This window comes from Chlamydotis macqueenii, chromosome 1, assembly GCF_036417535.1.
Source record: "Chlamydotis macqueenii isolate bChlMac1 chromosome 1, bChlMac1.mat, whole genome shotgun sequence".
In the NCBI taxonomy this organism is placed as follows: Eukaryota; Metazoa; Chordata; class Aves; order Otidiformes; family Otididae; genus Chlamydotis; species Chlamydotis macqueenii.
In genome coordinates this window covers 16899974-17137606 of record NC_141556.1, presented here as the reverse complement: position 1 = coordinate 17137606, position 237633 = coordinate 16899974, and the positions used below count along the sequence as shown (strand labels likewise).

Here is a 237633-nt window from a genome sequence, read left to right as displayed (position 1 = left end):
TTGCACTCTTTTCTTATTAATTAGTCCCCTAATCCCCTGATTAAATAACAGAAGCTGGCAAAGCAGGGAAACCTGTCCTGCTGCACCTTTATTTTCATGGGCTGGCAGCAAACTCACCTGAACCTCTTGGGCAAAGCCAGAAGAGCTGATTTTTAAATCTGTCTGTACAACACAGGGTTGTTCTCTCTCCCTGTGAGAAAGAAAGGGCAAGTCCTGCAAAACAAATGGTAAAAGGTAATTTGGAAATTCGGGTTTGTTTTTCACTCGGTACCTCTGTTAATTTATAGGTGAGATCTGAAAAGTGAAGAAAATCACGTGAATCTGTAGACCTGAGCTTTCTACTCTGCTTACTTGAACTGGAGCGTTAATCTGTTTTTATATACTAGTTTGTTACAGAATTTGTTACAGAGCCTGTTATTTTGCAGGACTACATGTCTGATGCATTAGCCTCTGCATTACTTTTCCCATAAATAAAAGTCGTGCCATATTCAGCTTTTATTTGCCCTTAGCTACCATGCAATTTTGAGGCGTGAGATTTGCTCTTGTATTGGTTTATTTGTCTATTTGCAAGTTGTAACTAGTAGAGCCTTTAGCTAACGTAAGTCAGGAGGGGAAAAAAATACCCAAACCAATTCAGAGTGAGGAAATTCACAGGCAGTGTTTGAGAAGGGTGGAGCTGAGCTCCTTAGGGTAAATTATAAGTGGATGGTATTAGGTCTAAGGAAATAAACAAGTTCCAACACCAAATCGCGCCTATCTGCGCAGAGGATTTTAAAAGAAGCAACAGTTTGATTGGCTACAAAAAACTCGCTAAGAGCTCTAAATTGTTTCTCCTCTCGCTACAAAAAAGAAGCTGCGAACAGCCAAGAAGCCTTGAACATCATTCCTGCAATAAGAATCCCAGCAGTTTGGAATCTGTTCTTGGCTTTAAGAATAATGAATGTCAGCACTGAAAGTATTTTCTGAAACATTTCCAAACCCATGTGGTTCCTGCAATAGGTGAAGGTTCAAGTTTCACCTTATGGAGCTCAAACTGATTCTTCTGTTCTTAAAATAAACTCAGATGAAACGTGAAAAAAAAAGTAATGACTTTTGCTCATTTGAGCTTTCTTGGGTTGGACGTGGGACAGATTTGTATTGGGACTGGAAGTCCAAATGCCTGTTCACAGAGCAACTTGTTATTATGCTTTCTTTCTGTAGTAATTGGAAAAATTGTCTAAAATCCCAGTTTTATCCAACTGAAATTCACTACAGTGACACTGAGACTCAGCTCCAGTCCTCAGACCACTTTGCATCCTGTCTTGGGTCCAGGTCCCCTGTGGGTGCTTTGGGCAGACAGAGCCCCCCTCAGTGGTGCCCAGCCCCAGAGCACCTAGTGCGAGTCAGCCCGCGGCGGCCCAGGGCTCCCACCTGCCTCCTGCCACGGGCACGGGAATAACATCGGGGCAAGGCTTGCCTTCCAAACTGAGGAACTCCTTTTAGCTTGCTGCTCTCTTTTTTCATTAGACTTGGTCTGGGGTCACCAAAGACTGATCTCTGCTGATGTGCGGTCCCAGACAATGAAGAGACCCAACCTTGCGGGCAGGATGTAACACCAACCGGCACAGGTAGCCTAAAACTAGCAAATTGTTTGTTATTCAGGGCTTTTTTTTTCATGTCTAATATGTTGTCAGTTTATTTGAAACCACGGACAATAAAGAACATTCCCCTCCAGAACCTGGTTTTGTTCACTTCTAACGTGTGGCACAAAACTTCTTGTTTCTTTCCAGGTGCTGGAAAACTGGAGGGTTGAAGAATAAAGTGCGGTTAAAGGCTGCTTTATTGCTGCCTGTTGTGGTTTCTCAGATTATTTTCTCAAAGCGTTACTTTCTCAGCAGTAGATCACTGGTGCCTTTGTGAAGTAAATAAATGCAGTTATGTATATGTGTTACATGTATCAATTTATGTTAACACTTTGTATACAGAGATCCCATACAAGATACAGTTCGTGTTGCATGGATGCCTAAATTTGAGGTTAATTTTTCTTCTCGTGCATAACCTCCCCCCAAGCAAGAGTTTAGAAGATAAAACCACTGGTTGGTGGGGTGAGGGACAGGCTGCGTATCGCCTTTTTGCTATATACTTCACAAATCCTGTGAAAAAAAACCAAACCTTTCACCACTCTTATCTTTAAAAAAAAAAAGTCAGCTTTGTAACACGGCATTACTGAATGTGAGTTTTTAATTCTTCCCTCAAAGTACAGATGGGCCAAGATGAGAAAAGCTGTCTCCTTCCAGAGAACCGCCTCCTCCACAGGGATGGATGTCATTGAACCACTTCATTATAGAATCACAGAATATTCATTCCCGACCTTAAAAATGTTATCGGATCTAGATGCAGGCAACTCCAGCTCCGCGTTCCTCTTCCTCCAGGCTACAGATCTCACAGCAGAGCTTCAATTAAGGAATGACTCTCTGTCTCTTCCCTGGTCTTGTAACCTTCATGTTTTAAGAAAATCCCTTGAAGTTTAATTATATATTTTTTAAAGCTGAGCAGTGAACAGAGCTGGGCAACAATGCTATCCTTATTTTTTTTTAGCTTCTCAGTTTTGTTTTAAATTCACTTTGGAAAGAAACTTGAAATACTTCACTCCCAGACAAGTTGAAACAGAGCATTTTTTGAACCATGAAATGAGTATGTCGTCGACTGGTACCAAGGAAGCAAAGGGTCTGACAAAACCTCACCCACTTGCATGTTTTTATGGATGTCGCCCATCATTGTGATGTCAGTGTGGTTTCTTCTATAGAAAAGGGCAGCTTATACCAGCAAATCTGCAGAATCAGACCCAAAGAGATCAGAAGGACCAGCCTCCATTGAAAACTTGCCAGTTAAAACACAAGTCAGAGGTAATTCTGATTTGCCTCCCCATCTTGAGTCACCTTTACCGGCCATTCGATTTCGCCGTTGCCTTCTCTGACCCTTCTGGACCCACGGAAGCAGCTGCAGGATTGGACAACACCAGCCACGACCTCCGACCAAGCAGCGACCTTCGTTTCTGTCACAAGACATCTACCGTGCCTGTGTCTGGGAAGCAGTAAAGAAGTTTGAGTTGCCGATGTGTTGAATAACCCACTCCTTTCAGTAGGGCAACAAGTCATCCTTGCGTTTCAATACGACATTCACCATTTGGCATCTGAAATACATTGTTATGCTAAAATTATATGACAAGTGGTGTAACGCGTGAAAGGAACAACAGGGATTATATAACTAATGAGAAAACAGTGAAACACACCAGATAAAGTCAAAACTAACTGAAAATAGAAGGCAAGTCATACAAACAGGAATAGGATGGAAGATTTTGTGTAATTATGCACATAGTTGGTTTCAAACACAGGCTTTTACAATATCTTCCCTCCCAGACTCACGGACATTGTTTCTTGTTGTAACAAAATGGAAAGAAAAAAAGTTTAAACTGTCTTCTCTTGCATATCTGTTTAATCTAATAAAAACTCTGGAAACATTTACGTGGATCTCACTTTTTAAAAGCCATAGAAAAGGATTATTTTGTAACAAAAGCTGATCTTTCAAATCGTGGGCATTAAGCATCGCAGCAAGAAAATGTAAAGAGAAGTAAGAAAAGTAGAGACTTACTTAAATTAGGGTTTTTCTACGCAGATCTCAAGTTAATATTGCTAGGATTTAAACCAGCTACAGAGCAAGCTGGTTGACTTCTGGAGTATAAAACTGATCCTACATCACTCAAAGTTGGTAAGTGGGAGGTTATGTTTAATTTTTTTTAACCTACATCTTTCCTCTTCCTTTTCAAGAACTATCATTTTCATCAGAAGATCTGAAAAGCCAACTAAGCTTCTAAATTCCATTTAAAAAAAAATTATAATTGAATAAAGCTGGTTCAGCTAAACATCTTCCAAAAGTGCAATTTATAAAGCTTTTTTTTTCCCCTGACAGGCATATTGGCAATAATCCAGGTGGGATTTTTCCCTTGCAATAATGCAGTTCCGGGGATGAAAGCAGTTGAAAGAATCTGGTTTTTTTTCACGGTCTCCTTGCAAGTGCTGAAGAGCCTGAACTGGTGGTAACAGATCGCTCTGAAAGTTGCCTTCCAGCTCCTACAAGGCACAACATTTTGCAAAATCCCAGCTGGCAACCTTTGGTGGCTTAATGCTTGCCAGCCCATGGACTTCTCCACATCTAAAGCTCTGTATGCAAGATCTCTGTAGATCACAGAATCATAGAATAGTTTGGGTTGGAAGGGACCTTTGAAGGTCATCTAGTCCAACCCCTCTGCAAGGAGCAGGGACATCTCCAACCAGATAAGGCTGCTCAGAGCCCTGTCCACCCTGGCCTTGAATGTTTCCAGGGATGGGGCATCCACCACCTCTCTGGGCAATCTGTGCCAGTGTTCCACCACCCTCATTGTAAAAAAATTTTTCCTTATATCAAATCTGCTTCTACCTCCCTCTATTTCAAAGCCATTACCCCTCATCCTATCACAACAGGCCCTGCTAAAGTTTCTCCACGTCTTGCCTGTACCTCAAGGCCCCCTTGAGGTACTGGAAGGCTGCTATCAGGTCTCCCAGAAGCCTTCTCTTCTCCAGGCTGAACAGCCCCAACTCTCTCAGCCTGTCTTCATAGGAGAGGTGCTCCAGCCTTCTGATCATCTTTGTGGCCCTCTGGAAACACTCCACCAGGTCCATGTCCTTCTTATGTTGGGGGCTACAGAGCTGGATGCAGGACTCCAGGTGGGGTCTCACGAGAGCAGAGTAGAGGGGCAGAATCCCCTCCCTCGACCTGCTGGCCACGCTCTTTTTGATGCAGCCCACGGTGCAGTTGGCTTTATGAGCTGCAAGAACACATTGCTGGCTCATGTTGAGCTTCTCACCAACAAACACCTCCAAGTCCTTCTCCTCAGGGCTGCTCTCGATCCATTTGCCGCCCAGCCTGTATTTGTGCCTGGAGTTGCCCCGACCCTTGTGCAGGACCTTGCAGGTCAGCACCGCTATCAGCCACCGACGGTATGAGGGGCACCAGCAATGGGTACAACGCGTCTTCTCTTCCAGGTGCGCCGCCCGTGTCCCACGGACACGCGTGTCCTTCCCGCGGCGCCCACGAGAGGACACTGCAGCCGCAGGAATGAAGGCTCAGCCTGGCCGCAGCGCCTCAACGCGCACGTTACAGAAAAAAAAAAAAAGTAAAACGAGATAAAGTGTTTAGTATAAATTCATAGCACTGACATTACAATCACCAGTGCAACTGTCACACGCGGGGTTTGGCTTTCCTTCCACCACAAACCACCCAAGTTCGCATCTTGCACGTGATTATTCGCGATTGCCCCAAAGAAATCTTTAATTCCGGGCTGCAGATCCTCCCCGCTGCTTTGCACTGGTCAGGGCAAAGCCTCCGGCGGGACCCCCTACGTCAGGCAGACGATGCTGATTTTGCCCTGAAAAGTTTTTTTTTTAATTTATTTTCCCGCCCCTTCCCCAGGGAGAGCAGAAATAAATAAACTAAGACTCCGTTTAACTTCGTTCCGCAAGCCGGCTCCGAGAGCACAGGTGTCCGCGACGCGGGGGGAGCGGGGGAGCGGGGGAGCGGCCGCGCAGCCCCTTCCCGCCGCCCCTCCGAGGGCCGGTTCTGGCGGGGCTGCCGCCGTGGTACCGGTACCGGCCCCGGCAGCCGCCGGCGCGGGGCGGGCAGCTCTCCCCGCCCCCCGACACCGGCTGCCGGGGCGCGGAGCCGGGGCCAGCCGCCGAGAGGCGCCGGGCGGTGGGGCGGGAGCCCCGCGGGGACGGGGACGGACCCGGCCCGGCCCCCGCCGCCGCCGCCCGGGAGGGGCCGGGCGGGGCCGGCAGGAAACCCCGCCCCGGGCAGCGCCCGCCGCGCTCCGCGCTGCCTGCGCCGCTCGGCGCCGCCGCGGAACCGAGCCGAGCCGAGCGGGGTGGCGACGACGGGACGGGACGGGACGCGACGGGGCGGCTCCGCCGTTGTGTCGCGCAGCCACGCGGGACCGCGCCGCCCGTGGGCCGGCCCCGCCGCGGCAGGGGACTTCGGTATTTCTTTTTTTTTTTTTTTTTGGCGAAGGAGACGAGCAGCAGGTTTATGCTAATCACCCTCTCGGGAGCGGCAGCGGGAGGAGGAGGAGAGGAGCCATTTTGAACTCATTTCAAAGTTTAAGGTGGAAAAGTTGGAGCTCTCCAGCCCGCTGCTGCCCGGGGACGGGGCGCGGGGCTCGGGGCCAGCGGCGCCCGGGCTGCGGTGGGGGGCGCAGGGGGGGGTGCAGTGCCGAGGCGGCGGCTGATGGATGAGGGCGGGCGGGCAGCCCGGCGGGTGGATGGATTGTGCGGCAGCCCGCTGCCCGGCACCGCTGCCCGCTGAGCCCCGGAGATGCCGCGGCTCTCCGCCGCCGCCTGCCTCTCCTGGGCCGCGCTGCTCTGCGCCCTGGCGCCGGCGGGCGGCGGGGACCCGCGGCCGCCCCGCGCCGCCCCGCTCCTCCACCTGCCCCCGGGGGCCGCGGGGCGCCGCGACGCCCCCTCCGCCGCTCCCGCCGCCGAGCCGCCGGTGCTGCCGCCCGCCGGGCGCCTGAGGGCGGCGGGTCCCGAGCCCCGCGGAGGGCCCTGCCCGCGGCGCGCCCGGCAGCGGGCGGCGGGCGGGCCCCGCGGAGCCGCCGGCGGCTGTGCCCCGCCGGCGGGGGAGGAGGGCGGCGGGCGGCGGGGGCCGCGGCGGGCGCGGAGCCCCAACAGTCCGCCGCAGTTCCAGCTGCCCAGCTACCAGGTCTCCATCCCCGAGAACGAGCCGGCCGGGACGGCGGTCATCGTGCTGCGGGCACAGGACCCCGACGAGGGGGAAGCGGGGCGGCTGGCCTACTCCATGGAGGCGCTCTTCGACGAGCGCTCCAACGACTACTTCTCTATCGACGCCGAGACGGGCAGCGTGGTCACCGCCCGCAGCCTCGACCGGGAGACGAAGGACACCCATGTGCTGAAGGTGACCGCCTCCGACCACGGCTCCCCGCGCCGCCGCTCGGCCACCACCTACCTGACAGTGACCGTGAGCGATACCAACGACCACGAGCCGGTGTTCGAGCAGCCCGAGTACCGGGAGAGCATCCGGGAGAACCTGGAGGTGGGTTACGAGGTGCTGACCATCCGCGCCACCGACGGTGATGCCCCAGCCAATGCCAACATGCTTTACCGCCTGCTGGAGCCAGGAGCTGCTGACGGGGTCTTTGAGATTGACCCGCGCTCTGGGGTGGTGAGGACCCGAGCGCCAGTGGACCGCGAGGAGGTCTCCGAGTACCACCTCGTGGTGGAAGCCAATGACCAGGGCAAGGATCCAGGACCACGGAGCGCCACGGCGATGGTGCACATCACTGTAGAGGATGAGAATGACAACTACCCTCAGTTCAGCGAGAAGCGCTATTTGGTCCAGGTGCCTGAGGATGCCCCGGTGAACAGCCAGATCCTGCAGGTACAGGCCACAGATCGGGACCGGGGCAGCAATGCCCAGGTGCACTACAGCATCGTGAGCGGCAACCTGAAAGGCCAGTTCTACATCCACTCCTTCTCTGGCGCCATTGACCTGATCAACCCTCTGGATTATGAGACTATTCGGGAGTACACGCTCCGGATCAAAGCCCAGGATGGGGGCAGGCCTCCCTTGATCAACTCCAGTGGCATGGTGTCGGTGCAGGTTGTGGATGTGAATGACAATGCTCCCATCTTTGTGAGCACTCCCTTCCAGGCCACGGTGCTGGAGAATGTTCCTCTGGGCTACTCGGTGCTGCACATCCAGGCTGTGGATGCTGACTCTGGGGAGAACGCCCGTCTGGAGTACAAACTCATAGAAATGGCCCCCTCCACTGGCGGTGCCCCCGTAGCAGGTGACTCTGGGTTCCCTTTTCAGATCAACAACAGCACAGGGTGGATCACGGTGGCTGCAGAGCTGGACCGAGAGACTGTGGAGAACTATCACTTTGGGGTGGAGGCCAGGGACCACGGCGTGCCAGTCATGACCTCCTCAGCCAGTGTGTCCATCACTGTCCTGGATGTGAACGACAACAACCCCACCTTCACAGAGAAGGTGTATCACCTCAGACTAAACGAGGACGCGGCTGTGGGCAGCAGCGTCCTGACCCTGACAGCGGTGGACAGGGACGTTAACAGCGTTGTGACTTACCAGATCACCAGTGGCAACACCAGGAACCGTTTTGCCATCACCAGTCAGAGCGGAGGGGGGCTGATCACGCTGGCCTTACCCCTGGATTACAAGCAGGAAAGGCAGTATGTGCTCACAGTCACTGCCTCTGACGGCACTCGCTTTGACACCGTCCAGGTCTTCATCAACGTCACAGATGCCAACACACACCGTCCGGTCTTCCAGAGCTCCCACTACACGGTGAGTGTCAGCGAGGACAAGCCCATCGGCACCTCCATTGTCACCATCAGTGCCACTGATGAGGACACAGGGGAGAATGCAAGAATCACTTACATTTTGGACGATAATATCCCCCAGTTCCGCATCGACCCTGACACAGGCACCATCACCACCCTGATGGAGCTGGACTATGAGGACCAGGCCTCCTATACGTTGGCCATTACGGCCCATGACAATGGCATCCCCCAGAAATCGGACACTACCTACGTTGAGATCCTCATCCTGGATGCCAATGACAACGCGCCCCGCTTCCTGCGTGACCGCTACCAGGGCTCGGTTTTCGAGGACGTGCCACTTTCCACCAGTGTCCTCCAGCTGTCTGCCACTGACCGTGACTCAGGCCTCAATGGCCGCCTCCTCTACACGTTCCAAGGCGGTGACGATGGAGATGGAGACTTCTACATCGAACCCACTTCTGGAGTGATACGCACACTGCGCAAGCTGGACCGCGAGAACGTGGCTGTCTACAGCCTGCGAGCCTTTGCTGTGGACAGGGGCAGCCCACCGCTGAAAGCCTCTGTGGATATCCAAGTGACTGTGCTGGACATCAATGATAACCCCCCTGTCTTTGAGAAGGATGAATTTGACATCTTTGTGGAGGAGAACAGCCCTGTGGGCTCTATTGTGGCACGGATCAGTGCAGCTGACCCTGACGAGGGGACCAATGCGCAGATCATGTACCAGATTGTAGAGGGGAACATCCCTGAGGTCTTCCAGCTAGACTTGCTCAATGGAGACCTCACAGCCCTGATGGACCTAGATTACGAGAGCCGGACGGAGTATGTCATCGTGGTGCAGGCCACTTCAGCCCCTCTTGTGAGCCGGGCAACAGTGCACATCCGCCTCCTGGACCAGAACGATAACCCGCCCGTGCTGCAGGACTTCCAGATCCTCTTCAACAACTACGTGACCAACAAGTCTAACAGCTTCCCCTCCGGCGTGATTGGCAAGATCCCAGCTCACGATCCCGATGTGTCTGACAGCCTGGCCTACACCTTTGTGCAAGGCAATGAATTAAACTTGCTCCTTTTGGACTCTGCCACTGGGGAACTCAAACTCAGTCGCGATCTGGACAACAACAGACCCCTGGAAGCCCTCATGAAAGTGTCGGTCTCAGGTAAGCAAGCATTCGAGGCTCATAAAGCGCGTAATTTTGCTTGTCAGACCAGTATGGGGGCATGGGCAGAAATAACCCGCTTGCAATTTAGTGCGCAGCTTTTGGTTTCCTGAGGCAGCAGTTTATCTGCGAAACTTTTAGAGAGGGACCGCAAAAATGTATCAAGCTCATGTGCTGTAGATTGAAGTGGTGCGTTGCAGTTGTTTAGTAAACGTGGATCACAAGGGTAAATAAATCCGGGTGTGCGTGGAAGGCTGTGCACACCCTCCGTTGAGGTGGTGCCTTTGCTGAAGCTTTTCTGATGTGGTTGTGTAAAGGTAATAAATGATGTAACTTGCGAAGATGTAGGGAATGCACATGTATCTGTAATGCCATCTCCCCTCCCTCTTAAAAAAAAAAAAAACAAACAAGAGAAAAGTTGAGATTTGGCATCTCTACATTTTTGGGGAAGGAAGCATGTTTATTCCCTTCTGCATACTGGGAGGTTTGGCTGGTAGATCCTTAGACCTCAGAGTGGTTCTCGCTGGTGGGGCCTGCGTGGATGTGGCACCGGCGGAGCTGCACTGGATTGCATTGCTGCCGTGTGTTCCTGTGGGAAGTGGCGACGCTGAAAGCCATGAGTTGTGGCTGTGTAATAGCAGTGTAACGCTGCTAATTGCGCTGGGGCTGCTTTACGAGAGCTAGGGGCAGATACTGGTCCAATACAGCCCCAAAATCAGCGCCCCTGGGGGAAGGGGGGGAGAGGGAAGGGTACTGTACCACCAACTTGCTTCCTAATGTGTGTGTGTGAAGACTGTTGATATTGTGCAGTATACACTCTTATATGAGCACGTATATGCTCTTAGGATGTTATTCTTTTTCTGCTCGGTTGCTTGTTTATCATGGAATTACTTTTTATGCCTCTAATTGTGGCATCAATCATGCAGTGAGTAATTTCCTCTGCAGGTGCCACTCTATAAAGTTTACTGTGGACCTGATCCCATCCTTTCTGTTGACTTTCAGAGGTTTAACCAGATACATGCCTGGCTGCCTCTCTCTCCAACCTAAAGCTAATATTTGTGTTCTTTTTGCATAAAACAGCTGAAAGTACTAGGTACATAAAATGACGCTGTGGGAGATGCTTCTTTTCGGATGATTGTATTAAAAAAATGATGATCAGACCGTGGCATAGCCCTGGCAGCGCCTGTTTCGCTGTAGGTAGTCATGGCGCGCAGCAGGGCCGTGGGGGAACGAGCCATGCTCTCCCTTGTGTTTGCAGGCTTGAGCTCCTTTCCGCTTCAGGAAAATGAAAGTGATGTTAACTGAACGATGGGTTTAGTGCGGTCTGTCGCCTGACAAACCACTCCTCTTCCAAAGGGCTGGGGGGCAGCTGATGTGGTAAGGTAGCTCATAAACGTCGTTTCCATGTCCTGTGAGGGCTTGCAGAAAAAACAGGCAGTTGGCTTGTGACCTTAAAGAAAAACATTTGGATTAAGGTGCAGGTGATTACGTGGTCATTGTCTGTCTGAACCAGTAGCTCTTTATCTGGTAGCAGAAGATAAGGACTTGGCTTGGAGCAAGAAGCTTGGAAAAGACATTTCGTTAGACAAGATGAGGAGAGTGTTCAGAACGGAAAAACAGATGACATGACCTATTCCTTTCTCAGTCTACTGACTTACGCAGCTAAGGGGATGAAATCTCCGGTAGGAATGAAGAACTCTTGTTTTCTTAAGTAACAGGAGCTTGATCATTCCAGCATCGTTTTCATGTTTGGTGAAGGTGTGAACTTTGCTGTGATGTTGATCAAAACTGGCTGTCCACTGCATGTCTTGAGATATTGGAAAGATTAAAGCTTTTTATGGGTAGGATTTTCAAATAATTTTGACAAGCACTGAACTCCATTTGATGTTAATTTAGAGAAGTTTGCTGTTTGGAAATTGAAAGGGCAGAGTTTGGCTGGGTGTGATTGTGTCCGGGAAACTCTCGCCTGCCTGTGTTCCCTGGTTTGTCTGATGTGATCTTAAAAAAAAAAAAAGACAGAGAAGAAGCTCAGACAGAAGTACTCCACAGGGTTATCTCGAAGTGTTGCAAAATACCTGCAAATCATCTGCTAAAATGACCTGCCAGTTAACTGAAAAACGTGTCTGTGGAGTAGCCATTAACCTCTCAACCCAGACAGAGAGTCCTGCCCTCCTCACAGCTGCTCCTCAGGTCAGGGAAGGACTGGAGCTCTGTATGAACTTGAGGAATTTGATCTATATATGAGTCGGAAGTAACACTGCTGCTATAAAAATCTTATTTCCACTCAGCGCTGTGTTGTGCTGTGGAGGCATGGGAGCATGTGCGGTGCTAGTGAGGAGCTGCGCTACTCAATTTAATAAGTCTGAGACTTTGCTACTTGGCTAAAACCAGCATCTTTTCATTTGATTTGAGGATTCTTCAAGTAAGCACGGTAATTTTGGCCTTCTGCGTGTAAACAAAGCCTTAAGAATCATGAAAACCAAGCAAATGAAGATAATGGATTTTGTAAAACCTGAGAACAGCACGCTGGGCATTTAAACCTTACCCTAACTGCGCAAATGCTGTCAGAAGCTCTGTGGAACCGAGGGCAGCCCTGGGCAGGCTCTGCCTTTGCCCTGCTGCCACAATACCTGCTTGGCTGTGCCCCCACAGCCGCTCAGGAACCCACCCAAGCGAGGAGGGAGGAATGTGGGTGGTGTGGATATTAGCATTTTGCTTTGGATTCGGAGGCAGCTTTTGAAGTCAGTCTCCTTTGAAGTGAATCTTTCTGGGTGCCCCTCTGCCCGTGCCTGATGTGCAGAGCCGTCTGGGTGAACAAACCAAACCCCTTTGGGACAAAACTAATCCAGGACAAAACTAATGCTCTGGGGGTCCCTTAAAAAGACATGTTCTCCTTTTTCCATTGTCCTTCAAGGCTTTCCTACAGAAAGGCACAGCTTGGCCTTATATTCCCATGCCTGCACATTGTGTTGTCAGGTTTATGTTGTTTTAGCAGCTGGGGTGAAACCTGGACCCTGCTGAAATCCTGCCCTTGCTGTCCATGGGGGCGGGATTTTGCTCTGGGCTTTTGAAACAGGTGGTCAAGAGTTGATCAGCCTTGATTTCTTAGTATTACTCATAAATATATGGCTTAAATTGATAGGATTGTTAAAACTATTACTTTTAGTCAACATTGATGTTTACAGTAATGTTAAATTGTGATTTATTTGGTCAAAAAATGAGTTAAACATTGCTCAAGTCACATTGCATTTGCCCGTGTTAAACATTATACCGTGGTCCCCGCCGGCGCTGGGGCGGAAGGCCGGTGCTAGCCTCAGCTTTGCACAAATGTTGCACAAATTTGTCCGGGTATCACATTGCAAACACTGCTGGCACCTGCTTGGCTGTGCTGCCGCAAGTCGTCCCACTTATCATCAGGGACAGCTCGCTGGGATACACTGGATGTGGGATACAATAGATGTGTGTGCAAACTCCTCTGGGAAACCAGCCTGAGTCACCAGTGCAGACAGAACCCAGCCTGACTGTGTGCTACGGCTTTTGAGTAGTCCAGCTAAATGCAAAGTATCGTGGTGTAACATACAATTTTGGGAAGGTAGTGCTCCTCAGGAGCGCTGGTTTCCTCAGTAAGGGATAAACACCCCAGCATTTTTGAGGGCAGGAAAGCTCAAGTATCGCCTTTTACATTTATTTGGCTTTTAATCTCCAGTGGCATTCAGTGAGGTTGTTGACTCTCAGTAAATACAAATTGAGATAGAGCTCGTTTGTGCTGCAGTAAACCTGGGATTTTTTACTCAAGGCTTGTTAAAGGATCTTCATTATTATTGTAATTCTAAAGTCATTATGCTAATGATCCTGGGTCTCCAGCTCTGTGACTTCTCCATACAAATGTAAGAGAAGATGCAGGACTTTGGTTCAGCCTTTCTGGTGAAGGTAAGGCCACAGCTGTGCCTGAGATGCAAGGCACTGGGGAGTTGTTTGTGTGCATGAGGAAGATTTGAGATTAAAGGAAAAAAAAAGAAACTCGAGGGAGAAGGCGTCTCTGTAAGCACAGGGGCACCTTTGGGCGCAGAGGGCGAGCATGGGGCGGCCACTTGGGGTGTGGGACGGGCACCTCAACAGCATTGGGGTGCGCCCCAGCTTCGTGCCCCCACCTTTGGGGAGCAGGGTGGATGGGGCTGCTGGGACCTTGTGGGGTTTTTGGGGGGCAGATCCGCAGTTCTTTTAGGGGTGATGCTTCTGGCTGCCTGCAAGGACTTGCTTTCAGGGTGAGTGAGGCGGCAGGTGGGGTCGGTGGGATCTCTGCGGGTTACACAATTACGAGATGATGGAAATGGATGGGCAGAGGCTCCTCTCTCCCTGCCCCTGGGTGGGAGCAGGTGTGTAGGTGTGTTGCGTGGCTGCTGGGCTTTTGCATGCACATGTTCTCAGAGAACTCGGATGCTCACATTTTGCACATGCATCCTGCTCTAAGGTGAGGGGAGAGAAGACAGCGGCTCAAAGGCTGCAAAGCCTAAGGAGACAGCGATGAGGGACCTCATTTAGAAAGGTGATGTGATAACTGCGAGCTGTGGGATCGCAGCCTGGGTTGTTACTTGGTGTGTTAAGTGGAGCTGAAGTGAAGGATGACCTGTAATGGTTAGTAGCGGTGGTTTTGAACGCTTACATTTATTTTCCTAAAATCAAAGGCAGTGCCCATGATTTTAAAGTCAGGGTAGTTCCTGGATCTGCAGTGGCTACCTAAATCCTTTATTGTGTCCATACAGGTTCTATATTCTGTTCTGTCGGTGCGATGCATTTCAGATGCGTGTCCCTCTGGCCTGCAGGAATGTGACTTTCCGTCTTCAGCTGTGTGATCCGTTCCAGCTGATAAAAAGTTGTGGCTGCCCTGTTACTTTCCTATGTGCTTCCTTCCACTTCATCCCTGGATTTCCTAGGAGTGGTGTATTTTTGTTTCAAAATACAGGAAAACGTCTGTGGCTTTGAAAGGAAAATATTTAGCGAAAGGCTGACTGACAAAATAACTGTTTACTGAGATAAAAGATATCTTCTGCATGTAAATAAATAAAATAGGGAGTTATCTGCAGCTCAAGCTACTGTAAATAAGCAATTTCTTTGCTCAAATGATGATCATTGGTAATAAAAAAAAGAAATGTTTACCACAGCACACTTTAAAAAGTAAACAAGATGTTTTATCTCAGAAAAAAAAGCTATTTTGTCAGTCAGCTTCTTTCATAAAATGCTACTGTGCAATGTAGCTGTCACTAAAAATGTGTGTTTCTCCCTGTTTCTGTCTGTGTGCAGGGCGGGCTGTATATTCCCATTTTTTGTTACAGTTTTTAACAAGATACTTCTACCTTAGTATGGCTTGGTGGTTGAAGCATACACAGGTGGCACTTCTTAACCTCATCCCACGAAGTGAAACTTTGAGCCATAAATACTAGACATCACAGTCAGTTCCTGGAGGAAAAAAAAAGACAACAGAAAAAAAAGACAATCAAAGCCCTATATAACCCCAAACTCATCAATGCTGTTTAAAAACCCAAGGGCATGTTTGTATTTGCAGCATCTTCTTGTTAAGATTTCTGTACAAGCTGTACACTTTCTTGTTAAGATTTCTGTACACTTTGCTCAGTGGACCAATAATTTTATTTTAATTTTTCAATTGCCTAAATGTTGGTACTTTTTTTCAGTGATTTCTGGGAAAGAGAGAGACAAGGAGAAGATATAAGAAGAATGCAGCTGAAGGTGTGAGAGGGAGAAAGATCTGCTAGGCTTTGCTTGATAATCAAGTCCCAAGGGATAGAAATTAAACTTAGAGCAGTATGACAGTGGAATTGCCTGGAAGACTTTTTTTCCTGTATTTTCAAATTATATGCAAATGGGAAGATAGTTGTAATAAACATTTTTAAATTGGATTAGTGATTGGTTTATATTTTTTATTCCTTTTTAAGCTTCTGGGTGTATTAGTGAATTGTTTTCCGTGGTGTATTCTCTTGTTGTGATTTGCTTTCCTCTCAGAAGTCACTGAAGTGCTCTTACTTCTCAGTTGCACTTGTGGGTTGGGAAGAATCCTCTTTTGTTTGGGTGACACGTATCCTTGGAGTTCAGAGTTGGTTTAGGCTGGGGTAGTGGAGCCTGCTGCAAACTGCCAAATACAGAATAAATATCAAGTCGTTGTCAAGGGTAATGACAAAAGACCCCTTTGTTTAGAACACAGGAACAGTTTTGTAGGTTTGGATGTTAGGAAGATAGTAAACCTGCAGGAGAATTAGTGGTGGGGAAAGTAGGTGATGTGAGGCAGTGGGATTTTATACTTTATTATCTCTAACATCCCAAGCACTACCTGAGGAAGTGGCTGTACATGAGGAAGTGGCTGGCTGCTGATAAAGCATATAATTTTACATTTGCTCATTGAATGGTGCGTTTTCCTTCAGTGTATATACTTCATATCTTGAAACTCCCTTTCATTGACTCCCATCTTTCAGCTGAATGAATTTTCGCAGACGTCCTATGGCTGAGAAATGTAACGCTGAGTTTTAAAATACAACGTTAGGTGAAGGTAGGTAGCGTGTTCACCACTCTTCTGGTAGGGCTCTTACTGGTGGGACCCATAGCAGACTCTTGTCTGAGAACCTGGGCGTTCTCACATTTCCACCAGTCTGGTCAGATCGTGGCCCTGGTGTCTGCCAGCATCTTCAAGGAAGGGTTGGGGAGACTCATCTGTGGTCTCTTTCCTTTTCCTCATCAGGGTGTGTTGCAGGTCTGCCAGACATCCCTGCAGCTGACGGGCTGTCTCTGGCGTTTTGGCTGGCTGGGTGCTCAGGGTTCATGGGTTCAGGGGCATGTGATAGCACGCAACACCTACCATGGTGTTTACAGTTCAGCCAGATGTGTAGCTGCTGCAAACGCTGGCATAGCTGAGCCTGCTTTCATCTGGTTATTTTGGGTACAGACAACAATGACTGCACTGTAGCACGGCTTCGGTTTGTGATTTCACAGGGCCCCTCGATTGCCTCATGGGTCAGGTGAGGCTGATACAAAGACTGTGGGAACATGACCACTCTAAAAAGTCAGGAGCAGAATTACTTTCTGGGCAGGAAACAAGCAAACATGAAGCAGAAAACTCTCCTAAACCTGTGTGCTACAAATATCTTTTCATTATTTAGCAGCATAGGCAACTTTGCCTGTAACACTCATGCATGGAAGATGAGTAAGGGAAGGATCGAATGTCAGACACAAGATCTGCGCTCTTGATCTCTTCTCCCTCTCTTTTATAAGTCCTCAGGATTTTAAGAGCCAGTTGGTGGGGACAGACTTACTACGTTTGAGTGCTTGAGATAACAACACAACTTAGCTCAGTATTGCCTGATTTACAGGATTTGGGCAACAGTCTCTCTTGCCTTCCTTTGGTATACTGACTTGTATTTTCAAAAATACCTATGGAGAGTCTCTAGGAAATGTAGGAGGGTTAGAAGAGCTGAAGTCTCTCAGATCAGATCTCATGACCAGTTTTGGCAATCTTCCACATTACAGTCTTTCTGTCCTGGTTCTCTGGGAATGATGATGCTTTTAGGTAAAATAGTACTCCAACTACTCTGGTATCAACTTTGCCATTTAAGAAACAAGTATGGCAGCGCTGTCTTTTATGAATGATATGTTTTTTTTTGTTTTTTTGCTCCTTTTTTAAAGACTGTTTGGCCAAAAGATTGCATAAATCAGAGTACAGAACAAGTTGACAAGGGGCTCAGTTCTTCAAAGCCTTGTTCACAGTGGTTGTCCACTTGAAAGAAAGAACATCTGAGACCTGATTAAATTCAGTTTTGCCACTTTGTGTTTCTATGACAAGTGACAGTTTTATTATTTTTCCCCCAGTGCAGCAGTTTTTCCAGTGTTGAAAAACACTGAACTATTTATAGATGTAACACAGGTTTCCAAAAGGGGCAGGATGTAGTCCTCCTGGAAAAATTTGAAATCTGCCGTTGAGCGACCTCTTGTTTGTTTGGCGAGGATTTGCCTAACACCTTTTTTTGTAAGACCCAGGTGTGTACACTTTGGTTGAGATTTCATTGCAATGTGTTGGTTCTGTTGGATTGAAATGGCATAATCGAAGGTACAGCGTGGCTCTTACGGTCCGATTTGTATCACCTACCATGATCTGCCCAAGAAATCAGCTATCTCTTCAAAAGTGGTCAGGTAGGTTGCAGCCATGATTGGTTGATAGGTGGGAGGGCTGTTGGCTGGAGATGCCCATCTCATCTCACTGAGCAACCTGATTTGGTTGGAGATGTCCCTGCTCTTTACAGGGAGTTGGACTAGATGACCTTTAAAGGTCCCTTCCAACCCAAACCGTTCCGTGAGTCTATGATTAAAGAGGGGATGTATATGACTGTCTTGGGCTAACTGTCTTGTTGTTAGGCGGCTAAAGTTCAGTGGGATGAACCCGTCCCGAATGTGTGTGCCAGGACAGAAGGGTTTGTTTTCTTTTGTAGTGATGATTGTGCTTATTTCTGTTACAGCAGACTACCTGTAGGAACAGGCTTAGCAGACTAGATGGAAAGGATGGGGGAGGCTAGAATTTGCAAACAGGAAAGTGTTTTGCCATGAATAGTGTTAGGAGAGACTTTAAGTATTGTCAAGAGTTTGAGTGAATGAAGAGGGAAGGTATGCTTTTATGGGCTTTGGCATTCAACAAAGAAATAAAATTTTAAAATACTTCAGAAAGATGATCTTTGCACTTGGAAAAGAAAGCAATTGGACAGAAAAGTAGGATTTGCTGGAGAGAAAGGAAAACTTTGGGACTTTGTTTCAACAAGTCGTTAATGCTGCAAAGCTGTAACTGCCTTCGTATTTATTCCAGTATTTACACTTGACAAGCACAATAAAAGCAAGTAAATGCAATGGTAAACCTGTAATAAATCCTCAGGGGACCACATGTTAAACATAGACATGTTATGCTTATCAAACACAAAGGAAAGTAATCTGTTTTCAACACCATTGCCGAACACATGATAGATGCTACATTCCGTCAGGTCTCCAGCACTTTTGGAAATGACACATCTGGTCAAAATATTTCAGTGCTTTTTGAAGGAGGGAGGAGGAGAGGCCATCATTAACAACCATTGTCAACACGGCATCTCCTGCCTGCTGTGGCGTCTGTGGGCTAGATCCAATTTCAGGGAGAAGCGAAAGTATCTGGACCCAAAAGGAGCAAAGCAGGGACTGTATTATCAGATTTGTGCTTCACAGACATGATGTCCAGCACCTAGCAGCCTGTCTTTGCTGTTAAATCCTAAGGGACTGTTAGGTTTGGAAGCAAATGTACTCAAGGTGATTCTCTGTAGCTGCCATGCCACCGGAATGCACATCATGGGCACAAAGAGCTGCTGGATCGGTTGGGTTTGCTCTTCCCTTTGACTAGCTCCAGATCAGACTCCTTGATCCCATTCAAAACTGATGTTAGCAAATCATTGGGTTTGTTGGATTGAATTCCTGTCGTAGCACTTTTGGACTTTTCCAGGAACCAGCCCAGCCCAGCCCCTCATTTACTTGTGTGCTTGCAGCGATGTTTGTGCTGGTTCTAAAGGAGACCCTTTAACATCCCAGCTGTGATTTCTTTTTTTTAAAGTTTGTTTATTTATTTGTCTGTCTGAATTTAGTTTAAATCATGTAAAAGCTGTCCCACACTCGTTCATTGCTTGTTTTAGCAGCGCGTGACTGCTAGCCACCAGACACCTTAGGCGCAACTTGGCATGGCTAGGAAGAGGTGTTTAGCACCTTTCACAGCTTTGGTCCAGTAGAGGACTTGTATCTCACCATCAAATGCCCCACGGCCTCACTTTTAGGTGCCTGTTCCCTGCAGCAGTATCCTGTTTTAGGCAGTTAAGTGTCTTATAAAGTGGGAGTACTTGAAATACCATCCCGCTACAGCTTGGGCACTTCACTCAGCATAGCGATCAGGACACTTAGCGAGGGCAGAGATGGGCTGGGCTCCAGCTCTTGATCTCAAAGCTCTTACTGTGCTATACATTGAAGAGGAGCCAAATAAGGTACAGAAGCAGGTGTGGGACTCATGTTTCCCATCTCTTAGGTAAGTGCCATAAGTTACAGGGTCGCACTCACACTTGCAGGGCACCGGAGAGGAGGCTTTCTGGCTCGCCTTTGTGTACGTGGGCACCTTCGCTTCGGGTGAGCAGCAGTGTGGGCAGTCTGGCTTTGATCCTCAGCTGCTGGATTTGTTTAGGCCAAAATGAAAGCTGGATCATGAAGCATTCAGGCCATGTCAGGACTAGGTCATTTCTGGCTCTAGCCAAGGACTCTGCTCTTCCCACCTGGAAACTCAAAGGTAAAATAAACAAGAGCCCTGAGGCTTTCCAGGCAGTGCTTTCCTACTGATCAGAGCTGATTTGTTTGTCTTCTGGCTTTAACTATTTGTAAATATATTTTGCTTTTATGCGGAGCGGCCCCCAGATGGGATAAAGAGTCAGTTATGGAAGGATTCACAGGCTCAGACTTAAATTACGCTGCTAAATATCCTGAGTTCAACTTATCTTCGCCTACTGTTTAATCCTCTTTCTCACTGCAGTTTGCTGTGATGATAGACTTGCTAGTAATTATCAACGTGTTGCCGCTCGTCGCTTGGATCCCGTGCCTTTTCCCGCAATGTGCTCACTGATGCTACAGCTACCTGATACTGTCCTGACACATATGGTAAAGGTCTCTTGGCAGCAATGACTGGGTTGAACTATCCCATCGGTTGACTCAGTTTCCCTTCTCACCGGGTGTATTTCTGATGCTGGCCTCCTTTTATTGACACAGTGTAATTTGGCAATATGTGCTCTGCATGATGAGCTCTCCATCTGGCAGATAATTGCCTGCTAGGTTAAATCCCATCTTAACTTCAGTTTCATGAGATCACGAAACCTGCTGGTGCCTTCTGGTTGGTTTTGCAGGCTGTTTGCAAAAGGATTAATTACGAGCTAAAGCAATGTGGGCACATTTCTGTGAGTTTTTTGGAATGTCGGGTAACACAGGTTAACTTTTAGGTCCTGCTTACTAAGCTACCCAACATTACTCTGCATTGAGTTTGGCAATCTGACACTTGAAGTTGTGGACCAAGCTGCTGACAGCAGGCACTGGTTGTTTGAACTGGTAATGCAAAGTGGGAACCCAGGGTACATTTTAGAACCTGGTGGATGTTGAAAGCTTGTTACACAAAACACACTGGTGTTCCTCTTTCCTTCTGGCTTATCTTCTCCCCTCTTCCTTCCCGTTCATTGGGTCTTGCCGTCTGCTGGTTTGCAGCGAGGTGCCGTGTCTGTGGAGTTTGCCTGCTGCAAGTTCGTTCAGGGCTGTGCGCAGCGGAGACCTCGCAGGGGCTGCTTTTTTAATACTTTCTGTAAATAATTAGGATAACCACCAGACATGGACTGACTGACTGCCCCGTGAGATAGCCAGATATGGATGGCAGCGCTGGGGACCGCCCCGGGCCTGGCCGATAGTGTCTCGGGAGCCAGCTGGTGATTGCCTGCCAGGCGTGATGCTTGCCAGTGGTGTGGCAGCGTTCTTTCTCACTGCCTTCCCTCTTTCTCTTGGGGAGTTAAGGCAGGTTTCTCCTGCACACTTTACCCTTTTCTGACCACTGTGCTGTTGCTTGCAATTGGCCCAAGGCAAGGGGCAGACCAGCGATGCCCTGTGAGATGCTCCCGGTGAACTGGTGACAGTCATTGCATTGCCCATACAGCCCTCGTACTTCCAGTGGCTGTTTTGGGGTTGGGACCTCAATGGTGCTGGCTGTCAAGTGCAGCTTCCAGAGGTTTTGCAGCTGCAATCCTTTGACCTTGTCCTTGCATAGGGTCTTGGAGCCATGGCATGAGGTGGTGATGGTCCCATGGAGGTTCTTCTGGTTGGCATGGGCAATCACAGAACACCTGTGTGCAGCCCCAGGCTGGGGGGCATGCTGTGCACTGAATGTCAGTGCTTGTTGTCTTTGCAGTGTGTGGGAGCAACACCTGTACCCAAGAACTGGGAATTTGGCCCAGTTGGGATATAGACGATGACTGTATTTTTTTCCTATCCCTTGTGACAAGTTGCAGTCGCCTTTACTGGCTGATTCCTTCACACCTCAGCTCTCTTATGGCTCAGCTAATAGCAGTGTCTGGAACTTTATTCAACTTTAAGAGGCTTTAAACTAAGAAATTCTGATTTACTGCCAACAGCATTGATGGATGTGACCAATTAATGGCAATAAACGCAAGTGAGAACTGAGAGACAAGGACATTTTTTCTATTGTATGCAGTAAGCTTGTTTTGTATGAATGAGTTTTACGAACTTTTGTACGATCCGCTTTTAAAATGTGTCCCTTGGTTGGGGATTTCTTAAGCTGAGATGACTGATTCACTCCTTGGCTCAGCCAACATGCATCTGGCTGTGCTGGAGCGGAGGCGCTGAGATGATGAGATAAAATTACCCGAATTCTTCACGCTGCTACCAGCAGTGGCAGTTGAGCATCCGTCCCTTTTTTTTTCCCTGAGGGAAGTTCTCCAAGAGAGGCCGTTTTGCCTGTTCTGAGGTGGTGGCAGTGACTCCTTCGGGTTTTGCTCTGCATCTCCTTGATCAGACTTTAGCTGCCAAAAGATCCTGTTATGCTTTTCAAGGCCTAAAGGGAAAGTAAAGTCACAATTTTGGTGGCCAGTTTGAAAGCTTTCTCAAACTGGAAAGTGTCCCATGGGGTAAACAACTTTAGTCACACTCTACACATCATATGAGATGGCATTTTGCTGGCTTAGTGCTGCATAAAGTTGGGATATGGTTCATTTTCAGGTATTTAAATAAACTTATATAAATGACTAATGATAAGAAAAGACTAATTAAATGTTATTCCTGTGCTGAAACTGAATTTTAAAGAAATCAGTCTGCGATTTCAGCAGTTGTGAAATTCGCAGTGTTGTTCTTTGCACTGTACTGCCTTTGTACTTACTGCTGTAGTCATGTTACATGACATTGCCTAATACCCTGCGAGGCGTATTCTTGGCTCATTCAGCACGTAAGGCTCCCTCAGGGTCACTGAATCTCTGCAGGTACTCAGCAGAGAGCTCAGCCTGATGATTTTACAGCCACACGTCTACGTTCACATTTCCTTTTGCTTTTTCCTTTTAGCAGTAGTTTTACCTTTTACAGTATGGTGATTATTTAAAAGCAGGGCTCTGACTAGCTTTGTGACCAGTGTCATCCCTCCCTGCTTCCTGCTCCTGCCAGTCAGCAGCTAATTTGCTGGTAGTCTGTATTGGGGATGGGTTTTTCGCCGTTGAACATCCACTCTGTCGTCATCGTGCAGTGGGAGAGGCCGCTTCGCGTAGGCACCTTGCGGAGATGCTCAGGTCCTGGAGCTGGGGCTCAAGCTCACAACTGAGAGCTGGTCCTCTGGCAAATGAAATGCTGATCCATTAGCGCTTCAGGGTAATTGAGTAATTTCTGGAAAGCACAATAGTTAATAATCCCACACTAAGAAACTGCCATTGCTTCTGTTCCTTATTAGACATTTTGATTTCTTTTCCATTTCTGTTCTTAGGCATTTCTTAGCATTTAATTTTCTCTACAATAATTTATGAGTCACAAAATCTCTTGGAACAAGTTAGCATTACAGTGATGGCGTTTCAGCACTTCTTGCATTTCCCTTCGTTGGATCGTGTGTTGCTGCTTGTTTAGAGGCAATGCTGCTGCTTCCCCGAGGAAAGCAATATATTGTTACCTGGGTGTGATGTGCCAGGAGTACGCTGCCCTCTGTTTGGAGACAGGCTCTCCATCTACTTAGGTGGTATTTAAAGTGCTTATCAAGTTCTAGGATGGAAAATTATTCCATTTTCTGAAATTACAGTATTTGGGTAACTTACTTTTCTTGTCCAGGCGCTGTCTATGTGTTTGGGCTGGTTCAGAAAGATGGAAGCAATAGCCTGAAAAATGCATTGACGCATGAGGCTTCCACCGCAGGGGTTCGTTAAGTGGGGTGAGTTTATTAAAGAAAGTGAGGTATTACATGTTGTTATACAAGGCACTGTGAATATCTCATCTCTGTACAATTCTGATAGTTCCTAGTCAAGAAAAGTTAATTTATATTGTAAAGAGAACAAGCTGGGGAACAGAAAACTTGTTTCACTGAAGGTATAATTTATAGTAGAAGATCACATCTTCTGTATTGCAAAATGAAAACCAAAGAGGACTGTGATTGCTACCTACCTCTCTGAAATACTTATGGAAAGCAGGGCAGTTTAAAGGAAAAAATCAGTAAGTGAACTGACTCTCAATAAATTTAGGTGGGATGTTAGAAGGCAGTTTGAAACCTTTAGGGAAGCAAATTTCTGGAACAACAACTCTGTGAAGGGATCCAAAGAAGTGTAGCTGGATTTAAGATGAAGCTTGATAAATTAATGTACACTTGATAGTTTATAAGTAGTGTTATGTATATACAACATACTTCCTTGAGAAGCTTCCTTGAATAGAATATTGAACTTGTTGGTGGGAAAATTACTTCCTATTCTCTTTTTGCTGCAGAAATTAAACATGCATATTAACAAATTATAAATGCATTAGGCCTTTGAAGTGCTTGAGCTTGTGCAAGTTGTTGTGTGTTGATAATAATATTGCTATCTTCTCCTAAACTTGGTATCAAAAAAAGATAAAGAATCCACAAGGCAGTGTTGTTCAGCAGATAAATGAATGGAGTTAGAAGTTATTAACAAATGTCATAGGCTGCAAATCGCAGCAAATCTGAGCCAATCTTGCTTCTGGCCGTTACAGTCCTTTCCTTCCCTGTATGACCTTGTGCTGGTCTGTTTCCATCCACCAAGTTGCTAAAAAGCCAGCCTGCCATTAAAAAAACCCCAAACAAACTTCTGACTTAGAATGAAGGAACAGTTTAGTTCATCAGACGAGTATCAGAAACTGTGCAAGGGAGGCTGAAAGTTGATAAAAAGCCAAACTACCAATAAAAAAAACCAACGAAACAAAAAGCTTCTGACTTTGTGAAGAAACAGTTCAATGCAGTATGAGATGAGTGGCGGTGTGGAGGAGAGGGACTGTGGCAGCCAGCCCTTAGGTTAGCTTAGGGCTGCTGTGCATTTGCAACCAAAGCTAACGAAAAGTATTCATTTCTGTTGTTTTTTTTTTTTTTTTTGAGTAGGGTTTTAAATACCTTGTGCTGGAACAGTTCAGCACATGGTTGAATAGGTACCAGGGATGGTGTAAAAGAGGAGGCAGTAATTAGGTGGGTTTAGGCTCTACTCTTGGCTTGGTGAGTTTAGGCTGTGCTCTTGGGCTTTCTCTAGAAAGTCCTTTCAACATATGAGAAGGTTGTGCTGTCACTCCCTTAGGCCTGTGTTACCGCATAGACTCAAACTAAGGGGAGAATTTGTTCCAGCACTCCGTGCGCAATCCTCACCACCTAACCCACATAGGCAAGTGTGTCAGTGCTCATCACTCTCTTTTTGTGGGTACAAAATTCCTGGCTTTCATTTGTATGAAGTTCTGCCACCCCTACAGCTTAAACTGACCACAGATTTTGTGGTGCAAAATGCAGCTGTATTGCTAAGATCAAAACCGTAGGAGATTCAGTAAACACGTTTAAAAACACCTCTCTTGGAAATGCATGGATCACAAGAAAATATTGCAATGGATGAATGCGAAAATAAACAACTGAATAATTTTAGTTCTTCATACCGTGTAGATTGATGCCTTTCTAGGTTTGTTAATAAAAAGAATAACAAATTTTGGTTTAAAAAGGTAAGAAATTCTCAGGTAATAAGGATTTTGCATTGAGAAAGTGTGTCTATTTATGAGCTCTGGCTCAGTCCTTTGAATTATCTAAGCACTACTGTAACCGGTAAGTGAATGCCGATAACCCTGTTAATATTTCAAGGACTCTTTGCAGCTGTAGGGGAGCAGTCAGTAACTATCACATTCCTTTGCATTGCAGGACAGGTTTCTTATTTGCTATCTTAATAGTCTTATATACATAAGAGTTTTTTTCAAGCTCTGTTCACCTTGTCGCACAGCAGTTCCTTGGCAAGCAGCCTTACAAACCCTTTAAGATGCTTCTTACTCACAGCAGCTGGGCTCATTGCCTGCTGTGGTGTGGCTGGGATTTGGATTGCAAATTCCTGATCCGAACAAAGAGGGGGAATAGAAAAGGCTGGTCTCTGGCCTCTTTCACACTTTACAAAACCTTGCTGCCTTCAGAGGATTGTACTAATAACTTTGGCTACACTTAAAAAAAAAAAAGTCTCTATCTTTGCAAAGAGGGGTGTGGGCCCACCAGTAGGCAGGTTGCTAGAAGAGAGAAGAGAGAGGTGGCTCCAGGGAGGCTGATGGGATTTCAGGCACCATCTTACCTAGAGCTACCTTGAGCCTTGTCCACACTTGCTCCCCTTTTCTCTTTTCTCCCTACTTTGTTTCCTGAGCACCATGGGGCTGGAAATCAGTGTTTTCAGAAAGACAGAGGGTGGAAAAAATGGAGGGAGACAAAGCATGGGTGCAGGATGCATCCACGTGCGTTCCCTCACTGTGCTCGTCAGCTGCACCCAAAGGCCTTACAGTCTGAGAAGCAGCTTGCTGTAGCTGCTTTCACGAGACAGTATCAACTGGGTAGGATTTGGCCTGTTCTGGCTTGCGTTTGGTGAGGAGCAGAGGAGATGAGTCAAACTAAACAGGGTGACTCACCAGAATCGGGCTCATGCAATGGTTTGTGTGTATAAAAGTGCTCAGAGTTGAGAAATAGGCTGTCACAGTCATGAAATAATTTTCTCCCTTTGGTTTGCCGTTCTTCAGAGCTGTCGGAGAAGATGCGTGAAGTCCACGTCAGCTATAGTCAGAGCAAAAGGTGACTGTGCTTGGCCGATACCTAATTCCCCAGGGGCTCCGGGCTGGGACATTCATGTTACTGTGAGGCAGCCACCAAGACTAAACTTGTGTCCTTGCACCTGGGGTTGCCTTTTTGCCATCTCCACCGTTGAAGGTGCCCAAAAAGCTCAGACCACTCGTTTGTGTGGAAACCTGCCCAGAGGACTTTGTGCAACAGGTAGTGCTGGGCTAAGTGGCCTGTAATTATTTATCGGTTTGGTTTAGAAAGTGTGGGAATTGCTCCCTTGAAGCCAGGCCAGCAGAAAAGCTGCTTTCATGTCTCCTGAGCTGTGTTTTGATTTGAAACCACCCTCTCTCTTGCTCTTCTCTTGGGTGTCCTTGTGTTAGAGGTATTTACCACATGCCCAGATCTCCACCTCACTTGTGGCATAAAGTCTTAATGGACTCGGGGGAGCCAGGTGGAGGCAGAGAGAGCATAGCCAGATGGATGGCAAGATTGCCCTGCCCCTCACACTGGGATTTATCAGAAGAAATCCAGTCAGGGATGCTTTCCTCCTGCACGAGAAACCCTCTCTTAGAGGTGAACTGGAAGGCAGACCCAACTGTGAAGCCCGGGGAGGAGACACTGGTTTGATCTGCAGATGAGAGCTGTTGTGGATGCGGAGCCATCATGGCAGCCAGGAGCTGCCACGGGGGCCCAGGGCCTGTGCTCGGCGGGAAGGAGCCGTGGGGCTCCCTCACACTGATCTCTGCAGACAGGAACAGTCTCTCATAAAACTGTTGTCTTGAATATAATGTGCACGAAATCAGCCTCTGGGAAAAGCTGGTGTTCCCCAGAGAAGTTTTTTGGGTGTATCTTGCTCTGTGAGTGAGTTACAATTTCGGTGAGGTACAACACACCCTTTTTGGATGTGTTTGTTAGTCAAAAAGTACGCTTACTTCCTTCTGTTTCAGGAGAAGTGAGTCTGAAGGAGAGGCAGGTAAACAGTGAAAGAGGATCTCCTGGCACGGCTCGTTTTAGGGCCAGGAGGCCACACAGGGCCTGGGAGTTAGCTGGACGGCCTAATTCAGCGCCATGTGCAGGTAATTAAGGTATACCCTCCAATTAGCCTAAGTGGTCTTTTATTGATGCGTGAGATCAGTGAGCCCAACTGCCATATAGATAGCAGAAAACAGTCTGGATTATTTTAACCGCTGTTTTGCATGTTTAAGTAATTTAAAGTTAGAAAAGACCTGCCCTGCTAATGTTTACAGAAGCTCATTAAGCAAGGCAGGGATGCTTGCCTGCCTCGGAGGCTAAATGGGAGAGCATGGCTGGGCCGGCACAGCCCGCGCTGCTCCATCCCATCCTGGCGTGGCCAGGATCCGTCCCTGCAAGCATGCCAGCTTGACAGGGAGCTACCTGCAACAGCCAAAAACTGTGCCAAGTCCAGCACTGATGCTGCTGCAGGTGATCGTATGTGGCGCCTTGTTTTATTTACTACCGTAAGCATCGCTTCTCAGACCTGCTAATTTATATGAGGCCAAAGGGATGTCTAAGCTAATATCCCCCCTATAGCTCTGCCTACTAATAAATATTAGGGAAAGAGTATGAGAAACAGGACAAGTACAGACTGATCCTTTCCTTCTTGCACTGTCCCAGTTCCCAGCAGGCAGATGTTTAAGGGCTTTTGGGGCTACAGGCTTCCTCTGGATCATGCTGTTGGCTTGCCATGGGGCAATGGGGATGTGTAATCCCTCTCTGAGATCTCTATTTTCCCCAGTGCCTGATCACAGTCCCCACAGTACAGATGGACACGCTCACAGAGAGTGTTTTCTTTGTTTCTTTTAAAAGATGTTGTCTGATCATTTCACTGGGTGATCTCTAGTTTTTCTATTGTGAGGAACAGGGATTAATTGTTCTCTGTTCCCCTTCTTTTTGTGATTTTGTATTTCCTTGTCATGCCTCCCCTTAGTCATCCCATCTTACAAGGAAAGCTCCTATTCTTGTAGCATACTGTGAAGATGACTTCTCTAGATGTAGCTCACTTGCGCAGGAGGCTGTAAATTAAAGCATCCTGCTGTAAATGAATGTCTTTACGTCCAAACCGTTTCCAGGGAAGGGGCAAACTGCAGAGATAGTAATTTTCTGCATTGTTCTTGCGTGCTTTGAGCTTCATTTTTTTTTCTGCAAAAATTTTACTGTGTTTACATCATTTTTTAAAACTCCTCTGCAAAACTTGCAAAGCTTTAGCCATAGAAACACCCGTCCCTGGATGGCTGCTGCTGGTGGCTGCTGGCTATTGTCTGAAAAGCAGCGGGGTGCCCCATCTAGTTTTTTGTTATTCTCTTTGCTTATCCCTGTAACTGGGGTGTTTTGGATACAGCTAATGCCCATTTCAATACACAAATAGTAGCTATATTGCCTCCTCACTCATGTTAGAGCAAAGCTTAGTCATATATTTCTGAGAAGAATAAAGAACCAGGTGCAGCGAATGTATTTTTACATTTTTATTTGTATTTGTTGGCAACGTTTTACCTGCAGATTGCCAACACAAACGTGCGCAGGAGAGCTGTGCTGAGCAGAGTTTGCTCTCTTCCCTGCGCTACAGATGATACAGGATAGCCGGGACCTGGGCTGAGTTTCTTGTCAAAATTAAAATATTTGCCTCCATTTGACTTTTGATTCCATTCGGGCCCATCTCTGGGTAATTGCTGGTTGTGGAAACAACCAGGAGGAGAAGACAGGAGATACCCGTGACTTCAGGGTCTTTGCTCACCTTAAGCCAGTGTGTGCATATCACACCTGCTGAGCTGACCCCTGCACTCGCAGCTGTGCTGGGAGCTGGGACCATTCTGGCTCTCTCATCTACAGAGGAAGAGCTTGACTCAAGCTAAAAATTCACCTCATTTACCAGTTTATTTATTTGTTTATATATCTAGACACTTTTGCTATTATAACCACATTAATTGTCAGTACATCTGAACGTGATACTTCAATTGCCTTTGAATCGCTAAGGAAAATCCCCGTATTTTTCTTCAGCAATTAATGCTGCCTTCCTGGTCGGGATTTTGCTTTGAGGTGGCACAGGTATGGCTGCTGGTTTCTTGGACCCCTTGCTGAACCCTTTGTCACAGAAAGAGTGTACGTGGCCAGATTTTTTTACAAGGGCTCTTTCCGCTAAAATCAGAACACATTGAATTTCTTTACTAAGCCAAAATCAATTCAGGAAAGAAGATTTTTGTAGGCTTCAAAAAAAAAAGACCAAAGTAGTCAGAATATTATCTAGATAGCATAAGGAGTTCAGGGCTTTGAGAGCCTCATGGTGCTGGTGGAAAGGCTCTTCATGGGGGCTCTGTCAGCAACCCATGGGAGAACAGCTTTACCCAAAATGGGAGCTCAGAGCTGGCCTCTAGGCGAACAACGTTGGAAGCATATTATTTTCAGGTGTTAGGTTTAAATTTGTCTTTGTTTACTGGTTTAAAAAAAGAAGATAAAAACAGAAAACCAGAAAATCTTAAGCAACGTTGTTCAAAGGACATCAAAAGGAAAATGTTTGCTGTTTTTCTTGTCTTTATGTTTGTAGAGCATAAGGTCTTGGTCTTGGTCCCATTTTGGCTTATAAATTACTATAATAAAATGAAAAAAAGCCAGCAATTCTGCTTTGCCTTGCACGCAAGTATGATACAATATTTGCTTTATTAAATTTCTCAAAGTTTTCCGTATATGTTTCTGACTCCACTTTTAGTAGGTGAGACTTAACCGAAATCTTAGTGGTGGTGTCTTGGTCACAGATGATTGAGCAGGGAATTATTAACCCAGCATAAGAGCTAACATGAGGATTACTGGAAAGTTCCTGCCTGTGTCAGCTTTAAGTGAACTGTGTTACTGCAAAAGCTGTGGAAAGTTCAAACTGCTTGAGATCGTGCCAAAGGACTGTCAGTGGTCTTTTGTTAGGTGCTGACCACCTCAGGCAGGGCTCACAAAGAGAGCCTATTTTCTTTAAACTGAGCAGTGCTAGGACTGTGCTCCAGCGTTACAGGCTAGCTACCTTCCCCTACATCAGTGTCTGGGATAGTAAAACCGATTATCAGTGTCCCTCCAAAAGCCTCCAGGAAGGAAGCTGGAAGCGATGTGGCTCTGGTCTTCCCAGCTTTAATGGGAACTTACTGCAAAGCTCCTGTAGTCTTGTGAACTACCTCCATCTTTACCTGAATCGTAGAACTTGGTTTTGACCAAGTACTGCTGGCTGGCTGACCCCTCCATATGGCTGGCACCTGGGTGAGCTGAACTGGACATCTCTGCTGACGTTGAACATTGCCAGGTTGATATATCATTGAAATAGAGCAATACTCTGGACCCTGGACAGTCCAGATTACGCTGCACATCTTTTCTTAAGCAATGCAAAGCTGCGATGGGGACGTCTGCAAGGCCTCGTATGGTTGAGGTCTGGTGAACAGGTCCCCATGGCCACCAGTTCCCTCCTGACTGTTGCTGAGAGGTGCCCTCTCCATTGCACATTCCTCCTCTGAGCAGCATGGGTTGCTCTGGGGGGTCTCTGACATTGTGCTGCAGTAGTTCTTGTGGAGCAGAAGAGCCTGAAATGTTATTGATTGCACTGAGAAACAGGGTCTTCACTGCATTGTGGCCAAACCTTTCTTATCAAATCGAGCTCAAGTTGGGAGGCTGAAGAACCCCTGCTTCTCATATTGTCATTTAAAGCATCCTCCACTGTAGAAATTATGTTGTTGATGCCAATATCCACAACATCTGGATTTTAGATCATTTAAGGAGAAACTTGTCTAGGTTTCTAAACCCCTGGAGACAGAGGAAGTGGTGATATCAGCAGAACCAGGAATGGTTCTTCACTGTCAGCTCCTGGAGAGGTTGACATCACCCTCCAGGAAAATGGGGGATGTTGAAACCTGTTGTATACCTTGTGATTGGAAACATCAAAGTGGTGCCTGCAAGAGGCTGGTTACAGGGCAGAGTATTGGCAACTGGAGGGGTTTCCATCACTTTCCCACCTGCTCTTATCTACCAAAGCTGTATCTTGTCAGCGGCTGCCCTGAGTATGTGACCGCAGCTTTCCCATGTGTTCCTGGAGGATGCTAAGAGGACCAGCTGAAGAGCTGCACACACTTGTTGGTAGTGGAGCTTGTTGCTCTGTGGGTGGAGTATCCTGACACAAGTCTCCAAACATCAACACATTTTGTTGAAATAGCCCGATCGGTGGCACTCTGCCAGCAAAATTTGAGACTTTTGGATTCTCTTGCCTTTTTGCCTCTTTTCTAAATTGATTGACCTGTGTCTTCAGCTTTTGCTTGAGGGGTGTTACCTTCTGGGCTGATATTTTTCCATCATTGTCAGCAAACCGGTGGGGCTGTGCCTGACTTTCTGCACCTGTGTCTCCGTTGACTTTGATGGATGCATGAGTTTGTCACCGTTCAAGCTACTCCCAGCTTGGCCAGCATCCGTCCTGGAGGACTAGACAAGGACCAGCCTTTGTCTTAGCTGAGAGACAATGTCATCTATGTACAGAAGCTATAGATAGCCCCAGGCTAAATGTATGCTTGCATAGCTCTGCTGCCCTCCGAGCAAGAGGCTGCGTTTCGGGAAAGGAATTTGTCACTCATAATTCAGCAGAGCAGCATCGCCAGTCCTGCTCCATTGGCACGTCCTGCCGGCTCCTGGAGGTCCTCACTAAAGGGCCTTTTTGCTCAGTCTGGGGGGCTGAGTGTCGTGTCTTGAAGTGGGATCTGGCTGCTGATCCCTTTACTGATGTAATTTTTCTGACAAAGCTTATTTTCATTAGCCAAATGTATAGGCATTCACGAATGTTTTGTAGAAAAATTCCTCGGATCCCTTGGCTGAACACTTCGGAGCTTAGTTTCCTTTTCTCTGATGATAGCATGGCAGAGACGCAAGTATGACCAGTTACTTCATGGTTTATATACTCTGAGAGGTCTGTAAATATCCTTACATTGCAACATTTTTCATGTTTACTGTGTGTCTGTATGTGAATATATCCCAGTATATTGAGAGGTCCACTGTTCCTCCTATGTTCTAGCCCGTAAATAGTGGCAGTAGCATGAGACAATGTCTTGTATTAGTTTGACCCTTTAAATCGCTTTATGAAGCGACAGATCCCAGTAAGAGTCACAGGCACAGATATGCAGGTTTATGTGGATTCTTCCAGAACCAAAGGTGTTTCCCCCAACCCCTTTATTTGTTTTGTTTTTTATTGTAACATCTCTGTTTTGTATAACATATGTGCTGCTTCTAGAGGAGAGGGCTCAGTACAGTAGTTGTCCTCTTAGCAAGTCAAAGGCTGTCCTGCAGGATTAAGTTCTACTCAGACGTGTCTTACATAAAATTACCTCCTTTCTTTTAACTATTGTGTATTTTATACCACTGTATTGTTATTGTATAACATTGAAAGCCGCTTTTTTGTGTGCATACCTACACGTATGAAGAACACCGCTGAGGTAGAAGCGAACAATTCTTGCAACACGTTGTTACGGCTGCCAATGCAGGCGGTTGGTTGAGGGTGTGTATAGCTTTTCCATCCCTCAGATTCAATAGCAACAGCTGCTAGGGCTTTTGTGCCTGCTACGATTGCAAAACCGTTCTCTGCCTGTTTCTTCACATGCCGATCTGCCACCCCTGCAGCCGGCTGCCTGTGAGCCCTGGGTAGCGAGATTGTTTGTACAGGGTGAGGCTCCAAAATCCTCATTTTGCATTCCAGCATCTGCCACTGATTTACTACGAGCTGTTTTAGCTGTGCCATGTAACCTGTGTTGATTTATTTCCCTCTGAAACTAGTAACAGGTCAGAAATTGGAGTAGAAGATGAGCTTGCTGGAACCTGGGTGGGTGGAAAGCCTCAGTGAATGGGAAAACGGGGCAGCCACATGGCTGCAAACCGTCCCGCGGGAATGCAAAGCCTGTGCGGGGCTGTGCTACTGTGCCTCTAAATTAACACCAGCTTGGGACTGTGCTGTCAATATTGAAGAGTCTCTTTTATCGTATTCCCCATAAGGTAATTCTTACAGAATAACAGCAAATCACTGATGAAAGGGAAACCCTTTATTTGCTTATTCTAGAGAGAGATGGCAATATAGTACAAGAAATGCTCTGTAAACGAGAGTCGCAAGAAATGGTTGCATTTGATTTTGTTGATGGAGATGTAGCAGAGACTTAGCAGATAGACTGACAAATGTTAAAAATCTTAATGTGGATTGAAATAAAACTGAGATTTGGAGAGGGTACCTCATGTTCTCCTTATCTGTTCCTATACAATGCATCTTTATAGGTTTGCAAACTCCCCAAGTGCCAAAACTGTTAGACCCCAGAACGCCTATGTTTTACACAAATGATGCTTATGGCAAATGGTTGGGTTTTTTTTCTTATTCTTTCTATTGTTTTTTTTTCCTTTTACAGCACCAGTCTTTTGGGCAGCAATAATGCAAAATTCCTGGTTCTTTTCGAAAGCTGATGTTTGCCAAAACGGTAACCTCGTAGATTATCTTCTTGTCAGTAAGGCTTTTAACCACAGTTTTGGCAGAGCCTTGAAACATGCCCTTTCTCAGGAAAGAGTTGTCTGGGCTAGAAAAGTCTTGGCATTAAAAAGAGGTTGTCATAGTGATTGAAACCTCCTTATAGACATTCCTCAGGAAAAGTAGGCTGCGAGATGCACCTTTGTAGTCCCTTTTTTAAGTAAGGGACCCTTTAAATTGAAGAGCCTATCTCATTGTCTAAGTGCAGATTTCTGTCACTTGTAAAACAATAGGACTCTGGAGTGCTGTTTGTGTATCAATGCTTATTTTAATTACTTTCTACAAGAAATGGCTCAATGGGAATTAAGTTCCAATTTCTTGCTATTGCAAGGATCCAGGGTTTTTTCAGGTCTAAACCAGGATCATAGCTTAGCTCCCTAGATTAATAGGAAAAGATTCAAGGAAGACACTCAAACTGAGCCCTGAATGACCAGCTCTGAGCAGACTTGAAAAGCACAGCCTGGGAAATCTGTCCTTGTAGATGTTTGGTCTTTTTCCTGAAAAGACCTAAAAAAGGTCAGGACTTCGCTGTTACCTTCCAAGCAGGCAGATCTCCATGTGTGACTGGTGTGTTTGGGTCTGAACAGAACGGTGTGCAGATTAAAAAAGAGAGAATTTAGAATATAAACAAATAATTTTTATACTAAATCTAGAAATATAGCATTTAATCAGAATGATTTTTATACAGAGATGTAATTATTCATTTGAATCCGTGTTATATCTGTGTTATATTTCTGTGTACCAAAAAATAAAATGAGGAAGCACATGTTAATATGATAGGGTCTTCATTATGAAGTGAGGCAAAATATATACTGGGTAATTTGGGAAAAGATCAGAAGGGAATTAGGCTAGGAATTAAATATGCACAGGGGATGGGGTGAGGTTGTAGAAGTCCCCTGGCAATTATGTCTTTCAGTGCTTGGAGTCTCTGGATTTGTCTTATTCCATACACTTACTTTCAGTTCTTTTCATAACATATGCACATGCAAGGAATATTAATTAGATTAAAAGTAAACTCGTGGCTAGGCCAGAGCCATCTGTTAGAAACTCACTTTTTTTACCTTGCTGCCCAACAAGAAAGGTCTAATCCTGAGATATTTGGAGATGGTGGCAGAATGAGAGGTGTTGATGTGAGCTGCGCTGGATTTCAATGCCTACTCCTGCAACAAAATTAACCCCAAATTCCAGTCCTGTTGGGATTAAAGGAAGAGACAAAGAAAGAGACCTTTGGGAAGATCTTGTTATTTCTGGAAGTACCCAAAGCCCCGCTGGGAACGGGGCCTAATGAGAACCTATTATTGTTCTTATTGTTCTCTCTGAAGTCAAAGGGACTTCTGCAATCAACTTGAAAGGAGCAGGACCTAGGAGCCATTTACTTTCATCCCTTGCGAGAGAGTTCATCAGTTCTAAAATAGTGACTTCGGGGTTTGTGGGTATGGGAAAATCCATCAGCAAGAAACAGAGGCTCGTTTTTTATATTACGTCAGGGTCTCCGAGGAACTGGGCAAAGCTATGGTGTAGTTTAAATCTGACTCACAGTGGGTGCATCTGCGTTACCATTTCAGTTCAGATCACAGTCGTACTTTTGAAGCAGATCTGCTGATCATTCCCTTGATGTGCATCGTGGAGTCACCTGGCAGCACGCGAACTAGGCTCCTCCCAGATGAAACTAAGCCAGAGGATGCTCTCTAACCTCTGTCAGACAGTTCCATGGGACTGAACCAGGGCAGGTGAGACCCCTGAAATGCCTACAGAGAGGTTGTCAGCCCCAGCGCTTTCACCCTTTAGATCCTGTTGCACTGCCGTGTCTGCATCATGCGTCTGTGCTGCTGGGTCACCCAGGAAGGGAAAATATGTCTGACTCTGGGTTTCCTGGTTGTCCATCCTTGCCTGGGTGTCAGGCTGTAGCCTGGAGCAAGTCAATGGGGTCTCATCAGGTGAGGAAAATCCATGGGAGGGTCACAGAGCTCGCAAGACCTTCGATAGCGAGAGGTGAATTTTGTCATTTCAGCACACAACGATGCTCGCCAAGCGTCTGCTTTCTCTTGCTCTTGGGATGCTGCAGCAGGTGCTGGGTTACTGTTTTCATGGAAAAGTTTTTCCATTCACTTAAGCAGCTGATTTTAATACTTAAGAAATATTCCTGGGCTAATCTAAATCTGTTTGGTAATAGATTTTTAAACCAGCACAACATGATTGGACTTGGAGTTACACTTGGCAAAGTGGTTGCTACAGGTGAACTGCAGTTGAAACAACATTATGAACGATTTTTTTTCTGCCCTTTCTTCATGAAAGCTCCGAAGTTAAGGAGGACCAAAATCTAGATCCATTTCAGAGTTCTGTGGCTGAAGTTCCTCTTAAATGTTATTCTCCACATGAGAAATTACTGTAAATGCTTATTCAAAAAATCCCCTATGAAGAATAAAAAAGGCATTTGGAAAAATTTCCTTTAATATTCACTTCATGGTGACTCCCACCAGCTGCAGGTGTCTTTCCAGCTGCAGTTTCAGCTTGTTAACTTTCCTGGTTTGCCTTCCCCAGGGTTTGTTTCGTGCTGCAGTTCATCCCTTGACCGGCCGGGTTGGCGTTAGGGACCCGGCGGGAGCGCTGGGTGCGTGCCTTTGTCCCCGAGTTACTCATCAACCGGAGGGGCCGGTGGGGCTCGGGGGGGCACCCGGTTACTGTGGTTACCGGCGGCATCACGCTCCGCTTGTAAATGCGATCTTTGACCGTAGCCACCGCTCCAGAGGAATTTTCACAGCTCCTGGAGAAGACAAAACTCTGGGAGTCGGGATGTAAAAGGTTATCTGATACAAGGCAGATGAAGCAGAGGCTTGTTCTGTGGGAAAGCGAATCCCTCTGCCTCGCAATGAGTGAAACACTGGGAAGTTTTGAAGTTTCAGGCTTATTCCCTTGCAGCTATGGTCTCATTAGATTTGTTTTCTTTTGCTCTGGTACAAGGGTCGTGCACAGCGGTGGGGGTTTGGTCACTGGCCGTTTGCAGAGGTATAAGGTCATTCAAAATTGTTCTTGCACTTGTGTGTTCGCAGCAAGAAAATTTTAATGAGTCTTTCATCAGTAGCAGCCAGATTGTATCTGCTCCGGGGTATCACTCATCTGGCCCCAGCAGACTTAACGCATTGAATGCCCTGAGCTACGGGCTGAACTTGCATAAAAGGACCTCAAGACTTGGTCTGCATAGTTACAGGAACAAAACCGCGGCTGAGCTATAAGTTTCTCTAGGATCTCACAATAACTGTGTTTTAGCCTGAAAGGTTGTGCTCACCTGCCTGTGGGAGGGTGTTCTCAGTCGGGACTTTTTTTATTTTGTTCCTATCCACTGCAAAAACCACGTGTCACTGGGTAACAGAAACTGGGGCCAGAGCACTGGAGATACAATAATATTGCTTCCTTTACCATTGTACCTTGTCTTACATTCACCTTTACGTTACTTTAATGACTTTATTTTTCAGAGGAGTTTGTATCCATAGACCATATGTCTTTATTCCATATCACATCGTTATTTACTTTATTTACTTAAAATGTTTAGTTCCAGGCCTGAGTTTAATGGAGGAAGGGGCTGGTGCTCCCAAGTGCTACCCTAGCTGAAGGGGAAGCACAAGGGGTGTAAGTGCTCTGATTGTCCCCCTTGCTGGGACTCTGCCCCCCTCCTACTTGCTTCAGACACTCACTCCAAGCTCTGCTTAGGGTTTTGGGAGCGATGTTTGCTTCTTACTGCTCCTGGTATGTCCCCAGAGTTCAGGTCTTCACAGCCTTTGTTCTTTCAATGCTTACACAGAAGATACACCAACACCTGGGCAGTTAATGAAAACACCCAGGAAATTATTGCCGGCTTGAGTTTAAAACCTGGGTGATGGCTCTGAGCAGATCCTCAGCCCTTGCAGTGGGAAGGTGGCAGCTCACTGCCGACAGTGCAGGTCCTGCTCCTGGGTCAGAGAAGGAGAAGGGGTGACAGTGGCACACGGTGTTGGCTCCTGGTCCTGGGAAAGGGGTGAGCAGCCAGTCCGTTTTGCATGGTGTCAGGAGCAAAACTATGGAAGTGAATGCAGTTAAACCTGTATCCAATTTTTTTTTCTCAGTTCCCTCTTTGCTTCTGTGAGAAGTTCCCAAACTGCCTATGATTCAGTGGGGCCTAACAATCTGGGTCTTTGCAGATGCTCTCCTTGCGCCACAGCAGGAGCTGGAGACGCCGAGCTTGAGGGGTGCTGCGAGGAGAGAGGTCCCCAGGCAAACATGGGGGTAAAGGCAGCCAGGGTGGTGCGGCAGGCAGGGGCTGTGCGCTGCTGAGGGATTACAGCCCCCAATGGAGATGATAGGCCAGATACAGTTTCACTGGGGCTTATTCTGTGGCATAAAAGGTTCTTTTTAGTGCAGCCAAGAATCCCATTAGCCTTTTCTTTTCCTGAACAACCTGTCTCCTATCCACTGGCAGCACATTTTGGTTACCTAGCATCATATAGCACGTCTTATGCAGTTTAGCTATAAAATGCACCTCTTTACATTTGCTTGCATTACAGTGAAGTCCATTGGTTCACCACTACCAGCTCCTATGAGCCTTAGTCTTAGGTGTCCTGCCTGACTGCATGGCTCTGGTCCCAGCAGGGAGGTGAGCAGGATTTGGCTGTTAGTGTGATCACAGCCTGCCCAGCACAACCTGTGTTACCCAGGGCGTCCAGTGTATCAGATTGATTCGAGCGGTCTGGGCTATGATGCCTTAGAGCCTGCAGAATCGCAGTACTCAGTGATGAAATTTTTGTGAGGTGTTTGACTTACAGGAAATATTTTGCTCCTTTCCTGTTATTTTTGAACTTTCAAGACAGAAATACCACTTTCAAGACAGAAATCCCCCACCTCTTCCCCTAAATACACTGAGAAAGCAACTCTCATACTGTGTCATAAACATTATAATACTGGCTATGTGCCTTCTAGTTCCTCTAGTGTCGTATTCCTCAGGACTCAGAGCTTGATGAGATATTTGCTTCCAAATGTTAACTCCTGTATATGAAATGATAAGTTAGAAAAAATATTCAGTACTTTAGTTGAAAGAGCACTCATAATATCCAATTGCTGTATCATCAAAATTAAAATAGTAGATATGAGGTAGTATGACTGTTATGTTAGTAGCTTTGTCTGCATTAGAGGAAATCCTTCCTATGAAAAACCTTTTATCTGTGTGTAAAAGTATCTTAAAGCTTTTTATAGTCTTGCTGAATTACATTTGAATGGTCTTCTGCTCTGAGAGGTGAATACTGATTTAATTTCACTTTTTGATGGTGCTCCTGTAGTTCCCGTGTAGATACCAATGGCTTATAACTAGTCCTACTGTCACACATCATCACAGAAAGTGGACTCTCCAGTACTGACTCTCAGAATAAATTGCTTCGAGAAATTGTTGGTAAATAGCATATTGCAATTAGTCAATTTAGAACAGTGCTAATAAGGATAAATTTGCAGGGATACTTGGCATGATTCAATCTGTCTAGCAATGATGACCTCTAAAATACTAGAATATGTGTCGTTTGGTTGCAAGCGGTAAAACAGTTTTCAGGTATAAACAGGTCAATTCATGCTAGAGTGTAGAGACGCAGAAACTTATTATAATAATTTTCAAGTCTAAAAATTCTGTCCATCCCTCATAAACATCTCTCCGGGCACGGACACTGCAAATTATTCCCTGGGAGAGCTGTCCTCTCTTCCTCAAGCGGTTTAATTAACCTCACTCTAACTACCTGGGTAGGAAGAGGTTTGTAAGACCAAGTCAACAGTTTGACTTCCTTTCCCATAGGGTGCTAGAGTTTATTATAACAAATCAATTTTGCCAATTTTAATTAATTTTTAAGAGAACAGACTTTTTGGTAAGCAGTCTAGACTTTGTTGTTTGTCCTCTTTTCATAAGGATTTTGCCTGCCTGGGGATTTTGTAACCTTTTTTTCTCTGTTGAGATCTATTCTTATTAGAATTGTTATTTTGGTAAAAGCTGTACGCTCGCAGCTGTTTGCATACCTAAAATGCTGAGGTCGCTTGTACAGCGATGCCATTAGGTTTCCATGTCTCACGTATTTGTCTCTCTGGCGGATTACTCATCCTTGCTTCACCACCAGGAACATCTGTCAATCTTTTCTGCACTGTCTGGCAGCTTCACGCAGGATCTCAAACGCACGTAAACACCTTGGGGCTGGGGCTGTCCCTGCCTTTCCTCTTGGCCAGTACAGTGCATTTAGCCCATGCTTAACCAGCTACAGTTCTGAGTAACAATGACGCAGGTGCTGTGCGAGTACTCATAGAAAGCAGAAAATTCATGGTCTCATTTTGAAGGGTTTGGGAACTGGCCTCTCTGACAAAGGTCTTTGGGGTAGGGAGAACTCGGTCTTTTCCATGTCAAGCTGTTTATCTCCAGGATGTCCTTTTTACTTTGAAAAGGCCAAATTCTCCTGCTGGCTCTTGTTATTGCAGAATGTTCCCAAGTTCTGTTCTGCACTGTGGTTTACTGGTGGAAAGGTATTTAAGGTCCTGTTAATGTTATTTGTTTATTTGGGTGGAGGAGTTTTGTGTTATTGCTTAAGGGAATCAACGAGTTCTTTTGTTTTTTCTTAGTTTTATTTTATACCTGCATCATAGGTTGTTGGACAGATCAGAGGCACAGTTTGCTCTTGGTACATGCATTTCAAGTGACAATTCAAGTGGTGGCCATATGAAAAAGAATGCAAACAAACATAGTAGACGCAATCCTTCCTTAGACTCCAACTACTTTTTAAAAGGTGCATTGATGGAATGCACCTTCTAATCAGGAGATGCATTGAGGAGAGGATGGGCCCTTCACTGCGCGGGTCGGAAGTTAGAGGGATGGGGCTGGCCATCGGTGGGGCTTAGGCTGCAGAGTGGGTATGGACCAGGATGCGTGCGTCACGTGGGCTGCCCTGAAATACGAGGTTTCCTTTCCATGTTGGAGTGGGGTTTGTCTTTTTTTTTTTAATACAGCTTCCTTGGGCTCAGCATAATTCAAATAATCCATGATTGATAGCTGTTATTAGTGCTTCTCAGATACGGTTCAGGGATAGTGTAAAGAGAGGGCAGCCAGGAGCCAGATCTACCCAATCCTGGGTGGATCTTTTCCATCTATGCGTGGCACTTGTACTTCAGAAATGATGCAAAGATGTTTCTAGTGGATGAGTTCTGGATTTTTTCCTCCAAATCATGTGCAATGTCAGGCATAATTTCTCTGCCTAAAATACCTACTTCTTGAGATTGTTTTCACTACAGAAAGTATGTTGTTTTCTGACTTGGCTCAAACAATTCTCTTCAGTTACCCACAGCACAGGATCAAGATGATGAGGGACTTCTATAATCCTCTTGCAAATTTGCTGAGGTCAGTAGAGTTTTCCTACCTGAGCCCTGTGAGCTGACCTTACGGAAAATACGGGTGCCTTATCTTGACTATGATTTCCCTCAGGGTAGGTGATATGCACTAGTTAACTGCAGTTAAAACAAGAACCTCCCTCCCATGAACTGAGATCCCAAATACTCTCCTAAACGTCCTTCCTGTCTTTCTGCTGATACTGCCAGTGCTAACGTAGCTCTTGCTGAGTCCCTGGTGGGACTTTTCTCTATCCCATTGGATGTGGACAGCAATCTAGGAGAAGAATCCTTATATTTGTGAATGTATCCATATCTATATATATTTCTCTTATAAAAAGTTTAACACTCCATAGAGCTGTTTAAGGCAATGACATAAACTATGGTGTTATTGAGACATGAACATGTTGCCTTGTTCTTATATTTAGCCAAAATTACAGTGAGCAGAGAGTGACTTAGTAGGGCTTTGAGGTTGTAATGAGTGTATTAGCAGTCTTAAAAAATCAGTTCGTGAATCAAATCCTTACTCATGCACAAGAACTTTTGACTTGCTGAATTAGTCTGTTGGATTTCACAGAGGCAGGAAATTTATGAAGTGTATGAATTATTGAATTATGTGTATGAATTTATGAATTATTGGCCTTTCAGCAACTCCTTTTTCCTTTTTAAAAATATGTCAAAATTGCTAACAGTTAAAAAGTTGTTTTCATTCTATGTATGGACATTTCAGATTATAAAATCATTTTGGTAACTGTAGACTCCTCGCTAGCATTTTCTTGTCCTTGGTAAAATTGATGGTCAGGTTCCCAGTAGATTTGCATTAACACAAATCACTGTCCAGCCTCAAAGGGCCGCAGGTGCCTCCTGCACACAGACTGTGCATCTCCTCCTCCCTCTGAGCTGCTCTTCGCTCCTTGAGAAGTCATGGCATGGTCAGGATGGCAAAATAGGTTCCTTAGCCAGAGGGGAGCACTGGAGACAACATTACCAGGTTTTTTTCTGGTGTGAAAATCTTGCAAGCAAGCACACTTCCTGGTTTTCTGACACCTGGAGCTCTGGTATTTCAGAGGAATCTGTTTCCCATTTTAAGAAACATGGTTTTCTAGGGAAGCTTCAGGAGCCCTCAGTCCCCAGTGTCATTTAATGGTTAATTTTATAGCACAAATAGTAAGATACCAATATTTATTTTTATTTGGATAAACCCCCTTGTTCTTTTTGAGGCTTAGCTCCTGATTTTTGAATACACAGTGTTGGAGAAAAAAATCCTAAACATTCAAATACTTTTGTAAATTAATTCTCTTGGGCTGCAAGCAGGGAGAACTAATATTCTCATGTTAGCATGGAAGTGCCTTAGGCCTTTCATCTTTCTCCTTTATTGATACCATCTGAAGCGTCTAGAGTCAGGTTCTAGATTTATTAAGCCTGGATTTATGTGGGTGAGACATTGCTAATTAGCCATCACACTCAGTTGCACCAGGCCAGCTGACACCTCTCTTCATGGAAATCACCTAGAATTACGTGATTTACGTGAGCATCACCACAAGCGTGCATCCCCTTACAGCAAGTACTGCTTGACAAGGTCAGGGGACTGTACCAGGTTCGAGCATGACAGGCTGGTGGCAACTGGCAACTTTGATCATCGCTGGAGCGTTAACCTCTTCTCCACGTACAGCGTGAGTTGGGTTAACACTGTTCGTAAAGCTCCTCAGACAATTTGGAGTATGGCTGTTACAGCTAATGGGGCTTGCACGTCCTAATCCTTTAGATCACTTTGAGCATCTTAGACTTAATTTTGAAAAAAAGGAAAGGGAGAAAAAAAAAAACAGTGTTAAGCTAATGTTAAGGGTCTAACTTAAGCTCTCAAAAAACAAGAGGATTTGGCATCATTATCTCTGCCTGTTGTTCCTCTGTATTACTGCTATTGTGATCCTTTCTAAGAGAGACTCCGGCCTGTGTGAGATTGAAACCTCGGGTGAAAAAAATAAACCACTTTAATGAGAAGAAGTTTAATAGCTTTAATGCAAGATTTCCCAACTTGCTGCAATTTCATTTTGAAGTCACGTGTTATTGTGAAAAAGCCATACTCTGACAGTTGTGCTGCGTTTTAACAGAGTCCTAGGGCCTAATTCTGCCATGTTTGCATTAAGCAACACTTTGTTCCAGGAGCAGTCATATAGCAATTACCAGGAGTATGTTACTGCACACCATGAGTAAGCCTGGGATTTAATTATCTGGTGGAAGATTCTCGTAAGTGTAAAAAGAAATATTGACCTTTCCAAAGTCTAATATCTGAAGTTTAGGAAAACTAGATAAAGCTGTTTTCTATCTAAAAGCCAAGAGTATGCATTGAGCATTGGGAACACCTTGTAAACATGTGATCAGAAAAGTTGGCCGCAGCTCTGGAAGAAGTGCTGTACGGGCTGGAGCTTGCACTGTTTCTGGGCATGGGAATTTTTCCTTTCACTCGGCAGACAGCAAGATAAAGATCGGTGTGCTGAGCTCTGAGGGACCAGTTAAACAGCTCTGGTGTTGGTCGCATTCTCATGGTAAGCCTATGGACTAAACGTGCAACTGCTTCAACAAGTAAATGCCTCTAAATTAACACTGATAAATTAACTAACCTAATCCTTTACTGTAAATGTCTGTTGTGTGCCACATTTTAGCATGTTGGGATCTGAAGAGATTTATAACATAAGAGCAGAGTATGCACTTCAGTGAGGAAGAACAACAGTCTGTAAGCACACCTTACTTTTGGGGATCTTAACTGGGCATTAATCAGTATATGCTTTATTAGCAAAATTCTCCTCTCAAGTCTATTACATACAACCCACTGATCACCTTTCATCAGATTTTCTTTTAGAGGGAGCAGCAGGAATCTCTGATGACAAACTCGTCTTAGTGTGTTGTGTTTGCAGGTAGCTCAAAGGAGGGAGCTCCATGCCGTTGAGTTTGTTCTCATCAGACTGATGTAAAGAATCATAGAATCATAGAATGGTTAGGGTTAGAAGGGACCTTCAAAGGGACCTTCAAATCCCCTCGTCGCTCACATAGTTTTCTTAATTGTTTTGTTTGCTCTTCAATGAGTCTCTTAGTGTTTTTGTTTGAAAGATGTTTTGGTGCCCTGTAGATTTCTGTATCGTTTGTCGCTATGAGGCTGTTGAGCTGAATTCTCAGCTAAGCTCTCTTCTGACTCTGGAGGTGCATGTTCTCAGACGATGATTGTGAAGTTGGAAGCCAAGGGAGCAGAAGACGTTGGCGTATGCTGACACAGACCTAGACTGGCTCTGACCAGGACAGCTGCTGGGTGTGATGGGTGTAGCTGTGGTGTGGTGGTTACATGGCCTGGGGTTACATTGACCTCAGGTCAGAATAGCCACAGAAAGTGAACCTGGGAGAGACGAGACAAATGGGGATTTACAGGGTGGAGGTTTAGCCTGGGAGGGAAGAGTGCTCTCTCCTTAAAAAAAAAAAAAAGCAAGTTATGTGTGGTTTGCTTCTGTTAATGGAACTCATTTGGTGCACTGAAAAGATTTAGAGCAACAGCATTAGCCAACAGCATTTAACAATTTATAGTTAGAGAGTTGGTTTCATGGGTTGAGGAGTTAGGATCTGCCTCCTTTCCTCACTGAGTCCTTTCTGGTTTGCAGACAAGCCGAGTTGCCTGTCTTGTTTTCTCCACTTGACTGTATTGCAGCTAGCATTGTAGCACGTGGCGTGTTGAAGAAAGGGTGCCTGGAAATGCTGTGGCAGGATGTGAGCGCAAAAAGAGCAGGGACAGCCATTAGCTGTCCATCTTTAGAGTCGCCTTTGCTTCCCCAGTCACAATGAGGGTTACATAGTGTATCGTTTTGTTCATTGTCTGAAAATTTTGTGTGACTAGGGAAGTCCATAATCTACAGTCTGTTTATTCATAAATACCAGCCCATTCATTTTGTTTAACTTCGCTGACTTTATCTTGGCAAATAGTTATTTGCAGTACTGTAGACTGTAAGTACGTATAGATGCTATGCCTTTTTGGATAGGATTTTTATCGGGGTCTTACTTTGGCCTTCAGAGAAATGCAGAGAAAAAATGTTCTTATAATTAACCCTATAACATCTGCTCAGACAACTTACTGCCTGACTTGCAGATGTGGTTGGATTCCTAAGCAGTGTTGGCATGTTTGCTTTGCAGGATATGTGACCAAATTCGTGTGCAAGGTTACTGGAATACAGCAGACACCAAGTCTACCGTACTGTCTGCATAGTGCGACTGTCATGCAGAAGATTCCTTCCCTGTGTCACAGAAATACCTCACGTGATTCTCGTTCCCACACACACGAAATTTCTTATTTCTTATTTCATTACTTTTGCAGTCTTTGAAGTATTGAGTGAGGACTTTGTGTCAGGCAGTGTTGAAATGTTGAAAAGTAGAAGATAATGGAAGGACAAAAATATGTTCCCTTTCATAGCAGGAATCCCTGTCTACTAAAGTAAACAGAGAAAGAATTAATCTATACATTCCCTTTTAAAACATCCATCTATTGAAACAGGATTATTTGGACAACATAATACAGGAAGTTATGTAAAGATTTTAATAGTGTGCCATGTACCGCTTTCATTTTTTAATAGAGATCTCTTTCATTAGTTGTATTTTTCTATGTTGATGAGTAAGTGTTTTCACCTGAAGATGATGAGTGAAAACTATGAAAGTTTTGGTGGGGCGCATCGCTCTGGCGGATGGATGGCCCCGGGCGGCTTGAGGCAGCTCATCAAGTAGGTGCCCGTTGCTCCTGAAGTGTCAGTGGGAGCTGCTTGGAGAGAAAAGACTGCTTGGCTTCTCATCCTGGTGGCAGCCATGCTGCTTTGGTGAATATTGCAGTAAAAGAGCTTGGTTTGTAGAATCATAGAATCATAGAATCTTTAAGGTTGGAAAAGACCTCTAAGATCATCAAGTCCAACCATCAACTTAACACCACCATGCCTACTAGACCATGTCCTGAAGTGCCACGTCTACACGTTTTTTGAACACCTCCAGGGATGGTGACTCCACCACTTTCTTGGGCAGCCTATTCCAGTGCCTGGCCACTTTTTCAGTAAAGAAATGTTTCCTAATATCCAGTCCAATCTTATGCTACTTTAAATAAGAGCTTGATCACACAAGCCTTCCTTCACATTTGTCTTCTTAGACCAAGAACAGAGGTCACTGCAGAGCATTTCTGAGACATAACTCTTACAGAGGTGGACCTGAGTTGACAACTCTGATGTGGGCTGCAGCTCCTTGCAGTTTAGGCTTTGCAGTGAGGTTCTGCAGAGGTGTGAAGGTTTCTAGGGTTGAAAGAGTAGATTAACCAAGAAGTATTTAATATAGAGATTTATGAACTTTCTGTATCACGCGTGGAGACAGATATTTAAGAATTGAAGTGACCACACACGGGATGTGTTACACAGTTAGAGCCACATATCAATCTCCCAGCTGTGGCACGTGGGGCAATGTAACTGTCCCCTTTGGTCACAGCTCATTGTCTTCAATTCGAGTGTTAGCCCTCTTTTTTTTCCTTTTTGTGCTGCTTTTATAAACCTTTGTGCAGGAGTGCATTCTTGTCATTGTTGGGTGTTTTTGGGGAGAGCAATTCCACGCATTCTTAGCTTTGGGAAGTGATCAGGCAGAAAGGCGTGAGCTAATGTCAGATAATTTATCATTGTTTCACCAGAAAAGAGACACAAGACCTTAAACAACTTCTGGCTGTGTAAGCCCAGAAAGTGATTTTACGTATGGTTGTTTAAGTCTGAAATAGGAATAGTGACAGTCTTGCATACTGGAGAGGTGCACTCTTGTTTAAAACCAAAGGCATTGTATACTTGCATGTTAATTTTGATAATGCAATAGTAGCAAAAAAAAAATATAAAAAGGAAGGATTTACTTTCAGGAAAAATATTAAGACTGTGAAGGCTTAATATGTCAAAATGTTGGGTGCTTTGTTCAGCCCGGGAGGTCTTTATCTTTGTGTTATAACAATAGTCTTCTCCAACCTAGGATTTAAGTTCATTGATGTGCTGTCTTGGTGAATGAAGAACCCCCTTTCTGTGATGCTGAGAGTAAGAAAACAGCCTGCTTTACTGAGATTCCCCTTGTATTAGATCCAAAATCAGTTCCTGGACATCTGATCTTATGTTTCTGAGTTATTCATAGCAGAAACCCTGCATTTAAGCCCTTTTTTTTATTCTACTGCATATACTGTGTAGTAAAAATAGGCTAATTTAAATAAATAATTGTAAAAGAAATATGTCAAGAGCTGTCTGAACTTCACTGTCTTTGAAAAAGCACTAGCAAATCAGATAGTAAATTATTTTAATTTGCTTATGAATTATGTAAGATTTATCTACAAAGCCATCACACTTCTACACTTTCTTGGACAAGTCTCCTTTCTCTTCCCAGCAGTTTTGTCCGGGCAGAAAAACAGGACTTTGCCTATATGAAAGTGCCTATGTCGAGCTGTATGGAAATTTTGCCTAAGGAGGTATATGATAATTAGGCTAATTAAAAGCAAGCAGTAGGGCAGATTCACTAAAGATGCTTATGGAAGTTGCTTCTCTGTATAAACAGAAAGAAAGAAATAGGAGCAAGAAAAATACAGAAGTAATTATAAAAGGTGAACCTCACTGTAATGTACAGCTCTTAGGTTTCCGTAGACTTTTCCTCTTGCTTTAAACAGTCGCTGAACATTTCCATACAGCAGTGGTGCAAAATGACCCACCTTCCACATTTGTTTGACTGTGATGTCAGAAAAGAGCTGCTTGAAAGGATAAAAAGCTTCATTTTGCATCATTCAGACCTGAACCAGAACAGTAACTAGCACGGCTGCTACTTTGGCTTTAAAGATAACAGTGCTGTGAAGACTTGTCTGGTTTTAGGTACATAGTTTTCTGAGTGATAGTCTTTTGAAGTTTGTGATTGACTACTTTGTACAAACACATGCACAGAGTGTTTCCAGCCCTGGGTCATGATAAAGCCTCTTTAAAAGAAATCAGGCAGTGTATTTTGTTCTGGTTCACAAAAGTGATATTGAATAACATAGTGAAAATCTCTGCTGCTTCGTGAATCGAGAGAGAAACAGCGGTCTGGCCCTGGAGGGAAGAGAATTGTGATGTACAGAGCCTCGAGAAGGTGAGGTCCCAGGGCCTTTGGGTTTGTATTCCAAAAGAACTAAAGTACTTTTAGAGACAACTCAGTCTAATTCTAACTGCCTTCAAACAGGAGCCACAGGCAGAGTCAGGGGCTGGCTATGAAGCAAAGTAGCCCCCCAGGATAGGAGGGTGAGAATTGAGGGAAGTGGGAAGGAAAGGAAAACGCTGTCAGTTGTGGGAAGCTGCTGGTGTTGGACACCCTTACTTAATCCTAAAGGTTTTCCTTGTCTGACTGTCCCAGAGTTCCCTCCCAGCCCTCCTGGGTAAGAAATACTTGGTACCCTGGACCTGGCAAAAGGTCCATCTCTGAATGCGTAGAGATTCCTGTTGGCAGCTTTATGAAGAGAGGGAATACATGGAACCAGAGAGTGGGAGGGGAGGAATTTATGATGGGTCTTGGGGAGCTTCTTGTGTTTCCCAGCATGCAAAGGACACAGGAGTTAAACTCACTGCTTGGAACATATGACTGTCAATATCTGTGTTTGTCCTCAACCCATCCATATCTGTATCTGTCTGTGTGTCTGTATGTCTGCCTGTGTCATGTATTGGAGTTTTATACAGCAGTGCAACTTCTAGTTCTGTAAAGAGAGTGTTGAGTGAGAAATTGCCTCTATTGTTATATAATTACTCGGTAGCATTTGGACTAGATGGAAAATAGTGAACAAAAATACTTCTTTTGAATTAAAAGAACAAACCAAGCAAAGACCCTCCCCCCCCATTCCTATAAATGAAAAATCATCATATTCAGGATCTGCAGCTGGAAATGGTTTACCTTCAAACCTGAAAGTGAAAACTCCTTAAAATGAAGGAGTTGGAGAAAAAAGAAAAAAAAAATCACAAATGTAGAAATGTACATTCAGTTTTAGAAATTTGAGCTTCAATTTAAGAAAGGTGAAGGCATTTGTCTTTTTGCAGTGTACATACACACGTGCCTGTTTTCAGTCGCAGCAGTATAAACCTCATCCAAACCACTGGGATTACTTCATGTTGGCATCTGTGAATGTGAGAATAATACTTGGCTTGTGATCTTAATGTTTTAGCTCCTCCCCAGAACACACTGATATTTTCCTGTGGAAGTGTAAAGGGAAAAAAATAAATGCGTGGAAAGGTATTGTTAAATTTGAAAGCTATAGAGAAATTGTGAAAGTCCTAAAAAGCAGATAGTTGAGCTCAGATCTGCTTCCATTATAGCTAATGCCAAAACTCCTATTGTTTTCACTGGGAGCTGGATTAAGACTTTTACTGATATCATGCCAGTCTGAATTCCCTCTCTTGATCTTGATCTTGACAATCACTTTTTCCATTACAGTTCCATTAGAGATTTAAAACAGAATATAATATAGCTCAGTGAAAAAAAATAACTTAATGCACCTAAATTATTATGCAAATGGCTACAAATTTAAACTCATTTACATCATTGCAGTTTTCTTTTTACGCTGAACAATAGAATCTAAACTTTATTCTTTTCACTTGCTAATCAATTTTTAGTTCACTGTCTTTTTTTTTCCAAGGGTTTCTGGCATATCAAAATAATTGAAAATAATTGGTCTTTCAGTTGTTTTACACTTAGTACTTGGATAATTAAAAATGAAACAGATTATGCACTTTATATATTTTAATAAAACAATTAATTATTATTCAGTGGCCTTTATCCAGTAGTCTCTATGGAGTATGCCTGGCAGTGCTCAGCCCCAAACCAACGCAGACCAGTCCAGATCACTGAACTGGCCTCTCTATTTTGGCAGCAACAGAAATTGCAATTATTGAAGCTCCACAAGGAAGCTAAAATAGAAAGACTAAACTATCCCTTTTTTTTCCCTGGGAGAAGTTGCTGCGGAAGATATTTGGGAGCAGGGGCAATGCAGAGGCTGCAGATGTCAGAGGACGGCAAGTCGGCAACATCTCTTCTTCATTTGCTTTGGCATTTTTCTGAGACTGAAGTAAAGGTGTCTATTTTGGGGCGATGTGTAAATCTAAATAAATAGTCCTTAGACGATCTGTATGATAATCTGTCGTGTTATGTGTTTACATAATCCTGAAAAATCGTAAACCTGATTTTAAAGAGTGTTGGCTCAGAATTTGCCTCTAGAAATAAATGAGTATTAGCTGGAGCCGCTGTTGGCTTTCAGTGTGCAACTTTGCTGTCATTCAGACCGATCATTATTTATTTTTGTTTATATGGTTTTGATATGAATTTGAAGATATGGTACAAAGATACGGTTTGAAGAAAAGTGATAGGCTTTGTCTGAAATGTTTGCAGTGGAGAACCAAAGCATTTTCTTCCATTTTGGTTGTGGATCTTTGTGATGTGAGTTCATATGCCTCCAGCTTTTGCGTAGGATAGCTGTAGGAGCATTGCAGGACTGTTTTACCACTTGATTTGGCAAATACTACAGCTAATTAGACAGTCTGAAAAATTATGGTATTTTTCAGATATGAAGGAGCTTTTGTGAATAGAGCAGCCTTTTGTCTGCAGTCAAGACAGAATACAGCTTTCATGTTACACCAAGTAACAGGGCCTGGTGCAGACAAGGGAAGTTCTGCAAGTGCCAATTCCTTGTGAGCTGCCAGGAGCTGAATCCATTTTGGGGCGTTTCCACCACTTACCTATATCAGCAGAGTATTTGCCTCTAGACACTTAGTAAATAGTGGTACTGTGAGAGGCATCGCTCCCTCTTCTGTACATAGGGGCACACAAGCGTTAGGTGCAGAGTCTTAAGTTGGTCCTGGCAGCCTGTTGCTCCCTGTGAAGTTCAGGCCAGTACATAGCTGGTTAATGAAGCAGACATACATGACCTCCAAGGGTTTTGGCTGTCTTTATGACAGGGCAATTTTTTAACAGGGATAATGTGGGGCTAGGGAGCCTGTCCCATTCATCCAGCGCTGGCTCTGTGATTGCTGTTAGGGAGTATGAGCATGCTCATGCATTTTGACTGTGTGGTTGGAGCAGGAAAAGAAGAATAGATTAGACAAACCCAGTTAATGGAAATATTAGAGACACCTTATACCTAGGTTTTTCCCCTTCTTTTCATACATTTTATTCTACATACATTTCAAGCAGAATGAGAATTGCCAAAGGGAACAAGTGCCATTGAGCAGCCCACAGCCTGCCGAGGGCTGGGAGCCGGGGGTGCAGCCTTCATGGGGTGCCAGACCAGATAGGCTGGCCCACGTGCAAATCCAAGTTTGAACAGTAAAAGCACTTTTGGCATGGTCTTGCTGGGACAAGTTTTCCAGATCATTCTCATATTCCCAATGAGAATAGACTTTTTAGCAGAGCCTGTTGCAATAGGACAAGGTGTAATGGTGTTAAACTAAAAGAGAGTAGATTTAGACTAGATACTAGATGTAAGGAAGAAATTTTGTACGATGGGGGTGGTGGAACACTGGAACAGGTTGCCCAGAATGGTGGTAGAGGCCCCATCCCTGGAAGCATTCAAGGACAGGTTGGACGGGGCTCTGAGCAACCTGATCTGGTTGGAGATGTCCCTGCTCCTTGCAGGGGGGTCGGACTAGATGGCCTTTAAAGGTCCCTTCCAACCTAAACCACTCTATGATTCTATGATTACTGTTTCAGTATTTGGTTGACACTCATGGAGCTAAGTTAGCTTTACTGTTGAAATCAGGGATGCCAGGTTCTCTCTTCAGTAACAGTCGTGTAAACCTTGTCAAAATTGATGGAGTTAGTTTGTTTTGGCATCTTTGGCAGTAAGGAAGGTGACGTTTTCACTTACTGCCAGGCTTCCTTCAAGAAGGACATGGACGTATTGGAGAGGGTCCAGAGGAGGGCCACGAAGATGATAAGAGGGCTGGAGCACCTCTCTTACGAGGACAGGCTGAGAGAGTTGGGGCTGTTCAGCCTGGAGAAGAGGAGGCTCCGGGGAGACCTGATAGAGGTCTTCCAGTACCTCAAGGGGGCCTACAAGAAAGATGGGGAAAGGCTGTTTAGTAGGGCCTGTTGCGATAGGACAAGAGGTAATGGTTTTAAAATAGAGGGGGGTAGATTTAGATTAGAAATTAGGAAAAAATTTTTTACGATGCGAGTTATAGAACACTGGCACAGGTTGCCCAGAGAGGTGGTGGAGGCCCCATCTCTGGAAACGTTCAAGGCCAGGTTGGATGAGGCTCTGAGCAACCTGACCTAGTCAGAGATGTCCCTGCTCCTTGCAGGGGGGTTGGACTAGATGACCTTTGAAGGTCCCTTCCAACCCTAACCATTCTATGATTCTATGATTCTATGATTCAGATACACAGATAAAAAGGGACTGGTTTCTTTTGCCTTGCTACAGACCAACCAGGTTTTCTCAAACCAGGTTTGAGTGGGTTTTGGTGGCGTGAGTCTTCCATTCATCGTGCAACGAAGCATGGCACGAAGCTGCTCTGCTTGAGCTCTCGTACTCGCTTACGTTGCAACAGCTCTGTTAGCAAGCTTGCAGGTGGATGATTTGCCTGGAAATGTACATCGAGCCAACATATTTTCATTCTTAAAGTGTCTTCTAACACTCCACCCAAAGGTTGCTGATAAAATTGTCCTTTCCCTGCAGATTTATAAAAATCTTTCAGCTCCACTTTAAGAAAATTAACATTATTTAATGGAATGTGGTGATAAATCTTGGGTGCTGCACAGCACTGGAGTGACTTCTGCACCTGTAGCTGGAGGGGCAGCTCCAGCCTGATACCCCTTTAGGGCAGCAAATAGTCTGCCCCAGGGCCACGTACCCAGCCCCAAGCAGTGTTACTGAATATCTCTAACAGCCTTTCAATATTTTTTATTGCTTTATGCACACACACATGCAAAAATCAGCGTCTGTTAATGACAGTGGTAAGTTCATGGGCTATGCAAAGGGATTTCTCTAGGGAGGGATGCTGGGTGGGAAGGTGTGATCCAGGCTGCTGCAGCCGCGAGGACATCGGCAGAGCCGTCGTCGGTGGCTTTCTGCTTTCTCCTTTCAAAGGAGAGGCAGATACTTTCTGTGGCCAGTGTGGAAAGGTACCTGCCTAAAAAATATCCCCTGGTCCCTTGTGCTCTCTGTGAGGCCTCTCAGGTGGCTGAACAAAAGCTTAGTAGAAAAGAACAGCCCAAAGAGTAATCAGGTGGTTGTTTGGATAGTAATATTTCTTTATCCTTTTCTTCACAAAAGGCTTCATCGAGGTGTGGGTTACTTGCTGACAGCTGAAGTCAAGTAGTGATAGGCGAATGTTTTTTTCTCTGTTTATACAACACAATGCAAGAAAGCTGTGTTTTTTAAATAGTCTGTGTAAGGACTGTAAAAACAAATGTCTCCACACTTCACAAAAAAGGGCTTTACTGTGAAAGGCCATTTAACATGTATAGAGCAGAGAAAAATGAAAAAAAAAAAAGGGTAAAAATACCCTGTGCCAATGGAAATGATAATCCTGGCCATTCATCCAGCTGTGTTTGCAAACACATCTCTGGTGACTCCATGAGCTCTGCAGAGCTGAGCGTGACGGAGGGAGAGAAGAGCTTTGGGAGAACAGTTTGCACATCAGCCACCTCCCACAACAGTGCATTTCTGAAACAGCTTTGAGAAGAGGCTGAGACCACTTGGCTCCTCTGTGAGCTCCTCAGCATAGATTGCTGATGGGGGACCTAGTTCCTGAAGGTTGATGCTTGCTATTTCTGAAGGCTGATGCTTGACTGTACCTCACTCGTGCCCAGAAGATACCCGTTCCTCTGCTAGTTAGTCACCAGTCTTATATTTTGTACACGTTAGCAGCTGCTTCCCGAGCAACCAGAGGTGCACCACAAGCAGTGTGCCACAAGACCTTTTAAAATGCTGAAAGTTTAGAATGCAGCAAGTGGGATTTTCAGCACATTACAAAGAAATCTTGTAAATCTTTCATCCTCATATGTTTAATAGACATTTTAAGTGTGTTCTAGGAAAAAAATTTACTTGAGGAGATCTGGAAGTATAAATTCAACTGTAAACTGAACTGGGAAGGAACTTAAGGTGACACTCCTCTCCAGCATTGTTTTAAGTTGTGCTGTAGAATACAAGACCTTGTAATGATTTTTCCAGTTTACTTTTTTTTCCCCAATATGACTAGCTTTCTGTCTGCCTCTGTCTGCTTGGTACAAATTGGGAGATATCTCAGATCTAGCAAACGGGGTATCTGAGCTCTACACCAACTGCAGTTGCAGGTCTCCCCCGCGTCAAACAAAAATCCCAATTCTCTCTATGTGTGTGCAGCGCGGAGGAACACTTGGTTGTCTTCTTTCTTGCACTGAGAACGATCTGCAGTAGAAGCTTCATTTGCAGAACAGAATGCTGTTTGAAGTATCTTAGTCTCCTGTTTCTGATATTGTGTCTGCACAACAGCACAGAGGGACCCTTTGGTGCACTTTGGAAGCTGTATAGTGTTTTCAATTTAACATTTGCTATTAACATCGCATTTTGGCACTCAGGGAAGTCAGGTGGCCCAAAAAGCAGAGACATTGCTTCTGCAAATCTTATCCGGAGGGAACTTCAAGAGGTGTGAGCTGAGGTGGTGCTCAGCAGCCCACAGCATGCGAGGAGCAGTTGGTGGGCAGCATCGGAGTGGCACGGCATGGGGCAGCTGATGGGGAGCGGAGTGGGAGCTGCCGCTGCAGTTGCCCCGTGCCCTGCCTGGGGATGCTTGTATGTGGTACGTGAGACATTTCAGGCAAGTTTAATGCAGAAGCGCGAAGAAGCTGCTTCGTTTACTTTTTTTAATCCTTTTTTTTTACGTGCTGATATAAATGGTAGAATTGTAATGATAAGGCAAATAAGCTGGGGTGGCAAATTAAATAACCGTTATACAGGAAAGGATGCTGCATTGGTGTTTCTGTCTTCAGCGGAAATAGGTTCAGCCTATCTTTTTATTGTTTAAATTGTCTAATTGCTGTATTCTGTGAAGGTATTATTTTGCTCAATTTATTATTCTTTCATTTCCAAGGTAAACTTTAATTCAGTGCCAAGAGGTCAGTTCAGGAATATTTTTAAATTTTTAGTTATTGAACTTTCTTTTAAGAAGTCTTTCAGTGACCAGCATTTGCAGCTTAACTCTGCTGATTCTCTGTGTCCTGTAAAATAACTCTTGAAATCCACTGAATAAAATAAGGAATAAGAAACATAGGGTAATGATCAATGAAATTTGTCAGGAGTGGGATGCCACTGTCTTCCCCAGACCTAAACACCATTGATGACTGGGTCTGCAGCATGTTACCCTGTGCAGAAGCAGCTTCTCCAAGGACTTGCTTGGTTTCCCCAGGCAAAGGTAGTCTCTGATGCAAGGATGAACACCATCCCCTGAGTGCCAACCTTGAATGACTGCTGACCCCTGAGCTAGCCCACGTTAGTCTAGTGGAGATGGATCGATGTGCTTCTCCCAGTGTATTCTGAAAATGTTGTTAAAACTTCCCAAATGCTGGTCTGTACAAGTTAACCTGCTGAATTTTCTCCCTCTTCAGAGCTGTAGGAAGGCAGGCTGTGAGCTTTACCTGAGCTCAGCTGTTTGCTCTGGTTTGGAGCAGTACAGGAATAACAGACGTTCTTTCTCAAACGCATTCTTTTTTCCCTACTCCTTGAACGGGTTTCTGCCAGAAGTTGCTGAGATGTTAGGAAGGCTCCGGAAGCCAGTAATTTGCTCACTTAGAGCTCCACAAAAGATACCAATTTTTTGCATGTTTCTTACCATCTAAAGGCAATATAATTAAGAAATTGAGCCAGTTTACAAATAGGTCATGGATCGTGTAATAAACTGCAATTGTTGACATTTATGGAGGCTTTTTCTCCCAAACATTGTTTATGAAAGGCAACTGGCAAAGGCAAGGAGACAAAAACTGCTGTAGGCTCCTTTTCTGGGCAGTGCTTAGCCTCGTCGGCTCCTCCTCTCTCCTCAGCGTATCTTTTGAAGCTCCCTTCAGTATTTTCATGTATGTACATGTGCTGCGCTTCAAGTGGTGCGGGAGTTGATTTTCTTGTACTGAGAGCTGTGGGTTGTTAATTGCTGGGCTGGTTTTAACGGGGCTGGGTTTCACCCAAATGCTGGCTTTCCCCCAGGGAGGCTGCAGTGGGCGTCTGTGATTTTGACCGTTGTCTGGGGCTTGCTAGAGCCACCCAGGGTGGGTGTCCCAGGCCAGGTGTGGAGTGTCCTGCCGGGCTGTCAGATGTTCTGCAGGACCGTCACCTTCGCTAGGTCAGCATGGAGGACTCCAGCTGTTGGTAGAAGCACAGACATTTGTACATCTCAGCCCTGAATCAACCTCTGGAACAGCTGTAGGTGCGTGTATGGTCTTGCTCTCTGCAGGAGAGCAGCAGTACGTCAAAGCATCGTAGCTGCTGCAGGCAAGAAAGGGTCAGGGTAGAGCCTGTTCTTGAAGCAGCCAGTAAATTAGCCATCAGGTTTTTCTTATTTCAGTTTGCTCCGCATTGTATCCTGTTCTTGTACCAGAATCATTTACTCTAGTCAAAGGCAGGTGATAAAAGCTCTTGTTGGAGGCAAAATGCATATTCTCTCTTCATTACCCACACCAGACTGGTGAGAAAATACGAGGGGGAGGCAGTGAAAGCCAGATCAGGAAAAGAGTTGAAAGACCTGAGGCTTAGCTGAAGCCTTGTCTGTGTTCAGTTTTTCTCCCATGATCTTGTGCGCTCAGAGGTATGGTTGGTTGGATTGAGGAGAAGGAAACGACGGGTTAGCCAAGGAACAACTTGGAGTGGAGCTTCTCCAAAGCTGGCAGTGTTGGGTTGCAAAGTTGTGGTTCCATTGGTAAGGAGGCAAGGACAGGGACAAAAAGGGTGGAAGCTGCATCCTGTGGGCATCTTCGAGGAACAATAGCATCTTTCATACTTCACAGCTATAAAATGCATGAATCAAATCACCTGAGGCAAGAGAAGTCAAGAGCAGCTGACATCAGCCGCAGCAGCAAGTCGCTCATTCTTTCGGGGTTAGAGCATTTCCTGACTGACCCAGTCCATGCTCCAGAGGCTGTCTCCTTCCCTCCTTGTCGTTATGAGCTGGGATCTGATGTTTCCTATGCCTTTTTTACTGTGTCGGATGAGCCCAGCATGCGGGAGCCCAGGGAGAGGCCCAGGTGGATGCTCCTGGACATAACACTGGGAAGGAGGCACTGTGCCGTGCCCTTGGTGGCGTCCTCATGCGGGTGTGGTACCCTGCACCGCAGAAGGTGCCGAGGACAGTCCTACCCCAGGCGGCATGGGGACAGCCCTGCACTCCCTGCCGACGGGCAGCTGTAGGTTAGCATGCAGGGCCTGACTTTTTGGATGGTCCATGTGAAGTCCTGCAGACACATCTGAGAGACTGCCTTTTTTTTCCCCTAAAATTTCTGTAGTTGGAATTTTAGTGCAAAAGATCCGGGAGTGACCAAGGTGGGATTGATCCTATCCATGAGAAAACCCCTTGGTGCAAAATCCCCCCTCCCCCTGCCCTGCATATGTCAGTGTTTGGGACACCAATAAAAGCCAGAGAGAAGCCAAGTTAAAATCGTTTAATCTTTGTCTTTTGCTGCGGCACTCAGCCTGGTGTCAAAGACTCAAATTAATAGGATTATTCTCTTGTCAGATGGAAGCTGGAGATAGTCATCCCAGATGTGCATGGCGTGTTTGAAGGCCTGATTATCTTGTTGGTGTCAGTTCTTGGCCTCTCATCAAAGGGAGTCTCACACACATCATCTTTCAGCTTCTCACTCTCAGCCTTGCAAGGAGGAGGAGTACGCTTAAACAACTTCCAGCTAGTAAGCCGACGTTTGTCATTTTTTTCCTCCAAGGCAGTAGCGTGAAGACGAACATGCTCCTGAGCTTGTCAGGTAGAGGGAGGATGGCAGAACGTTTCTCCTGGTTGAAGATGATAGGTCAGGACAGAGCTGCCACGCCAAGCGAGAGGGTTACAGCACGGCGTATTGCCGAGCACGAGGCACCTGTCAGAGCCTTTTGGGTGGTTGGGATTTGGTTTAAGGTAGAAGATCATCTCTTTGCTCTGCTAACTGCAGGGTGTATCTGCTCAAAAAGCAGCAAAATGTGGTGTTGCTCTTGGTGGACATCATTTCTAAAGACCCTTTACAGGTAAAATACAGCTTGAAATTTGGAAGTGTTACCAGCTGACTTGGGAAGTGACCTTAGAGAGGAATCAGAAATTCAGTAAGGGTAGATTTAGATTAGACATAAGGAAGAAGAAATTCTTCCTTGGTTGAAGGAAGGTTGCCCAAAGAAGCTGGATGCCCCATCCCTGCAAGTGTTCAAGGCCAGGTTGGATGTGGCTTTCAGTGACCTGGTCCAGTGGAAGGTGTCCCAGCCCAGGGCAGGGGGGTTGGAACTAGATGACCTTTAAGGTCCCTTCCAACCCAAACCTTTCTATGAGTCTGTGATTTCACTTTTACCAATATATCAAATAGATTGACTAGGAAGTCTGGTGTTTCTGAATTCATTTACATAAACCACTTACTGTCTTTTTGTAAGGAAGGTATCAAGGAGAGGAAACCAACTGTTTCCTACCTCTAAAATCCTCGAACACCGTTTGGTGCCTGTTGCCGTGTCACCAGGCTGCGTACGAGCGTACGTCTTTCTGAAACTAGTCAAAATATAAAAAATACAGGAGCTTCAATCTCTGTCATTCACTGGAGAGAAAAGCTTGTCCTTTCCCAAGGCTCCTTGACGAGGGACTGTTTAATTGAGCTGAACAAATTGGTACTTGAAGGGGCCGCACTGCGTGGGGGGAGCTGCCAGAGGAGGAGCGGCGCTGGCCTGAGGGGCAGCTGGACTGGCTGGGAAACCTGTGCTCAGCCAGGAGCGCCAGCTTGAAACGTTGAACGTGCATTCTCCGGATGACTTCATGAAGTGCCGAGAGCCAAGCCCACGTGTTGCACCACAACCAGCAGCGAGGGAGAGATTAAATTAGAGGAGCTGACGGTTAAAGTAAGTAGCTGTGGTGCTCCCAGTTAGATTGGCACTCGCAGCGGTTGTGAACCCAACATATTGTGGTGTCTCTCGGGTCCAGGTGGACTGAAAGTTACTTCTGTGATTCAGATAAAAACCTTCTAAAGATATTCAACTTTTATGATGTATAATTGAAATCAGAAACTAGCCTATGTAAGAAAGTGCAACCAGGGAAGTTTCTTCTAAGTTGAATTAGCTTGTGTGATGTTTGAATCCTGCAGATAGTAGCATCACTAGAATTAAAGATTTTCTTGTTATGCTTGGCAAATCATTTTTAAATATGCTGGACGCTGTGTTCATTACTAGCACTAAACTGCCGTACTGTTGCATCACCAGCTAGTTCTTGCTTTAATCTGTAAGACCTCTCAAGTCTCTTTTCTTGTAATTAGATTCTACTGGTTTTGTATCACGGAGCTGCTCTATAGCTCTACTAAGAGAAAATAAAGATATTTTTGTTACAGTGTGTGAAAACACATAGTGTGTTAAAATTCCCTACCTCTTTGCATGGTGTGAAAAGCCAAGCACATTTATATTGTGCTGTGATCTCTTCCTGATGTCCAACTTCAGTTTCCTCTTACAGTTGCTTTGAGTTTTGTCCCATTTATTCATTCCCATAATGTTTCACCTCCTCATTCTTTTGCATTATCGTGTGTTTTTTTGTCGGCAACATCTAGGATTGCATCACCCACCCCTCCACCTTTATCTCTGTTCTTTCTCTCTCCATTGCAGGTCCCAGAATCATTGCTCTCTGTTTAGTGATGTTGCCTAGTCACAAATTGCATCATTTATTAATGTTTTTACCATACCCTATACATTGTGTGTGCGTGCATTAATGTAGCTGTCGCCAAGCGCTTATATTTTACTCTTTTAATTAGTATTTTGACTTTTGAGGGTTTCTTTAAGCCATAAAAAGTGCCAACAGACAGTTGGATTTGAGGATCACATATTCAGCCATTCCCCCAGGGCTGCAGAAAACACAGATTACACAGACCTGCGAGCTACGTGTGTGTTAGGACGATGTTTACGCACTGCGGGGCTGTCGGCAGCAGAGGCAAACACCAGCCATCGGCATACAATGTGTGGCTTAGCTTCTTGGAATGTGTGTTGCAGCGTACAGTTGAGAAGTGAGAATGTCTATTTAGGAAATAAAAAAAATAATTAATTTATCTTTTCTTTTATGCTCTATGCTGGAGCCAGTGATGAGGCCTCTGAGCCAAGTGCCTCCCCTGTTTTTTTTCACTTATCTTGAAGCTCTTCTGAACTGTCAGCTGTGAACACAGGGAGGTTAGCACCCTCTTTGCTTAAGACCATTTAATCTTAGTACTGACCTTTCATCGCAGAAAGCACCCGTGAGCGCTGCCAGTGCGGGTCCATTTCTGCGGCACTCCTGCATCCTTTGGCTGCTGTGCGGTGTCTCTGCTGACCTGCAGTGGGTACCAGAGCCGTCTCGGCGAGGGCTTGGCTTGGCTTCTAGTGCAATCCTATTAAGCATTGACTTGCCTGCTGCTTGTCTCACTAGTTTTTACTTGGAAATAGTGACTCAGAAAATTCCCCTGTATTCCTGAGGTTATTTTCCCTGCGTACATTTATTGTATTAATCCCATCCTAGCTCCCAGAAGACAACATCACATCCCGTTCTCCTTGTTACAAACCATGCTGTGACAGGTCTGGCTCTTCACCATGAAGCTACCAGTCAGGGTTGGTTATTTCATCCTCCTGTCTCATGTTTGCTTCTGGACTGTAAGTTTGGAGAGTTTTGTCCTTTTCCATGCATTGGTCTCTGTGGGAGCTGCAGCTCAGTCAGTCTGAGCAGTCCTTAAGCCCAACAGTAAATTCTCCACAAACATATGCGCTGGGACCACAAATCCTTTTCTGCAGAGAAGCCTCTGCTCTGTTACTGTTATCTTCTTGTATGTTAGCAGCCTGCTGAGACCCCGAGCAAAATAGGATGAGGAGTAATGGTTTTAAAATAGAAAGAGGCAGATTTAAACTGGACAGGGAAAAAAATTTTTACCATGGTGGTAGAACAGTGGAAACAGGTTGCCCAGAGAGGTGGTGGATGCCCCATCCCTGGAAACATTCAAGGCCAGGTTGGACGGGGCTCTGAGCAACCTGATCTGGTTGGAGATGTCCCTGCTCCTTGCAGAGGGGTACATCTGCTCCAGACAAAGGCTGACAGGACCTGAGCACACACCAGTAGTACTGAACACAAATGATGTGTCTTTACCCTTGAATGATTAATTTGCCTTTTTTTTTATTCATTATTTTCCCCTAATTGTGCTTCTCTGCCCCCCTTTACTGACTTTTGACAATTTGCACTTGAAGTAGTTTGCTTCAGTGTTAGTAGGTATTTTGTGACAGTCTGGGATGCCAAACTGGGTCCTCTTCACCATTCCAAACATGCATGTGCCTCCCTGTCCTGCTTTGCAAATCTAGCAGCCGAGTAGAGAGGGATTAGCCTCTAGACAGGGCTTTCAGAAACAGATTTTGATTAAAGGTGCAGGATGGAGCTCTGATCACCTCTGATTACTGCTGCAAATGCTTTAAGAAGAGAAATTAGAGCAATGGCGTATTAAGAGGTGGGTTCTCAGGTCTTAATATCTCAAGCAGTTCAGTCTTTTTAAAGTAATTTGGTCAGATTCTGCCTTCTGGTACCTCTGTGCAAATCTGGAGTAACCCCAGTACAGCAAGGATGTTGCAGAGCAGAGTGGTTATGTTGCTCTTTCGGGTGTAGACTGGTTTGAGTTCGGTGCTGCGGGCTGCCTTGCCCTCTGCTCAGAGAGGGGAGAGGGAAGCACTGTGTTTATTTTACAGCAGTAAGTGGTGGTAGAGGACCGTTCTGTGTTTCATGCTCATGCGACCTCGTCGTTGTCACATTGTTCCTTACTACATGACTCAGTTTCTGCTGGTAACTGGGGATTATTGTTTGATATCTTCTAGGCTGGTGTAATTATTCAAATCCCACCACTTACACAGCAGCGTGCAGTGTGCACAGACTGAGATCAGTGCTTTTAAAGTAATTAAAAAAACATCGTTACTTGATTGGCAAGCTACAACAGTAGTGAAAGAGGGGTGCGAGATGCACTCAGAGACCTAAGGAGCCCCACTGTGTTTCCATGGTCTCCAAAGCATCCCGCACTTCCCAGACGATTTGCTTAGTAAAATGCAGCAGATGTGACATGATGCTGTATATTAACAAATTGCAAGATCCATTTATTGGCCTTGGATTGTGTCTGGGTATGGGTCATGGACCTGTACAAAAAAAACCCAAATTCTGGTTAGAAGCGTGGATGTAAGGGAAAAAAAAAAGTGTATTAGGTAGGTAATGTTAAAATGTTCCCTCTTTTTGGGTGCTGACTTAACTTCAACCACCTGTTAGAGCATTTTCAGACGCCTCGGGTTACTGCTTTAGAAACAACATGCAGGAGATGTCTTGGGCCAACTGGGAAAGCGAGTCGAGAGAGGTCATTTTACAGAGCCTGAGCTGTTGTAAAGAGTAAGGTGCCCAGCACGAGAGCCTGGTGTCACAGCACAGTTTCCTGTTCACAGGAGCCTCTTTCAAAGAGAGATGTGTTTAAAAACAGAGCCGCCAGCAGTCGTGGAGCAAGAACATAGAGTTGGATTTCCGTAAGAGGAGACTGTTAAATGTTTTCTTTGCCAAACAGGTCTCTGAAAAAGAGGCAAAGACAAATTGGTAATTTTTTTCGGGGCTATAATATTTTATTTTGAGCTTGAACATTCTTTGTGATTTTAATGCTTTTTTTTTCACTTTTAATTGTATGTCCATCCATCCTGAAATTTTACTGATTTTTTGTTTTAATTTTAGTTACACATCCATCTTTAATTATACGGGTTTTTTTTTTTTAATGATGCTGAAGATACATTTCACTTCTAAATTTCACCTTGATGAGATTAGAGTAGGTTAGAGGTCGTGAAGGCTCGAGTCTGGCTAAACACACCTCACCCCGCAGGCTTCACGCCTGTGAAGAGCTCCCCTTGCCCCGAAATGCCGTGCCGGAGTTTGCTTCTGCGTCACTGCTCAGCGTAGCTTGCCCCTGTGAACTGTCCCGCTCCATCTCCTTGTAGCCACAAATGCAGCAGTTTGTTTGGCTGGGAAGGCAGAAAGAAAGAAGAGGAGTAAAAGCCAGCTTCTCTGGGGTTATTTTCTGCTCCTGTGGCGGTGTCGGAGGAAAAGCCGCATCCACCTCTCTTCAGCAGCCATGGGAGTCAGCTGTAACGGGGACAGCCTGAGGTGGAGGTCAAGAGCAGGGACTCTATACAGTTTTCCTTACCAGTACAGGATTTTGAGTTATATATAGGCATAAAAAATATATAAGGGGTGGTACAAATTATCTAAGTCATTCCCAGTGAAAGGCTCATTGGAATGGATGTGTTTCTGTTAGTTTATATTGGTTTCAGTGTCACGAGACTGGGAGATTTCTGGTAGGAATGTTTCTTCTCCACTAGCCGCTTTCTGCAGACATTGCAACCAGCTGTCGCGATACCTCTGCGTGCGTCTTGCTCTGTGTTTACTTGACATGAGGGATGATGTCTGCATGACGAATTGTGGAGGCAGGCTGGACGACAGCTGGGTATCACTGCTGGCCATCACGCTGGCTGCAGCCCTCCTGCCTGTGCTGCCTCTGACCTGGAGTGTGCCAAAGCCCTCTCCCTTCCCAGCACACATTTACAGGAATTTTGCTGTGCTTTCCCCTTGGGTTGCCCTGCCCCATGCTGAGCCGCTGCTGCCTGTACTACTCAGGCACCTCAGCAGCCCTGTAAACCTCTCCTGATCTGGGTTGCAGCTGCTTTGCCTTTCTCCCCATCACCAGCTGTCATGTCCAGAGAGAAATAATTCTTTCCATGCAAATACTGAACCTCTGCTGCCCTTTCCCAAGAGTCCACCTATGCGACATTCGAGGAAATTTGTGCTTCGTGCGGCCAGCACTGTGAGGTCATGCAGCTGTGGACTGCCATGGGTAGGATTTGGTCATCTTATGTACCCACCTCAGATATCAGCGGGTTTCTTGCAGGCTAGGATGCAGAGAGAGGGTTTCTGGTGTGCCCTGCAGAGAGAAGGAGTTGGTCCCCTCACGGGCCCACGGGACATTGGCAGGGGTTATTAACCCAGTGCAGCGGCTGTGGGTGCTATAACTGGGTGCCCTGCCAGCCTTTGGAAAGCTCCTTCATGAAGATGCTCAGCACTGACCAAGAAGAGTAATATCAGCCTAAATCTAAACAGGGCTAAAGAGGTTCTTGAAAACTGAGGAAATTTTAGAAAATACCTAAAATACACTTTTCTTCCAAGAAGTATCTTGGAAGAAGATACAGAAGTGCAGAAGATACAGAAGTACAGAAGATACAGAAGTATGTTCTGTATCACTGGATTGAGGCCATGGCATAAGCCTAATTTCATCAGTGGAGAGAGAGAACGAGTGGCTGCACTCGAGGACACGGTCCAGAGAGCTGATGTCCTGTCTGTGCAGATGGCCTCAGAGCTCAGGTGGTGAAAAAGTGTGCTCTGGACACTGAAACAGCAAATCCTTTCTACTAATTAAACTTCCAGCAATTATCTGAGCTCTTGGGAGCTGACTCCACAGTATGAAGCATCCTGCAGGAATTCAGATAAGCTCTTTGCAGAGAAAATCCCAGCTTGGAGACAGCTGCTTTTCACAATGTGTAGTACAAAATTTTAAAAAGGATTTTTAAAAAAAATAAAATTAGTGATTATACTCACTTAGGCATAGTATTTATCCCATATTGCATGCATACGAATGGCTGAGACAGAGGTTTGGTATGTTTTATGGAAAGATGATAGGACATCTACTAATGCTTGGTGAAATCTCGCCCTTCTGACTCAGTGGTTTCTCGGGAAGCCATGCTCTCTTGGAGTCAAACCAAAATACAGTCTGGGAGCTTCGGCTGAGGCTTCACGTCCAATGGTCCCATAACCATAGAATCATAGAATGGTTAGGGTTGGAAGGGACCTTCAAAGGTCATCTAGTCTGACCCCACTGCAAGGAGCAGGGACAGGGCCTACCAAATCAGGTTGCTCAGAGCTCCATCCAACCTGGCTTTGAGTGTTTTCAGGGATGCGGCATCAACTACCTCTCTGGGCAACCTGTGCCAATGTTCTACAACTCGCATTGTAAAAAATTTTTTCCTAATGTCTAATCTAAATTGACCTCCCTCTATTTTAAAACCATTACCGCTTGTCGTGTCACAACAGGCCCTACTGTATAATGGAGACAGTTTTGAGGCTATTTTGCATAGGCTCAGTATTTTATATTTTTCCATAAAATATGACTAAAGCAATGAAAAGTAATGTCTTTAAAGATATGAATAGCAATCTACTGCTACTGTAATGAAGGAGAGATATATATTCATTAGACTGCAGAAAATACAGCCTTGAGAAAATTCAGTGTACATTGAAACTTTTTTCCATGGGCAGTTTATTCCATGGGAGGCAAAAAGTGCCTCTTCCGTGGCACTGTTAAGGTCACCGTATGTCCAGCTTTCTCTGAATGTGTCCTCTTTTCCACCTGGAAATTTTGCTTGGATTGAAAGAGAGGGCTTTGCCACTGGATGTTAGGCTGTCCAGCAGTCTGGTAGGAGCAGTAGTTTCAATGGGATGCCTGAAAATGGCAGATAAATTGTCACTGTGCTGGTAAAATTTTGTGGTGTGTGTGATGCAGGTGGCAGAGGGAGTCATCCTGCCCTGCTGGGTGTTGGCACCCTGCTGTAGTGATCCTCTGCTTGCTATTGGATACTCTGAGCTCACCAAATACCACTTCTCTGGATTGTCTGCAACCTTGGCAGAGTGGGAAGGAAAGAAGCATCACCATCAAACCATCACCAAACCAGCACAGAGTGATGCCCTGCTAACACTGTGGTAAGATCAAGGACGTATTGAGAGCACCAGTGTTTTCCTCTGTTACCCAGTAGAGTAAATTCCTTTAAAGAAAATCTTTTGCTTATGCATGTGGTTGGGTAGCCTTCTATTAGTCCTAGAATGAGAAATACCTGTTTCGCTCAAGATCTGTCTTACAAAGTATCTGGCAGAACATCTTACCTGATTCTTAAGGAAGTGAATCCTGTAGTTACAACTCCGTTTCTACAGCTCAGCTGAATAGAAATCATTAGATAGACATTTGAGATCACAGTATAATTTCTGAAGATCAGTGTACTTTCTGCATTTCGCCAGTGGCTCCGAGTCACTGATGTTGCCCATTTTAATCTGTTATAACTTGACCTGCCCTTTCTCTGCATCGACTTCCCAAGATGACGTATGGCGATAGGAGTCAAGCTCCTCCCTTCCCTTGACTTTGTCTGTGGGGCTGCTTTTCTCTTTGGGAAAGTTTTGGAGAGAAAAATACTCACTGCAAGTTCAGGACTATAGAAACAGGAAACAAGGGCTTTGTCCTTTTTGATTCGTGTCCAGCATGCTAGTTTTAATGGCAGCGATCCAAGAATAATCTTCTCAGTTGACCATGCGGCCAAAAACACAATGATCTCATTGCCAGTGGCCAGTGACACGTAGATGGTTAGCTAATCAAAGTGGTTTTTTTGTTTTTGCATTGCTTTTTAAAAAAGATTGCGTGGGTTGCCTATCAACAGAGAGTCCGGACAAAGAACATAGCATTTTTTCTATAAATATTGCCAGTGCCTGGTGAGTCTTTCCCAAATACAAAAGTTTGGTAAAGGTATTTTTGCCTGTTTATTTTGTCTTTCTGGATTTATTTTTTTTAATCACATGATGCAAGCAAATTTTTTTTTTCCAGTTTCTTACTCACTTACATTTATTTCCTCAAGTTTCTTGTTTCCTTATTTGCTTCTTATTCTGCTTCACTCAGCGGACCTCAGTTAACAGGAAAGATCAGCAAAACCAGTCAGTTGAAAACCTAGTAAGGAAAAAGAAAACCTATTGCCTTTGAAACCAAAAGTGGGGGAAAACATATTTTACTGAAGAAAATATTTTCTTCCTGGGTATTTCTAGTGGAGCCAAGCTAATTGGAAGTCTAAATTCTTCAGACTGTGGGAGATGGGTGTATTTTGTGTCAGATTCCAGCGGATGGACCGTGATGCTCCCCATCACTTCTCTTGATTTTGATCTGCTTCTTATTCAAAACTCTTAAACATTAATTGAACTTGAGAGAGAAAGAGAGAAAAGAGAGAGTTATAAAGACTCTGAAACCTTTCCTTTAGAACACATGTGTTACAGGTGGGACAGCTGTACCACAGTTGTTGCTCCCATCACCAGGTGTGATGTGAGCTGAAGCAGCACGAGAGCATTACCCTGCTTCTGTGGGTCCCTCGTGTTCGAGCCTGTTCCAGTCTCCTGGGGCAGAAGGAGAAGCTAAACCAACCTTTCCTGAGTCTGGTGCATGTGGAACCTGCCACGTAGCCATTGCTGCTGTCCTTCCCCAGATGGATAGCACTCTGTTTTTTCTTTGTATTAATTTCCAAATGGTCTTATGATGACTGAAACTACAGAAAACTGGAAGAAAATACACATAAGCCTAAGCAAGCTGTGCTTAGGCAGAGCAGGAGCACACTCAGCACCATGTGGAACTACCACAGCTGAATTTTTCTGGTGGTTTTCTGTTTCAAGGAGCTGGGCAAGTTTCTGCATTGCCCAGTGTATCAATAATTCTTTCAGCTAATACGTGGCTGTTTTGAAAGCTTGGCTGTAAACAGAAATGACATCAGAGAAATGTGACTATCGTCTTTTTTTCATTGTTCTCTCCTTTATTTTCCAGTCAAGATAGCAAACCTGAACTCTGTCCAGCGGGAAGCGTCCCCATGATTTCATTGTGGGCCGCAGCAAGGAGCAGAGCATATCTCCAGGCAAAAGGAACATGGGAATATGGAGATATTTAGAAAAATAAACCTGACAGATTTTGTTTTGCTGACACTGTTTTGGAAGGATCTCTGTGAGCTTACTAATACGCAGTATGAGTGCAAACACTGAGGCAGAGAAGATGTTTCCTTATTGCTGCTCCCGGTTTTGAAACTCCCAGGCCCCCACCCCAACTCTTCCCACCTCCCTTGCCATCCCCAAAATAGTTTTCATCCACTCCTGCTTTGAAACTGCAGAGAGAGATTTGTGTGGAGCTCTGGCTTGCCTGAGGAAGTTCTTGCTTTAATCAAACTGAGAGAGTAAAAATGTTTGCAGGGATGTGTAGCTATGAGGAGAATGGAGGCTTTTGGAGGGACCCATCGGTTGCTCCCCCAGCAGCACAGCTGGGCACCCCAAGTGAGGACTCTCTGTCAAGATGGTGTTAGCGATGTAGAAGTGTGTGTGTGTCTTGGGGTAAACATGCCACTGTTATCTTGGTACAAAATACATAATTGGCTTTGAAGACCGTGCCCTTAATGGAGATGAATGCTGGAGCATCCCATGACTGCAGTTTAGTTTGTCCAGTGCTTTCATGGATCTTTGAGAAACCTATTGTGAGTCCTGTATACAACTGGTCACAGCTGGAAAAGTAGAGATGCCCATGAATAGCACTTTGGCTGTGGGCTGAGTGGGTGAGTGGGCTCCCCGTGCCTCGGCTTCATGCGCCCCGATGCTCGCTGGCATCTCCCCGATGCTCTGCGAGATGTGGCTGCAGGCAATGCAAGCCTGCTGGGAAACCAGCGCTTCTCTTTTAGCTATGGACATTTAGCTGCGCTTTTAATTAGACTGAAAATGTAAATTATATTAAAACTCTCTCTTTTTGAAGTTCAGAGAGTCTTAAAAATTATCACAGTAATTAGGCAATATTTTTGATTATATATGAGAGAAGATCAAGCTTTATGGGAGGTGGCGGAGCCCCCAGCAAGTCAGTCTGTGAATCTATCTGCTGTAGTGATCTGGAGCAGAGTTTTTCATCTGAACAGGTCTGATGAGTGCAGCAAGACACGCAGTCTCGTGGCCATTAGCATAAAATGGAAACCCACCTCTTCAGACAGAGTTCAGAAGCTGTGTCGCAGCTCATGTGCTGTCCGTGGAGCAGCAGCGAGGTGCGCTCCAGGGCTGTGCATCCCCTCCCAGGGCCTGTGCAGCTGGGAGCTGGTGATGCCAGGCAAGGAGCCGGCCCAAGCCGCGACACTAGGCGAGGCTCAACCCCGCTCACTGCCGAGCGTGGCCAGGCAGAGGAGTCTTGCCCGTCCTTGCTAACAAGGAAAACCAGCTGAGGTTCACAGGGATGTGCAGAGCCTGGGAAGGAAAATCAGTTTGCATTTTAGCTAGCAGGGAGATCTCATCAGTAAAAAGGTCTGGAAGGAGCTGGTTGTTATTAGCATGCTCATGCTGTCTTCCCACATATCATACTTCCCTCTAAGTATCCTTCATCCTTGTGCTCTCTGCTCAGGACAGGGACTTGTTTCCACCTGCCCGCCCTGTCACTGCTGCACCCCTGCCAGCTGCCCTTGCCTGCATCGCATCCCCCACAGCAGTCAGACCCCGTGCGCACCAGGTACCTGAAGAGCAAGAGGCAATGCTGTGGGAGCCTGTTGGGGGAAGGCAGAATTCAAAAGTGCTTGTTCCTGCCAGCAGATCCAACTTGCCTTACTTCCCACCCTCCGGAAATATTCCCCCAGATTAGTGTTATCAACCCAATTAGCATTTCGAAATTCTCAGCTTGCAGGTGCTGGTTTCAGAAAAGCTAATGGCAGTCTTGTACAATGTTGAGCAAGCCAGTTGGCATCAATTTGTTCTTAATCCCCTGTTCAAGCTGCAAACCAAAATATGTGGGTTTTTTTTTCTTTCCAGTATTCTGTACGAAGTAAATAATCATGAACAGCACAGGCTGCATTAAAGATAATGATGCCAAAATTAGTCTGGTTTTTTCTTTTTACACGTTAGGAATTTGCAGTTGCTTTATGCACAGTTTCTCCTCCCACAGCTTGGGGTTTTTTTAGCTGTCTGATTTAGCCAGTGCTGCTATGGCTGCTGCCAAGGGGACCACGGAGTGAGAGCTGCCAGGAGTCGCAAGCCCCAACTCCCGCTGCCGACCTTCCCCAGGTGTCCCAGATGCCCATCTCTGTCAGGATGAAGAGATGACTCATTTTGCAAAAAGAAGTAGATGAAAGTTTGACTTGAACTGTTTTTAAGAGTGTCTGCAGCCTGTGAGCATTAGAGGTGGTTTTGCGTGGAAGTGTCTGAACAGACGTGTCGGGATCCTTTGCTTTGTGCTGACCCTGACATCATTTTGCAAGTGCAGACATGGCTAACGCTGCCATGGGGCAGTGCCATGGCAGGGCACAAGCTGGCACAGCCACAGCCCAGGTTTGTACCCCGTGTCCTGGGTGGGCTGGGGCTGACCCCTTGCGTGCTCTGAGCTGCCACGGTGGCAGCGGGATGGTTCTGGAGGCAGTGTGGTTAATGCCGATTTAGGGAAAGCTGGTGCAGTCGTGCATTGGTACTCACTCTGTGCCAGCATGGATCATTGTCTGTCCTCCAGCAGTCTTCCAGCCTCGGACTAGTTAATCCCAGATGCCTTCTTTTGCCCTGAAAGACATGTTTTCCGCCGGACACGCCTCCCCCTTGTAGCTCAGTGAGAACCGAGCCCTCATTGCCGGTGTGCTTACGTACCCCATGCGGCTCAGCCGCCTTCTGTTTTACCTCACTCTGTCATCTAAAATCCCCCCGTAGCACCACGTAACATGTCTTTCTCTTCCCTTCTGAACCCTCTTTTCTTCAAAGGACGCCGACCAACTTTGGCCAGTGTTTTCAGAACTGAGCATCTGCAGAAGGGGGGCTGCAGCTGCTCATCCTTCCTGAAAATTTAGAGATGTTGAAGTGTGGATTCAGACGCTTAATTTTAGGAAGACCTTTGCAACTGGTGCTGTGCAGTCCATGTTGCATGTTTGCCACATGCTTGCCCTGCTCATCCCTCATTTTTTTGCTTTCTGCTCTTGCTGTCTTGATTTTCAACCCTCAGCCTTTGCCTGGGCAGACTGTTGCTCTTGTTTGGGGCTGCTGGGTTGGAAGTGAAGTTCTGCACAAGAGCACTGGCAAAGGGAGTTAGGCTCTAGGCCCAATTTTGGCCGGGAGCAGAGCCCACTGAATTAACTGGGACTCTTCCTGTTGACGTAATGGGCTTTGGAGCAGACCTGGACTTCGACGTTCTTCGGAGTGGTGGTTCCAACGTGATCCTTTGGCACTGTGTGAATAATAGATAATTATTTTTGTATATCCTTTCCAAAGCCCACAACTTGTGTTGGCAGTTAGTGCTCCTAAGTGCGCGGAGCTAAGACTGGCAGCCTGGAACAAAGGGACAAAAGCAATAACGTAAGCTTCATGTGGTCAAGAGGAATCATTTCTGTGTCATTACATCCAACTTGATATGAAGAAGGAATTGCTCATCAGCGGCATTTCCGATCCCAGAGCTGGAGGCTGGAAGGCTTTGACAGAATCCATTAGTGCCTGAGAAATGATAGGATGTTGTACACAATACGTTTATGTTTTTCCAAAGGGAAGTGATGGAGTGTATTTCTCATGGATGTTGCTTTTCTGTTATTTCACCTTTAAGTTTCACTTTTCTCTAGCAAAAGAGAAATTTGTGCTTTCCTCTATTCCTGCCACAAAGCAGGGGCTACTTAGGGATGCATGGTAGACGTTTGCCACTGCCCATCGCTCTGGCCTTTTGGAGGGCTAAGGCCAACACTAGCCCCCACGTCCTTTGCCAGGGTGCCCAGAAGGCACTCAAACTGGGGTCACGTGCACTGTTTCTCTCCTGAAATACTTCTCCAGCGAGGCTGCTTGCTAACGGGGAAGACCCTGAGGTAGGGTCTCTGTAAATTTCTGGTAATGTTTTCTGCTGTTTTGGCAAAGCATCTTAGGTTCCCACTTGCCATTTTCTGTGCAATTTAGTTTCTTTCAGGGTATTTTCTCTGTGCTATAACCTCCTGAACTTTTCCATCATGTAGAAAATATTTTAAGGAGTTTGTCTTATGGATGCTCATAGACTTCTTATTTGTGCTCATAGAAGTGAAGCTTTGCAGTGCCTACAGCAGTGGTTTGGAAGGGATGATATGAATACAATGATATTTTACGCATTTTGAATCTGTTTCCATGGTGGTGGAAGCACACGCACAAGGAAGGGAGTCTTCACTGCAAGACTTGCAGACTTTCTGAGGCAACCTGAAGCTTAGCGCAGGACTATGCATCTCACTTTTATGGACATCTGCTGATTTTTTACTGCTGTTTGCTCAGCAGGAAGCGTGGTTTGGGTTCCAGCTCTGCTCAGGCAGCCGAGTACTGCCTGCGGACTCAGTTTCTGCAAGCTGGTGCTACTTATATGCTGCTGCTGCCCAAGCGGCAGAGAGAACACTGAAAGTATGGCATCCTCATTAAATCAAGGCTTAGTCCTTGACTAGGTGTGTATGTATTAATCCCCATATGTAAAGACATGGCTGGAAGCAATGGGGGATGGAGGTTTGATCATTCAAAGGCATGTTATCAAGTGATAGCTGCTACCCGTGGGCATACTTGCTTCTGATGAACTGGGAAGAGCAAGAGGCTATGTGAACCTTTGGAGTTATTCTATGTTTTACTGGCAAAGGAGTTTGCATGGCTGTCATAAACTCTGACATCTGTTATTTCCAGATGCGTTATAAAGCAGAATTAGAATAGATGTGGGTTGGGATATCTGTGAAAGAAAGCTCTGATGCTAAAGTATTCATAGAAAATATGCAGCTTTCATAATTAGTTCTAAGACCTTCGTATGTAATAAGCCAAAAAAAGTGTTAATTATTTTATTTCTACCAATGTACAAAAAAAATAAAAGAACCTTTCTGACTAGGTTCTGCCATTGCCAAATACGCATTTCACTTAAACTTTGCTGTGTTTACATTTCTAGATAATAAAATTCTTTGGTTTATGGACTGCCAGAAGATAGAAAGCTGAGATTAAAGTCTCAGATTTGATTGGGTTTGTTGTAAAGTAAAGGTAATCATGAAACAATGACTATTTAATCAATTCTTAGTTATTTGTGTATTTTAAAGAGGTTCAAGTTTTTGTCAGCCTTATTGTCTTCTCTTTTCTTTGTAATGTGTCAGGGTATGTGGTTGCTATTAAATCTTTTCATTAGTTTGATGGAGGAGGAACATGAGTAGTTCTGTTTGTAAGGAGCATCTTGAGCAATGACAGTGACACAAAAGACAGCAGTCTGCTTTGATTTCTACTGTCTGGAGATCTATTTTGCAGAAAGCGTACATAAAATAATATTGCCAGGATATAAATTCAGTGTGCAGGGACTGCATTTGGAATGAATACCTCTTCTCCCGTGCGTCTGCCCGGCCATCCAGAATCCTCTTTGTCCACTCACTGGTGTGTTACTCGTTAAGAGTCTCTTATTTTAGTCTTTCTACCTTGCTTTTTATAAACTTGGCTGCAACATCTTTTGAAAGAACCTTTTGTGATTTTTTCAGGGTATTTATGTTGCCTTCGTTACCCCAGTATCTCACCATTTCAGCACCTGCACCCGCTACTCCACAATGTACATGTGAGTGCTGTTATTCCCACTTTACGGAAGAGAAACTTGAGGACAGAGTGACAAAAACCATTGGTACAAGGGATTTAGGAGCCAACCCCGCAAAAAGATGGATCAAATCCTATCTTCCTCCTTGATCCATCCTGCATTTCCATTTTCTCAGGCTATCTGGGTGGCAGTGGCTTGGGCTGCTAAGATCCAGGCCGGCTGCTCCAGCCACTCCTGGCAGGATGCCTACGAACCCTATCTGCCAGCGTGGCTCCTGTTTTTAGAGCTCCTTCAGGAAGACTCCTGCATCCAGCTGGTTTGCTGAGGCCAAACAGATGATGGCTGTGAGAATCGGTGACAGCTAAGCCTTGCGTACATGTATGTATGCATCTGTGTGAAGGTCTGCTCCGAAGAGTAAAGTGCAGCCAGAGTTTCTGCTGTGTGCCATCACTTGAAGGGTGTTTCGCAGCCCTGACTGAAGCCATCTTGCATCTGCTAAAACATGATAGGGACTTCCTGTAGCTGTGTCATAAGACCTTTGAAAAATCAGACTGTTAGAGCTTTTTTAGCAAAATAACAGATTGGTTGTGCATGTATATCGGAGAGCTGCAGATGGCAGGCGTGTCAGAGAGTGAAAGGCCATAAAGTACTGCCACTCCATAAAACAGGACTTCCTAATATTCTTTTTCTGACATTTCTGTCAGTAAACCTTTGAAACTTTAATGGGATATTTCACTTGTGAATCTCAAAACACATATATTATTGTGTATTTAGGGCTTAATTCAGTTCCCGATAAAGAAAGGACAAAATTTCCACTTTCTTTATTGCACTTGTTCCAGCCCTCAAAGCGAATGTTGTCTGTTGAGAGTAGAATGGATCCTAATTTGGTCCCATAAAACCACAGCTTGTTTCAACTTTCCACGAATTTCTGAATGAATAGATGATCAGATCCCGTGATGCTGCTCTCAGCCTCGCTGATATGAAAGAGGCGCTTGTCCAGCTGGCTGTACAGCCCTGCCGCTCCTTTGTTGCCTGTAGTACACATGCTCAGCTCCTTTTTACTCTCTCTTTATTTTAATGCACTGCAGCAGGGCTGCACAAAGTCAGACTGGCTTTTAAAACATAACTTTATTTTGCAGCTCTGCGTCTGTGCTCGGTTTTCTTTTGTGCTGCCTGCGGAACAAGGAGGCTGTGTAGTATCTGACACCGGGCTTTTTCCCGTGATTTATTGACTGTGTCAGAATAGCTGTTGTGAATGCTGGGAAGCTCTTGCATATTGTGACAGTTGATATTGATTATGACAGTTTGTAGACTCTAGTGCGTTGTCAGACAGTGGATCGTATTTTGTCCTCTTGCTATACATACCATGGGCTATAGATCATAGTGTTTTCTTAAGAAAAGGGCCCATTGTCCAGCGTTCTCGCTGGCATGAGAGAACTTCTGTAGCGTATTGTGCAACAAATAGCAAAATAGTTCAGGCACCCTATGGGACAGGCAGGCAAATGTCAATAGCTTTAGGAAAAAAAAAATGTGAATAGTTGGTTCTGCTTCTGGCCTTCCAGGGGAATGAGCCGGGCAGTGGGCAGAAGTGGGTAAACTTGTCTAAGGATGTTGTTTGTGAAAATACAGTGCGTCCTGTGTTGACTGGTGACTGGAAATCCGCAGGCTGCGCAGGAGGAGGAGCAGGTTGCAATGGGGATTTTGGCTACCCCATCATTTTTAAAAGGTCTGAAAGTACACGCTTCTAGAAGGAGTCTGAGGAAGAGGAGATAAAGATGTTGGCAAACTTGGGAGGAAGGGAAGGCTGGGACGTGAGCTGCTGTGAGGGGCACATCAAACAGATGCCCCTGAATAATGACCTCTTCCAACTGTTTGGTTTTAGCTGGGTGGTAGTAAAGTAGCACACAGGAGAAAAGATTTTTCTGTTTGCCTAAAAGCTGCTTCTGGGTGGAAAAAAAGTCAACAGCTGAGCTTTTACAGATAACCTGACCAGGAGGAGGGCGTCAAAAGCCGTTTGGTTAATTATGCTGCCATAATTTACTATATTGCTACTGTATTACTGGAGGAAAAATCTTCCAACAATACATTTCTTTTTAAAATAAAACAGCACTTGAGGTGTAGCGGTGACAGTGAATAGGAAAGGAGCCATTCTGATTTTTCTGTTCTTGAAAGGCCTTTTATAAGAGACCACAATGGGTCATAAACTTTCACTCTGAGATAAACTGTAGGAAAATGGCCTTCAGCAATCTGTGCTATTAGAATTTGCACCTCACACTGGGTTTAGATTGTTCAGTGGCAGTTTCTGCTGTGATTTTACATTGATGTGATTAAAAATCCATTTCTGCACGTACTTGATGGTTTAATTGAAATAAATGTAATAGCAGGTCACTTGTGAAACAATTTCTGGATTATTTTGGGCCAGGACTATGGCACTGAGCTGGGACCCAGGGGAACTGGATTCAGTTCTTAACCACTCTGTGAGCCTGATATTGGCCACTCAGACCAGTTCATCTCTTTCATGAGATGAACTCACCTCCATTTCTGGTTGTTTATTTACACTATGAGATCTTTGAGAAGGAACATTTCCTATCAGAAGCCAATTTTGATCTCTCCTAGGATTTCTAGATACTGCCATAATGCTAACCGTATTTTCTGCAATGCGATCTATATTTTCTTAATGAGTCTTTAATGTTAGCAAGGAGACAGAATTAAACTAAGTGGTTTGGTTTCAGTGACGACGCAACTTCCCATTCCATGCTTTCATTGAATTTGGATTAATAGCACTCACCGTGTCACAGCTATATTTCATAATGATAGAATATTCTAGAGCTTGTACATTCACAGCACGACTGTATGCCTCAGTGTGTACGGAGATTTTGCAGTGGCATCTCTCAGTCCAGTATCAGGTATTAGTGCTATACTTATATATTTACGGGTTTTATTGCAGAGCATCCACAGCAATATCAGAAATGCTTTAAAGGAAGAATAAAATGGAGGAATTTTTAAGTGTCAATACAGACGTATTTTATTCATTTTTTTTCTAATTTTCATAAAGTATTTGGAAGAAGTTAGGTGTGAGGAATGAAGAAGTTCAGGTGTTCAAATGCAAAGACATGTCTCCTTAGGTGACTTTTATCTAAAGCTCTGGTCACAGTTCTTTGTCTGTCTGGCTCCTTAAGCCTGAGATAGTGCTTGGAGAATATAATTTTGGTGTTGTGCTGTGAAAAGTGACAGCTTCCCAGCACCGGTTGTAGACTAGCAGTGACTTGTGTCAAGATCCATTCAGTCACTATCGTGAGAAGCCCCTTCCCCTTGGTTTCCCCGTGGCCATTCTGGTGCTCTCAGACTGTCCCATTTGCTCACTAGCCCTTGGCAGTTGTGTGCCTGAGATGTTCTTCAGGTGTTCTAGGCTCTTCAAGATGTCTCTGGTCCTTTGAGTTGCAGTCCTTAAGAGATTTTGCTTTTTTTTTTCCTGAGTAAAGGCATTTGTAGTCACTGCAGAAGGCAGATACATTTCCCTCTCCCATCCCGGGGCCCTGAAATGCCTCACAGGTCTGTTTTATTTCCAGGAGACTGTGGGAGCCTCCCTGACCCTAGGTTGAAGCCTGTTCTCTGATATCGCTGTTATCTTTCTCTCTTCCCTTCAGATGGTGTCCACAGTGTCACAGCAGTCTGCACCCTGCGCGTCACCATTATCACAGACGACATGCTCACCAACAGTATCACGGTGAGGCTGGAGAACATGTCCCAGGAAAGGTTCCTTTCTCCCCTCTTGTCCCTCTTTGTGGAGGGAGTGGCGACAGTGCTCTCTACCACCAAGGACGGCATCTTCGTTTTCAACATCCAAAATGACACAGACGTCAGCTCCAATATTCTGAACGTGACCTTCTCGGCTTTGCTCCCTGGTGGCATTCGAAACAAGTTCTTCCCCTCCGAGGACCTGCAGGAGCAGATCTACCTCAACAGGACCCTGCTTACCATGATTTCCACGCAGAGGGTGCTTCCCTTTGATGACAACATCTGCTTGCGCGAGCCCTGTGAGAACTACATGAAGTGTGTCTCTGTCCTGAAGTTCGACAGCTCAGCCCCGTTCATCAGCTCCAACACTGTCCTGTTCCGCCCCATCCATCCCATCAACGGGCTGCGGTGCCGATGCCCCCCTGGCTTCACAGGTGACTACTGCGAGACGGAGATTGACCTCTGCTACTCCAACCCCTGTGGGAGCAACGGGCTGTGCCGGAGCCGAGAAGGGGGCTACACTTGTGAGTGCTACGAGGACTACACTGGTATGTGTTTATCTTATCTTTGACCCATGATTTATACCTTAGACCAGAAGCCAGGCCAGCTCTTTGTCAAGCTGAAATTGCTGACATTCTTAGTTAAAGTGAGAAAAACTCCTGGCACTGCCTTCTGGTTCGAGAGAAGGCTTGTGAGTGTCACACGTCACTTAGGGTAAGTCCCATGTCACTTAGGGCGAGCCCTGTATCTTAGCGCACACATGGTGGTAGGAACCGCACGTTGCTCTGGGCCGTTCAGGGGCCATGCAGCTGCTGAAGCAACTCTCATTGTGTGAATTTCTTCTCAAAACTCTTCATGCAAACTCATTTCTTTTGTCTGGAAGGAAGAAGGTGGGACACATCCCCTGGTTCATGGTTTTGCGTGTTAACGCCATCCTGGCCCCTTAGCAATCCCCTCGTACCAGGGTATAGTGAGGGTGCGCAGTCTGGGTAGAAGGTCATCAATGCTTGGTTGTCAGCGAGCGCAGAGCATGAGGATGGTTCATGGTCCCACGCAACTGCAGTAATACACATTTATGGGAAGTACTGAAAGTCGGCTCCAGTTTGCATCTGTCCAGATAAACTCCAGAAGGACGTAGCTGCTCCCAGGCCTGTCTCCAGCAGCTTACTGGGGAGCATACTATGCCGCATCATGGACTTGACAGCTAATAAAGATCAAAGTGCTGCTTCTCAAATACTCTTGAGAAGTTATGGAAGAATATTAGCTGAATGTTTTCTGGTGGTTCAGTGAAGTCAATGTGATTATTTATGTATTTGAAATTGCACATGCAGTTAAGTGTTCTGCACTGACGTGCTGCTGGCCATAATTTATGCTGACAGCTCAGCAATGTCTTCTGTGGCCCCCACAGACAAGGGGTGAAGCAGAGGGGGCTGTTCCCAATGCTGCCTCTCACTACTGAAGTTATAAAAAATTGAAAACATAAATTATTTAAAGTCTCCATGTAAAAGAAAATCTCGATGATGTGTATGCCTGCTGGGCTGGATCCAGCCCTCTAGGTGGAAGGGTTTTCCTTCGCTTTCCCTGGCTTTTGGCTTAGGGCTGTGATTAAAAATGTGACGGTGGAAGGAGCGCAGAGTCAGTGAGCAGGGCCATGGCAGCAGCAAGCGAGCTGGGCTTCCCCAGCGAGGGGAACAGGAGATTCAGTCCTCAAGATCAGAGCGGGGCTTAGGGCAGTAGGACCTTCCTAAGGAGATGCAGACAAACTTTTTTTCCTGACTGATGAATCTCTGAATAGAGCCATGAGATGGCTGGGGTATTTGGTCTTTGATGATTGATTTTCCTGCCAGACTTCTCATGAATGACTTCCACACTGAAATACTTTAAGAAGTCCATTATCCATTACATGCAGCTAATGCAAAATACGTGCAGCACTGGGCATCATAAAACAGATTTTATGACCAGTTGATTTAATTTAACATGTTTATGTACTATTATACTATAAAAAGGAATGATTAGAAGTAGCAAGTTTCATTAAACAAAGATATGCATATCAATAGAGTTAATTAATCCATGTCTTGGGTTTTGGAACAGCGTGCATTCCTACATTATATTTTGAGGATCTTTTCCTAGAAATCTTCAGAAAAAAAGGCTAAATATACTCTAAAAATGAAAGAGAATAATCTTATATTAATAATTGATGAACATATTTAATAATTAACGCTGTAGTCAGAACAGACACGGTAGATATTTAGAGGAGAGGCACCATATTATTCATGCACAAAGAAAGATTTGATCTGTAACTGTATATTCAGTGCATAGTTGTAGAGGTAAAAATTAACTGTCTTGCTGCCAGGATTTTAAAGTGATCAGAAGTTAAGGAGTGAGCACTGCTTACAGCCTTGCCATCTTTAGGTTTCAGAGTTAACTATGCTTCAGTGGAACACTGTTGTTTGGAAGGACAGTTTGGGTCGTGATCACAGTCAGGTTGGCCAGGGGAAAACACACCCAACCATGATCAAGAAGGCTCTGGAATCCCTTATCCTGTAGATTGCTACAAATACTATTGAATATTTCTGCTTTATTGCTGAATGAACACAGTAGAAATTTAGTATCTACTCTGTGGCTGGTTTGTGTTACGTCAGTGCCTTAAGGCTCTGTGTTGCAGGAGAATGTTTTTCCATCAAACCTGACACACTTACCCACATACGGTGGCCATTAATTGGTTGATTTTCATCCACTTTACAGAACAAGGTGGAAAATGTTATCAACAAGTAATCTATTACCAGAAATATTTTATAAAGATACTTCTCCAGTAAGAAGTTTTATTTGACCTATGATTTTTTGTCCTTTCTTCAACGCAGTCATATCCTTTGGCAAGTTCAGTTTATAACTATTAATCATGATACTGTGCTTTCCACTTGTATATAAATCTTTACTGTTTACAGTGATGCAGATTTTATATCTATTTAATATTTAAACAGCATAGATTGAACTCAATAGCAGCAGTGTGTATTGGCTCACAAAATGCAACGATCGTAAATTGGACTGAGCAGAGAATTGCTAAGGCTGAGAGCTGGGAGATCCTGGTACTACAGAAAAGTTACCACGGTATTAACTCAGTGTAGTAACATACCAATATGAGGTATTTATGAATCTTTGAATTAATTGTAAAAGATGAAATAGGAATGGTAATAGTCAATGAAATGCAGCCTGCTCTGGGAGCTCTCACGTTTCCAATACCCAATTAAGAGCCTATATAGAAAAATAATTACAAGAAAATACTAAGATCTGTCATCTGTCTGGGCAGATATGCTGCAACTTGATGAGAAATCACTACACAATCATAACCCTGTACTGAATCTATCTGACTGGTGACCTGTTAAAAATATAGCGTTTATTTCCTGTAGAAGATAATTATGTCCTATCTTAATCGGATGGAATTTCCCCCCATTTTTCCACCCTGCTTTGAAGCCCTCCATTTGTTTTGATCTAATTGTTCGTCATTTATATATGATGAAAGTTTCTCTGTCTTCAGGAGTCTTCTGTTACGGGCATAAAGGTAAACTGAGCTTCTTCAAGATATTTCTGAAACCTGATTACTGGCTATTTTGGGGTGGTTTGGAATCAGCTTCACTTCCTGTGGTGCGGGGACATGAGTGAAGAAGGACATTTATTTTTAATCATGTTTTTTTTCAGAGTAGCGACCCTTTTAACTTCTTTTCTTTATATACAAATTAGCGCAGAGAAGTGCACAATGTACACACTAACAATCGTGCCATTGATGGCAGGGAGCTGTGTGCATGGCTACAGAGTTAAAGGACGTAATTTAAGTTACGCAAACAGATTTAATGAACTTGAACACTGTGGAAAGCCTGTGTAATTTTTCCAGCTTTATTTCCCGTATCTTTGAGCGCTGCAGAAGCAGCTGAGATGAACTGTAGGTGAAGGCTTGGACAGAGGTGGAATTGTCTGTGCTCCCCAGGGGCAAACCCCTGAAGAGCAAATGCCTCCTGTCATCCACACTGGTTTTGGTGGGATAGTTGCCGCAGCGGTTCCTGAATGAGCTGTACTTCTGGCCCCATCCTGATGCTTCCTGTAGGACATACCACTGCGGACATAAGTCACCATTGGGTGTGAATTCCCAGGGTTCCTGCCTTGCTGTGAGCGAGCGCCTGCCATCGCTGGATGCTCCTGCAGCTCTCACCCCAGTTTGATGCCCGTGGTCCTGCTGCTCAGCAGCCACTGCAACCACTCTCCTCCGTGGTCTTGCTCTCAAAAAGTAAAATGTAATTTTCACAGAACAAAAGCATTCCAAGGGGGAAAAAACCCCAATCCCTGAAATAAGGAAGAGATTTAATGTTCCCACAGTTCTCCTTAGCACAGGGCACTCTCTGTCTCCTTTGCTACCTAACCTGTAGCAAGGAGCAATTTCTAGTTCATCAGAGAATTTCCCATATCCTCTGCATCTCTCCTTGGATTTCACTTCAGAGGGGGGAAAAAGCTTAAGTGGTTGTAAATCTTCTAGTAATCAAATACAGCAATTAGATATCTTTTATGTGTTATACATTTTTCCTCCTAATCTATTTTTCTGATACCATGTTAACATGAGGAATCATGACATCTAACTTGGCCACCAAGAATTCTGACTTGGCATCATGAGAAGGTAGCTATAGCTGTTTTCACAGCATCATGCCAGAAGTCTCTATCCATATTGTTTAATAAGTTCTTAGCATTTGGCTCTTGCAAACATACAGCAGTAAAAGTAAATGTGAAGATTTGCTTCTGTGTTATCTTTACGTATATGCATTCCTCAGATAGTAATTTCCCAGCTGGGTCTGATAGCAGATTCTCATTTTTCAGGCCAGAGAGATTTATTTGGGAGAATTTCAGCTTTCAAGTAGAGAAATCTGGCAGCCAGGGTAGCTGTAATGAGTGTTTTATCTTCAACAAGAGGGTCTGAAATTCCACTCTTGGTTACACTTGTGCAGCTCTGCTAGAGCGGTGGGATCGTAGGTGTGTAACGACCAAAATCCTGTGCAGCAAACCTTCATTTGATTCCTTCAGGTTCCTTGCGGCATCTTTAACTCCTTGTTTAGCTTCTGAAAGGCCATGGGTTTGCAATGGCAAGGCTGAACAAAGTTTGTCCTCACAGGGTTGTGGGGCTCTGCCAGCAATTTCAAACAGCTGTGACCGAGTTTGTCTTTGCCACAAAACACCAAATAGAAAATTCTGTCATTCCCAAACACTCACATAAATGTAGAGATATTGTCTACATTATGGGACAACTTTGTGGGTCATCTCCCTGATACCTTACTCAAGTGTTAAGGCGATGCAGTGAAGGCAGTGAAGTGTTTTGTATCATTGTTACCTTGACAGTGTCCTTTAGTCCAGGTCTTTAAAGTTATGCTGCTGGATTCCAGGTGCACTTCTATAATAAACATTTGAAAACCATGGCAAGGTCTAATACTGTTAAAAATAATATATTCATTTTCAAGAGTTTAATTGCAGCTATTAGGATACTGTCTGATTTGCATAATTTTCATAATTTGAACGTTGTATCTTTTCCCATTTGCAAAGGTCTTGAGAGTTTTTTATGAAGTTTTTCTGATGATTCTGATGCAGGAAAAGTCAAGTGCTGACTATCAGCTTTCTAATAACTTACATTGTTTCTTGGTGCCTCAGAGGAGAATACCTGGTTGCCTTTTCGTGCAGCTTCTGTATGGAAATACCATGAGAAAGCTTATGTAGGGTGGCTGCACCCCGGTGAAAGTCTGTATAATGTTGCAGTTCTATAAATTTTTCTTCTTTTTCAGCAGTGCTGTGTTGTTTTGATGTTTGTAGTGAAACTAAATCTTTATAACTGCAACACATTTTCCCTTTAATTGCTGTGGACCTGTCAGTCACTGCAGCTGAGATAACTTTTTCACATCTGATGGAGAGATAAATGATTGTTTGCTTATGATTAGTACTCCTCAGTTTTGTTCTCTGCACACCTGGAGCACTGCTTCCAGCTCTGGAGCCCCCAACATAAGAAGGACATGGACCTGTTGGAGCGAGTCCAGAGGAGGGCCACAAAGATGATCAGAGGGCTGGAGCACCTCTCCTGTGAGGACAGGCTGAGAGAGTTGGGGCTGTTCAGTCTGGAGAAGAGGAGGCTCCGAGGAGACATGATAGCAGCCTTCCAGTACCTAAAGGGGGCTTATAGGAAAGATGGGGAGGAACTCTTCGTTAGGGCCTGTTGTGATAGGACTAGGGGTAATGGTTTTAAAATAGAGGGAGGTAGATTTAGATTAGATATTAGGAAAAAAATTTTTACACTGAGGGTGGTGGAACACTGCAACAGGTTGCCCAGAGAGGTGGTGGATGCCCCATTCCTGGAAACATTCAAGGCCGAGTTGGATGGGGCTCTGAGCAACCTGATCTGATCAGGCCTGTCCCTGCTCCTTGGAAGGGGGTTGAACTAGATGATCTTTAAAGGTCCTTTCCAACTCTAACTGTTCTATGATTCTGTGTCCCAGCACAGTCTTTTCCATCAGTCTTTAAGTTTCTGTCTTATTAGTATAACATTTTTGTGAGGAAAGCCCTTTTCTGCCTTTATTGAATAAGCAGACATCTCTGTTGGTGTAGACATGGCAAGCTGTGTCACTGTGGTTGGCAGCAGTTACGTACAGATGGGTATCTCTGTTTCCTCTCAGGCTAGGGCCCCTTCCAAGCCCCTGGGAGCTCTCAGTGCTTGGGCAGCTGGCGAGGATGCCATAAGCAGTGCAGAGAATGGTCCAGAGGCAGAGCTTAACTCCTCCAAACATTTTTTAGAGCATGACTGGTGCAAAAGCTGGAAAAGCCGATCATTTTCTCTTTTTATGATCTTCACCACTCAGCTATGTACTGTGAGATGTAGCGTCTCATAAATCTTACTCTCAGTGCTTTGAAGTTTCCCCATATGACCGTTGCATTTACCCATGCTAAAAAGCAATGAACCCCAGATGTCATCTTGTGAGCTGACTTAATATCTAAACATATAAGGAACCCATAGAACCTATTCTTTGCAATTAGCCATGGGTAATAAGTCTTCTGTTGGCTCTTGGGCAGTGCATGCTGCGTTTGAAGAGCACAGCAGTCAGTTATGATACTTGCTTTCCTTTCTCTCCTTCTAGCATGATGTCCGTTTTGTGTCATGAATTCCTGTAAATAGGCATTAGTTTTGAGTATTCAGATTAAGAGGTATGGCAAAATTCTTGATTTTGGGTCTATCTAGAGATAGTGTCAGAGGACTACGACTTCAGGTCATTACAAGCTGTGCCTGTACAAAACAGTTTTCATCTAAGGATCATTACAGAGTCTGCAAAAACTACTAATGGCAAAGGAAGCCTCTGAGACACCCCTTTGAGCAAGACGATGCTGTGCCCCCTCACCAAAGGGATGGGAAGCTGAGGCACAGCATCTTCATCTCTTCCATGTCACCAAGTCACAAGAGATGAATGTTGGAAGTCTGGAGTTTATATTAGATTCACAGGACTCACTGAAGAGTGGAAATACTTGCAGTGATCAAAGTCCTTTGCTGTCATGTGGAAACCTAGCTACAGACCTAATGTTGTGTTTGTTCTTTTTAATTAGTATTAGAACAGTTTGACAAGACTTCTGTTCTTACTGGGTGCTCCCGCAATGGAGGTGCGATGGCGCTTTGTAAAAGCAAGCAGCAGATCGCACGCCAATGTAATCCCTTAGCCCTGGCCTCAGAAACCGCCTTAGTAATTAATCTCAAATATACTTAGGAATTCAGCTCTTCCAAACAGTTCAGGGTCTAGGAAATCCTCCTTACTGATTACAGCTTGTTGTCTTTTGCTTCTTCTTGAGCTGGCTGTGTGGCTGGGCTATTCTCTTAATTTACCTCCTCCCCTCATCTGCCATTGTTGATAATTTCAAGTAGAATATTGCTAAAAATCAGTGTCCAAAGAGCCTGCGCAATAGCCTGTTTGAGAATGGTTTCATGCTTACAATTGCATTTTTACACCTACTTGCTGTTAACATCATTTATGCCTGTTAGATTAGGTTACAGTATGGGGAGAAGGTAGGTTCTTAATTCTGGGCTGTACAATGTGAAGTCAAGGAGCTTGCAGGCGTGAGAGGCCTACGAGCGCACTCTGTGGCATGAACAAGCGCTGCCCCAGCTCTTCTGCAGTGTTGGTGTTTAATATCGAACCACAATGGCCAGGTATAATCATAGCATGGTTTGGGTTGGAACCCAAGATTGTCTAGTCCAACCCCCTGCCATGGCTAACATTGGCTTCAGTGTCTTTCGTTAAAGTAAAATCTTGTTAAATCCCTGATGTGAAAGTAACACATACGACCCTAAAGCCACGCCAGGCTAAGCTCATGTTTGCTCTCAGGCAGCTGGCTTTACAGGAGCAAGGCAGACTGCTAACCTGGCGTGGGTACCTGCCCACCTCCGGCACCTGGCCTCTCCTTCCCACCTCTTGGCAAGAAATGGCCTGTGAGTGTGACCTTATCGGTCACTGGTGTTCAGTGGAAGAAAGACACCTACTGAGCACCTCAGATTTTCTACTGGCATTCTGGTTAACAATGGGCCAGTCTAAATTTAGGATTCCCTTTGTTCTAGTATACCTGAAATCTCTTTTATTGTCTTTAACCTGTTGTACATATATTTATTTTTGAACGATCTTACTCCATCCATTGTCAGCAGTTTTTAGGCTCCTGGCTTGTACTCCTGGTTTTATATTGATGGGATTTCTCTTACCACACCTAAATGGGAGTCACAATTCTCCCAGGCTTTTTTAAAACCTTTGTTAAGGCACATTTGCTTATCTTCATTGGTATGACTAAAAAAAAAAGTGGAAGATGGAGCATAATTACATGAAGTGGAGCTATTTGATCTTATAATTTTATAGATGCATGTAAAACCCCTCCTCACTGAAGTAGCTAAATTCCCACACGCTGTCATAATTCTGAACGTATATGTGCATTGCAGAACATTGACCTGAGAGAAACTGTACCACTGAGGTTTGCTTTAATCCAGATATTTTAAATAGTTTGTTAAACAACGGTCAGCTTCTCTGTGGCCATCGCTTACAATTGTATTTTCATTAATTTAGCCAAGATGAACCTTGTGTAACATGAGACTTGGGGGTTTTTCTCGTAGTTTAATGTCAGAAAGGTTAGCTGGGTAAAATTTTAAGCCACACAAATGCATTCTGATACACCCAGACATACATTTGCTGAGTGCCCAAATAGCCCATCTATTAGACTACCCTTTAAGTGGGCTTTTTCACCAATGGCTAGGTGTCTTGGCTGGATTTTCCTCACTGAAAACAACTCAGGGAAAGAGGAGAAGAAAAAGGAGGAGAAAAAACCCAACAATTTGCCTTTAAGTTATGTGTGGGGAAGATAAAATCATAATGAGACAGTATTTTTTCCAATGTGCCTCATGTTCCGGAAAGCCCCTCACAATGTTCACAGCATATCAGAGGTGAAGGCTAAAAAAAGAAATTCCAGGAAAGCTGGAATGAAATATTTTAGATCTTCCAAAACAAATAAGAAATTTAACTTCCAAGGAACAAGGTAGTGGGGCTCCTTTTCTCCTGGCTGTAAATACAAAACTGGGGAACAAAACTGAGAAGCCCCTTTAAAATTCAGTAAGACTGAATTACGGAAAACATACAGGGTTTCTGTACATATTTATAGTTCCCAAGTTAAACATTTTTGTTTTCGTCAGTAGATAAACAACAGGAAAGGGGCAGGAAGGATGGTTGGGTGCAGACATGAGGATATCAGGATGATGCCCTGTTAGGGAGGAAAAAAGTCTAAAGTAGTTTCTTGTGTGTCTGTTCTTTGTGTTATGATGATTGAAAGTTTCGACAGTTGAGCACCAGACTGAGGCACTTGGCTTTGAACATCAAGATAATTACAGTTTTGCAATACAGTTGTGCAGACCATGGTGGGAAACGCAACTTCATTGTTGTTGCAAATGCTCTTTTGTTTAGAGCATCATGGTTCAGTGCCTGCATCCCAGCCCTGCTCCTCCTGGGGCAGGTTTTGTTCTGCGACCCTCACTGTACGCCGCCTCCGAATCGCAGCTTCCCGAGCAGTTGTCAGCCCAAATTTTCAGTTTCTAAAAATCAAAATGAAGGTACTTTAGGCTGTCTCTCAAATTCTCCGTAGCTAGGCATATGAGAGTGATTATACAGCATTTTCCAATATAATAATTTTAAAACATATTTTAATTGGATAAGGCCACCCAGCTTCAAGGGGTCAGCACACTGATGTTCATATCGTAAGAAACATTATTATGAAGATGAGTGTCTTATATTAATAATTAAACACAGTCTAGATGACACAGTAAAGTATATTAACTCTAACATGACTGTAATCATTTAAAGTTACTTTAAAATGAAACCATATTTTACACAAAGGCTGAATTTTAGTCTACTAAACTCTTGTAACAAGAGTTAAGTACAAATTGTGGAAACTGGCTGGATTCATTTTTGATGAGTCTGTTTAAATTTTTTTTTTTAAAAGTAACTTTTAAACTTCTACCTAGTCTGGGGATTTAAAAATACATTGATTTTGAGATTTTCTGTGTGAGCTGTGTGAGACATTACAATGGCTTTTTCAAGAGTCATTAAGAAAAAGCCAGCTTCACTCATTAAGTTGCATTTTGTTTTCAGTTTATGTTTACTGACCTGTGTAGGAAATATTTCTGAGACTACCAAAACATAAGATTATGGGATTATCTTTTTAACCCTAATCCTTTTAATTTGACAAGCAAAGGGACATTTTTTTTTCAAATTTTGCCTTCGGTGTGTAACAACAGAAATTTGATGAGCATCAGATTGTTTTTGCCAGTTCTATCTACTCTGTCAAGCAAAACCTCTGAACCCATACGATCCACAATAAAGACAGTTATACACTACTTTCAAGTATAATTTTCTTTTAACCTAATACTTCTGATATAAAATGAAAATGTAAAGCTCTAAAATCCTAGCCCCCTAAGATGTAATTGCAATAGTAGATTTACTTTTAGCATCTTTCAGTTGCTTTATTAATATTTTATGGTTACTCTTCAATTATTCTCACTAATTGACCATTATGCTTCTTTCCACCAGAGCTTCTGGGACCACCTAGGATGTTAAGGAGCATGATTTGATTTGAGGTCTCCCTGTTTCTAAATGCCGTCATTTTTACCATAGTGTTGTGTTACGCAGAAGTTGCAAGAGTTAGATTTTCCTGTGAAAAGTTCTGATTTTTGAAAACACAAAATGCAGGCTCTCAGCACTCTTTCTTTAGTGGAGGCGTGCAGAGTTAGCTGCTTGTGCAGTTAATCTGAGCGGGCTGCTGAGGACAGGGGCAGATGGTTTCATCTGTTCTTTGTCTCTTCTTCTGAGCCGAAGCACCAAGTCTGTAACAGCTACGTGGAGAAAATTAAATGGGATCTTAGTGGAATAAGGGCTGGACTCTTCTAAAGAAAAGTGATGTTTGCCATTGAAAGGGAGACCCTGATCTTCTTTTTCCCATATTCCTGAGCCCTTTTCTTTCTTCCTGTCTTTCTGAGGTCAGTTATTTGCAGATATATTTCCTTTTTTAACTGCTTCAAGATGCTAACTTGCTCAAAAATAAGTGCTAGAGCTTTCCCCTTCCCTACAGATCTGGGATCTGGGAGTTGCAGCCCTTTGGTGTCCTACTTTATGGAAAGCAGCTGAGGGAAACCAGGCTGAAAATCAGCGGGATGCCTAATGGTGCCTGGAAGCATGTCTGGTTTTCCGACTCCTGCGTTCCCCTTGATAAAAGATGTTACTGCAGCCACCACGCCTTGCTTGCTTTCCTCATTCACGTAAATAGTTTAATATGTTTTGAAAAGCCCGATGTGAGGCCACAATGGCCTGTGGAACAACAGCCTTGAGGAATTAACGGTGCCAGTGATGGCGTTCAGTGCCTAGGAAAAACTCCAACTTTGTGTGGCGAAATAGTCTTTTTTGTCATCTGAGCAGAGGCACATTGAGTCTATGAGTGCCCTTCTTCTTTCTCACTGCTGCCCACGGAAGGAGGTGAGAACTAGGTATGGCAGCTGGTTCCCATGCTGCAGTGCCTGCAGGTGCACAGGGATGCAAATACGGACCAGACCGCAAAGGCTGTCCCTAAGGGAACATGTCCTCCAAGGCACGGTGGCTGCTCCAGCCTTTGGTTCCTTCCATGTGCCCCTCCTCGAGTAACACTCCTGGCGATGAATCAAGGGGCATAGAGAGCAGAGGGAAAAAAAATCATATATATATATGTATAGTAAAGGTAGAGGATGATTGTGTCTCATTAAAATAAATGGAAGGAGGGATATTCCTCTGCAAATGACTATCAGGATGTTATGCAGAGATATGTTTTGTTCTTACACCTCCAGATTTCTCATTGGTTTTAAGGTGGGATTTTTAGGAAGATATTTATTCTAAGTAAGACGTAATGCAAATTGCAGACACATGGCATAATCTAATTTGGCTTTTATCTTTGACATCTACAGTAATGTTTTCCCTCTACTAAATGCATCCAGAGATAAAGCTTGGTCTTTTGAAAGGCACTGCTTCATCACCATATCTTACCCCAAATCAGTGCAATTTGCATTATGATAAATTGTCTTACATATAAACCGGCCACAGAACTCAACATAAACTGGAAATTTTGGTGTGTTTATTTTTTCTCTTGTGTAAATTTGTGCTATGTATAGTCCTGGGTGAGGGACAGAACCTAAAAAGGACTCTAAAGCTTTAACTTAACGGGTCAAATGCAGAAGGAGATGACACCTTGTGAGGGCACTGTACGTTATAACAAATAGTTCAATAATTTACAGAGCTTAGAGATAGTTGTAAAATCAGCCAAGAGTAAAGATTAAAACATTAAGAAATTAGCCATTTCATCCCATAGAGCAAAAATTGTTGGTAAGTAGCTGTGGCAGGTTGAACGCGTGGACGTTTTATTTCTCGTTCTCCTCCACTACATCTAACACATTCCAAAAAAGTGCTTTTCATCAGCATTTCCTCAGAAGCCTGGGGGTCATTATGTCCGATGCCATGGGAGCAGGTGGCGGGGAGAAGCCAGGCACGTTGCGTTCACCTCTTTTTACTATAGTGTCTGGCTCCTTGCTCATCAGAGTGCTAGAGGAAAAAAAATCGGAATATTGTGATAAGTTTGTAGTGGTTTTGGTGCTTACACTGCTCCTGGCCTCGTTGCTGGAAGGTGAAAGCTGAGCTATCTGGTGTAGACAGAGTGGAAGCTTAATGACTGAGGATTTTTAATCCTCAGCAGATATACGAGGAAGAGAGCAGAGGTATTAAAAACTCTGTTGTGGCTTTTGTCTGTGCTCTGTTCTTACCAGCACTGGTGGAAGTTGTGTGAGAGGACAAGGTCCAGTGATCATTCAAACTGAGCATATATCATCTTGAGAACATGCTCATAATTTCTGGAATCCACAGACTAATTCATTCCTCCAACAGATGTGCCCCAAATATCACTAATCCTCCTCAGTATTGTTTCTTTTTTCCCCCGAATTATTCCTTCTCATTTAAATGCAAAACCACAAAAAAAAAACCCAAATCCCAAATGATCCATCCATCCACCCATCCCTGCAGGGTGTCTTTTGTTTGGCGTTGTTTTGTGTCCAGGGAAGAGGAGGAGACGAGGAAGAGAGGAACATCTTTGCTCAGCTGGTGCTGTGCGCAGGATCCTGGGCCTGTTTTTGGACTGGCGAGGAACCGAGTGCCGTTCCAGTGGCTGCTCTGTGCGCGCAGTGCTTCCGCGGGCACAGCCGGAAGCAGCTTGAGAGATGGAGACCTGAGCTTTCCTTGCTCTTGTTTTTGTAAAATACAGTTTAGCTTGGTTGCTAGTGGGGAAGGATCAGGAGTTGGGATGAGATCCTGGCCTTTCCCTTGCCTCTTTGGGCAGGCGAGTTTTCTGTCATGATCCTCTTCCTCCCAGGAGTTTACAGGACCGTGGAGCAGAATGCAGTCCCCAAGGACCCCAGTGGGAAGAAGAGCTGAGAAAAGTTAAGGAGCATCTTCCTGTTGGGGTGGGAGCTCCCTCAGAGCAGACAGTTTTGGTCCTGTGTTTTGAGCTGGAATTTGACCACCAAGGGCTCTCACATGCCTTGGGGCCGGCAGATGCCACCCCACAGCTTCAGAGGCAAATAAAAGAAAATAAAAAGCCTCTCATGTTCATTATTTTGGAGCATCTCATGATTAAAGATCTCATGACCTTTTTTTAGCCCAGTCTCATGATTTCTGGAATCTGATTTGTGAGTTATCAGGGATGCCAGGGGGAACCTTTGTGAAAGAAAGCACAGGGAAGGGAGAAGGGTGATGGTAAAGGAGAGAGATGATACACAGCTGAGAAAGCAGCAGTAGTTGTGCACCCTCTGTTCCCACCAGCTCAGAGCTTAGTGCTTACACCGATGGAAAAATTAAACCAGATCCAGAGATAAAACATTATTTCCTGAGTTTCTTATTATAGGATCATTTTCTATCTATTACCTCAGAGAGCTACTTGGCAAGCTGTATAGGTATAGGTATAGGTATAGAGGAATGTTTTTGTTGTTATTTTGCTTAGTACTTTAAATTCAGGTTACTCTCTTGCAAATACATCTTGTTTAATCTGGAACAGTTAGCAATGTACATACGAAGGACAGCTGTCATTACGAGTTGGTGGGGTTTAGTCCTGAACAGTGTGAGTGTGTATGTGCGGTGTGTGCTTGTGGGTGTTTATGTATTTATGTATTATTTTATTCTATCCTGTTTCTCATAATCTGCCTTTATAGTGCAGAAAACAACCAAAGGAGCAAAAAGCAAAAGGGAGGAGGGAGGCCCCAAACTGGACCCAAGCTGGTGTTTCTTCCTGTAAGAGGGTTGAGGCTGATTTTAATTTTCCTAGATCAGGCCCAGTTCTAAAACCACAAATTAATACGTAAAAGGAAAGGCCAAATTATATTTTCAAATTTGAACATTCAGTAGCAGTGTAATGTAGAAACCTCATGACACTGACCATCAGTGTCAGTATTAAGTCTTAACGAACGAGTGCGTCGGCACGGTCTCTCTGAAGTGGCAGCAGGGGTTTGACCACTGATTTCTAAGGGACCTAGATTTTCCCTCTGCTCTTCAAATAGCACTTCTGAGTCATCTGTGTAGAATGGTACATGAATATAGTAATCCCCAAATTAATCATGGTCACTAGTACACCAATGGCTTCTAACTTCTCCTTGATCCAGCTTAATTACTTGGCTGTTTTTTCTAGGTAATTGCTCTCTAGCTTCTCTCATAAAATCAGTAGACCTTGTTTGTTTGTTTGTGTAATGTTTCATTGGTAAGTGGCATTTACTAGGAGATAAGATTTACTTCTCCCATTTGGTTCTGAGGGTAGGGTAGGCTCATGCACCACAGAGCCACTGAAGTAATGAATTTCCCCTTATGGGCAAAATCCAATATTTGACTTGGGCCTACATTTTAGGCAAATTTTCCTGCAGTTTATCCCTGCACAGCCAGTGGAGAGAGGTGGGTGTCTGCTGAAGATGTTGGTCCAGTTCACCTAAGTCAAGCATGAGCCACTACACTCACACGAGCCACCTAAAATGGCTTACAGCTGTATTTCCATAACAGTTAAACCTTTCTAAGACCATTCCTTCATTCTTATTCCTGGGTGCCTGGTCCTGCCTCCTTCCCTTGTGCCTGCTGTGCTATTCATCCCATCAGTCCTAGGAGGAACCTAATCAGAAGATCACTAACCCTACAATAACGAAATGAATGGTGTTTTGCCATCTTAGCTCCACAGATCAGTCAACTGCAGGATTACATGAATGCCAACACAAGGGAGGGGGAGGAAAGTGCAATGAGTTTGGGGAAAGAAGGGGACTATGGTAACTCCCACTCAACCTAAACCATAGTGAAACCACCCCTAAAGTGGGTGCATTGGACCCCAACCTCTTTATCTCTTGTCCCAGTAGAGATTTCCAGGCTGATTCCACAGCTAATTTATTTTTAACAACCTTCTTATTACTTAGTGCACTGATTGCTTTAGTGCTAGTTGTTGTTTAAGGTTAGCAGTGGTTTATTTACTAGAGGAAAAGGAGAATTATTTTCTCGTAATGTGCGAGATAGCAAATACATTTTTAATGACAGTTCTTTAATAGGGCAATGGGTCAATGGGAATTCTTTGAAGAATTTAGTTGCCCTATTTCTTGTTGTTTCTGCTTTCCATTTTAAAGTACATTGTTTTAGGCTGGCTGCTTAAATCAGCTTCTCAAAATGCTTTCCATTCTGGTGAAGCAAGTGTGAACATGGAGAGCAAGATTAATATGTATCTAGAGCAAATGGCAAGATGGAGGAAAGGAGAGGAGAATCGGTTCGAGTCAAATAATTACAGATGCTGAGTGAAAAATTAACGTGTCTAGGGAAGTTGGAAAAAAGAAACAATAACATCAGTGCAGGCTTCATGTAAATATTTATTTAATGCAGTATTTCAGTCAAAAAAAATCAGAGAATAGTACGAATTTTTGAGGGCTAGTCTCTAAACAGAGATATTGTAGAAACATGTTGCAATAAACTGAAGTGTAGAATAATTCTGTATTTATTCCAATGCCATCATGTTGTTTCCAGCAAGCTTTCCAGTATTATACACTGTCTATCATTGTACGGTCAAGCAATCCACCAGCAAAGCCACAGGCAGATTTCTGCAAAGGCCGGCTCATTGATGCACACCAGTGTGCTGACTGAAACCCATAATGTTCAGCTCACAAGGAATTTGCAATTGTGAGATTACTTTTTTCATTTTTAAAGTAGCTTATTTGTATTTCTTTACACTTTTTTATAATCAATTATTGTTTATTCATTAAACTCTTCCATTACTATATTTAGAATAGGTCAGGAGAGACCAAGTCTTCTACTTTTACTGTGCCTGATCTTGTGCTACAGTTGATATCGGGGTGTCCTCACTTACATAAAATTAATAGGAGAAATTATATGATGGTTGAGAGTAGGAAGCAGTGTCAAAAGCAACCATCACATTGTGATGTCAAGGGCTTTAAAACTAGGAAGCGCTACATAAGGGGCTGTGTAAAAGCCACAGTGCTTGCAGCTTTAAGAGTCGTCAATATTAACTGGGAGCATGTCAGATCAGCTACTCTCTTGTAACAGGAAACTGTTTGCTGACTAGGGCCAGAATATTTTCAAAGCCCAAGAATCTACCAGCAGATAACAGGCAGCCATGGCCCATGTTATCTGACAGTGCATGCTTTAGATTTAGCAGCTGGAGGGACGAAACTTCACATCTCCTGCTTGAATTTCACAGAGTTCTGATATATAAGTAGTTTTTAAAGTGATTCCTAAAATGCTGGCCAGTGTGAAAAACGAAATTATAATAGCCAAGGAAATGCTGTGAGGAGCGAAGGGGAGTTTCACAGGGTGAGGGGGTGAGCTGTGCCGGCATCGCCAACATTGCACACCAACCCCGGGCTGTGTGCAGCAGCTGTCTGGGCTGCGCCCTTATCGCCCCAGCCCCTCCAGACCCTCGCTGCACAGCAGCTCTCCCTCCTTTTGTACTATTCTTTTCCCACTGGGCTGCAAGTCATCCCTCCCCAACAGTGCATCCCAGCCCTCCGACCTTCGGCTGCGAGCAGGCACACAGGCGCTTTTCATCCCGAAGGCTGGCGGATGCAGATCCCTTCCTTTTCGGCTCCACAAGTAGCTCTTCCCTTAGGCCCTTCCGACTCTGGCTCCAGCCAGCAACCAGCCCGTCCTTCAAGTCCATGCAGGCTTCAGTTCAAATTTTTAGGGCAGTTTTCAGGCCATGCCTCAAAGCTCCCGCAGGGCAGTGCTGTGGGACGGCGATGTGTCCGGGATGAGGTGGCCGCCCTTGGAAGTGACAAACCCAAGGGCCACACAAAGGCATGTTGTGTGGCTGGAGGGGTTAGGTGTTCCTGATCAAAGCCCTGCTTCTAATACTTGCTGAGGTGGCTATTTCATAAAGCCAAAAATGACGTGCTTCTAAATAATTTCAGGCACTTTTTTTTTACTTTTGGAAAAAAAAGGATAAATATGGATTTATCAAGTTTCTTGGTAGACTGTTGTGCCTTGAAGCACAGTGATATCTTGGAGTCACTGTAGAGGTTTCAAAACCACTATTTTAATATATTTTGGTAAATATACATAAAATATGAAAATTCAACATCAAAGAATATGCATCAAATGCAGTTCTCATTTACATTACAGACTAAAGAGAATTCAGAATAATTTTAGTAACTGGGACATCCGTGATGCTTCAGTTGAGTGAATATAGGACAATGGATCTTATTTAAAGTTGAACTACATTATTTTAAATTGTCTCTTTAAGCATCATAATGAATAGCAGTAATAAACGTAATTCAGTACAACTTTTCTGGAAGCTTTGTTTTCTCCTAAATAGCTTTATGCCTGTATAGGTGTCTAAATAAATTGTCTCTACATTCTTGTTACATGACAGAATCAATACATAACCATCAATGACTTCCAGCTTAGGCATTTGTATTTTGCCTCCACGTTGCCATGGCATTTCCACAGCGTGCTACAGTGCCAGGAATCTCTCCTTTTAGCTCGCTCCTTTTTCTCCCTGTGTATTCAAGCCTGTGTGTTATTTGCCTTTGCCAAATTTATCAGTCTGTTTTCAGAAAGCCTTGAAGATTACATTCCTCTCTGAGTTGGAGAGTTACTTCACAAAACATCCTACTACTTTTTTAGTAGAGTGACAAACTTGTATTTAGTCTTTCTATAGGAACTGTGTTTTTCTGGTTTTTTTGAGGGTTTTGCTACACAAGGAGGGGGGGGGGTGTGTGTGTGTGTTGAGGGTGGTTGGCTCTGCTTATCACAGCCATCAAGAAGTGCTTTCTGTAGTGTCCTCTTCGAGCATCCGATGTGTGTGTATGTGCTTTGTTCTGTGTATCCAGTATGCTGAGGGGATTTTCTGTCTTGGATTATCTGTACAGTTTCTCCCAAGAGGAACATACTGTAGAGCATTTTGAAGTATCAAGGAAGGTGTATTCACATAATCTTGCCTGCTACTCACTGTTAATAAATGGAAACAGGAAGATAAATGGTTTTCACATAATTTCATCTTAATATGTTAAAATGAGAAAATAGGAGCATCAGTGCTGAATCAGAAAAGCTCTAAGCACAGGTTTGGATTGAGCTCTCAGCTGTGTGGTTTATTACTTCAGAGGTTTTGGCTTCCACTCTAGGATGATAGGAAAGATTTATTTCATAATTTTTTAGCTGTGAGAATTTTTATTATATAGAGATGGGTTCAGCTGCCCTGTGCTTTGTGTTACATCCTTTTTAAATATACTGAAACACACGGGATATTGTTCACCAGGAGATACCCACAAATGTGCTCGTCAGGAGGTGGTTGTACGGTGGCTCCGCTCGTCATGGGGAGCACGGAGCAGGACCACAGGTCAGTCCTCTGGGGCTGAGCCCACTGGCATGGGGCATGCATTTGGCTGACTACATGATCACAGCACTCTTGTGTTTGCTCCTGCATTTTGCTGGCGTACATCGTACCTGCACATGCTGCTGATGTGAGAGGAGAGCTGGAGAGCCAACACAGCCGGGCTGTCCACCTCACCTCGTCTCAGAGGTTGCTACTGCTGGGGCAGTGGCTAAACCAGCTGCAAACCATTGCAGTTTACAGCCTGGCATAGAGAAGAGGTGCAGATCCAGGTCTGGACGCGGTGGTGCTGCCGGCTGCAGCCTGCCGCCCCGCGCGGGCGGCTTTGGCGTGGGAACCTGTGGGAGCAGGGCTGCGGGGCAGCGACTGGAGCAAAACTTTCCTTTTTAATTTGCCTTTGTTTGTGAGTCACTGCCCACAGCTCCTGCTGCTTTTACTTTCCTCCAGGAATGCATTTGCACGTTTTTAACTGTACTTGAATTAATGTGAATTGTATAATCTGGTAGCAAGTAGTCATGCAAATATCAAACCATTCCTTCAGCTGGCTGTCTTGTGTAGTTTTGCTCTACGTTTATTTGTCAGACATTGTTACTGGGTAAAATTCAACTATATATGCCATCATCAGTTTCTCTGAACAGTTTTCCATGTGGGATCTGAACACACTTTTTGCCTTAGGAAGACACATGCCAAAACGTAAATGTTAACTAATTAACAAACATGGAGGGTTTCGCTTTCTGTACAATGATTAATTCAGCAGCTGCTTTTGTCCCAACTGCAGTAGGTTTTTTAAAGGAAATATCTTCTGAACTTTTTTTTTTCTATTTTATTCACTCTCAAATTTTGGGCAAACACAGGAAAATTACAGTGTACATATGAAGCAAGGCACCTCATTCTTTAGTATTGCATTTAACACATCTTAATACAGACTTCTGAGTGGAATAAAGACAAAGCATTTGGAGGGAAAATGGCTTCAGCAAGTGGTACGCAGAATCCGCAGCTTCAGCGGAGAGTTACTGCACCCATCTCTGAAGGGTTCAAAAAATGACTGTCACCTGCAGGACACATGGGAAAAGGTGGAAGCAATCAGTATGTCATTGGCATCCTGCTTGTTCTTTCTATAAACATTTTGCAGGTGTTGTCACGAGCTCAGCCATGCCCTACCACCACCATGGGCAGCAAAGCCAAATTCCACTGGAGGCGAAGTGCAAACACTTACCTATTTACACAATTTCCAAACCACAGTGAAACGCCGGAACAGTTTACACATATTTTGGTTGACAGGGAGCGTGCAAGTTTTTAACGGGTGGTGTTACCTCCTCCCGTAGAGATCTATCTGTCACCGGCTGTATGTTTATCACAAGTTCTGGAAGCAGCCAAGGAAAACTGGGGCCAATGTTCTTGAATATTTGCAAGAGGATCAATTGGCAAATCTTATCCCACACACCCCTGACAATTCAGACTTGAAAGACGATGCAGCATCCTTACCCCCCTGCAATTACAGGCTCATACCTCGATTGCAGAGGGGGTCAGGTGCAGAAGTTTGCAAGCAGCATAACGTTTAGCAGAAACACTTGGGTAGCTGAGTGTCACAGCTTGCTGCTGGGGTGAGGTGTTGCCTTCCCTGACATCTTGCTTCTGCCCTTGCAGGAGAGTACTGCGAGGTGAATGCGCGCTCTGGCCGCTGTGCTCCGGGGGTGTGCAAGAATGGAGGAACCTGCGTGAACCTGCTGATCGGGGGCTTCAAGTGCGAGTGTCCCCCGGGCGAATACGAGCGGCCATACTGCGAGATGACCACCAGGAGCTTCCCACCACAGTCCTTCATCACCTTCAAGGGGCTGCGGCAGCGCTTCCACTTCACCGTCTCCCTCATGTAAGTCCCAGTGGGGAAGGGGTGTCTGACTGGTGCCTTCTCTGCTTGAACTTGGAGGGTGTTTGTTAAATTTTGTCACCAACCGAATTACCTACGTGTAGAGGTCACTCTGCGTGTTTTCAATGGTGACTCTTGTGAGTGGGGCGCAGTCGTGTTGTTTGAAAACATTTGATCTCTGCCCTGCTGAGGGTGCCGCTGAGGTGCTAACTCCCAGTCTTCCTCTGCTGTGACATGGAGCAATGGCACAGGGAAAGGGGACACCAAGGCCTCTCTGTCTGCCTCTCAGCAGCCCTCAGTCACAAAGACGTGATGGTGGGTGGTGAGTTTGCCACCTCTTGAGCATGTCAGACATTTTTTCTAGTTTGTCTGCGGCCTCTTAACTTCCAGGCACAGGGTGCTAGTTCGTGCTGCTTGTTTGGGAGCAATCTTCCCCTCTTCTGCTTCCCAGCCTGTGACAGGACTTGATCTCCTCAGGCCATGGCTGAGCAAAGGCTGGTCCTCCTCAGGTCTTTGCTCTCCGCTGGTTCCCAGCCTTGGGCTTGGGACATCCTCAACTGTCCCAGTCTTCTCCTCGCTCCTCTTGGCCTTCATACCTGGCTCCTGCGTCTGGTCCCATCCTGGCCACTACAAGCCTCATCCCCATCCCATCTGCCCCAACATCCCCACGTTGGACAGTCTTTTCCGGAGCTGGCTGTCTCTTTTCCCGTGAGGGCACTGGAGGAGCTCTTGGGGCAAGGGGAGCAATCGTGGCAGCTGCACTGCATGGACCAGGGCTCTCCTCCCTTGGCTCACACATCCTGAGGGAAAAAGCCTCTTCTGGAGAAGACTTTTTGGGTCAGGCCATAGCATAGGTCTCACGTGCCACAGAGCCAGAGCTCAAGGTGCGTGTATGTGTCTTCTCCAGAGAGGGTGCAGGTTTGCAGCTTTCCCATGGTTTATCTGGTCAGGATCGACCTTTGCTTCTCCCTCACGGTTGACTGTGAGTAAACAGCACAAAATGTGTTAGCCCCGACCCCGAAGGGCAAGGCCGGGAATTTGTTGATAGGTACAACAGCAGCAACAATGAGAGACATGTTTGTGTGTCTGTCCAGAGAAAGTGCTCGGGGGGGACAGCACCAGGCAGACATCCCATCCAGCACCCAGCAGTTACCTGGTGTTTCACATCCGTCATGGGCCAGGCAGCTTATTTCCATTTTTATCCTTCATGTACTTTCATCCTAAAGTCTGAATTTTTTTGGAATCATGACATTTTGGTTAAATCGGAAAGCGCAGGCATGGTTTGCACGCGAGTAGAGGCAAGGAAGAGTTGCGTCTGTGAAGATCATTTTAGAGCATCAGATCTAAGTACAGGGAAAAGCTGAGGAGCAAAAGGCTCCCTTGAACTTGTCAGACCTACAGTGAGTGCAAACAAAGGAGCGGTCTGGGCTGGCTGCCAGCCTAAATTACCTGCACTACCCTTGGCTTGTCCCCTCAGCCACAGGGTGTCATTTTTCAGGCTTTCAGGAAGAGGTAGGGTGCTTCAAGTTAAAGGGTCTCAAACGCTCTGTGTAGGGGTTATTGAGAAACAGCAAACTACTGGAGCAAGGTGATGCTTATGCCAGGAGTTCTTCACCGCCTTAAAATCAAGATGGTGTATTTAGTCATGAGCTAAACACTGCTCAGTCCGCGCAGTGTGATTATAAAAAGTCTAGACCATCATGGGGTTCAACCCATGCTGTCCAGGATAACAACACATTTAGCTTTTCATACCTGAAGTTCACTTTTATTTACACTTGTTATTTATTTGGATTTTATCATCGTTCAGTGCAAGTGGAAAACATTATGTGAGGATAAGCAAGAATTAGTAGTTTGACTGGACGATGATTTGCCATTACGTATTTTGTGATTTGGGAGCATTTGTGAAATCCCTGGCTCTCTAGCTTCCCTCAGCCTCAAGTGACTCATCACCTCCTCCTGGCAAAGAGCAGGATGTTTGCATTGCCCAGTCTCATAACTAAAATGTGGGGTTTTTTTAAAAAAAGTATTTATTACTGACCAGGCATGTCTTTCTGCTCCCAACATTATACATTTTCCTTGCTTCCTTCCAACACTTGCTACTCCTTCACTCCAAGGGATACTGTCAGTAGAGAGGTTTTCTCACTATTTATTCAAAATTCTCTGAAAAAGTATCTTTTTTTTTTCCCATGTCCTGAGATGAAAAATATCCCTTCTATTAAAAAACACTAATATTTTCCCCTACTGATGAAAACCAGACAAGTTCAAAAGCAATAGTACTTTAACTATCAATATGATACAAAAGGTGCTTTTGACTTGTAGCAAAGAAAGGAACTGACCACACACGGAGTAAAGAAATATAAAAAATAGCATAATAACTTAATAGTTTAATAAAAAATTAAAATTATGGTAGATAATTGTAACTATATCAGGAAAAGATATTTGATGATGGAAAGTGAAAACCACATCAGTGTTTTGATAATATTGAAGTATTTCAAATATATTGTCTTACTTAATTGAGTTTGCATTTTGGTTCTATACTACTGTTTTATGTTATGTTAAATCAATTTAGAAATAAAGATATATTTCAAAACTTATTAAAAGTAATCAAATCAGTAGTATAATATTTTGATGGACTCTAACAGATATTCTTTGGAGTTTGTGTTTTGTTGGAAATGTCAAAATTTTTACTTCTATTTTTTGAACCAGAACAATTAATTCTCCTTCCAAAATATTTACAAATGTATGAAATAAAAATTCCCATTACCGTGTTGCTCAAATTCAAGCTCCTGGTTCTGGAAGATCTCTACTCAGTCTGATTCACAACATACATATGCATGACAAACCACATTTGTTAAATAATATTATTTGGTTTTGAATTTTTCTTAATTTCAAAAACCAGACCTTGATGTTCTAAGATACTACTTCTTTCACGTTCTCTGAATGCAGATTTTGTTGCATCACATGATAGTCTTGCTAGTAGACATGACATGACAGGCACAAGAATCGTTTCTTCTGTCTGTGGAAGGCAGTTTTCGTTAGCTGTGTTCAGCATTTGATTCATTTGTAGGAAAAGTGGGTTAATTTAAATCAGGCATGTTTCCTGAAGTTCAAGATACAAAATCAAACTACACTGCCATTTGGAAACACAAGAAGTTCCCATGCTTTTCTCTCTCTCTTTGTATAATATTAATCTTTGTAAAAATGTTTCTGTAAAGTGTAATACATTTTTTGCATTTCTAAGTAGATGAAAGCTGTGTACAAATCCCCAAAGATAATAGGATTCAATTAAAAATTATAAAATACACACAATACACAAATTTGCAAAAAAAATGTCTGCTGACAAAAAAAAACCCAGACTTTTTGAAAGTGAGCTCTCACCTCTTTTTCTGCAGGAAAGGTGTGATACATCCCATACTAGAAGCACAAGAAAAATAAAACCAAAAAACACACATTGGCACTGATGTAGTGGAATCATTTAAGTGTTTATTTTCCTTCTTCCAAATGACTGACCTGTTGACTGATGAACTTTGATTGTCCACATGGCATTGTTAAAGTAACTCTTATCTTTCTTCCCTCTTTGCCTCCTGTCAGGTCTTTTTAATCCATTGATGACTCTCCTTGTACCCTGTAGGATCTAGGCAGCAAGCAAGGCAGCAAGCGTCTCCCGCTTTGATGTGAAAATGCTTTCTGGCGTTCGGACTGCTTGCAAAGTGTAGCAAGTGCCACTGTTTGGCGAGCGTCGGATACTCATGCTGCATCACGCGTCTGCCTAATTTTACCCTTTGTCAGGGTCAGCATCCGCAGCCGATCTCGGGGAGCAGATTTCTGTAATTTGCATCTTGCTTGCCTCTATCAATTGGGAAATAATAGATATATCCTGCAGGTGAATCCTCAATTTCGTAATTTTCTGTCTGAAGAAAGATTCAAAGGCTTGCTTTTCTGCTAAATACAGTGCCATTTTTCTTCTGGGCAACTTGACCATCATTCTTTAATTCATAAGCCATTAAGCATGAACTGACCTCTTGTCTCTGTGTTCTAGGTTTGCAACGAGGGAGAGGAACGCTCTCCTCCTCTACAACGGGCGTTTTAATGAGAAGCACGACTTCATTGCCTTGGAGATCATCGAGGAGCAGATCCAGCTCACGTTCTCTGCAGGTGAGGTGTCGCTCGAGTCGAGCATTTCTGCTTGCAGTCAGGAGATCTTCTCAATCCATTTGGAAATGCGCTTCAGTGATTTTATACAGCTGTTTGCTGCCTCGTTAATTGAGTAACTTGCTGACATAGTACAGTGAACAACTGATCCTGGCATTCCAAAGTACTCCAGATTGTAGCGGTTTGTGGTGGTAACAGTCGCTGTCATAGGCAGGAGCTTGTCAACGTGCCATTTATAAAAGCCAGAGTTTATGACTACTATAAAAGATTGGCACTAGCCTGAATGTTGGCCTCCAAGACAATGTTTACTTAAACAAGACTTCATTTTATTGCGCTGCTATAAATGTCGTGTGTTTATGCGTTTTTACACCACACCATCAGTGAAACTAGGTGTATAAATGTTATCTAAAAAATGCACACAAGCAAAAGGAAAAGCTAGCAGACAAGTGAAAAGTACCTGCCGTTCATTAGGCATTGGTGAGGAGCAATGCTGCCACAGGAATCCACTGCTGCGCAGTAGAAGCACGTTCCCTTGGAAGAAGCTGTAACCCACAAGGAATTTAGGAGAACTAAGCTGCCCACTCATTGCTAGTGGTGGGCTAGGAGATAAGAAAGGAAGGCTTTGGCGTTTCCTTGCTTTCTGCAGTGTCTTTTGGTGCTTGTGGGAGCAGAGAGAGGGGAAGGCAAGTAAAGCTCAGGGTGGCACATATCACTGCCACTGTGGCCTCCCAGAGAGGTTTCCTCCAGAAAATCAGCCGTGGCAGTGGCAAAGCTCTTCCTGACATAACTGTTATCAAAACAAACCCTGACCGTTCCTGCCTTACCAGAGGAGTGTTCCCCAAGTTAAGAAAGCCCAGGTTTCATCCAGAAACTCATGCCCAGCTGTGCTAATTTCTGTGACAGTGGTAGCAGGTGAAGCTCTTCACACACTGCCATACAGCATGGCTGAAGCACGTTGAAGCCACCAGGAATCACCCCCTGGACTTCAGCAGGCTTGCTGAGGCTCTTGGTGTACCACTTGTGTTCCTGTTTCAGCCCTGGAGCAGATCTGTGAGTTTGGTGGGAAGGCTTTAGTGGCTTTACTAAATCTCAGCAGGGCAGACAAACTCCAGCTGTCACAAGTTTACGGGATGTTTCCACTGGGACAGAAACAGGTATCTGGGAAGGGCTGTTGTTATGTAGGTCAGGTGGGGTTCTTTGCAGGACATTTGTATCTCTGTACTGGACATATAACTCAGGAAATTATCCTGTTATTTCCTGTTCTCCATATTCAGGATAGACATGCAGGCTCTAGTGAGCTCTTACTTTATTTTTGTGAAGAGTGAGACATTGCAAGTAGTGAAGCAGTAGAAGCAGGGGCACAACCCACATCGGTGTTGCACACTCATTGCCAGTGATGGTCGTTGCCCTCAGACCCCGTGGTAAATCCTGTGTGACCCATTGATTTACCAGCAATGCTTAAGTGCATATCTGGGCCCTTTGGGTTGAAGATATCCAGTTTCATTTCCTCTTTATTACCTCAAAGTTGTCCAAATTAGATTTTAAGGCAGGCTTTTGAATGGATTAGTGTAATGAAATAACATGCGGCAGTCAGAGATTTGCTTTCTTCTGTAGCTCTGCTCCGCCTGTCTAAACTTGAATTAAATTGCTTGGAAGGCACCCTGAGGATGAATGAAAAAAAAAAAAAATTCTACTTGCGCTTATATGTATTTAAATGTGGAGGAACTCCTTTAAAATACATAAAACTAAATTTAGATTTGCACTACTGCACCTGAGAGCAGGTCTGGTCCTGTATATTACAAATGGTATTTTCTTTGGAAGGAGAGTCATTTATGTTTTATAGTTTTAAGTGGCTCTTAACGAACAGTACAAGTTTTGGACATCTGATCTGACCGTTTTACCTGTCCCAACAACTTTTTTGCAGAAAGCCAAGCAGAAGGATTGGAGACCGGTGATCTTCCTTTTACAGAAACTTGCTAGCTAAATAAAAAAAACCCTACTTTTTACCACAGATTTTTTTATCACTAAATGATAAAAAACATCACAGCAAGATGTCAACGTGCTAAGCTGAAATCTGTTTTGTTTAAAAGAAGTATATAGGGTGGGAGTTAATGGAGAGTAGGGGATACGGCAATAATACTTCACGCAGGGTTAAGTATTTTTTGCAAATAGAGTAGAAAGGACATTTTAAGCTCAACAGTACTGTGAACTTTGTTACCTTACAGGAGGGAGTTACTTTTCCTGTGATTTATTATGCAGAATTTTCCAACCGTTTAAAAAAAAAAAAAACCACAAAGAAAGAAAAAGAAAAAAAAAAAGTCGAAACCTAGCTATCCCTTCTCCGTGCCAGGCCTTTTATGTACTTTCAACACGAATGTTTATTTTGCTGCTGCCTCACAACAGATATGCCTGGTTACTGAGCTCGTTCTGCTGACTCAGACCTGACTTAAAAGTTTCAGCTTTCCAGTTGCAATGGCAAGGACTTGCTTGCAGATTTAAATACTGAAAGGCTGCCAATAATTTCATTAATCACTGGTAAAATTTCACTGGGACCAAGGTTACCATCCATGGGTTTTACTCTAGAGTACTTTCAGATTTCACTTTCTCAGCTCTGATGAAGAGTAGGCTTCCCTTCCCTGACAAAATAGCCCAGCACAATACTCATCATATTAAAAAACCTCAAAGTGCTGTTTTTGGCAGAAATGCAGAAACATTAATTTACCTTTTTGTCCTCAGTTGACCACTTCAGCAATAGCTGTATCTACCCAATGCATCTGCTACCGCACTCTGCAGAACCATAATAAAAAATAACATTCACTGGAATGTTCCAGAAGCTATTTTTGTAGTTGTACACCAAAATAGCTCCATGAAACTGGGGTATTTACTGTCTCGCAGGATGAAAACCCAGATTCCTCCATGATGAAGTAAGATGGTTGCATCCTGTGCCCAGTGAGGGTCTCTCCATGTTTTGGTTTAGTGCAGAGCAGAGCTTGCAGTGATGTTGACTGATTTTTTTTTCCCTTCTGCCTGCCCTTGCAGGGGAGACAACCACTACAGTGGCACCGTTTGTTCCCGGAGGGGTCAGTGATGGGCAGTGGCACTCGGTCCAGGTGCAGTACTACAATAAGGTAAGATTGATTGTGTTGGTGATAACCGTATTATTTGAGAGGCAATAGAGCTGTGGGTCATCTAGCTCTGACCAAGTGTTTGCAAGTGACCCAAATTTTATTTATTTAACCAGGCACATTGCTACAGCTCTGCACAGATGCTTGCTCACCTTGCCTAGAACAAAAATTTCCTCTCAGGGCTTTTGAGTTTTGTCTCAGGAAGGCAAAATCAGACCTAGTACGTCCTTTTCAGAAGTACTACCAGGGCAACCTTCAGGAACTTAGAACTATTTTAGTTTTCAGTTCTTTAGACCATCACAAGTGTGAATGTATCTAAAACAACTGATTTACTAATTTGGGTCTTTTTAAAGAATTGTGCAGTGCAGGAGCCTGTAGTAACTACAACCACTGGTGTAGAATTTTCTGAAGCAAAGCAAAATTCTTCCCTATAACTGTATTTTCTTGTGCAAAATTACCAGTTCAGCTAGTCCAAGCTTCTCTGGTTTGGAAAATTTTGTTATTAAATGGTTATTTGGTTATTATTAAATGGTTGGCACTTTTCAGTAATCAAGGGCTATCATACTAAATCTTTTTTTTTTTTTTGTCTGGTGTATAAAAAAATATGCAAGAGAAATGCAAAAACCATCGTTAGGCACAGTCCATGGCACTCAGAGGTGGACTTGGGGTCCCTGTCCCCAGCTGCACCAGGGGTACCTGTCAGGAATAGGTTCACTTCAACTGGTTTTGTGCAAATCAGCCATTTCATGCTGAACCAGAAAGCGGGCTTTTAGGGTGTTCGGTGTCACTGTTTACAGCTAGATGTCAGAGCTCTTATATAATCTATAACAAAAATTAGAGAATTCATTTAGTTACTGAGAAGTGTTGCTTTTAAGTCTGACATGATAGCATTATGGAGGATCACGTAAGGAAATAGAGGACCATTGTTGGCTGTTAAAAAGGAAACAGGATACTGGTGTAGGAAGCTGAATGGAAGATGAAGGATTAATATGATCAGCAAGCTCTTTATTTCCCAGTGCTGCATCCTTTCATCACAGTTTGTGTGGCAGTTTGAATGGGAGGATTAAAATTTCGTTTCGACTCCTAAATAGGATCTCCTAGCCTAAGGATATTTTATTGAGGAAATAAAAACCTTTTTTATTAGTTTTTTATCTTAAAAAATAATTTTTAAAACTTACTTTATAAGTTTTGTACTTAATATGCTCTCTACTATCCAGAGCACAGAGAAATAGAAGTGAAGCTTGGTGTGTCATCATCCTTGCATCTGTGGACACTGCGAGGGTCTTCCTTACAAACTGCAACATGCTGTATTTCTGCAGTCTGCATATTTCTTAGTGAATCACTTTAGCAGAGTAAATGGCACTTGCTGAGGCAGGGGAGGGACACTCCAGCTCTCAAACTCCTCGGTGGTTGAGGAGGCAAGGGGACAGCCTCTGGAGTGCCCTGTTAAAGTGCTGCCGAGCAGATAAGGGGCCCAGGCAGCCCCTGGACACCTCTTTAAAAGGCAAAGAGATCTGACACAGATGTTAAAAATAAACCCCTGCCTCATTTTCAGGGCTTACTGCCATTCAAGCAGACTGGTAGGCAAGCCATGTTAGCAGCCGGTATTTTCCTATCGTTAACACGTGCGCCCTGTCATCATTTTCTTCTTTGGCCCCAGTTTTTGGAAGGGGACTGAGCCAGTCCACACTGCATGGAGGAAACTCATGGGAGAGAGGGAGAGCAGAGAGGCTGTGCCAGGAAACACCGCTGTCATCATTGCCTTTGCACTTGCGTGACGTAAACGTGGTGAAAAGTGAAGTCACTGTGTGGAGAGCAGCACTTTGCCCATTGCTGTCTGTTTTAGAGACCGAGGTCATCACCTTCCCCTTAGCAGTATTTATTCCAGAATGGTTAAATTTGGGCTGGCAAAGGGGAACTCACAATATTGATAAATGGCACATGTAGGATATGCTAACCTATATGTATTTAGCGTGCTCTCAGGACTTCCCAGCATGTCTGAGAATTGCATATGTTGCAGCAGCTCTCCGGTAGCGAAGGAAGGAGCAGGCACTGCAGGGCAGCAGCAGCTGGAGGCAGCTCTGCAGGTCTGCTCGCTGGGCTGCCCACCGCACCCTGCAGCAGGATTAAGCCTACACCTCAGCTGGTATTAGTTTGTAATGCAGTTCCTTGGCTACTTCATGTTTTAACAGAGCTGGCAGAAAAGTTCCTGTGAGGAGGTTGAGAAGACAGAGATAATTTAGGGATTTGAGTTGTGCCAAGATAAATGGGATGCTGTGTCTAAACTTGACTCAGTCAAGACATGTTTAAATAAGAGTACCCAAAACTCATGAGTTTGCTTAAATGATGCACTTGTATTATTTTGCTGCGATTGCATCCTTCCGCTCTTTCCAAAATCCTTCCGCAGTGTCAGGTCTTCATCCCGTCAGCCCCTTTCCTCCACTCAGACACCATGCAGCCTCCTCCTTGAGCAGGCACAGCTGCCCTGAGCTGCCTCCCTCCCTATCTCCAGCTCGTGTTTGGTCCCCATCTCCAGCCCCTTCTGGACTCCTCTCCCTCCCTCTGCCTTCTGACTTGCTCTGGCATTTTGCAGCAGCACCTTGTCCGTGGCTGCGGGGCCACAGGGGCTCCCTCCACGAGCATCCCCACAGGGCTCATCTCCCTTTCTGTTCAACTACTTGCCCAGGGACCTTCCAGTCTTTGCTCCTTTTCAGGCATCTTTCTTATCCCTCACTCACATTGAGTTTCATCTCCCTCCATCTGCCTTTTGCTTCCTCAGCAGGTTTTCTTTATTTCGTAGATACGATCACTTCTGCCTGTCCATTCATCAGTCCCTTCCTGTATCACTTCTGTGCTTTTTTTTGCACAGCAAAACCCATACAGACATTTCAAACTTTTCTTATTATTCATGCTGCTACAGCTGAGTGCTGCCAGACTGCTCATCCTGCTGCCGGGGCCATTACAGCTGTGCCTGTTCTCTTCCCACCCACCACTGTGTGCTTGGACACGAACAGGATTCTTCCAGCTGAACCCTTTCCTCCTGCCTTGGAAATGTGAGACATGTTGTGGTGCAGGTTCAGATGAATAGGAATTCAAAAATTTCCTGTTGTGTCCACAGCAAGTGTTTGGGGTCAGGTGCTCTCTTAGTATTATCCCTTCCCAGTTCCTTTTTTTGTTAAGCTTCTTTAAGGTATCTTTTTAAAACCTAAGCTAGAAACTGTTCAGGTTATTTCCTTCTTTCTACATTTGTACAGTATCTAGCAAGAAAAAAAAAAGAGGGGGTTGGAGCTTTCAGATAATGCTGTAATTCACATAAGGAGTATTAGATTTCGTCACAGCTGAGGTTAGTTTTTCATCTTTAGTTTTTGACAGTGGCTAACAGGCTTTGATACATACTGTAAATCACTTCAGTCCAAAGCGGATTTTCATAGATGAGTTTTCACAGCTCTGAAAGCTGTTCCTGCAATCTGAGTTGATCACGGTTGGATACCAGCAAAGGTTGAGTGTTTTTTGGCACCTGCAGCTCTGTGGATGATATTTGGCTGAGCATCACTGGAATTTGGACTCCAGGAGAGGATGACTGGGATGTGAGGGATGACTCTGGTGGGTATCTCCGGCAGTGGCTATTTCCTTAACATGGCACGCTGTTCTGCGGCATCCTGGCAGTGCTGCCACCCTGTGCAAGTCAGTTTGGTAGTAATGATAATGAAAATAAGAAGTGTAGGAGTGACTTCCGTAAACTGTTTTCTGTAGTCAGCTCAGAAGCAACATGCTTGGTAATATTTATCTTTGGTATTGTTGAAAAATTTGGTTTATAATTAACTCTATATCATGAGGGTCCCCTGGCACTTTGGGGCAAACACTGGGGCTTCATTGGCAAGAGGTGAGCCCAGAGCCAGCTTTGTGCCACCATGTTTGCAGAGAAGCATCAAACCAGTTCTCTATCAGCTCAAATATTTGATGCTTTCTTACAAATCCTAGTATGTACCAGCACTGTAAAGTGGTGCGGTAATGAAACAGACAGTGTCAGAGGAGGAAGGGAAGCAATGTCATTTCATTTACTGCGTAGTGATGGAAATAGATGTTTCCTCCCCTGGTAACAGTTGACACAGTTGGTTTCTTTGGAAGGATTTCTGCCTAAGGGATGCATGTGGATGTTGTACTAAAGAAGTGTTGGCTCTGTATTGGATTTCTGGAAGGGAAAACAGCAAGAGGAAGGAATTAGTAGCTATAAGAGAGCAGAAGTGAGTTGGAAGTGTTTTATAACCATTCTCTAGTTTCCGTTATGTATCAAAAGTCTTGTCAGGTACCTGGTAGGAAGGTATCAGTTTACCTGTTAGCAGTGTTACTTGCCATTGTAGATGTTTACTGACAGCGGGGAAAGATACTCACCGACTCTGTTAGCTCAGACACGTTACCTTCTGGGATCCTGATCTCGCAGTCGTTAAAGTCAATGAGAGGTATTAAATTAAAGGTGACCTGCTTGTGACCTGCTTTTCAAGAGGTATATATATTGATATATTCAGAAGAAATGTGATTATTTTTTTATTATTTTGGAAGAAAAGTTGGGAGAAAGGGGAAGATTTCAGGCTGACGGATAAAACTGATGAAAAATAGCAGACACAACCTGCTGCTTGTTCCCAGGATAGCTGGCACAAGGGGCAGCAGCAATGTGAGCTGCCCTCTGTGCCTTGGTAATGTGCTTCTTTCCACGTGATGACAGTGCAGGCAGCCTCCACTGGAGTTTGGTCCTTATCCTTGGACTCTCCTGAGCCTCCCAACATGAGCAACAGTCAGGGGGTTTAGCCATGCTGATAATTGTTTGGAATAGGAGCAAAAGCACCAGGATGTTTGTTGATAATGATGCTCAGTATCAATAATATCACACGAACTATCTGGCATTCATTGCACATACAGGATCATGTATGATTGTAGGCAGTGCTTGGGACAGGAGATTTTAATGAGCCGGGTAGTGGGTGGTGTTTTTAATTAAGTGAAAACTTAAGCTACTCTCACAAACTTCTGATAGAAATGCAATTTTGTTCAGAAATTGAGATATACCATCAAATTTATGTTAATGTTTTATTTGATTCATTACCTCAGGGTAGAATTCATCTTTTGGCACAAGATAAAAATGGTTTTTTGTATGGACATGTTCCTTTAATTATAAAGGGCATGTACATGTATATTTATATACTGTGTGTCTTATATGTTACTTATACATATATGACATCAAAGTTGCTTAAGGACGTTACAGTTCTGTGGGCAGAAGCTCCTTCTGCATTTGTTTAAGGGAGCACAGGATAATTTTACCTAAATGACTAAAACCTGAAAAAAGCAGAGAGAAACATACCATCACTGATGTGCAGTACAGTAATTCTGGGGGATGGACAAATCTCGGAATGACTCACGGAATGACTCACAAAAGTAATGACTGTAAGACCAGGCAGTGTGTGTGCGTGGGATCGTCTTCCATGGTCAGGAAGTGTAAAATGATGGAGAGTGTCTCGGCTGTACTGGTCACTTGAGCCTGCAGGCTCCTTGGATGAGATATTCAGGACAAACATTGCCCTTTTTCCACAAGTGGGCTAAGATTTCTTCTCATATTTGATCAATAGTAAGCTGCTGTTCTTTTACTCATTCCTTGCATTTCTTTAGACTGAAGAGTGCCGTGGTGGTTGTTCCAGATGCTTGACTGTCTTAGGAGTAGCCCACCCTTTTGCAGCGGTCACAGTTAGCAGTTACCTGCTGCTTTCCATCCCTGTGCACTTCCCACCTGACAGAGCCCAGACCTGCATTTAGCCTGAAGACAGCCGCCGAAGAAAACAGGCAAATTCTTCAGTTAGAGATAAACTTAAAAGAAATGAGGGCTGCTTAGGGCTGATCTTCGCTGTGTTGTGAATTCAAAGCACAGGAGGTGCATTGCTCTAAGTCAGACTCACATATGCTTTCAAAAATTGTCCGCCTGTGGTAAGTGATGGTGTCTCTTGAGTTAACCGGCCTTCGTCTGGAGCAAGCTGGAGCTTGAGTATCACCAAAGTCTGAGCTAATGCTGTAGCAATTTAGCCCTCAGCCTACTTGTACTAGAATTTGCCAGTACCTTTCCTTCCTGGGGAGGACCTATCCCTCACCCACCAGCTGAAAGCTGTTTTCAGGTGCCAAAGCACCCTCTGTGTCCATGCCAAGACCCGCACCGTAATTGATTTTCCATACCTCAGGTGCGTGCTGCAGCTCTCCCCTCATGCTTGCTCAGCTGGCAGGCGAGTGGGTGGCTTTCTCCTTCACCTGTGGGTTCCTCAGCCAAAGCTGATCCTGAAGGGTTATTTAACCGTGCCTGTACAGGTGTGCTGTGGTGCCAGCAGCACTTACCATTTTGAGTCTGCATCCACAAATCCTCCGTGCTGTGGATCATGTAATATTTTGGGTTGGAAGGGACCTTTAAAGGCCATCTAGTCCAACCCCCCTGCAAGAAGCAGGGACATCTCCAACCAGATCAGGTTGCTCACAGCCTTGTCCAACCTGGCCTTGAATGTTTCCAGGGATGAGGCATCCACCACCTCTCTGGGCAATCTGTTCCAGTGTTCCACCACGCTCATTGTAAATTTCTTTTTCCTCATGTCTAGTCTGAATCTACCTCCTTCTATTTTAAAACCATTACCCTTTTTCCTGTCACAACAGGCCCTACTAAAGAGTTCCTCCCTGTCTTTCCTGTAGACCTCCTTTAGGTACTGGAAGGCCACTATGAGGTCTCCTCGGAGCCTTATCTTCAGACTGAACAACCCTACCTCTCTCAGCCTGTCCTCATAGGAGAGGCGCTCCAACCCTCTGGTCATCTTTGTGGCCCTCCTCTGGACTCACTCCAACAGGTCCACGTCCTTCTTATGTTGAGGGCTGCAGAGCTGATCACCGACTGCTCATCCATGCTGGTGTACCTCTGGGTGAAACCAACCAGCTCTGTATCTGAGGAGACCTCTGTGAGCCCCGTTGGCTCCCAGTGCAGCCTGAGTAGCAGCTCTCCGACACTGCTGGCCAGAATTTGTGTGCCCTTCCTGGCTGCTGGGCCCCAGAAGGAGCTGGGGGCAGCTGAGGGTCTTGAGAGCAAGATGGAGTTGCCACTCCTGCCAGCTCAGGTAGGCTTAGGATGAAACAGCTTACAACAGAGGAACAGATCCTATCTGCACTTGCCTGGGACTTGCTGAATGAAGTGGAAGGAGAGATAGGGTCAAGGAGGAAAAGGCAGGAAGGGAAAAACAGCCCCAGGTGAGGTCAGGGCTTCATTTGCTGTTCATTTGCTTCATTTGTGAAGCAAATTTGCTGTTCCTGTAGTTAGTCAGGCAATATGTTGGTCAGAAAGAGGAATGTCGCATGGGAGCTCTGTGAATATAGATGTCTGAAGAGGGATACATTGATAATATACGTATTGGAAGATAACATTTGTCAATGCGCTTACTGTTAAAATACAATGAAAAGCATCTGCAGGTCTGTTCCAAACCACCCACCTTCAGTCCATGCATGCTATCAATCTCCATGTGCAATTTTTGTCATGTTCCCTGTGCTGGTTTTGGCTGAGATAGAGTTAATTTTCTTCATAGTAGCTGATATGGTGCTGTGTTTTGGATTTGTGACCAAAACAGTGCTGATAACGCAGGGATGTTTTAGTCACTGCTGAGGACGGCTTACACGGCGTCAAGGCCTTTCCTGCTCCTCACCCCACCCCACCAGCGAGGAGGCTGGGGGTGCACATGAAGCTGGGAGGGGACACAGCGGGGACAGCTGACCCTGACTGACCAGAGGGATATCCCACACTGTGATGTTGTGATCAGCAGTAAAAGCAGCAGGGAAGAAGGAGGAAGTGGGAACTTTTGGAGTTACAGCGTTTGTCTTTCCAGATAACCGTTACGCGTGATGGAGCCCTGCTTTCCTGGAGATGGCTGAACACCTGCCTGCCTGTGAATTAACTCCTTGTTTTGCTTTGCTTGCATATACAGCTTTTACTTTACCTATTAAGTTGTCTTTATCTCAGCCCATGAGTTTTCTCACTTTTACCCTTCTGATTCTCTTCATCCCACTGTGGAGCAGTGAGCGAGCAGCTGAGTGGGGTTTAGCTGCCCACTGGGGTTAAACCGCGACACTAAGGAAGAAGCAAGAAGCACTTTACAACAAGCCTGGTGTGTTAACAGCTTCAGGATAAGGACTTTTTATAATGAACAGGAGCAAAAGCCTTGAGATAAAAATTGCAACATTTACCTGGCAAAGCTGGAGATGTAAAGGGAAGGTTGCTGGGTTTTGGGTGTGTTTTTTGTTTTTTTTTTGTGGGGAGGAGTCCCCATTTTCTAAGTGAAGCAGAAAAATCAAGCCAGTTTCTTTACTTGAAAGGCTTTTCTGCACAGGTGCCTTCCAGATCTCCAGTCCAATGGCAGCTTCTGGTCTAGCAAAAGGAAAAGGGTGGGTAAATGTACATACTTGACAGAAGGCCCGATGAGCCCATTGAGCTCCCCAGGGAGATGTGAGTGGGGAAGCAGCAGTCTCGCGGGGCAGCTGCAGAGATGATGGGAACAAGGAGTGCATGGCGGCCCCACAGGCCCACCAGCAGATGTGGAGGGGGCAGTTGCACACTGCAGCAAAGATGGCACAAATTCACCTTAGACGCATGATGTGCCTTGCTGGAGTGCACCTTGCTCATATGGAGCATCAGCTTCAGCTGACCGTATGGTGAACATGAGCTCTTGGGCTCAGTCTTGTACAACCCCTGCATTTTCTCATTCTTTTACACGCATTATGCCTGCAACTCATTAGCAGAATTATCTTTAGGATTATCTTTATAGCAAATCTCTAACATTCATCATTGTCTTTGTTTTACTAGAGCCTCTGTTTTGACTCTGGAAGCCTGTGTTGCGCAACTGCCTAGCAGTGGCCAGAGGCAGAGTGCTTCTGAAGGGCTTAAGGATGCGTACGCAAAACTTCCCTTTTGAAAACTCAGGTCCACTCCTGTTCTCCCACCCAAGAGCTAGCTGGGACTACCAGTCACTGAGGGGGTGACTCTAAAAGTCAAGACCTACAGGGCTGGGTGCTGAGGTGCTCGTGGGCACCTGGAAGCTTGGTGGCCACTTCCATTCCCATGCTGTGGGCAGGCAGGACCTGCCCTTTAGTCCAAACCCCTTGCATAAGCTCAAGCGGCACAGGCAGTGGGAGTGGTGCCGGTCTGTGCTGGAGAGGTTAATGTAGCAGTTTGTTTTGAAAAGGTTGGGTTGAAATACAGCAACCCCTGATGGTCTGCTGTGGAGACAAGCACAAGCCTGGCTGGCTACAGCACATGTGCCCCTGTGCCGGCTGCCTGTGGAGCTGACAGATAGGTTATCTCATTTCCTTCTGAAAACACAGACCCTCTCTGATGATGGCAAATTCACCTGTTATGGAAATATAATTACTCTTTATTCAGGGACAATAATTTCTCTCTCCCCTTTGCCTTTGTGAAAAAAAAAAAAAGGCAGATACCAACATTTTAGTGAAACTCAGATTGTGACGACTCTGTCAAAAACTGATGACACTGATTACTGCTTTCACTGCTATAAAGGGGATTAATTCTCATTAGAAGTGCTGAGTCCACTGCACCCCTTCCCCCCAGAATCAACAGCCAAACAGGAATACTGCGCGGCTGCTCAGCGCAGGCTTCCCTGTGCCACCTCACCATCGCACTGCTCCTCAGGTGGGAGGCTCCCATTCCAGCACGAAAGCTTTGTTTGCTGAGCTCTCAGTCTCCCTTCTGAGCCTGCCAACGAGACTGCCAGCGCCATGGGTGATTTATGAGGAAGGCACATGCCTGCAGCTGAATAGGGATTGCCAACTCCTTGGAGAAAAGCCACAGAGCTGCCACCAGCTAGGCATAACTTTTAGTAATTGGACCCAAGGTGAAAGACTTTGCCCTGAAAGTCTCCAGGACACCATCCAGTGTTGTGTACTTCTCAATCTGAATGGTCAGGAAAAGCGGTTGGCAATTAAATTCTTAGATAGGTATTAGATATTACACCCTGTGCCGGGGAGCACCTCTCACACCAGGAAATGCTTGCCCCTGCCGAGCGCTGCGTTTTGTAACTCGGTTGGAAAAGACAGACCCCAGCAGAAGTCAAATCACCACAAATGCAGTTAGCAGTGAAGGCTGGGTATGACTTATGCAAATATCTGTCGCTCGTGACATCTGAGCAGACGTAATTGTGGTCTGAGGGAGAGTTTCTGAAGTTAATCCTCCTGGTGGCTTCCAGACTAATTTGTTAAGGGATTGAGGGAGATTTTCTAAATAAACAATGCAGTTGTTGAAGATTATGATAATGCTACTGTTGATCAAATGTGGGCCTGCTAGAGTTTGGATTTTGCTGGCTTGGAGTGACTTGCTGTGTTTACAGCGTCCGTGATCAACACAGGCCCGCTCTGGCATTGCTTGGCGTTGTCTGGTGAAGAAAAATGCAGAACATTAATTGCAATGTTAAGCAAATATTTGGGGGGTGGAGAAGGTAGTGTAAATACTGAAAATGTCATTCAGTTAAGAACAACCTACTTCTCTGGGCATATTTTTCCAGGAAGAAATACAATTTTGTGCATCTGCATTTCCAAACCTAAATTAGTAATATCTCTAAGAAACACCAGTATAGCTTTTAAAGGCTCTCCTAAGTGTGCAAGGCAGAACACGTGTTAAAATTTAGAGCATTCTCTTAAAACCAATTGCATATTCTTACTTAAGATGTAGCCATGTTTCTAATTTTATCATTTTCTTATCGGCCATCTCATTGTGAATATTTAATATTTAGTAGCAGAAGGTGCTGCAGGGTTGCAGAGGTCAGTGGTGGCACAGTGAGGAGGAGGCAGTGCTTCTTTCCAGCAGATCGCTGATGATACCTTTATCAGATCATCAATTTGTGCTGGATGCCTTTCCTTCTACAGCATTTTCATGGGATCAAAAGTCCTGCTTAAGCACGGGAAAGTTTGCAGGGCACCAAAACCACAAAGAGCGTGACCGCAGTCAAGTCTTTAGCTTTAGTTTTGAGACAGACTTACCTGTGGTTACCTGTGTAAGTGCAAAGCCTCTTCTTCACAGAGACAATTGCTGGGGTTTCTGCAGTTATACAAGGAAGAGAAGCAGTTCAAATGAAAAAGTCATTTTCTTTGCTGGTCATGACTAGAATTTTTACCAACATCCTGAGAGACGTAGGTGTTTAATTTACTTTCTAGCTCAAGAGGTCAAAGAGGTTTTACTGAATTACCAATATTGGTAGCCAGATGCCAGGTTATGATAGTTTCTCACAATTTTCTTACAAGAACAAAAGTTACTATATCAGCAGATTAATGTGCTTTTTGGTGGGCAGGCTTGTATACTTAGAAGCGTGACGATAGGTAGTGCTGGAGGCATAGGTACAATACGAGAATCTGAGGAATTTGTAGCTGTGCATCTGTATTGTTTGTCTGTACTGTGTATTTTGGTGTGAGTGGGCGTGGTCATTTAAAAAAACTATAGCAATTAAAATTACAAGCATCTAAAGGAAGAGAAAGAAATGAGATTTTCCATTGCTGAGTGCATGCCAGCTCTTTACATTTAAAGTTCAAAATGTTGTTCTGGTCAAACACATAAAATATGTTCCTCGTGTCTCGATGCAGAACATGTCGTTTCCTACATGCACAGAACTCAGTTTTTAAAATACCACGAGAAAAGGTAATCTCTGCAAAAATAGTTCGGCTTATGAGTCATTTCCTGGCATTCTAGCTGAAGATTCAGAGATTCCCATCCTTGCGGAGGCCCGATTCATCCTCTTCCACCCAAATCCAGAAGATCATCAATGAAAGTCCTAGTCTAGATAAGACCGTAGGTTTAATAGGTAGAAACTAAAGGTTGACAGATTCGGATTGGAAATAATATACAGTATTGCATTGTGAAGGTATATAATCTGCACAATAATCTACCCACAGTTCTGATGGTCTCGCCGTCCTTTGAAATCTTTAAATCAGGTTTAAATTTTTGAAAATATTTGAAATCTTTAAAATAGGTTTAAATCAGCACCCTTTCTGTTTTAGCTCAGGTGCAAGCTGTGTTATTGAGGCGGGACTCACTGGGTGATATTCTGTGGTTGTATAAGGCAAAAGGCAGATTAGATGATAATGTGAGTTCTTTCCATCCATAAAATGTGGCAGGATGCTGTGAAGACCCATCTGAAGCTCCAGCCTGCAATATTGCACATGAGAAGCCGAGAGCCAGGAGGACAGGGGAAGTGTTGCTGCATGTCTGCGCTGTTCTTATGCTCCTCCATGGCATCAGCAGGACTTTGGTCTGGCCTATTTATGTTTCTCATATCTCCTGAAAAGTGTCGAAGGGCTGCCTGGCTAATACCTACTTTTTCTTAGTCCTGCTTGGATGTGGTTGCAGAGCCCTTGCAGGTGACAGTGGGTGTTAGAGTTGATCTGCCCTTGCAGAACAGGCACACGGGAGCCTGGCCTTTAAAAGCCCCTGCAGTTCCACCAGATTTATTTTATTATTCGTGCAGATTTCAATTAGTAGTAATTGGTTTTGTTGCTTTTTGGAATTTTTTTCTGGTAGAGAGTAAGTGCAAAGTGATTGATATCTGGGAAAGGAAATCAGGATTTGGCGGTGCAGCGACATTCCATTGTCTTGACACGAAATAACAAATAACTTGCCTCTAAATCTGTGTCTTGGGAAATGAAAGTGTGAAACAGTGAAAGTCATTTGGAGGTCATTGAGATGCAAAGTGTGTCCTGCTCCCCAGCCCTGAGTTGCTCAGCTCTCTGTGGCAGCTTTGAGAAATCTCTCAGGCAGCTGGGGAAGAGGAGGGCAAGGATATACCCAGTGCCTGGCTCTTTCTCTCCCTCACCTGCTTCTGCAAGTGTTGTACTCGCAAGGTTTGCAAACACCACCTGGAAACACTTGTTTTTGTGGCAGTGATTTTGTATGCAAATGCAAACAGTAACTTTTCAGAAACCATCCCCAGGGTTTTCACTCTGCAAGTGACAAAGGGACTGTGTCGTGTCAAAACCAACCCAAGTCCTTGCTCTTCTAGAAGGCTCATCCTCAGCAAGGCTGCTCAGCACTTACTTCTCTCGCTCCTCCCAGGTTTTAAAAGGCTTGACTTTCATGCCCAGTTACAGCACTGCCACTTCTAGATCCGTGCCCACCCCACACCTGAGCTGGGTTTTAGCTACGTGGCTTTCCCCATGGTGTGAGTCTCTCAGATCACCCCGAGGAACCTGGCAGCTGGTGGTGCTCCTTGAGACCAAATTCCCTCAAGCCGTCCAAGACCTCCACAGTGTGGAACTCCTTGGAGGTTTAATGACACTTCCCAAAATGGTGATTTTCAGTTCCTGAAGGCTAAGGAGATGCCAGGGACCTCCATAAGAGCAGGCAGAGTCTGAATGGCCATTGGCTCGCCATGAGGCCCTGAGGACGGTGCTTGAAGGCTGTGCTGTGCAGTACAGTCTGGCAGGGCTTCTAGGAAGTCAGTGGAGTCATGGAAATGGCACCTCAGGAATGTGGTGCAAGTGCTTTGAAGTGTGCTGTTATCTCCATTTAATCACACAGTAAATCTACAGTAGCTCCCTGGTTTGCAGTAACTTTTCAGGTGTTTTGCATCTGTCTGTGGAGTGAGGGGAAGCAGCACTTTGCAATTGCCTGGCCACGCAGGGGTCTGTGTATACCAGGAGACCCTTGCAAAGGTCCGGCCATGGGGCGAGAGTGGGGTGGATAGCCTGTAGAGCATTGTGGAATTCCTGGATTTTATAGACCCAGTTGTGTCCCCATCACCCACACTGAGCTGCAGTTTGCTTGGCAAGGTGTCATGAGGGATGAATCCAAGAAGGAGTTAGTTGCTGTGAATAAGTGCCACATTCTGCTATTTCTAGGTATTTCTTGGACTCTTGAAAGCTATAACATTTGCATGCTGGATGCAAAATTAAGTTGTAAAACACACAAGATTTCTGTAAGGCAAAAAATATTTGAGAGTGGTACTTTGGCAGGTGGATAGGGACAAATGGCGAAGGAAGAAGGGTTTGCTGAACTGGGAGAGGAGAGCATGTGAAGGAGAACAAGGATGCTCTTGATCTCCAAGGATGCTGGAAGAGCGTCCTTGGTGATGGAGGAGAGAGAGGCAGCAAAATAGGCAGAAAAAGGGTTCAGAGGGCAGGAGAGGGCAGGGAGAGGTGCGCCAGCCACAGGGGCAGATCAGAGGGGAGAAGAGAGCTGTCAAGGGTGGACAAGGGGACCCGCAGCAGCAGAGCACCATGGTAAGTGGTGTTTCCCATGGGGAAAACTGAATGTTGCCTTGAGGAGTGGGCATGGTCTCTCAGCAGCCAAAACAGGTCCTTCTTGCTGTGTCACTGATTCAGCATCAAAGAGCTGAGAAGCATCTGGGAATACAAATTTGAGGATAAAATTTTCATTTGCAGGCAGGGGAAACTCATTCTTCCCATCAGCTCTACAGCAGCCTTTACCAAAATTAGTCAAATCCAAGAATATACCCTTTGCAAGATCTGAATGATATTTGTGAAGATGCTGCTCACACTCTGTGAAGGGAAGGCACATGTCTGGATGCTGTGTGTGTGTAACCATGGCTTTTCACAGCCTCTCCATGCCAATTCCATGTGATGGGACAGGAAGGCTGCTCCCCATCTATACCGTACCACTGAAAGAGCAGCAGCAATTCGGGCAGCGCTGTTCACGCGTGTCAGGTCTCATAGCTGCGCCGGGAGCCTCCTGCTTTGAATATCAAAGTTCAGCCTCTGGATGCGGCTGTGAAGGAGATAACAGATCAGCCCAGTAAAACTCGCCTGACTTTGAGGCCCAGCCTGGATCCTGAGATCGGTGTTTCAGGGAGTTTGTCTAGGAAAAGGAACTGGTCTGGTGGCTTTTCAGGATTTGCATTTTTGACTCACTGATGGGAAATTTTTTTATTTTCCTTTTCACTGTCACAGGCTCTCACACTTCTCTGCAGACTTGAGCCAAGTTTGTGTAAAGAAATGCCATTAAAATATTCAGGGAATAAAGGGGATACGTACATAAAGGAGAGAGGGGTTTATGTGAAATTATTTGTCCTGCCTTTCCCTGGTGACTAATCAGGATGTGTAAAAGATTCTTGTTTCTTCACACCCCCTTATTTTCAAGATGCTCTGGAAAGCTATAGGGAGAAACTTTAAAAAGCAGAGATTAAGATTAATGGTTTCTCTTAATCTGGCCTAATTTGGAGTTTCCCGATTGATCAGAATGGTCTGCAAGTGCTAGGGTGCTAAGCTTCTCCGGCATTTCCTAGTCTCTCCCCCTGGGATTGCGAGCACGGTGCTTTCCCCATATGTTTTTTCCTGTTTGTTTATTTCTTTTCCTTGCGGGAGGCCGGGCTCCGGCCACTTGCCCAGGGAGACCGCCGCCGCCACAGGCCCTTAATGAGCTTTTTGACCACTGAAGCAGCACAGCATCGCCTGGGAATGGGAGGGGGTTTCTCGCTTCCCCACGTTAGATAGCAGACCAGAGGCCAGCGGGTTAACGAAGGAGCAGGGGCGGCTGGCGGGCTGCCTAATGAGTGCCAGGGAGCCAGCGAGGGGGGACCCTGGCGACAGGCAGAGCCCCAACAGCAGCCGCAGTGAGACCTGATGCCAGATGCTCCATTTTTTCCCATTATTACTGTAACTGGAAGTAATGGGAAGCAAAGAGCCCCCAAAGGGTGTGAATGTGAGGCATTTTCCACACCCAACACTTTTGGAGGCAGTCGGGTCTGAACCAGCACATTAACAATGCAGAGGCATGCTTTTTTGTATTAAAAATAACTAGGAAACAGATTCTTTTTAACCTTTAACCAGTCCAAACAGCCAATAAATCATTAGCTACTGATTAACAAAAACAGAAGGGTAACTTATTGTCCAGTGCGCAAACTCTTGGAAGCACTGAAAGGCTGGCACTGACTTCAGGATGGCTTTTCTTTTTACACATTTGCACTTATTAAAAAGACAGACAAGCCAAGCTCTGCCTATTAAGCCATGCCACACAAGGCATTTTGCTAAAAGACGAACTTTCTAAAATGGATATATTTTTTAATGTGTACAGTGAGCTCAGCAAACGCAGTGTTTACGATATGCGACATTATATCTGTCCCCCAAGAAAACAGGTCTCTTCGTGCCAAGCATAAAGAGATGAGTTGCGTCTCATTTGCAAGGGTTCCCAGTTTGTGTTCTCAAAGTCTTGGCCATACTTAGTCTGCTGCTGAGTCGTCTCCTTCAAAAGACTCAGTGGGGTGGCTAAAGCAGGCGGAAGTCTTTGTGGCCGAGGTCTGGGCTGGAGAGCACAGCTTTCAGTTAGAGTTCAGGGAGTATCTGTGAAGCTGGAACACTCTCCTGTGGCTGACCAAAACCACTCTCCCTCTTTCTATCTGTGCAAAAAGTCAAGTGGCAATTTGTTATCTAAGAATGGAAGTTGGAAAAAGGTGTTTCTGATGGAGGAAATGCTTGTGGGACCTTTGGAAGAGCCCTGTTGTCTTGCAGATTAACTAATAAAAGGGTGAGATCCAGGAATTTGAGTGTCATCACTGCTGATTGACAGAACAAACATTTGTAGTTTGCAGTATTTCTATTACATGTACAGTATCTAGTCTGGTTTAATTAAAAGTAAGTCTACCAAATATTGGACTATTTGCTTAAACCTCACCAGAAATTTAGCATTGTGACTTTTGAAAACAGTAGTATTTATAATGTAAAAATGTAACAGTTAAGTATTTAAGACAAGTCTTCCATTGTCCGTTAATCTGTATGTCTTTTCCATTCACTGTGAATCGTTAGACCATCTGTGTCTTTAATAAGTAACTGTGTGGGCTCTTGCAGTTTAAATATTTACTTTAAAATAATAGAGGATCCAAGTGAAACTGAGATACATGAGAATATCCGTGTCATGTGTTAAGTGGAATGGGAGTACATTTGTGCAGTAGATTTGCAAACTATAAACAGATGTGTTTTGATGACCTTCTCTCCTCTATCTGGTCTCCATTTGTAAAACACAAGTTCATAGATTAAGCTTCTCAGCATTTTACATGCACCTTGGAGAACCTTTCTTTCTTTCTTTCAGTTTTTTTCTGTTGAAGTTGTGGGGAGAAATCCAAACAGTTCATTGCTTTGTGCTTCGGTTTCACAAAAATCAGATTTGGTATCGGTAGCAAAATACCTTTGCAGTGGTATTCTCTCACTCCGCTGTCAACCGCAGCCCACCTTTGCGGCTTGAGAAGGCACTGCTCCAGGTCACCACCAAGGACAGTAGACGAGTCTTACTGTTAACTCAACTATGGTCAGAAAAGGAACTGCAGTTTTCAAAAGACATCCTGGAAGACTGTAATTTCTTCAGTCGCAGTCTGCCTGTAACTCTGAGCAGGGGAGAATGTCATGGGTTAGACACAAGATTTAAGATTGTCCACCCATGCATCAGAACCATCTCTCCTCAAGAAAGCTCAAAGAGGCAAAGTTACGTTTTGTGAAATTGTGTACGATTTTATGTACTAATTGTCATTATTTGGGGAACTTAAATATAGTGCATCTTGTTTCACAGTTAGAGAGAAGGGTAGGTGGCTTCTGCTCTCACATGTGTGTCCTGAGTAAGGGCTGCATCTTTCTCTTCTCCAGGTGACTCTGTATGTGATTATATCCAGCAAAAGTAAGTGTCAGTACAACAAACACGATGCATTTTAATATGGGGTGCACAGAATGTTTGAAGAATCACTATGTGATGGTGATAATACTGTGACACTCAGGGTTGCTTTTTTTTTTTTTTTTTTTTTTGAGTCCAGGATGAATCCAGTTCATTCGTAGTTTGTTTAAGGGAGACCAATCTCTCTCTCTGGCACTGCTTGCTACCTCTTCCTGCTACTCACTTTTACAGCATGTGGTCTTTGAAGTTTGAATTCCAACCTCTTTCTGGACGAGCACTAAGTAAAAAGGCAGCCTTTAGGGTTAGGCAGCGCGAGGTAAATTTTCAGCCCCATGAGCAGCAGCTCAGTTATATGACTTGCATTACCATTAATGGGGGTCATGCTGGCAAATTCCTGTACACCACATTGAACATTTACTCATGAGTGCAGAACTGGCACAGCTAATGAAACTTGCCTTTCGGGTGGCGTTGTGTTTCAGGAGATGAGGCTGACAGGCAGAAAGGACTGCTAAGTACCCAGATGAAAGTCTGGCTTTTAACTCCTTGAACATATTTTCAGAAAATAGTAGTGTGAATTAATGCTGGTTAGTGGTAGCTGCTCCTACTGTTAGGGATCAGTCTTGCTCTAGTAGGATTCCACAGAGGCGAAAATTATGCCTGGAGTGTAAATGTGTGTGCTGTCATTTAGTGGTCGCAATTCGCTTTCTTATGTGTTTTCCAGGTGCTGCTTACTGTAACTTATTTTCTTTCAAATGTAGGTCAGTCCTCTTGCTAACATTAGCTTCTATAATCACAAATAAAAATTAAGTTCTTCGTTATAGTCTTTGCCCCTGCAGCTTTCCCAAAGATGACTCCTTGTATGGCTGGGCATCACCCACTGAATTCCAGCGTACATTACTCATGGGCATCTTATCCCCATTTGTTCCTGTACTGTGCTCATTGCAGTGATAGCGCCTTCTCATTTCCAGAACTCTTCCTTAGCCTTTACTTTGCGAGGCTAAACACGGCAAGTCCTTTGGTCTCTTTGATAAGGTAAGCTTTCCATTGCCCTGGCTACAGTTCTGTGCATCTGCTCTAGTTGGAAGTTATTTTTAATAAATTAAATAAAAATTGTCCACAGTATTCTCTCCTGTTCAGTGTCATAAAATTTCCCTCATACTCATCTTCACAACAACCCTCTATTGTATTGCCTTTTTTATATTTTAATCACACCATGGTTCGTAATCGTTTTGCAGTCAATTATTTTTTTCTTATTTTTCTTCATTTATAGGTGATGATCTTTGAGCTTGCAATAGAAATTCTTGTCATTAAATATCATGTTTTATGTTCTGTTATTATCTTTTTAGGAGTCAGCTGTTCAAAATTATTCTTTTTTTTTGTAATGCATGATACTCTAAATATCCTTTGTGTCACCAGCAAGCTATATTTAGTATTAATCGAAATACTAAGTGAATAAAATAAATTTCATTATTTGATTCTGAAGGAACTCCTAACTGAGGCTGCCTCTGTTCCAATCTTTTATTTATTTCACATTATTTCTGTTATAAAGCATTCCCTACGCTAGGTGCTGAGAAGATGAGTAGTGTAGTACATGCCACAGATAAGAGAAAAAAGAGCCCATGTTACATTAAATCTCTCTTTCCTTTCCCAGCAACATATTCTTCCGTTTTGGGAAAAGCCTGTTCTGTCAAATGGGCCTTTTAACGTGGTCAGAAAATCACGAGGTGTTTGAGCTGCTGACAGCTCTTTTTTCATTCACCGGAATATTCAGTTTCTTCTTCCGTCAGCTTATGGTTCCGTGTGGTCATCAGAGCCAAAGAGATGCCAGAGGTCTGCACTGCAATGAACAGTTGACATCTAGAGCAACGCTTTGCAATTTCTGTGTTAAATAAAAGTAGGGGGGAAAAATCTATTTACTGCTGCAGCTAGCTGACTGTGAAGGAGCAGCTGCAAAGTGCTGCGTCTCATCGGGTTGCAGTCTTGATTAACATTGGGCAGATCCCCCCTGCTGCGAGAATAAATACCCTGCCTTTGTCAGGGCTCCCATGTAAGAAACAATAGGTTATTTCAGTGAAGCACAAGAACCTGAATGTTAATCGAATCATTCCTCCAAATGAATAGAAGTAGCACCCAGAATGTAAACATTTTAATTTTGGAAGGGAAGGTCTGCCTATCAGTTGGTTAATTTTCTGTGTATTTTTTCATTTGCTTTGAAAAACTGCTCACTAACATTGCCATCATTGCATACAATAACATTTTTAGCACTGCAAATGTGTGTGCTTCCTGTCTTTCCAAGCTAGGCAGTGGCAAAGTCCAGGGAGTATCGGAAAAAAATAAAATCTGCCTTAATATCACTCAAGAGAGGTCAAAACCTTATGCTGTATAACTGCCAAACTATGCGATCGCATTAGCTCTTGGTAGAGGAAATGGAAAATACTTTCCAACTGGAATTGACACCAGGAAACATCTTTTTAAAATGTTTTTTATACATTGGGATAATTACCCTTAGAAATAATTCTGTATCTCTTTACACGTGATGAAAGTGACTTTAGGTATTTTAACAAATTTATGTGTGTACAAGCGAAACAGAAAGCACAGGCATTTATCCCCTTACCGCTTCCTTGTTTGCTGTACAATAAGGGATCTCAGTACGCAGTTGAGCAATACGTTTTAAAGTGAGTGTGCAGCAAACCACAGTGTGAGGCCCAGCCATCTTCTGTTTTCATATGGTTACATCTATTGTTGATCAACGCATCATTGAAGTATCTCTTGGCTTTCAGTTGTGCTGCGTGTCTGAGTCAGATCCTGGTGACTTCACTGCTGTGAGGTGTCCCTTTGCCCATGGAGAAATGGCAGCAGAGCCAGAGGAGTTCAGCTTATTGCTTCTCTTGTACCCATAAAATCCTTGGAGATCCTGCACCAGTGGTAGATTGGGACTCTAGCTCTCTACGAACACTGAACATGGAAAATGGTTTTCTTAGCAAATTTGCTAGTTCACTGAGGCTGATACGCAGCTCTTTATGCACATGCCCTTTTTTAACAGTCGTGATGCACTCCTCTACTGGAGGAATCTGCCTCTTGAATTCCTGTGTAGCAGATAGAGTCTCCTGTCAGTCACACTGGGGTACATCTTCTCCGTTAGAAAATGAATGGAGAAGATGGATGTGTTTGTGGTGGAGGCACAGAAATTTGGTGTTTTAGGGTGAATTTCCCCAGCCGTCAGTATTTGCTGAAGCGGAGAGAACAACACCTGGCAGCAGGACGATCAGCAGAGTGAGCCAGTAATAGTGGAGGTGTGAAGCTGAGTGTGGCAACTCTATTTTTGTGGCCCGTGTTCACAAGGGCACTTTGTGGGTGGATGGGCAGGAGTTTCCTACTACCTGGGTAAAGCCAGAGATCAGGACAAGCCAAACTATTTATTGCCACTTTAAAACACACTTTCTTCCCATCTTCCCTGCACCACCTGCAATGTTGGTCTGCATGCTTGGACCAAAGCAGCTGCATGAGAAAGCTCAGATCCATCCCTTATTTTTGAATGTCCAGCTCTCTCGGTTGATGATCTCTATTTTCCTATGACTAGAAGACGGAAGACTTCTCAGCCAGCTCAGCCATAGGCAGTGGGTCTCCATGCTCTCCATCTTGTAGCCGGGAGGCACTCTCAGCAGGCACAAACTGTCTTCATCTAAGCTCCCTTCCAGTCGTCAGACAGTCTTTTGCTACCGCCTTTATAGGAATCTGCACACAGGGAAAATTTTATTTAAACCTTTAGCCTCACTTGTGATGTTACATCATTTTATGTTTTTCTGTCTTTGGGCAGGAGCAGTGTTAAAATTCAAGTGACTTCCTTCATTTGAGGTGAAAAGTTGCAAAATGAGCAGAATTTATTAGAGTTTACTGTGCAGAAGAAAGAAAATGCCTCTTTGAAGTGATTTGGGCCAAAGTAGTTCCACAGTGGAAAAGACCAAAGCCACTTCTCACCATGCTGTGTGTCACACTGAGCATGTATGGACCCTCTTTAAAGTCATCCATTGGGTTTTTTCCTTGCCTAGATGTTGTAGGTCAACTTAAGTTCTCCTACTTTATTTACACACATCCTAATTTAGTCCCGTTTGTGAAATAAAAGTGTGTTGTTGAGATGGCTGACCCAGCGTTTAAATCCCATATGTATGTAGCACTCTATGACATGTGCCATTTATTTCTTGAAGCCCAACATTGGGCGATTAGGAATTCCCCATGGGCCTTCAGGAGAGAAGGTGGCCGTGGTGACTGTGGACGACTGTGACACAGCAGTGGCGGTGCGCTTCGGGAGCCTCATTGGGAACTACACTTGCGCTGCCCAGGGGACTCAGACCGGCTCAAAGAAGTAAGGATTCCCTATATTTGTGTTTTCCACTCATTCTCTTCTTCCAGGGGAGAGTCAACAGTGTGTGATTAAAGGAGTTTGTTGGAGGCTACTGTGAGTGTCAGCACGCTGAGGGAAATGCACAGAGTTTTGTGTAGATACAGTCATGTGCCCAAATTACTTGTAAAATGCAAAAAAAAAAAAAAAAAAAAAGAAAAAAAAAGATTTGGAGGTCAGTGTGGATAGCTCCAAAAAGCGTCTACTCAGTATGAAAATGTAGAGAGAAGGGCAAATAAAATGCTAGAGTTGACTAATGAAAGGGATGGCTGAAGAGCTTATTACTTCCATCATTTGAGTTAACAGTCCTATCTTGAAAGGTGATAGAAATAAAGGAAATACAGAAAAGGCCATTGAAAAATCATTAGGTATTTAAAAAAACCACTTTCCTGTGAGGAAAGACCAAAAGGACGAGTACTGTTGGGTTTAAAGAGGAGGTGGACAGCAAGCAGCATAGCAGGGATATAAAATAATGAGTTATATTAGGAAGACCATTGAGATGCAGATGCTGCTCTGAAATCCCAAGAGAAGGAGGGACCATAAAAATTAGGGCTACTTCAAACTGACCAAATGATATACTTTTCACACAGTGTGGAGTCACTCAGTGAAACCTGCTTCCACCTAATGTTGTAAAGATCTTCAAAGGATTTTAAAAGGGTGGCACTGTAAAATAATTAAGTCATCGTATCAAATCTACAGTGTCTCAGCCCTTGTGCTGAGGAGCATAAGCCAGCCCCTGGGTGAGTGAAATCAGAAAGAAGTGTCACGCAGCTGGACATTTTTCCATAATTTTCATTTTCTTTTTCCTATTGGCCACTGTTAGGGACAGGTCATTGGATTCTGTGTGCATATGATGGCTCCTGAATTAAAAGTTATGATATTTCTGGAAAGTCCTTTGATTGCAAGTTCTGGAAGTACTGATGTAGCAGAGGGAAGTACATGGCAACATGGGTAAACTGAACAGCTCAAATATGCTTATGGAAGCAGTAAGATAAAGAATAAAACAAACCATATGCAAGAAATGATAAGCATTTCTTTGTTTCTTCAGATCTTTGGACCTAACTGGCCCTCTCCTCCTTGGCGGCGTGCCAAACTTGCCTGAAGATTTCCCAGTGCACAACAGACAGTTTATTGGCTGCATGAGGAACCTCTCTATCGACAGCAAGCCAATCGACATGGCTAGTTTCATCGCCAATAACGGCACGCTGCCAGGTATGAGCGACTACCACCTCAAAAGTCAACATGGGAAAGCTCTCTGCCGTATCTGTGTGTGTAACAGGGATTAGAATGTCGAAGGGGCCAGCACTGGGAGGAACCCCAGGAAGGGAGAGGGGACAGAGGGATCTGAAGCGGCCCCTGTCTCCCTGTTAGTGCTGCTGAGCGGAAAACATTTGCCCCAGGCCATGTGGCAGGGGCTCAAGGTGCTACTGGGCATTGCGCTGCCACCGTGTCACCGGTGCAGCTGCCTCCAGACCTGCTCAACCCACCTTGTCTGTTTGAGCAAAGTGCAGTCTGCGCCCGTGCCAGGGACGCACACAACAGCCCGTGGCACAGCGCACCCTTCCAGGATTAAGTGGCACGCAGAAAAGGACTGGGCTTTTTTAGACCTCCTGCATTGCTATGAGTTTCACCCAGGAATTTACTCCTAAATGAACTTCTCCTCTTTTTTCTTTTTTAATTACCTTTTAAATGTCACTTTGCTCTGAAAGCTAGTGGGATTCGTTCACGAAAAAGACAATGTTTTTAATGAGTTTTTCATAAATTATATTTGTTCTGTAAATTAAATTCTGCAGTCCTTTAAATCTGAAACCTATTTCATGAAGCAGTCTGCTGGAGTTTCTGATTTGGTTTCCAGTCCCTGAATCCCTGATCAGGATTAGTTCTGGTGTACAAAATCTTAGCATCATTATAAAACTGGCTCTTAGACACAAGATTGGCAAATCCCTTCCTAAAATGCACTAACCTAACTGCAGTTCTTGATATGTTGCACTGATCATGGATTAAGAAGGGAGTTGTGGCATAAGCTTCAAATTGTTGTTTTATCTTGGAGCCCTTTTTGAACAGTTATGTCTCTAATATTAGTAAAACACAAGATTTTATCTTGTGGAAATATATGTTAGGAGGGGCACGACCTGTGTTTGTTAAGATGGATTTTTTTTTCCTCATTTGGAAACATGTTTCCATATAGTTTAAAACAATGATGTGTAGTAGTGTTACTCTGCTGTGTAACACTGCACATTGGCTTTCCCTGGTTAGTGTCTTGGTTAGAGGACAGTAAGTTGCGAACAGTGGTGCTGAGTCACAGCACCAGCTGATCTGCCTGTCTTCAGTAGTGGATGCCAGGAGAAGAGTATAAAAACAGTACAAGTGTGTAGTGATATTTTCCAAACATTTTCTCTTAGTCCCCAAAGATTTTCTGCTCAGTGAGTGTATTTAATAGCCTTTGGTAGGTTTGTCTTTATGAATTTGACACTTGCTCAGCTCGTGTAAACTTTTGCCATCCACGTTTTGCCTCCCTGACTTCAAGGATATTAAAAAAACCCTCCAAACCTGTAACAGATATGTCCTCTTTTTGCATAAAAAGCTCAGATACAATAATTCAGAGCCTTTTTCTTGTTAAAACCGTGCAAAGTAACTGTTTTCCTGAATTTCAGGCTGTGCAGCACAAAGGAACTATTGTGAAACCAACTGGTGCCAGAACGGAGGTACGTGCGTCAACAAGTGGAACACGTACATCTGCGAGTGCCCTGTACACTACGGAGGGAAAAACTGCGAGCAAGGTAGAATGCAAAGACCTCTTCGTGTGTACTCTTGTGCGCAGGTTTCATTACCTGTCATTAACATCTCATGGCATGTATGTCAAACTGTTATGCTTAAGGGGCAGGTAACAGAAGATTGCAATTAAGACTAAAAATCACTCATTATCTGTTTGAAATCATTTTAGAGATTGTCTATATAATAAATATGATAGCTGATGTACTGTCATAAGTAACAGCAGCTTTCATTGGTTTACTTACATAAGCAAAGTAGTTCCACAGAACTTGGCAGTATTTAGTAATTTTTTTGTAGTAAAAACGCCTGATGCTAAGCCCCTTTAAATCAGTGGAAAGAATCCCGCTGACTTTACTGGGCTTTGACTCAAACCAGGGATGAATGTGCAGTTTTAATCACCACTTTCTTGGCAAGAAGGCAGTCTCTGCTGAGTAAGAGCACTTTCAGTTTTATTGGGTTTTTCTTTGATTGAACACAATGTGCGTGTATGTGTAAAACCTCACTAATAAAGGATGAGGGAGGAGCAGCAGGTGTGTTTTATAGGGAGTGAAGAACTTGCAGTTAGTTTCTTGCTAAGGAAGCAAGGAGTCATCTGCCCTACGGGTCCCATGGGGTCAGTGCAGCAGTGGGCTGGTCACTGTAAGGAGGCACCTCCACGTCTGGTGAAGGGTTGCTCGTTTGGAGTCTTCCTGGAGGCTTCCAGGAAAGAAAACATGCTTAAACTAGGCATGGCTTTCCTGGAAAAAGAAGGCCAAATTCTGTCCTCTGATGTAGATGTGGTAGGTCTTCGTTTCCATTATCCCCTTGTGATGCTTAGCTCAGAATAGTTTGCAGTGTGATCAAGAATTTTGTTCTTTTACTGTACCTACTCCAAATCAGACGTTCTTGATTACTCTTAGCATCATGGACCCTGGAATAGCAGGTCTCCAAGCTGAGGTGCACACACTACAGTGATTTGCAAACCACTTTAGCACAGTATGCCTTAGCCTGGGCCAGATCTTTGTGATGGCAATGCCTCTACCTTTGCTGGAGAAGCAGCAGCTTAGGAGGAGTGGACACCTAGTTACATTTCTGGCTTGGAAATAAGGGTCTGCAGGTTGAGGGCCAGGGGAGAGGAATGTCCCACCTCACACAGAGCCCAGAGCTGCTATTACTGTCCCCAACGAGGTATCTGCTTTCTGTAGCAGCTCCTCAAATATTTTGAACTCTCCAGATTTGCATAAAGATCTAATTTTTCCATGTGTCTCATGTCAGGTATCTTTGTCAGTGAAGTTCTGGTTTTTTCTTCATGATAGGCTGATCTCTGTGGTACAAACCCACACTGATGTCTCCTGGGAGAATGCCAGGGCCCAACTCTGGTGTGACCTGTACTGGGGTGAATGGGGAGTAGTGCTACTGCATGAAAAGACTGTCCTTCCCTCTGTCTTTATCTCAGTTTTGAAATGGATTTTCAAAATTTGATCAAATATGTGTTTTATTCATAATTTTCTTATCCCACACTCAAGACCAAAATATTAAGTTTGGGATTTAGAAAATTACCTCAGAACTGCCCTGTAGCCATCACTGGAAATTCATTTTAAATTCAAGTAATACAGATGACAAGAATCCCAGCATCACTGTTCCCCCCAGCCCAGAAATCTCTTCTGCCTCCAGTGCTGTGCATTCCTGTGTGTCTCCTTTGCCATTCAGTAACCCCGTATTCTTGCTGATGCTTCAATTTGCAGTGATTTTTTAATAGTTAGAGGGCAGCAGACTGCTTGCTTCTTTGATATTTGTGGGGCAAAGTGTGCCTAAGGAAAAATTGCAAGCCAAGAAAGAAATGAGTTTTTCTGAAATGTGACCAAAGATTTCAGGAGCCTGAAGTTAGTCAGGAGGAATCACTGATATACGATACTCCTGCCTTTCAGGTTGCTCATTTGAGTGCTCACCTGAGCCTAACAGCATCAGTTACTATTAGGCAGCTATTTTTTAAAAAGTCTTAGATAGAATATTTGCATTCTTCTGTAGGAGTGATTGGCTGATGCATTTCTTCAATCCCTTTTGCCTGTTTCAGGTTCACAGACAGCAATGGCTTTGGAAAGTTAAGAATTCAACTTTTTTGATTGCCCACTCTTAGAAACTCTGGGATCTGGTCTGCATTAGTGAGACTGGGGTGTTTTTTTCTTCACCACCCTCCTAGGACCTACTGACTCACCTTCTGGCAGCTCCCGTCTCCTTCTGACGTACAGAAGGGAGATAAAATTAGGGAAAAATAAGTTTCATCTTTATTGTAGTTTAATTCTTTTAAAAATTGAGATATTGCAGTGCTCTGAAGGTGTAGCAGCTGTACTCAACTCACTCTCGGCTGGCTGCTGTCATTGCTCTAGCCTTGGGCTGAGCACCACAGGTTTGCACCCTAACATCAGCTGTCACATGTTCTACACCTAAACTGCAGGTGACATCCCAGTGTTGGCAGTCTGTTTCCCCAGGCTCTCTGCCTCCACAGTGAGTAGCCTTCACACCTTTCTGATGGCCTTTTAAATGCAAGGGTCTCATAAAAGTGTACATAGATACACAGGCCACGCTTCAAAGTGACCAACCCTGAGAAAGAGATTGGTTTGCATCACTGTATCGCCAATGGCAGGGAGATGTTGTGCTTGGAAGCATGATCGCTTGCTTCTGTGGTGACAGGGGTGGTCAGGTCCCAGCTGGGTACACCAGGTGTGGCTACCAGCCCCTCCATGGAGACCCCCAGTCCCAGGCATGGGGAAGGGCTGGGGGGAGGAAGCAGGTCAGAGGGGGCTGATGGATGGGGATTTCTTTTTATCTAGCAGGAAAAGGTGCCTTCTGGCCCCAGGGAAGGGAGGGGAGTTGGGAGGAGGTGTGGGAAGGGAATGGTATTTGCAAGCACCAAAAGTCACGATGCGTGAGAAAAGGAAGAAGGTGGCTAATTGCCATGCCAGTCCAGTTCTCCCAGGAGCTGAGACAGAACACTTGCAAACAGAATTTCCAGCCTGCAGCAGGTGGGAAACCCACAAGGTTTGCGTCCTGGCTCTGCTCTCCAGACGCAGAGCGGACTTAAAAGTCTCAGCAATGGTCTAGAAAACCACTAGCAAAGAAGTTGAAAGTTGAGGTCATTGTGAAGGTCAGCAGGGTAGAGGAGGAAGGAGAGGGCTGACTTTTGCACGTGTGAACGGAAGGAGGAAATGATTGTGCTCAGCACTGATGTCCCGGTTCCTTCTCCATTGATGTGGTGCGGTGCAGCCTGATGAATCTGCGCTGGCACAGACAGCCAGAAGTCGAGTGCTGGATTCAAGTTGTAAGCAAGCTGGGGACACCTGTGTCTGGTGGCAAACCGATTTAAATTGCTGTCCGGGTTTCAAGAGCACGCTAAGCTTCAGTTGTACCACCATATGTCCCCACTAGCATTCGTGGTGGACTGAGTGTGACTGCAAAGGGGAGATCACAGCCTGCAATGGGGAAGAGGGGCTGCCCTTTGGGGCTGCTTGCACTTACCCCAGGGTGGGCTGGTTGGGTAGCTACATTTTAGAGAAGGGCACGTCAAGTTACATCTCTGGCCTGGCTAGCGGTAGTCCACTCATCACTAAAATCTTGTTTCTCACAAACAGGGAGCTTAAAGAGCTTACAGACAGTCCTTTCCTCCCTGTGCTCTCCCTCACACAACCTTTCCTCTTACAGAGACAGAGATACAAGGCAGAGATACTAGCATTTGGGATTTGGGGTTGTTTCCTCAAAAAAAAATGCAACTTCATATCAGCTTCATCTTCTGCAATGAAGTTGTCCCTCTACCTTTTTCTAAGCACTTGCCGTTTTAAGGTAACAAGTACACATTTGTACATACATGATCTCTCTTACTGCAAGAAAATCCAGAAGAATCAGCAGATATGGTAGCTTGGAGCAGAAGAGGAAGAAGACTTAACCCGTGTCATCTCACTGACCATCCACATGGGCTCAGTGCATGGCAAGATACAGGGTTGGATGCCAATTCGTGGTGGTTGTACACGGTCTCTAAGGCCTGCTTCCACTTGCAAAAAGCTGCCGTGAACTTCACCAGCATGCCTGTGAGTGAGGACATCAGGCAGGGGCTGACTGCAGATTCCACTACAAGGTGCCACACATGAGGTGCTGCAAATAGCACAGAGCTCCAACGGCTTAATTTGTGCTTCTAATCAGTGGGATCAACTAAGCCATGGTACTGTAGCTCCTGTTACCTGAGGTTAACTACTTTAAATGTCCAAAGGGTGAGTGTTCCCCTGTTGTCCATCAGCAAAGTGCTTTCCATTGAAGGCTGTCATCCATGTCTCCCTGTAGGAGCTGTGTTCATGCACGGTTAGAGAGGAGGGCAGCTCTTCAGCTGTCACTTTGAGATATTTAAGGCAGATGATTTAGGCAATTCCAACCAAGCTTTCTCCCTGTGAAAAGGCTGTGTAGCTGTGACAGCTGAATAATCTGTCCCTGGAGTATTTATAATTAATTAATATTTCCTATTGCCTCCCAGCCTTTTCTTCTGTGTTTAATCTGTTAATTAGAAGCAGGTAATCAAAGATATGTTGAAAACATCTGCAGCAAGTCTTGCTTATACTTCCTGCTGTGTCCACCTACTCATCAGCAGAACTGTATCGGTAGAGATCCTGAGCTCACCTTTCTAGGAATATCTCTCACCTGTGCAATGCCGTAGCAGTGGGGAGGTGCTGCCTTTGAGTGCAGCAGGCGTAGGTTGGGAATTTACAGCGTTGTCAGCTGCTTCATAGTAACTCCCGTAGACTGGGTCTTACTCCACAGTAGATTAAAAACAGCTCGGTGGAAGAGAGACTAGCTGCCTTGCACCGTCACCACAACACAGCATCGTTTCTCCTCTTAACCTTTGTCCTGAAGGATATCAACTGTTTATCTACTGTCTTTTGATTCACAGCAATGCCTTCTCCTCAGCGTTTCAGTGGTGAAAGTATTATCATTTGGAGTGACCTTGACATTACCATCTCAGTGCCCTGGTACATTGGGTTGATGTTCAGAACCCGGAAAGTCAATGGCATGTTAATGCAAGCCAATGCTGGGGCTGCATCCAAGATCAACATTCAGGTAAAAATGTCTTTGGTTAGAAAAGAATTAAGAAATTCTCCCCTGTCAGTGGATATGGCCACATGAACTACATAGCTTCATCCACCCAGCTAAATGCACATCAGTAAATACAAATGATTCCTTCAGCCTTTTACAAATATCAAAAGTTCGTTTTAAAATTCAGATTTGTTAGTTTAAGATTATTTTTTTAAACATAAGTAGTAGTGTGCATTAATATAGATGCAAAAAAAAATGTATCTCTTTATTGTTTTGGTGGTTTTTTGTCAGTAGGGTAAGTTAGAGTCTGAATGTCCAAAGCTGTACAAGGATTTATTGCAAGTGATTCCTTCTTTACTGCTTGGGCTTTTTTCCCTTTTGGGAAAATGTCTTCAGAAACATTATTATCTTGCCTTCTGTCCCCTTCCACATCAAATACAAATATGTAGCAAAAATAGGCATGATTTTTTTTTCCCAACAGATACTGAACAACTATGTGCAGCTTGAAGTGTACAGTGGCCTGAGCCAGGTTGCTAGTTTGAAGATGAGCCAGTCACGAGTCAGTGATGGGGAGTGGCATCATTTATTAATAGAGTTGAAGAGTGCTAAAGATGGTAAAGACATCAAGTACCTCGCTGTCATGTCCTTGGACTACGGGATGTACCAGGTAAGGCAGCATTGTAACTTTGCCACTAAGCACTACAGAAATGTTTTTAGGAGAAAATAGGATAAACCATTGTGGACAAATAGTAGGAGCCATATTCTGTGGTGATTTGTGCCCAATGAAGTTATATTAATTTATTCAGCCTAATGATGAGATCTCTTCTGAACAAGTCTGTAAAAAGCCACATTCAGATGTCTAGCTCCTCACTGTTTTGATAATTGTTCTGCAGTTTACTATCAGCTACTATTTGACTCCATCACTACAGAAAGCAGGCTGTCTGTGTCACAGAGGATTATAGTGCTTCTTATTGACTGTGATTTTCCTCAACAGAGCACTGTGCAGATTGGAAATCAACTACCTGGACTGAAAATGAAAAGCATCATTGTGGGAGGTGTTTCTGGAGACCAGGTTTCTGTTCAGCAGGGATTTAATGGCTGTATGCAGGTATGAAATGAAAAGTGTAGCGGCAAACTTTGAAATTTTAAGAAAATACCCATGTGAAAATCTGGGGTTTTCTTTTCCATCCTTAGATCTGGTCTCACAGGGGAATAGCATTTGAAAAAATATGGATGTGGCTCATCAGGTGATGTTTCTTTAAAATGTAGCCTTATGGATTAATGGAGGCAATGAAACACATAGTACAGTATTCTGAATGAAGTCTCTAAATTAAAAATTATTGTCTTTTGTCACCAGGGAGTAAGAATGGGAGAGACATCTACAAATATAGCTACACTCAACATGAAACAGGCTATCAAGATCAATGTGAAGGAGGGTTGTGAAGTGGATAACCCCTGTGATTCCAACCCGTGTCCCCAGCACAGCTACTGCAGCGATGACTGGGACAGCTACTCCTGCATCTGCGACCCAGGTAACCCAGTGACCATCTCGTACACTCATCCAGGAGCTGGATCACATCTTCATGCACTCATCAGAAGAGCAGCAGCAGTAGCAGCTGCAGGATGCTTGCAAAATGTTCATCTTCTGATTCTTCCTCTTCCAAACAGCATTATCATTCTCCGTCTTACTCTTGCACCCTTGAAACTGCTGTCATGGCCTAAGGATCATTTGTTGTAGGCAACATATCAACCAAACAGAGAGACCATCTCTGGTCCAAAGGGCTCTTTCTGTGCACCTCCTCTTTTTGTCCATTTTCTTTTTCTTTTTTTTTCTCTTCTTTTTCTTTCCCAGCCTTTTCTGCTGTTGGATTTCAGTCTCACACCCTGCATCCTAATCGAGATACTTTGAATGTTTTCTCTTTTTTGGTGCATGTAGCCAGCACATGCTGTCAGCACCCAGCACAGTCACCTCCCATACACGCAAGGAGAGAATACAAAACTATTTGTAACACATACCCTGAATATAAAACTGGGAACCAAAGGCACAAGGGTGCCTCAAGCCTGTTAACAGACTGTTGAAAAGAAGAGCCCACTATCTTTTTTTGCTGAGAGGGAAAAGAGTACCTTCTTTCTGACAGTATCTCAGGGGGAATCTCCTGGTTATTGAAGATGTGTTATTAGTGTATGAGCTTAAAATAGATGGTCTTTTGGAGACATGCAAATCGTAAATTACAGTGGTTGCTGTAATTTTATGGCCTTATCTCCCCAGGGTACTTTGGAAGAGACTGTGTTGATGTGTGTAACTTGAACCCATGTGAGCATGTCTCCACATGCGTGCACAAACCTAGCTCATCCCATGGCTACACCTGCGAATGTGGACAAAGCTACTATGGACAGTACTGCGAGAGCAAGTAGGAGAATTATTTTTGTTCTTGGTTTCTTGATCCTTCCAGGTACCTCTTCTCCTAAGCCAGCAGTCCTCCCACTTCCTTTTCTGCTTCAGGTAGCTTTCGTGCTCCAATTTGAGTGTTCATAGCAGATTATATTTGCAGGCTCCCTACCCTTTGCCATTCCTGAGCTCTCTTCCCAGAGACCAGCTGAACTTCCATATACTCAGGGGCCACTTTTCTTCAGCAGCAGCTCAGGGGCTAGACCAGTTGTGCTGTGTTACACAGCACTGCATCTGACCTGTACATCGTGGTGGGCTTGGCCTGAGTTCACTCTGCATCTCTCCTTCAGCTCCCCCAGCACACACACAAATTGATGTGCCAGTTAGCTGATAAAATGGCTTTGCAGTTTGGGTTCAGTCCCTTGGCTGGCAAAAAGCCATCTCTTCTGGACAGTCCAGGAGGCCTATGTCCTGTTGCTGTGTGGGGAAAACGTGCTGATTCCCTCGTCACCAGCTTCCCAGTCTCAGATAAGCATTCAGCAAACAACCTCCTCTTATATCAGAGGCGACACTTTGACTTACTGTAATACGGGCCATTCATGATGTGCAAATGAAGTGCATTTGTCTGCCCATTTAGGAATAGCTCATGTGATGTTTTCTTCCCTTTGAAAACCGCAAGCTTCTTCCTCCGCCTTTTGTTGTGTGAGCTTGCAAATGTTGGCCGTGCTGTTGCTGGATTCATCTTTCGTTCCTCTGGATTAGCGACATAGAGACGTTGTCCCTTGTCATTATCTGCTGACATCATGTCAAGTGCAGCATTGTGGTTTTTCGTATTATAAAGCATGGAAGTACAAACCTGGCAATTACCGTAAACAAAATTTGGCATGGTCTTTGAAACAGACAGCGAACAGCTTTTCTTTCCTAAAATGAGCAGCAGGGAGGGGATTCCTTGTGTTATGCTGATCACAGATTCAGCAGTGTCATCCTTCAGGCTGTTGCTTGATAAAGACTTCCAACTAGCAGAGACCCTGGTCGCTGCCCCGGCTCCTTCCCAGAGCTTTCCTTGCCAGCACTAGTGCTGGGGCATCTGTGGGACAAACCTGCTCAAAAGCTCACCTTGAAGAAACAGAACCAGTGGAAACGAGGGTTATCCTTCAGCAGGAGTGACATTTGCACCTGAGCTAGTGTCCCTGCAGGCTGGACAAGCACTGCTGCCCATGGCAAGGGTGGGACAGGAACCCACGGGGATGGAAGGTGGGATATAAAATATTGGGGAGCTGTACCCCGAGGCTGCTTGTGGTAGTAGGTGAACCAGGGCATGGGCTCACCACCACCTGCAGTGCCTGGGCTGTTGAAGTGCTAGCACAGCCCAACACAGCCTGTCCAGCCTGCCCCGGCCAGCGCTTTCCCCGACGGCAGACTGGGGCTGGTGGGACCAGGACCGTTTCCACTGGACAGTGTGGGCCCCATCACCCTCTGCCAAAGGAAGGAGCACTGTATTTTGTCGTACAGGTGTATACTCCTTGTGAAGAGGAGCTAGCCTTGAGAACATTTAGGGAGGCATTCCCTCTAGGGTTTTGTAGCACTGATAATCTGTATTTTCTTTTATTACAGTGTATGTGTATTTATATATGTATTGATTGTTGGCTGCTGCAGTGAAATATGTTACACTCTATAAGCTGGCTGAGTGCTGATTTGGCCCGAAGCTCTTTTTTTCCCACCTTTTAAGGGAAAGCTTGTCAGAACTTTCTTTCAATTTGATTTTCTTTTATAGGATTGACCTGCCTTGTCCCAGAGGCTGGTGGGGAAATCCCATCTGTGGCCCATGTAATTGTGAGACTAGTAAAGGGTTTGATTCCGATTGCAATAAGACCAATGGAGAATGCCGCTGCAAGGTAAGCAAAAGAAATCAGTCTTAAGTCAAAATTTCTTTAGTTTAAAAAGTAGCTATGCCACTAATAACTACAAGAAGTGAGTCTCTGAGACAAAGTACACACAGTTGTGCTTTGTATCATGTATATATGCGCACAGTGTAGTTAATCTTCACCTAAAACATTTTGCTGGCACCACCCTTCACAAAATCATACTGTGCAGCCCTTATCTTATTTGCATTTGGAAAGCAAAACGGAGAGGATGAAAGCCTGACTCTGATCTCTCTGAAGTGCAGCCTGGTTTATCGGGGGAGATCAGACCTGGGTGCAGAGGAGTGCCGATGGTGTTTTGTGTATCACAAGTGAGTAATAGCCGTGAAACAGCTGGGGCCAGCTGGGAGAAGCTCTGCCCTGTGCAATGGCCAGCAAGAGACTTAGCAACTGGAGAGAGGTAAATAATACGAGAGGCTAAATGCTTTCCTCAGTGACAGCTCTGTCGAGTTGAAGAGGAGTTTGCCCTGGACAGACAGGGACAGACGGAGGATGAGGGAGGGGAGGTGCCTCCTTCCTGAAGGTTTTACAAAGGACTTCTCACAAGAGGTTTTACAATAGGCTTGAATGACATCAGAAGAGCTGTGCCTGTGCAGACCGGCAGCAGCAAATCTTACCCACTACTCCTTTCCAAAATGCCAACAGGACACACAGCAACTGTTGTGTTAAATCAAGTCGGTAGGGTGCCAGCACCGTGCTCCTGTTTAACTGCATAACACCCCAGATCAAAAGCATTTACAGATGCAATTTGAATACGTGATCACTGGTTGTTCTCCGCCCTGTACATGAAACATAAATGGACAGTGCAAGAAGTTTCCTTACTGGCTTGTTCATTCCATACAAGAGTGGAATTGCAAAGCAGAGAAAACTGCAGATCCTCCAAGAATACATTTGCTGGGCACTGGCAGCAAGTACACAAGGAGTAACATGGACCCTCTGCCCCCACTGCAAATGATGGTCCAAGCCCCAAGTCTCTCTGGTGCAAGGCAGCCTAGCCATCCTCCCAGCGCTCAGCTCTGCCTCTCTGCATTGCCAGGACTAACACAGCACACTTTCCATAGCTATTATGTTTTCTGTTAATAGTAATATCATTATTATTATTCCGTACTTGGCAAAATTAGCCCTTTTATGATGCACGCGCTGCTAGAGCAGGATTTCAGAAACACAAGCAATTTGGAATATAAGTCATAGAATCGTAGAATAGTTAGGGTTGGAAGGGACGATTAAAAGTCGTCTAATCCAATCCCCCCTGCAAGGAGCAGGGACATCTGCAACTGGATCAGGTTGCTCAGAGCCCCGTCCAACCTGGCCTTGAATGTTTCCAGGGATGGGGCATCCACCACCTCTCTGGGCAAGCCGTGCCAATTTTCCACCACCCTCGTTGTAAAAAATTTTTTCCTGATGTCTAATCTGAATCTACCTCCTTCTATTTTAAAACCTCATCCTGTCACAACAGGCCTTGCTAAAGAGTTTCTCCCTGTCATTCCTGTAGGCCTCCTTTAGGTACTGGAAGGACACTATAAGGTCTCCCCAGAGCCTTCTCTTCTCCAGGCTGAACAGCCCCAGCTCTCTCAGCCTGTCCTCATAGGAGAGATGCTCCAGTCCTCTGATCATCTCTGTGGCCCTCCTCTGGACTCGCTCCAACAAGTCAAATACCTCATGTCTATAATTTTGGTTTTTTTGTAGGCAAATTACTACAGGCCCCAGAGCAGTGACACCTGCTACCCCTGCGACTGCTTCCCATCGGGCTCCCACACGCGTGCCTGCGACGTGGAGACGGGACAGTGTCCTTGCAAACCTGGTGTCATAGGGCGGCAGTGCAACCGCTGTGACAACCCGTTTGCTGAGGTTACCGTGAAGGGCTGTGAAGGTACCTCTTGTCCAGCAAGCGCTGCTGATCAGCTGGGCTGTAGTTGCAGGACCAGTTGCTAGCAGCGGGGAGATGGGGGATGCACAGCGGTGGGCACACAGCTGCATCCTGGGGCGCGCAGGGGCCCAAAGGGGTGACTCCAGCAGGGGCAATGGGAGCTGCAGCAGCCTAAACCTGAACCCCTCCACCTAAGTCTGTGCCAATATGACTCACAGGGGCTGGGGAAAAAGAAAAAAAGCTCATATTTCTTTGATTTTCATCAAATTGAAATATAACAAGCTTAGGGAGGGGAGAGCAAAACTCTAATCCCAATGTTACTTGAAACCTGAGTTCATCTGCCAGTTCGGCACTGTATTGCTGTTCTGCAGATGAAGAGGCAGACGAAAGCCCTCGCACCTTCTGCTCACAGAGGCTGTGCCACACACCCAGTGCCCTCTTCCTTTCTTCCCCATCTTGCCTGTCCTGCCTTTCCTCTCACCCACCCACCCTCTTCCTGTGATCAGCACAAAGCTACTGCAGCAGCCGTCTCGCCACGGCGTGTGGGTGAAACGAAGGGGAAACATTAAAGGAACAGGCAGAGATAGGCAGAGCCAAAATCCACAGCCCCATAATCATCCTGAGCTCTCCTCTGCCTGTAGCTGTCTGCCCACACTGCTGGATAAGGAGCAGCTGACAGGTTGCAGCTTGGAAGGTGCTGCAGAGGACAAGTATCCTGATGGGGCTTGGGAATTACAGGAAGGTCCTTTAGGCAGGTTGAAATATCTCCTTGTTGTGACTTTTATCTTGTCAGAAAAGAATGCATCATTTATTTTTCTGCTTTCAGTAATTTACAATGGCTGTCCCAAAGCTTTCGAGGCTGGTATTTGGTGGCCACAGACCAAGTTTGGCCAGCCAGCTGCTGTGCCATGTCCTAAGGGATCAGTGGGTAAGTTCTCTGGGTAGAACATTAACTACTTTATCTACATGCCTGTTTGAGGGGAAAAAAAAAAAGGAGGAAAAAAAATGTGTAAACAGGGAATGACATTAATTCGTTGGGTCTAGAGATCAGAGCCATTGCTCATGCATATCACAAGCAGAAAAGTTTAGCGAGCTGAAACTTAAGAACTTTTAAAGTCCATTTGGAATAGTAGCAATAAATAAATAAAAAAGTGCAGCAGATAAGCACATATAACAGAAATTCTGTATCTGTATTTTCAAAAAAGCACAGTCTAGTTTTCTGTTTATCAAGCAATTCTTACACATGTAAGGTTTAGTTTCTAGTGACTTGTACGTGTTCTTTAGCACTGCAGCTCCTCTGGGCAAAGATAAAAGGAGGAAAATCCTTTACATGATGATTGCTTTACTAGCGTTGTAGGCTAATAAAGCTAACAGTTACAACAGAATTTGTGTTTTTCCACTCAACATCTTTTCTCTAACCCATACGTCAGACAGCTGGAAAACACATTTTATGAAGTGCACGAGCTGTGTTGTTTTGTACAGCAAGCAAACAACAACCTGCTTTTTCACATGGGTCCCTGAAAATGTTCATCAGATTTTTGAAAATGGAGTTCACAACCTTTTCCAAAGGCTGTTCTAGGGGATATGAAACCTCTGTCTCATTTCTAGGGCTGGTAACTCTGCTGCGAGCACTCCTCAGGCTCAATGAGTTACAAATGATTATGTGACTTCCACTTGCTATGTGACAGATATTACTGGGGAGAGGTCAAGGTCTGTAGGTCTGCAGAAGATTTGTGGTCAACCAAGCTCCTGTTCTGAGGTTTTTAGGAGATAGAATTGTTTAATTTTTTTTAAGTAATGACTATTTACATTATTAAACAGTATAAAGTTGAATTAAAGTAAATTTTCTGCACTGTTCTTGTGGTTGACCTCAGTGTCTCTTGTAGCTAATAGGCTAGCAGGCAAGGGTACTTACAGGAATTGCATGTTTTAAGTGAATTTTACAGAAATTCAAAAAAGTAAGCTTTGTACTAATAAATATTCAGAGTAAGAACCTGAGGCTTAATTGTATTCACCTAATCATGGAAGAGAAATAATATTAGATATTGTTCAGTTAATTATAATTCTTATTTAGATATTAGTAATTAAATGGCTTAGACACATGCAGTGTGTTATGTGCAAGTTAACTAGCACAATGTAAATTTTGAGTTTGATAACTTGCAATTCACTGTGAGGGATCCACAGCTGAAAACCACAGTTTGAAATTATTTGACAAATAGTACAAAATAGTAGGCTAAATTAAACAGCAAGCTGCTGATAGACCATTCATAAGCGGCAAAAGGCAATTATACGTGTTGGCTGAAGTGTTTACTGCGTGCAGCGTGTGAAGGTGCTGGCATGTTTTGACATGAGGACAGCATTTATCCTGGGAATCTTCCTATATAGGCATAGAAATCTGAGCAGGGATATGTTTTCAGAAATATTTAGGAAGTGCACAGTCTTTCTCATATTTATAGTATAAATAAATTGCGGCATTCATTTGAGAATGTCAAGGCAGTGAGGCTGGGAGTGATTAGGCAGATTTTGAAGCTTGCCTAACTTTTCTCTAAAGCCTGGGGAAAACAATTCATGAGATTAGTAGTATTTAACTTTTCTCAGACAGGAATCCCGGTTTGGAAAGTGAAACATGTGCGTAGCTCTAAGAAACCTGAAAAAGTAGGAAATCTGAAATTTGGATAGGATAGGATATTTGACATCTATGAAGATTTACAAAGCACAATTCAGAGCATTATTTACCATTAACGCTTTGTTTCCTTCAGGAAATGCAGTTCGCCATTGTAACATTGAAAAGGGCTGGCTGCCTCCTGAGCTTTTCAACTGCACCACCAACACTTTTGTGGATCTAAAAATCATGGTAAGCTATGTTTTCTCATTTTTGCATTTATTTTACAAATGATCATCAGTTCAGACTCCATTTTGATATCCCTGCACTCCATCTTTTGACTGAGTCCTTTGAACCCCCTCGTTTCCCATCAGGACCCTTGTGCTCTTCTGGCTCTCAGTTTCATTTTCCATTGCATTGTCCTGTCCACCCCTTTCTGAAGACAAACACCATTTTGATCAAACAACTCCTTTGTGCCAAAAATCCCTAAATGGTGGTTGTCTTTGTGACTAGAATTAAAAAAAAAAAGATGCATCACTGAGTTTTTTTCTTCCTTCTTGTCTCTGATTCAGAATGAGAAGTTACACCACAATGAAACCAAGTTGGATGGAGACAAAACCATACGGATCGTGAGAGTGCTGCAGAATGCCACCAAGTACACACACAGCTTGTATGGCAATGACGTGAGGACAGCTTACCAGATGATGATCCGAGTCCTCCGATATGAGAGCCAGCAGCAAGGATTTGACTTGGCAGCCACAAGGGACGTGGAATTCAATGAAGTAAGCAAGATACCATATACTGTGCTGAGCCTTTACAGATCCCCATAAAAATTTTATGACAATGGATAATTAAATTTGCCCTTGACCAAAGCGGAGTGAATATCATGTAATTGCTTAATATGTTTCACGAATGAGTCAGTCTTCTCAGTTTAGAATGGGAAGTTGGTTATGCACGTGTGTGTGCAGACATAATACAACAACCAAAAGCAAAATTTCCCAAATGAAAAAATAATCCACTTGATCTGTTATTCCTGGATAAAATAGCTTTGTATACCATCTTCAATTTTGTTTGAAAACCTGCCTAATGTGAGCGTTTTCGTTTAAGTGTGCAGTTACTGACTCTGAAGGTTTCTTATAATTCAGTTTGGAAACACTTGAGTCATCTTTATTAAAGAGTTGATTCTTTGAAAGACACTCCATACTGTATTGCTATTTTAAGTGATACAGACACATACAAAAATGCATGCCAGAGGGCTTCTGCTAGTCAGAGCGTTCATGAAAGACCCAGTTATTACCAAAGACCTGGCCAGGTCTGGAGAACAAGCTGTAGCACCCTCCCTGTCTGGGGGAAACACATAGCTGTGGTGCAAAAATGTGAGATGCGGAGGAAGCTGGGAGTTTTCTGTTATCTGAAAATGCAAAGGTGGGATGACCCATATCAGGCTTATAGAGCTCTCCTCATTTCCATGTGTGCTGCAGGATACTGCTGTCCACACTGGCCAATATTATTTCCAAGATCCTAACCATGGCACAGCACAGTATCCAAGCTAAAACATCCTGCTGGGCCTGTGCTAGTAGAGCCCGGAGCTTGGGCACCAGCATAGGGGTGCTGGAACAACCCTCCGTGTGCTGAGACTGGCCTCTGTGCTGCCTAAAGGTGGTCTGACTCCCTTTGAAGGTTTGTTGCACCCAGCTCACTGCTCGCAGTACTCCAGGAGGACCAACCAGGTCAGGCAGACTTTGGGGTGAACTTGAAGACCCTGTACAAGGCCAAGCTGCACCAGGAAAGGGCGTCCCTGGGGAGGTGGAGGTGGGAGCAGGAGGAAATGTGACTGAGAAAATTCCTCAATGTCTTGCGCTGTACAGTCAACAAGAGAGCAGAGAACTTCTGAAACATTTAACGTTTTAGATGCACCAGATCTTAAGAGATTCCAATTTTCCTTTTCTAAAGAGACAGTGTGTGGACAAACTTGTACCTGCAGGCTGTGGAGTGATTGAATTCCCCCATTCAGATCTTGAAAAGAAACTTCATTTTTAGCATATTTTGTTAAGTGAAAATAAGAACAATAAGCAAAAAAAAAATATTTGGAAACCTCTGCTTTAATTTATTATTCTCTGCATTTGGCACTGAAACTCGTACAGATGATGTTTTCAAGAACTCCCTAAATATTTTTAGAATAGGTCAGGAATTTGAAAACTAGTCAGTAAAGCTCATGAGAAAAAGGAGGCAACATTCTAGGCTGAGGGAGCACAAGGGGAGAAGGAATTTATTTTTTTTCTTAGTCTCAGGTAGAAGCCTGAAAAATAGATAATAAAAACCCCATAAATAACGTTCACAAGCACTGAAGAGGCCTGGTACCATGTACAGCATGTGTCTCCTGCGTTCCTGGGGAACCATGTAGTGCTTCTCACCCTAGATAAAAGTAGTCATACTGGCAGCCTCTTTTATCTCAGATACAAGTTTGCAACATCAGATAATACTTAGAGAATATAGCATCTTCCCCGACTCCTTCTAAATGAAGCCTAAATATTTGCCTTGGCTATTTTAGAGCTTAAGGTGATTAATTCCTGCCACCATTTATGCAAGTTTTACTTTAGTTAGGAATTCGGTTTTGACACAACGATGTAGTTCATATGTACACCAAGATTAAAAAAATTTCCTAGCAGCTTTCCTGTTTAAGCCATTTAAAGCTCTCTTTTTGGATCTTCCTCCATTCAGCCTGAGGGTCGCTTCACACATTCTTGTAAGAAAGGGCAGAAGGGGCAGATCCTCAGCGAGAACTTTGTTTCTAACACAATTTGTAAGCAACATAAAAATGAGAGGAGAACAACATGATTTAAGTTTTCTTATGTATTTTCAAGTTCGTATATGCAAGTTAATATTTGCTCTTGTCATTCTTCACCATCTAAGTTGTACTTGTTGTCCAAGAATCAACAAAGTAAAAAAAAATGAAAATTAAAGAGAAAGCAATATTGCTATCTGTAGCTTTCTTTTGATTTTTAACATATCGCTTTCTTTTGATTTCTCTGGGGGAGTTCTTCAATGTACACACCAAACATTCTGGTTTTCTTGTCTCTCATCTGTCTGAGACAAAGGAAATATGGTTAGGTTTTCCTTCTGCATTTTCTTCCTAGGTTTCCTGTCTTAAAAGGGAGAGAAAGTAGGCAGTTGTCGTATAGCCTCCAATTTTGGCTTATTTTGCTCATAAAAAGTTTGGAGGGATTTGCTTTATGTAACAAAAAAAAACCTCAGGGTGAGTAACTGCTGTGCATATTTTCATAAGGCCGCTGTAGAACACGTCTGCATTAAAATATTTCATTATACACTCACCTGAGGCAGTAATGCCAATCATTTTCAATATTCCTCTCTTGAAACCCAGCGCTTTGCTTGCCTGTTAATGCAGGCTTGTACTTTGTTTCTCAGAATATTATCAAAGTGGGTAGTGCTCTACTGGACCCCAGCAACAAGGAGCACTGGGAGCAAATTCAGCGAACGGAGGGTGGCACCGCTCACCTGCTCAGGCATTACGAGGAATACTTCAACAACGTGGCCCAGAACATGAAGAAAACCTACATGAGACCTTTTGTCATTGTTGCCCCTAACATGAGTGAGTATCTGTGTTGTAAACTGCCATTTCATCTTAGAACTTTAAAAATGTGCTAGCTAGAGAGGCTAGCTGTTTGTTTTAGTAGTACCCACTAAGAAACAACATACTTGGATTTCCTAATCTTATCAGTGCATTCATTTCAAGTCCATTGAGCCTTGATCCGTATCTCTCAGTTGCCATGGGGGCCTCCTGGGAGATGTCTGATCTGTTTTCCCTCTGTGCCACTGCTCTGTGTGGCATTTTGTTGCAGCCACAGTAATGTACAGATGGTAGGAGGGGCAAAGTTTGTAAGTAAAGTTAATGCCTTTTGAGACCACCCACTGTAGTTGAACATAAGTAGATGACATTTTTGAAAGAATCACACCACCACTACCTGAAGAGTCACTGCAATACAAAAAAAAAAACCTTACTATTGATCATATACTTCTGATTTTCACATGGGTTCCTAGCCTGGAACCTATCCAGAAAATCGTCTTCTGTAGAAATTCCTGTGCTGAAAGATATTTTCTCAGAGTCGCCCATTCAGGCCTTCAAACACCCTCCAGGCCTCCCATCATCAGAGCAAAATTCTTGGGATCTAAAATATCCAGAATGGGTCTAAACTGAGAAGGAAACATCAGACATACCAAGACACCTTTACCAAAACATGTAAATGCCTCCTCTGACAAGCAAAGAGCAGCTTCTGCACTTGCAGGACTGTGGTGTACTTCATGTTGTCCCCATGGTACATGTGCAAGTGAAGCATAGCAACCACAGCCTGGTTGACTTCTTTTCCCCTTTTTCTCCCCTGCCCTCTCTATTTCATTTTCTCCCCAGGTACCAACAGTCTGAGCTGATTGGGTGTTGGTGGTAGTCCTGCTCAGAGTTGGGTGACCTTCAGAGGTCCCTCCTAAGCAGCATTGATACCTGATTTTTCTTTCAGAGGTGGTCTAAATTATTATCAGCCTGAACTTGTATTCCGCTTTCCAAGCTGCTGCTTGTATTTCAGACCTGAAGAAGGACTCCTGTGCCCAAAAACTTGTCTTATTTTCCCAGTTACACCCGTTGGCATGTGAAGTGAGTTTGCCTTTGCTTACAAGCCTTGTCCTGAGTGCTTCATTGCCAGTCACAGGGGTGAAAAAAGCAAAGGCATGAGACAGTCAAGCTACAAAGGTATAAAGTCCTGCATCAGCACCAGGGGAAAGGATTATTGTTGAACTAAGCCAAACTGAAATACTTTGATTTCTGTTTAATAAACCAACACCAAAATATTTCCTTTTGATTCAGGATTATCAGAATCAAAATGTTTTTACCTTCACACTCAGAAGAAAATATGCTGGGTGTTTTAAGCAAACTGAACTGAGATTAAAACAAAAAACAGAATTTCTGTTAGGTTGTAAATTGTGATTTTTTTTTTTCAACTAGCTCTTCCTGAGTAAAAAGGCGTGAACTTGGGAGGGATGAGGCAACTCTGGCCTGAAAGGGGGCTGTTTTCTTTTGAACGGTTTTTCCAGGTGAACGTGGCGTTAATGGAGTTTCCTAATGGCTCATCTGGGAGTTATTTAGAGACTAGGAAAGGAATGGGAATTTGCAGTTCTTAACTTGGATATTTCTTCCTATAGAAACTTGCAGTGGATTGCAGCTTTCGGTGTAGGGTTACCCCCAGGACTTCCAGCTTCTCACTTTTATTAGAACATCTAAATTGGCCCTCAAAGACTTCTCTTAAATGAGAAAGTTCAAGCCAACTCAGCTGCTTTAAAGTATTTTGGCAGTTAGACAACAGGCAGAGCTGATGAGGTGAGCCAGAGAGGAACTGCTAGCATAGAGGAAGGAGAACTGGAGGACTAAGGAGTAGTCCCAGGTAAAATCCAGGTAATTTTCTTTGCTTAGCTGACTTTGCAGTTTAACAGATGTAGAAGAACAGTATTTCTGAAGGAGCAGATTTAGCCTTCCCTGCAAGAAGCAAGTCTGAAATTGGAACATAACACTTCTGTATTTTCAAAATTTGCAGTAGTGTTTTCCTAGTAAGAGATACTGTCTTGTGAATTCCTTTCCACTGCAAAATAAATTTATAAAACGTAACATAATACTGACACATACGCTTTTAGCTGTCATTTAAGGTATTAATTGAGAGAAATTAAATTTGGCTTTGCATTTGGAGGTTTAAATGTCTTCTCTGCATCATGCAGATTTTTTAACCTTTCAATTATGTTTCATTTTGTCTCTGTATCATATTTGAAAGCATTGAAATAAATTTTATGGGAAACTTTTTTCCTCAGTTGTTGCTGTTGACGTCTTTGACAAGTCTAATTTCACGGGAGCTAGAATACCACGATTTCATGAGATTAAAGAAGATTATCCAAAAGATCTGGAGTCATCTGTTGTCTTCCCTGATACTTTGTTCAGACCTTCAGACAGGAAAGGTAAAACCCTTCTGCTGCTGTTCGGAAGGCAATTTTGACTAGCTCCCAAGGAGTGTGATTAATCCTCATAAAGCGGAGTGGTACTAGGGTGAGAGTGGGGCAACCGTCTACACAAGTGAACATTATTTAGGGATGGAGCAGCTGTGCATACTTCTGAGGCATTTTGCCTGCCGGCAGCGATGGGAGCATGGCGGGGGGCTGCATAACTGGCTGTACCTGTCTGTCAGGTCTCACTCGTGGCCCCTCCAACCGCCCTGTCAATGCGGGAGAAATGTTCTGCTTCTGTTCCCACCAGGATGGGACAGGACGGCCACCCGGAGCCTGCAGCCCCACAGCCGCTTTCCCCCAGTCCCTGCAGGGAGGTGGTGTGAGAGATGGAGAATCCAAATCTAGGAGCAGGGCCATGTTGTCAGAACTAGACAGCAAATAAAAAATCTTGAGCTACGCAGGGAGATTAGTGATGCGGGACAATACATGAGGAAGTACCTACTTCCCGGTGTCTCTGAAGTACCTGGAGATTGACGAGAGGAACCACAAGTTACTTTGGGCAAGGGAAGAGAGAGAGGGTAACCCCAAAGTGCAATAATCGTACACATATTGTGGCTGAATATCCTCCAAATGGAGAAATAGTGACACTTGTGAAAGTAACACGTAATAATGAATAAGCTGGTACATTGTTACGGCTTTTTCCTCAGAAACAGGGCACCTACTTGTATGACTTGTGTCTTTTCTGTAAGGAAAAATGTGAATTTTAAGGGATACTGCCAAAATTGAAAAGTCATTATACAGCAGAATTAGCAGGGAAAAAACCCATGTGACCAGTTGTTTTATTAGTAATACTAGCTTTGCCATATATAAAGGTACATGCAGTTTAATAGCATGTGTATTGTTTTAATGTTCTCCTTAAATGATGCACAGAGTATTTATATACTTACGGATCTTCTAGCTTAGAAATGGCTTTTTTTTCTAGCTAGGCTAAATGATTATTCATGCTTCAATGGTTATTTGATTATCAGCTATGTAACTATGAAATGTGCTAAAATTTTATTTAAAATATCAAATATATCATTAGGAACATGCTGAGTGTTGTAAGCCTAGAGTTATAACAACAATATCTCTGTATCTTTGCAAAGCAGAGTTACCAGTTTAAATGGTAGCTCCGAAGCTGCGTGGAAAGAATTTAATATTGGTGTTTATTCCATAGCAGTGCCTACAATGAAACCTTCAAATCAAAAATTGTCCTCTAAAGTGAACAGTGATGCGCTAAGCCGTGAGAGTGCTTTTGCAAAGAGAAAGAAGCGACACCCGGATGTCTCAACACAGCATACTGTTGCCATGGTCATTATATACCGATCCCTGGGACACCTCCTGCCTGAAAACTATGATCCTGACCGAAGGAGCTTGAGGTAAACTTCACACCTGTTTGTGAGTTGTGCAGGCCCCTTCTTCCACTTGCTTTGAGTGTGCAGGGGAGGCAGAGCTGCTTTTATGGTGACCAAATGTCATCTGTGCTGCAGTTGTCACTGCAGTGCTGTCTCTTGTCCTCCTCTGGCACACTGTGGGAGGACAACCACATCAATAGTGCCAGCAGCTTTTGGAGACACAGCTGTATGGAAGGCTGATAGTGCGTCTGCTTCACTTTCTGAGTGAAAGTGACTGGAAATACCTTATTTGCAGAACCTGCTGAATCAGTGCTTTGCATTTCAACATTTAGGTCACTGTCCAATTTTTCTCCTTCTGCAGATTGCCAAATCGCCCTATTATTAACACTCCTGTAGTGAGCACAGCCATTCACAGTGATGGGGAGCTTCCTCCCAACCTGGTGGAAAAGCCCATCATTGTGGAGTACACTATGCTGGAAACAGAGGAGAGAACGAAGCCCGTCTGTGTCTTCTGGAACCACTCCATCACGTATGTCTCCTGCTTGTCTTAGGGCTGTGCACAGCAGCTGTGCCGGTAGCAGAGAAGTTCTGCCCAGGAAGGTGATTCTTTGGAAAAGCCTTTCTGCTCAGTTTATTGAACTGGCAACTGATTTCTGGTGGAATAGAGCCATGTAGTAATTTCCCACCAACCTAAGAAAAATGAAAATAATCATCATAACTCTTGAAAGGATTAGCCATGTGGTTTCTAACAAACACAGTGCCATCATGTTTTTCTACAGGGTTCATTTTCACATAGCAATAATAAATCTCACAATTTATTTGTATTTGTTCATGCATTTGGCCCACAGATACATTTGGACAGGCTTAGTCTGACTTCAGTGCCTGAATTCATGGCTCATCTGAGGTCCCTAAGTCAGGACTCTCATTGCCCCATGCCGTCTTTTTAGGAGGGCGTCTCCAGGAGATGATTCCGTTCTTTGGCTGAATCTTCTCCTTTTACACTCCAGTGACAGAGTACATGGCAAGCAGGCACCCACCCTTGATGCCTCAACCAGGGCCAGTGCAAAAAAATTACAAAACCAAGTCTTCATGTTGGTAAAAAGGAGGACTGAGGTTTTGCAGATAAAGTTATATGGGTAAGGATTATAAATTATTTTTGAATTAAAAGTCAATCCGAAAACAGTTGCACTGATAAGAAGCTATGTACCTTTCATTCCATCAGCTATTGTGGATTTGCTTTCCTTTGTTTTAGTGAAAAATTGGAGGGAGAGGAAATACCTTCTTTGGGACCTTAGACCTCTTCCACTTGTTAGGAAGAAATCATAATACGTAAGCAGAACATAAGGAGAGAGTATTTGACCGTCTAGGAGGGAGGTGTGAGGGGAAAGGTGCGGTATTCTGAAAATGGCTTATTTGGGTTTTTTGTATTCAGTGAAGTTAAAGATACAGACATAGTTTTCTTGAAAATGGGAAAAATGCTAAGCTGTATATGCTTGTAAGTATTTTATTGGGTTTATGACGTGGAGACAGCACAGTCCTGTTGGAGATATTTCAAGAGTGTGGATAAAACGGAAGAAAATGTGTTGAGAGGTAACTACATGCTCTGCACGTTATGATTTCACAATATTGTAACTATTACATATATAATGCAATTTTCAACCGTAAAACCAGGTATATAGTGAGAGGATGATACTTTCTGCCCAGGGTAAAAGGAATAGCTGTTACTCATTTCCTAATGATCCAAAACCTAGTAAACCTATGGAAAAATCCATTAAAAGGCAATATCCTGTGCTGGAAATAACAGAGCAAACTAACCTAGGAAATGTTTGCCTCCTAGTCAAAAGCTTCAGGAGATTGTGTCCTTGAAAGGATCGAAGAGGCAACAGAAATCTGTTATGTTAGCCATAATAAACTCCTCTTTGCCTGTAAAGTGGTGTAATTGCTGCTATATACAGATGATTCTGCCAACTATGAGGGAATGGCAAGCCCTTTTTCATCAATTTTTAAACATCGTATGGGCTTGAAAAACTCATTAGCTCTGAAGTGATTCATCTATTAGCTATTTGCTGGCAACTTCAATGGCATTGTTGTCTGTGTTATGTCTTCCTACAGCCACAGTTAAAAAGCAGCTCTTAAACTGCCTGTAACAAAAGAGTTTTTTAAAAGTGAGTACTTTTCAAAATAAAATTATATTAAAGCTGTTTAACAAATATTTTATTGCTGAATGAAAAAAAATCTCCTGTAATGTCTAATTAAAAACACTTTCAGGAATAACAGGAGTGTTTTTATTGTTTATTGACTTCAGAATAGAATCATTAATATTGATATAAAAAAAATTCTGAAGTCACTGAAGTTAACCAAGGCTGAACAAGGAATAATTTTTAAGGGAGCAGTTTCTCCCTGATGTTAATGCAAGAGGCCTCCTGATGGAAAATATTCTTTACTGTTTTTAACCTTTTCTTGCCTACATTTTAGATGAACACTATGATAAAATCATATTACTGCTGAAACATATTTCATGTAAGAGTTTTACAAGCAGTTTCTAATCTAGGGAAATAGAGATGACTCAAAAACATGTGTATCTCTGTGGTTTTTGTTTTTTTTTTTTACTTTTTTTACCACCAGTTTGCTCTGTGCAATCACTTCCCTATATTGCTTGTCTGATCACTGACCCAAAACCAAAGATTTCTTTTTTTTTTAAAAACTCAAAACAGATTGTTGTAAAACCACAAAATTTGGCCAGCAAAGCCAGGTGTCATGTCAGAAACTACTTCAGCTGAACGCTTCTTAAGTTGGTGATATTCTTTCCGGCAGGTGACAGCTATTAATATTTCTGTCTTGGTACTTAAAGTCCTCTTTGGTTGCAGAGCAAAAGCTGCAGTAGCAGCAGGAGGCAAGGGGAGATCAGAGGATGGCTCTCAGAAATGCCTTTTTTTCCCTGCAGGTTTGGCGGGACAGGTGCCTGGTCCTCCAGAGGGTGTGAGCTGTTCTCCAGAAACCAGAGCCATGTCGCTTGCCAGTGCAACCATATAACCAGCTTTGCTGTCCTGATGGACATTTCGAAACGAGAGGTGGGTGGTGATTTTCACACTCATGGTTTTCGAGGGCTTGGGTTTTCAAGAGCTTTGGTTCAGAGCTTGAGCTTCGAACATGACTGAGAGCATTGACAGCAGATCGATCCTATGTTGCAGTGAGTCAGGAATACGTTGCCCTGTGCCTGACAGCACCTGCCACTGGGTCCGCTGAAAGGCGTTTCTTACCTGGTTGGTGCACCGTGTAGCCGGCAACACACAACTGCGCCAGACTGTGCTGCAGAGAGCCCTACAGAGAAGAGAGTGAGGCAAAGATTACAGACATGTGGTAGCTGTGGCATCACTTGATATTAGGTCCATCTAGAATTACAATGGCAGGTTCAATGACATAAGCATCATAGGTTTTTCACCATCTCAGGATAGCCTCAACTGGGGCTTTCCAGCATCAAATTCACCAAGATTCTTAACTCTGTGCTCCCTCTGGGTACTGCCCGTACACACTCTGTTGAGTGACTTAAGAGATGGTATCGTCCACTCAAGATGATCCTAAAGCAAATCTGTACGTTGGCTCAGTAGTAATTGAAACATTGGCTTTCTGATTAGTAGATTCGATTGGAGGAAAGGGAACGAAAAACTCATGGAGGTCCTGTCAATCTGTCTTTCTACAGAATGGGGAGGTGCTTCCTCTGAAGATCGTCACTTACACAACCGTATCCATCTCGCTGGTGGCTTTGCTGATCACCTTCATACTGCTGGTCCTGATCCGCACGCTGCGTTCTAACTTGCACAGTATCCACAAGAACCTGGTGGCTGCCCTGTTTTTCTCTGAGCTTGTCTTTCTTATTGGAATCAACCAGACTGAAAACCCGGTAAGAGTTACTCCATGCTTATTGCTAGAGTTATTGTCAAGCTTTTAATCAGAGGATTCATACTGCAGCTTTTACCGGCTCCCAACTGTTTCGCTTTCGCTTCTTTTTTACTTCTGCTTGGCCTCAACAGTCATCAGGCTTTTGAAATATTCTTGTGTGTTTTACATGATTAATAGCAGTGCAAGGAGATAGGACTATGTCTTATTTTCAGAGAGCAAATGACAGCAGCTCTATTGAAGGCTTGTCCCAGGAACTGAACCCTGAATACTGAAGTCTTCCTTCCTTTCCATCAGTATGTTTTCTGTCTTGCTTTGTCTGTTAGGTAGGAGGCTCTCCAGTTTCTCCTGCAGCAGGTACCTCACAAGCCCAAACAGCTCCTGGTGTTGACTGGTAGGTTGTCACCTATGTTTTGCTGTGTAGGTGCTAATAATATACATGTTGCACACCCACCATGGCCGTTCTGGAGAAGCCACTTGCCAGGCATGGGACAGCTTGCTACATCCCAGAATCAGTAGGAAACCTGTCACTTTGCTTTGTGCCTTCCAGCCACAGCTATTGTTGGCTTCAGCCCGTCATATCTGTTGCCAAATGTCAGTGCAGGCACCTCCAGCATTGTGCATGTCAAGAAACGCAGCCTATGAATGGACTGAATATGAGATGTACACCACACATGAAGTGTGTATGCTCTGTATCTAGGACCTCATTGCTTTCTTAGCTATCTAGCATTATGTGTAGTATTGCTGCTAATTCTTAGAGGCACCCATGTCAAAAGTCACTATTATCATGCAGTCTGGTAGGAGACAAGCAGGCAAGGATTCCAGCACTGCCAAGCTTTACCAGTCCATAGACAGATCGGGGATGACAAAAGTCTGTCGTTAACAGATATGAAGAATATTCAAAATGTTCGTGTAGGGATTATCAGAACACTCTGAAGAAAATTTCTGTTTTAGAAACCCTTTACTGTACATGTTTCAATCTAAGTTTTGAAAGGGAAATACAATCTTGAGATTAAAACACACACACACAAAAAATTAACCACACTGATTCCACATTGTCCAAGCAGCAGAAATGGGAGAAAATGCCTACATTCAATGGTATCATCACTGTTATGGTAACAACACCATTGTGCCTGACCATGTAGCTTCACTTACTATATAACTGAAGCCTAAAGTGTCACCCTGGCTTCTGATATCCATTTCAGCTATAACATGCATTTTAGAAAGTATTTGACTTTGACTTAGAGGTTTGGTGTGATAGCCAAGTTCCTTAACTCTGTTAGTGTAAGGTGTTGTAGTGTCTCATCCCAGTTAAACGTGCTGTCAGATTTTGTCGAATTTCAACTTCCCGTAACTAGGTGCTATCAAGACCTTTTCCTAGTAAATTTGAAAGACCTCTCATATAAAAATTGCGTTCTCAGGAAGTCTCTGTTCAGTAGAGTTTCTTCTGGAAAACTAAATAAAATTAAGCTGCTTAAATTCTTCAGTTTCTAAGATTCAGGTTATTCTGTTGCCTTCTTTATGGACTTTCATCCCTGACTTTACCTTTTGGAAAACTGTGAGTGTTAAACTGGATCAAGCCTTCCAGCTGGTAGTGTCACTTCCAGTCCCATATTCCGATATTCCCCTCCATCAGGGACCCCAGTTACCTATGCTATGTTGAGGTGTTTGGCAATGACCTGCCCTCTGGGATACAGTCTCACATCATGTGTGACCCATGTTGTCTTTGGTTCATAATATACGAGTTTGCATATTAAAATAACTTTGCCCAAATGAACTCACCTTGCTAATTGATCCACAGCACTCCATGTAACTTGGCCTTTCCCGTGCCTTCTTGAGCACACTATTCATTTTTCATTGTGTGTCACTAGCAGGGAATTTATACTCTTTCAGTTCTCTGACATGAATACTGAGGAGCAGGGTCCAAGCCCACATCCCCTAACTATTATATGTTTCTATCTTACCAAAAATTATGCAGTAAATTATGGCTCCTCATTTCCAGATTCCTTTCATAGTATCATGAAGCACCAAGCAAAGGTTTGTGAGAGTAGTAAAACAGTTTGCAATAGCAATACCACAAATACTAATGGTCATACTTGGTGAGATTGCTCCTTCCCATTATCGTGGCTTTGGGCTCATGGTGTGATCGTATCATGTACTGTTACCAGGACTCAGTGAAACGCCCCAAACCCTTAACCCACTTAGAAAAGTTGCAGACTGTATTTCATACAGCAGAAAGCCGCTCCTTACAGCCTACCCAGTCAATTTGAGAAGTTAGGAGGGCTGTAAGCCATGTCTGCTTGAGACAATTATTCATCTGTCTGTATGGAATGAGAGTTGTCTAACGAGTCATGCACTGATGAACATAAAGAGGGAAAAAATGCTGGAGCACAAATAATGCTGTGCTGCTTGGCACCAAGCCTGGCTTTTATGGGTTTCTGTAAATTAACAGTCACATTTCTGGGCAAGGTTTTAATCTTTCCCTGGACTATTGATAGAAAGTGATTTATTTTCTTTCTTTTTTCTTACCTGAAAAAGGTAATGTTCAGGGCAGCAGGCTACTCATAGGCATGTGCCAGTAGGAACAAAAAAAGCCCTGCTTACATAGAAAGAAGAAAGGTCTTTTATTTGGTGAGCTACATTTTCAATAACAGTTGGTGTTATAATAAACCTGATGCAGTAAGTGAATCTAGAAAGTTGGCGATCTTTGTCATTCAGCAAAGTTAAACGGGGAAACTTACGTTTCTGAACGTTATACCATGAAAAAACACTAAAAAATCATGCCAAAATCTGAAAGCAGGGTCAGTGCTGCACGGGAACAAAAGAATCCCAAACACAACGTAAAACATTTTGAAGCAAAAATTGAATGGTTACACAAAGTGCTCTTAATTCAAGCTTATTCAACAGATCCTTGGCAAAATCTTTCGCTTTGCTTCAAAAAGGAGAAGGTTAATTGCAAGATTTAAATTCAGGTGTCGGATGCTTGTGGTCATTCCTGTTTTCACCCATCAAACCGTTAAGTTGGGAGGGAAGACTGGTGAGCAGATATTACAGAAATGCAAGTCTGTGAAGGTCAGAGGTTCCAAGGTGGCCATTTGGTCACAAAGTTGACTTCAGCTACCAGTTTGCCCATTGTAGCTGTTACTCCTAGCCACACGAAGGACCCAGTTTCAGCAGGACCTTCATTTTTGCTGCTCTCAGCCTGGCAGAGCTGAGTGGTCCACTTTATGCTGCTGAGGGAGGATAAAAACCAAATCCAAACCTGAGACTGGAAGCTCCAAATCCCCATGTTCCTAGCCAAAGATGTGAACTAACCGGCCAGCACTAACTTGCTTGCTTTTTGTCCTCATGACTTCTGTGCCTGACTGCAAGTAGCACAGCCTCAAGAGGAGGGTAGAGCCGAGCATTTCTGGACCCAGAATATCCTGCAGCCTGGCAGTTAAGGTGGTTTTCTGCAGTGGATAAGAAGGGGGATAACCTCCCTGCTCAAGCCTGTTAGATCCTAGAAGCCACTGTCCCATTTTGTAGTCAAATACTCTGATTTTGACATTCTGTAAAAGAGTAGGTGGTGATCTAGTTCTGGCTACATCATTTTAGTAGTCATAATGGCAAGGCATCCTCCATGACTTGTTGAAGTATAGATGTGCAAGGTCTGCAGGGTTCGGCAGTGAAGAGCAGAGCTGCAAGGACAAAATAGGTGGCCACTGCCTTACCCCATGGATGCATCCGTGCTTTTATTTCTCAATTCCTTTTTAAAAAGAGTCCCGGAAAAGGAGCTGTAGATGGAACAGACCTTTTGAGACCCATGACACAGTCACGTAGGGGCAAAACGGTCCATTGATCTATGCTAGGATCACATCAAATTTTGCCTGTTTGTGAGACAGATATTTCATTTAACTGATAAGAAAATTCCTGAAAGAAATGATGGATTTCTTTGGTTAAGGTCTATAGATCATGTTCATGCTCATTGCTCATGTCCAGCATGAGCAGGTCATTGCTCATGTTCAGCATGTTCACTTTTCCTGGGCTGAAGCTTCATGGATTTCTGTCCCCAGAAGTGAAGTTTTTCAGAGCAAGAAGGACGTTCTCGGGGACTGGTTCTAAACTGAAGACCTAAGATCTGTCTCACATCTCTCCTCTGCCTCTGCCAAACACAAGGAGAGTTTCTTTGTACTTCTTTATCTACTAGTATCAGGCACAACACAGTGTCTACTTTAAGACAAAACAAAACTGTACTAAAATAGCACACTTTCTTGGAGCAAGAGACCTCTCTCTCCCTGGAAGGAGCAAAGTGGCAGAAAAGCCCATAGGATGGCCCTTGATATGGAGATGGGAGACACCGAGTCAGTGCAAGGCTGAGGGTGGCCGTTCTCAGGAGCAATTTGTTAGCTTTGCAGTGAGACCAATTTAACTGATGCAGTTAAACATGCTGTGGCTAAATTCACTGGAGTGGCGTTGTGCAAGCAAGGCTCATGCATGAGGCAGGGCAGAGGCTCTGCAGCCTCCTTAGGGGCATCCCCACCTCCTGCTCTGCACCAGGAGAAAGAGCTCTGCCAACCCTGCCCCTCCCACGAGCAGAAGGAATTTGTTCAGAATAGCCAGAAGTCTCACCTGTGTGGCAGATATGCAGAGAAATTAGCCACAGAACAAGGAAGGCAAGGGCAGCGAGCAAAAGCGTGTTGGGTTGATAGGGTAAAGCTGAACCAGACTCAGAACAAGGCACATAATTAAAAAAAAAAAACAAACCTTTCAGAATATGAACAGCTTTTCTGAAACTCTGAAAAACTTAATTAATGGCAGTATGTTTGTTCTGTCAAAACCTTTTTATTACACTTGCTTTTAGCTGCACGGGGGAGCCAGTGACTCACCAGATTGTGATTCAGAAGAGCAGCTCTAATTTCCTTGCCCTTTCCCTTCTGCAGTTTGTGTGTACTGTGATTGCCATCCTCCTGCATTATTTCTACATGAGCACCTTTGCATGGATGTTTGTGGAGCAGCTCCACATCTACCGGATGCTGACTGAAGTGAGGAACATCAACTTTGGGCACATGCGGTTCTACTACGTCGTTGGCTGGGGCATTCCTGCCATCATAACAGGTACCCTCAGCCACCCCAAAACAGCTTTGTTTCCCTTCCCTGACATGTTCACTGGCCAGATTCAGGAAAGTTACCCCATCCAGGACAGCTGTGGGTACATTCAACTGCTGCTGTTGCTTCAGTGTTTTTCTGAACAAGGGCAACACCAAATCAAGTCTAGCACAAGTCAGTCTGAATTTGGTAAATCTGTGTACCAAATGTCTGTTGCCCCAGTTGAAGCGATACTGAGGGTTTTACAATAAAAGAAACGTAATTGCTCCTAGATTAGAACAGGACTTGATAACATTGCTTGGGAATAAGAGTATTTTTCTTTTCACAACCTTACCAGTACCCTTCAGATATTTTCCTTCCCTGAGCTGGTACCATATGGACACATGGTGTCTTGAGGAGGTAGCTGCAGTGGCTTGAGAAGCAATGCTGCCCACAAGACGTTACTGCCCTTCACTGGACATTCCTGTTGCCTACCCTCGACCACCAGTAAATGCTCCCTGAAGGAGATTTCAGCAGTTCTGTTTTACTTGGCATAAAAATGAACAGTAATACTCAAGCAGCCTTTTACTTCATTTCAAAGGCGATAGCTTCCAGTTGAGGAAAAGTAATGAAAAGCTGGAAGCAATGATCTTTTAAACTGTTCCAGGGTGATCCACAGGAGCACATCCATCTCCGCCTTCACCATGCCTATTTTTGCCATCAGACATTTCCAGTGCTACCCTAAGCACATGGTGCTGCGTTAATTCAGGCAGACAGCTCCTCGGGAAGTGTGCTTCACAGAACAGTTGGAGCGAGGTTTTTTGGTTCAGCTATTTCAGCATGTATCTGTTGCCATATGGGAAATCAGATCATAGGCAGACAGTTAACTTTCATTCAATTACTTTTATTTTTACACATAGCAACATACTGCCAGCAACAGCAGAGGTTTAGCTGTCTCTCAGATCAAACAAATAGCTATCACTCATATACACTTGGAAAAATACTATGGAACAAGTTAGAATTTTAAAAATATATGTTTGGTTTTTTTCTGTGTGGCTTAAGAAAGTGTAATACTGAAATATAACGTAGATCAGGAGCTGGTAAGTTTTTTCCATATCACCTTGTGCATAAATAATTCCTGATTCTATCGATTTATCCAGAACACAGTGGAAGGTACAGCCCAGAAGGCTGTGTCACTCTAGACATATCTCTGACATTTTAAATAGAAATTGTCCTTGAAGTTCTAAAACTTTTCAGACGTGTGTAACTTTTCTCACTACATACAGGACTACTGCAATATATTTAGGACTGTTTACGTGCCAACAGATATTTGGCAGCATAATTTCTGGTACAAAAGAAGTCTTATGATTAAATAGTAGTAAACAATTTGCGTTTCAGAACACATGATTCTTTAGAAGAACTTTGTCAGAACGATTTTGTGTTTTATGTTTAATTTCTCTCCTGAATTTTAAATTAATTCAGACCTTCTCAACAGCAGTATTATTTCATGGTTTAGTAGGCATGGTGGTGTTAGGCTGACAGTTGGACTTGATGATCTTGGAGGTCTTTTCCAAGCTTAAAGATTCTACGATTATGCAATCTAAATATTACAAATACACTGTTTTTACATTTTTCTACTACGGTGCTATTCTCTGTGATATTTTGCACTTTTAAAACTACGAGTTATGGTTCCAGGTTGTCTCCTGTAATTTAAACTATGAATCTACTCAATTTGCAGTTCATTTAAATGAAAAGTCAGATCCCTATTACTGAGCAAATCACAGGATTTAGTGAAGTGAAGGATGAAGAAAACTAAGCCTCTAGTCTGTTGTTCCAGGTTTAGAAATCATCTGAAGAGAAATTTATTTCATCATAAATAGCATAATGTGGGATTTCTTGCCTCTGGAAAACTTTGTTACTGTACCTACTTTAAATAAACTCCTTTTATAAATTTTAGTATCTAAACAGTAAAAAGATTCCAACTTCATAACATGCATCTTAAATGCAATTTCTTTTAAATTGTTTTATTAGAGAAGGATTGTGTACGTTTCTTAATAGTGGAAAAATCTATATATGGGAAAGGATTTTAGTCTTGTACATCCAAAGGACTTCTTAGTTTTATTCGAAAGATAAATATCTAGCCCATTTCATCTTTATCATAGCTATCCTGAAAAAAAAAAAAGAACCTACAGTAGCAGTTGCTTTACTCTGTTTTGTTTATTTATTTTTTCTATTTTCCATGCTCAGACTGACATTTATTTCAAGCTGGGGCGTAGTGGTCCTAAGGCATCTGTGACGGGACCAGGCTACTTGCAGAAGGGAACCTTGACCTTTGGGAGGGGGGGAAACTTAGCAAAATGTTTACATAGGGAACGCTCCAGCAGGGAAGAACCACATTTAATCACAGCATAGAAAAGCAAATTGCCGTGAATAAAAGTAGAATGGAAGCTGGGAGAAGGCTTAGAGCCATCAAAAGAGTGCAGATCCAGAATATTCCTCCATGGGGAGCGATAGTGGAATATTTTAAATTTGCTTTAAGCTTGCTCATTTTAAAATGTAGTTTGATCCATCTAGGAATGGGATTTTATGACTTCCTTGTCTCAGGAGCAAAGGGCTGGATTTGGCACCCAGCAACACCCCCTCAGTTCTGCCTGTCTTCATGGCAACACGCTGACCGGTCAGGGTATGTGTGCTGTAGCTGCTTTGCCATGGAGACTGCAGTGCTCACGTTAAAACAGGTTCTTACATAGGCATGAATCTAGTGTCCTCCAGAAAATGACACTTTCCAGATCTGGTGTTTGCTGTGAATACTAAGCGAGGCAATGAGTCAGGACAGAGGTGAGGCTGACCCGCAGTTGCCCGAGTCACATGCGGCTGCTGAGCCCGCAGAAGCTCAGAAGGTTAGGAATGTGCCCTTCCAGCAGCACCTCCCCACAGCGTCCTCTTGGTCCCCACAGGACACTTGGCTCAGCCATAGGATAAGGCGCAGTTTCTGCCAACATCAGTGAACTCTCACGCAGCCCACACACTTAGTCTGCTCAGGACGACCAGGCTGCAGCATTTAATTGATGTGCCAAAATGATTCTCTATATTACATTGCATTGGCTTAATTCTGCCTTTGGGTAAAGCATTATTTCACATATTGTTGACTCCAGTAAAATTTGGACCGCATACCTGAAGACTGCAATTCACCCCATTAGTTTAATGGAGAACTTTAGGGTAGGATTTTGGGAGTGAAAAAATGTTGCTGTCTGCCAGTTACTTTTAGAGCCAGATGTTTGGTCAAGATGTAGTTTAAGTCCCACATGATGGGGAAATCAAGTCCTGGGAAGCAGGCTGTGTCTATAGAATTACATCTGTATAAAACACTTTATGGTCCCTTAATCATTTCTGGCTAATTCTTTCTGGATGGCAACTGCTGAAGGGGGTGGTGAAAGGGCCAATGGGAGCAGGGAGGGAGACCAGTCCTATCTCATTCCACACTTCAGAGAAAACAGATCCAATATCCACTGCTTTGCCAAATAGCCAGTTTACTTTTCATAGACCGTAGGCTTGTACCAGATGTGAATATTGGCTGTGGTCCAGCTTTAAGCAGCGCGAGTGAAACCCAGCCACCTCTCCCTTTTTCAGTGTCTTTTCATCAAAGCACATGAGCTTCCATTAAAAAAAAATAAAGAGGCGTTTATTAGTGCACGTGAATTCTCCTTGCGGAGAACGGCACTGCCGTCAAACTTGGCCGCCTGCTTGAGTCAGGACATATGCTCAACGCAATAGGTGCCCCCGCTGCCCAGACAACGTGCTGGAGCCGTTTACCATATGTCGTTGGCCTTAGGCCTTGTAGGGATCAATTTCTGTGTCTTGAAGGAGGAAGACCTCTGCGGTATTTTGCAGGTCAAGGGCAGCAATGCCAGTGCGTCGCCATATGGGCAAGGTGTAGGGCACCAAATCAGATGGCACTGTAAATCAGCAGGTAGAGGTTGGACTCGGAGACTCCCTTGGAATTGTCCAGGCTTTTAAAAATAAAACAATAAAAGGTGTGTTCTTAACTCCGTTGCCTTGGGGGCATTAGCAAACTCCATTTCAAACTGCGCTGAAAGCAATGGGAGGTACCTGGGGTGGCAGCTCAAAATGATTCCCACCTGAGCTCAAGTGGTTAACTCCCATGAGTTCCCAGGCTCCTTTGTCTCTGGTGTTATTTTAATGACAGCAAGCTCACAGCAGCTAAGAATGTACTTTTTTTGTAGTATAGACATCTCCTCAGTTTTGATTCATGTCATTCTGCTGCATAGGCTTATTGAAATTCCTCAACATGTCACTCACCCTCAAGGCTTCATCTTACTGTGTGAGTATCACTGTAAAACTGTGCTGAAACAGAATTAATTTGGGACTTGCATTTATTGTCATTTTTATGCAGCTAAACTTTGTTCTGGTAGGCAAAACTCATAGTATCATTTGATATGGAGTAACCAGCTTAAAGGTTTTGATTTACAAAAGTTTTATTTCAATATTTGCCTTGATTTTGACTTCCCAGATCGTCCTATCGGATACATTTTGCTGTTATCATTTTGTTTGTCAGACAGTGATTTGAAAATGTGGCAGGTTATATAGAAAATCTCAGCAGCACCTTTCTGATGTACTTTCTCTCCATTTTGTGACCCAGGGCTTGCTGTTGGTCTGGATCCACAAGGCTATGGGAACCCTGATTTTTGCTGGTTGTCTGTTCATGACACGCTTATCTGGAGTTTCGCTGGGCCCATCGTAATTGTTGTAGTTGTAAGTACGGTGGAGTTGGCATCCTGAGCTGTCTCTTCTTTACTGCTACCTTTTCTTTTATGTTTCGGCAATCAGTAGTCATAATGTGAAGCCACTGTATTCTTTACACTTGAAATTTCCATACTTGAAATCTTTTGCTTAAACAGATAAGATGAGCTGAACTCCTGGAAATCAGAGCGCTGCTTGCCAGTGCAAAGATTGCTTGTGGAGCAATGACTGTGTGGCCAGAAACCTACTTATTTTTTCCCATTTGCTTTGTTCCATGTTTGAAGGATTGGTCGGTGGGCCGTAACAAGTCCCTTCATTCAGAAGTCCTAAAAGAATATTAAATAATTCAATTTTCAGGAATTTAAAAGAATTGGCTGTTGTTTAACTTCTACCTTAAAACATCCCTCAGTAACAGAGCACCAGAAGATACATATCCATGGTGTGACTATATCTTGAATACCGAGTCTGGTCTCCTCATCTCAAAAAGTATGAAGTAGACTTGGAAGTGGTGCAGATTGGAGTCACAAGTCATCAGAGATGTGGCTTAGACCCCACTGAAGGAGCAACTAAGTGGGCTAGGAGCCTTCAGCCTAGAGAAGAGAAAGCTGCAGAGAAGGGGATAGGGAGGAGCTTGTAATAGCATAGTGGCCTGGAGAATATGACCATGGAGCCAACCGTTTGGTGTCTTTTCCAACACAGTCAGCAGCAGGAAGTGGCAGATTCAGAACAAACAGGACAAGCTACATCACTGCTCGACAGGGCATAAAGTTAGAAACTCATAGAAACAAGACAATGGTGATGGTAAAGCTTTCTAAAAGCTTACTTTCTAAATTGTTTTAGAAAGTAAATGGACAAATTTCCAGCATCAATATTCACAATGAATGATTAAGTACAAACACACCACCCCACCTAGTACATCCCAGCTATGGAAATCAGTGGAGGGTGGAGGAGTGTTCAGGGGAATTACCACTATATGCTTGTTCTGTTACTATGTTCTGCTTTGGCCCAGCTGGAACAAGATGCTGGGCTGCGTGAACTCTGGTCTGGACAAGGACAGCCATTCCTGAGTTTTATGTTCGACTCAAGCCTCTTTGCGTAGTGCTATCTTACTGGGTTTCATCTAGATCAAGTCCTAGGATGTTCTTGACTATGTTCTTGCCATCCAGAGGGACCTTGGCAGGCTTGACAGGTGGGACAATGCAAACCTCATGAAGTTCAATACGGCCAAGTGCAAGATCCTGCACATGGGTTGGGGCAATTCCAGGCACAGATACTGGCTGGGTGGAGAATGGATTGAGAGGAGCCCTGAGGAGAAGGACTTGGGGATACTGGTGGGCAAGACGCTCAACATGAGCTGGCAATGCGTGCTTGCAGCCCAAAAAGCCAACCACATTGTGGGCTGCATCAAAAGAAGCATGGCCAGCAGGTCAAAGGAGGTGATTCTGTCCCTCTGCTCCACTCTGGTGAGACCCCACCTGGAGTACTGTGTCAGCTCTGGAGCCCCCAACATAAGAAGGACATGGACCTGCTGGAGCAAGTCCAGAGAAGGGCCACAAAGATGATCAGAGGGCCGAAGCACCTCTCCTATGAGTTCAGGCTGAGAGAGTTGGGGCTGTTCAGCCTGGAGAAGAGAAGGCTCTGGGGAGACCTTATAGCAGCCTTCCAGTACCTAAAGGGGACTTATAGGAAAAATGGGGAGAAACTCTTTAGCAGAGCCTGTTGTGATAGGACAAGGGTAACAATTTTAAAATAGAAAGAAAGAGATTGAGATTAGGTATAAGGAAGAAATTGTTTACAGTGAGGATGGTGGAACACTGGAACAGGTTGCCCAGAGAGGTGGTGGAAGCCCCATCCCTGGAAACGTTCAAGGCCAGGTTGGACGGGGCTCTGAGCAACCTGATCTGGTTGGAGATGGCCCTGCTCCTTGCAGGGGGGTTGGGCTAGATGACCTTTAAAGGTACCTTCCAATCCAAACTATTCCATGATTCTGTTTCAGCTTGAATCTCAGAACTTTGAGACGTGTAAATTGAAGGAAAAATATTCTCAGCACCACAAACCATTTTAGGATAAAAATTTCATTGTCATTGAAAACTGGATACTACAACTTTATAGAAGGAATCCATGCTGTTATTTCCATTTCCCTTTCAGATAAACACTGTCATCTTTATACTGGCCATGAAAGCATCGTGCAAAGGAAGGCAACGTTCATTTGAAAAAACTGGAGTCCTGTAAGTTTGGGTTCAAAAACCTGTAGGAAATGTTCTGGCCAAGGGTCAGAATTGCCTAAAAGCAAGTGTCAGGGTGGAACATAAGTAAGATATTTGGAGGAGACAGTCAGCATTGGTAGCAGCAATTGGAGCTCCTTCACCAGCACCTAATCCTAGGGTTCCCTTGGAAGCTCTGTAAAACCTTCACTTTGCTGCTTTGCACCACCAAGTGTGGGCAGGAGAAGGGAGAGGAGAGGGAAAGGTCTGGTTTCTGGATGGTATCATTACAGTCCTTCCGGATCTTTCATCATACTCCCTACTACACTGTCACTTCACCTCCACCCGTGGCATGCCCTGGCAGACATAGTTCTGGGTCTCCTCGTGCTCGCCCGTGGCTCAGAAAGATCTCCCCTCATGAATGCCTGGGTGACCAGCTGTGTCAGGGCAGAGAGCAGTTAAGGTTCCCATGCTGAGGGCTAGCCTCTCCCCGACCCACTCCCTGAAGGACGAGCAGAAAGCCTTGCAAGCTGCAACCTGCAACCTGCCGCCTTCCCAAGCTGCTGTGGCAGCCTGTTCCATTAGCGTCTGTTTTGCCCAAAGCTCAGAATTTACCTTTAAACTGAAATGTGATTAGCTGCTTTTTTTTTTTGTTCAAATAGGTAGCTGTATGAGATTTCAAAAGGCTCCTTCTAGCTATTTATTCAGCCCTGGCCATTGGGTAATTTTTGGAAGTTTCTTTTTTAAATCTCCCTAAGCAAGTGGAGCATAATTGCTACTTAATGGCAGCTACTTTACTCATAATACCAAACTTTTGCCGCTAGAATTGTGACCATCTTTTGAAAGCATCTATGGAAATAATGTTTTTAAGCAAACAAATATTCCCCTCAGTGCCCTCGTTCCAAAACCTTGGGCTGTAATGCTGAGAAGGAATGTGAGAGTGAACTCAACAAACAGAAATGAGACGGACATGGCCATTTACCGCCCGGATCTCTTCCTCGGAGTCAACAGGGCTGAACAGCGTGGGCTTGGCAAAGAGCCTGGTTTGTTTGAAGAAAACCTTGGAAGTGAACTTGAAAGGAAAACACCTTTTTTTAACCTGAATTTACTAAGTCATTGAGTAGTGCAGTGAGAGAGTTGGGAACTGGGAGCTGGTGAACACTGCCCTGATTTTCCCAAAGGTCCTTTCCAGTTGGCGAGTCGTTGGGCACGTGGCACCGCCAGTGCGGAGAAGCCGGGCTGTTCTCTCGTATCCTGCCATGCTGCAAACGCCCGTCTGTGTTTGCTTTACAGCTCTGTGCTGCGAACGGCATTCCTGCTCTTGCTACTCATCAGTGCCACATGGCTGCTGGGGCTGATGGCGGTGAACAGTGACGTTATGACGTTTCACTATCTCTTTGCCATTTTCAGCTGCCTGCAGGTAAGTTGGATGGCGTCTTGTCCGTGGCAGACCTTGGTGAGCACACTGCCTCACCCAAACCTCCAAATACCAGCTACACATGAGCTGACTTAAGAACAGAGATGTCAAGTACAATTTTTGCTCTGTTTTCTCAAAGAGAGGGTTCTTTTCACCAAAACCATAGCTGTGAGTAATTGCATCTATCACTTTATCATTCTAAAGGTAAGTGCTCTACTATAGTAACCTGTGACAGATAAATAACAGAAGGCAATTATAGCTCTGTCTTCCTAGAGACAAAAACCTTTGTTACTGTCTTCTGCCTCCTCATTGTTAACAGTTCTGTTGCTACGGCAGATAAGAGCCTGTTTTATTTCACCCGGAGAGGATGGCTCCAAGTTCAGGGCTTTCACAAATTAAGTTACCGTTTAAGGAAATGAGCCAAATAATTATTTTCAAATACAACTCATTGCATTAAGGATTTACTGAGTTGCCTCTCCTAGTGTGCACACTTGTTGATTAAAGATGCAGAACACACTTTTTTGTAGGAGACCTGGCACAGAAGTAGGCATGAAGCTTCATAGTGGTCATAACTTGAATGTGACCAAGGATGGCAGCAACTGTCATGGCAATGCTTGCAGTATTAAAACAGCTACTGCTAGCAGGCCACTCTTTTCAGCTGCACCACAACAGCCACAGATTGCAACCAAAGAGAAAAAGTCTGATGAGTTTCCTCCAGAGATGACCGTCCATGCCCTGAAAGCACGCCAGATAGGCCAGCCTGGAGCAGGGTTAGTTTGCCACTGCAACTGATATACTCTGAAATAAATACACCTACTCAGGCTGTAAAACCAAGCTTTCGCAAGCCTAAAATAAAATTAAATTATACACCTGATGAGAAGGAGGAAGGTCAGCAGCTGGAATTCTCCAGACTTTCCTAGAGAGGCACAGTGTTATGTGACATTTCATGTCATTGCCTTCTTTGAACTTGTATTTTTAAAGAGACATCTATGTGAATTTTATTAATGAATAATCCCAAAGTTCAAATCCAACCTAAGATCGCATTTGATTGAATGTTTAGAAAGTGAGCTTGAAGTTTAAAGTTTCTCTAAGTCAATTTGTTTGGCTGAAATCATGAAATGCAGGCATCTTGTGGTGTTGGTACAGCTGCAACTTCATGAGTGATTGGCTTCTGTATGCTGTATCTCCAACCAAAATTGATAACAATTTGGCAGCTGCATGAATTCCCTCAGAGCAAATACATCTGAAGGCACACACGTGTGTGCCCCTTGCCCCCAGCGAAAGCTGTTCATGTTTGTTCCTGGCAGCCAGAAACTGCCCAGCCCTGATGATTTCAGCGATTTTCCCACCAGGAGGTACTGAACCAAGGGTAGTATGGGGCAGAAGTTGAGACCTCTCTGCCCTCAGTATCTCTCCATGTTTCACAAGGCTTTCTAGATTTCTTTAAGCAACAGTATTAAGGACACCTACCACAGAAGTTCACCATTTCCAGAGGTTTTCACTAAAAGCTATGATATTTTGTATGTGCTGCTATTCATTTTTTCTCATCGTTGGTGTAAAAGCTCTAAAATCTTTATGCAAGTACAACCCTGAAATTCCTTGTAGTGTCTTCCAGTGGGACATTGAGGTCCCCATTAGATATTTTGAGAAGAATGTTTCCTCCCAAACAACGAGGGAGGCTGACACCTACCAGAAGCTCTGCTCTGTAACTCCTGGAGGAACACATCATTGTGTATATTTTCCCAAGCCCTTTGTGCACATTTGAACGTGGAAGCAGGTTATGAAGAAGTCCTAGGACTTCAATCGATGCAATTTCAGTCAAAGACAGAAAGTAGTTATTGCTATTGAAATCATGGGCTAAAAACTGGAATTCAGGGGTTGTTTCAAAAAGGCTGTTCTCTAATATCTGTCTGTATTTGCAGTTTGGTAGTAATGAATAATTTAGATTTATTCTTCCTCTCTAAAATGATCCAGGGGCTGTTCATTTTCTTCTTCCACTGCGTATTTAACAAAGAAGTCAGGAAGCACTTGAAGAACACTTTAACTGGAAAGAAACCTCTTCCAGATGATTCCACTGCAACAAGAGCTACATTATTAACTGTAAGGAAAAAACACTGGGAAAAAAGACATCCTCTTGCTGGTAGAAGTTACCTAAATACACTTAGAGGTGGCTTGTCTGTAGTTAAGTGAGTTGTCTGGTTAATTTCAGTGACTTGTACAAAGATTACTGATGGCCTCTCTCAAAATTTTTGGTTACTATTTTAATTAAAACTTTTGAGAGGAAGTTTTTTTCTTTCCTTGGCATCAAAAACCACTTGGTTCCTTCAAGACTTTTAACGCGCTTATGGGTAACATGAGTTTTTGGTAGGTTTGTTCACTGTTGCTTTGTGTCTTTTATTTTTTCCCTCAGCGATCTCTGAACTGTAACAACACATATATAGAAGAGCCAAATATGTATCGCACAACTATTGGGGAATCCACTGTCTCCCTAGAAAGCACCGTCAGGTCAGCCAAGAGCCACAATAGCTACCTTGCTTATATTCTCAGGTAATCAGGTGGCAGGTGCATGGCTTTCAGGTGCTTGCCTTTCCCTTTTCATTGCTCTTTTGGAAAACAGAAATGTTTTGGTTCAAATGCTACTTGGTTTATGTCTTAACAGTTCTGGTTTATGTGACTGTCATTTTCTTCTGTGTATTTTCTTTTGCATGTGTCTTCGGTGGGGAGTTCCAACAGTGCAGTGGTTAACATAACTTTTAGGTTAACTATATGGGCTGTGCTGCTTGCCTGTTAAAATTCAGTCATGTCTCAAGGAGTGGGATTTAGCTTATTAACGCCAGGCTCTTTCGGAGCATGATTCATGTGGCCAAAGGCAGACAGCTACATTAGGATAACCTACGTCTTGCTGTAAAGGTGACCACATAGACAGTCAAGCACAGGCTGGCTAGTGTCCACTGCTGCTGTCTGCATTTGACCAGAAGAATCATCTGCATGTCTGCCTTGTTGTTGAGAACAGTAAAGTGACCAAGAAAGTTGTCCCCTATTTTTATTCTCTAAGGGATGAGGCTGCTCATAAGCTCAGTGGATCCTCAAGTCAAGCAAGGGCTGGTCAGACTGAAGCAGATTCCTCCATTTTTCATAGGAATCCATCAAAATCCAATGGTAAGAATTATTCCTAAATGCTTTGACCCAGTTATGCACCTTTTCCTTCTCAGCACTTTCTTCAAAGGCTTCTATAATAGGAAGGATAGTTAGTCTGACTTGGTGTGTCTGATTCTTGTTATGCTCTTGGCATAACGAGCTATGCAGTGATAGCTTTACTAGGGAATCCTGGAATGGAAATATCATGCATCTGCTTCTTGTGATATTTCAGTTTTAATCTGACAGCTCTCACAGATGTTGACAGTTTCTGGCATCCCCTTTCTTTCTCACAAATTATGTGCTGTTTCTCTTGTTTTTTCATTGGAGATCTTTTCACGTTTGAGACCTTGAGGCAATATCCTCTTTTACTGCTGTGTGTTTTGTACAAGAAAATAAGAAGTCTCTCTTGCCTGACTTCCTTTCATGTAGGGTCTTGATGTTAAATTTTGTTGCCTTGTAGCAGTTGTTAAGAGTGCATCTGCAGATTCTTGATATTTCTAGGTACCTTGCTTTGCCTGTGTGTTGTGTTGATTGAGATCCTATGGAATTACTCTTCTGCATATTGAGTAGGGTAAAAAGTGTCCCCATTCTGTTCTACACCTCCCATGCACATAAAAGTTCTTGCCCCCTAGCTCAGCCAAGCAGTTGGGCTTCCCACAATTACTTAGACGGATGCCACAATCCTTGTGAACTGATCCTGCGTATGCTTATGGATATAAGAGCTCATACGTGGCATGGCCCGAACCAGACGCCTGCCTTTCCTTTCTCCTTGTGCATTTGTCAGGTAGATTTGTTCAACTCCACACTCTCACTGCTGTGTTTTCCCTTTCCGTATTTGTAGAGCACGATTCAGACTCCGACAGCGAACTGTCCCTCGATGAACACAGCAGCTCTTACGCCTCCTCCCATTCATCGGACAGTGAGGAAGATGGGCTTGAGCCGGAGAAAAAGTGGAACACCTCCACTTCTAAAAATAATGACCGTGGCCCGCTCCACAGCACACCTAAAGGTACTCCGAGTGTGAGGGGAGAGCAGTGGGCTTATTCCCTTCTTTAGAAGAGCTTTAGAGTTGATGGGACCATTTTGCCAGACTAGCAATACAGTTGAGACAGCATCCCTACCGCTGTGCTTTGCTTTTTATTCCTCCCAAGGTCTTGTTCACAGGGGTGACTGAGTTCAAGTAAAAGGGTGCTTGAGCAGATCTGTGACTTACAGTGCCCAGACAGACAGCAGTCCGTGGGTTTGCCAGCAGGTGTTACATAGCCAGAAAAGTCTCATATGAAGGAAGAGGAAGAGGAGGAAGGAGTTGGTTATTTTGAGGGCAGGGGGAAGAAATACCTGCCTCTTCTCAGGCAATAGAGGCATATGGATTTAGCGGGGTTGAGGAGGTCATGGACCTAAAAAGTGGGAGAGCATAGGCTGTTAATATCAATATTGTGTGGCAGAGTGCAGGCATTTCAAGGTACAGTTCATCTTGCCCTAAAAATAAGTCAACTTAGAGTGACAAATGTCCAGGCTGTGTTCTGGTGTTCTACACAGACACAGCATGAAGTGCCTCAGGTGCCCTCACCCCTCAGAAGCCAGCGTCCCCAGGGAGCTGCTGAGATCACCAGCCCTGGAGACCTGAGAGAGCAGATTTGACTCACACCTCTCAGCAGTCACGCCAGAGACCTTGCTCTGGGAAGGGTTTGGACAACTTGCCTTCCTACCAGGCGTGTTTTGTGGGTGTTGCTGCACCCCGAGGGCAGTGCAGTCCAGCAAGGTTCATCTGAAGCATTGCTCTGGTTTGACACACAGCTCCTCCGCAGCCACAGGGAACAGGACTGGCTGGGCAGCAGTTGAGAAAACCTATCAAAAGTGGTTTTCGAGCTAGTGTTTTTTTGCATTGCAGTTGATACTCTTCCCAATCATGTGAAACCCTATTGGCCCACAGAGTGCGTGACAGCCAGCGACAGCGAGGACCCCAGCGGGAAACAGAAACTCAAAGTCGAGACCAAGGTCAATGTAGAGCTTCACAGGGAAAACCAGGTGAACCACAGCAACGAAGTGCCCCAGGACAAGGAGAACGAAGGGCAGCAGAAGGAGAACAGACCTCTGTCCCAGCAGAATAACCAGCAGCCGGAGCAGAGGAAAGGTAGGGTAGCCAACCCAGCCTCATAGCTGGCCTAGGAGACTGGGGGGGGTGGGGGGTGTTAATGAGCATTAATTAGTTCATATGGTAGCTCTATCAGGGAAGAGCACTTTCCAAATACCTCCAACCTGTGTAAACAGACACGCCATAGGAAGCTGGTAGGTAGTTGTTGAAGTCTAATATGTTGGGTTTGAAATAAAATGACAAACTAGAAGTCTGATTAAGAAATACAAAATGCCACTTCTCAGGTGTGATCAGCCTGATAAATTAAATTACTGATACGTTTCAAAATTCTCATTATTCCCTCTTTCCTATAACAGGCATCTTAAAAAATAAAGTCACCTACCCTCCGCCACTGGTGGATAAGAATATGAAGAATCGACTGCGGGAAAAGCTGTCGGATTACAATCAGACCACGATCTCATCCAGGACTACTTCCCTGGGGACAAATGATGGGGTACGCTCTCCCTCGGACTCGGGGGTGACAGTAAAAAATGCTCGGAGGGAGCAGTCTCGAGACCAGCTCAACGGCATGGCCATGAACGTCCATGTGGGAACAGGACATGCTGACACCTCAGACTCAGAGTAAGTGCCACAGCGGTATGCCCTAACAGACCTCCCAGTGCTCTGGCATGTCCTTCCACCTTCCAGCCCCAAACTCCCACTGAGCAAGAATTTCACAGTGACTGTCCTGAGTGCTTGTCCATACCATGTCCACAAGCCACGGTGTTTCACTGATGAGAAGGCCAAAAGCAGGTATCACAAGCAAGGTGCCATGACAGATGCCTGTCACTGGTCACACTCGTGCTCTGAATTGGCAAATTGATGTGTTACTGGCACACTGGGGACTAGAGCAACCTAGCTCTGCCCCATCCCCTTGCTGTGGGACTTACTGCGCTTGGCATGGTGACCCCTGGTCACAGTTAACAAAGCTCCCATGTCCATACATATTCTCTATCCCTCCCTACCTGGTGAGCTGCCTTCCTCAGCCCATCACCATGACAAGAGCGGGATTTTTCTACTTCCTCACTCTGCCAGGCATCCAGGATGGCTCAGCAATGCCCACCCATGGCCCTAGGAGCCATGCATGCCCTCTGCTCAGGGCTACCCCCTGCTCCTGCTTCTCTGTCCCCAGCCCCTCATCTTCACCCACCTGGACCATGGGAGCAGTTGTTTTTTCCTCTGTTTTTCATCTGTCCTCCCCTTTTGCAGCAGGGAGAGTGTTTGGGGCTGTTAGGGACTCTGTCACTAATGGGGCACCATTAATTATGATGTAGGCAGTATCAGGCACCCAAGGAAGAGGATAAGCGCAAGGCAAACATGGAGCAGCACTTCTTGATGTGTGTCCAGTAAGACCAGCAAGAGCTGTTGTGGGTGTCCAGCAGCCAGCATGGAGGAGGGTGGGTAGAGGCAAGACCCCAGTGAGGAAGACCCCTGAGGAAGCCCAGTGTTTTGGAGGGCAAAGGCACTAGGCTGGGGGGAGCATGGGGTGGGTGTCCAGCTGGGCAGAGGGAAACCATTGCTGGGGCGGGAGATCCAAAGGCTGCAAAGAAAGTGCCATGTCAAGCTTGTGACCCTAAATTAGCAGGTGCGCGATTCCCACCTGCTCCATTGCGATCGGTGTGTGTATTTGCCATTGTAAGCTCAATCAAACATTAACAAAAGGCTGAGCAAGCTTTCAGCCAAAGGGTGTTCTCAGAAACCTCATTACTCGTCATAATTTTCTCATTTAAAATGAGGACAACAGCTGTACATAAAGTCTGCGCAAACATTTTACGCACATAGTCTTCCTTGTATTAACGCAAATAATAGTCTCGTTCTTTCTCAAAACCAAGAGAAAATTTCTCACCCAGCTTTAACTCTGAAATTGTCCCACCATGCCTTAGACACCCATGTTTCTGGGTGCGCAGACCTTTCCCAGCTCACTACAAAAGTACATCTTTAGGTTGCTGGGAACTGGCTGTTGAAATCTGTCTTGGTTAGCCAGCAAACAGAGCTGTCTAAAGACTTGCTGCTACCAAGTAATACATTCATCACTGGAGAATACCTAGCCAACTTGTACTAAGCAGCTCTTTTATCTCTGCACCTTTTGCATACCGCAGAATTCTGCTGTTTGACAGCAGAATGCATGAATCTGTCTGAAATACCAGGTTTCTAACAGCTTACAAGATTTGTGTGTGAACCTCACGTCTTCACCTAAGCATTAGCCAAGTACAAGCCCTCCGTAGAGGTTCCTCTAAAGAGTGCGTCTCTTGCGTACTACCTGGAATTGTTTCTCCCAGCTGGTCTTCCCCTCCAGGGCAGCATCCTCCTTGCAAGCATTGGGTTGGCAAGGCATGGTAACTTCACAGAGCGTGAGCCCTTACTAAAAAGGATTAGGTGGTTTTGGGTGGAGTGATTTGCCTGTGCCTGTTTAACCCTAAGCCTGCATGATTACTTCTTCTCACTAACAGGGGCAGTAACGAAACTTCAATTTGAACCATCAGGAAACTGTGATCGCTCTGCGCGGTTCTGGACTCCTTGCCGCAAGGTTGCCGCCTGCCCACCTCAGACTTCGTCAGAGTGGCCGCGTAGCAAGGAGGACGAGGTGGGCATCGATTCCCGCATGGTTTCACGTTATGGCAGACTCTGGACCGCTCAGATGTGCCTGCGATAAGGCTGCTGTGTAGTACGCTCCGTGCGGCATGAACCCGTGCCAAAACGCGTGGAAAATGGCCACAGGGATGCAGTGCGAGAGACGATACCTGCTCGCAGTGTGGGCAGTGCTGCAGGGCTTGCTTGGTACTGGGGAGAACCAAGGAACAACACGTTGTTATCGTAGTGGACCTACAGTAAGTCAATCCATCAACCTTAAGACGAGCACCAGGAGACTTCTCTTGTGGAGTTTTGTCCACTACAGTGTGAACCCTTCACCTTGCTGGGCTCTAGGGAGGAATATCTCAACAAGTGTCCTTTCACTTTTGTTTCTATGCCAGCATCTCTGTCCACCCCACTATGGACACATTGTCTTAAGAAAAAAAAAATCCTTTTATATATATATATATAAAGTGTAGATACTTTTATATATTTTGTATGGTGTTGCTAAAGAAGAAGTTCCTTTGTATATTTTACATTTATACTGATCTTCTTAATTTGATAATAGGAAAGCAATTAAAAGAGGGTTTGATATTTTTTATATGAACATTGCACAATTTTACTTGAATTTGGCATTTGATAAAGTAACTGAGGTTTGCATAGAAGCCACCTTAAGATGCATTGCAATTTTCAAAGTAATACAGTAAAGATTACATCGAAATCCATGACTATAATTTATAAGTTTTGTTGACAGATTTTGGAACAATTTAAGGACACGGTATTTTTTTTTTCACAAGCCCTTCTAGAACTCACAAAAAATGTTTTGTTTTTTCACTTCTTGATGTTTTGGCCTCTTCTCTCAAGTGCATTCAAATGTTCAGCAACTGAACTTCAGGACTAAAAATAAGTTATATCTTCGTCTAAGATTTCAACACAGTCCTTGTCTGGAAGAAGTCAGATCAATATTTCCCTTACCAAGAACAAGAAAACAAGTGGTGTCATTGTATGGTAGATCTTGACTTTGGTCTGGCTCTGCAACAAACCAGTGCTCTGCATGTCCCCAGAAGAGGGTCCTCTTCCCGTGGGGCAAGTTCTCCTCAGGCACGGTATTTTATTTTACTGTTAATTTCTTTCCCACTAGAGTCAGCACGTTGCTAATCAAAGCAGAAATAAGAGTCTTTAAGGATGTCTGGGTTTCACTGCTCAGCTCTTTGACAAAGCCCTGGCCGCCTTGGTGTTTCAAAACACACATGGAAGGCTTAAGGTTTCACGTTTCCCACAAAATACGCTGGTTTCACAAGTATAGGAAAGTTAAGTTTGTTCTATCTACCATCTTCACCTTCCTGCAATGTTTACAAGAGAAGAAAAAAATAAGATGTGAAAAACTTTGCATCCAACAGCATGGGGCAGAGCTCTGCTGGCAGCTCCCCGTGGAGGGAATACGCGACGCAAAGGGCAGCGGTGGTATGGCCGTGACCTGCTCTCTGCTGCCAAGGCTGTCAGGAGCTCCTCGGTCACCACAGTAGCCCTTTAGGGAAAATACTGGCTTTCGTTTGTGTAACTGTGTGTGTGAAAGGGAAAAACAGAAGACCTGGCTAAATAAAATGCAGGAGTTGAGGAAAATGGAAGTAATACGTACTGTAATCTTGGTTTCATTATATTCCTATGCATGTTCAAATGTATGGAGGAGGCCTTTGGAAGGGGAGAATGCTGTTCCCTTGAAAGTTCTGCAGCATACTGTGTGACATTTTCTGACTGAAAAAAGTTTTGAATGTTATAAGGGTCTGGCACTTGGCTGCGTGCTCAGGCGTTGTGTATAACCCACACCGGTTGTTTTTACATCTGTGTATGTATATTTTGTCCCTGTGAGGTGTAGGTAGTTTTTATTTTGATCAGAATTGTTCCAGTAAATGACAGTCAGTTGTATTAATGACAAAAAAAATTTAAAACCTATTTTTATGACTTTTTAAAAGCTTTATGGCAGATTAGACACTGGAGGTTTGTTTTGTTTTTTTTTTTTAACAAATGTGTATTTATTAATGTGCAGAACACTGGAATTGCAGCACAGATGAAAGGAGAATTTACAATAAATTAAGACTTTTTTTGGAACTTGTATCCTTCCTCTGGTGGTTTATTTTAAGTGTGGTACAGATGCTGAGGGCCCAACTGGCATTTCCTAGGGTTTCAAAAGCAGCAGGAGGGGGGACATACAGGTGCCCAACACTCATTAAGGAAGGAGAGGCTGTAAAGCATCAGCCACCAGCACCACTCCCTGCGAGGTGCTTCCAGCCCCGGTTGTGTCTCGTGGCAGGGGTTGCTCCGAGTGGAAACACACAGACACGTTTTTCACACTTGGGAAATGGATGCATGGAATAAAAACACGCTCTGCTAACCTGGAGCAAAGCGGTGACCTTCCAGCAACTAAAGGGGGCCTACAGGCAAGGCCTGTTGTGACAGGACAAGGGGTGATGGTTTTAAAATAGAGGGAGGTAGATTCAGACTGGACATCAGCGAAATTTTTTTACAGTGAGGGTTATAGAACACTGGCACAGGTTGCCCAGAGAAGTGTTTGATGCCTCATCCCTGGAAACATTCAAGACCAGGTTGGACGGGGCTCTGAGCAACCTGATCTGGTTGGAGATGTCCCTGCTTCTTGCAGGGGGGTTGGACTAGTTGGCATTTAAAGGTCCCTTCCAACCCAAACCGTTCTATGATTCTATGAAAGCACTCTGTGGGTGCTGGAGAGGAGACTGGAGAGGAGCTAGAGGGGGTGAGGCAGCCAGCCCAGCCCATGAAAGCCTGCAATGAGAGGGACCTTTTTGGACTTTCTTGGCTACGTTCTTGGATTTCTCAAGCCAACTGAGGCCAAGCGTGGTCTTGCTCCCACTGTACTTTTCAGGCTGTTGTGCAAGTCTTCATTCACACGTCTCACGAGGCACAGCAGTGACCTTCACATGTCTGCCAACTTTCTGTAAATGAAAGTATTTCTTGGTATCATCTGGCCAGCTTTTCCATAAATATTTCTAAGCATTAGGCAATAAACTGGGAGGGTGTGGGGTCAGGAGGATAGAGCCTGGTTACTGTTGTGATTTAGGGGCAAAATCAAAGACAGGATCTTCAATCTGCAAACGCCTCTGCCAAAATTTGTCCTTGAACAAACCCAAGCAATTAGCCTAAAGGAAGACTATTCTTAATTTTATTCTGCAAGTTCATTTTTTGATGGAACACTAATACTTGAGTTTGTTCTCAAGTATTAGTTCACTTTACTGTGGAAAAGCATAAATATGCCTCAGGCTTTCACATAAGCAGGACAGTTACGGGACAGACCAACCGGTGATCCAGTAATGGCCAACAGCAGATGCTTAGGAAAAGAGGATTATCAGCCACATGTTACACAGCGAGGTGGCCCCAGCAGGGTCCACAGCCCCCAGCGTGCTGTAGCTCAGGGGTTCCTCAGTGGAAGGGGTTGGGTTTGTTTAGTAGCCCATTTTTTCCTACAGTAATGTCTCCTGTTGTGTTTTGGATCCACAAAAACTTCTGGTATGCAGTGGCTTGCCTGATTTGGTCACAAGCAGCAAGAAAATGTTCTTACTTGTCTTCAACTTCATTCCTGAAAGCCATGGTTTCTCAGTCACTTTCTCCAGGTCAAAGAGGAAGACAGACTCCATCCTAGAGCACTTGGGTTGTCTCTTTGCACCTGAACAGTTTGGATCTCTGGAATTGTTTCTTGTACAGAAACGCTGCTGTACCTTTTAGCCTTCCTTCCCGCCTTTCTTCAGCCCCTTCTCAGGTCTGATGTGGCCTTTCTGGAGATGGCAGCTAGAGAGGAGAGACCAGAGCAGCCCACAAAATGCAAGCAGTAGGCCTACCAACAACCAAAAAAACCCCTCTGTTTCATTCCCTTTTCCTATCCTAATCTTCACAGTGACATTTGGCCTAAGCAAATTCCTCTCTGAAAGAGAAGGAGCAGTGGCAGCATCATGGCTCAATAAGCCTGCAGTAACCTAAGCGATCACATAGCCCAGGACCTCCAGCAACCCAGGATCAAACATGCTTGGGGATTTGTCTAAGAATTCCAAACGATGATTCCAGCACATCTGCCAACAGCCTGTACCAGCACTTCCTAGCGTGACGAGTCAGTTTGTCCATACCCTGATGGCATGCTTAGACATGCAGCTCGCTCAGCTGGAGGATGCTCCTGCTGAGGTCTAGGGGGGTTTGTAGAAAGGGGATCCCCAGCACCCCTGGTGAGGTTATCATCATACACACAATCATCACCTGCAGCGCCAGGGCCAGTTTGGGATGCATTTGGCCTCACAGCCTCTTCTGCAGAGCATCTGCCGTGCCTTTATGCTCCTGTTTGCACGTGTGCAGCTCACTTTTCATCCCTGTAAGCAGCAATTTGTGCTGGGCTCATTTTCCATTTTAGTGTCACGATTTTTCAATCCGTTCTTCAGTTTCTCATGCTCATTTTGGATTATAGTCCTGTCCGTGAGGATGCCTGCAGCATCTGCAGCCTTTACAAGCTACCTCTTATTTCATCATTCAAACCAGGAATGAAAAAATTTACTAAAACGAAGCCCAAGAGGGCTCTTGTAAAACTCCCCTTCTTGCCAGGCAAGTTTTGCACCTATCTCCTATCAGTTCTCATCAGCCCGCAGTGCCTCTGTTCTGCGTGTGAGAATACGACGTGGGACGGTGTCAAACCATTTACTGAAGACGTCCCATCTGCTGCTGCTGCTCCTTGATCCACCATGCCAGGTGCTGTATTAAAGAAGAAAATTAGATTAGTCTGGCCTGTGTGTTGCACAGAGACTGTGTTAACTCATTATTGTCTTGTAACTACTTAACAGTATTTGTAAGTGCCCCCAGGAGCCCCCTGGAGCTCTGTACTGGGCTGGTGTCTCCTCTTCTGTCTTGGTCCAGCCCTTCAAACACAAATATGACATACTCTGAGCATATTTCCTTATCAGAAGGGAGGCCCAGAGCGATATGTCTCTGCACCGGTGCTTCGTGAAGGCAGCCGAGGCTTCTGCGAGATCCCAGTGTCTGCACTGGGTCAGGAGACACCACAGAGACGGCACGGGGCTTATGGAGAGGACTCTGCTTAGGTTGTGAGGTGCCCTGCCTATTTTCTGACAGCTACAGTATGTCCTAGGGCCATCCTCGGCCAAAACATGGACCCTCCATGGCCTGGTGTGGCCTAAGGCTTCCAGAGCCCATCCTGCCCTTCGCAAAGACGTCATTTTACACTGATCCGCTCGTGGAATAGGAACGAACTCAAAGCTCCAGCTTTCCAGATGCTGCCGGTCTCTTTCATTAAAACAGTTGCAGGCAACTGCAGACAAGCTCCACGTGTGACACACCAGATCATCCTCAGCCAGGCAGGGCATCGGTGAGAGGTGGCATATCCCAGCCGGGCTCCCGCAGGGACAGCAAACCCCAGGGAACCTCCACAGCCCACAGCTCCTGCACTGAGCTGCTGGGCGCTGCTGGAAATCACTCCGCAGCAGCAAAACTCCCAGCGCCAGAGAGAGCTCGCAAACACCAGCTGGAGGGTTTGCAGCGGGAAGTCAAATAGTTGAGTTCTGCAATGACATGGTTAGTCAGAAAGAAAACAAACAAAAAAAAAAAAAAATCCAAAAAAAACCCACCAAACCCTCACGTTTATGGCACGTGGCAAGTCAACCGTAATGAAATAGCTGTGCTGGAGCGAGCACCCTGAAGGAACAGAGAGACAAGAGCATTCTTCAATCAAAGCAGACGTCTTTCCAGTGCATGCTCATCAGATTCTTTTTTCAAAAAAGAACCTATAGCAGTAATTTCCTTAGTTATAAAAGCATATCGCAAAAGGGCAGCATGTTTTAAGAAAGGAAAGAATACCTGGTTTTAGAGAAAATAAATATCCCTCTCACCTGGATCCATTCCATGCAGTCCCTTCGGGTTAGGAACATCCCACTGACTCCAGTACAAAACAGCAGCAGCTGCAGCTGGGAGCCAGTGAAGTGAACAAGTTTCCAGGTGAAGCAGTAAATCAGGCACTGACTTTGAGAAAAATCAGTACACTTTATTACATGTTTCAATATTCTGAATAAAACAAATGACAAAACCTGTAATGGTTAACTCCTCCGCTTCCAGCTGCACAGGGAACAGGGTTTGGGGATGGAAGGGGTCAGGGAAAAGCCCTGCTGGGTTATGGTTAGAGGTTGGGGTCATTCCACTAACACAAAACGGCCAAAGTAAAGAGAGCGAGTGGGTGGTCAGGAGGGACCGAGCTGCCATGCCACCAAAGCGTGCCTGGCACATGGCTCTTCTCCACTGGGCTGTCCAAGGCAAAAAACTCCTGGCTGATCTCATCTAGGTTATGCCAAGCACAAACCCAAAGCAGTTTGTCTATTTTCTTTTTCACTCACTGCAGTGACATGTCAGCTTCCCAGGTAGCTATCTGCCCCACACAAGGCTTCCCTTCTTCTGTGGCAGAGCCAGTGCCATCGCTACCAAGATGACCCAAAGAGGTTTCTGCCGACCCTTGTTCCTTTTGCTGAGCAGACTGTTCCTGTTTCTCAGAGCACTTAGCTTGCCTCCATGGGCAATGCAGATACCTGCCATGCATCCCTTGGGATTTTCTGCAATCTCTTCTCCATCCATGCTAAACTCTCTCTCTGGAGAGGAGCCTTCCCTCCACTGGGCTGGATTTTCACCACAGATGCTCCATGAGCTACGGGAATGAGTTATGGCTGATGGCCATTGCAATTACCAGTTAGATAGTTGTGGCAAGCAGCACACGAGCAGAGTTGCCTGCTCTGATTCCCAGGATCAGCTTTTTCTGCTTGGAGAGTGTTGACATGTTCCTCCTGAGCTGTCAGTGATGCTCAGCCCCTGGATTCAGGAGGGAGATAACTTGCAGGGAGCCACCTTAAAAGTCATCAATCTCAAATCCTCTCCTCTCAGCAGCGAGTTCTCCTGCTTTCTCTGTAATCCAAGCACTGCTGTTGTATTGCAGCGCAGAGGAGACACAGGACGAGGACAGTCTCTGCTCCATCAAATGGCCATGTGGCTTAAATAAGGTTCAACACCTGGCTACTAACCACAGCTCACGGAGATTTCTCTTGTGCTGTCTCCTTCATCCTAAAAGCTAGGTGTAAAAGTAGCTCAGTGTAAAACTCTTTTATACCATAAACCACCTTCTTTAATATTTAAAACCAGCGTAGGCTGATTCATTTCTGTAGGCACTACAATAGCAGTAAGTACAAACAGTACATAAAGGGATCTTCAGTTTAAAAACCACGCCTGAAACCCTTCAAACTTATAATAAAGTGATCACACAGTTTTTACTACGTAGAGTGAATCTGCTAACAGAGTTCCTGTGCCACGGCGCTGGTTGGTGTGACACAGCCTGTGGGGTCCTCCGCAGAGGGGGGTGATAGATAAAAATGTGTGGCCAGTAGAAAATCCCACCCTAAGAACTAGAGCAAAATTAAAACTAGCTTTAGTCCAGCAGCGATCTTAAATCCACCAGATGCCTTCTATCTAGTTAGCTCATTTTTATATATCAGTCCTTTTGTATGTTTACAATCCATCCTTCTTTGACATTTTTAATTTTATACAAAGCCTTATCCAGCGTAACGAAGCCGTCCCAGCCCGGCTGAGTTTGCTTTGCCATCAGGCAGGAGCTGCAGCAGCCTCTGAGATGTGCAGATTGCCAAAAAGAGCTCCATGCTACTACTCATCCCCTTTTTTCAGATGTGAATTTCCCTGAAGCCCTTCAAATAATAGAAGAAATGTTACATTGCTGGTCCCAACTCCTGTCTCCCCTCCTGTGTGGCAGTGGGCACAGCCTAGAATTTGCCATTCATCCAGGAGCGCAACATAAAGTTTGGCAGGACAACTGGGACGGCCCGACCTCCAGCCAGAACTGCTGGGTACCAGCTACCACTGCCACTGCTTGCAGGCTATGTCCTGCTCATCGCAGCCCCAGAGACACAAAGCCAGGAGCCCTACGGGAGCGAAAGCACCAGAGGCATTTCCATCATAAACCTCCACAGCACCACTGGAGAAATCAGGACACAGCAGCTGGGTCACTTCTGGTGAAACTTCTTACTGGAAGTAGGTCTCTGTTGCTTTCCTCCTGCAGGAACTGGTGTGCTGTAACTACAAGACCAGTGTTTCCCTGGGAGCATCCTCAAAAGATGGTGCTACCGAATGGGAATGGTGCCACTGAATTAACAAAGTCCAGAGCAGGGCAGGCCCCTGCAAAAACTTCATTTCTTCAGGTAGACTCTGATTAAGGGGAATCTCTCCATGTATTTCATTGTTTCCAGGACCTTACAACTTCAGAGTGAGTCTGAAGCTCTTTTGTATTGAAGAAATTACTCTATATCTGCTGTAAAATTGCATAGAACGAGAAGCCCATTAGCTTTTCCATTCTCAAGCTCCTCTGGCTGATGCTATACATTCAGTAAAATGCAAGACATTTTAGAAGAGAAAAAAAAATCCTGGAGATTCAGCAAACCAAACCCAGAAGTTAGTGTTCATCAAACCCCATCACACACTCAAATGAATCTGGTGCTAGTTCTCAAAAAAAAAAAAAAAAAAAAAAAAAAAAAGCCAGTCAAGAACTAGATGAAGTTCAGGAGTGACCATGAAAGCAGATGACCAAGCACAGCATGGCACAGAGGACTGGCAGGATCTGAACCCTAAATAAAGAGCATGAGTTTGTCCTGCTGCTGGGGCTGTCACTGGCCTGAGTCCTACCGTGATCGCTGCCCAGCCCCGATGGGAGTTGGCCTCTAGAAAGCTGCTGCTCCTCAGCCAAAATGGCAGTGCAGCTTTATCCCTGTCTTGAGCAAACCCACCGACTGACAATTCTTCCAATGTATTGGCTCAGCAAAAATCTGGGAAAAAAAATGGAAAAACTTCACAATTACGGACGCGTTAATTGCTCTTCCTATAGCCACCACCTCCCAACCACGGGTTGCGCAGGTTGGGAGGTCATGAACATGATGTCCTGGTGCCTCCTGGTGCTGAAGCTAGAAATGGCATGCCACTTCGCTGCATCATCCCAGTGCCACTTTGGGGTAATTACTGCATTTATAATGGATAATTTTGTTGTATTAAATCATTAAAACATGTAAATACATATAAATGCAGAGGAAGTGGTTTTAAAATGCTAAGAAAATATGTATGTTGGCAAGTGTGTTCCTTATCCACACGACGTTCTCTTCACCTATCTCTACCTACTGTCGCCATCACCTCCCAAGTGTGCACACTATTACTGAGCTCATGTTTTCCCAGGCCAGCACCTATCCCCTCATCCATTTTTCTCCCTGTTGAGTCCATTTCTTGCATAGAAAGCAAATCTTTTTCATTTACTCAGCTCTTTGGGTTTGGGGGATTTGGGGCTTGGGAGTAGTCAGGGCTGTCAGTTTTTCTTTGCTTGGAGAAATTAAACAATTTGGATTTGTCTAAAGAAACCGGCATCTAAGGCATCCAACCCGACTTTCTCTGATCCATGCTTGTCCTTACTGGCAGATCAGTTGGCTCGAGCCTCCCCAGCCCACACACAGTGGTTTCACTGTAGCCTTACTCCACATCAGCTTTCCAAATTTGCCTCCTTCCCTTCAGTGGCTTCTTACCTTCAGAAGCTTCTTCCTGGCTTCTGGCTCTCCTGACGTCCAGAGAAGCTGAAGAAATGCTCACTAGAATCAGGACCAGCAGGCAGGAGATGGAAAGGCTTCATCTCTGGTGGCAGTTCCCATGAGACTGGCTTACAGCTGTGGGGAACCCTCAGCCTTTTTTTGGGGACAGTACCATAAATGTGACTGATTGATAAGACTGTCGTGCTTACGGAGAGCAATCAGGAGACTCACTTTGCTGTGCACCCTCCATATTATGTGCTCATCTCCTAAAAGAGATCCAGCTTGAAGAAGGCATGGTTGCAGAGCAGACGGTGCTGCTTGCTTGCTTGCTTGAATCTTCACTCCAGTCCCACCCCATTGCCTGTTGGGGGTGAGTCGGACACAATCATCTCCCAGCTTCCAGTGAGGGCTCAGCCTTGTCCATGAGGGCTGAATTGGCATAGATAGACAGACAGATAGATATGTGCACGGACTTAAGTGTTGCATCCGAGAAATGGTTATTCGCTTATAAGTATGCTGAAAAGATAGATCTATTCTAAAAAGGAAAAAAAATGTGCTTCATAAAAACAACATGTCAGCTTTGTTCCCCATGGTTTGCAGCTAAAGAAAGCAAGCACGTGAACACTTGATTTTGAAGCAGGAGAATGAAAGATTCTTCTAGTCCTACAACCCAACACGAAGAGCCGACGATTTTACTGCCAGACCGCAAATACTGAGCTGCCGCAGTGTGAATGAAGCCCTTCCCAACGCCTGTGCGACATCTCACCTCTCCAAAGAAGGTACCCAGGTGAAAACAGAATCAGAGGACAACCCTGCCCTCCTTGCATGGGGGACAGCCCTATCCCCCAGCTCCGCAGGACCAGTTGAGGCAGGAACGCTGCCAAGAAGGAACAAAACCAGGGGAGCAATTAAGAAAGGCTTTATAAAAACACTTTTCGAATAAGACTGCACTTGGACTGCAATTTTTCAGCCATTACAGGCTCAGCAACACAGGTTTCAAACGTATTCTCAGGGCACAACAGAGACATCAATTCAATCCCAGCCTTTGGCTGACATGAGTTGTGGTTTTTCAGTTACATGATCCAAATCTTGTTATCGTGTTTTCTGCTTTGGAAGGGAAAAGTCCTTTTTTAAAATAGTTATTCAATTGAATCTTTGAAATCAAATATTTCAAGACCTGAAAAGCTTAATGACAACTTGCAAGTGAAATCACTTGCTTGCAATTTGTTGCCTGAAGTGGGAGAAAAATGACAAAAAAGTGAAAAGCCAATGAATTTTAAAAAGCGTGTCAATGCTAATCTTCTGTAGTAGAGAAAAAGAGAAAATTCACCTGCCAGTCAAGCTGCTCTTACCCAGTTCAAGCCTCACCTTGGCCAAATTCCAGCCTTGGCAAAGGCTGCACGAGACCGACTCCGTCAGTGATGGTCCCTGGTGGGGAGTGCAGCTGCTCAGCCCCAAGCACCAACCTCCGCTCTCAACTCGCTCTTTTACTTCCATGTTTCCAGGCTATTACAGCTGTGGCACTCCGCGCTTTCCCAACAGCTTCTGCGGTGGCACAGGCTGGGTTGCAAGCCTCACGGGAGGCTGGAGCATGGGATTCAGGCACTGCTCTCACCTCAACAGTACCGCACACCGGCCCGGTGGGACTGGTGTTACTGAAACCACCACCCTCTTTACAAACCCAGTCAGAAACGGCGATGGTGCTGCTCATCTTCTAAGTAACGGTCAGATCCAGTGGCAGAAATGCACCTCTATAGGCTGCTCTGTCAGGCTCCCCTGAGAAACTGTGTCCTTGTGCAGGACAGAATAAAATTCCCTTTGCTGGAGACCCTGCGTAGGAGAGGAGCAAGGATCTCACGCAGGACGTCAGTAGTTAAGACCCTTACCCAGGAGAAACACATGGGATGGAAAGGGAAACGTACTTCCCCCTCTGAACAGCACAAGATATTTGGAACCACTGTTTTAAACGTGCAAGCTTCTTGTTGCTAGACGTGTGCAACCTGTTGTAAAGCACCCCATGCAAGACACCATTTGCAACTTGAATTTCACAAATGCCTACTAACTCCTGGCTCCCAGCAGTACAGTGAGATTCCCTGGGAGCAATAGCAGCCGTTGCTTTTCATGTCAAAGGCTTTTGCTCATCATCACGGCAAGAGGCTGAGCTGCACTGAAGCAGACAAGCAGCCTCCATCCTTCCCAGACAACGTGTCTACTAACCAAACACCATCCGTACTCACCTCTTGCTCAGATGAGGTTTCTTCAGTAGGACCATGAGGTTCAGCTCTGATGATAAATTCAAAGCCCCTGAGCCTCAAAAATGAATTGAGACCGTCGCTAGAGAGGTTTCCACAGAAGAGCAGTATGTCAGCTTATGAATTTTCTGCGTTAGCCATCCTGGATTGCTGCTGTATCCAATTTTAAGGACGCTTAAAGAAAAAGAAGGAAGCGGAGCATTGTTAAAAAGCTCCCATCCCACAGGAGCTGTAAGAGACGCTCACTGTACACCATGCCAGCTACGCTACGAGCAGCAGTGGCTACACTTCCCTGCTATGGGGCACTGGCTCAGCAGCTCTCCGCAAACCTGGGTTCTCATTGCCAGAACTGCTGAGTTCATCGTAACAACGTTAAAAGCACTCAGGACTTCTGCACCGACTGTGCCTTAGCCAAGTCAGCACCCTGAGTCCCCTGGGCTCAGGATGCACCCGGCATCGTACCAGCAATGCAGCAGCAAAGCCTTCCCAGGGATAATGCACTGGGAGAATCTGTCCTCAGAGTGGGATTTATAAAAACTGAGCCCACTTGACAGAGATAAAAAGAAAGGGAAAAAAAAAAAAAAAGCTGAGGAAGGGTGAAAAAAAAGTTTTCTTCTCTTCAAAGGTTAAGGAAACACATTCAGGCCACAGGGGAACACCTCCCCCTGCCTGAAAGAGCCATCTCCTGGAGTCAGGTGCTTTCTCACTGCGCTTGAGCCAGCAGCATTTCACCCAGGCAGTGAAGCAGAGCTCCAACCTCCATCAGCTCCACCTGTCACCGAAGTAACGCTCCCACCCAGGAAACCATCAGTAACTACTAAGCCTACAGGGCAGAATGAGCATTTTCTTGAAAAAAAAATAGCAAATTTATCAAAATTATTGTGGGATTTTTTTTTGTTGTTCTCAAAGCATTTGCAAAGCCTATACAAATTCACCAAGTAGTTTTTTGCTCAGAAAACTTTTGGAGCAGGTTCAAAAGACTGCCTAAGAACAAGTGAGTTTAAAACCAGGATGAGGGGAACCAGTTTTATCGGTCTTGGTTGTATCAGTTCTCTTCAGCCTGAGCTCCAAGCAGCGTTCAGTACCTCAGTGTCCCCAGGCTGATGTGGTTTCAGTGGGTTTGGGCAGGCCCAGAAGCAGACATTTTTAGGCAGCTCTGATAACTTCCCTTGTGGACACTTTAGTAAGTCCAGGGGTTACAGATGGCTACACAATAGCTAGATTTTGGAACGTTAGAGCCAAAAGAATGTACACATGTAAATCCTTGGAGGCACACAGGAAAGGAAGCGCTGCCTGGTAGAAACATGATAGTAAAAAGGAGGTAAGGACTCAAGAGAAATGTTGATGGTTGGAAACTATTGGTGTCAAACAGAGCCTTAAATTAAACAAAATTACCAGCTGGGGGTACCAATGGTTCTGCAGTCATTTGCCATCTTTAAAGACCTAGGACTTTCATTACCAGCTGGTGGCAAGCACAACAGTATCCACTCAGCAACTTTAGGACTTCAAAAAGCAGTAACCAGCATTTTTCTGAAGAACTTGGAAATGTTAACAGTGACCACAACTCAGATCAAGCTCCTGAGGGAGGGTGCAGCCCCCAGGCTCCTCGCCTGCAGGAGCTGGGCACTGGTGGAGTGTCTGATTCACCAGGAGCTGTGGCAGGAGGCCAGCAGCCTTGGCCACATCAGAGGTGACGAGGGAGAGATGAGCTGGATCTTCCCTGAAACCCTGCAGCCTCGAGAGCCCAAACCTGCTGCTGTACTCCAGGAGGGGCACGCAGAGCAGCAGCAGTGGGATCGACCCTGCCACAGGGGACAGAAGCTCCAGCTGCTGACCCGACCTGGTCTCTAGGGCGTTTTGCTGTTCACCAGGCACGTGGAGCCAGGATGTCACGGGAGGACCCAGTGGTGGACTGGGTTGGCAAGCTAAGGCAGCAGGGTGATCCAGGCAGGAAAGACTTTGAACAAAATGGGCAGGAGGGGCCTCTCTAGGTGCCCCTATGAAGTGCCCATACACTACGCGTGCAGCACAGGGAACACACAAGAGAAGTTAGAGGTCTCTGTGCAGTGGTAGGGGTCTGTCTCACTGGGATGATGAAGACATAGCTGGACAGCTCACGCAGCCCGAGTGCTGCCGTGCATGGGTACAGGCTCTCCAGGAAGGACAGGACGGGAAGGGGAGCTGGGGGAATCATCCTGGATCTGAGGGAGCAGGACAGCACAGAGCTCTGCCCCAGGGTGGACAAGGAGCCAGCTGAGAGCATGTGGGTTAAGATCAGAGCGGTGACCTACATGGGTGACATTGCTGCTGGTGTCTGCTACAGCCTGTGTGATCAGGAAGAAAGACAACTGGAAGAAGTCTCATGTTTGTAGGCTCTGGTCCTCACGGAGGATTTAAACCACTCTGATACCTGCTGGAAGGACAACAGAGAAAGGCACAACCAGTCCAGGAGGTCTCTGGAGCACTGATAACTTCCTGACACAGATATGGAGGAGCTGAAGAGGGGGGATTGGAGTATCCATCATACAAGGAGAAGCTGAGAGAGCTGGGGCCGTTCAACCTTGAGAAGAGGAGGCTCAGGGGAATTTGATAAATGTGGGTTGTGAAGTCTCCATTCTTGGAGATATTAAAAATGTGACAACGTGGCCCTGAGCAACCTGCTCTAGTTACCACTGCTTTGAGCTTTTTCATGTCCTCACCACTGAACCTACCTCTCTCAGTATGGTATCAAACAACAAACGTACCTGAGAGTGTTGTGAGATAAAGTAATAACAAAAACCACACTAGTGTAACACAAAACATTTGTGAAGATTTTAATTGGGACTTTTACTGGAAAGCTCAGATAAGGACAACGTGGAGCATTCATTTCTTTGTAACTAATTCACATTTTGCAATGACAAAAAAAGTTTCAGGAAAGATAAGGAAAACATTAGGAAAACTACATAAAAAGTCATGACCAGAACCCATAACACAACTAAGCGAACACAATCGAGGAGTTGACAGGAAGCACAAGTATTCTTCACAGTTAACCCGCACATGGACAGACAATCTGAAGACAGGCTTCTAAATTGAACTGATTTTGGCACCAGTGAAAAAGGATGGCTTTTTTTCCCCTTTCAAGCAGATCTACTGTAGCACCTAATAAGTAAGATTTTAAGAGTCTAGGTTTTTTCCACAGGGCTCCCTGAACTGCGTGTTTAACTTTGCCAGACTGGCAGGTAGATACTGAAGAATGTCTTCTCCGCTTTTACTTCTACACTTTGAAGAAAAGAGACTACCTTTTCCTCTTCTCACCAGAAGAAATAAAAGGAATTCTTATAAGATACTAAGACAACAGAAAAGATGTACATGTAATCCAAGTCTTCAGATCTGCTGAAAAGATCTATTCACTGTACAGCTTTCCTACCGCCCAAACTGGATGCAAATCTCAAAATTCTACACCCATCTGGAAAGTCCTGCTCCTGCACAGCTGTACTGCAGTGGCAGTTACCTTCTACTACTGTGCTGAAAGACAGGAATTCATCTTTGTTGACTCACCGTAATAAAGTTTTATTATAAGCTTAGGTGTCCTCAACATGCACTCGATCCTTTTAAATTGTGGATAATTTAAACAGGGGTATTCAGCTCTTCCTAATGCCGCTCCATTGTGACACACGGCATGACCCAAGACCCAATTATTATTGGCTCTATATTAGCTGTATAATAAGGAAATGCACACGAATTTACATTTTTCTGAAGCACAACAATTCTCCAGCAGACAAACCAAACAGCCTCTGCTCTCAGCAGTTAACAAAAAAAGTCGCTTGTGTGAAAAATCTAACTATCAAGATTGTTTTTAAGTCTCTAGATCTGTAGTTCTGAATTAATTACATAAACATCTGAAACCACTATTTAATAAGCTTAAGAATCTAAAGCATCTCTTATAAAACTATATCAAATGAAAAATAAATATCTGTTGCTCAGAGTTCATTTGAAACGTTGAACTTAAAATATCATTCATTCCTCTTCCAGAGTTCAAAGTACAAACATACCTTTACTGTAAAAAAACATACGTACTTTACCTAGGGACAGGTAACTTCAAGTAAGAAAAAAAGTATTTCACTTATGCATAAAAGACAGATTTCTGATTTCAGACATGATTTTTTTCATTAAAATTCTTGTATGTGTAACTACTATTACAGAACAACTTTAAGACATCCCTTGATACATATTAACATAAATATCACCATCCAGTCCAGTAAAATTGTACCAAACTGGCTTTAGTTTTAAACCTGTTCAGTGCTAACAGTCAAGAGCTGGGACGGGATGGTCAACTGATTTTTAGAATATAGAGATTTTAAAAAGTTTATTATTGTTTTTATTATTCACATGCAGCAAATTCTCTGAAGTCCTTCAATAAACTAACCCATGTGTTACGTTGCAGGTTCTATATTGTCAATCTCTTCCTTCTTTGGACCCTCCTCTCGGTTTCTGCCCTGCTGCATGGTATACACCGATGGGCCCATCCGTAGGATCTTCCCACTGCCCAGGCACTCATCACCCTTGTAGAACACAGCAAACTAGGAGGTAAACACAAGGAGAGTCTTTTCAGCAGCTGAAAACAACATGGTGAGCAACCGCAGGCTGCCAAGACCTGCTGGACAGTGACTGTATTCATTTATATTTGTTCTGACTAAATCTTTAAAAGACAAACACAATAAAAAACTGCAATGGATCTCTTGGCTCACATGAGTATAAATATAAATATGTTGGTGAAAATTCCATCATGAACTTTACAAGATTATCTCAAAACTCTTCAGTTACTGAGGTGGAATGGATTGTGCTGGAAAGCTTCCTTTCCCAAAGGGGACAAGATACATAACATCATCTGCATCTTCACTGGACCTTCCCCAAACAACTGCACCCAGGCTATAGGGCACTTCTCCAAATAGGAAGGGGACCAAGGACTACTGGAGCAGACAACCTGGAAGGAAGTGCTGGGGCTCCCTGACCTGCTCATCTGGTTCTTGCAGGAGAGCAGCAGCACAGACCTCCTGGCCTTGTCTCATTACCTTGCAGTAAAAAGCCTGGTCACAGGCTCAGCAGCTCTTGGCAGTCGGGACTCCTCGTGCCTGGAGCATCTCAAAGGCATCACTGACAGTACCCTGTCTCAGTACTGTTCCGGGACAATCTCCTTCAAAATAGCTGATGAATGGTCAAAATAGAGCTAACTGCTCCTACATGCAAATAAATTAATTATTTTGCTCCACCTAATAAAAGCACTACCCTGTTTTATTAGCCAGATAAGCCAAAACACAAAAAAGGAAAGAAAATAACTTCTAACAACTTACCTGTCCAGGAGTGATAGCTCTTGCTGGCCTCACTAGTGTCACCCACACACTCCCATCTTGGTTTAGAGTCAGCACACAGGGTACTAGAGTGGAAAATGGCCAAACACCTGCCAGTTAATGCTTACGTTCACATAAAAAAAGAAAAACCTTCACTGCTAGGTTAAAAGACGTAAGTCAAGATACTACTACACAGAACTGTTTTATAAAGACACTACAGAAATAGAAAAGCAAGCCAAAACATTTCAGCTATTTCTGCAAAACTACATTGCACATACTACCAGTTTCATAAACTGAGTAAAACAAAAAGCAGAACAAGTTTTGATTACCCAGTGCCATCTGGTGCCGAAACCTGAAATGACAGTCCATCATTTTATCTCTAACGAGCTCTGCAGGAGGCTCCTCTGCTATCCAGTGCACTCGGTTTGTCCGCAATAGGTCTCTGTACAGAGCAGGGTGATCTGTTGACGGTGCCTTAAAATACAAAGTTTATTTAATGCTGGTGTTTTTTCCAGAGAGCATGTAACTTGTGAAATAAAGCATGAAATACAGAAGCATCAAGCCATAGCAGAACGAAGCCAAAATGAGTAAGAAAGCTAGTATTTATTCACATTTAATCAGCTTCCAGGTGGAAGACTTTAATGAAAAAAATAGGCTAAAGCAAGCCTAAAATTATTTGTCAGTCTTCTACACCTCAGAGTCATTGCACTTCTTGTATTCTTTTTTCTCCAATCTTATTTCTGCCTTCTTCAGGCTGAGTTCAGATGTCTACTGCCCTCCTTATTCCCCAACAAGATGCTACCTCCCTCTTCTCCAATTTCTCAACTCAACACCTCCCCAACAAAGGCACTGCACAAAGGCAACCAAATTGTAGGGTATAAAAAAAAAAAAAAAAACCACAACAACAACAAAAAAAAAACAAAACCAACGTAGTGGTCCTGCTTGTTTCCTCTCAACTCTCTTTTGATTATGACTTTTTTCCCCTCAAACACATCAACAAGTAGCAGAACACCTCACTATAATCATATCAGCATCAAATAATAAGAGCTGCATAAACAGCAAGAAACATTAAAAGTGCTAGCAAGCTGCAGAACTCCCAGTCATCTCATATGATTAGTCATTAAAACACCAATGATTCGCAGTATTATCTATATTCCGCCTCCGTTTTCAAAATGATAAAAGTGTATTACCAGCTACTACTACTTCTTCTAATGACTACAATAAAAAATCTCCTGGTTTAGAGTAGAAAATGAGAGCTCAGCAGATTGTCTGATTCTTTTCCGTATTTGGCCTCTGTTTGGAAAAGTTCTATGCCAAAATCTAAGACAATTTTCTAATCAAGAAAATCCAGTTTGGACAAAATGTTTCAAACCTGCTGAGGCTGCACTAGCTGATTCTTGTTTCCCCCAAGAGGAAAGCCAAGAATTCTACCCAGGTTAGAATTCTACCCCCATTCCACACAGCAGGAGCCATAAAATGCTTGCATTAGCCATTTGCAATACCAGTATTAATGAACTCACCACGAAGACATCTCCAGTGCTGACATCTTTGTCTACAACGAACCAAGCATCCTTCAGGCCTGCTAGTCTAGCCCTCTGGCCTATTGTGTAGAGGAACCAACCTAGAGAAATACAAAAGTGTAATGCTGCCAGCAAACTTTAATCTTTGACTTACAGAAAATACGCTAAAATCATTTCGCCAAAACTTTACCACTAAACAAAGAATAATGAACCAAGTTGCCTTAGAGAAGTGTGCCAACTGCAAACTAAACTAACATCTACTTGGAAGTTTTCATCGTACCTCAAGTACATGATTTCAAACTGATCCATTTCAATTGTGGTATTCTCAGGGTTTATAAAAGACAAAGATTTCTTTATTTCAGCTTCTATTTGTGGCTTTGCTACCACTCAGTCTTACCAGTTTCCCTTACTTTTATGTACTAGCAGAACATCCTACTTCCATACATGAATTGGGAGACGAACTCAGCTAGAACTGAGGACACTGCAAGGAAGGACACACGGCACGAAAGGAAAAGGTAAGCTGACCATGTCTGCTGATGTCCTACTGTGCAGCATTGAGGTGCACGGTGTATTTTTTCTGCAAAGTTTAGATACTAAAGAATCTGGAACTGAAGCACAGTAATTTTGAATGAGTTAAATGAACAAGTTTCTTGGTACTAAATTAACAACCACTTAGTATCAACAGTAACCCTAATTTATAATTTACTTTCTTGCAATATGGAACAAATAATCAAGAATTAGTTGTAGTCCAAGGCTCTACTATTGTATAAAGCAAGTTTTCTACAATTATTAGAGATATCAAACTGGAAAAAACTTGTTGACTGGTTTGGAATTTCACAAAATACGTCCCTCCAAAATAGAAGCAGTATTGTTCCATTTATCTAAAAACAGTTATTAAGGCGAGTTAGCCAATTACCTTTGTGTGTTCCCATCACCTTCTTATCTTCAATGGAAACAAAGTTACCTGGTTGAGGTTCTAAATACTACCAAATAGGAAGAGATTAAGTCACAAGATGGCTCAAAACACCCTCACAGTTTATTTCAGGTTCTGTCACTACATTCTCTTGGAGCTAGAAAACAGCTTTTCAATAAGCAAACTCTGTCCAAGCAGCTTAATGCCCCTTCCCTGATGCTACTTTAGAGAGAAAAGCAGGAAGGGCAGTCCCTATGAGCAGTATTTCTGTGCTTCACTCCCCCCACATTCATTTACCAGGGGACAGCAAGATTCAGCCATCTGCCCCGCTCACATCTCAACCACTTGTCAGAGCCTGGCAGGCACAGGAGTGCAAGTACACACACTCCTGTTGCTACAGAGAGCGACTGACTGTTGGCTGGTGAAGGGGTAAGATACTGCTTACAGGCTGCTGGTGTCAGCTTCTGAGTAGGCTCGGGACTGCAAAGGGAGATGGGACATCGCTATTTAGTGTGGGCCGCAACTTGTCCGAGATTCTTCCGTAGTCAGTGTTACAAATTATTATCGAAAACCAGAATAGAACATAAAGATTATCATAAATTCAGTGTTGCTCACCTCAAGAAGGAAATTTTCAAAGTTTCTTTCACCAATGAAACAGACTCCCATACTCTGAAAAGGAAACGTGGTATTGAATCCATAAAAATAGAGAAAAACATCTGAAACGAGCTGGTACTAGTTATAATGATTAAAGATGCCCAAGCCAAATACCAACCTCGTCTCTTCAATTCAGCTTGCCAAAACCCAACACTGATTTTTACTGTTACTTTCTGGTGATTGTCCCTTCCCCTTTTAACTACTTTTATCAGAAGATACATATATATATTAAAAAAAGGTTTATCAGAGTCAAATCCAACTCTTTGAGGGGAAGAGCAACCTGATCTAGTCAGGGATGTCCCTGCTCCTTGCAGGGGGGTTGGACCAGATGACCTTTGAAGGTCCCTTCCAACCCTAACCATTCTATGATTCTATGATTCTATGAAATAATGTCTATTATCACCTGTCCAGGATGGACTTCTTTTTCTCCACTATGTATTGCAAACTATGCATCTCACAAAATAAACAAAACCACAACACCTCCTCCAACATACGTGGACTAATTCAATACAGTACCAGTGAGAGCTGTAAGCACAGAAGAGAAATAATAGGATACAGAACACATGTTCAATAAATGATCCACTAACGTTGGTGACTACATTGTATGCATATTAAAAACAGAAGTCTCTTTCAGACTAAAGTACAAACCTAAGAAATGATATAGTAAAGGTGTATCTCTTGAAAAAAACTTTCAGAAACAAATAGGCTTTCCTTTTCTTTTCAGTTACTGCCTGCATTCTTCAAACAACCATTTAAACAACCATTTACAGTAGATGAACATAAACATTAAAAGCAATCAGATGCCATCAGCAATACAATTGCAGCCTGCGTTATTTTTTAGGATCAAATCATGAAGTGTTATTTCTCAGCCAGGGAAACAGAACTTCTCCTTAAAGCAGCTGTGGAAAACAGTATGATCCAATTTCTATAAAGACATATTGAAAAACAATTACAGCCAGGAAGCCTTTAAAAGCTCTGGAAAACAAAGCTCAAAGGCTTCTCACCTGCTGTACCAGAAAATGCTTTCCTTAAGGCCCACAGCATCCTATCACGTTCAACCTTCACCTGAGTTCTTCTGAGATACAACAGCAGACAAATTATCTGCAAGCTAAAATACACAACTAACCACAAGCTCATAAAAGTACTTTTAAGCAGGCAGATAGCTACAAAACTGCTTCCCAACTTAGCTCCATTATGGTGCTTGGAAACAGCCAAGTTGTCACAGGTAAAAGTTTAAAAAATTCAAGAAAGTCTATTTTAGAGAAAAATACAAATCAAAAAAGTTTAAGTGTTACCATGCCTCTTTTTTCTTTAGCACATGATGAAGGCCGTGTTCTGCTGCTATCTTCTTTACAAAGCTTTTTGTTAAATCCCCTAAGGGGAAAATGGTTTTCCTCAGAGCATCTTGGGAGACTTGACTGAGAAAGAAGGTCTGGTCCTTAAAGAGGTCAGCCCCTTGCAGGAGTTTCACAGCTGCAAAGTGAAAAACACATAAGACATCTCAACATAACCCCCTTAAATAGTTCAACTTCCTTTAGTATTTTGTCTGATAATCAACATTTTAGTTTTATTATTTCCAAACACGTTAAAGACAGCATTTTTCAGGTTTTTCAAAATCTAATTGAAAATGTTTGGGTATTTTCTCACCACTAAAAAGATCTAGAAAGATTCTGATTTTGTACAACACAGAATCTTACAAAGTCTTGCACTACCTCATCTATTACACTACTGTACATACCACTGGCAAGAACATCAACAATATGAAATACAAAAATAACTTTCACATTTCATGTGAAACAAAGAATGAACATTAAAGCATTTCAGAGTATACTGTTCCTAAAAAAAAAAAAACCAACATACAGTTTTGTCCTGAAACCACACTATATACATCAACGATTTGAACAATCAGCTGAGTTCTTCCCAATACTCAGCAGAGGAGAGTTTCACTTTTTTTTTCTGTAAAATAGATGAAGCCTCCTCATTGCCCAGATGAAATAAAACTGACAGTTTTTCAGGCATGAAAATGTTTTCTGTCCACCCTCTTTAAGAGCTAATAGCTCTCATGCTGTACAAACTCCACTGATGTGCTTCCCGACTCAAACAAACACTAACTACAGGCCAGTAGTTCAGTCACAACTAATAATACAAAATCTCAGCAACAAGGCAGGAAGCCTGCATAGAACATCATAAAACACTACAACTATGAATGCCTGTCACAAGTATAGACTGTTGGTCCCACTGAGGCCATTTCAACTTTCCAGAAATGAAATCAAAACAAACAAATCCCTTTAAGTCCAGAACAAATAAATGGAAGTGGGGATGCCATAACACAAGAACACCACTGTGACAGCTTTGCCTGGTGCTAGTTGCAAGTTTCTTCCCCTTTGGGTATAGCATCTTTCTCATCACACATCAGAGCTTCATCTGAGTTACTTTACTGCAGAGCTATTTGGGAAATCTCCACATTGCCATCTGAGCTGTGATAGTGCTAGGCAGAGACGTACCCAAACCAGCATTAATCAAGCTAGCTCAGGCACTGATAACGACAGAACCACTGCGGTGCAGAGATAAACCTCTGACTACGTACAGCCACAGGCAGACTACTAAAGTGAAGAGCAAAACCTACACTGCAGCTACAAGTACCTTTGCTGACCTGAGAATCATAGCCTTAAAAATGTCTGCACGTGCTGCACTTGCATTTTTCAATTGCAGTGTAGGCAGAACCTTGATCTGCCTGGGAAAACTAGGCTTCTATAGGAGGATAGAGAAATAAGGCAGAATAGCTGAATTACTGAATGAAAACCTGCTCTTATTCCAGTAAAATATTACACAGTTCAATTACTGTATAAAGTATGGTATCAATTTTAATGTTTCAATACCTTAATTCTAAAATTCCACTTAAGCATATCCTCATGATGAGGTATATCGATACTATATAATGAATAGCCAAAGAACACTTTCCCTAAAATTGAACAAACATAAGAGGAAAATTTTATCTAAGTCACAGAAATACTCAATTAAGATTTCTTGAAATACTTCTCCAGGGTACAGAAGTCAGTCCTGTCTCCTTAACCCACATTACAGCTCCTCCACAATGTCGATTATTTCTGAAATGCTTATTCTTCCCCTGCACCTGGATCAGAACTCTTAAAATATAAAATGTAATACCTGAGTAGTCACAGTAATTTTCAGTAACGCAGAACCCCTGTTTTGCTAATCAACCTTCTACAAAGGCTGGGGTTTAAATGGTAATCATTGTGCGTCCAGTAACGAACTTCCCTGATTCTGTGACATCAAATATCGTTTAAATTTCTTTTTCATACCTAGGATGAAATACTAATTCAAGAAACCACTTACTATTCCTAACTTCAAAACGGTTTCTGAAAAGGCTTTGTGGTCTTTTGATATGTTTCTGTTGAAACACTTCCTCGTCCTCCAGTGAGGTTCTAGCATAATGCCCGGTAGCAATTGCATCTGCTCCTATCAAGAAAAAAAACCAAAATAAAACAAAACATGATGGCACATACTTGAAATTCACATTTTAAAACAGCATTATAAACATCTAGAAAAAAAGCAGAAACCAATGAAGAAAGAAAATCTATGGAAAAGTCTTGTACTGACAGTAATCATACTCCTGCTGCTTACATAAACTACGGGTCAGCATGCCAGAACTTGTGCTTTTGTACTTAAACGACCACCTAAGAACGTAAAAACCTTAACACTCAGGTCAGTGTACATCTCTGAATTGAAACTGCTCCTACATATGAGCAACCTAACCTAGTGGAAAATGCCCCTGCTAACAGCAGGGGTGTTGGAACCAGATGACCTTTACAGAACCTTTCCAATCTCAACTATGACTCTGTATGTAAGAGTAAACTTAAAACCAAATATTTTGTAAATATTTCATACTGCCACAGAGACACATGAATTAGGCATGCATAGAAACTCATGTTTTTCCCCGCCTTTTCAAAAGTTTGTATCCTTTAAGTATTTCCACAGCACACACTCTGTACTGACACACTTGAAAATGCCTTACCAAGGTTATCCATAGCATAATGAAGAAAGTAGTTGAATTTGATGTGCTTGTTACACACAATATCAGGATTAGGAGTCCTTCCCAATTCATACTCTTTTAAGAGGTCACTGTAAAATAAAGATACAAATTTATATAAACATTACTAACACTGCGTAACACTGTCCAAGAATGGAGGATCTGTTAAATACAAGAACTTGAGACCCAGTCATATTAAGCATTTTACATAAGAAATAAAACACGTTAGATTTTAACCTGTAAAAAAACAATGCTTGAAAGGTTTTCTCCAAGGTGCACTGAGGACATGGTGAAATGATCACTTGCAATCTTGTAACCATGTTTTATTAAATTAATATTCCCTCAGGGAACAGGAGCACATCCTACTTGCCTCTTACAAAACACTTTCAGAATTAAACCCTGTTTAATTTTTCCAAGTGGCAGTGCAGTGGAGCACACACCAGGAGTTACTGAGTCTCAGCTGAAAGGACAATAACTCAACCTGCAATAATACCACCATAGCAGTCACGGGGCTTAATTTCATAGTTTTTTTTCCTGTCGTCTTTCTTTTCCTCAAGAAGTTCAAGGAGTGTCTCAAAGTCATGTTTTACACTCTTGTGTAACTGAAGTGCTTAGCGTTATTTGCTGGAAACATTTAAATAATAACTAAAGAAACTAAACTCGCATACAGTGAGGCACTGACACACCAAGAGGCCCGATCACTGCATTACTGCGCTTGTCTTCAGTAGTCACTGACGTCAAGAGGAACCGAGGGCACAGACTGGAAAAGGATCTTCAGCTGTATTTAAAAGAACACCAGCACCCCAGTACTGGGGCTTACTCTTCACCATCTGAAACAGAATTGCTTTTTCCTTACTATGTTATGCTTTACTTTCTACTTATGAAGGTAAAGTAACACATCTTATTTTGTCCAACTCCTTTTTAACAGTTCTGAATGCAACCATTTAGATTAACAATTGAATCACCTGGGTCTATCCAGGTGGCTGGCTCAGCACTGTTCTCTTACGACAACAAGCTGTTCCTTTGTAAGTACTGCAAGCGTATACTGGAAGCTTTACAAAACACTCAGAATAAAGCCAGGCTCATGTCAGTTTAGAACTTAAGTAAAGCACAGAACCGGAGAAAAGGCAATGAAGGATGCCTACTGTGTCTCTCTAAGGTAAAAATATAAAATGGATTTTGCACAGACTACGGGAAAGACAAGACTTGGGATAGTTCTCTTGATACAGGGTGGGTTTTGGTGAATAACCCTCTAAAGAGAGACTCCAGAGGAGAAGTAAATTCAAGCTCAGTGATAACAGTAAAGAAAAAAGGATTCTGGAAGAAAGATACTTGCACCACAGTGTTTGGGAACACTGTACTAATAAATTATGAGAAGTAGAAGAAAAGCTGATCTGTGACCTTTGATTGGCCATCACCTACAGACTCTTCCCACCCCTCAGGAGTTTTAGTAACATTCTGTCACACCAACAGAGAAAAACGGCACGAACTTTCCCAGAACAGGACTGTTTTCTTCACTGACTGTACAAAGGTTTTGTGCTCAACTTGACATCATTTCAACATGACATCGTAGCACTATTAGGTTATTCCTCAGTTTCTTCTCAGACAAGGTAACAACAGCACCACTTAGAAGGAGGTGATGAAGATCAGGGAAAAACTTTTATTTCCTTACGTTAAGTAAGTCACAGGGAAATTACATTGTTATACCTACACTTCCCTTCTCCTCCTGACTCCCAAGAAAAACTCTCCGCTTTTCCCACATGTAACTTTCTTCCCTTGAAGTGGAACAAATTCACAGAAAATCTGAACGCTCTCTTTAGAGAACAGTTTCAGATTTGTTAGAAGCTTAACGAAGCAAGGCTACTTCATGACTGCTTTGTGGTAAACTGGATTCAGTACATACTAATGTAAAATGCACTGCATAAATTACACACGTACACAGCAACAGTGCCCCATTAAATATATTTTTCTCAAGCTGTAATAAGGTTGGCCCAGTATGTGGGAAACAGAAGAAACAAGCTGCAACAAAGCAATCACTACACACCCATAATAACTAGGCAGAAATCTCCTACTAATTTCAAAAAAACCCAAACTTAATAAAAACAACACACACATCCTGATCTTAACTATGAATGAGAGAAAAAAAAAATAATTCCTTGTATATTTAAAAAGCACTTTGAGCACTGATAATACTGCAATAAATTGCCTCTGCCCATTATCGATCCATCCTCATTCTTCACAATAACACAGGACTACACTAATATACAGAAAGACCATCTACTTTAAACGTGCTTCTACCTGAACACTTCATTCCAGTATTCTTTCACGTAAGAAACCTGGTGAAAAGGAATATCAAGCTTCTGGCAAACTCGGTAAGCATCTTCGCAGTCTCTGTCAATGGAGCAAGCTCCCTGTTCATCCAGAGGGTCCCAGTTCTTCATAAAGACACCGGTCACCTGGTAGCCTACGAAATGAAGGCAAGAATGACTTCTAAAGTGAAATTCCTATAGCCTCGACCCAAAAACTGTGTTTTTCCAAGACTGGTGTGGGTAACTGCTTCTTTAGGAAGAAGTGAGTAGTCCACCCTGCTGAGTTTTACAGTATAGTTATTGTATGATTTTTTTTTTTCTATAGCCAACAGCTGGCATATACCCAAGCTCTTCTGGCAACCTAAGGCTATACTCCATAGCTCCGAGTTTCTCCCATCCCCTGCTTCACCCCTCGCTTCTGCCGCCCGCCGAGGCGCCCAGCTCCCCGAGGGGCCGCGCCCTGCCCGAGGCGGCGCCGTTCCACCGGCCGCACTCGGGGAGCGCGGGGAGGCGCCGGCTGGACTCGGCTGCGCGGGGAGGCGGGAAGAGGGAGAAGAGGGGGAGAAGACGGGACCACCACCCACCCCGGCGGCGCAGGAGCAGGGCGGCCACGGCGCTGTCCACCCCGCCCGACACGGCGCAGGCCACACGCCTCCCCGCCGCCAGCATGGCCCCCGCCGCGGCACGGCCGCTTCCGGCCGCTCGCCCCCCTCTTCCGGCGGCCGCGGCCCGCGGGTGTGCGGCGCCCAACGGCGCTCGGGGGAAACGGGCCGCCCGTCGGGGGTTCCGGCGCTGAGCAGGAGCTGGGGATGGGCGCTCCCTTTTTCTGAACGCGGAGTGAGCACTAGGGCTCAGCAAATTGAATGGAAGCAGGGAAGATCCCATCTCCATTTGATCGATTCATGTTCACGATCACTGACTAAGCCAACGGTTTTTCCCTCTGGCTCCAGCTACTACTGCAGAGCAGCTCCGTGCCTCAGGCAAACATCTCTGGAGGTCTGAGCAACTGACTTGTACCCTGGAGGTTGGAATTTGGCTCTTAGTTGAAGGCACATTGAGCTGTCACCTCAGTGTCTTGACTCCAGTGAACACTTGGGCAGACCAGGTGCCTGCTTTAGGACCACACATTTGGGTGTTCTGACTGGCAGATGACTCCTGCTTATTCCTAAATTGCCACGGTCATGCTCAAAACCAGGATTTAGATTTGCTGCCTGCAAAAAGCAGACATTCACAAAATGTAGTTCTAAAGGGGCAGAGAATGCCTGGCTGTCCTGCAAGTCCTTGAAGTATTGGGCATAAACCCATTTACCTTTTTTTTAAAAGAAATCACAAATACATCACTTCTAAGTTCAGGTTTTGTTTTTTGTTTTTTTTTTTTTTAATATCTCCCTCTGCTTCAGTTTCAAAACATTCAACCAAAGTCATTTCTCCCCCTATTTAAAGACTAGTTGAGGATCTGATTTGAACATTGCTTTTAAATGCACAGCACTGGCTCAAATAAAATTTTAGTAAATGCTTCGGTTGAAGAAGCCCTCTTGCTTTTCACAGAAGGAAAGCAGGAACCAGCAAGGAAAGTACACAAATTCCACATTTTTATGGTTCCTGTTGGCAGAAGCAGGTAGCATGGTTGTTTCCTCTGACTGAGAAGAGTCTTCACAATCTGGCCAAAGGCCTTCATTCAGAACAGCGTCTGGCACTGCAGCAACCCCAGAAAAGGCAGCAATGCTGAGAAGCAGGCAAGAGCCTTCAGATAAAGGCAAAGGCAGCAGCCTTGTTCAGCATAAAAATGTTTGATACTCATCTGAACACTTCTTCCTGCTTAAACACAGAGTCTCCAACTTCCACCACTTTTTGAATTAATACAAAGAGCTGAAAATCCATTTCCATTTCTTAATAAACTTTAATAAATATATTAAGCAAGTACATACACAGCAGAAGTCTCTAGTCTCCAAGACAGGCTTGGTGCTTCAACATTTATGGGCTACTGTGTACATTTTCATTTCCATTCACCTCCATGTATTATCAAAGGGGGGCAGATGGAGGTAAGAAAGCATTTTTCTGCTCTTTGAGAGTGAGAAAGTTGAAATCTAACCTTCAAATATCACAACTAAACCATCTGCAGTAACAAGCTGTTGCTTTTTCCCTTGAATCACACAAATTCAGCTGTTGTTGTTAGTGTACTCCACCAGCATTCAACAGCAAAACATTTATTTCCAGACTTGCTACAATTTTGTATGAAAAACCAACCAGAAGTTCACTAGTTCACCTACATCATAACATTTGTTAGTGAAACACTAAAATATTCTCAAAGCCTGTAATAAAAGGTTGCTATTTTGTACAACAGTTTGGTAAACAATTCATTTATTTTAAATTAAATCTTTGTTGCACACAAAGGATAAGGAATCAAAGGACAATTGGTAGCTAAACAGAGACAGCCAGGCTTCCAATACAGAGAATATCCCTTTTTGCCCTAGAGCAACACAGTTTAAATAAATCTATTGCAGCACATCCATGAACAGAACCATTAGTCAGACTTGGTTTGACTATATCAAGACTGTTAGAAGTCTATCATGTTAATGCAGGTCATCAGAAAATCTATAGCCATCTTGGAAAAAAAAAAAAAAAACAACCCAAACAACTGTGAAAAATGAAAAGTAACACCTAAACACTTTAGAGACCAGATGCCAAGAATTCTTCATTTCAGCTCAAGTTCAGAACTTGAGTAGAGGGGAATCCAGGTTTTCTTTGTTTACATCAGGACTCAGAGTGATAAGAGGTGAACTCAAATCAATTAGCTGAAAGAAGAAAAACAATAAAATTTAGCTATTGTAGCTAGCTGTTGTACATAACTACCAGGAGTAATAATCTCTATTAACATAGTCTTCTCAAGCACTTTTTTTTTGTTTAGGGTTCCTATTACTATCCAGAAGACAGATACAATCACCACACTCAAGCTTTCAGGTTGTCGTGGTTTTGTTAGTAAGGGGGGGCCTAAGGTGGTAGCTTCTGTAGGAAACTGCTAGAAGTCGCTCCCCTCTGTTCAGTGGACTGGGCCGGGCCTAGGGCGGACCTGCTGCTGGCCAAGGCCGAGCCGATTGGTAGCAGAATGTCCCGTGATAACGCCTCTGCGATAACGTATTTAAGAAGGGGAAAACAGAAAAAAAAGAGGAGAGAAGATGTGAAGAAGCTGAGTGGGGGCAGAGGCGCAGAGGGGGAGGCGCAGGCCTCATGGGCCTTGCAGGCCTCACCCTCTGGCCTCTCGCCAGGCGGCCGACTGGGCCCGACTCGGTCCAGCCCAGCTGCAAGAAGTGGAAAGGAGATGAGAAGTGAATAAGATGTAAAAAAAGACTGCGTAGTCTGGTCCTGATCAGGCCTGAACTACGACACAGGTGCAGATTTTTAAACATGTAGTTTAAATTCTTAGACAAGCACAAGCTTCTCACAAGGTGGTTATTGCCCATACTCACCTTAAAAGCCTAAAAAGGCTATTCACTATTATGCATATTCAAGTGACATTGTCATCCAGACAGGGCAGAGCACTTGTGAACTCCTCTGAACATTCCCCTAGAAGTCAGACTTCTGTGAGGGGCCTGACATTAAATTGATCCCAACTACATCTAATGTCATCAAAGACTACATCCTCCTAGTTACCACCTGACAATACCTAAATTCACCTGACAATACCTAAATGCATCTGCCTTCAAGCCCCTAATGTACAAAACACACTTGCCAGGAATGACTGTTAAATTTAGAGTAGATTTCAATGCACATATTTCAGCAAAGGAGGGGATTAGGAGAGGAGTTATACAGGAGACAGCCTTGCTTTTTTTGCTGAAAATGAGCTGCTGCTGCCAAGAACTGAAAGTTTGCAAGAAAAAGAAAAAGTCAGCATGCGTACTCTGCTGAAGACAGCATTAACTTCCTGCCTGCTTCAGAACAGTTTCATTCTTTAATAACTGCTTTAAGCAGTAAGTTCTTTCTCCATCCTCCTCCTCTTCCTATTTGCAGATTGCTCACTCAGCTCTAGTTGAGAGCACATCGTTTCATCTTAAACACTATGTTCTCTCTACTTAAGAGCACATTAGTATGTTCTATCTTATTGAGCTAATATTAAGTAATTCTTACAGTACTCTGGAGCTGCTCTGCAGACAAGTACATGCAGCCAGTTGACATTTTTCTGCTAGCATATTTGCACCACAAGACTTGAATATAACTTACCTTTACCTGCCCTGAGAATGTAGGCTTTAGAGGAGTAATCTTATTCACTTCAGGAGTATTGGAAAGGTCAATCAGAGGTCTACTTTCACATTCCAAAGTGTGCGGGATAAATTTGTTTACTCCAATATCTACTAGTAAGGCCTTAAAAAAAAAAAAATAAAAAAAAATCAGGTTTTCCCTTCTGTTCTCTATGCTTCCTTCATAAACATTTAGGCAGTCAATTTAGCTTGTACAGCTGTAATAATCACAGGACAGGCTTACTTTACAGGTTGGGTATTTTTCATGCAGGATTGTTTGTACACAGTGTAAAAACCTCAGCTCTTGCTCTGCCAATGGCTGGCATCACAGAGAGGGAAAATGCAGTAAGAAAAAACAAGAGCTACTTGGGGCATAAAACTATTTTTCACTTAAAAGCAGAGTTAAGTAAAAATTAAAATGGAAGAGTAACAACTCTTCTAATATTCAAATGACTTGACTACAATTACTGTGCAATGCTATTTAGTCATATAAACTATTCTGTAGAGCTCCAAACTTTAGTTATGCTTTTGCCCAGTTTAGCCACTCTATACATGCGCTAAGCAATTCTGTAACATTTTGTGTCATCAGGTAAGCTAACAAGGAAAATATCAGGGCAATAACATCAAGTAATCTACAGATTATTCTACACCTGAATAGTTGTACATCAGTAGCCACTTTCACAGTATTTCAGAACTACCAGTTCAGTTCTTTCTCCTTAATACTTGTGGAGTGCCAGCTTTCAACAAGAAGCTAGTAGATCCTTGGGAGAGGGGAAAAGTGTTCACTGGACTAAGTACGTGACACTTAACTATGTTTACTGCTACACGGACTCCGGGGTTTAATCCTCACTCACTATATGCAGATTTGCACTGCTGTTAGGCAACTGAATTTAGCTACAGCAGTGCACTTTATCTTTTCCATAAGTGCTTTATGGCTGCAATAGGAACTGCCCAGTGACACTGCTTTTCTAATCAAATCCACAAGGATATGACAGCATTCATGCAGAAGTGGAAATCTGTTATGAAATCTGCAAGTATTTGATCATTCATTTTTGAGATGGGAACAAACTTAGTGGAAACACTGACAGATGTTCAGTGCTAGAAATAGGCACTAGAGGGTGCCTATCCACAGTTAATCCATTTTAACTTTGTGTGTACTGAAGTGGTTTTCCTACTTATCCCTCATCTTGAAATAATTTATTTTCAAGCAGTTTAGTCAGTTGTTCTGCAGGAAAAAAAATATATTGTCATTTCTTACCTCAGTTTGTTTCTCTTCAGCCTGCTCATTTTGTACTTCAGTCTCTTTTAATTTGTTTTCTACTGCTTCTGTGGCAGTTTTTTCTGGTGAGAAGTTAAGTGCAAGAGGTAGCACAGGTGGAGGAGATACATCTTCTTCAGAAGACGATGTATGTGTCTTACTCTCTTTTGTCTTTTTATAACTAGGGAAAAGAACATTGACAATAATTGAGTTCTTTAATCAGCATGAACTGTTTCTCTGGAGAGACAAGCCAAAATCCTAATCTCATTTTCTCCTTTTTTTTTACCCAAAGTTTTAATGACCAAAAAGCTTTCCATTTTTCATCCAAAAGTATGCTAGTTACCTGCAAAATACAAGCTATTTCATGCCGCAATAAATTTATAGCCTACCCCTCCAAAAAAAAAAGCCAATGACTTCAGAATTATGTGGAATTTAATCTTAAATTGACATATACATGCAGCCTAAAGTTCACATGTAGGATCTTGGGTTTTTTTAGGCTTTGAAGAAATTGCTAGAAAACAAGTAGTGACATTGTATACCACTGAGCAACCCACTTCAGTCCCTGCTGAGAGGAAGTCCTGACACCAGCTGGAAGACCAGGGGTTCTAATCTGATTAGTATAATATATATATATATGATATATATATGATATATGGCACCTGTGAGAAGATGTTGCTCTGATAATATGAAGAAGGCATTATTTTCACAGAAAACAAACATAATTAACAACAGTGTAGGATTCACCCATTCTGCAAGCAATTATTTCAAACGAACCATAGGTAAACCTGCTCAGAAACCAAGGATCAGTCTATTAAATCCTTGCCTTTAACAAAGTGTAATTTTACAGAGATATTAGCAACAGTATAAAACAAAGTTAAAAGTAATATATATTTTAACCAGCTACTTCCCTTCATCAGAAGGCAACAGCAAAATAACGCCAATGCCATATCTGTTTTCAGACAGAGCAGCAGCTTCCTATTAGAGAGTATAATTCTTTAGTGTTAGATATTGACTCATCTCTGTAAGGCTTATAATACTTAACTAGTCACAAGATATAAATCTTTATTAGGCCTATACAGCATCTATGCTCAAATGCTTTTTTCTAACGTTTAGCAGAGGTCCTTGAAACCTGAACATCATCATTAAAATTCAGAGGTAGTTTGCCTACAATACTCATTTCTTATGTGGAAGATTCTGTCTTACCCAGCTGTAAGAGTCTTTTTGGAGGAAAAGCTGGAAGTTTGGTGAACAGATGCAGCATATGGAGAAAATGTCATTCTTGATGCAGTTTTAGGAGTCACCACTGGAAATCCTGAGATACGACGAACAGGTGTAGGTAAGCCAGATCGTTTCAAACTGGCAGGAGTCATGGAGACAGACCTCTCAGGAAAGCAAGAATTCTGAAAGATCCTGTTTTCTGAGGCTTTCACAGGAGTGCTGACTGCCATGGCACTTAAAAAAAAAAAGGAACATGCATTAGCCAAAAGCTTCTAGGAACAGTTTTATTCAAACTATTCTACCAGAAAATAGAAATCAGCTTCCCTTTGGTCAGTAAGGGAACAGTAATCATCATAAAGTTGATAGTCACAGCATAGTACGGGCTTTACGTCGTAAGAATTCTTTTGAGTGACTCTAGTCTATTCAGCACTGCAAAGAAAACACTCTTCTTCTGAAGAGAGTGGGGGGTGCCATTTGGCTTAGTTCTGGGGTTTTGTTTTGGTTTGTTTTTTAAATCAGTTCCAATAGTCAATTCCGATAGGTATTAACATAGCTAACCTGGAGGGTCTCAAAGAAATGACAATGAAGTTAGGACTTTTAAAGATTCAGTCAACCATGTTGCATTCTAAAAAGTATGCCTCAGTACATTCAGTTTTCAGTTAAGCCCTACCTTCCAGGTGTGCCACAAAATGTTAATCCAAGAGATGCTGTTGCTTTTGGTGCTGATTTGCTTGATGGTGTATCTGAAGATAAAAGTTTCGTTAATTGCTATCCACGTTTTTTTTTTTAAAAAAAACAGAGATACCTTTCAGTTAAAACATCAGTTCCTTCCAAGAGGTGGACAGAAGTGTAATGAAACAAGCATTGAAGGTAACATTTACTTTTAATAGGCAAGCTGGAAGACAGGTCATGCAAAGTATGTGCTTACCTCCAGTCTTCACTGGAACCTTACTTTGACTTATAGGAAGAGACAAAACTCTAGCCTTGGGCTTTGGACACAGGCTTCCTTTTGTTGCACTTCCATCTTTATTCTGCTGACATAGCTTCTGCAGACTGGGAACAGAGCTCAGCCTCTGAATTCCACTGCCTGCAGCCTCAGATGATGTTGCAGAAACTGAAGATTTAGCCAAACTTACAGCACTAGATATTTTGGGAGTACTAGCTGACCTTGCTTCCTTCCTGGATTTGTCAGTATTGGCAGCCTGCAGAGATGACACTCTGGTAGGTCTGACAAGGGCCAGCCTGCTTGTACTAGATGAAAACTTAGGGCCACTTACATTAGCTTTTGAAGACGTGCTGGGTTTTCCTGAAATAGAAAGTGAAGTTATACTCCTGAATCATCACTTATTGCTAAATTTTTGACTAAGCAGAATAATTACACTCATAAGAAAGAAAACCAGCAATTTACAGCATTTAAAGTTATGTTCAAACAACTCAAGTTTAAGAACAACATATACAACTACTGAAAACTTACTCCCTGAATACTCCAGCAACTTTGTCTGTTTTAGTAAGTCTCTTACCAAATTCCCGAGTTACTGCAATCAAATCAAATAATAATCTTCAAGGAATGCCAAAACAGCATGCAGATTCAAGTTACATTTTCAGCATTGTTTTGCAGCATAGTTGGCTCTGTTCCCTTAAGCAGGCATTCAAGAAGGTGATAGTTCAAGTTACACTGTAACACCACAGGCTGAACTACCCCACAAGTGCTTCTCTCAGGTTTCTGTACGGTTCTTACTTTTAGTCTGTAGGTTACTTTCAATAATAGGATGAATCCTGGCTAGACACTTCTATCATATGAAATAATTCTTATTAAGCTTTAACTTTTACTGATATATTATTATTCATCCAGAAACAAAGTACAATATAAAAATTTGCAGTAACTTGGTATCTTGATAGATCTACAAGAACATCTGTCAGTATTTTTAGGAGAGTATTTTCCTGAACCTTTAAGGCTTACTGAAAGGGTCAAATTGATGTCCTCATTATAATATAAGCCTCTTGGTTGTATTCAGTTATCTCCCCAGAGATTTTTTCAGTCTGCTTGAGTAAAGCTCATCCTTTATTTAGGCTTACAGAAAATCAGAACTTGGAACTAGGCCTTCCACTTTCCTTCCGTATTTTGGTGGTGGTGGGTTGGTTTTTTTTTGTTTAATTCATGTTAGACAAGCTTACAGCATTCAGAAGCTCACGTACTTGGCTATAATAGAGAAGATCACGTACAAAAAGAACATGTTTCCTGAGACACTGCGTCTGTTCTAGCTGTGTCAGACTCTCACATGTAGGCATCAGGCTTACATGAATCTAGTTTTTACAAATGATAGAAGTCTAAGATTTATCTTTTGTCCACAGGGATTTATTGGGCTACTCCACAACATTTTTTTCTCCATTCAAAATATTTCTTACTACTCATATGTACTGGACATCATTAAAACATACCCAAACCCACAGTCCAATACATGCTTAGCTACTTCAACATTGATTTGTGGCACAAATCCACAATAAGAGTGATTACCATTTTTTCCTATGGGAGAAATGGGTAAACTTGAATTCAGACTTGAGTTCATGCTGGAAACGGATGATGATGAAGCAGCCTTTCTTGTGAGACCACTGGCAACACCAGGAAGTTTCGGATGTGTTATCTTCTTTAAGCCAGGCTGAATCAGAGAATATAGTTTATTCAAAAGAAAAAAAAACAAACAAACAAACACAAAACTATTTAACACATTATTTTTCCATGCTTTTTGTTGATATTATAGCTTTTTACTTTTAAATTTTAGAGAAGCTTCTTCCTCAGATTACAGTTTAAAAAGTGAATTTTCTTAGAAACAGTTCATTATATCTGGGTTATTATACAGAACTGGAATATCAGGTCTAGGAGGTAGACTCTTGTTTTTATTCCTGCCACAAACTTGAGTACGGACTTAAAAGGAGTAACCCCAGGCACCCATATACACTAGCAGCAACCAGCTGGAAAGCAGCTTTGCAGAAAAGGCCCTTGGAAGCGCTCATGGAGGACCTGAACATGAGCCAGCAACGCGCCCTTGCAGCAAAGAACACTAACAGTATCCCGGGCTGCATTAGGAGGAGTGGTGCCAGCACGCTGAGGGAGGTTGTCCTTCCCCCCTGCTCACCACTGGGGAGGCCACACCTGAAGCTCTGTGTCCAGCTCCAGGCTCCCCAGTAAGAGAGCAATTTGGAGCTATTGGAAAGAATCCAGCAAAGAGCCACTGAGATTATTAAGGGACTGGAATATCTCCCATCTGAGGAAAGGTTTAGAGAGTTGGGACTGTTTAGCCTAGAGAAGAGAAGGCTCAAGGTGGATCTCATCAATATATACAAATATCTCAAAGGACAGTGTCCAGTGGTGCCCAGTGACAGGACGAGAGGCAATGGGCACAGACTGAAACACAGGAGATTCTACCTCTGAACATCAGGAGATGCTTTTTTACTGTGAGGCTCACTGCGCACTGGGGAGTTGCCCCAAGAGGTTGCTGAGTCTCCATTCTTGGACATATTCAAAAGCTGTCTGGCGATGGTCCTGGACAACTGGCTCTAGGTGGCCCTGCTTGAGGAGGGGTTGCACCAGATGACCTCAAGAGATCCCTTCCAACATCAACCATTCTGTAATTCAGTGAAGTGGCATACAGCATGGAAGTGGGTCTCTAAAGCTTCAAAACAACTGGCAGCTATAGGCATTCTACCTTCATACAGGTTATGGCAACCTTTCTAGCTTTTCATGAGGTATAGTTAACTACAGATATTAAAAACTTTGTTTCTTAGAGAAAACTGCTGATCACTTATCTGCAGCTACTGCTTTAAAAACAAAGGTAATGCTTGTTAATAAAACACATTTATAATTGCTCCTAAGTACGTTCATTGTGTTATAGACTTAAAACACACATCCAAGAACAGCAATTACAGCACAGAGACTACTTTTTCTTAAAACCATTACACACAACAATATAGTTTTAAATCAGAAGTAAAATATATTCAGTTTTTTCTTTTTATTAGAACATTACAAAAATTATTTTCATATTAATAATTCTCACCATTACCTTACTTGGTGCTGGAAGGGCTTTTTTATCTTGCACTGAGGAACTGCCACTGAACGAAGACTCAAAGACATCTGAAGCAGTACTAGATTTATCAGAAGTTAGATCTTCAGATGATCCCATGCTGTTCAAGTCGCTTTTTGTAGAAATACTAGTATGTTTGGACTGCAAATTTCAATGCAACATTTTAAAAGCTACTAGTGTTTCTAGAAACCACTATAAAGCCTTTTACACAAATTGATTTTGTTAAGAAACCAAGACAACAATCAATGAAGAAGCTTTTGAACCCAGTCAAGTCCTCAGTCTTTAGACTAATATAATTTAATGTTAGTCCAGTGAGTGTATTTGCTAAGTACTAGAACATGCTTGAACTCAGATATTGGACATCAATCTAAGTACAGTTCTGCAACAACAATTCATCAGCACAAATTTAACATAATCGTGTTCACCTACTTACTGTTCCTTACAACTATGAGATCTACATGTAATTACAATTCTTCTGCTTAACTCTAGCTTTCCAAAAGATAGGATATTACAATAGTAGATTGCATCATCCAAACTATCTATTTAGACAGTGGGGTACAATTTGGCTAGTTAAAGCATTAAGACCGTGTCTTTTCTATAGCATCCAAAATCAAGGAGATACTTATACCACAAAGGAATCAAAGGGTCCCCTATTTTCTATAGGTGACGGTTCCCAAGGAGCCACTATCACATCTTCAGTAAAATCTGCAGTACATGCTGGAGCCTAAGCCATAAGGTGTAGAGCAATAAAAATCCAGAAGATATTCTATCCAAAGACTGGGATTTGTGCACGCAAGGTGACTAACACAACTGTTGCCTTGCTATCCTAGAATACATTTTCAGTTGCTGACATAGCCACATCCTAAATGTAATACCATTCATCAGTGCTTTTCATGATTGAGACAAGTTGTGGACAGAAATAGAGCTAAAATATTTCCCTGTCCCATCAAAATAATTGTGAGCTTTTCCCTCCTTGCCACTTCCATTGACAAGGATTAACAAAGCCACTTTTGCACATTAAGTCACTAAGAACAGTGCAGTAATTTTACCAGCAACAAAACACAGAAGCTAGGAATGATGGTATTCACAAAAACAGAATACAATGCAAAATAATTTTGCCTGCTCTACATCACCATAATAGATAAACTAGTTGGCATCTGCCCTGACTTTTCTTTTTTATATTTCCTGCCTAAGGATCTTATGAGGTAGAGAAATATTAGAAGATTAAAGTTCACTTTTCAAAATAAAAGTTTGTAGATAGTTTAAACATTCCTAAAGCAAACAAAGGCTGTGTTTAAAGAAAACAGCCCAGAAGCTGTCTTTACCTTTTCAACAGTCAACAAATTGCTTTTTCCAAGAGTAGATGAAGGGTTTGCCATTGGTAGTTTGCCTGTTGCCTTTGTATTTCTTTCCATAGTTTTCTGTTCTTGTGTCAGAGGTGAACTGGCAATTTTTGTAGGAGACATATGATTTTTAGCAGGGCTTCTGTTTGGATGAGTATGAATAGCATGTGTTTTGTCACCTGACAAAAGTTTATCCGATTCCTTCTGAAAACAAGGTGGCAGCTGGCATACTGGGCTATCCTGCACACAGTATGTCTCCCGTTTAACAACCCTGGGACTTTTCCCTATATTTTGGTTTCTCAGTATTTTCAATTTTGACTTCGAGTCTTCCACAAATTTTTCTATAATCTTGTTTTCCCGTTCCTCTGATTGGCTTATTTTAGTCTGTTCATTCTTGCTTCCAGTCTCTATTTGCATTGCTAACAAATTAGCTTCTTTGAAAATTTCCACAAATTTCTCTCCTGTAAGTGGGCTCCACGTGAGTTTATCATCAGAAGCAAGCACACTCTTTTTTTCAGCACTTTCTTTTGCTTCAATATTGACAGCAATACATTTTTCTTTGTGTCCCAAAGGTCCAACAAAAACTTCATCTTCATTTCCACTACAAAGAAAAATAAATCAGCCCAAACCCTTATGTGTGTCCATTTTAAAGGTGTATTTACCCCTTCACTTACCTTGCTGGAGAGAGTGAAAGGTCAAAATCAAACTTTTCGTCAGTCAGAAGAGGAAAGTCTGAAACTATAACAACAAGGATCTGGTCACAGTGGGGGTTTGCAATGAAAATGATTGTATTATGCTTTGGCAGTTTGGCAAAGCCGATGTCAGATGGCAAAGAAAGCTTTAGCTACCCAGTTTAAATAATAAAGTTAGTAAAAACATATTTGAGATTAAAAAAATGGAAGGTACAGCTGTGAATATGATCATAATTGTGATAGATGCCCAAATATCATGAAAGATCTCAACACTAACTTCTAAGTATCCATAATAGGAACATGGGATCTGCCTATGAGAAAGGTTATGAGCAGGCTCCAATCAAGAAAAGTGAGAATATATGATCTAGAGCTATATGACAATGCAGTTGTCCTATCAGTCAGTTCTTTTCCAGTTCAGACCACCAGAAGACAGCAGCAGAAGTCAGAGAGAAAGACTAGTTTTCCTGCTAGCTAAAATATACACTAAATATTAACTACATCCACAGCAGACAGATAAGGAAAAGGGAGGAGCTCAGATTAGCTATACAGGGAGAGGTCCATGACATCATGTTGCTACTACACATGTGCTAGCACCAGTGCTCCACAAGCTGTTGAGGGGGCTTGTAAATCCGAGACTGGCAACGGCAGCCCATCCAAGAAAACAAGTACACAGAACAAGATATAAAGCAGACACAGGAGGTCTGTGTCTGTTTTAACTTTTAATAATGGACACACCAGGTAGAGAATATCCGAACATGTTCTCCACCTACCATTGCTCATGCAAATACTCTGTTTTTCTTCAATCACATGACTTGAGCAATGTCCTGCCATTTCTTTTCCTTCCTCCATAGTATCTGGAAAATACAGAATTTGCTATGCAGTAAGTTTTTAAAAAAAAAACAACAATAAGGTTACAGAATTTTATGACACTGTCAAATTAGCAAGAATGTAAGGATTATCTTTGCAGACTTTTATGTTTAGGGGCAGCCACACAAATGTAGTTTACAGGATGTCAAATCATAGAATAGAATAATTTGAGTTGGAAGGGTCATGACCTTTAAAGGTCATCTAGTCCAACCCCCCTGCAAGGAGCAGGGACATCTCCAACCACAACAGATTGCTCAGAGCCCCATCCAACCTGGTCTTGAATGTTTCCAGGGATGGGGCATCCACCACCTCTCTGGGCAACCTGTTCCAGTGTTCCACCACCCCCACCGTAAAAAAAAAAAAATCTCACCATCCTCTCTTGAAATGTGCTATCGAAATTATCTGATATCTGGTATGTGTAAAGTGTTGCAGCCTCTGTAAAAAGCCTTCAGATACAGCAGTGATACTAGGATTTCTGAAATTCCTTACACAAACTGTGTTCAGCAACTGAACTCCTTATACGAATGCTGCTGCAACAGGCAGCACAACACTGCCACGTCACAGGCTAAAAAAAACCAAAACTTTTTACAGCACTAATTCGAGACCGGCATAACCGAGACTCGGCACATCTCTGCTCCGCAGGGAAACGCCTGCTGTGCTTAAAACAGCACCTTTCACCTGTGGAGAGAAGCCCATTGAATACGATCCAGCGGTAGACTCGTCCCTACCTTAACACAACGCGCTCGGGCTTCGCCGAGAGGTCAGCCCGAGGAGAGGAGAGACCCCCCCCCCCCCCGCCCAGACAGACACACCCGGAGCAGGAGAAGCTGCCCGGCGTGCGCGGAGCCGTTCGCAAGCCACGCGGAGCCCCGCGACGGGTGCGGAGCCGCCCCGGCCGCCCGCTCACCGGCCGCCCACCGCCCCGCCTCAGGCCAGCTCGCGCAGGCCCTGACCGCAACGGCCGCTCCGCAACCGGTCCTCGGGGAGAGGCCTCCGCGCACCGCACCGCGACGCCAGGAAAGCGGCCGGGGCCGCCAAGGGCCTAAGCCGGTAACCGGTGCCCACCTCCCGTACCGCTCCGGCCCGCTCACCTCCGCGGGAAGCACGGAAAAGCACGAAGCAGCGCGGCGGTGCCGCCGGGACGTTTGAAACCGCGCCGCGGTCACGTGACGCGCCCAGCGCGCCCTCATTGGCATGTTCGAACGATAACGACACCTACCTGCCTCACGGCATTCTGGGGCTTGTAGTTGGTCTTGGCGCCCCAACGGCGTCGCCGAGAGGGCACCGCCCACATACAGTGGCCAGCTTTTGACAGGTTGAATATATGTGATTACAGACGGTCTGGTAGAAGTTGAGATGGGCCTCTGGAGCACGCAGGGCCACCAGAGGCTGCCCAGAAGGCTGCTGCAGGCACCCGTGGGGTGGTTGGGTGGCTGCTGGCAGCCATGTCAGGGCCCATGGCCACTTCTGCTTTGCTCATCCTTGCAGGCCAGGCCGCTCCTTTGGTGCTTTCTGCTCATCAAATGCAAGCCCCAGCCTAGTTGTTTCATCCCCATTGCTTGTTGTTTTGTCACTGCAAAGCCGGGTTTGCCTGGCCGGCCGTGGTGGTGGCCGCAGTGGAAGGGAAAGCCTTCTGCAGTGTGTGGGATTGCTGAAGGACTTGGCTTTGGGTCCTTGCTGGGGTGCGGGGCCTCAGGGTGACTCCTGGCACAGCTGCTGTGCTGGCTGTGGTGGAGCATGCAGATGGACTCCTTTTGTTTCCTCCACACTTTTGTTGGCTAGGATTGTCCTAGTGACTTAACTGCACCAAAAAGTGCATGCCATCTGTTGCTAAGCTGACATAAGGAACAGCAAGATTACTGGATGTCAGTCCCAGCTACTACCACTTAGTATGGGCTGACCAATGGAATAGTTTTAAAAGTAAACTGATGTCAGTAAGAAACACCAGGAAAACATCACTCTTCTACATTTCTTCTGACATTTAATGCTGTGCAGTGCTTAGGGTTTTCTGCTAACACATGCGTGGCCTCAGAAATTGCAATCAAGGGATGTATGGTAGCAGTTGAATAAGAATGGTTAATCATGACCTGCAGGTTGTAATATTTACAAAATATTTTGCAACCCTTTCTCTACTTAGCCACTTATATTTTGGTGTCTTTCCTGGAGCCTTGCAAGCACTATACCTGCAACTTGAGTATTTTGTATTTTGTGTCTTGGCTAATACATACAGTAAATGGCTGACACAAATAGAATCATAGAATCATTATGGCTGGAAAAGCCCTCTAAGTCCAACCGTCAACGCAACACCACCATGCCTAGTAAACTGTGTCCCGAAGTGCCACGTCTACAAATTTTTTGAACACCTGCAGGAGTGGTGACTCCACCCCTTCCTTTGGCAGCCTGTTCCAATGCCTGACCACTCTTTCAGTACAGAAATTTTTCCTTATATCCAATCTAAATCTCCCCTGATGCAACTTGAAGCTGTTTCCTCTCATCCTATCACTAGTTACTTGGGAGAAGAGAGCAACATTGACCTTACTAGGCTGAGTATAAACGTGCTCACCTCCCACCTTTCCTCCTTCCACGTCATCCCAGGAATCCCTCCAGGCTGGTAGTGGTCAGTCAGGTGGGGGAGTGTCAGGCTTTGCTGCTCATAAAACGGGCCAATCCTCATTACTACAGAATTTCTATCTTCCAGCTTTTTATCTCAGGATTTTATACCGGTTCTCTTTGGTGTTTTTCTCATGGGTCCTTGAATTACTTTTACTGATGTAATAATGTCAATTCTACATTTTTACCATTCTTCTCTTGCATTGTTTTAGCCTATAGAACGTCTCACTAATAGCTCAACAGCAATTTATTTTCAGTAAGTTGGGCAAGGGTCCATAGCTGTATTAACAAAACTAAGCCATGTACATTATAAAAGATAATTTTCCACAAAGAAGATTATGGATAGAGGATAAAAGTTGGGAGACATCAAGAATGTATTATATGACCAAAAATCAACAATCTCACACTTCTGACATGAGGCTTACACATACCTGCTTTTGCTTAGTTCAGTCAAAAATTGAAAGCGTCAGTAAGAAACAGAAAATCAAGATGAAACTAATGGGAAAAGGGGCAAATAGGCTGGCTGTAAATACTACCGATCTTAGGACTAAAGTAGAAAAAATGTATAAAGAAAACGAAAAACGTATAGGAAAAAATTAGTGTACAGCTTTTATTGTGGCATCTACCACCCTGCATATGTTATTTAAGAAAACAGAATCCAAAAGTTGTAACTGCCTATGTTCTCAGGATCAAGCCTGAAAAAGCTAGAAGTGATTCAAATCAGTAATTCTTTACTGATATCCAAATTTCTTCCTCCAAGTCATTGTATTCTACATTTAATATAGTACTAATAATGAAGAATGATATTACGTCCTCGGCAGCTCCACTGGTTCCAGTGACACAGTTTTACTCACGTAGCTGTTAGAAGCGGACAGCACGTGCACTTGTATTGAAACGCACGCTGATGGGCTAGTCTTGTAACAGTTTACTGAAAGGAAGCAGAGACTCAATCACTTTCCGTTAAATGGTCACAGTGTCGATGAAATGAAAATAGCTCTTTTTATAAACGTTATTTATGGAAAAGAGTTTTAAGACTCCTGAGAGTATGTGTAAAAAAAACTGAGCCTTAATTTTGTGGAGTGTAAGCGATAGCCCAAGATATATTTGGAAATTGCTAATTGTTTTACTAAAGCTAAAGGAACCAATTCTATTTATATAAAAAACATAAATGCTATGTGAAGGAAAGGCAAAAAGCCTTTAGAAATGCACCAGAACTACAAGTTCAGATTTGTCTTAACAGCAGTTATATGTCACAATAAGCATAAAGTAACAGTTAAATCAGAAATAAGGTTATTTTAATTTTTTGACAGTTTAAAGATGATGCAAGACGGTGTTCACATTTTGTTATGGAAAAGAAGGGCTTTGGCCTGTTTTTTTTAAACTATAAATTTAAATGTGTTTATTCATGAGTCCTACAAATAGTTACTGGAACATCGGATTTATTTTTACCATTAACCCAGCTAATCACGGAATGCCCAACTTTTGGGAGAACCTGCATTGGCACACCGTCTTGTTAATTAACAGCTCCAGGTGGCCAGGGGAGAACAGGATGTCTGTGACTTTGTTATTAACCCGAAATATTCAAATATTTTCTTTTGTGCTGATATACTGCTTATTGAATATGATTGTGTTATAAAAGTGAACAGATTATTAAAGAAGGCACATACTTTTTCATAAAAAATGTTTGAATATTAGAGCACCTCTCAGTGATGGTGGCTTGAAATTTCACTCCAGGCAAGTTAAACCAAACTACAGCTGTAGAAAGGAACTAAGTTTTACCCCAAAATAGCCTGTGATCTAATAGAAAGTAGTTCTAAGTTACAGCTCATCCTGCATTTTTCATCACCAGCACCGGCCATCTGTGCATTACTTGTGTTCCTATGAATTTGGCAACACTTTAGCAGCTAGCTACTGTTTATAAGAAGGGATCCCAGCAGCTAAAAGCAGCCAGTCTTTGGGATTAGTCATTACTTGCCTTGTGAGCTGCTCCAGGGAATTTCTTGAAGAACTATGTCAAAATCAGCTTTAGAAAACCAGTAATTTGAGAACTTTGATTGACACATATCAAGGGCTCCCAGATGAGCATTGGTCAAGTTGGTGGGCTTGGAAGAAAGATTCTTCTTGTTGGTACTGAGTGAAGATTTTCCTCTTTTGTGCAAGGAAACAAGAGGATTAAAAAGGACAACTTTTTCCTCTCTGTGAGAAGAAATCTGATTCATTGAGAACTCAATCACCGAGACACCATGAATGTTTCCAGGAGGTAAGCTGCACATACTGCATTCTCTCCAGGTAGGAACAGGAAAGCAAACTACGGACAGGGAGAGTATTCCTCTTGTGGTCTTCACATTATGCTGGTAGATGATCTTGAGCTATGTTATTTGATTTGAAGTTACACAAGACAGAAGGTAGCCCTTGTCCTAATACAAATGCTGAATGTGTATTTCTAATTCTACAACTACTTTCTGTAAAATCTCAGCTGCAGAACGTCTGTTTCATTGATGAACTTCCTTTGCAGATTGCACTTGTTAGTCTTTCATTTTTAACAAATCAGTTTTGACAGCTCTCTTCCAAGTGTGCATAAGTATATAAATATAATTTGTGTTTAAATGCTCTTTACTCATAACCTGTATCTGCGGTAACATTTTTGGTAACTCCTACTGTTCTGTGATGATAACAACAGGAACATCTATGAAACAGAGCTGTAATACATCTAGTACTTCTCAGACCCCTTCCTAAGCTACATGAAAATCACAAGCAGATTGATATTTTGGCATTCCAGTTCAGATGGAATTTTGGACATTCAACATTTTTTATCTAAAAAAAAAAAAAAAAAAAAGTGGGCCCACTGGGGCTTAGTCATTCAGTGGGAATGACAATAGCTGGAGGTCAGTTAGCACAGGCTAACACTTCTGCTTTCAAACCATTTGGGAAAGGTGACAAAGCAATGTAAAATGTTACTCCAGAGAATCCTGCAGACACGCTTTCTGTAGTTACTTCTGATTACTGTCTTTGGAGGAATAGCTTGACACAGGCTGCTGAGGGAAGTTGCTCTGAGAAGCAGAGATAGAAACACATTATCAGAGGAGGATGGGAAGCTCACATAGCACATGCTGTGCTTATTCCCATGGATTAAAGCTTTGGAAATGGGTATTTTTTTTTAAAACCCTGACACTTTCACCATATTGCAAAACAAAAGGGTATGTTTTTTGTCATACAACTGATCTGTATCAACAGTGAAGAGTAAGAGCACTGTGTGTCCTCGAACAAGCCCATACCCAGTCTCTCTGCTTGTCAGTGGGAGAGAAATACCAAATGGCTGGTAAATGCTTTGTGTTTCCAATTATGGAAATTACTCTATTAGCCTCATACAGTTTGAAGAGCTCTTTCCCAAATCTAGTCAATAATACAATGCATGCTCTGGACTTCATTATAAACACTATTGAACTATTAATAAAAAAAAGAATAATTTTTAATCTTAATCTTGCTTTTTGTTATGGCAGGATACATTCTCTCCGTGCTCACAGACAGAAAACCAATGGGACCAAAAGCGAGAATTGGCACAGCACATCTGGGTTCAAGCACCAGCATGGAGATGATCTCGTTACAGTCCATGCCCTTTACACGGTGATTGTCATGATCCTTCTAATGGCAATTTGGGGAGCCTGGTCATCCTTATAGCAGCAGTATACTTCTTTGCGCTGGTTTTGTCTGAGGTCGAGTTAATTTTCTTCATAGTAGCTAGGATGGGGCTCTGTTTTGGATTTGTGCTAGAAACAGTGTTGATAATTCAGGGATGTTTTAGTGATTGCTGAGCAGTGCTTACAGAGAATCAAGGCCTTTTCTGTTCCTCACACCGCCCTGCCAGTCAGTACACTGGGGGTGCACAAAAAGTTGGGAGGGGATCCAGCTGGGACAGCTGACCCCAACTGACCAAAGGGATATCCCACACCATATGACAACATGCTCAGCAATAAACTAGGGGGAAAGTTGGCCGGGGGCTGCTGCTCGGGGACTGCCTGGGCATTGGTCAGTTGGTGGTGAGCAATTTGCATCACTTGTCTTTCTTAGGTTTTATTTATCTCTGTTATTTTCATTTTTATTAAAATTATTATTTTATTTTATTTCAATTATTAAACTGCTCTTATCTCAACCTATGAGTTTTCTCATGTTTAGCCTTCCAATTCTCTTCCCTTCATCCTGCTGGCAGGGGGAGGGAGTGAGCAGCTGTGTGGTGTTTAGTTGCCGACTGGGGTTAAATCACAACATTTGTCAGATATTTAAAGGAATATTTGTGTCGATTATCCATACCCAGGAGATACAAAAAAAAAATGGTCTCAAGGTATTACAGTTTACTTGAAATTGCTTAAACTGTTGCTACTTATGGAACTGAATCTGTGAAGCAATTTAATAGGCGATGTACAGAACGTGACTTTGTGAATAACATACACCTGTTTGCCCTGTATACATGTTTACGTTACCCTTTGCATGTATATGAAACTCACTTTAAGCACAATATGCTAGCACAAAGAAGAGTTCAGCTTATGTTTTTATTGGTCAGTTTTGTATATCCACCCCAGCTTTCCATTTTTGAACTTAAGTTGTCCAGTCCCTACCTCTGCTAAGATTACCTGTCCCATCCATGGTAAAACATACACTATAAACAGGCAAATAATCTCCCATGTCACAACAACATAGGAAAAAAAAAATCAATAAAATCAGCTATCCTGCGGGCAAAGGAAGACCTCTGAACAAATCAAATTCTCATCTCAGGTGCTGAAGAGTATTTATATGGGGCATGCATCTGCGTATTTTTAACTTACGGTAATGCCTTTGTAAACTCAAGAATAAAACCTGAAATGAACTGTACTTGCAAGCATCCTTTGTTGCAGAACCAACTGGCTCAGTCTTCAGTCTTGTACCAATATATTTAATTCATCTTCAACCACTGCTTCCTTTTCCCTAGTTCTTTCATACCTCATGGCAGTACCAACCTCTACATACATCAGCCCACCCTTGAGGGGGGTATTCCATACTCCCACTTTTTCAGGGCAGTAACTCCACTCAGAAAACCTGCAAGCTTTCTGGCAATACAGCCAGTTGGCAATCTCTGTTAAACTCTTTGGTAACTGTATGGTTGCCTCCTCTGGACCTTTCTCTGACTCAAGTCAATGGACTGACAGCTCTGAGGGGCAGTTGCTGTTGGGAATGATAGTCCAAGCCTTTAGAGCTTAACCCCCAAATTACAGCACTGCCTAAACTAACAAACAGTATCCTAATAAACAAAGAAGAACTGCAAGACATTTTGAATACTTAGGAACAGATAGATACGTGTTTGTAATTACACAGTAGCTGTAGACAACACACCTCATAAGCATTGTGTACCCCATTCTGTTATCTGTCCATAATGACGAGGGGTACGTAAACTGAAATGTTTTTGAGACAACCTACATGGCATACGTCAAGGAGTGTTTAAAAAGCACAGCGCAGCACCAGAGACACCTGTGTCAGCTCTCAACAGGTGAGTGTGGGTGCTGGAATCGGTTTTCCTCCATCCATGCAGCACTCTGCCAGTGTTACCCTACTCAGGCAAACACCCCTGTTAAGGTGCCACCTCATCACGCCTTACCATGGGAGCAAAGCTTTGATGGTGCTCTCTGAAGAACAGCACACAAAGGAGTAATATTAAAAAATAGATTATTAGCACATTGAATGCATTGTCATAGGACATAGGGACCCCAGTCATAAACCATATAGCATGAACTAACATTACAAGTGAAAGCAAAGGGATGGTCCCTCCTTTGTAACTGTACCATTGAAGTATGCAAAAGGAGAAAGGGATTTAGATGTTCTGACAGCACAAAAAACCCCAGGCGATTGGGGTTGTGTGATGGGCAATGGCCTCAGTGCACTGGAAGCTTACCGTCAAGGCTTTTGCAGGAGAGAGGGCGTTTTGACAGCAGGTCAGAGTGGTACTGAATAATAATTTATTTTGAAAATGATAAAGGGAACTTTCCCTAGTTGAAGCACGCACAGAAGCAGGCCTGAAGCTGCTGCTTTGAAAACACAAAGCAAGAGGGTAAGCTTAGGCTATAGGAGACAGATGTGAACTGTGAAGGGCTTTGGGAGTAAAAGCAGACAGGTAAGAGCACCTGAGGATGACAGGAGAGGAAGCCAGCAAGTGAACAAAGCTGGGGAGGGAGACACACCTAATGGTGAGGGGAATACACTCCTGGAACCAGCCACCAGCAGCTGACGTGGATTTTTCCATTGCTTAAGATTTTGTAAATCAGACTGGCTATTTGTTCTAAGATACGTAACTTTTAGAAACACACATTTTACTAACAACAGACACACCGTTCAGAGATGCAAAGCCTGCAGGTGAGGGCTGTCGGCAAATCCTGCTGTGCTACTGGGCATCCTCCCTGAAAGGAGGACGACTACCTCTGTCACGACAGGGGGGCAAGTTTGCTTTGAGTGTATGTCTGCATTCCCCCTGCGTGCCCAGAGGCTGTAACTGTTACATGATGGACAGGCCAGCAGTTTGGACATTTATCACATCTACCGAGGCTGAAAACTTGGGTGCAGTCTTTATCTCAAACAGCAACAGCCTGCTGGCTTTACCGCATATTACAAAGTCACTGTAAAAGATAGCTTTGTACAGTCTGTTTCTTGCTTGCCCTGTCTCCTCTTTTTTTTTTTTTTTTTCCTTTCCCTAAGAAACTGATGTATTGCAAAGCATTCAAGCAGGAAAGTGAGTTCTGTGGAGGACGAGACTTTAGTCATTGCCTTTTAGAAGTACAGGCTGCGGGTTTTGCTCAATTTTTGTCATATACACAATACTAAAAAGGCAGCAAAGGCAAAAAAAAAAACCCAAACCTACAAAACCAAGCAACAACTACCCCATCTAAAAAAAAAAAAAAGCCAGAACAACTGACCACACATAATAATTTTGGATTTAGTTGTTAAATTTATAAATCCTGCAGGTATAATCCTGCCTTTAAAGCACTAGGGATCCAAATAAGCTATTGAAAATGCTTCAGCATTGTGATAGAGGAGATGAGGTATAGAGTTCAAAGGAGACAGCAGCAGAATATTAAATGGTTTGAAAAATCTGTCTTTCTTCCTTAAACTTTCCTTTGCTGGTAAACAGCAGTGGTTGATTTAACAGTAACATTATAGATCCAAATTTACTCATTTTTAATGTGTTCAGAAAGAAAAGCATAACTTGGCAAGGTCAACAAAATCTACATTTATTACCAGTTTTTGTAAATAATTTGCTTCATTTAGATAACGCAACTAGGACTAGGGGAAAAACTGTGGTCTTGCAGGTCAATGGCATAGTGTCCACTGCCAACAGACCCAATCATCTGCCTGACTGAACAATATTACGGAGGCTTCAGGTCCCAGAAAAATTTCCAGTAAATCCACCTATTAAAATAGCTCACTTGAGTCTCACAGTAAATCACAATTTCATTAATTTAGCTCATGCCAACAGTAACGAACTATTTACTGTTTCTATACCAATGAAATAGACTGGTAAGAATTAGAAACTGGGAACCCAAGTTTGGAACTTGTGCGTCAACTATTATGCAGTCATCTTTTTATTAATATTTCTCCTATATTAAACTGACCAGACTGATGTTTTACACATGTTCAAAAAAGGCTGTGGTTTAAGCATACCTGTCTGCTGTTCTTTTAAGCCACCAAAAATAATGTCAGCAGTTCAGCCAGCAATCTGATGACATACTCCATATACCAACTGGACTGTCAGAAGAGGAAAACAAGTCTTTTTATTTTCCATGGTCATTCTCACATGCTGCTGGTATGCGTGTTTTATTTCAAGTCCTTCCAAGCTCCATTTTTCACTCCTGCTTCATATTTCTCTTTAGAGAAGATGATAAATTCTGTAAAACCATCCTTACATCAATAAATCAGCACAGCCATTTCTCCTGAATAACTTATTTTGGTAAACCTTGTAATTCCCGTGGTACTTGGTAAGTATTTTGCCATTGATTTCACTGGTAAGAAAATGACAGTATTTGTACTACTGTGCTTTAACTGAGGGAAACATTAATCAAAATCAAAATGCAAAACAGAAGCTAGGGATTTCCATATTAATTACAGAAACACAGACCATACTAAGTCTGTATGTCAGTTTGCAGGTCTGTATACTGTAGTGGGTAACGTTTCAACTTGTAACTCGGACTTGTCTCTCCCCCAAAATATATTTTGTTTTCCCAAACACTATGTGTAAGAATCTGGGATATACTCTTCCAAATATCTTGTAAGTGTCCAAATTGTAATATCTCAAAGGACATAATGAAAAAAACTCCAAAATGCAGAGAGTTATATAGTTTTATACATGTCCAAGAAAAACAATACAGCATAACAATGAGTATGGTTTTCTACCTAATTAGAACTGTAATTTTTCTTGAATAGGATGGCTGCAACTGATTAAATAATAGTCACGCAGAGTCACTGGACCTGGTGACTACTGGAAATCAATATTCTTTTTATTTCCCTTTGATGGCCTAACTCTGGTTCAACAAAACAAAATTAGTTCAATCATCTCTTCAGAATGCTATGTAAGTTATATGGAAAATTTAAGTGAATAAATCTATGGTGAAAATTTCTCTGTGAATTTTGCACCTGGAACCAGGTCCTAGGAAGTCTGCATGACCATGCTTCATTCAGTGTTATCAAGAGCACCTCTCATCCTTTAATGCCAACACTAAAGTACCACAGCAACACACCAGTACCTCAGCAGCACACTGCATCTGATGAGATCAGATTGTCAGGTGCTAACACCACCACAGGATCATAGGAGGAGGTAGATTCAGACTTGATAGAAGGAAAAAAAAATTTACAATGAGCGTGGTGGAACACTGGCACAGGTTGCCCAGAGGTGGTGGATGCCCCATCCCTGGAAACGTTCAAGGCCAGGTTGGATGGGGCTCTGAGCAACCTGATCTGGTTGGAGATGTCCCTGCTCCTTGCAGGGGGGTTGGACTAGATGGCCTTTAAAGGTCCCTTCCAACCCAAACTGTTCTACGATTCTATTACCTTATTCGTTGTTCTATACATCTCTGATGCCCCTGCTCCACGCTGCCCCCACCACTGGCTGCCATGGTGCCCCTCCCACCCCTTCCTGTTCCCAAAGGGTGGGCAGTGACTCCCATTAGCAGAAAGATAGTTTATGGGAACTCCCCTTTTTCTCGTCCATCAGCAACACTTCATACCATATGGATGCCTTTTCTGGCAGTAGTATTGTTAAAAGGAAATCATTCATCGGGGTGCCAAAACAAAACAAATCAGGGGAGCATTAAAAAAAAATTATTTACAATGTTTGAATCCTATCCGGGACTCGCAAAGCATCTGACGAAAAAGAAAAGTAAATACAGATTTCCAAGCCTTCTGTTTATGATCAACTTAAGGTACTGGCAAAAGTGCATTTTTTCTCTTGTTAAGAAAAGGGACAGAAATGCCAACGGCAAGTTCAGCTTTGCACGGCAGAATTGCTCTCTGTGCTTAGAACACAGCTCAGATTACCCCCATATCCCAGCTTGCTCGTTTATGGTTAAAGTTCAGATGTCATCAAACTACTCAGTACTACACCACTTTCTCTGAAATGCAGGATGAACTGCAATGAAGCATTTTTACATCTCAAAAAGTCCTCTTTTTCCTTTAAAAGAAAATATATTTCCACATTTTCATAAAACATCTTTTGTTGACATTCTGCAAACAACACTATCCAATAAAGTGCCGATTTTTTCTTCCTGTGGAGTAATTTTGTACGTCTGCAGAAAAAAAAAAAGAACAAGAAAAATGTAAAGGCTGTATAAGGAAGAAAAAAATTGATCACATATCTTCTAAAAATATGTACACAATAAAAGACTTCCCTCTCTCCCCCACTTTTTACATTGAAAATTCCTATCTTGTGATTGCAAGACAAAATTGGGACTGAGGAACCAAGCAAATTCTGAAACTGCAAGACATAAAGGAAAGCTAAGACACTGAACGAGAGCAGCACTTCTTGCTCCACATGTTATACACTATGATTTGTCCACTTTTATTCATACGTCTCCCATATTCATATGTCATTGACGTACATGATCAAGATTCATTTAAGTTACTTTAATTTTATCAAGTGAAACATATGCTTTAAGATAGCTATCCAGCATATGGGAATCTGTTAAGAGTACGCATGCCCTAACACAGCTCCTAGCAGCTCATCAACACATTTTTATTTTAGCCGCCCATGCTGGGACTATTTATGTGCTTAAGATTACGAAACTGTTCAGGACTGAAAATTTATTTTTAATTAAATGGATATTTGCCTGAGAAAACAGGAAGCAAAAATGCCTGAATGGTAGGCAGCAATCTGGAATTTATTTTTATGTTCCAACTTCCTGACCATGTTAAGAATCTGAAGACTTCAAATTTGTGATGTCAGAGTGTGACAACTAGAACTTTTTTTAAGTAAAAAAATTATAAAAAAGAAATAATCAAGATTCACTTAAAACAACTTTCCAGTTGTGGTAAAGAAATACAGACCCTAAGTTAATTATGTCCATTGGTATTTCATCAGACAACTAAATAAACTATTCCTTTTCTCTATGCCAGTCACCTCTTTTGGCTACATACCTTTTTAACTTTGGCAGTGTCTGTTAGTTGGGGGAGTTCATCTAGAGAAACCTGTTGGCCTTCTACCTGAGATGCTATATCTTCCAGATTTACAGTTTTTTCTTCGTCCAAAACCAGAACAATGAGTACTGCAGTGTCACTGTCTGAAATGCCAAACTTCTTAAATGCATCTGAAATCTAGGAAAAGATGAAAAATACAGAAATATTATGAGTCACTTTCTCACTACATATAAGCAATCTTTTCAGTTACTGGGTCAAATAAACCAATAGTATAAACTGACACACATTAATGGAATTCTGACAAGCTACAAGAGATAACAGCATATTAGTGTTATTAAAAATAACAGTAACTTCTATTAGTAGCCAGGTAAACCATTAAGTGAATAGGTATATTCAGTTTGGCTGCAGGGATCTTAGCAAGCTTCTCTAGTAAAAAAAGACATTTGTGCAGTAAATCTTACATTGTTATTTGGTGAAAGGTTGAAAATAATTTCTGCATAGAGAGTTCTGGTCTTCATTTTACCTATCTTGTGTAGATGAACCGCTTTGTTGGCTGCCACAAGAATTTGAAAAGGATCCACGATCTGTAAAACACAACAGAAGTTAAACAGAAATTTAACATATTGAACTCTAAAAAAAAAAATACTGACCACTTAATTTTGGTAGTCTAGATCTGCAATCGTAGAAATGAGCAAAACAGTATTCTGCTAGCTACTTTAGTAATTCTTCCTCTTCTAAAGTCAATGTGATTATTTCCTGTATTAGGTAATACCTGACACAAAAATAAGAACTACACTCTCTCAATCAGGTTTCTGAAATCTTTTGAAAAAAAGAATCACATTAATAAATCTTCTGTCAGTAAACTGACAGATTAGATTCTTTTTTTTTCCTCTTTTCCCTAACTCCTGTCTTTGCTAGTTCTAATAGAAAGAACTAGATTCAGAAACTAGTTATGGGTTTAAATGAGAACACAAGCTCCAAACAGTAGATTTTTGACAGCATTAAGCAATTAGTATTACATTTTAGATGGAAGTCAATTTAAATAGCTCCACCAAGTGGGATGGGAAATGAATCAAGACGAGAACTGTTTTGGCCAATCCCGCCAAGGCTCGCTCTTTTACACAGACGAACCCTTACACTTTAGGACACTGTGAGGAAAATCAAAGGGTTTTCAAATTTGCACAGAGAAAGTGAGGTCCGTGTAGAAGCACAAGTCGTTTTTCAGGGAGCTCCCACCAAGAAAGGTTTCCATGCGGACCTCAGAACCTTAACGCGGTGCAAACAGGGCAACACAAGCGTCCACTCACCATTGCGGGGTTTATTAATGCTCCTTCAATGGACCCCTCCATGGCTTTTTTCCTCAGCGCGGCGGCGTTTTTCACGCGGCTGAAGAGCAGCAGCGCCAGGCCGCAGCCGGGGAACAGCTCCAGCTGGTGCCTCGCCTCCATCTCGCACCGACGGCGCAGGCCGGCCCCGGCAGCGCGCAGCAGCACCGGCCCTACGGCGTTTGTCAGAGTAACCATTACAGGCACACGCACCCGCTCTCGTCTCGCATAAAACACAATTTCAACGACACGTAACCATTCACACGCGGTTTCCAACGCTTCCCAGAGGGGAAACCCCAGGCGTGCGGGCCCCAAGGCCGGAGCCAGGCCGCACCGCCCGCCGCCGGCCCGCCGCTCTCCTCCCCCCTTCCCGCCCCGCAGCGGCCACGCCGACCGGAGCCGCCGACCGCGCCTCGCTCCTCCCGCCCGCCCTCCCGGCCGGCGCCATGCTTCCAGCGCCCTCACCGCCGGTCGCCTACCGCTTCCTCCGCGACCCCGCGATGCCGGGCCCCTCCTCTCCGCGCCCAGCCCTCCCCGGAAGGGCGGCCCTTTCCCGGCCAGCGCGGCGGCGGCATGGAGCGGTCGCGGGCCTACGGCTTCTCCGCCGCCATGAGCGGCACTTTCCTGCTGTCGTGCCTGCTCTTCGCGGCGATCAACCGCCACCAGCGCGGGCCCTACATGGACGAGGCTTTCCACGTCCCTCAGGCGCAGGCCTACTGCCACGGCCGCTTCCTCCAGGTGCTGCGCCCAGCCGGCCGGCTCGCCTTCCCCAGTCAGGATCGGTGATTTCTGTAAACACCCGCTTTGAAAAGGGATGCATTTGTGATCGTTGTTGTCCAAAACGCCCGTGTCTGCTTTCCGTTACATGGAAGTGCAGTAGTGCACCGACCAGGATACAAAGCACTCAGCAGTTTCCGTAATAATGCCTGAAACTCACCGAACATCCAAGCTAACGCACTGGGGCGTGGGTGGGAATGGTCTGTGGTTACCTGTTGCGTGTCTCTGGTCCTTAACCCTGTTTCTCTCTCCGCTTTCCAGTGGGACCCCATGATCACCACACTGCCGGGCTTGTACCTGGTCTCGGTGGGAGCGGTGAAGCCGGCGGCGTGGCTCTTCGGGTGGACGGGGAGCGTGGTGTGCTCTGTGGGAATGCTCAGGTTTATTAACCTCCTTTTCAGTGCTGGGAACTTCTATTTACTGTATTTACTTCAGTTCAAGATCCATCAGAAGAATAAGGTAGGGTGAAAGTAGAATAATTTTATGCGTTCGTACAAGTAATTTTGATGGTTCTGTGTATGTTCACTTCACTACATATGTGAGCTGTCCTCAGTTCTATATAACTGCAACTACTACTACCAGTTTGGCCAAGGTGGCACATTTCTTTTGTCTGAAAAAAAATATTTTTTTCTCTCTTAGGGTGCAGTCCTCTAAAAATTTACTCTTGTGCATAACTAAAAGTAGTCCCATTGAAATAAAGTTAGTACAGATATAGACTTACTATCCAAAGGTCTAAATGCTCATCTAGTTGCAGTTGCTTAAGACTCTCCACAAAACTTCAACCACTGAATCCTGAGTGAAGCCCTGTGAGCTACATTTGAACTAAAATGTGTTCTTTAGAAAGATTCCAGGTTTATTGGGGATGGATTCAGGTTGGAAGGGACTTAGCAGGTCTGTAGTCCACCTTCCATCTCAGAGCAGGGCAGCCCTGAGATCAGATCAGGTTGCTTATGGTTAGGGCCTGGAAAACTCTCCGAGGATGCAGAGTGACTGCACAGCCTCTCTGGGCAGTCTGGTCTCATGGTGAAAAAGGTTTTTCACACATCCAGTCTGAACCTCTCATTTCAAGTTTATGCCTGTTATCTCTTGTCCTCTCACCATGTACCACTTGGAGGAGTTTGGCTTCCTTTACCTTTTGACATCCTCACAGGTGTTGGTAGGCTGCTGTTCAGTCCCCCAGGCCATCTATTTTCCAGGCTGAATAAGGTCAGCTTCCTTAGCCTCTACTCTCAGGGCAGGTGCTTCTGTCCTCAGCTGTCTTGCTGGCCCTCTGCCATTGCTCCAGTTTACTAGTGCCTTTTTTTATGTATCACAGGGCACAAAACTGGACCTAGTATTCTAGGTGCAGCCTGACGGAGTGAAGTGGGATTATGACTTCCCTTGATCTGCTGCTTTACTCTTGTTAATGCAGCCCAGAAGGCTCTTGCTATTCCTTAGTGACAGGACATGCTGACAGCTCATGTTCACCTTGCTATCTGCGGAGACCCCCAGGTGCCTTTCCACAGAGCAGCAGCTCCTCAGCTACTTCATGCCCAGCCTATATCATTGTGGGGATTTCTTCCTTTCCACTTGCATTTGTTCGTGTTGAATTTTGTAATATTTCTGTTGCCCTGTTCCTCCAGCCTGTCTAGGTCACTCTGGATGGCAGCTCTGCTCTTCAGCCTGTTGCCTGGTCACCCCAGTTTAGTGTCATCTGCAGACTTGATGAGGCTGTACTCTCGCTGGCCTATTCAAAACCTTTAACTTTAGTGGAAGTTCTTTAGTTTTGTTCTTAACCATAAGAATATATTTTTTTCTTCTCGGGTAACTGAAGGATTCCTTTAGTAAAAAGAAAATTTCTTTGGATTTATTTACTTAGAGGAGACACTTCATGTTTAAGCACATGATAAGACTACAGAATTGGGTCAAATTCAATAAATTGTTTCCACTTTTGGAGCACTTTTAATTTTATGCTTGGAGATGGAAATAGAAATGTAAGAAAACAAAAGATTTCATGGCAGTAGTCTAAGCATTAGAAAGTGTAGTTGTATTGTTGGCACTTCTTTGAACTCGGCATTTTCTCTATTCCTCTTCTGTAAGGTGGTGGCTGGCTGTTTCACCCCACGCTGCGTCATTCAGAAACAGCATCCAACGTTTGTTAATGTTATGAATTACGTTGCATTGAGTAGTGAGTGGGATAATTGAGAGGAGTTTTTAACTGCATGTTCTGCTACTTTCTTTAAAGTTTCATTTCTAACTCATGAGTTATAATGAAGATAAACAATAAAAGCAGCACCAAAGATTAGAAGCTTGGAACTGTCCGCTCTGTGGACTGGCTTCAAAATAGGCAATAGTATAAGCATAGAATGATGTGTTCTGCTGTCTCACAAATAAACCGAACCTGATGATGAGATTGCAGAGGCATAAAACATTGAATTTTTTTTTCCTTTTATTTTGCCCGTTAGTGCAGCTCTTTTATTCTACCTATGGCAGCAATTAAACTCCTATAGTGATTTTAATGCCACAAATATGTGAACACTTGACATGTGAAAGAAGTCGCTGTATTTTCATTGCCGTATTTTTAACTCACCTGCAATAATGTTCTGTACTTTCATTGGTCTTGTAACATTGTATAGTCTGACATTCTGTATTAACGTAGCAGGAGGTTAACAAAAATATAGCATATGTGCTTCTGCAGTAGTGGAACCAAAGAGCATAAGAGATGTTATATTGTGTTAATGGAATTCTTAAGAATTACACTCTCTGGTGTTTTTTGTTTGGTTGGTTTTTTTTTAATTGAACATTGCTAACCACATTTTTCTGCTTCTTCTCTAGGCTGTGTCTGATTTCCAGAGAATCTTGTCTACGTTAACTCTTGCAATGTTTCCCACCCTTTATTTTTTTACATTCCTTTATTATACAGACCCAGGATCAGTATTTTTTACTCTCTTTGCCTATTTAATGTGCCTTTATGGTAACCATAAAACTTCAGCTCTGCTTGGATTTTGTGGCTTCATGTTTCGTCAGACGAATATTGTGTGGACAGTTTTTTGTGCTGGAAATGTTGTTGCAGAGAAGCTAAGTGAAGCCTGGAAGACAAAGTTACAGAAAAAGAAAGACGGAAAGATTTCTTCCAGGAAAGGATCATTTTCAGATTTGATCAGAATATTGCAGTTTCTTGTTGAATATCTCACATCAGCTAAAAACTTAGTTACACTTACTGCATTAACTTGGCCATACATCATATTAGTAACTGTGTTCTTTGTTTTTGTCATCATCAATGGCGGGATAGTTGTTGGTGACAGAAGTAGCCACGAAGCCTGTTTGCATTTTCCTCAGCTGTTCTATTTTCTGTCCTTTACTGTCTTTTTTTCATTCCCTCATTTATTGACCCCTACAAAAATCAGGGAATTCCTTCTGTCATTACGAAAGCACCCTGTGCAGTACAGCTTAATTGCTGTCATCTCTTTGTTCCTAATTTGGAAATTTACCTATGTTCATAAGTATTTGCTAGCAGATAACAGACATTATACGTTCTATGTCTGGAGGAAAGTCTTCCAAAGACACGAGTTTGTAAAATATGTGTTAGTTCCAGCCTATATATTTGCTGGCTGGAGTTTCACTGATACACTAAAATCAAAATCGATATTCTGGATCTTAATGTTTTTTGTATGTTTATTAGCAGTCACAGTTCCTCAAAAATTGCTAGAATTTCGTTACTTTATTTTGCCATTCTTAATATATAGGCTCAATATTCCGTTTCCATCTCTATATAGACAACTTCTGGAGCTGACTTTTTATATTGTTGTGAATGCAGTAACTTTTTACGTTTTCCTAAACAGAACATTCCAATGGCCAAATAGTGATGAAATGCAGAGGTTTATGTGGTGACTTTTTCTTCTTTTTTTTTTTTTTTATACTTTCATACCCGTAGGAAAACTCAGTTCTGTTTCAGGACTGTGGACTCTGGAATGGAGCAATATGTTTTGCTTTATGTAAGGACTCTTTTCTCCAGTTGGAATTGGGGAAGTAAGCTGTTTGCTTATTTCTTGGAACTGAATGTGAGATCTGATCTGTTGTAATGTGAAGAAATTCCATGTATTGAATTTATGTGCTCCTGGAATTAATGAATTCAATATGAGGGGAAATTTGAAAACACCTTTCTGTAATTAATGTGAAATAAGGGAGATGTTTACAGTCATTTTTCATTATAATAAAATATTATATAATATACCATTGAACGTATGACAGTTTATGTTTCAGAGGTTTCTCTTTGAAACAAAGTATTTAAATGTTTAACCTTTTTGTTACCTCTGGGTGCATATTTACTCCTTGGATCAGGCCACTTCCATCTAGGTCTGCTAGCGGTCAAGGGATGAACCGTTGCTAAAATGCAACGTTTTCAAAACCTGCTTTCCATGGAATTTTCATAATTTTTTTTTGTCAATAAATGCTTTC

General features: G+C 43.7%; 5 protein-coding genes and 1 long non-coding RNA gene across 7 annotated transcripts; 3 read left to right on the top strand and 3 right to left on the bottom strand.

Annotated features, from left to right (window-relative positions):
* Window positions 1–6384: 6384 nt before the first annotated feature.
* Window positions 6385–179597, top strand: CELSR1 (cadherin EGF LAG seven-pass G-type receptor 1). Its single transcript, XM_086746818.1, has 35 exons — window positions 6385–9550; window positions 77532–78170; window positions 98728–98950; window positions 102987–103102; window positions 106139–106227; window positions 128101–128258; window positions 129343–129506; window positions 130949–131074; window positions 135979–136145; window positions 136603–136788; window positions 137116–137229; window positions 137479–137653; window positions 138391–138532; window positions 140285–140405; window positions 142119–142302; window positions 143126–143227; window positions 145059–145153; window positions 145474–145683; window positions 148328–148511; window positions 150770–150913; window positions 152118–152319; window positions 152657–152824; window positions 155240–155366; window positions 155996–156196; window positions 161115–161289; window positions 165920–166032; window positions 168169–168248; window positions 169518–169644; window positions 171616–171741; window positions 172052–172188; window positions 172697–172800; window positions 173621–173788; window positions 174671–174913; window positions 175231–175495; window positions 177364–179597. Exons 1-35 carry the CDS (start codon window positions 6385–6387, stop codon window positions 177386–177388), a joined length of 8766 nt encoding a protein of 2921 aa, XP_086602944.1. The 3' UTR covers window positions 177389–179597.
* A 12566-nt stretch (window positions 179598–192163) lies between these two features.
* On the bottom strand, window positions 192164–204820 carry TRMU (tRNA mitochondrial 2-thiouridylase). The gene is made up of 11 exons (XM_086746808.1): window positions 204733–204820; window positions 204138–204303; window positions 201825–201931; window positions 201146–201268; window positions 199089–199261; window positions 197750–197803; window positions 197138–197204; window positions 196222–196322; window positions 195031–195175; window positions 194705–194787; window positions 192164–193933 (listed from the first exon to the last, which is right to left on the bottom strand). The coding sequence occupies exons 1-11, from the start codon at window positions 204815–204817 to the stop codon at window positions 193787–193789; spliced, it is 1251 nt and encodes a 416-aa protein (XP_086602934.1). The 5' UTR covers window positions 204818–204820; the 3' UTR covers window positions 192164–193786.
* A 1339-nt stretch (window positions 204821–206159) lies between these two features.
* On the bottom strand, window positions 206160–218960 carry GTSE1 (G2 and S-phase expressed 1). The gene is made up of 12 exons (XM_086739964.1): window positions 218932–218960; window positions 217744–217827; window positions 216956–217013; window positions 216264–216882; window positions 214918–215079; window positions 213375–213516; window positions 211788–212165; window positions 211530–211602; window positions 210845–211093; window positions 209642–209822; window positions 208367–208507; window positions 206160–206943 (listed from the first exon to the last, which is right to left on the bottom strand). The coding sequence occupies exons 2-12, from the start codon at window positions 217820–217822 to the stop codon at window positions 206860–206862; spliced, it is 2166 nt and encodes a 721-aa protein (XP_086596090.1). The 5' UTR covers window positions 217823–217827; window positions 218932–218960; the 3' UTR covers window positions 206160–206859.
* Window positions 218961–222431: 3471 nt separating this feature from the next.
* LOC147601979 (uncharacterized) lies at window positions 222432–225311 on the top strand. The gene is made up of 2 exons (XR_015257552.1): window positions 222432–222710; window positions 223951–225311. It is a non-coding gene; the product is annotated as an uncharacterized LOC147601979 (long non-coding RNA).
* Window positions 225312–227679: 2368 nt separating this feature from the next.
* TPRKB (TP53RK binding protein) lies at window positions 227680–233033 on the bottom strand. 2 transcript variants are annotated; one of them, XM_086746891.1, is made up of 5 exons: window positions 232899–233033; window positions 232402–232592; window positions 231556–231678; window positions 231095–231271; window positions 227680–230247 (listed from the first exon to the last, which is right to left on the bottom strand). In XM_086746891.1, exons 2-5 carry the CDS (start codon window positions 232540–232542, stop codon window positions 230161–230163), a joined length of 528 nt encoding a protein of 175 aa, XP_086603017.1. In that variant the 5' UTR covers window positions 232543–232592; window positions 232899–233033; the 3' UTR covers window positions 227680–230160. The 2 variants fall into 2 exon arrangements, with proteins under 2 accessions (XP_086603017.1, XP_010119857.2); XM_010121555.2 differs by lacking the exon at window positions 232899–233033 and having other exon boundaries at window positions 232402–232754.
* ALG10 (ALG10 alpha-1,2-glucosyltransferase) lies at window positions 232993–237294 on the top strand. Its single transcript, XM_010124914.2, has 3 exons — window positions 232993–233157; window positions 233458–233655; window positions 236011–237294. Exons 1-3 carry the CDS (start codon window positions 232993–232995, stop codon window positions 237064–237066), a joined length of 1419 nt encoding a protein of 472 aa, XP_010123216.2. The 3' UTR covers window positions 237067–237294.
* The last annotated feature ends 339 nt before the right edge of the window (window positions 237295–237633 follow it).

Coding starts and splice junctions, on each gene's coding strand:
- CELSR1 (XM_086746818.1), top strand. CDS start 6,385: ATGCCGCGGCTCTCCGCCGCCGCCTGCCTCTCCTGGGCCGCGCTGCTC. Junction 78,171..98,727: donor GTGCTACGAGGACTACACTG/GTATGTGTTTAT, acceptor CTGCCCTTGCAG/GAGAGTACTGCGAGGTGAAT. Junction 136,146..136,602: donor CATCCAAGATCAACATTCAG/GTAAAAATGTCT, acceptor TTTTCCCAACAG/ATACTGAACAACTATGTGCA.
- TRMU (XM_086746808.1), bottom strand. CDS start 204,817: ATGCTGGCGGCGGGGAGGCGTGTGGCCTGCGCCGTGTCGGGCGGGGTG. Junction 204,304..204,732: donor CCTGCTCCTGCGCCGCCGGG/GTGGGTGGTGGT, acceptor TTCATTTCGTAG/GCTACCAGGTGACCGGTGTC. Junction 194,788..195,030: donor TCGGCACCAGATGGCACTGG/GTAATCAAAACT, acceptor TTTCCACTCTAG/TACCCTGTGTGCTGACTCTA.
- GTSE1 (XM_086739964.1), bottom strand. CDS start 217,822: ATGGAGGAAGGAAAAGAAATGGCAGGACATTGCTCAAGTCATGTGATT. Junction 217,014..217,743: donor GAGTATTTGCATGAGCAATG/GTAGGTGGAGAA, acceptor TTATAGTTTCAG/ACTTTCCTCTTCTGACTGAC. Junction 211,094..211,529: donor TTTTGTGGCACACCTGGAAG/GTAGGGCTTAAC, acceptor TTTTTTTTTAAG/TGCCATGGCAGTCAGCACTC.
- TPRKB (XM_010121555.2), bottom strand. CDS start 232,617: ATGGTTACTCTGACAAACGCCGTAGGGCCGGTGCTGCTGCGCGCTGCC. Junction 231,679..232,401: donor CATTAATAAACCCCGCAATG/GTGAGTGGACGC, acceptor TGTGTTTTACAG/ATCGTGGATCCTTTTCAAAT. Junction 231,272..231,555: donor ACCTTTCACCAAATAACAAT/GTAAGATTTACT, acceptor ATCTTTTCCTAG/ATTTCAGATGCATTTAAGAA.
- ALG10 (XM_010124914.2), top strand. CDS start 232,993: ATGGAGCGGTCGCGGGCCTACGGCTTCTCCGCCGCCATGAGCGGCACT. Junction 233,158..233,457: donor GCCACGGCCGCTTCCTCCAG/GTGCTGCGCCCA, acceptor TCCGCTTTCCAG/TGGGACCCCATGATCACCAC. Junction 233,656..236,010: donor AGATCCATCAGAAGAATAAG/GTAGGGTGAAAG, acceptor CTTCTTCTCTAG/GCTGTGTCTGATTTCCAGAG.